At 40.7% G+C, this 288,358-nt stretch overlaps 2 protein-coding genes and 1 pseudogene across 12 annotated transcripts; all 3 read right to left on the bottom strand.

Moving 5' to 3' along the window:
- Nucleotides 1-49,412: 49,412 nt before the first annotated feature.
- On the bottom strand, nt 49,413-53,284 carry LOC133240628 (small ribosomal subunit protein uS12-like; annotated as a pseudogene).
- Nucleotides 53,285-96,701: 43,417 nt separating this feature from the next.
- On the bottom strand, nt 96,702-251,419 carry CCSER2 (coiled-coil serine rich protein 2). 11 transcript variants are annotated; one of them, XM_061405534.1, is made up of 12 exons: nt 251,329-251,419; nt 212,512-213,967; nt 211,206-211,402; nt 186,929-187,019; nt 176,609-176,771; nt 164,060-164,255; nt 146,892-146,975; nt 140,405-140,491; nt 126,576-126,665; nt 108,173-108,257; nt 102,583-102,622; nt 96,702-97,659 (listed from the first exon to the last, which is right to left on the bottom strand). In XM_061405534.1, the coding sequence occupies exons 2-12, from the start codon at nt 213,926-213,928 to the stop codon at nt 97,596-97,598; spliced, it is 2,514 nt and encodes an 837-aa protein (XP_061261518.1). In that variant the 5' UTR covers nt 213,929-213,967; nt 251,329-251,419; the 3' UTR covers nt 96,702-97,595. The 11 variants fall into 11 exon arrangements, 10 of the variants coding, with proteins under 10 accessions (XP_061261518.1, XP_061261519.1, XP_061261516.1 ...); XR_009734252.1 differs by lacking the exon at nt 102,583-102,622 and adding an exon at nt 105,860-105,933 and having other exon boundaries at nt 97,573-97,659; XM_061405535.1 differs by lacking the exon at nt 102,583-102,622.
- On the bottom strand, nt 218,291-221,063 carry LOC133240535 (adenylate kinase 2, mitochondrial-like). Its single transcript, XM_061405543.1, has one exon. The coding sequence runs from the start codon at nt 219,824-219,826 to the stop codon at nt 219,122-219,124; it is 705 nt and encodes a 234-aa protein (XP_061261527.1). The 5' UTR covers nt 219,827-221,063; the 3' UTR covers nt 218,291-219,121.
- Nucleotides 251,420-288,358: the final 36,939 nt, after the last annotated feature.

The following is a 288,358-nucleotide window of genomic DNA, read 5'->3' as shown; positions in this document are numbered from 1 at the left end:
TGATTGCACTCAACAGTTCTCAAAATGCAGTGCCAGGACCCATGGAAGTCCCCATGGCCCTTTTAGTGGGTTTGTGAAGTCAAAACTACTTTCACAGTACAGTAACATTAAGGTAGAATTTGGCTTCTGGACTCCCATTCTTGTATGAGCATACAGAGGACTATTCCAGAGGTAACCTGACATGCGATGTTACAGCAGCCTGGATGAGCTCCTAAAGTGGTTGCTGAATGATGAAAAGACAAATGCCAACTTTATTCTACTGAATCTATTCAACTGGCTGCAAAGGCAGAGATGGGAACCCAGCTGTCTCCTGTCCAGGAGACATTAAGCTGCAAAATATAAAACAATGCCACTCTTTTCATTATTTATTCTAATTTTTGAATTAGAAAATATAGTTATTTTTAATTGTTAGGTTTACAGTTTGCTGTGTTACTCTAATGAGCTCATAAATACATTAAAATTTTATCTTTTCTCATTTATAATATCATATTGACTCATATAACCCATGTAAATAAAGAGTCCTTAGAATCTCCACTAATTTTCAAGAGTGTAAAGAGGTCCTATGACAGAAAAAATTTCAGAACCTCTAACTGGACTTTGCAGCTTATCACCCTGTACTGCTCCCTGCCCTGACACCAGTCCTTGTCCTCGTCCCGTACTTAGAGCAAATGGTCCTCCTCTCTCATCCCTTATGTTCTCAGACACCTAGCACATTCTACCAGATGCATTTCTCTGTCTCTCTTCTTCTCTCTCCCCAGTCACCCAGCTCTGCTCTTGGCCCCAGGCAGGGCTGAGTTGACAGTATCCTGGGCACAGAGGGACTTTCTCCCTTCTCTCCTGCTTCCCTGCCACTTCCTGCAGCCCTGGAGCCTGTATCCTAAGCTATCATGTATCCTGTCTGCCTTCCTTCCAAGTCCTTCTAAAACAACCCGTGGCTGATTCATATCGATGTATGGTGAAAACCACCACAATATTGCAAAGAAATTAGCCTTCAATTAAAATAAATTAATTAATTAAAAAAAAAAATAAAACAGCCATTCTCCCCCAGAGACTGTAAGGGGGTCACAGACTGAGAAACCTGGTAGAGTGGAGCTCACACATGCCTCTTCATCATTCGGCCATCATTTCAAGAGCCCTAGTTCCACACCAGACACTGAGGATCCACAGACGAGAAAGAAATGTCCCTCAGCCTGCCCACAGTTCCAGGGAAATGAAGACGAGCTAGCAGTTCTGTCTAGGGAAACTGGGCAATGCTTCAGAGAAGATGTAACATTTGACATGAATTATACAGTGAGGAGCTGTGCATGGGGTGAAAACTGAAGATGTTTTCCTGGTGAGAGAAGAGTCCAAAATGCACAGCATGGAGGCGGAGGAGCCAAGATGGTGGAGGAGTAGGATGGGGAGAACACTTTCTCCCCCACAAATTCATCAAAAGAGCATTTAAAAGCCGAGTAAATTCCACAAAACAACTTCTGAATGCCGGCAGAGGACATCAGGCACCCAGAAAAGCAACCCAAGTCTTCGAAAGGAGGTAGGAAAAAATATAAAAGACAAAAAAAGAGACAAAAGAGGGAGGGATGGAGTTCCGTCCCGGGAAGGGAGTCTTAAAAAGAGAGAAGTTTCCAAACATCAGGAAACCTTCTCACTGCCGAATCTGTGCTGAGCTTTGGAAGCACAGAGGGCAACATAACAGGGAGAAAAAACAAATAAACAATTAAAACTCACAGATTGCGAGCCCTATGGTAACTCCCCCAGCGGAGAAGCAGCACAGACGCCTGCACATGCCATTAGCAAGCGGGGGCTGGGCAGGGAGGCGCGGCGCGGGCTGCATCGCTTAGAGTAAAAATCTGGCCTGAATACCCTGAGCGCTATCTGAGCAAAATAATCTGGGCTAGCAAACCAGACTGTGGGATATCTATCACTCGAAAAGCCAGCCCTAACCTAAGACACCGCCAGGCCCGCACACGGAACAAAGGACTGAACAGAGATAGCCGGCTGCAGACCTTCCCCCTCCGGTGACAGGCAGCCAGAGCCAGAAGGGGGCCAATCACAGCCCCAGAGAGACTTTATCTATAAAACTGTAAGCAGGCTTCTTTGCTAACTAAAACTTCTTGGGGGTCTGGACGGTCAACATCTCCCTAAGACGGTGAACTTCTTATCTGTTGTACACCTAGATAACCGAGCAGCAAGGAGGCAATAAGTCGCAGCAATCACGCTCGCTAAACACCTCATCACCTGAGCTGCTCAGACCTGGGAAGGGCACAAAACGCAGGCCCAACCGAGTCTGTGCCTCTGAGGACTACCCGAGTGCCTGAACCTGAGAGGCTTGGACCTGGGAGGTGCAGGCAGCCCAGGGCCGGCCACGGATGATTCCCCGGGGAACAACCTAGAGCCTGAGCAGTGTGGGCAGGGAGGCTACACGCACCGTGAGTGGGGGCAGACCCAGTGTGGCTGAGGCACTGCGAGCACACGCCAGTGTTACTTGTTTGCAGCGTCCCTCCCTCCCCACAGCGAGACTGAACAAGTGAGCCTAAAAAAAAAAAAAAAAAAAGTGTCCTCCACTGTCCCCTTTGTGTCAGGGTGGAAACCAGACACTGAAGAGACCAGCAAACAGAAGAAGCTATAACACAGGGAACCGCCTTGGAAGCTACAGGCAATAGATTAAAACCCTGTGGTTACTACCGACTACATAGGAAGAGGCCTATAGATCTTGAGAAATAAAAGTCCGACCAAGGAACTAGCCAAAAATGAGCTGAACCCATAATACTCACAACAAAACCAGAGAAAGTCCTTGATATATTTTTACTATATTTACAATCATCCTTTCTTTCTTTCTTTTTAATTTTTTAAAAAAATTTTAAGTCCTCTATTATTCCTTTAATTTTCACTTTTATAACCTATTACTTTGCAAAAAAAAAAAAAGACCCTATTTTTTTTTCTTTTCTTCAGCAAACTTCATATATATATTTTTAATAATTTTTTGACCCTTTTTTCCCCCCTTCTTCTTTTCTTTAACATTGTATTTTTGAAATTCCAAACTCTACTCTAGATTTCTAATTTTAGCTTTTTGGTATCTGTTATCAATTTTGTACCTATAGTTTTTTTATAATTTCTGTGACTTTTTTTTTTCTCTGTTTCTTTCTCTTCTTCTTTTATATAACATTGTATATCTGAAATTCCAAACTCTACTCTAGATTTTTAATTTATGCTTTTTGGTATTTGATATCAATTTTGTACCTGTATTTTCTTTATAATTTTTGTGACATTGTTTGTTTTTGTTTATGTTTTTGTTTTCTGTCTGTCTTTTTCTTCTTCTTTTTTTAACATTGTATTTTTGAAATTCCAAACTCTACTTTAGATTTTTAACTTTTGCTTTTTGGTATTAGTTATCAATTTTGTACCTATATTTTCTTTATAATTTTCACGACATTGTTCATTTTTTCTCTCTTTCTTTTCCTTCTTTTTTTCTTTAACATTGTATTTTTAAAATTCCAAACTCTACTCTAGATTTTTAATTTTTGCTTTTATATATTTGTTACCAATTTTGTACCTTTAAGAACCCAATCTTCAGTACCCATTTTTCACTAGGGAATGAGATTACTGGTTTAACTGCTCTCTCTCCCTTTGAACTCTCCTTTTTCTCCACCAGGTCGCCTGTGTCTCCTCCCTAACCCCTCTCTACTCTACCCAACTCTGTGAATTTCTGTGTGTTCCAGACGGTGGAGAACACTTAGGGAACTAATTACTGGCTGGATCTGTCTCCCTCCTTTTCAGTCCCCCCTTTTATCCTTCTGGCCACCTCTGTCTCCTTCCTCCATCTTCTCTTCTCTGTATAACTCCGTGAATATCTCTGAGCAGTCCAGTTGTGGAGTGCACATAAGGAAGTGATTATTGGCTAGCCCACTCTCTCCACTATTGATTCCACCTCATCTCATTTGGGTCACCTCTAACTCCCTCCTCCCTCTTCTCTTCTCCATGTAATGCTGTGAACCTCTCTGGGTGACGCTCACGGTAGAGAAACTTTTCATCTTTAATGTAGATGTTTTATCAATGGTGCTGTATAGAAGGAGAAGTTTTGAAACTACTGTAAAAATAAGACCAATAACTGGAAGCAGGAGGCTTAAATCCAAACCCTGACTCCAGGGAACTCCTGACTCCAAGGAACATTGATTGACAGGAGCTCGTCAAACACCTCCATACTGACACTGAAACCAAGCACCACACAAGGGCCAACAAGTTCCAGGGCAAGACATACCAAGCAAATTCTCCAGAAACAAAGGAACAGAGCCCTGAGCTTCAAGATACAGGCTGCCCAAAGTCACCCCAAAACCATAGACATCTCATAACTCATTACTGGACACTTCATTGCACTCCAGAGAGAAGAAATACAGCTCCACCCACCAGAACACTGACACAAGCTTCCCTAACCAGGAAACCTTGACAAGCCACCTGTACAAACCCACACACAGCAAGGAAATGCCACAATAAAGAGAACTCCACAAACTGCCAGAATACAGAAAGGACACCCCAAAATCAGCAATTTAAACAAGATGAAGAGACAGAGGAATACCCAGCAGATAAAGGAACAGGATAAATGCCCACCAAACCAAACAAAAGAGGAAGAGAGGGAATCTACCTGTTAAAGAATTCCAAATAATGATAGTGAACTTGATCCAAAATCTTGAAATCAAAATGGAATCACAGATAAATATAGTGGAGACAAGGATTGAGAAGATGCAAGAAAGGTTTAACAAGGACCTAGAAGAAAGAAAAAAGAGTCAATATATAATGAATAATGCAATAAATGAAACTAAAAACACTCTGGAGGCAACAAATAGTAGAATAACAGAGGCAGAAGATAGGATTAGTGAATTAGAAGATAGAATGGCAGAAATAAATGAATCAGAGAGGATAAAAGAAAAATGAATTAAAAGAAATGAGGACAATCTCAGAGACCTCCAGGACAATATTAAAGGCTACAACATTCGAATCATAGGGATCCCAGAAGAAGAAGACAAAAAGAAAGACCATGAGAAAATACTTAAGGAGATAATAGTTGAAAACTTCCCTAAAATGGGGAAGGAAATAATCACCCAAGTCCAAGAAACCCAGAGAGTCCCAAACAGGATAAACCCAAGGCGAAATACCCCAAGACACATATTAATCAAATTAACAAAGATCAAACACAAAGAACAAATATTAAAAGCAGCAAGGGAAAAACAACAAATAACACACAAGGGAATTCCCATAAGGATAACAGCTGATCTTTCAATAGAAACTCTTCAAGCCAGGAGGGAATGGCAAGACATACTTAAAATGATGAAAGAAAATAACCTACAACCCAGATTATTGTACCCAGCAAGGACCTCATTCAAGTATGAAGCAGAAATCAAAAGCTTTACAGACAAGCAAAAGCTGAGAGAATTCTGCACCACCAAACCAGCTCTCCAACAAATACTAAAGGATATTCTCTAGACAGGAAACACAAAAATGGTGTATAAATTCGAACCCAAAATAATAAAGTAAATGGCAACGGGATCATACTTATCAGTAATTACCTTAAACGTAAATGGGTTGAATGCCCCAACCAAAAGACAAAGACTGGCTGAATGGATACAAAAACAAGACCCCTACATATGTTGTCTACAAGAGACCCATCTCAAAACAGGGGACACATACAGACTGAAAGTGAAGGGCTGGAAAAAGATTTTCCATGCAAATAGGGACCAAAAGAAAGCAGGAGTAGCAATACTCATATCAGATCAAATAGACTTTAAAACAAAACCTGTGAAAAGAGACAAAGATGGTCACTATATAATGATCAAAGGATCAATCCAAGAAGAAGATATAACAATTGTAAATATATATGCACCCAACACAGGAGCACCACAGTATGTAAGACAAATGCTAACAAGTATGAAAGGAGAAATTAACAATAACACAATAATAGTGGGAGACTTTAATACCCCACTCACACCTATGGATACATCAACTAAACAGAAAATTAACAAGGAAACACAAACTTTTAATGATACAATAGACCAGTTAGACCTAATTGATATCTATAGGACATTTCATCCCAAAACAATGAATTTCACCTTTTTCTCAGGCGCACATGGAACCTTCTCCAGGATAGGTCACATCCTGGGCCATAAATCTAGCCTTGGTAAATTCAAAAAAATAGAAATCATTCCAAGCATCTTTTCTGACCACAATGCAGTAAGATTAGATCTCAATTACAGGAGAAAAACTATTAAAAATTCCAACATATGGAGCCTGAACAACACGCTGCTGAATAACAAACAAATCACAGAAGAAATCAAAAAAGAAATAAAAATTTGCATAGAAACGAATGAAAATGAAAACACAACAACCCAAAACCTGTGGGACACTGTAAAAGCAGTCCTAAGGGGAAAGTTCATAGCAATACAGGCATACCTCAAGAAACAAGAAAAAAGTCAAATAAATAACCTAACTCTACACCTAAAGCAACTAGAAAAGGAAGAAATGAAGAACCCTAGAGTTAGTAGAAGGAAAGAAATCTTAAAAATTAGGGCAGAAATAAACGCAAAAGAAACAAGAGAGACCATAGCAAAAATCAACAAAGCCAAAAGCTGGTTCTTTGAAAGGATAAATAAAATTGACAAACCATTAGCCAGACTCATCAAGAAACAAAGGGAGGAAAATCAAATCAATAAAATTATAAATGAAAATGGAGGGATCACAACAGACAACACAGAAATACAAAGGATCATAAGAGACTACTATCAACAATTATATGCCAATAAAATGGACAACGTGGAAGAAATGGACAAATTCTTAGAAAAGTACAACTTTCCAAAACTGGACCAGGAAGAAATAGAAAATCTTAACAGACCCATCACAAGCACGGAAATTGAAACTGTAATCAAAAATCTTCCAGCAAACAAAAGCCCAGGTCCAGACGGCTTCACAGCTGAATTCTACCAAAAATTTAGAGAAGAGCTAACACCTATCCTGCTCAAACTCTTCCAGAAAATTGCAGAGGAAGGTAAACTTCCAAACTCATTCTATGAGGCCACCATCACCCTAATACCAAAACCTGACAAAGATGCCACAAAAAAAGAAAACTACAGGCCAATATCACTGATGAACATAGATGCAAAAATCCTTAACAAAATTCTAGCAATCAGAATCCAACAACACATTAAAAAGATCATACACCATGACCAAGTGGGCTTTATCCCAGGGATGCAAGGATTCTTCAATATCCGCAAATCAATCAATGTAATACACCACATTAACAAATTGAAAAATAAAAACCATATGATTATCTCAATAGATGCAGAGAAAGCCTTTGACAAAATTCAACATCCATTTATGATAAAAACTCTCCAGAAAGCAGGAATAGAAGGAACATACCTCAACATAATAAAAGCTATATATGACAAACCCACAGCAAACATTATCCTCAATGGTGAAAAATTGAAAGCATTTCCTCTAAAATCAGGAACAAGACAAGGGTGCCCACTTTAACCATTACTATTCAACATAGTTTTGGAAGTTTTTGGCCATAGCAATCAGGGCAGAAAAAGAAATAAAAGGAATCCAAATTGGAAAAGAAGAAGTAAAACTCTCACTATTTGCAGATGACATGATCCTCTACATAGAAAACCCTAAAGACTCCACCAGAAAATTACTAGAACTAATCAATGATTATAGTAAAGTTTCAGGATATAAAGTCAACACACAGAAATCCCTTGCATTCCTATACACTAATAATGAGAAAACAGAAAAAGAAATTAAGGAAACAATTCCATTCACCATTGCAACGGAAAGAATAAAATACTTAGGAATATATCTACCTAAAGAAACTAAAGACCTATACATAGAAAACTATAAAACACTGGTGAAAGAAATCAAAGAGGACACTAATAGATGGAGAAATATACCATGTTCATGGATTGGAAGAATCAATATAGTGAAAATGAGTATACTACCCAAAGCAATTTATAGATTCAATGCAATGCCTATCAAGCTACCAATGGTATTCTTCACAGAGCTAGAACAAATAATTTCACAATTTGTATGGAAATACAAAAAACCTCGAATAGCCAAAGCGATCTTGAGAAAGAAGAATGGAACTGGAGGAATCAACCTGCCTGACTTCAGGCTCTACTACAAAGCCACAGTTATCAAGACAGTATGGTACTGGCACAAAGACAGAAATATAGATCAATGGAACAAAATAGAAAACCCAGAGATAAATCCACACACATATGGACACCTTATCTTTGACAAAGGAGGCAAGAATATACAATGGATTAAAGACAACCTCTTTAACAAGTGGTGCTGGGAAATCTGGTCAACCACTTGTAAAAGAATGAAACTAGAACACTTTCTAACACCATACACAAAAATAAACTCAAAATGGATTAAAGATCTAAACGTAAGACCAGAAACTATAAAACTCCTAGAGGAGAACATAGGCAAAACACTCTCTGACATACATCACAGCAGGATCCTCTATGACCCACCTCCCAGAATATTGGAAATAAAAGCAAAAATAAACAAATGGGACCTAATTAAACATAAAAGCTTCTGCACATCAAAGGAAACTATTAGCAAGGTGAAAAGACAGCCTTCAGAATGGGAGAAAATAATAGCAAATGAAGCAACTGACAAACAACTAATCTCAAAAATATACAAGCAACTCCTACAGCTCAACTCCAGAAAAATAAATGACCCAATCAAAAAATGGGCCAAAGAACTAAATAGACATTTCTCTAAAGAAGACACACAGGTGGCTAACAAACACATGAAAAGATGCTCAACACCACTCATTATCAGAGAAATGCAAATCAAAACCACTATGAGGTACCATTTCACGCCAGTCAGAATGGCTGCGATCCAAAAGTCTACAAGCAATAAATGCTGGAGAGGGTGTGGAGAAAAGGGAATCCTCTTACACTGTTGGTGGGAATGCAAACTAGTACAGCCACTATGGAGAACAGTGTGGAGATTCCTTAAAAAACTGGAAATAGAACTGCCTTATGATCCAGCAATCCCACTGCTGGGCATACACACTGAGGAAACCAGAAGGGAAAGAGACACGTGTACCCCAATGTTCATCGCAGCACTGTTTATAATAGCCAGGACAGGGAAGCAACCTAGATGTCCATCAGCAGATGAATGCATAAGAAAGCTGTGATACATATACACAATGGAGTATTACTCAGCCATTAAAAAGAATACAGTTGAATCAGTTCTAATGAGGTGGATGAAACTGGAACCTATTATACAGAGTGAAGTAAGCCAGAAAGAAAAACACCAATATAGTATACTAACACATATATATGGAATTTAGAAAGATGGTAACAATAACCCTGTGTACGAGACAGCAAAAGAGACACTGATGTATAGAACAGTCTTATGGACTCTGTTGCAGAGGGAGAGGGTGGGAAGATTTGGGAGAATGGCATTGAAACATGCATAATATCATGTATGAAACGAGTTGCCAGTCCAGGTTTGATGCACGATACTGGATGCTTGGGGCTGGTGCACTGGGACGACCCAGAGGGATGGTATGGGGAGGGAGGAGGGAGGAGGGTTCAGGATGGGGAACACATGTATACCTGTGGCGGATTCATTTTGATATTTGGCAAAACTAATACAATTTGTAAAGTTTAAAAATAAAATAAAATTTAAAAAAAATGCACAGCATGCTTAGGGACTTAAATAGATCAATGTGGGTAGGCTACTATGTGCGTATGTGTGTGTGAGTGCGCATGTGTGAGTGCATGTGTGTGAGTGCGTGTCTGTGTGTGTAAGTGCGTTGTGAGTGTGTGAGTGCACACGTGTGAGTGCACATGTGTGAGTGCGTGTGTGTGTGTGTGAGTGCGCATGTGAGTCCGTGTGTGTGAGTGTGCACGTGTGAGTGCATGTGTGTGTGAGTGTGTGAGTGAGTGCATGTGAGTGCGTGTGTTAATGCACGTGTGAGTACGTGTGTGAGTGTGTGTGTGTGTGCGTGTGCGTGTGTGCACGTGCATGTGTGTGAGTGCACATGTGAGTGCATGTGAGTGTATGTGTCAGTGCATGTCTGTGAGCACGTGTGTATGGCTCTGTGTACATGTATACACATATGCCTGAGTGCATGCGTCCATATGCATGTGTGACTGTGAGTGTGTGCCTTGTATGCACATGTGTGTGCACATGTCCAGATGTGTGTTTCTGTGTAAACACGGTGATGATGAGGCATGAGCATCTCTTGGGAGAGAAAGGAAGAAGCAGTGGGAAAGGGAATTGGGTTAGATGCCTTACACACATTCTCTAATTTAGTCCTCACCACAACCTAGCAACATGGCTTTCATGGTACCCGTTCTACAGAAAGGATTAGTGAATTGTTCAAGGACAAATCAGTAACGGGTGATGAAACTGTAACTCAGGCCAAACCTCTAACCAGCCCCAACCACAAGGACCTGAGACTTGAGTACTGGAGTCTAGAAGCCCAGCTCTTCCACGTGCCCACCTCTCAAGTGGTATCCCTTTGAACCCCTGAATGTCTGACATTCTGCTGATGAAACCTCAGGGGACCACACTTGTCTCCCAGAGAGTTCCTCCAGCCTGCACAGGGCAACTCTGCACCTCAGCCACTGGGGCAGAAGATGGTACTTTTTTACAAAGCTTTTCTTGCAATTTAGAGTGCCAACAGGACAACACAAACCAGGATTTCAGTCTTTCGGGACAGCCTGTCTGTAAATGAAGCGGGAGGTCAAGATTTGAGGAAGTTGGGAAGGAGTCCCCTCACAGCCGCTCTGCTGGACTGGGTCACTGAGTGCTTAGTACTCCACACAGAAGTGCCCTGGTGCCGCCAGGCTCACTGACCAGGGCTCCCCTGGCCTGCCTCCTGTTAAACCGCTTACTGAACAGTGGTGACTTAGGCTCAGGGCACCCTGCATCTAATTCAGCAAAGTGAAAAAGGGGGTCCCCTCCTTCTATCAGATATTAGAATGTGTTTCCTGTGCCAGACACTACAATCTCTCACTTAAATATGCACATTTTCTATAGGCTATACTATATTTTCTGTATCATTTTATATAGAGTGAAACTGTACATCACATATTACATATTTCATCCACATTTACTATACATTTACACAAAAATATTTTATATATTTAATACATAATTATTTAATATATTTAATGAAATACATCTTTATTTATATCTTGGTAATATAATTAATAAAACAAAATATTTTCTATGTTTAATACAAAAATATTACATGTTATGAATCCCATGTGGCTTATTACCTGTTTTATTTTTAGTACCATCATTTGAATCAGTTACTTATCACCCCATTTTCAGACAAGAAATCTGAAATCCATCAGGCTTAGATAAATTGTCCAAAGTCCGGTTATTAGGAAGTGACAAACAGAATGCATACTTCCATTTTTCTGAAATTGGAATCATGCCCTTTTCCTCTGTGTCAGCTCTTTGGATGGGTCTCATGCTCAGTCACAACTAAGATGTGAGCAGAGGCAGCCTGGACCCCAAGGCCTCACCTCCAGGCATCCTCTGCTCTGCTCTGCACCAAGCCTGACTCAGCTGGGCCCAGCCACTGCCACCCGTTCACAGCCCAAGGGTGGTAGCAGCCCTATGGACATACTTTTAAAATCCTGGCCTGAAATTGGTCAGCAAAGTATGGCTCATCCAGAAATATGATATTACAGAGACCATAAAAGCATGTTTACAAAGTGTTTTTATGGCTATGGAAATAAATGGTCATATGTAAAATAAAAAATAACAATAGACACATTGGTATTCATAGCATGAGATTAACAATGCAAAAAAAAAATCATAAAGGAAAAGACAAACAGGGAAGTCACCTGCTGACAGTGGTTATTTCTGGATGATGGCCTTATGGGTGCCTGTTTCTTCTTCTTTTGACTTTTCTATATTTTGCAATCTTTCACAATAGACACACATTGCTTTACAATGGGGTGAGGGGGCGACATTTAAAACCTGACTTGCCTTGAAGACTGTGTGAGCCCCTTCCCCCTGCGCACTTCAAAGGGCCCAGGTCTGGACCATGGTTCCCCATCTGCAGAGCCTGCCCTGCCGAGCCCCTCAGCAGGAGCTCCGCGCTTGGGAAAACACTGCAGCCCTGCGTGGGCCTCTGGTTTGATGTCTCTGCCCTCCCTCCTGTTCTCCCTTCTCGCTTCACCTGAATTTCCCTGGAGAGACACAGACTGCAGCCTGAATCCAGTCTTCCCTCCCAAGCAGTCTAAATCGCTCAGCTCCGCAGATGCCGCCGAACCAGATACCGCCGAACCAGATACCAGGCTTCACTGCCTGGCAAAACGAGCCTGCCCTGCAACAGACCTCATCCCTGGGGGCTCAGAGAATGCCCTCCCCAGCCCCGTACTGGCTAGGGTGCAACCCTCTCAGAGAAGAAGGCCAGAAAGGCACCCAAGAACCCAGAGTGTAAAATGGACTGCGCCCTCCCCTCCCTCTCTGTGCATTGCTGTCACCCAGGATCACACATGGGACACCAGCAACTCACTTCTTCCTTCCACAAGTATTTAATCAACGCTGCCCCGGCAGCTCTGTGGTAAAGAATCCGACTGCTAATGCAGGAGATGCAGAAGATGCGGGTTTGATCCCTGGATAGGGAAGATCCCCTGGAGAAGGAAACGTCAATCCACTCCAGTATTCTTGCCTGGAGAATTCCATGGACAGAAAAGCCTGGTGGGCTACACAGTCCATGGGTTCCCAAAAAGTCGGACACGACTGAGCAACTATCACTTTTACTTTCCTTTAGGCGAAGCTGAGCAGCCCCTGCCTGGAGGAGGTCAAGTTCCACTGGGGGACAGGCTTGTGACAACAAGCTGCATGAACGGAGGGATCCACTCCACGTCCATGGAGCAGCAGTGGGAGGAGCAGACCCTGCATCTGGGAAAGGCTGGTCAGGAGCAGTTGCACCTGAGCCATATTCCTGAAAGATGCGGACTAACTGGACAAAAGAGACATAGGTCAGCGTTGTGTGCAATGAAAACAGCATGAGCAAAGAAGCAAACACAAAATCAGAGCATGTTTCAGATTTCTGAAGGGAAATAAGAAATGGGAGTTTTGGGAGCTGAAAAGGTACCAACCCCGTTTGCAGGACTAGGGAGGTAAAATCCCTCCTTTTGGCCAGCGGAGCCAGCTGGGTCCCTAAGGAGAGGAGCTCTGGCAGTGGCAGTGCAGGAGAGAAAAACGGAAGGCAGATCCGCCGCCGGGGGCTGCAGTCAATACTTGGTCTGCCCATCTCCCTAGCACCGTAATGGAAATCTACCACAGAGCAGATGTTTGTTCTGCCCTGGTCCAGTAATGAGCAGTGTCATGAACGGGGCACATTTTAGACCCTTTCACAGTCCCAGCCCTGTGGGAGAAATTGCCTGCAGCTGGCCAGGGAGACCCACACCTGGAAACTTGGCCCTGGGAACCAGAGAAGTGTGTTAGTCGCTCAATCATCTTCAACTCTTTGCAACCTCATGGACTGTAGCCCACCATGCTCCTCTGTCCATGGAATTCTCCAGGCAAGAATACTGGAGTGAGTAGCCAGTCCCTTCTTCAGGGACTCTCCCCAACCCAGGGATTGAACCCGGGTCTCCTGCATTGCAGGTGGATTCTTTACCATCTGAGCCACCAGGGAAGCCCAGGGAACTGGAGAAGCCTAATCCTATCCTTCTTGGAGGCCCTGGTCTGTGATTATGAACCTGAAAGAAGCTGGTGGTGGTCCCATTTGTCACGGGATAGAGCATAGAGGGAGCTATTCTGCAAGAAAGGAGGCAAACAAGACAGGAGAAACAGGAGAGAGGCCACAATGGAAAGTGGTCTGGGCTCTGCACTGCCCAACCTCTGGTCCCATTTTTGAGACCCAACTTTAGCCCCAGCCTTCCTTTGCATTCCATGGAGTTGGAAGAAGAGTGATTTTTTTTTTTTTTTTTTTTTTTGGTTAAGGTTGAAAGTTGAAACTCTGTTACTTGTAACCCAAAAGTCCTAATAAAGCTTTATTCAAAAGCTTGAGCAGTGTAGTGGTGTTGAAGAGAACAAGAGTTATTTGGGAACTCCTTAGACGATGAAGTCAACCAGACAGGAGTCTGGGGGCTTTGTCAATGAGCCAAGTTCAATTACTGACAGATGGCCTACTTTGCATACCTTCCAAAGACATCCATGGGCTTCAGAAAGAGAATGTATTGGCTGTTACTATCTAGGAACCACCTCTCCACAAGCAGATGCCTGGGCAGCTCAGGTAAGACATGCAAAGCATCTTGGCATAAGAAGATGCAAGGTCCTGGTCATCCAGTGAGCACTCTGGGCCCTACAGCTACTTAGAGGATGGTTGAGTAACTAGCACCGCCAACATCTCCAGATTGAGTTTCCTGAGGCCCAGGGATAAGTGGCATCACCACCTTTGTGGGGCAGCAAGTTGCCTGTGGCCAGTTAATGAGACTTCCAGCGCCACTGCAGCCAGGAGCAGAGGAGAGGTGGTAGAAGCTCCAGGGCAGGGTGGAGCTGTATGGCTGGTCTAGTTTTGTTTTGTTTTTACTATTTATTTACTTATTTGGCTGCACCAGGTCTTAGAAGTGCCATGCAGCATCTTTTAGTTGCAGTGGCATGCAAACTCTTAGTTGAGGCATGTGGGATCCAGTTCCCTGGCCAGGGATCGAACCCAGAACTCCTGCACCAGGAGCATGGAGGCTTAACCACTGGACCACCAGGGAAATGCCCCCTCCTGTGTTTCTAAATGTCACTCAGAAGTCACTGATCCCTTCAATTAGGAACCTCTGTCTCATACTTCATCTGCCAAGTTTAGCTTCATCTTGAAGCTTGGGAAGTTTTCCATCTTAAAAAAAAAAAAAAAAACTTACCCAAATTTTTCATCTGATCCAGATTTCCAGATTTCAGTGCAGCAGCATATTGGTTGGCCTCATTTAAGAGAACAGGAAGAGTGCTCAGCCAAGCTTCAGCCTGGCACAATTTAGCACAGGCATCTTCTGGAAACAGGCTCCATGAAAAAGTAAAGGTGTCACTTTCCCAGGTGGGTGGAGTTCAGCCAACTCTGGCCTAAACCAGGTATACTGGGTAAATAGGGAGGATCTGTACAGCCTGGGGGGCACTGGGAGAAGCCCATTTCTTCTCTGAAGAGCTTGGCCATCACCCCAAGTCCCTCCATCCCCTGGGTTTCTGAAGAAGCAGTTTCCATTTCAGCCAAGACAAAGACCTACCTCCACTCACAGGATCAGACCATGGGGTTGTAGCAGAATTTCTCCTTTTGATAACATCCCAAAGATTCAGGAAATAGTTAAGCATAAATGTCCTTCTTCTTTAAGATAAAAGGTCTTGCTTCCACTCTTGCAGAACAGAAGAGAAAAAAAACTTCATTTTTTCCTCTCTCTGATTGTGGGTAGAATAAACTAGGAGGCCAGTTATCCTGGTTTGTACAGAAATTCCCTCCCTGCCTGGGCCCCCAAACCCTTTTCTATTGAATGCCCTGAAACTGTTTCACGGAAGCAGCCTCAAAGCTCAGAGCAGACATGGCATGTGGACCCCACTGGAGGGATCCACACAGCTGCCAAGACTGCAGGCAGGAAGGAGGCACAGTTGGTTCAATGAAGGTGGCCTCTGCGACCTATCAAAGTGTCCATCTTGTCTCCTCTGTGGGGTGTGCAAAGCACCTCAGGGTGGCTGTCAGCTGCAAACACACAGGTTCTTTTTGTCTCCTCTGATGAAGTTGCTCTCCTCTGTGCCCTCACTGAGTGTTTGCTGGACACTTAGTATGTGCCAGACACCCTCACCATTCCAACATTTGTGACATTGTCTCTTTCTCCACTCCAAAGCAGATGACACCACCGTAATGGCAGAGAGTGAAGAGGAACTAAAGAGCCTCTTGATGAAGGTGAAAGAGGAGAGTGAAAAAGCTGGCTTAAAACTCAACATTCAAAAAAACAAAAATCATGGCACCCAGTCCCATCACTTCATGGCAAATAGATGGAGGAAAAGTGGAAACAAGTGGCAGATTTTATTTTCTTGGTTCTGAAATCACTGCAGATGGTGACTGCAGTCATGAAATTAAAAGACACTTGTTCCTTGGAAGAAAAGCTATGACAAGCCTAGACAGTGTATTAAAAAGCAGAGACATCTCTTTGCCAACAAAGGTCTGTCTACTCAAAGCTGTGGTTTTTCCAGTAACCATGTACAGATGTGAGAGTTGGACCATAAAGCAAGGCTGAGCGCTGAAGAATTGATGCTTTTGAACTGTGGTATTGGACACGACACTTGAGAGTCCCTTGGACTGCAAGGCGATCAAACCAGTCAATCCTAAAGGAAATCAACCTTGAATATTCATTGGAAGGACTGAAGCTGAAGCTTGAGCTCCATACTTTGGCCACCAGATGTGAAGAGCCAACTCATTGGAAAAAGACCCTGATGCTGGGAAAGATTGAGGGCAGGACGAGAAGGGGGCAAAAGAGGATGAAATGGTCAGATGGCATCACCAACTCAATGGACATGAATTTGAGCAAACTCATAGAGAAAATGAAGGACAGGGAAGTCTGGCATGCTGCAGTCCATGGGGTCACAAAGAGTCAGACATGACTCAGCAACTGAACAACGACAATCACTCCGAAGCAGCCAAGAGTTTTCAAGACTCCAGTCTCTTCGCCCCTCAAACACCTCCAGTGAGGAATGCCACACTAACAGCATGATGACTATCCTGTCCAGCTTTATCCAGAGGCAGCAAAATGGTCAGCTTTGGGGGGTCAGGCACAACCAGCAAGAAAGAGACACTGGGGACTGTAGCTGCGCCTTGAAATGGACTCAGAGACTAAGTCGCCTGTGGGAAGCCCAGCTTCCTCACCAGCACCAGGGCTGGCCCCTTCTAGAAGCTCGGGGGACCCCAAGAAGATGTACTGCAGCTCCTCCCCTCTCCAGGTACCACAGCCTCTCCCTGGCCTACTATAGGTCCTGGCTCCACACCTGGAGCCTCCACCTGAAGGGCAGACCCAGCCTGCCAGGGAGAGGGAGACCAAGACACTTAGATCACTTGCCACCTCCACGGGGTCCCCTCTATCTCCTTGTCTCCTCCATGGGACACGGGTGGGGGACCAAGCCCTCTCAGTGATGCGGGAGCAAAGGACCCCATGGAGCAAGGAACTCAGCACAGGAACACGAGGCCTGGGGCGGTCGGCCACTGAGAGTCAGGCTGAGGGAAGAGCTGAGCAGGTGATGAGGCCGGCTTCACCAGGGCCCCCGGGGATGCAAATTCTAGGTAGGCCGATTCCACAGAGCCTCTTCAAACCAATTTTGTAAACTTATTCAACATGGTAGAATAAGAAAGCAAAACAAATTTTCTGTTAAGACAAATCATATGCTTCTTTCTCTTCCGAAGAAAAGATTACTTGTATCTACAGAACATTGCATAACATTTTAACAAATTTGAGATTGTCTCTCTCGATTCTCAGTTTTCCTGCACCTTTCTCAAAAGCATTAGTTACACTCACAGGAGATGAAGATAACTCACAAGGAAACAGTTATAAAATCTGGCTGAAGATATATTTAAAAGTTGTTTTTCTCTAGCATTTACCTCAGCGAAATGTTTTGTTGGCTGTTGTTCTGGTTCTCGATTTGGATGTTTATTTGTTTGTGGGGCTGTGCAATTTTCTGAAAAGACACCTTCTTGAATGTAAAAATTAGAGAAAAAAATAACTGCCTTCTTCCTGGTAGTCATGCACCTTTAGGTCTCAGGACTTCAGCAGCACTGACGGCCAGCTTCAGGCAGCTGTCTGACCCTCGGTCTCAGGCTTAGGGGTGTGATCCATGGTTGCCACATTCCGTTTATTTATGTGCATGTCACAAAATTTACACTAGAGACAGATCAGCTCTGGAAGGCCAAGGGGTAGGAGAGAGAAGTATTCTGGTGTGTGTGCGACATGTAAACCGTGTGTAGTATGTTATGCTTGTGTGTTTCGTGTGTGCTCACTCAGGCATGTCTGACTCTTTGCGACCCCATGGACTGTAGCATGCCCGGCTCCTCTGTCCATGGAATTTTCTCGGTAAGAATATTGTTAGAAAATTGTTATAATACAATGTTGAGAGGCTGGGGAGGGCATTTTCACCTGCAGAGGACGGGGATGATAGGGTGACAGTACTTTATAAGAAAGCCCCTGAGCCCTCAGCCCCTGCTCCATGGGCCCTACCACCAACCCCTCAGCTCCTGGTCCTCAGAGGCCCTCTCTGCAAGCTCAGCTGTCTAGCAGGTATAGTTTTCTCCCTTCCAGCCCTGTAATTCCACAGCCAACATGGCAACTGGACTCTGGCAAGATGATCCTATATTCTGAAATTGTGTCCTCGATCTTGGCATTAAATGTTATTCTTTATATTAAGTGATGAAGATTAACACCTAGGTTTTTTTTAATGCTAACATTTGCTAAGATAAATGGTTGGGATGGTATCTAAAATCCTTTTTGGAAATGGAACTGGCCCGTGAAAACCAGATCTGGGGATTTATAATACAAGGGAGTATGTGGACTTGAATTTCTACAGGCATGGCCGGGAACCCCAGGCTCGCTGTCCACTGGCTGATAGCTTATTCACTTCCAGGGGAGGCCTTAGTTTCCACATCCTTCAAACCACAAAACTTAATTAGATCTTGATTAAAAAAAAAAAAAAAACAGACCCCCCAAAAAAAAATGTGGGTAATGATTGGAGACATTCTGTGTATAGACTGGGTTTTAAATGATATTGGGATATTACTAACTTCCTCAGGTGTAAAAGTAGTATACTAGTTCCATGGGAGAACTTACTTATTTTTAGGAGATACATGCTGAAGTATTTAGAGGTGAAGTTTTATGATGCCTGCAATCTCCTGTGAGATGGTTCAGAGGGGAGAAAAAGAGCAAGAAGCAAACTCGGCAAAATGTTAACAATTGCTGAATCCAGATGAGTTCACTATACTATTCTCTTAAATTCCCTATATTTTACAGGTTGGCATAATAAAAAGTTATGGGGAAAGGCTTTAAATAAACACCCCATTTGCTGATTTGGTGCAGATTAAATAAAACAATATATCAGAGAAATTCCTGTCTGAGAACAGGGAACAGAAGGGCAAACCTGGAACCCAGCCAGTCACTATTCTCAGGTGTCCCATCTTTTTTCCATGAAAACAAGAAGGTATCAGAAGAAGGCCTTGGTGAAATCTTGCCCGGGAGATTCATCTCCCTTTAGGATAGTCTTAATTTTCAACCCACCAGTAAGCTCACAAATGTGCTTCTGGGATCCCAAGGTATTTAAACTTTATGTATGTTTGGGGCTGTTTTCATAGCCAAAAAGTCCAAGAAATAACAAAGGGTTTCTAAATCAATTAGAGATAGAAAGCAAGAGGAGGGGGAAGAAGAGGAGAAGATGGGAGGAAGGAGAGAAAAGCCCTTGAGCAAGTCCCTGGTCATGGGTCATTGGAAGATTTTCTGAAGCCCAGATAATCAGACCAGAAGCAGAATAAAAAATGTCCATTCCCTTAGCTTCACTACCAACGTTGTTTATTGCTAATCCTTCTTGTTAATGCTCTTAAGTCACAGCGTATATTTCTACCTTTATGAAAGCCTATACATCCTCTTTCAGAATGACCTATTTATGGTCCTTGACTATTCGTGAGCTGAATGTATGCCCAGGTCTGGAATCAACACATCAGGTGGATGACAAACGGACCTCCAGATGACCGGTGGTGGAGGTGAGTGCATAACCTGGGCCTGGGGGAGATCTGAGGATTCAAGGAGGGGACCCAGGATGACTGCTCAGGCAGGAGGCAAAGACAGTACATTTCTTGCCATCTGATGCTCTGGTCTGTCCCCAAATAGGAATGCTCTGATCTTAAACCCAGCTTGCAAAACTGAGTAGAGGTTCAAGGGAAGGTAGAGTCCTAGAGCACTTATGACACCTGCTATGGTCAGGAAGTCCCTGAAAGGGCTCCTCTGTACCCAAGAGGAGAGGGAAGGTAAGCCCAACGGTGGGCTCCTGCAGCAGTCTCTGACTAAAGACCAGGAAGTAAGCATGAGGACTAAACTGCCTTGGCCAGAGCCCCTGACAATAGTCCATGACTCCCCTCTAGACAGATGTTAAGTTTCTCATTCTTAGTCTAAGACCACAGCCAAGAACCACTCCAAAGGGACCTGCCAGTGGAATTAGAGAGCAAAACTTTCCACTGAGATGATGGAAGCATGGTTCCCTGGATCCTGACTCTTCCATGAATTCTGAGAGCGGTCTGAAAGCCCATCTCATTTCCCTTTATATTCTTGGCTCTTCTCAAATGGAGCCATCAATGCCATTGCCTGCAGAGCCCATTCCTGGTGCAAACCTCAGGACTTTAGGAGCAGGGCTTGCCGAGTCAGAGTTGGCTCCTCCTAACTCCCCCTCCAACCCTTGTTGCTTTGGTCTAGGTTCTCTGCGCAGAGAAGCCTCCTCTTGCTTTTCACATTCGCCCACTTCCCTGGTCCCTCCCAGCTTTCAGTTCCATGCTTAAGTCATTCATAGCCCAGCACAGACTCCATGCTGAGAAGCAACAAAGGGCAGGGAGGGGTCTCCAGCAGATAGTCACAGAGGGTCTCTAAAGCCCCATCCCACAGGGAACTGAATTCCACAGACTGGCCATCCCCCTTCGCTTCTAGTCTGTCCTTTCACTCCTCTGCAACGTCATGTTCAATGTTCTGTCTCCGTTTGCATGGTCATCTTTGTGGCTCTGGGATCAGCTCTCTCTTCTGAACCATCACTGTGGCTTGCCAGTCCTCTGCTCACATGTTCACTGAGTAAGCTTGCACTGAGCTGAGCCTGCAGGCCAGGCCCTGCACGGGGCACTGGGGAGCATTACTTCTCCTGCCACTGCAAACCAAGGAGCAAGTGATGCCAGGTGGACCACCTCAAAAATCACCGCAAACTCGTCACTGTCCTACTCAAGATCTCTAGACCACTCCCTTTATCTCATGAAATACTAGTGTTAGTCACTCAGTCATGCCCAACTCATTGTGAACTCATGGACTGTAACCCACTAGGCTCCTCTCTCCAAGGGATTTTCCAGACTGGAGTGGGTTGCCATTTCCTTCTCCAGTACCCAAGGTTACTACGGAAAAAACTAACCAGTGTTAGTATATCCTTTCTTACCCCCTTCTCCAGGAACACAAGCCCAGCCATGTTCCTGAAACTCTGATCTGTCTTTACCTTCACCTCTCTCTACTCTTGAGATAGCTTAAGACTTTTGTGTGAGTGTAAGGGTGCATGAGTGTGCATGCAAGTTTAAACATTTACATGTTTGTGGGATATGTGGGTATGTTTGGGTGTGTATGGTTTAGGTCCTTCAAAGAGAATTAATATTTAGTTGGTCCTGTGGCTTAAAGCTCAACATTCAGAAAACGAAGATCATGGCATCCGGTCCCATCACTTCATGGGAAATAGATGGGGAAACAGTGGAAACAGTGTCAGACTTTATTTTTCTGGGCTCCAAAGTCACTACAGATGGTGGCTGCAGCCATGAAATTAAAAGACGCTTACTCCTTGGAAGGAAAGTTATGACCAACCTAGATAGCATATTCAAAAGCAGAGACATTACTTTGCCAACAAAGGTTCGTCTAGTCAAGGCTATGGTTTTTCCTGTGGTCATGTATGGATGTGAGAATTGGACTGTGAAGAAGGCTGAGTGCTGAAGAATTGATGCTTTTTAACTGTGGTGTTGGAGAAGACTCTTGAGAGTCCCTTGGACTGCAAGGAGATCCAACCAGTCCATTCTGAAGGAGACCAGCCCTGGGATTTCTTTGGAAGGAATGATGCTAAAGCTGAAAGTCCAGTCCTTTGGCCACCTCATGCGAAGAGTTGACTCATTGGAAAAGACTCTGATGCTGGGAGGGATTGGGGGCAGGAGGAGAAGGGGACGACAGAGGATGAGATGGCTGGATGGGATCACTGACTCGATGGACATGAGTCTGAGTGAACTCCGGGAGTTGGTGATGGACAGGGAGGCCTGGTGTGCTGAGATTCATGGGGTCGCAAAGAGTCGGACACGACTGAGTGACTGATCTGATCTGATAGAAGAAGAGGATAAAAGTGAGAGTTTTTTAAGACAGAAACAGAAGCAGGCAAAGAGGAGAAAGGGATAAGAACCCCAGATCTGCCTTAAGGAGCTGAATAATCAGTGGGACCACCATGTAAAAGATGGAAGTGGGTCCTCTCTCAATTTTTTTCTGACACCAGCTGTACCTGAGATTCCTTGATGAAACCCTGGAGGAGGGAATGAAGCCTCATTATAATTGCTACCAGGTCTCCTGCCAGCAGACAGGCAGGGGGTGTCTGAGCAAATTAAATCTGATTTAGAGAAATAAAGGAACATGGCAGGTCACACCTTCTGTTGCTGTGGACTGACTGTCAGGATAGGTCAGAACTCCCTGGTTGAATGCTTGCAGCTCTCCATGATCAGATCCCAACCTGCATTTCTAGTCTAGCCCACCCTCCACTGCCTAACGTCTACCACACACCATCTTTAAACATACCTTGTGCTTTCTCACGCTTTTGCCTTTACACATTCATTTCCTCGGCAAGCAATGCACTTCATCCCTTTGCCATCTGTTGAAATTCTTCCCAGTTTCAAGCTCACGGGGTACCTATTTTAAGGCACACAACTGGATTTTACCTCCAGACTGACATGCTCTCTTCCTTGTTTGTACCCCCATCTGTGCTTGTTGCTGCCCCTGTGACATTTATCACAGTCTGTCTCAGTAAAGAGAACTGCACACTTGCCCCCACTTCCCTACCAGATTGAAAACTCCTTAATGAAAGTATTAGCATGAATTTTATTCTATATGAACTTTCAGCGCCTAGGGCAGTGTCCTGTACAACACAGATTCATAGTAAATCTTTGTTCAATGCATTAATGAATGATTCTGTGAGTGAACAGACAAACAGAAATTGGGTGACATGGATGGATGGGGTGGTCCAATAATCCTATATATAAAGCAGAAACGGAGCTTAGCTTTGCATGGCCCTAACTTAGTGTCCAAAAAGACCTCCCCATGCAAGTGTGAAGCCCAGGATTGGGAAGACCTTACCTATGATGATGGGGTGGGGACTGGAGAGTACTGAACAGATATTTCTGCTCTTTGAGTTTGAGAAGACATGGGTTTGACTTCATTTCTCAGTTTCTATGTAGATAGGTCTTTGACTTTTTGCCCAGGAAGGCTGGGTGGAAATCAGACCTTCCTACAAGAGGGACAAATAAGCGTTGGGGATCCAGGAAGTAACCCTGGCAGGCCTTTAGCCACTGTCCTGCACCCAGAAGAAAGGGAGCCTGGAAAATAAGTCACAATCTAAGTGGCTTTGTTGTGGAATGTGGTATTGCTGCACAGCCTGTACTTTGACATCAACAAATCCATTGAGTCTCTAGCAAGGAGAGGTAGCAAGGGAACTTACCAGATTTCATCTTGGAAATTCCAGAAAGCCCCTGGAGCTCGGCACCCCCTGGCCTCATAGCAATATTGCTTTACTGAAAAAACATATCAAGAGCCATGTCGTCATGTGTCATATGGTTCTAGTCACGTTCAGGAGGTTCGGGGAGAGGATGAAGGAAATAATTGAGTCAGAAAGAGGAGGCTAAGAGAAGACATGGAAGAAGAAGCAAGGGACAGAAGAAAATGTGGCCTCAGAGCAAGAAACAGAGAGAGAACTCAGACCCACCTGGCACGTTTAGGGATGGAAGGATGAGATGAATGATGCCTTCATCTGACTCTGCCAGAGCAAGGCTAGTATGCTTTGGGTGGGTCACAGGTGGGAACTATTTTATTCAATGAATGTATTGTTTCTATTCAATAATTCAGGCGGTAATCAAGATCAAGAAGAAACTCACATCTGCTGAATGTGCGCCTGTGCTGTGCCACTGACTCACTGAATTCTCAGGACCTTGTGAGGTAAGTACTCAAATTCCTATTTAAACACAAGGAAGTAGAACTTGATGAGGCTAGCTGATTGACCCAAGGTCACCCAGCCAGTAAGCAGCAGTGTCAAAATCCATCTTCACTCTATTCCACCCCAAACACACACTGACAAACCAGTGCCAGCTCCACAGCTCATTGTGTCCTAACCCACAGAGTAGGTCTGATGTGTGTCACCTATCTCCTTTAAGACTCAAATCTTGTAGAGTTTTATATTAAAAGTAAAAATTACATCTTGAGACTATTAAATGATACCACATTCAGGGACTAGAAGTACAGTTTCCAAGGATCCTGCTGACCCAGATCATGGCAACAGAAAACAGGAAGCAGAATGTCACTTTATTATTGGTGGTGCCAAGAGCCCACAGAGTAGAGATCTAATGAATCAAGTTCCAACATTTGGCTTAAGATTGAGCCCAAGGCAGTCCTTCAAATCTGTTCTATGTCAGAAAACAAATCTTGTGCCCTTATTATCATCTGTTCCCCACCTGGAGCTATGATCAGGATCCTGCAGCAGGAGTGAGTGATCTTACTGAAGGTAACAGGAAGATGCCACAGGGGACCTCCCCATGCCATGCATAGTCACACGGCCACCAGAGAATAATGAGCCCACCCCCTAGCAAACCAGGAAAAATCAGTGTCTTTCTTCTTCTGCCCTCAAAGAAAACCTAAGAAGATTGTAAGCAGAAAGGCTTGGCGCACGGGAAGGTTACCTGTGTTTCCAATCCTACTTTAATATTCAGCTATTTTAATAGCATGAAGGACTTCCCAGGTGGCGCTGGTGGTAATGAACCTGCCTGCCAATGCAGGAGACACAGAGATGCCGGTTCGATCCCTGGGTCGGGAAGGTCCCCTGAGGAGGTCATGGCAACCCATGCCAGTATGCTTGCCTGGAGAATCCCATGGCCAGAGGAGCCTGGATGGCCATGGTCCCTGGGATCACAAAGAGTTGGACACGACTGAAGCGATTAAGTATGCAGCAGCATGAAAAATGGACCCAAAGACTCACGGCATGTTTGTGAATGGTAATTACACCCAGAGAGGCAACAAAGGATGGTTTGGGTAGGGAAAAACTAGCGATGTGAAGCAAATAGTGTGTCTGTTCAGGGATTGAAAGGGATTCATCCTATTTACCCTACCCCTGAGAGAGGAATAAGTCCACCTCCCTTTGCTGAAATCAAAGGGGAAAAGGTAAACTGAGGCAGCTAGCCTAGTGCCACCATGAGCCACACTCACTAGAGCAACCAGAAGCATGAGCCTCCCCACTCCCAGGACAGAGCTTCCTTGTATAGCTAGAGCCCGTATGTAGGACAGGCAGATTCAGAACACCCAGTGGGACAAACCACAGACAGGAAGTGCCCAAGAGTTTTCAGTATCTTGGGTCCAGTGAACTCCTTCCTCCTTATCCTCAAATCAAACTTTTCACATGTATATGGAGTCATTAGATTCTCCAAGGGCTCCTCTCAAACTGAAAACCATTTCCTCTCACTTGTGTGATAGCCAGAAAATTAACCCAGCCTCTGTTGTCGTGGATATTGTGAGTAAAAGCAAAGATTCTGTGGGTATGATCACACGTTTAGAAAGACACCTGCAACGGGTGTCGGGAAGCAAGTGACATCCCAGGTGGAAACTTGGGGTATTCAGCATAAGAGGGGACATGGATAGCAAATTGATACGGTTAAGTAAAAATTCAGCAATCCTCAATTACAACTGGAAGTAGCAATATGATTTCCTGATGTAATTTATTTAAAAACAAATACATGTTTCCTAGCTATGCTTAATGAGAAGGTCTAGAAACAATAACCAACCCAATAGCAATGAGCACCCTTAGCATTCAGACGGTAGTCTCCAAATCCCACAAAAGGGAGCCAGGTTTCCAAGGAGAAGTGTGCATTCTGGATCAGGACATGAACAAGGGGAGAATGTTACACCTCATTAAACTAGAAAGTAAGAAAGCGATCAGTCACGTCCACAGGACTCAGAGCCAGTTTGAACAGACTGGGGATCTTCCAGCAAAGAAGGGACAACTGAGGCATCAGCAAGGCTAAAAGCTACAATGGACTGACACATATTTGATATGTTTCAACCTATGAGTTTCATAATAATGCTCACAAGAAGAAAAATCTACACTGGACACATTTGGATAAGGTTCTGGAATCAGCTCACTGTTTTGAAACCTTATAAGTAAAGGGGAAGAATTAAGGCTATTTCTCTTTCCTATACACCTAGATTTCTGGGTATCCCAACAGCCAATGAAGTGAGGTTTTTCTTTGTAAATGATTTTCCAGTTTATAAATTTTAAAAAAAAGACTAAAAAATAGTATGACACTGTGTTGCTACTACCAATGAATTAATGGTCCTAAGGTACAATCATCACGGCTGCTAATCATGAAAATAAACACCAGACACTCCATGACTCTTAATGGAAGTCACACCACCACCTAGGAAGTAGTCTTGCCAACAAACCTCTCCTGAATCTGGGCACACTTCTAGATCTATTTGCAGGCAATACAAGAGACAAGGAACAATGTAATCGATTCTGAAGATGCTATCCACCAAACTGACAGTGGAAACTTTATAAGAAAGACAACAACAAAATTGAGAGGCTTAGAAGAAATCAGCTAATCTCAAGATGTGCACCTTATCTGGATCCTGATTCAAATAAACTAATTAAAAAATCACATTTATTAAGACAGGGACATTTAAACATTGACTGGATATTGATGTTGAAAGTATTAGTATTAAATTCTTAGATGTAATGATTATGTTTGGGTTATTTTCTAGCATCCATATTACTTGTCAGGGGTTTGCTTCAAAAGTATTCAGAAAGAGGGACTTCCCTGATTGTCCAGGGGCTAAGACTCCATGCTCCCAATGCAAGGGGCCCAGGTTTGATCCCTGGTAGCAGAACTAGAGCGAGAGGGAAATGGCAACCCACTCCAGTGTTCTTGCCTGGAGAATCCCAGGGACAGGGGAGCCTGGTGGGCTGCCGTCTATGGGGTCACACAGAGTCGGACACCACTGAAGTGACTCAGCAGCAGCAGAACTAGATCCCACATGCCCCAACCAAGGGTTTGCAAGCCACAACTAAGACCTGGTGCAGCCAAATAAATAAATATTTTTCTTTTTTAAAAAGAGTGTTCAGAAAAAGAAACAAGGTTGACCGTGGTCGATAACTGAAAAGCTAAGTGATGAATACACAGAGAATATGAGTTTCTCTCATCCATTTTTGCGTAATTACTAAAGCGGTCAAACACAAAAGGTTTAAGAAATAAAAAGATAGTGTCTTCCACTTTTTCATGACTGTCTTGCTTATTGTATTGTTGACCTAGATCTATTTTTCTGATTCAGCTGAATCAGTACATTCTAATTCTACTCCTAAGACAAGGATCATACCCAAAATATTTCTAAACACAAACATCTGATAAGACCAATTTCCCAATCATATTACCTAACCTAAAAATGTCATACTGAATTTTCTTAAAGTTCTTTTTTGATTAGCATCTCTCAGCATCCCCTTCCCAATGCCTGTTGCAGGTGTCTTTTCAAACATATGATCATTTCATAAAAGGAACCAACTGCTGAATGGCTCCCTGACTCATTTCCTGTCAATATCCCCCAATCTAGAGGTACTACAACTGGAAGGTTACCAGTGCTTCACTACACAACAGTGATGGACAATCACCAGTCAGGAACAGGAGGAGGAGGCGCTGGTGGTGGCACTTTGCCTTCCAGTTGACCTACCACTATACTCTGTTTTCTGGGCAGATTATTTCATCTCTGTTACCCCTTCATAGGCTTTCCTGGTAACTCAGCCTGTAAAGACTCTGCCTGTAATGCAGGAGACCCCGGTTCGATTCCTGGGTCAGGAAGATCCACTGGAGAAGGGATAGGCTACCCACTCCTGTATTCTTGGGCTTCCCGGGTGGTTCAGCTGTAAAGAACTCGCCTGCAATGTGGGAGACCTAGGTTGGAAAGATCCCCTGGAGAAGGAAACAGCTACCCACTCCAGTATTCTGGCCCAGAGAATTCAACGGTTGTCCATGGGGTCACAAAGAGTCAGACACGACTAAGCAACTTTCACTTTCACCCCTTCATAGTGTTTTCATGGAGAATAAGATAACGCATGTAAGTATTAAAAAGAGGCCCAGACATAGAAAAAGTGCCCTAAATTGGCAAGATTTCTTCCCCCTGGAAGAAGCTGAAGCTCCAATACTTTGGCCACCTGATGCAAAGAACTGACTCATGGAAAAAGACCCTGATGCTTGGAAAGACTGAAGGCAGGAGGAGAAAGGAAATGACAGAGGATGAGATGGTTGGACGGCATCACTGACTCTATGGACATGCATTTGAGCAAGCTCAAGGGGTTGGTGACGGACAGGAAATCCTAATGTGCTGCAGTCCATGGGGTCCCAAAGAATTGGACACAACTGAGCAAATGAACTGAACTGAACTTCCCACTGGAAACAGAAGCCAGCAAAGACCTCAGTGGGAACCCCAGTGGTGGTAAAGAGGAGGTACCCAAGAAGTCAAGGGAGCTCAGAGACAATGTTCAAAGTACAGGTACAATGAAAGTGAAAAAGTGAAAGTGAAGTCGCTCAGTCATGTCCGACTCTTTGCAAGCCCATGGACTGTAGCCCACCAGGCTCCTCCATCCATGGAATTTTCCAGGCAAGAGTACTGGAGTGGGTTGCCATTTCCTTCTCAAGAAAACTACTTAGGATATGGTCAAGTTGGGACAGTGAGAAATCTTAGTGACCTACAAAGTAGGTCACCAGGCCTCAGGAGGTAGGGACATCACAGTGAGATTGTGACCCCACGGGGAATATAGGGCCGCTGATCTGCTGTATCCACACACCTGCCCCCCACCTTGTACCTGGCCTCCTGGCACCCACCCCCTGCAGCTGAGCACCCAGACATCTCAGCCTCCCCAGTGTGTGGCTCATCCTTTGAGCTTCCTCCCCGTGTCACTTGCAAACTCCAACTGGCATTTTTCCCTGGCACAACCTCTTTGTGTGCAATAACCTTATCCATGGGTTTCAGGCAAGACAAAAAAAAAAGCTTAGATAAATTTCAAAGATCCATGAAATCAGATTCTGAGGATCAAAAGCTACAGGCATGCCCCATCCACACTGAGCAGGCATCCTTGCCACTCAGGCATGAACAGGGATTCCCAGTCCAGATGGCTTCCTCCCCCTCTGCAGGAGCCCCCACCCTGCCCTGGGACCCATTTGCATGCACTGGCACCTAAGTTTCTAGACAGAAGAGAAAAGTAGAGATGAAGAAATGAAGGCTGACTTGATGCCTCTCTAACTAACCCTGCAGGGACAAAGTGATGGCAAACAAGGAAACATGGAGGCTTGCTGAGGTGACGGCTGCTCCAAGCTTAAATTCAAGGAGCAGGGCCAGTCCAAGCAGGCAGACAGGAGCGGCAAAGCCCCTGAGGGTCTGTTCATGGAAGGTCTATGGGGTGGAAAGTAAAGGTAGGAGCCAGACCCCAAGGGTCTTTGAGCCTTAATAAGGCAGAAAGTGTCAGAAATGCCACGGAATTTCCGGCTCTGGGGAAAAGAGAGAATGAATGTGGTTCGTCAGTCAGAGGGAGGACCCAGAGTATCAGGACTGAGAGGGGTCATCTTGGCAGTCTGCCTGTCACCTTTTCCTGGGCTCCTTCCCTTCCTCCTTTGAGTAGGAGCCATCCTGCTCCTCCCACTTCTCACCACAGATACAAAGACCCAGAGAATTGTGATTGTAGGGTCCTAAGACTAGTTCCAAGAAAGAACCTGTCTCCCAATGCAATAAACATGGGTTCAGTTCCTGGGTGGGGAAGATCCCCGGAGGAGGCCGTGGCAACCCACTCCAGTATTCTTGCCTGGAGAATTTCATGGACTGAGGAGCCTGGTGGGCTACAGGCCATGGGGTCACAAAGGTTCAGACACGACTGAGTGACTGAGCACGCACGCACACCATACAAGTGCCGAAGCAGCTCTGCTGTGAGGTATCAGAGCCAACCCAGTATGTTCCAGGCAGCATCACACAAACAATGAACCCACTTAAGAACCATTCACTCAGAACTGTATCCAAGAGCGCCAGGCTCCTCTTTTCTAGGTAGAAACCAAATCTAGCTGATTTATTTTAAGTGAGAGTTACACAAGTCATCACCAAGTATGGATTTCAGCTTTAAGAATTAATGAAAGGAAAAAATTGCGAATGTGCCCAAACCACAATCCAAATGAAGCTTTGTCCTTGAACAATCGTAATTTAGGATTGTCATCTGTGGGCTTGATAATGAAAAGGAGACTTTATCCAACCCTTTCTCCAAATAATAAAAATTGATTTTTGACCAAGGCCCATCTATTGTTCCGGATCATTAACTCCAGAGAATAAATCATTTTCTGATGCAGTAAAACTGGTTTCTAGGGGTTTGATGTTTCAGGCGGCTGGTAATGCAGAACTGAGAGCCTCTTTCAGCAGGAAGCCGCTCCAGGGAGGACAAAGCGGCCTCCCTTTTCTGATTCTATGGGCATCCTTTCAGGCATATGAATTCCAACTAGTCCTGGGTGCTTTCAAAAACAACCTCATTTTAGCCTTCTCCTCTGGAGGTCTGAATTCCAGCCTTTCCCTCAGCAATGCCCTCTGCCCATCTGTACTCTGGGCCACATCAGCAGCCACTGACCCAGGGGGCCCTGGTGGAGCTAGTCTGACTTGGAGAGCAGAGCAGAAGAAAGTGGGGTGTCCCCTGAGGCTGAGGTCCATGGCGCTCATTCAGAATCTGAATGAGCCATAAGCAAACTTCATTATTATCAGTAAGAAGTCAGAATTGTAAGACATTCAGGAAAAAATACATTCTTCTCCCTCAAGAGTGAGCACACAATGATATCCTTCTGATTCTTATTTTGGATGACAAAGGTGCCTCGTCCCAGCAGGGGGAGAGGAGACTAGCAATTTTCAAAGGATCAGCAAGTGACAGATGTAGTTCCAGAACTAGCTGCACTTCTGGCTTCCCTCAGAAGCCCAAGCTCCTCCTCTCCTCTCAGCCCCCTCTCCTGCCCATTGCCCAACAGGTCAAGGAGTAAGGTGTGGGGGGCTGTGTTCCTCAGGCCCCAGGCAGGATTCTCCCCCAACCTTCCATCCTCATCGCCACCAGGGAATGGAACACCCTGCATCTCATCCTCCTCTTACCTGTCCACACTGCACCCTTCTTGCAGGAGCCCCTGTTTCCTACTCCCTAGACCTCTGAGTCTCATAGTCCAGCCTTAGTGTTAGATTTCACACAGAAAAAGTGCTTTATCATAAGGGAAGTCACCAGGTTTCTAACAAGTATTACCCTCTTTTCACTTAAATGGTCTTGACTCCTGCTCTCGTACTTGTAATGATTTTAAAGCAGTACAGTTGAGTTCAGATCAGTTGCTCAGTAATGTCTGACTCTTTGCAACCCCATGGACTGCAGCACACCAGGCCTCCCTGTGCATCACCAATTCCCAGAGTTTACTCAAACTCGTGTCCATTGAGTCGGTGATGCCACCCAACCATGTCATCCTCTGTCGTCCCCTTCTCCTCCCTCCTTCAATCTTTCCCAGCAACAAGGTCTTTTCAAATGAGTCAGTTCTTCGCATCAGGTGGCCAAAGTATTGTAGTTTCAGCTTCAGCATCAGTCCTTCGAGTGAATATTCAGGACTGATTTCCTTTAGGATGGACTGGTTGGATCTCCTTGCAGTCCAAGGGACTCCCAAGTGTCTTCTCCAACACCACAGTTCAAAAGCATCAATTCTTCGGCGCTCAGCTTTCTTCATAATCCAACTCTCACATCCATACAGGACTACTGGAAAAACCATAGCCTTGACTAGACGGACCTTTGTTGGCAAAGTAATGTCTCTGCTTTTGAATATGCTACCTAGGTTGGTCATAACTTTTCTTTCAAGGAGTAAGCGTCTTTTAATTTCATGGCTGCAGTCACCATCTGCAGTGATTTTGGAGCCCCAAAATAGAAAGTCTGCCAATGTTTCCACTGTTTCGCCATCTATTTGCCATGAAGTGATGGGACCAGATGCCATGATCTTAGTTTTCTGAATGTTGAGCTTTAAGCCAACTTTTTCACTCTCCTCTTTCACCTTCATCAATAGCTCTTTAGTTCCTCTTCACTTTCTGCCATAAGGGTGGTGTCATCTGCATATCTGAGATTATTGATATTTCTCCCAGCAATCTTGATTCCAGCTTGTGCTTCATCCAGCCCAGCATTTCTCATGATGTACTCTACATATAATTTAAATAAGTAGGATGACAATATACAGCTGTGACATACTCCTTTCCTGATTTTGAACCAGTTTGTTGTTCCATGTCCAGTTCTAAGTATTGCTTCCTGACCTGCATACAGATTTCTCAAGAGGCAGGTCAAAGTGGTCTGGTATTCCCATCTCTTGAAGAATTTTCCACGGGTTGTTGTGATCCACACAGGCAAAGGCTTTGACACAGTCAATAAAGCAGAAGTGGACATTTTTCCTGGAACTCTCTTGCTTTTTTGATGATCCAATAAATGTTGGCAATTTAATCTCTGGTTCCCCTGCCTTTTCTAAATCCAGCTTGAACATCTAAAAGTTCATGTCCAAGGGCAGAGAAGCCCCAGCAAGACAGTAGGCACTGGAGCAGCAGCTGCATAGCGCTTGAGCAAATGTGAGGAGATACCCCACATCCAAGAACAAAGGAGAAGCCCCAGCAAGACGGTAGGAGGGTAGGAAATCACATTTAGAATCAAACCCCATACCCACCAGAAACGCTCAAAGGGCTCAAACAAACCTTGTGTGCACCAGGACCCAGAGACCCACAGAGACTGAGACAGAACTGTGTTTGAGTATCTCCTGTGGAGGTGGATCACAGTAAACTGTGCAAAATCCTGAAAGAGATGGGAACACCAGACCACCTGACCTGCCTCTTGAGAAACCTCTATGCAGGTCAGGAAGCAACAGTTAGAACTGGACATGGAACAACAGACTGGTTCCAAATAGGAAAAGGAGTACGTCAAGGCTGTATATTTTCACCCTGCTTATTTAACTTCTATGTAAAGTACATCATGAGAAACACTGGGCTGGATGAAGCACAAGCTGGAATCAAGACTGCCAGGAGAAATATCAATAACCTCAGATATGCAGATGACACCACCCTTATGGCAGAAAGTGAAGAGGAACTAAAGAGCCTCTTGATGAAGGTGAAAGAGGAGAGTGAAAAAGTTGGCTTAAAGCTCAACATTCAGAAAATGAAGATCATGGCATCTGGTCCCATCACTTCATGGCAAATAGATGGTAAACAGTGGAAACAGTGGCAGACTTTATTTTGGGGGGCTCCAAAATCACTGCAGATGGTGATTGCAGCCATGAAATTAAAAGACGCTTACTCCTTGGAAGGAAAGTTATGACCAACCTAGGTAGCATATTCAAAAGCAGAGACATTACTTTGCTAACAAAGGTCTGTCAAGTCAAGGCTATGGTTTTTCCCGAAAAGCAGAGACATTACTTTGCCAACAAAGGTCCATCTAGTCAAGGCTATGGTTTTTCCAGTGGTCATGTATGGTTGTGAGAGTTGGACTGTGAAGAAGGCTGAGCGCCAAAGAATTGATGCTTTTGAACTGTGGTGTTGGAGAAGACTCTTGAGAGTCCCTTGGACTGCAAGGAGATCCAACCAGTACATTTTGAAGGAGATCAGCCCTGGGATTTCTTTGGAAGGAATGATGCTGAAGCTGAAACTCCAGTACTTTGGCCACCTCATGTCAAGAGTTGACTCAGTGGAAAAGACTCTGATGCTGGGAGGGATTGGGGGCAGGAGGAGAAGGGAACGACAGAGGATGAGATGGCTGGATGGCATCGCTGAGTCGATGGACGTGAGTCTGAGTGAACTCCGGGAGCTGGTGATGGACAGGGAGGCCTGGAGTGCTGTGATCCGTGGGGTTGCGAAGAGTCGGACACGACTGAGCGACTGAACTGAACTGATGTATGGATGTGAGAGTTGGACTGTGAAGAAAGCTGAGCGCCGAAGAATTGATGCTTTTGAATTGTGGTGTTGAATAAGACTCTTGAGAGTCCCTTGGACTACAAGGAGATCCAACTAGTCCATTCTAAAGGGGATCAGTCCTGGGTGTTCATTGGAAGGACTGATGCTAAAGCTGAAACTCCAATACTTTGGCTACCTCATGTGAAGAGTTGACTCATGGCAAAAGACCCTGATGCTTGGAGGGATTGGGGGCAGGAGGAGAAGGGGATGACAGAGGATGAGATGGCTGGAAGGCATCACTGACTCAATGGACATGAGTTTGAATAAACTACCAGGAGTTGGTGATGGACAGGGAGGCCTGGCATGCTGTGATTCATGGGGTAGCAAAGAGTCGGACACGACTGAGCGACTGAACTGAACTGAACTGTGGAGGTAAGGGTCAGCAGTGGCCTGCCACAGAGGTAGGGGTTCTGGGTGCAGCAGACCTGGGTGTGGCATAAGCCCTCTTGGAGGAGGTCGCCATTAATCCCACCATAGACCCGCCAGAACTTACACAGGACTAGGAAACAAACTCTTGGGCACAAACAGAAACTTGTGTGCACCAGGATCCAGGAGAAAGGAGCAGTGACCCCACAAGAGACTGACCCAGACTTGCCCAGAATTTTCCAGGAGTCTCCAGCAGATGCTTGGGTCAGTGGTGGCCTGCTGCAGGGTCAGGAGCACTGAGTGCAGCAGTGCGTGGGGGACCTTTTGAAGGAGGTTGCCATTATCTTCATTACCTCCACCATAGTTTGGCCCCAGGTCATACAACAGGGAGGGAACACAGCCCTGCCCATCAGCAGAAAATTGGATTAAAGATTTATTGAACATGGCTCCGCCCATCAGAACAAGATTGATCCCCCTCAGTCAGTCTCTCCCATCAGGAAGCTTCCATAAGTCTCTTACCCTTCTCCACCAGAGGGCAGATAGACTGAAAACCACAATCACAGAAAACTAGCAATCTGGTCACATGAACCACAGCCTTGTCTAACTCAACAAAACTATGAGCCATGCCATGTAGGGCCACCCAAGACAGACGGGTCATGGTGGAAAGTTTTGACAAAACATGGTCCACTGGAGAAGGGAATGGCAAACCACTTCAGTATTCTTGCCTTGAGAACCCCATGAACACTATGAAAAGGCAAAAAGGCAGGACACTGAAATATGAACTCCCCAAGTCAGTGGTGCCCAATATGCTACGGGAGATCAGTGGAGAAATAACTCCAGAAAGAATGAAGAGACGGAACCAAAGCAAAAACACCACCCAGTTGTGGATGTGACTAGAGATAGAAGCAAGGTCCGATGCTATAAAGAGAAGCACTGCCTAGGAACCTGGAATGTTAGCTCCATGAATCAAGGCAAATTAGAAGTGGTCAAACAGGAGATGGCAAGAGTGAACATTTACATTTTAGGAAGCAGTGAACTAAAATGGACCGGAATGGGTGAATTTAACTCATATGACTATTACATCTACTACTGTGGGCAAGAATCCCTTGGAAGAAATGGAGTAGCTCTCATAGTCAAAAAAAAAAAAAAAGTCCCAAATGCAGTACTTGGATGCAATCTCAAAAATGAAAGAATGATCTCTGTTCGTTTCCAAGGCAAACCATTCAATATCACAGTAATCCAAGTCTATGCCCTGACCAGTAATGCTGAAGAATCTGAAGTTGAATTGTTCTATGAAGACCTACAAGACCTTCTAGAATTAACACCTGAAAAAGATGTCCTTTTCATTATAGGGGACTGGAATGCAAAAGTAGGAAGTCAAGAAATATCTGGAGTAACAGGCAAATTTGGCCTTGGACTACAGAATGAAGCAGGGCAAAGGCTACTACAGTTTTGGCAAGAGAATGCACTGGTCATAGCAACACCCTCTTCCAAAAACACAAGACTCTACACATGGACATAACCAGATGGTCAACACCGAAATCAGACTGATTATATTCTTTGCAGCCAAAGATGGAGAAGCTCTATACAGTCAGCAAAAACAAAACCAGGAGCTGACTGTGGCATAGGCCATGAACTCCTTATTGCCAAATTCAGACTTAAATTGAAGAAAGTGGGGAAACCACTAGACCATTTAGGTATGAACTAAATCAAATCCCTTACAATTATACAGTGGAAGTGGCAAATAGATTCAAAAAATTAGATCTGATAGATGGAGTGTCTGAAGAACTATGGACAGAGGTCCATGACATCATACAGGAGGCAAGGATCAAGACCATCCCAAAGAAAAGAAATGCAAAAAGGCAAAATGGTTGTCCGAGGAGGCCTTACAAATAACTGTGAATAGAAGATAAGCAAAAGGCAAAGGAGAAAAGGAAAGACATTCCCATTTGAACGCAGAGTTCCAAAGAATAGCAAGGAGAGATAAGAAGGAAAACAATAGAATGGGAAAATCTAGAGATCTCTTCAAGAAAATTAGAGATACCATGGGAACATTTCATGCAAAGATGGGCTCAATAAAGGACAAAATGGTATGGACCTAACAGAAGCAGAAGATATTAAGAAGAGGTGGCAAGAATACACAGAAGAACTATACAAAAAAGATCTTGACGACCCAGATAATCACAATGGTGTGGTCACCACCCTAGAGCCAGACATCCTGGAATGCGTAGTCACGTGGGCCTTAGGAAGCATCACTACGAACAAAGCTCGTGTAAGAGGAGTGGAAGGAAGGGTTTGACCTTTGATTCCATCTGTCCAGTGAGCCTGAGACTCTTCGCAGGTGAGGAGGAAAGTCAGAGGACCTGGCCCCCTGAGGTTGGCTGCACCTTGACATGTGTGCCTCTTTCCACTTCCTGCACCCTAACCCCTACAGGGCAGGTCTATCCTAGATGTCAGGTGCCAGATGGAGGCTGACACCCTGCCCACCTGCCCAGTCCCCCTTGTCTAGCTTAGACCTTGGTCCTCATAAACCAAGTCACTCTTTGTCAAAGACTCTGCAGAGATCACAGCTTCTTCCCTTTAGGGCTGGGAGGAAAGCAGCATCCAGGTCAAGTCAGGCTTGTACCACCCACCGTGAGAATCAGCTCTTCAGATGCTGTCATTAGAAAGCTCACCCCTTCCATCTCCTGGATCAGGACTCTCCCTGCTGCCAGCCCCAACTCACTATCCAAGCCCAGGTCCCAGCCAGCTCACATTATCAAGATGCAATGTTCCTGATTACCCTTGGTTGCTGAGTCATTCTCCAGGCAAGAATACTAGAGTGGGTTGCCATGCCCTCCTCCAGGGGATCTTCCCGACCCAGGGATTGTACCCAGGTCTCTTGTGTCTCCTGCATTGACAGGAGGGTTCTTTACCACCAGCCCACCTGAGAAGCCCATCAGTTCAGTTCAGTTCAGTAGCTCAGTCGTGTCCGACTCTTTGCGACCCCATGAATTGCAGCACGCCAGGCCTCCCTGTCCATCACCAACTCCCGGAGTTCACTCAGACTCACATCCATCAAGTCAGTGATGCCATCCAGCCATCAGCATCAGAGTCTTTTCCAATGAGTCAACTCTTTGCATGAGGTGGCCAAAGTACTGGAGTTTCAGCTTCAGCATCATTCCTTCCAAAGAAATCCCAGGGCTCATCTCCTTCAGAATGGACTGGTTGGATCTCCTTGCAGTCCAAGGGACTCTCAAGAGTCTTCTCCAACACCACAGTTCAAAAGCATCAATTCTTCGGCGCTCAGCCTTCTTCACAGTCCAACTCTCACATCCATACATGACCACTGGAAAAATCATAGCCTTGACTAGACGGACCTTTGTTAGCAAAGTAATGTCTCTGCTTTTGAATATGCTATCTAGGTTGGTCATAATTTTCCTTCCAAGGAGTAAGCGTCTTTTAATTTCATGGCTGCAATCACCATCTGCAGTGATTTTGGAGCCCCCAAAATAAAGTCTGACACTGTTTCCACTGTTTCGCCATCTATTTGCCATGAAGTGATGGGACCACATGCCATGATCTTCGTTTTTTGAATGTTGAGCTTTAAGCCAACTTTTTCACTCTCCTCTTTCACTTCATCAAGAGGCTTTTGAGTTCCTCTTCGCTTTCTGTCATAAGGGTGGTGTCATCTGCATATCTGAGGTTATTGATATTTCTCCTGGCAATCTTGATTCCAGCTTGTGCTTCCTCCAGCCCAGCGTTTCTCATGATGTACTCTGCATATAAGTTAAATAAGCAGGGTGACAATATACAGCCTTGACGTACTCCTTTTCCTATTTGGAACCAGTCTGTTGTTCCATGTCCAGTTCTAACGGTTGTTTCCTGACCTGCACACAAATTTCTCAAGAGGCAGATCAGGTGGTCTGGTATTCCCATCTCTTTCAGAATTTTCCACAGTTGATTGTGATCCACACAGTCAAAGGCTTTGGCATAGTCAATAAAGTAGAAATAGATATTTTTCTGGAACTCTCTTGCTTTTTCCATGATCCAGCGGATGTTGGCAATTTGATCTCTGGTTCCTCTGCCTTTTCTAAAACCAGCTTGAACATCAGGAAGTTCACGGTTCACATATTGCTGAAGCCTGGCTTGGAGAATTTTGAGCATTACTTTACTACCATGTGAGATGAGTGCAATTGTGTGGTAGTTTGAGCATTCTTTGGCATTGCCTTTCTTTGGGATTGGAATGAAAACTGACCTTTTCCACTCTTGTGGCCACTGCTGAGTTTTCCAAATTTGCTGGTATATTGAGTGAAGCACTTTCACAGCATCATGTTTAGGATTTGAAATAGCTCAACTGAAATTCCATCACCTCCACTAGCTTTGTTTGTAGTGATGCTTTCTAAGGCCCACTTGACTTCACATTCCAGGATGTCTGGCTCTAGGTCACTGATCACACCATCGTGATTATCTGGATTGTGAAGATCTTTTTTGTAGTTCTTCTGTGTATTCTTGCCACCTCTTCTAATGTCTTCTGCTTCTGTTAGGTCCATATCATTTCTGTCCTTTATCGAGCTCATCTTTGCATGAAATGTCCCCTTGGTATCTCTAATTTTCTTGAAGAAATCTCTAGTCTTTCCCATTCTGTTGATTTCCTCTATTTCTTGCATTGATCACTGAGGAAGGCTTTCTTATCTCTTCTTGCTATTTTTTGGAACTCTGCATTCAGATGCTTATATCTTTCCTTTTCTCCTTTGCTTTTTGCTTCTCTTCTTTTCACAGCTATTTGTAAGGCCTCCCCAGACAGCCATTTTGCTTTTTTGTATTTCTTTTCTTTGGGGATGGTCTTGATCCCTGTCTCCTGTACAATGTCATGAACCTCATTCCATAGTTCATCTGGTACTCTATCTATCAGATCTAGGCCCTTAAATCTATTTCTCACTTCCACTGTATAATCATAAGGGATTTGATTTAGTTCATACCTGAATGGTCTAGTGGTTTTCCCTACTTCCTTCAATTTAAGTCTGAATTTGGTATAAAGGAGTTCATGATCTGAGCCACAGTCAGCTCTTGGTCTTGTTTTTGTTGACTGTATAGAGCTTCTCCATCTTTGGCTGCAAGAACATAATCACTCTGATTTCGGTGTTGACCATCTGGTGATGTCCATGTGGATCCATATAAATATCACTGCCCAACAGAACAAAAGGACAGCACCAAGAGCGTCTTGCCTCCCCACAGAGCGTCATTCTGGCCTCGGCTATCTGTGGGTTGAGAACCCGGGAAGCAGTTCTAGAACTCCCTCCAGGGTCCTCGGGTCCCTCAGCACTGCTGCTGATCCTCAGTCCTCAGTCTCCCCCTGCAGAGGCTCTGCTACCACTCTTGGTAGAGTAGGCAGAATCCACCTCTGCAAAACCCAGAGGCTCTCCCTGGGGGAGGGGAGAGGAGGGATGCTGAGTGAGCAGGGCTGCCTGTCACAGCAGCTGCTCCCTGGTTTGGGGTCACAAGGAGGGAGCATAGACTGTGGAAACTCTGGGCTCCTGCACATTTGCTCCCTGGAGGCAAAGAGTCTTCAGCTGACCTCTCTACAAACACATCTTCTCATCTCCATCTGGGATTGAGAGTCTTTGATAGAGTTTAATATCTGGACTCGAAAATGCATTACCATTTATAAAGTCATCTTTAATAATTTCATACCATAATCTTCAAAATTTAATAAGCCCTCCAGAGATAATTAATAAAAGTGTGACCTAACTTAAAAAGTAAAATGTAGTGCTATAATATCTTCAGTTATTAAAAGGCAGCTCCCAGGGGTCCTGTCCTGTGATCTTTTCCCACCTTTCACGGAAACTTCGCTTTTTCTCAGCAGTGCCTTCAGCAGGAGGGAAGGGGGACAAGAGATTCAGACCAGTCAAAGAGTTAAATTCTCACCTTTGAGCTCAATTCCAAGAGCTGGGTGCTTAAAAGAGAACTGATTTTCCTTTGAATTTCAAAGGATGTATTTGATTTGGAAGATGTGGAACCAGAGCTCTGTCAATGCAGCCTGGAGTTAAAGTCCCAGAGCAGAGGAGGTGAATGTGGAGAAGGAAGCAGGATAGGATAAAGAACCATCTCCCTGCTGAGATAGGCCTGGGGGTCATCAAGAGGATTTGGAAGTGGTGACACCATATGTGGGACATTATCTGTGTGCCTTTGAAGGGACTGAGAGAGCTGAGTTACGTGGAGGGGAGCCTGAAAGCAGAGGACAGGAGGCTTCCCCACTTGGTGCTGAAATTCTGAAATAGCATCACCCAGATGCTTTACAGTGTCGTGGGATCCCTGGAAAATAGAGCTGGTGGCACCACATGTTTAGTAACATATTTGTCAAGATTCTTGGTTTAAAACAAAGAAACTCATTCTGGCTAAATGGTCAGAAAAGACATTTATCGGCAGGTGACAAAGCATCCACAAGTGGACAGAAGGAACATGGGACACGAGGCGTCAGCTGGGCAGTCTCTGGCCTTTGGCCTCTGCCCATGCAGACGCCACAGCCAAGTGTCTGAAGCTGGTCAACTCATGCTCTCTGCTGGCTGCACAACGCCGGCCCATATCCTTCTACAGATGATTCCATCATTCTCACACGGCTGATTCTCTGAGACTCACTAGTCAGGCCCACCCTTGTTCCCAGCCCGCTCCTCACTCACTGGGAGGACCATGACCCACCCCACAGTGAGCTCTGGCCAGCACATTGTCTCAGAGTCCCTGCCCAATGTCTGCATCCCTCTCCAAAAGAAATGAAAGGTTAGTCGCCCAGTCGTGTCCAACTCTTTGTGACCCCATGAACTGTAGCCCACCAGGCTCCTCTGTCCATGGGATTCTCCAGGAAAAGAGTACTGGTGTGGGGTGCCATGCCCTCCTCCAGAGGATTTTCCTGACCCAGGGATGGAACCCAGGTCTCCCACATTGCAGACAGTTTCTTTACCACCTGAGTCACCAGGGCATCATTGTAGATTTTCTCCTGGCTCTGGAAGAACTGAGAGAGACTAGGGGTGGGAAGGAACACAGACAGACGTTCGCTCAGGCCCTCTCCAGCTCCAGAAAATATTTCTCATTTTGGTTCCCCCAAAATATTTCCTATTTGGGGGAATCCCAAGATAAAAAGTAATAGCTTTACCTCTAAAGCCATGCAGTAGAGGAGAAGGGAAGCAGTTCCTCCCTCTCCCCACCTGCCAGCCCATAGGGTGGACATTTGACCTGAGTATGGCCAATCAGGTGCTACCACCAGGCCTTGGCTCCTGCATGATGCAGGACCCAGGATCGGGTAGCTGGTTTCCATGGTGGCAGAGGGGGGATGAAGTTCAGCAGTCTTGGAGCAGCAATGCCCACGGCCAAGGTGAATAGGGCTCAGCTGTCTGTGTCTTGTGGCACCCTGCCCTCTCTGAAGCTGAGATGGCACAGAAACACCCACTGAGAACTAATTTCTCCCCAGAAGTGAGGACAGTGGGAGGAGAAAGGGTCCGTTCTGAATTCAGTTGAATACTTAACCAAATGTACAATGTCTTAAACCAGAAGAAACTGCACTACCAAGGTTAAAGTTGGTTGGTTGATACATAGTGAGAGGGATGGTCCTGCCTTCAGTGAAAATGAGGTCTCGTAAGCATGTTCAGTTAAGTGATTCAAACAATGAGATTGTTTTCTGTCTGATGTAGATAGTGGGATTCAGTGCAAAGAGTCTCCAAGCAGGGATCTAGAAGTTGTTGCATATCTGAGCACAGTGCATGGCCATGAGTGGGTTCAGGAGGAAGAAGGAACTCAGCCGTGGCTGCGGAGTGGCCCCCAGGCCTGGAGCCCTCCCTACTGCTGATGGGAAACAGTTTCCCCTGAGCACTTGGGGCTGGAGCTGGAAAACACCTTTATCTTTTCTTAAATTTCTTGTCTTTTACAAAACCCCTGGAGTCTTCCCTTTCGCTCAGAATCCCACTGTCTTCCCTGCCATTTATGATGCTGCCTTTAGACCATACTCCTTGGTGCCCTGCACCACACCATTGCTGTCCCCACCACCAACCCAGGAGCCCAGCACCTGCCCTGACATGTGGGCTCAGCCTGCTGGAGAGTGGTCAGCAAGGGGACACCATCTCAGAGGAGCGATGGAGAAAAAAAATGGAGCTGATGAAGGAAAGACTACAGGATAACGGCAGGAGCCTCCATATAGCTAGGATGGTCAGCTTTGACTCAGGAATGAGTGTGGGCACTTGGAAGTAGGAGAAAAGAGGACCAAATGGCCTCCCGGGACCCTTGCCAGGCTCCCCATTCACCGGCAGACAGGAAATAAAGGAGGTGGGCTGTGAATCAGATCCCCTTCTACCTCAGAGGCACATTTCTTAGTGGTTCAACAGAAAGTATGGCCCAAAAAGAAAGACAACTGGACTATCTAGCTAGAACTAGATGATTTCAATAGCTCTTAAATGACCTTACCACATCCCAGATGGACAGTACACGTCTGGGGACAGGAGAGAGAGCAGGCCAACACTGTTCTCCTCACTCACAAGCACACCAGTGCCAGTTCCTCACTGGAGGGCACACACCAGCAGCTGAAGCTGACAGGTCCCTCTAACCACCCCACAGTAGCCCATCCCTGCCCTTCCATCATAAAGAAGCAAAACTTCCTGTTGAGGGACAGTCTCACCATTGCCTAAGAGTTAGCAGTTAGGTTTCCCACTACACAATGTCCTAGGAACTTCCTTGGCAGTCCCGTTGTTAAGACTCCATGATCCCAATGCAGGGGACACAGATTCAGTGCCCCCTGGTTGGGGAACTAAAATCCCACATGCCACAAGGCAAGGCAAAAAAAAAAAAAAAGATGTCCTACATTCCAAGGAGGTGAGTTCAAATCAAGGTTGAGGTTGAAGGTGTAAATCGGGATTAAATTTAAATATCCAAAAGAGACTTGAAAGTTACAGAATCTCAACAAGATTTTGTCAAGGATGCAAAAGAGATTCAGCAAGGTGTGGATAAGAGAAACAACTGGGGAAAAATAAAACTACTCCTGTTTACACTACTCTGGGCTGAGCATCCTCAACCAGCTAATGATGGGGCAGCCTCAGCGCAGTCACCCAGCCCTTAAAGCTCCAGACAGACTGGTAGAGAGAATGTGCTCCCATGCCCTCGTTCCCTTAAGGAACTGAAACCATACACATCTTGCTGGTCTTTTCCCATCCTGTATAAAGGAGCAGGAGCTGGCAAGAGGTGAGAAGAGGAAGAAAAGCCACATGGTATTGGGCTTCGTGCTTCCCATCATTGTCTCCCCTAGCCAGGCAACCCCTTCAACAGAGAGCAAAATTGAGTCTCTTGGAAGTGAAGCAATGAGCCCTTCTTGCTCATTAATAAGCAATGAGTTCTTAAATTTATACCAAGCGTGTATACTCTTTCCTCTATGTGACAGCAGCATGAGATAACATGGTGTGCATGCATGCTAAGTCACATCAGTCCTGTCCGACTCTGCGACCCTGTGAACTGTAGCCCATCAGGCTCCTCTGTCCATGGGATTCTTCAGGCAAGAATACTGAAGTGAGTTGCCATGTCCTCCTCCAGGGGATCTTCCCGACCCAGGAACCGAACCCATGTCCCTGCATCTCCTGCATTGCAGGTGGATTCTTTACCACTGAGCCACCTGGGAAGCCCATGAAATGACACTATCCTTGCCTAAAAATAAATCATTCTCATCTTTCTCTTATTTCCCCAAATCCACACCACTCTGCACAGGTCTCTTGCCCCTGTCCCCTCCCCCAAGACCTGGCTTTGTCATCATCAGCAATGCATTTCCTGATATTTTTCTGGATGCTAAGAATCACGCCAAACATCCCTGAGTCTGAGCCCCCTTCCTCAGCCCTCATGAGAAAGTGGCCATGAAGACAGATCTTTTTTATGAACCACAATCCCAACCTCACTGGATGGTGCCTTTCTCACTTGAAAATATGCCAACTAAGAAGGTTAAGTTTCTTCTCTATAAAATGCCACTCTGTTTGTTTTTACAGGTTCAAGTCCCCATATTTGGTCAAGCAGCCTAGAAACGGGATTCCAGAGGGAACTTCTGCCAGAATTACTAGGCCAGACTTAAATCATTTCCCTCCCTAAGCTGCCTCCCGCCCAGTCTCCCAGGGCTCAGCTGACCAAGGACCAGAGTTCCTTCGCTCATTCATCCCCTTAGCCACCCATAGGACTGGTCTTGGCTGAGCACTGGAAGAGGTGGTGAGCCCCAGAGCTCAGGTAGGGGAGATGTTGATGAGAATCAGGGAGCAGCCCACAGGGGCCACGGGGAGCTCCTGCGGCACAGCAGGAGGAGTCCAGACTCAAATTCAGGAGGCCAGGAAGGGCCTGAGGAGGAGACACATGGACCGACATTTGCTGGACTGACGTCTGCTGGCTCAGAAGCAGTCTGTTTCTGCCTGAGGCTTGAGGGTGGTGGGGTGAAGCATGCACTGGAGTGGACTGGGTCCAAGTTCAAACATGATTTCTCCTGCTTCTGGAAAAGATGGAGTAACAGGGACTGGATTTCCCTGCCTCCTTTGAAACAACAATAAACACATTAGATGTACAAAATAATGGTTTTCAAGACCCTGGATATCTGGCCATGAAGAATGGTGACCCATGAGAGATGGGAAACAGATATGGTGAGCTTCCTGCTTTGAGGGAGCTTCAGGGGAGGAAGCGGGGTGGGGTCCATGCTGGGCCCTGGTTCTACGAGGTGAGGAGACAGCAGTGAGAGTCCAGAGGGACAAAGGTGATCAGAGTCCCCAGGACAGAGTCGGAAGGAGGACAGAGGGGTACAGGAATGGAAATCTAGAGATGTGCAGCCCATCCCCATGAGTACTTAGCAAGTTGTGTGTGTGTGTGTGTGTGTGTGTGTGTGTATAAACCACGGGAAGCTTGCATGGGAGGCACCTTCAAGAATTAGGGGGATCAGCATTCAACAAGGCCAGAAATAGCATCCATTCCCACAGGCCAGACTGAAAAACCAAAATCATGAAATGTGGGTCCCAGTCACAAGAGTCTTTGACTTCAGCCCAGGTATGAAATCCGCATGAGCCCCTCAGACAAGGACCTACCTCTCGGTGCCCTGGGGTGCTTCTGGGTGGCTGGGTGTCACGCTCTTGTCTTCACTGTCCCTGCGCACGCTGCCTCTCCCAGGTGGCCCTGGGCTCGTGGCCATGAAGCAGACCTCACCCTTCATGGCTGAAGCTGAAGCTCCTGTTGCCACCCCGGTGCAGACCTGTGACACTTTCATTTCATTTCTAATCTCTGCACTCAGTGTCATGTCTGGACATGCCAGCTTTGGGTGTTCTCTTCCCCAGTCGGGGAGAACCAGTGTCTTTTCTTACAGCTCTTTCATTTGACTCAGTTTTAGATGATTGGATACCTCCTCTCCTTAGTAACTTGGAGAATTTTCTGGGGACTGGCCAGGAAACAATAGATGTAATACTGATTGGCCACACTCAAGACTGTTGCTCCACACTGTCCCTATATAGAGTTCCTGAGCAGTGGAGACTGCTGTCAAGATGACCCTCTTGCCCAGAGGGCACATTTCCCAAAAGGCCACCAGGAGGAGGAGAGGGTGAGGAGGAGGGGGAGGAGGACGAGGAAAAGTGGAGGGGGATGTGTCAGGCCCCACCCACTCCAGAAGGAAACCAGCAGTCCAGCCGCCCGCGTGGGCGGCCTGGAAGACCATGGACAAGAGCAAGCCTTGCAGCTGCCAAAGCTTTCAGAGGTACAACTATTGTGAGTTTGCCTGAAAGGAAACATGAAAATGCACAAAAGTCCAGTTCACCAAGTCTTCAGAAACCACCAGCGATTTCTACTCATATTGCAGCTCTACCCTCAAATTTCCATTAATTTTTTTTCCCCAACTGAAGCCAAGGAGAGTGTTCCGGCCATTGTCACTGAAGAACAAGCTCACAGACAATGGCTTAAAGTATCTTCTGTTACACGGATCACTTAAAGGACATAAAACATTAACTGTAGGGAATGAAACGAGGAAAGTGTGTACCAGGGCGGGGGAGGCAGAGAAGTAACTAACCATTGCTGACCACTTTCTCTCCAGGCCTCTCATTATCTAAGCAGATGCACCGAGTGTCGCTTGCACAATTCCTGCAGATCTCAGCGGTTATTCATAAGATCGTTCTCCAGGTACTGCGTGTGTCTGGCTCTGGTCTCCAGCACCAAGCATTCATTGCCAAGCTCCCAGTTACACATGTATTCCCCTGGTTACCCTTCTCTGCTCCTTCCAACTTGCTAACAACTGCAGCCCCATGATTTTTACTGGATGGCTCCTAAGGGACTCCTCACACTTCTCTTCCCAAGTATACTTCTCTTTATTCAATGTGCTCTGCCCAACATCATGGCTCCAGCACTTCATTTAAGTGTCTGAGTTTATTTTATCTCATCTTTAATACTTCATTTTCATTTCTTCCAGAGTTTCTCAGAATTCTTACTTGTAAGAAAAGGAGATTTTTTTTTACCTTTTGAATTAATTAAGCCCCTGGGTAAGGAAACATTCTCAAAAGACCTAATATTATTTGATTAAACTCTTAGAAAGATAGCATTGATATACATCTTCAATTTTTTTTTTAAGTAGAAGAAATTTCTTAGTAACTAATAAATTAGTTTCAATTATTGTTGACATAATCACAGGCTACCTCCACCTCATATCTTTAAGTGTGTGTGTGCACATACATATATTATGACATTTGCAGTTGTTCAGTCACTCAATCCTGTCAGACTCTTTGTGACCACATAGACTGCAGCACACCAGGCTTCCCTGTCCTTCACCATCTCCCAGAGTTTGCTCAAACTCATATCCACTGAGTTGGTGATGCCATCCAACCAATTCATCCTCTGTCACCCCCTTCTCCTCCTGCCTTCAATCTTTCCCAGCGTCAGGGTCTTTTCCAATAAGTCAGCTCTTCACATCAGGGGCCCAAAGTATTGGAGTTTCAGCATCAGTCCTTCTAATGAATATTCAAGGTTGATTTCCTTTAGGATGGACTGGTTTGATCTCCTTGCAGTCCAAAGGACTCTCAAGAGTCTTCTCCAACACCACAGTTCAAAAGCATCAATTCTTTGGCTCTCAGCCTTCTATCTGGTCCAGCTCTCACATCCATACATGACTACTGGAAAAACCATAGCTTTAGGCAGACCTTTGTCGGCAAAGTAATGTCTCTGCTTTTAATATGCTATCTAAGAAAAAAAAATATGCTATCTAGGTTTGTCATAGCTTTTCTTCCGAGGAAAGTGTCTTTTAATTTCATGGCCACAGTCACCATCTGCAGTGACTTTGGAGCCCAAGAAAATAAAGTCTGTCACTGTTTCCATTGTTTCCCCATCTATTTGCCATGAAGTGATGGGACTAGATGCCGTGATCTTAGTTTTTCAAATGTTGAGTTTTAAGCCAGATATATTATGACACATATCAGCTTAATTGAGATATAATCCACATTGCATAATATTAGTCCCTTTAAAGTGTACTATTCACTGGGTTTTAGTATATTCACAGAGTTGTGAGACCATTACTACTAATATTAGAATACTTTCATTACCCCCAAAAAGAAACCCAACACTCATTAGCAGTCACTCTTCTGAATATTCATGCAAATGTAATCATACAATATATGACCTTTGGTGGTGGTTTAGTCGCTAAGTCTGACTCTTGTGACCTCATGGGCTGTAGCCCGCCAGGCTCCTCTGTCCATGGAATTTTCCAGGCAAGGATACTGAAGTGGATTGCCATTTCCTTCTCCAGGGGATCTTCCCAACCCAGGAATCGAACCCAGGTCTCCTGCATTGCAGGCAGATTCTTTATCAAATGAGCTATGAGGGAAGCCATATGATCTTTAGTGACCATATTCCGTTGCTTAGAATAGTGTTTTCAAAGTCCATCTATCAATAGTTGTAGCATGTATCCATATTTCATTCTTTACTTATCGTGAATAATTACTCTGTTTTAATGGCTATAGTACATTTTGTTTACCCATTCACTAATTGATGGACATTAGGTTGTTTCTGCTTTTTTGGATATTATGTATAAGGCTGTTATGAACATTCATGTACAAGGGTTTGTGCAGACACGTCTTCATTGCTTTTGAGTATATTCAGTTGGCTCTCCATATCCATGGGTTCTGTGTCTGTGAACCCACAGATTCAGAAAACAAACTGTTTAGTTCCAGAAAGCTTCTAAGGGCAGAACTTGAATTTGCAGTGCACCAACACATGACGAAGCAACTTTCACTCTCAGCAACTATTTAAACGACACTGACATCATATTCAGTATTACAAGTAATCTAGAGATGATGAAGAGTGTACAGGAAGATGTGCATAGGTAATACGCAAATACAGTTTTATAAAAACAACTTGAATGTCCAAGAAGTTTGGTATCAGCAGGGTTCTGGAACTGATCCCTCATGAATACAGAGGGACAACTGTACATAGAACAATTATATATAGGAACTTGTGGGGTCATATGGTATCTTCCGGAGAAGGCGATGGCACCCCACTCCAGTACTCTTGCCTGGAAAATCCCATGGACGAGGAGCCTGGTAGGCTGCAGTCCATGGGGTCGCAAAGAGTCAGACACGACTGAGCGCCTTCCCTTTCACTTTTCATTTTCATGCATTGGAGAAGGAAATGGCAACCCACTCCAGTGTTCTTGCCTGGAGAATCCCAGGGACGGGGGAGCCTGGTGGGCTGCCGTCTATGGGGTCACACAGAGTCAGACACAACTGAAGTGACTTAGCGGCAGCATGGTATCTTCCTGTTTAACTTATTGAGAAATTTTCAGTGTTTTCCAAAATGACTTACCATTTTACATCCTCACCAGGAGTATATGAGGGTTCCAAATTTCTCCATATCCTCACGAATACTTGTTATTACTGGTCCTCTTGATTACAGCCATTCCAATAAGTGTGAAGTAGCATTTCATTTTGTTTTTGATGTGTATTTCCATAACTATTAATGATACTGAGCATTTTTTCATGTGTTTATTGGTCATCTGCATATTTTCTTTGGAGAAATATCTATTAAAATATTTTGCCCATTTTTAATTGGGTAGTCTTTTAATTATTATTATTTTTTTGGCACATGAAAATTTATTACTATCACACTTTCACCATCAAAACTTACAATCTTGGGGAAAAAAACTTATGGTCTTGGGTTTTCCTTCCTGCCTTTGTACAAAGCTGAAAGAGAGACACTGGCTACTTTGACAATCTTAAAGCAGACTCCAGGAATGCCACCAACAGCATGACCTTTTTACCAAACCTAGCAACCAAAACTTCACATTTTCCTCAATAAAATTTAAACAACCATCACTGGGTACAAAGGCTGTGATGTTTTTGCCATTCTTGATTAGCTGAACCCTGACACACCACCTGATGACAGAATTTGGTTGTTTGGCTCCAAACTCCACATTTTTTAGTGCAGCTCCTTTTACATGAGGAGTGACTTCACAAGGGTTGGCCTTCATGGCTTTGCCCAAATGGGCTTTCTTGTGCTGTTTATCACGCTTCTGGTCTCATCGGTGACTATAGAGCCTCCTGGCAGTACAAAGATCAAGACACCTGTCCAAACTGCTGGCACCAGTATGTTTGAATTATTAAGTTGTACAAGAGCTTCCCACATGGCACTAGTGGTAAAGAACATGCCTGCCGATGCAGGAGGTATAAGAGATGTGGGTTCAATCCCTGGATCGGGAAGATCCCCTGGAGGAGAGCATGGCAACCCACTCCAGTATCCTTGCCTGGAGAATCCCATGGACAGAGGAGCCTGGCTGGCTACAGTCCATGGGGTCGCAGAGTCAGACATGACTAAAGCAACTTAGCACACACACATGCCATAATTACTTATATATTCTGAATACAAGACCCTTATCAGATATACGATTTGCATGTGCTTTCTCCTATTCTGTGGACTGCCTTTTCACTTTCTGGATAATGTGCTTTGAAGCCTAACAGTTTTTAATTTTGATGAAGTCCAATTTATCTGTTTTCTTTTGTTGCTTGAGCCCTATATCTAATAAACCACTGCCTGACCCACGTTCATGTAGATTTAGCCCTATGTTTTAATCTAAGAGTTGTGCAATTTCTTTTACATTTAGGTCTGTGATGTAATTTAAATGTATATGGTGTGAGGTAGGGGGTTCAACTTCATTCTTTTGCATGTGGCTATCTAGTTCTCCCAGAAATATTTATTGAAAAGACTATTCTTGCCCCTACTGAATTGTTTAAAAAATACCTCCCTTAGAGAGTTCTTAAATGGAATCAATGATATAATTTGTCTTGTCAGGTATAAAGTGGGTACTTGAAAAATGTTAGCTCATATTATTAGTTGCCAGGCTCCGTGATGAAAATACATAAATAATAAACAGGATGACCTGCTTTTAAAGAGTTCTCAGTCTAGTAGAAAAGACAGAAATGGACACAGATAAACTGCAAAACATAACATGATCCATGACAGAGGTTTATAGGTGAAAACTGCTGTAGGAACATCGGAAACTAGATCTTGGCAAAGTCAAGGAAGATATCACAGAAAGACAGTCCAGCTGGAGAGGTCATGCTATGCAGAGTCACAGAGCCATGGAATAACAGCAGTGTTTTAGGAAAAGGAAAGATGTACAGTGTGGTTCCAGTTTTAGATCTAAAGAGAAGGATAGTGAAAGATGAGGATGAAGGGGGAAGTAAAGGACAGCATATGGAGGATCTTGTGACAAATTAGAACATAACTCTGTTTGCAATGAATAGCTTTCAAGAGAGAACCATGATCAGTATTGTGTTTGAGGAAGACAGCTTAGAACTCTGGCAGCCATGTGAAAGGTCCACGGAGGAGAACTTAGTATAGGGAAGGGGAAGGAAAGAAGGGAAGTGCTCCCATGTTTGGGTGAGTCCTCTACTAAGGTGGAAGAGAAATGCTGGGAAGTGACATCTCAGCCCTCAGTCTCTCTTCTTCCAGAATCCTCAGCCACTAGGGCTCCAAGTGAGATGCTATTCTTTTGCATAGATCCCTGCTAGCCTTGGGGAGACAGGCAATAGCGAAAAATTACTTACTGAGCACCTTCTACATCTTAAGTACTCACTCTCAGAGGCTTCACTTGGCTTATGAGGAAAAGAATCCAGCTGAGCTAACCCTGGCAAAGTGGAGAATCAGTGCAAAACTTGAGGTAAAGCTCACAGAATTAAAGAGGAGAAGAGGCACCCTGGACAGAGTACCAATATTATAAACTTTGACAATTAAATTAATAAAAGGATAGAAAATCAGCACTGGAACACCACAGTAACAGCTACTCACAAGCAAGACCCACTGATGCATGCTGAGAATTAGTGGGCCAGTTTTTTAGGAGAAACAAAGATATTTGCCCAGCCTCAAAGCATCTCCACCAATCATTGCTATAGTGATTTTAGCATATGTCCAGAAATTCTTTGGTACTCCTCTGTCCTGGGTGTGAGCTGGATATACTGAATCAATTTCAAAGAACAGGCTATGAAAGGGCAAAAATAATAATAATAATAACTTTACAGTAGAGAAAACTGACAGATATCACTTTAACCCAGCAGCCAAGGTTAAGGAACCAGTAATAAGTTGAATTGCTGTCATGTGCCCCTGACGTGATATGACAGAAAGGGCACTGCCTCCTTCATCCTCTATTATTCATAACCCCAGACCATTCATGAGAAAATATCAGGCAAACCCAGGTTCAGGAACATTCTATAAAATACTGACCAGGGACTTCCCTGGTGGTCCAGTGGTTAAGGATCTGCCTTTCAATGCAGGGGAAGAGGATTCGAATGCTGGTCAGGGAACTAAGATCCCACATGCCTCTGTGCAGCTAAAGCCCATGCACCACCACTACTGAAGCCTGCGTGCCACAACCAGAAAGAAGCCTGTGCACCCCAGTGGGGGGCCCACATGCTGCAACTAAGACACGACCCAGCCAAAAATAAAAAATAAGTAATTTTTTAAAGCTACCATTAAAATACTTGACCAGTACTGTTTAAAAGTGTCTCCTAAGAAGACAAATTTCTCCAAAGAAGACATACAGATGGCTAATAAACACATGAAAAGATGCTCAGCATAGTTCATTATTGGAGAAATACAGATCGAAACCACAATGAGGTATCATCTCACACTGGCCGGAGTGGTCCTCATCAAAGGGTCTGCAAACGATAAATGCTGGGGAGGGTGTGGAGAAGAGGGAGCCCTCTTGCACTATCAGCAGGAATGCAAACTGGAACAGCCACTATGGAGAACAGTGTGGAATTTCCTTTAAAAACTGGGAATAGAACTGCCACGTGATCCAGCAATCCCCACTGCTGAGCATACACCCTGAGGGAACCAGAACTGAAAGAGACACATACCCCAGTGTTCACTGCAGCACTGTTTACAATGGCCAGGACATGGGGGTAACCTGGATGTCCACCGGCAGATGAATGGGTAAGGAAGCCGTGGTACAATATATACAATGGAATATTACTCAGCTGTAAAAAGAATGCATTTGAGTCAGTTCTAATGAGGTGGATGAAAGTGGAGCCTATTACACAGAGTGAAGTAAGTCAGAAAGAGGAACCCAAATACTGTATATTAATGCATATATATGGAATTTAGAAAGACAATAGCAACAATCCTACACACAGGGCAGCAAGAGACACAGACGCAAAGAACAGACTTTGGGCTCTGTGGGAGGAGAGGGCGGGGCGATATGAGTGAATAGCTTTGAAACCTGTGTATCACCATACGTAAAATAGATGACCAGTGTGAATTCAATGCATGAAGCAAGGCACCCAAAGCCAGTGCTCTATGACAACCCAGAGGGGTAGGGTGGGAAGGGAGGCAGCGGGGGGGGGGCGGGGGGAGTGGTGTTTCAGTATGGGGGGACACGTGTATACCTGTGGCTGATTCATGTCGAAGTATAGCAAAAACTATCACAATATTATAAAGTAATTATCTCCCATTAAAATAGATTGATCAATTTTTTAAAGTGTTAAGGCCATGTAAATCAAGGAAAGACTGAAAATAGTTACAAATCAGAGGAGACTAAGGAGACAGGACAACTAAGTGCAAAGTGATCTCTTGTACTGGATCCCAGAAGAGGAAAAGGACAAAAGTGGAAAAACTGGGGAGATCCAAAGGAAGTCTGGACATTAGGTAACAGAGTGACCAACCATCCTGGTTTGCCAGGACTGAAGGGATCTCTTAGGCATGGGACTTCCAGTTTTAAAAATCAGGATAGCCCTGGTTTGTCTGGAACTGGGGGCTTCCTGGTGCAGGAGGCTTTTAGTGCTAAAACCAGGTCAGTCTCAGAAAAACCTGGATGAGTGGGTTACCAAGTTCATGTCTTACTTTTGACTAAAGTATATCCTGGTGATGTGAACTGTGACATTAGCGGTAGCTGATGAAGGGCATACAAGAACACTGTACCACCCTTCCAGTTCTTTGGGAAATCTAAAATTATTTCCAGGTAAAAAGGTTAAAACAAAACAAAACAAAAACTGAACTAATAAAAATACCAAACAGGAGGAGGGGCTTCCTTGGCAGTCCAGCAGTTAAGACTCTGGGCTTCCAATGCAGGAGGCACAGGTTTGACCCCTGATTGGGGAACTAAGATCCCACTAGCAAAGAGATGCAGCTAAAAAAAAAAAATCTTTTAAATAGTGGAGAGGAGGCAGGAGGTAAGAGGAAGTATAAATACACTAATAGCCTGTGGTTTTATGGCAAAAAAAAAAGTTGATGGATACAGTCAAGGCTCAGGAGGGAGTCAGAGATGGAAAAGTCTGGAACGAGATTCCCCTATCCATCCAGGCTCCACGGACGGGTCCCCTTTCTCTCTCAGCCCTTCATCCCCTAGAAGCCCAACCTCAGCTTTCTTTCTCCCCAGCTTTCTCTTCCTCAGCACATGGCCATCTCAGCTCTTCATGAGGCCAACACCAGTAAGCACTACGGAAGCAGAGTCTCTGAGTTACTATTGCAAATTCCATGATGAACAAATCTGGGTCTTGTGTCCACCACTGACTCACTCAGTTACAGGCAGGGGTAGAGGGGACATAGCCCACCACCCATCAGCACATGTGAGAAGGTGGGCAACAGGCAAGCAAAGGGGTCCCCAGATCACTAGTGCTTCTGGTGGTGTGAAGTGACAAAAAATCCAAATAATACTGAAGAATAAATAATATCATTGAGCACCTTAGTGTTGCCTCTAGATAAATAAACAAAGCTGTTTTGTTTAAAAAAGAAATACTGTCCATATTCACTCTGGATCAAGCAAAGACCAAAGGCTGTCACGGTTCCTGCCGGGGTCACATAGAGACGAACTCACTGTTACCCTTCTCCTTTCCAGCCTCAGCCACCTTCTCTCTGCTCCCAGTTGGCATGAGAGGGGTAGCCTGCTCCTTCCTTTTTTTATTCTCCTTGTGACTTCTCTCCAAGTCTTTTCTTGTGATATAAATTCTGTCCCTTGTCTCACTTGGGTTTGCCCCTTTGAAACTTAAAAGCCCATTTGGGGAAACAAATAGTTGAATTTGACTATTTCCTGCTCTTTTTATTCCTATTTATCTTACCCATCCTGAAGACCAGATGAGGGTCTTACCTGACCAGAGGTGAGGATCAGGACATGTGTACAAAGAAATGCCAGAAAAAAGCAGTAAAAGCATAAATTATTATTGTACACATCCAATGTATACCTGAAAAAAAGTGTAATTATGAGAATAACCTGCAATTATCTATCAGTTTTAAGTGTGTTTAGAGGTGGTTCCATCTTGGAGAGAAAAAAATATATCATGTAACCCCAAATTACTTGCCTCAAAAGATATAAGACCTTTGCCTCTTTTCCTTAATTTTATTCTTTTCTTTCACAACCAAACTCACCATCAACTGTTTCAAGTCCAGTGAGTATCTGATTCAGGCAAGAGATTTATTACTTTTAGCACATCTAACGATTTCCATCTTGGAGTCTATTGTTTTAAATTTATGAAACCTACACTTCTTATCTGCACTTTCATTTTTTCCCATCTTCCCCTCATTTTTATAAAAGAGGGACAAAACACTGAAGGAGCTACATAAAGGTACACTGCTGTGTAGACAAAAAGGTACGCTGTGGCCAAAACTGGACTGGTGGCCAGGGGGCACAGCCGCCAGCACCAGCTGAAAGGATCATGTGTCAGCTGAGCTGACGGGCGGACGTGTAAGTTCAACAATGCGAGTTTTCCTCCCTTTCTTAAGTGTTGTATTAGAAATGTTTAAATGTTTAGTGAAAACTTACATGAGGTCACTGTAAAAAGATGAACAATAGAGATGTATGAAAAAATGTTAATTTACTCCCCCACCTCCAATGTTAATTGCTCTGTGTATATCTTTACACATATTTCTCTACACAAATGGAAATATATAAAAACATATGCAGGCAAATGTTACTTTATGCTTTGTTGTATTATTTGGCATCTCAATGGATTCATATTATGGACATTATCTTGCAATCTATTTATTCAATAGTACCCAAGAGACCACCTTATAGACCCCTGCATAGAGATCTAGTTAATATTACTTTATGCATAATAGTTCATATCATGAATTTATCAAAATTTATTTAACCACTACCCAAGAGGAAACTTCAGATTAGTTCTAGCTTTCTGACACCAAATTTTCTTTTACATTACAGAAAAAAAATTGGCCTATTATTTCTGTAAAAGAAAGATGGCCGAAATTGGATTCATTTACTAAGTCAAGAGATTTGTGTGTTGGGCTTTCCTGGGGGTCCAGTGGTTAAGAATCCACCTTGCAATGCAAGGGACGCCGGTTCAGTCGCTGGTCCTGGAAGATTTCACATGCCTGGGGGCAGCTAAGCCCGTGGACCACAACTACTACACCCAGCCTCTAGAGCCCATGCTCTGCAACAGGAAAAGCTGCTGCGGTGAGGCCCATGCACCGCAGCGGAGAGTAGCCCTCGCTCTCTGCAACTAGAGAAAGCTCTTGAGAAACAACACAGATCCAACACAGTCAAAAATGATCTGAAAAATGCATAAATATATATAAGAAAACCAGGAGGGACTATGAGTTCCAGGTAAAGAGTGCGTGATTAGTTGCTCAGTCATGTCTGACTCATTGCGACCCCATGGACTGTAGCCCGCCAGGCTCCTCTGTCCATGGAATTCTCCAGGCAAGAATACTGGAGTGGGTTGCCATTCCCTTCTTCAGGGGATCTTCCTAACCCAGGGATTGAACCCAGGTCTCCTGCATTACACGCTGATTCTTTACCATCTGAGCCACCAGGGAAGGCCATAGATAAAGAGGGAAGATCTTTTTAAAAGGAAAATTTGTATGTTATTTATATTATTAGATATCACCATATTACTTTACCCAAAGTTACAGAAATTCAGCTCCCACCAGCAATGTTTAAAAGTACTTATTTCTCACTATTAGGGTGTATTATCAATTGCTTTAACATTTGCCAATTTGATGAGTGAAGAATGGTATCTTATTTCTGTTTGCATTTACTTGCTTCATTAGTAAGATTAAGCATCTCTCCAAATGTTAATTGGCTATTTCTGTGAATTATCTCTTCATATTCTCTGCCTATTTTCCTGTTGAGTTATTTGTCTTTTTCTCACTGTATTAGTTTTCTATTGCTGCCATAACAAATTACCACAAACTTGGTAGCTTAAACAACACAAACTTATCTTCCAGTTATAAAGGTCAGAAGTGAGAAACGGACCTCACTGGGCTAAAACCAAGTTGCTGGCTAGATTATGTTACTATCTAAAGGTTCTAGGGGAGAATTTGTTTCTTTTCTTCCTTCACCTTCTAGAGGAAACCCACATTTCTTGGCTTATGGCCCCTTCACCCATCTTAAAACCAACAGTAGCTATTTAAGTCCTTCTGACTCTGTCATCTTTCTGGTTCCCTGCAGCCAGGACAGATTCTTCCCTTTTAATGATGCACTGGATTGAGCCCTTCTAGATGGTCCAGGCATAGCTTTTCATCTCGAGGTCCATTAAAGACATCTGCAAAGTCCTTCTATCACATAAAACAAACTGTTTTACATTTGAATAGGTTTGAGGGATTAGGTGTGGGTATCTTTACGGGCCATGATTCTTCCTACTAAAAAGGTATGGAAGTATTTTTTTTGAAAAGGATTTCCACCCATTGCCAGCACAAATGTGGCACACATTCTTGAATCCTACTATTTGTTTACATTGTTTATGACTCTGCTCTCTTCAGACTTGGAAATAACTTTCTGCTTCATGTAACCTACGGTTTTGTAATTACTGTGAGGTAAGCAGGAGAAGACTTCTTGACAGTCCCTTGAACTGCAAGGAGATCCAACCAGTCCATTCTGAAGGAGAGCAGCCCTGGGATTTCTTTGGAGGGAATGATGCTAAAGCTGAAACCAGTACTTTGGCCACCTCATGTGAAGAGTTGACTCATTGGAAAAGACTCTGATGCTGGGAGGGATTGGGGGCAGGAGGAGAAGGGGACGACAGAGGATGAGATGGCTGGATGGCATCACTGACTCAATGGCATCACTCGGAGTCTGAGTGAACTCCAGGAGTTGATGATGGACAGGGAGGCCTGGCGTGCTGCGATTCATGGGGTCGCAAAGAGTCAGACACTACTGAGCGACTGAACTGAACTGAAGCAGGAATCTCCTGCAGTGTTCCCAGTGAAAGGATAAACAGCTTGAGAAAAAGAATCACACTCTCACCAGATTTCTCATGATAAAGATAGGATGATTGGGTTGGACCCTGAGAATGGGGTCATTTGGGGAAACATGGATGAAACCCAAAACCTCAAATTCCCAGATCCTTTTGAGTCATCGTTTGCCTGGCATCAAGAGGATTAATTGCAAAAGGAGACTCAGTCTTAAGATCCACACCCCTACCACCGCTACCACTCCTTCTTGCCTGAAGACCCACTTCCAGGATAAGATCACAGCATGACTCAGAGCCCATATATGGCACAAAATGGAGCTCTGCTGGCTGCAAGCTCATAATTACAAAGTGAAAGTGAAGTCGCTCAGTCGTGTCTGACTCTTTGAGACCCCATGGACTGTAGCCTATCAGGCTCCTCTGTCCATGGGATTTTCCAGGCAAGAGCACTGGAGTGCATTGCCATTTCCTTCTCCAGGGTATCTTCCCGATCCAGGAATCGAGCCCGGATCTTCCGCATTTCAGGCAGACGCTTTACCGTCTGAGCCACCAGGGAAGCACAAAGGGAGAGATTATTCTTCCAGAGACACTAGAAGCTGAGATTGCCACATGGCAATTTTGAGCTTCACATGCCATTAAACCAGTAAGCAACAAGGGGGCCTAACTACACAGACTGCGTTACATGATCCTGACGATCAAGCGGAAATAAGACCGCTGCTTCCCACTGGAGACAAGGAGGACAATGTCTGAAACAGTGGTAGGATATATTCAAAGTGCTAACCGACAACTAAGAGTGTTACACCAGCAAAAGAATTCTTTATGTCCTTCAAAATAAAGACAAAATACAGACATTTTTTCACGAAAGATACCCGCATTACACAAAACACTAGTTATTTAAGCAGAAGAGAAATAATTCTAAATGGAAGCATGGACTTCCAAGAAAAGACAAAAAGAATTAGGAAGGGTATACATACAGCCAGACTGAAAGATGGGTAGATCTAAATGACTGTATGAAATAACGGTAATAATGACGTCATGCACTGCCGGAAGCAGGAGCTCCGCCCATGGCAAAGGTCATGAGGAAGGAGGCTCCGCAAACGCAAAGGCAGGATCGAGCCTCAGGAATCTCCCTGGAAATTCTCGAGCATCTACCCCCAAAACCAGAGTCTGCCTACTTTCTGCTTTGTGCTTTCACCTACACCTCTGACTTTACGGGGGGGGCTGTCCCCCACTACGTCTCTCTGAAAAAAGAGTTAGCTTACAGCTCCAGTTAATAAAGTTCCTGGGTGTGATAGTGTTTCAACCTACAAACTCCTTTGGAAGTCCTCTAGCCTGCCTGAATAGGTTTTTCTGGCCACATGTGATTGCTCAGAGCCTCCCAACTGTGAGAGGCATGAGATGTTCTAAACTGTCTAAATACAGATTCCTTTGAGCAGTTAAAAGATTGATTAGAAATTGTATTGGTGAAGGGTTTTTCACTTGTTGGGCCAATGTTTGCTGCTAAGTCTCCATATCCCTTACCTGCTGTGTCCCTGGCAGTGTATTGATTAATATAATTGGTGTAAGTAGTAGCTTTAATGTTTGTAACCTTGGACCCTTGAGTTAATTCTTTTACTTGTTATAGCCCACCACACCTTTGCTCTGTAGGAAAGCAACTTTATCTAATGCTTTTGGAGGGTGGCTCCTGACTAATCACCTTTAGAGAAAAATAAGTTTTCTGAAGAAAGGGTCTTAAAATGTTAACAGGCCTCCGGGCCAGAAGATGATGCAAATCACCTAAACTTTTGCATATGATAAGTTTGCAGGAAGAAAGCCTGGCTTACTGCATGACTCTACCCCTTCCCCCATTATCCTCTATGCATAACTTAAGGTATAAAAACTACTTTGGAAAATAAAGTGTGGGCCTTGTTCACCGAAACTTGGTCTCCCCATGTCGTTCTTACTCTCACCTTCTGGCTGAATTATTCAGCCTCTTTTCTCCACTAAACTTTCTCACTGAGCTATCCTTATTCTATTACTCTTTATATCCTTAATTAACATTTAATTAAGCAATTGTTTCCTGATCCTCGCTGACGCGGTCCCCGCTTCAAATTCCCTGAATCCACCAGGGCTGGACCCCGGCAATGCACGGTTTAAAATTTTACACAATTAAGATACATGAGGTAAGCAGTACAAAAGGCAACAAATACATCAAGTTAAAGTATCTCAAACTCTTTGAATTACTGAGATGTGAAGGATAATTTATTAGAGCTTAAAAAATCAAGGACACTTACTGTAAAATCTAAGGTAACCATTTAAAAAACAGTAAAGGAATATAAAAGCCATCAAACTTATAGAGAAGGGGATAAAAACTACTTGATGAATCTATAAGAAAGCAAGAAAACATAGGGAAAGGAACACAGAACTGCCAGAATCAATAGAAGAAAAAAAAAAAAATCAGGATGACAGATTTAAACCCAAACATATCAAGAAATACATTAAAAATAAATAAGTTAAATATTCCAATTAAAAGGTAAAGGTTATCATAGGGATTAAAAATAAATTACTATATGCTTCTTATAAGAGACATACCCCAAATATATGGATATAGAAAGGATGAAAGTAAAAAACTAGAAAAGGTACCAAATAATATCAGAAAGCTGACAGCTGTGGTAATATCAGACAAAATAAACTTTAGAGACAACATATTACAAATGGGAATGTGGGATATTTCATAATGATAAAAGAGTGAACAACAGTAAAATTGGAAAAAAATCTAAAATTATATGTACCTAATTGATGCTTTTGAACTGTGGTGTTGGAGAAGACTCTTAAGAGTCCCTTGGACTGCAAGGAGATCCAACCAGTCTATTCTGAAGGAGATCAGCCCTGGGATTTCTTTGGAAGGAATGATGCTAAAGCTGAAACTCCAGTACTCTGGCCACCTCATGCCGAGAGTTGACTCATTGGAAAAGACTCTGATGCTGGGAGGGATTGGGGGCAGGAGGAGAAGGGGACGACAGAGGATGAGATGGCTGGATGGCATCACTGACTCGATGGCATCATTCGGAGTCTGAGTGAACTCCGGGAGTTGGTGATGGACAGGGAGGCCTGGCGTGCTGCGATTCATGGGGTTGCAAAGAGTCAGACACGACTGAGTGACTGAACTGAACTGAATAGCATAGATTCAAAATTCATAACACCAGGAATTGACAAATATAAAAGGAAAAAAAGTAAATGAATCCACAATTTTAGCGTGAAAATTTTTCATATACACCTTTTTATAACTGAAAAGGTAAGTAGACAAAACTCCAGATAGAGTATTTAAACTTATTTAAGACATTTTAGCTAATTGACATAGATACAACACTATATCTCAAACTGCAACACATACAATTATTTTCAAAGGGCACACAGAAAATTTACCAGTACCAACCATATATTGTTCATAAACCAAATATCAACACATGTAAAGAGATTAAACTTTCAGAGTATAACCTTTAACTATAATGGAAGTAAACTAGAAATGAGTAACAAAGTAACTCAAATATTTAGAAATTAAGCCGTATACTTCTAAATAGTACATAGTGAAAGAAAAACTTACAATGGAAATTAGAAAATATCTGGAGCTGAATGGAGAAGGCAATGGTACCCCACTCCAGTACTCTCGCCTGGAAAATCCCATGGATGCAGGAGCCTGGTAGGCTGTAGTTCATGGGGTCGCAAAGAGTCGGACACGACTGAGCGACTTCACTTTCACTTTTCACTCTCATGCATTGGAGAAGGAAATGGCAACCCACTCCAGTGTTCTTGCCTGGAGAATCCCAGGGACGGGGGAGCCTGGTGGGCTGCAGTCCATGGGGTCGTGAAGAGTCGGACACGGCTGAAGTGATTTAGCAGCAGCAGCAGGCAGTGACTCGTGGCATGTCAAAATGTATAGAATTCAGTTAAAACTATAAATAGAAGAAAGTGTTTATCATTAAATGTACTCATGAGAAAGGATGAAATGCCAAAAGACAAGGATCTAAACATCCATCTTAACTCAGCAAAAGAGCAGCAAATCAAGCTCAGAGTCAGAGAAGATAATAAAGAACAGAAATTAATAAAAGAGGAAACAAATGTAGAACAGAGGAAAATCAAGAGAGCCAAAGTTCTAAAGTAAAGTTTGCTCCTGGAAAGCTTTAATAAAATTTATAAATCCCTAGGAAGACTAAGTATGGGGTGGATGGGCACAAGAATCAATATCAAGAATGAAAAAACTGATATGACTTCATACCTGCCAGGCATGAAAAAGAAATAAGTGAAAATAATAAGCAACCTTTAACCAATATATTTAAATGTTAGATGAAAAGGATAAATACATAAGAAAATACTCCCAAAATAGGAAATATAAAGTGTTCTATGGCATTTTAAAGAAATTAAATCCATAACAAAAATATTTCCTCAAACAAAACTTCAGGCCCCGACAGCTGCACTAGTGAATTATTCAAAATATTTAGAGAAGAAATAATGTCAGACACACCTAAACTCTTCCAGAAACAACTAAATAGAAAATGCTTCCCCATGTGCTCTATGCAGCAAGCACAACTTTTGATTCCAAAATCTGACAGTGATTACAAGAAAAGAAAATCAAAAGTTAATCTCTGTTATAAACACAGAATCAAAAATCATAGAAATCTAGTGACATAAAAATAATAATATGCCACAATGAAGATGTTTTTGTTCTGCTGACAGGAATTTACTACGAGAGAATCAATGAATTTAATTTACTACATAAACAATACAGCAGAAAACTCACATGATCATTTTAATAAAGAAATCACTTGATAAATTCAACACCCACTCATGATTTTTTTAAAATCTTAGCAAATTGGGACTAAAATGAAATTTTCATAATCCATTAATTTACAGGTACACAAAAATCTACAAACAACATTACATGTAACCATGAAATTCTAAACACTTTCCCCCTGAAGTTGGAAATGCGACAAAAATTCTTGTTGTCACAGCATCTACTTAACATTATGCTAGAGATACTACAGTGCAATACGCCATAACCAAAAATGAAATATTTAAAATTTGGAAAAGAAAATATCAGATCAGATCAGATCAGTCACTCAGTTATGTCCGACTCTTTGCGACCCCATGAATCGCAGCACGCCAGGCCTCCCCGTCCATCACCAACTCCCGGAGTTCACTCAGACTCACGTCCATCGAGTCAGTGATGCCATCCAGCCATCTCATCCTCTGTCGTCCCCTTCTCCTCCTGCCCCCAATCCCTCCCAGCATCAGAGTCTTCTCCAATGAGTCAACTCTTCATATGAGGTGGCCAAAGTACTGGAGTTTCAGCTTTAGCATCATTCCTTCCAAAGAAATCCCAGGGCTCATCTCCTTCAGAATGGACTGGTTGGATCTCCTTGCAGTACAAGGAACTCTCAAGAGTCTTCTCCAACACCACAGTTCAAAAGCATCAATTCTTTGGTGCTCAGCCTTCTTCACAGTCCAGCTCTCACATCCATACATGACCACAGGAAAAACCATAGCCTTGACTAGACAGACCGTTGTTGGCAAAATAACGTCTCTGCTTTTGAATATGCTATCTAGGTTGGTCATAACTTTCCTTCCAAGGAGTAAACATCTTTTAATTTCATGGCTGTAATCACCATCTGCAGTGATTTTGGAGCCCAGAAAAATAAAGTCTGACACTATTTCCACTGTTTCCCCATCGATTTCCCATGAAGTGATGGGACCGGATGCCATGATCTTCATTTTCTGAATGTTCAGCTTTAAGCCAACTTTTTCACTCTCCACTTTCACTTTCATCAAGAGGCTTTTTAGTTCCTCTTCACTTTCTGCCATAAGGGTGGTGTCATCTGCATATCTGAGGTTATTGATGTTTCTCCCAGCAATCTTGATTCTAGCTTGTGTTTCTTCCAGTCCAGCGTTTCTCATGATGTACTCTGCATATAAGTTAAATAAGCAGGGTGACAATATACAGCCTTGACGAACTCCTTTTCCTATTTGGAACCAGTCTGTTGTTCTATGTCCAGTTCTAACGGTTGCTTCCTGACCTGCACACAAATTTCTCAAGAGGCAGATCAGGTGATCTGGTATTCCCATCTCTTTCAGAATGTTCCACAGTTTATTGTGATCCACACAGTCAAAGGCTTTGGCATAGTCAATAAAGCAGAAATAGATGTTTTTCTGGAACTCTCTTGCTTTTTTGATGATCCAGCAGATGCTGGCAATTTGATTTCTGGTTCCTCTGCCTTTTCTAAAACCAGCTTGAACATCAGGAAGTTCACGGCTCACATATTGCTGAAGCCTGGCTTGGAGAATTTTGAGCATTACTTTACTAGCGTGTGAGATGAGTGCAGTTGTGCGGTAGTTGAGCATTCTTTGGCATTGCCTTTCTTTGGGATTGGAATGAAAACTGACCTTTTCCAGTCCTGTGGCCACTGCTGAGTTTCCCAAATTTGCTGGCATATTGAGTGCAGCACTTTCACAGCATCATCTTTCAGGATTTGGAATAGCTCAACTGGAATTCCATCACCTCCACTAGCTTTGTTTGTAGTGATGCTTTCTAAGGCCCACTTGACTTCACATTCCAGGATGTCTGGCTCTAGGTCAGTGATCACACCATCATGATTATCTGGGTTGTGAAGATCATTTTGTACAGTTCTTCTGTGTATTCTTGCCATCTCTTCTTAATATCTTCTGCTTCTATTAGGTCCATACCCTTTCTGTCCTTTATCGAGCTCATCTTTGCATGAAATATTCCTTTGGTATCTCTGATTTTCTTGAAGAGATCCCTAGTCTTTCCCATTCTGTTGTTTTCCTCTATTTCTTGCATTGATCGCTGAAGAAGGCTTTCTTATCTCTTCTTGATATTCTTTGGAACTCTGCATTCAGATGTTTATATCTTTCCTTTTCTCTTTTGCTTTTCGCTTCTCTTCTTTTTGCAGCTATTTGTAAGGCCTCCCCAGACAGCCATTTTGCTTTTTTGCATTTCTTTTCCATGGGGATGGTCTTGATCCCTGTCTCCTGTACAATGTCACGGACCTCAGTCCATAGTTCATCAGGCATTCTGTCTATCAGATCTAGGCCCTTAAATCTATTTCTCACTTCTACTGTATAATCATAAGGGATTTGATTTAGGTCATACCTGAATGGTCTAGTGGTTTTCCCTACTTCCTTCAATTTAAGTCTGAATTTGGCAATAAGGAGTTCATGGTCTGAGCCACAGTCAGCTCCTGGTCTTGTTTTTGCTGACTGTATAGAGCTTCTCCATCTTTGGCTGCGAAGAATATAATCAACCTGATTTTGGTGTTGACCACCTGGTGATGTCCATGTATAGAGTCTTATCTTGTGTTGTTGGAAGAGGGTGTTTGTTATGACCAGGGCATTTTCTTGGCAAAACTCTGTTAGTCTTTGCCCTGCTTCATTCCGTATTCCAAGGCCAAATTTGCCTGTTACTCCAGGTGTTTCTTGACTTCCTACTTTTGCATTCCAGTCCCCTATAATGAAAAGGACATCTTTTTTGGGTGTTAGTTCTAAAAGGTCTTGTAGTTCTTCATAGAACCATTCAACTTCAGCTTCTTCAGCGTTACTGGTTGGGGCATAGACTTGGATTACTGTGATATTGAAAATATAAGGGTCATAAATTAACATATAGACTGCATTAAAGACAGTATGAGAGAAAATACACAAAAATCTATAGACAAACTGCTAGGATTAATATATTTAGCAAAGTCAGTGGTACAAACTCAACCCACAAAAAGTAATTGTAGCTTCATAATAAAGTCCAATGAACAAGTAGAAAATGAAACTTTAAAATACTCCAATTATAGTATGGTAAGAAAAATAAATAAATGTGAGAATAAATTTAACAAAGAAGGTACAATAATTCTAGTTTCTGCAGAAAACTACAAAACACTGCGAGAAATTGAAGATCACTTAAATAAAGGAGGGATACACCTCATCATGAACTCCTATCAAAATTCTAGCATGGAAGTTGACAAGACAATTTTAAATTTTATACAGAAATACGAAGGGCCAAGAAAAATGAAGAATCTCTTGAAGAACCAGATGGAATAGTAAGAGCTACTGATTATAAAGATTTAGAAAGCCAAAATAATTAAGTCAGTAATTAAACAATGAAACAGAATATGAGTCCGGAAACAGTCAATCCAATCCTTATAATCCCTGGTTTACAACAAAGGTAACTTTATACAGCAGAGGAGAAAACAATGGCCCTTTAATCAACCTGGCATTAGGTTAATTTGATAAACAGAGAAGGAGGAAGGACAAGAAGGCAGAGGAGTGGGCTGACGTGGACCACATCTCTCTCCATGGATACATCAGCAAATTGATAAACATTTGGGAAAAAAGTGGAATCTGGACCTCTATGTCACCAACAAAAATTAAACATGTGGATTGTATATATAAATAAAAACATAAAGCAATAAAACGTATAGAAGATAATATGGGGAAATGTCTTCATTATCTTGGAATAAAGAATCACGTTTAAACAGGACCCAGAGGACACCAGCTTTAAAGGAAGTAACTGCTAGGTTGAACCTGATTAAAACTGAGAATTTTTGGAATTTGCTGGTAATCAGTATTCAGCACCCTCACTGGGGGTGGAGGGTTGAAGGGGCCTAGGTTCAATCCCTTGGAGAAGGCAATGGCACCCCACTCCAGTACTCTTGCCTGGAAAATCCCATGGACAGAGGAGCCTGGTGAGCCGTAGCCCATGGGGTCACTAAGAGTCGGACGCGACTGAGCAACTTCACTTTCACTTTTCACTTTCATGCATTGGAGAAGGAAATGGCAATCCACCCCAGTGTTCTTGCCTGGAGAATCCCAGGGATGGCAAAGCCTTGTGGGCTGCCGTCTATGGGGTTGCACAGAGTCGGACACGACTGACGCAACTTGGCAGCAGCAGCAGCAGGATCAATCCCTAGTCAGGAACTAAGATCCCACAACCCACCTTGTGGCATAGCCAAAAAAGAAACACAAAAAGAACCACAAACAAACCAACGAATGAAAACCCTCTTATTTCCAAAAGATACTATTCCAAGAATCAAAAACAAGTCAGAGGATGCAAGAACTTCTGCAATATACACATGTAAGTAACAAAAGACCTGAATCCAGAATATACAAAGATTTACTACAAGTAAAGAAGGGAATGGCAATCCACTCCAGTGTTCTTGCCTGGAGAATTCCATGGACAGAGAAGCCTGGCAGGCTACAGTCTGTGAGGTCACAAAGAGTCGGGCACGACTGAGTGACTAACACACACAAACAAAAATAAGACACCGCAATAGAAAAATAGGAAAGACTCTTGAGCAGGCACAGAAAAGTAGAAAAATGCCCAATAGATATATGAAAATGTACTCAATTCCAATAGTCATCACAAAATTGTACACTAAAACCACAATGAGGACCCTGGAGGTACAATGGATAAGAATCCACCTGCCAATGCAGAGGTCATGGGTTCAATCCCTAGTCTGGGAAGATTCCACTTGCTGCAAAGCAATTAAGCCCCTGCACCACAACAACTAAACCCAAGCTCTAGAGCCCGCAAGCCGCAACTGCTGAGTCCATATGCTGCAGCTACTGAAGCCTGTACCCCGAGAGTCCATGCTCTGCAACAAGAGCAGCCACCACGATGGGAAACCCATGCAAGGAAGAGTAGCCCCCACTTGCCGCCCCTAGAGAAAGCCCTCATACAACAGAGACTCAGCACAACCGAAAATAAATAAACAAAATTTAAAAATAAAACCACAATTAAACATGATTTCACACCCACCAGAATGGCTAAACTTAAAAGTATGAGTAATACCGAGAACTGTCAAATATAGCAATCGGAACCTCATACTTGTTTAAATAAATAATGATTCAACAGCTCTACACAATGGAATACCACCCAGTTTTTTAAAAAGAATGAAGTATGTATATGTGCTTACATAGAAAGAATTTCAATTCATGTACTTAAATGAAAAGAGTAAATAGAACAGTATATTATCTCATATGTATTTTAAAAATAAAGGCTATAACATGCATATATGTTTACATATAATTACATATGAGCCCTCCCCGGGGGCTCAGCAGTCAAGAATCCACCTGCAATGCAGGAGTCGAGGACACACAGACTCAATCCTTGGGTTGGAAAGATCCCCTAGAGAAGGAAATGGCAACTCATTCCAGTATTCTTGCCTGGAGAATCCCATGAATAGAGGAGCCTGGCAAGCTACAGTCCATAAGGTTGCAAAGAGTCATACACAACTGAAGCAACTTAGCACACTGATAATTATATAAACTTTTTTGAGTCAAGGGCATAGATCTGCAACCAGACAGAGCTCGTTGTAAAGCCACTCCCTGACTCTTGTTAGTTCTGTGATCTTATGTACAAGTGCTTAGCATGGGTCTAGGACATAGTAAATGCTCAATATATTCAGGGGCTTCCCTAGTGGCTCAGACGGTAAAGAATCTGCCTGCAATGCAGGAGACTTGGGTTCAATCCCTGGGTCAGGGAGATCCCCTGGAGAAGGGAATGGCAACCCACTCCAGTATTCTTGCATGGAAAATGCCATGGACAGAGGAGCCTGGTGGGTTACGGTCCATAGCGCTGCAAAGAGTCGGACATGACTGAGAACATATTCAGCTAATATTATTTCTTTTTTACTGTTATGAGCATGTGATAGTTTTTTTTTTTTTTTTACTTGATAAGTGAGCCTACATTCAGGGAACCTGGGGTCTCCACCTTAACCTGGTGTGCTGGGGCTGTCCCCAGGCCCCTGCCAATTCTGCCTTGCTCCTCACAGAAGGCCTGGGGCTGGAGGGCACCTCCCCAGAGCCCTGCCTATTGCCTTGGGCCCAGGTCAATTCTGAGCTTCTGCCTGTCCCGTTCTTAGCAGTGTCTGGGTCTGGCATCCTTCTAAGCATGCCCCAGAACTAAGAACCACTGCTGGCTTAATCCTCAATCCTACTGGCACCCAGAGGCACAGGCTGCTTGACCTGCTCCCCGCCCCAGTTCCCCTGTCCCAGCCCCGGCTGAGATGCAGATGTGGACCAGGGGCCACCATCAGCCTCTTGTTCTCTATGGATGGATGACTGGCCTCTCTCAGTTGGCCATTCTCACTGATCCACTGAAAATCAGTTTGCCAAAGCCAGTCTGTAAGTGATTTAGTCATACATATTTGAGAATGAATTTTTGTTACTGTTTCATCATCGCTTGCTTGCAGCCACTGAACCACAGAGCAGCCCAGGTCAACTACGTGTATAGTTTCAACACTCAAAGGCAGAGCACTTTTTAAACAGAAGGTATTTAACTGGAAGCAGAGGGGCTTTCCCTTTAATTCCAGTTCCTAACTCCTTTATTTTTAAGGATCTTTGCCTCTGAGTCTTTTCCACATGTGCTTCTGGTTCTGACCACAAAACATCTACAGCTACCACTCCCAAACAGGGTGGAGGGTTTGACAGTTTTCAGTGAACTGATCATTCAGTGCTTTAATGATTCAGCAAACTTATTTTCAGCAAATTAACTTCTGGTGAATTGGCTTTTGGCAAATTAGCCATTCAATAAATTAGCTCTCATCAAATTGACCTAGTTCCATTGGCAATCTAAGTTCCCAAGTGATATTTTAGAGTAAAATGCCAACTGGTAGCAAAGAAAGAGTCACTTTTTTTTTTTTTTTTTATTACAAAAGAACTAGGACTCACTGACACTTAATCAGTCTGCGGGCCCTTGTGCAAGTACACACACACACACGCACACGCAAATACACTCTTTAACAAAGCGTGCCATGCCGTTGCCACACACAGCAGCCAGAGTCTATCTGAACCAATCCAGCAGTCCTCAAGAGAAAGGAGGTGAAGAGGATGGAATAAGGCCATTTGGCATGCTGCCATCCATTTAAAAAAGGATTGCGGAAGCCTGAATACACTCAAGAGTTGGTTACTGAATAAGAGAATCAAGTTCAATGGTTTCACTCTAGATGACTGGGTCTGATGACTTCAACAGCCAATGTTCACTGAACACTTGAGAGCACAGGCTTCATCTTAAGTCATTCCATCAACTCTAGAAGATAAGCATCGTCAATTATTCCTGCAACACAGAGGAGAAAACCAAATAACAGAGGAGGGAAGTAACTGGCTCAGTGTCACATAGCTAATGAGTGGCGGAACCAGCATTTAAACCAAGCCACTGTGTTTCTCTGCTGGTTGTCAACCTGGGTCTCAGCTCAGATGGAGCACTGGGAATGATGGCAATCAGGCCACAGTGCAACAGAACGGAACAAAGCCATAGCCCAGGAGTAGGACTTGGAGACCAGAAGGGAAAGTGGAGAGAGAGAAAGAGGAACTAAAATGTATTGAGTTCCTCCTCTGTGCTAGAAATTTGCCTGACATTTTTCTGCCAATGGTCTTGATACTGAGGCAATGTCCCCCTGGCAGTGAGAAGGAAAATGAGGTCCAGAGAAGTCAACTACACTTGTTCAGGGCTCACAGCTTTGAAGAGGTGGATCCAGGCTTAGCATTCAAATAGGTATGGCTGTAAAGAAACTGGACTCACACTGGGGCAAGCAGGCTGAGAAGGAAAGACAGAAAATGGGAAGATGATCTGCATGTGAGGCAGGTGAAACCTGGTTCCATCAGGAGGACCATCTCTTTTCCCAGAGGCAACATTTGAAGAAAACTCAAGACCAGGAAGCAATCACTCGGCTCTTGGAAGTGTTTCTGAATGAGGGGAAGGGCGCCCCAGAGGCAGCCTCTGCCTCCTGGAGGCCGCCAGGCACTTGCAACCCTTAGATAAGCCCCCTCCCAGCAGTCAAGCACAGTCCACCGAGCCATTTAATTTGGCAGAGCAAACATTGCTTACCAGTCAGAATGCTTATCAAATGTCAATTAGCGCTCTGCCGTAATTGACATCTAATTAACATACCATCGCCTGTTGTTGGATGCCAATTAAGTGCCTAAACATTCCTTCCTATTTTATTCTACCAACAAGACAGTAATTGTCCACTTTTCAGTTCAGTAACTTTGGAGTTGATTTTATTGTGAGCCTTTTAGAAGATGGAAACCCAGACAGGACTCTTAGGCAGATATTTAATTGATATGCTGCTTTGATATAGCTAAAGTCTATCTGATGCTCACCACCTTCCCCGGAAAATCAAATCATTCCTTTCTGTAAAGGTCAAACTCCACTCGAGGACACATGTTACAGGAAGGAGCTGGGCAGGCAAGGAGGGAAGAGAGATGAGCACAGGTGGGCTCGGCACCCCTCTTTCCTTGCCCAGCCCACACGTCTCAGGGAAGAGTCTCGCAAACTGCCAGGGACCCAGTGGAATACCGGCTCAGGAGCAGCCAGGAGAGCAGATGTGTGCAAGGCTGAGTCCTAGGCCCTGCACACAGAGCACAGACTATGCACTCTTCTCAGGTCAGTCTGGAGAGGGACCTTGGCACTCAGCCTTCTGCACCCCACAGAACAGTACAGTGGCTACGTGAGAATCTGAGATCAGATTCTGAATCTGTGCAGCAATGAGAGAGCTGAGGGGAGCCCACCTCAGTGGGAAAAGGGCACGTCCTGAGCTATGAGAGACAAGGCCTCAATCGGGGCCGCTGGAAGACGTGCCAGTAATCCCAGCACCTTTCAGCTGGAAAGTCACCTTTCTATCTCAGCTCTACAGGCCAAGAGAGAGCTCTGTCAGACACCACAGAAGGAGTGGGCGGTAAATGGACATGACTGCTACAGGTAATCCCAGGTCTGGGCAGTGTCACTGCCAGTCAAGGAAAAATCCTGGCAAAGCCTGAGTGACATGAAGAAGAGAACAGGAGGGAGTGGAAGGCTGGGTGGCGTGGTTTCCTGTCTGAAATGATGCAAGGACACAGGAAATGATCAAGTACCTGCATGTGTGCTCAGTCGTGTCCGACTCTTCGCAACCCCACTGTAGCCCACCAGGCTCCTCTGTCCACAGGATTTCCCAAGCAAGAATACTGGAAGGGGTTGCCATTTCCTACTCCAGGGGATCTTCCCAACCCAGGGATCAAACCTGCAACTCCTGAGTCTGTTGCACTGGCAGGCAGATTCTTTTGCCACTGAGCCACCTGGGAAGCCCCAGGCAGCCACTAACTGGACACTCTCACTCCCTGTCCATGTGGGCATTGAGGCCCTCCTGGCAGATGCTACTGCCCTTCTCACCTTCACCCCCATAGTCTAATAGGCAGCTAGGTCTGAGGACCATGACCTTATGTCGGTGGTTTCCAGTGAAGCCTAAAACAGTAGAATCACATGGGGAGCTTAAAAAAAAATCCTGGCTTCTGGACCCTACTCAGAGGATCTGCTCATACACGGCTTCTCTGGTAAGAGGGGGGGCCCACCAGTCACCTCCACTGAAGCTGCAGACAGGGACTAGCTATAGGAATGAGCCAAAGATGGCCTCTGCGTACTGGTCTCCATGGTGCTTTATTTCTTCACTGCAGACCGAGACCCCTGCGCTCAAAAGCTTGCCATTGCTAAATTCAAATTTTTACACATCCAATTATTTTTAATATAGTCCAAACAAGCACATTTTTAGCCATTTAGAGAATGCCTGCTTTGCAAACCACCTCACCCAGCAGCTGCTATCTATTGATAAGATGGGCTTTGCAGTCATAAGGCCCCAAGCTGCTACGGCCTATGCTGCTGAGAGACCTCAGATACATAAGCTGCCCCCCTCGATTCCTTTCTCTTCTGGAGATGTCCCTTGCCCTCCTCCCCTCTGAGCAGCAACCCTGAGCTGCCAGGCCTTCTATCCAGGCTCCTGCTACGACTCTTCTCCCCCACATGCAACCCTGTCCAAGCATCACCCAATAAAGTTTGCTGTGTGTTGCTGCCTCTTATGGTCATATCTTTTACCGTCATCAGCCCCTCAAATCCTCACACTCCTACAGGACGGCAACCTCCTGAGAAGAAAGGGCAAGAGGACCAAGGACCCACATCCAGCAAGAGCAGTGGCCCCTCATGACAGGCCAAGGAAGTGGGACTGGGCCCAAGCCCCCTCTGTTGAGAGGGGTTAGGGGTAAGGAACAAGGCAGCCTGGTCCAACGGAAACTGGAAATGCAGTCTAGAAAACTTCCCCCAGCACCTGGATCTTAATTTTGTGCATGGTGTGAAGCCAAGATTTAACTCTTCTGGTTTTCCAAATATTCTGGCAGAGGTTGCAACACCATCAATTAAATAATCATCTTTCCACTGTTTTGATATGCCATTTTTATTATGACCAAAATTCCAATATTACTTGCATACATTTCTGCATTTTAATATTTTCCATTAATATGTCCATTTCTGGACCAGTACCATATCCTTTCAATTACTGTCCTTTTATGACAGGTTTTATTATAGGAAAGAAATTTAATTTGTGGAAATTTTTCATCTCAGGGTTTTCTTGGCTATTTTATGTTCATGATTTCAGATGAACTTTAAGAATAATTTGATTAAGTATTTAAAAAATAAAGTAAGACCCTGATGATATTTTACTTGAATTGGAATTCTATGTATAGACAAACTCGGGGAGAGTTGCCGTCTTTGAAGTGTTGGGTGTTCTGATCTTTTCATTCATGTATTGAAAAAACTCATTAGTGCAGCCTCCTATGTGCTAGCTGTATCGAAGGTGCTGGCATACTGTCAGCCATGACCCCTGTCCTCTCAAAGCTTATTCTGAACTTTATTTAAAAAATCACTTATGCATAGATGAGAACTGAACTGTGGCCACAGAGTGGCTACAAGTGGATCTTTGCTAATAAAGACATGATGAGGACTTGAGACTCCAGTGCCCACTTCTCCCAGTGACTGCTGGAGCCCAGGACCTCCTCTACCATCTCTGCAAAGCCCCCAGGGGCTGCCCTCCCTCGAGTGTGTGTCCAAGTGGAGACATTCTGGGGGCCTGATGAATGACTCAGTACAGGAGGAATTGGAAATAAAACGTCTAGACACAAGTCCTGAAGATTGTTGCTAACAGGTTCATCTGGAGAGAGGACTGAGAGCCCCATGGCTCACTTCTTACTGCCCCCAAGGAGCTTAGTGAGGCGTCAGAGGAACTGTTGTCAACAGAGTCAGGAAGACTCGGAGTCTCTTCGCTCTGGAAGGTGTAGCTGAGAAGGGTCACCAGACCCGGCAGTCTCCCTGACTCCCACCCCTGGCCTTCAGGCAGCTGTGACATCCTCATTCCTCATGGGCGAGTCGACCACTCCTGCTGAGATGCTTCCCCAGCTTCTCCTCCCCACCACACTCCTCAGGAGGCTTTCTTTAAAGCACAGCCTTGGACCATTCTCTCACATCCCTTCTCAGGGCCTCAACATCCATCCTCCTGCGCTGTCGGCCATCGTCTCCTTTCTTTTCACTCAGATTCTAGCCCCCAGCACCTCGCTTCCCAGCAGACCCATCTCCTCCATCCTGTACAGTCGCACAGTCGGGCCAGCTTCTCTGCTTCCCACGGTTCACCTCCTCCATTCTCTGGCAAACGTCCACCAGGGGCCACTGGGGAGGGATGCGGGGCCTCACCAACAGACAAGACACGATGTGTCCAGCAGAAAAAGGAGTCCACTCCAGGACGCAGAGCGACAAGCAAGCTGCTAGGAAAACCGACAACTCACAACAATCACATGAAAAGACGTTCAGCCTCATCAGTCGTGGCGCAAGGCAAGTGAAACAAAACTTCATTTCCTTCTGCTCCGAATAACATTTAAAAGGCTCGCGATAGTCAGTGTTGGGGAGGTTTGAGATCAGCCCAGAGCTGAAATCCCTCAGGGGCATGCAAGCAGGCACACTTGGTGAGAACACCCTGGTGAGAACTCAGGCAAAGTTTATCAAAGGCAAGGATGCATGGACTCCACATACGTGTGAACCAACAATTCCACCACTGGGTTATCTGCTGATGGCTCCCTGCCTGTGATCTCAGGAGACACGCACAAGAACCTTCCCTGTGGTACATTTAGAACATTGAAAAAGCAAAAACAAGGCCATTCACTGGGAGGAGAAAAAGGATAAGTAAACTACAGTTTATTCTTAAAATCAAAAGCCCTCCATTGTGGTACAAATGAGCCAAACATATTTACACAAATCAACATGGATGATTCTCAGGAGTGTAGTGTTGAATAGAGATTCATTCCAATTTCAGGAGCTTAGGAGCGAGGGGAAAGAGAATGGGGAATTGGGGCTTTGGTGATATTTTTTAATATTTATTTCTTCAAAGAGAAATCTAAAACAAATGTGGCAAGCCGTTGTTATCTATGAAATCTGGGTTGTGAATACATATTTGTTATTTTCTGTAGTTTTCCAATGTTTGAAATGTTTCATAATAAAAAATTTAAAAGAATAGTTTATAGCACAGTCCTAAAGGAACTTCCAGGCTTCTGGGGACATGAGACAAGGAGGCAGCTGTTAAAACTGATAAAGAAAAAGCAGACACAGGGAGCCTGCGCACAGACAGACAAATGTCTGGGAGAACGTGGGGAGGCGCCACGGAACAGGCAATGTGATCTGGGTCCTGAGGGACACACAGGAGTTTTTAGCTGCAGGCAGGGGTGTCTGGGCACCTCAGGAGACGCATGTGCAAAACACAAGCATGTCTGGGGGCCCTGGATTGGTCCGAGGAGGCTGGAAGGAAGGGATAGAGGCCTAGGCAGGAAGGCTCCGATACCACACTAAGGACTCTGGCCTCATCCTGGCATGGATGTGGCATACTCAGGTTTTGTGTTCCACAAAAAGGTCTCAGACCATAATGATTTGGGAGGGAAAAAAGAAAAATGGGGGTCTCAAAATAAAGCAGCAGCAATGCAGGCAGAAAGAAGGGATGGGCCTAAGAGTTACATGGAAGAAACTCCCATACATGTGGGACCCAGGCTGATTTGCCTCCCTAAAACCCCCTGGTGGGCTCGGGGCTGGATCCTGCTTCACCCAACCTGTCCCCTTATCAGCATTGTTGGGGAGCACGAAATCCCCAGACACGGGCAAGGACTCACAGAGGACCATCATTTGGGGACCATGGGATTCAGGTGGAGTCCATGGCCCAGGCCTGACCAGAGTACTGCATTTCAACTGGCATGGGGGGGTTTCAGGGATGGGTACAGGGGCCAATCAGAGTCAAAGGTAGGCAATGACATGCTCCTAGCTGCCCTAGAAAAGGATTCTTCCTCTTTCCCCAGAGCCTGCCAGGACGTGACTGCACTGCTAGGGGTAGAGGCCTGACCATGATGGGAAGCCTGAGACAAGACAAGACATGGAAGACAATGGAGCGCAAAGCAGGAAAAAAGAAATGGCACTCTTATGGCGTCCTTCAAGCCCAAATCAAGCCACATCTGAATCCCTTCTGCTTAAGCCAATTTGTACCTGGTTTCTCATTAGCTGCTTGAGTCAATTCCATGGCTTCATCCCCAGCCCAGCTTGGAGTCAGTTGCCCTGTCTTCAATGTCAGGTTCCTTCCCTGGCCCCTTAGACCATGATCTGTCTCCTCCCAGGCCTGCTGGTGCCCAGCTTGACCACCTGAGGTCTGTATCCCATAGAATCTGTGGGGTCATCCCCCAAACCCCTGCACTAAAGGGTCAAATGTCTGGTGTGAGAAGACCAGAGTAACTGATGGAAAGACTCTGGGGAGGGGGCTCAAAGGGCCACAAACACCCTCTTCTCCAGGAAACACACAAGTCATACAGTACTTGCTCATCCTCCTTATTGAAATGGGGCCTTCCACCTTGGCTGCATTACAACAGACATATTTAACATCACCCCTTTCAATCTGTGACAGCCATTTCTGCATTCTCTTCCCATCGCCATTAACATAGAAATAGCTCTATAATGACACCAAGCCTTACTGAGCATCCTTTCCGTTTATCTCATTATAAATGAAACTATCTAGTTATTTGGGTAAACTAGAAACAGAAACGTTTTGTGTCAGATGTCACAGGGCAATTGCTTCTCATTATTTCATCATATCGAAAGGAGTTGGAGCGGTTGCTAAAAATCTGCTTCGATTTTTGAGTTTTAGAAGCAACATTTCAGAAAAGAAGCTCGGATATCAAAGCCAGTGGGTCCTATGAGACCCCTGCATTTTCTGACAACTCCCTGGTATGATCTTTCTTTGCACAAAACAATGTCCAGGGAAGATGTGGTGGTGAAGGATGAAAAGGGGCTGGAGCTAGGGAAGGGGTCCAAAGCTGGCCAGAAAACCCCCCAGGCATACACCATGTCCAAGTGGGTTGCAAGGGGGAAGGGCAGCCCACAATGATGGCTAAAGGCCAGCTGTTAACGCCCGACGGGAAGCCCCCAGAGGTTTCTACCTACCCTATCAAACCAGAGGGTAAATGCTACGGTGGCTGTTTTAATTCTGCTTTTCATAATCATACTTCCTTGTATTGTCAGGATTCTTCGGCAGAGCATTCAGAGGCTCGTGACTGAGCTACATCTGGCTGTTTTAAGAAATAAAAAAGGGGGAGATGCCGAGAGCCGGTGAGGCATTCCACTCGTGACAAAGGTCATGAGGAAGGAGACTCAGCATACGCAAAGGCGGGATCGAGCCTCAAGAGTCCCCCCGGATATTCTCGAGCATCTTCCCCCAAAAAACCAGAGTCTGCCTACTTTATTGCTTTGTGCTCTCACCTCTGACTTTACTGGGGGCTGTCCCCCACCACCATCTCACTCTCTCTGTCAAAAGAGTTAACTTACAGCTCCAATTAATAAAGTTCCTGGGCAATTAGGAGTGTTTAAATCCAAACCCCTCAGATGGCTCTCTAACTCGCCTGACAAGTTTACCCGGACTCCTACAGCTATGCATATGATTGTTTACAGTCTCCCAGCCTCAAGAGGCACGGGAAGCTTAAGATATTCAAATAGCTTAGAACCTCTCAGAGAGTTAGAAACTGTCAGAATAAACTAGTAAAGGATTTCATTGATGAGCCAATGCTTGTTGCCAAGTTTTCACATTTCCTGAATTGTATCCTTGAATATGTATTAATTAATAGTTGGTATGTAGAAAAAAATAAGTAGTGGCCTTGGTGTTAGTAACTTTAGACCCTTAAGGTAATAAATTCTTTCCTTTGTTGTAAACCCATTACACATCCGCCCTATAGGAATGCAATTTTATCTTTGGAAGATGGCGCCAAACCTTAAAATAATTACTCTTAGAGAAAATAAGTCTTTGTTGATAAGTCCTTGTCAAGAGTCATAAAATGTTAATAGGCCTTCTGGCCAGAAGATGATGTAAATCACCTAAACCATTTGTATACGATAAATTTGCAGGAAAGAAACCCTGGTTTTTGATAAGGATCAAAAACTGCTGACTTTGCATCCCCTATTATCCTCTATGTGTAACTTAGGGTATATAAGCCCCTGTTGATAATAAAGCTACGGGCCTTGCTCACCAATGCTTGGTCTCCCCATGTCATTCTTCCCTTTAACTTCTGGCTGAAGTCTCCATCTGGAGCGCGGAGGTCCTCTGCGACCATTTATTTGCCTGGGCTTCTAAGACCCACTCGAGAAGGTGTCTAAGGTGGGGCACCTTCTGCTATTCGAGAGGGCGCCTGCAGCCTCCGTGGTCCGAGCTAACCTGGTGTCACGGGTTATATTGATTTTCCGCGTAAACCAAGCTACTCAGCCTCTTTTCTCCACTGAAATTTTCCTACTGAGCTATCCTCATTCTATTACTATTTATATCTCCAATTAGCATATAAATAGTCTCCTAGGCCGTCTCTCCTTCGAATACCCTGGATCAGCCGGGGCTGGACCTCGGCAGGTAAACCCTGGAGAACCTGCCTCAATGAGACGCAGCCTACTGGCTGGTGGCTGACTACCATGGACACCTCTGCAGGGTGCTCAGGCCTCCATCTGCAGTGCTTTTCGGTTCTGGGGAAGGATACCTCTTTCTGGTATGGAAACTCGAGGCAAATCAGGATCATCAGACCATGATGCTGTACTTAAATTCCAGGAGGACCAGGAAATCTGTAATGCTTGGAAACAACTGACTTCACTGGTGGCAGTACCTGCTATAGCATCAGAATGGAGACAGGACCTTGCCTCCACCCAACAGGAAAAAAGGAAACAAAATCGGACTCTACCCACAGGTATCAACAGCTCCTTAAGAAAAAGGCTTACAGGACCGGGAGACGACTAATAATGAGGTTGCGGTGTCAAGCCAACTTGTCTATAAAGTCGAGGAGGAATTCCATCCAGGGTGATGCTAGGTGGGAACCTGGCCCCTCACCTTGGACAGCTGTGCAGGTCATTTGCCTGAGCTCCACAGGAGAGCATGTCCTCTACCCCTGCCAAACACACACACATCACACACACCTTACATACTCACACACACTACACAATGCAAAAAAGCAAAATGGCTGTCTGAGGAGCTTTACAAATAGCTGTGAAAAGCAGAGAAGCAAAAAGAAAAGGAAAAAAGGAAAGATATTCCGATTTGAATGCAGAGTTCCAAAGAATAGCAAGGAGAGATAAGAAAGCCTTCCTCAGCGATCAATGCAAAGCAATAGAGGAAAACAACAGAATGGGAAAGACTAGAGATCTCTTCAAGAAAACTGGAGATACCAAGGGAATGTTTCATGCAAAGATGGACTCAATAAAGGACAGAAATGGTATGGACCTAACAGAAGCAGAAGACATTAAGAAGAGGTGGCAAGAATACACAGAAGAACTGTACAAAAAAGATCTTCACGACCCAGATAATCACGATGGTGTGATCACTCACCTAGAGCCAGACATCCTGGAATACTAAGTCAAGTGGGCCTTAAGAAGCACCACTATGAACAAAGCTAGTGGAGGTGATGGAATTCCAGGTGAGCTATTTCAAATCCTAAAAGATGATGCTGTGGAAGTGCTGCACTCAATCTGTCAGCAAATTTGGAAAACTCAGCAGTGGCCACAGGACTGGAAAAGGTCAGTTTTCATTCCAATCCCAAAGAAAGGCAATGCCAAAGAATGCTCAAACTACTGCACAATTGCATTCATCTCACACACCAGTAAAGGAATGCTCAAAATTCTCCAAGCCAGCCTTCACAATACGTGAACCGTGAACTTCCAGATGTTCAAGCTGGTTTTAGAAAGGGCAGAGGAACCAGAGATCAAATTGCCAACATTTGCTGGATCATTGAGAAAGCAAGAGAGTTCCAGAAAAACATCAATTTCTGCTTTATTGACTATGCCAAAGCCTTTGACTATGTGGATTACAATAAACTGTGGAAAATTCTGAAAGAGATGTGAATACCAGACCACCTGACCTGCCTCTTGAGAAACCTGTATGTAGGTCAGGAAGCAACAGTTAGAACGGGACATGGAACAACAGACTGGTTCCAAATAGGAAAAGGAGTATGTCAAGGCTGTATATTGTCACCCTGCTTATTTAACTTATATGCAGAGTCCATCATGAGAAATGCTGGGCTGGAGGAAGCCCAAGCTGGAATCAAGATTGCTAGGAGAAATGACAATAACCTCAGATATGTAGATGACACCACCCTTATGATAGGCAGAAAGTGAAGAAGAACTAAAGAGCCTCTTGCTGAAACTAAAAGAGGAGAGTGATACACTTGGCTTAAAGCTCAACATTCAGCAACTGAGATCATGGCATCTGGTCCCACCACTTCATGGGAAATAGATGGGGAAACAGTGGAAACAGTGGCTGACTTTACTTTTTTGGGCTCCAAAATCACTGTAGATGATGATTGCAGCCATGAAATTAAAAGACGCTTACTCCTTGAAAGGAAAGTTATGACCAACCTAGATAGCATATTAAAAAGCAGAGACATTACTTTGCCAACAAAGGTCCATCTAGTCAAGGCTATGATTTTTCCAGTGGTCATGTATGGATGTGAGAGTTGGACTATAAAGAAAGCTAAGTGCTGAAGAATTGATGCTTTTGAATTGTGGTGTTGGAGAAGACTCTTGAGAGTCCCTTGGACTTCAAGGAGATCCAACCAGTCCATCCTAAAATGAGATCAGTCCTGGGTGTTCATTGGAAGGACTGATGTTGAAGCTGAAACTCCAATACTTTGGCCACCTGATGTGAAGAGCTGACTCATTTGAAATGACCCTGATGCTAGGAAAGATTTAGGGCAGGAGGAGAAGGGGACAACAGAGGATGAGATGGCTGGATGGCATCACTGACTCGATGGACGTGAGTCTGGGTGAACTCCAGGAGTTGGTGATGGACAGGGAGGCCCACGTGCTGCGGTTCATGGGTCGCAAAGAGTTGGACATGACTGAGCGACTGAATTGAACTGAACTGAACACATACACACGACACACATCACATATACACACCACTTAAACACACACCACACACACACATTCTCACCATACACAGGTACCATACACATACACCATATATACCTCACACATATAACACACACACCACATATGCATACATTACACACTATATGTATACCATACATATACACACATCACATACACATACCACAGACATACACATATCACACACTTACTACATACATACTCCATGCAACACACACACAAAAATCCCCTTGCCCCCAAGAAACCAACAGCAGTCTGGCTTGTACAGTCTTCAGAATATTAGTGTCACCATGAAGTCATGGCGCAGTGATAAAGAATCCACCTGCCAACGTGGTGGATGCAAGAGACTCAGGTTTGATCTCCTAGAGAAGGAAATGGCAATCCGTTCCAGTATTCTTGCCTGGAAAATACCACAGACAGAGGAACCACACGGGCTACAGGCCATGGGGTCCCAAAGAGTCAGACACGACTACACATGCAGGCACCACTGTGAAGTCGTTTACATCGTGGAATCGGGCTGGAACTCTGACCCCACAATCGCACTAACTGTTCAGCTTTGCTGGACGGCCAGCACAAACCCTCAGCCGCCTGTGGCAGTCTGCACGTCTCCTGCTGGTGCGTGTGGCCCGTGAAGACCACTGGTGGAGGCTGGGCACACAGGCCCGCTCTGCTTCTGCCATGCTCTCCCCACTGTGAGTTGGCGCCTGTTCTGCACGTGCTTGTCCTGGAGCCCAGCATGAAAGGGCAGCAGATACAGGAGAAACAAGCCTCGTGTTTCATCTTCGGACGGCAGGAGACAAAGGTAATCTGCCAAGCACATCACGAAGCCTCTGCTAACCTCACGTCTGCTAGCATTCCATTGGCCAAAGTTACATAGCCAAGGCCAAAGCCAGGGACCAGGAAGAACACCCCACACAGCATGAGGCCAGGTGAGGGTGGATGTAGGATCCTATTACCAATACTTCAATCTACCTCGAGAGCCTTCTCGGGGATATTAGGGGTGAGATCCTCAGATTTCTAAGCAGTCAATTGGCAACTAGCTTCTTTCACAAGAACACAGGAGTTTAAAATTGAGGATAATGGAGAAAATCAAGTCTTTAACCAGGGTCCCTGTTGCAGGACTTGAGCTCAGGAACTCAGAGTCCGGGGAATGTTATCACCATGGGTCATGGCCGTGGGGATGGAGGGTGGCATGGACAGCCCAGGTTGTAAATTAAGACGAGGAGGGCAACAGACAACCCCATAACCAGCCCTGGGACCCTGTATACACACATACCCTCCTGACTCAAACTAATGGAAAAAAGGGGACTCAGCTGGGTCGAGCTGCCCCAGAGGTGAGCTGTGGATGGTGTGGGTGTCTGTGTGTGCAATGGAGGAGGGCAGGGGCAGAGATGAGTCTAGACTTGGGAAGCATGGAAAAGCCTATTGGGCCAGTCAAGGATAAAGGAAGGAATGTCAGGCGTTCATCTGGACCTGCCAGATCCACCCAAACTGACTGCAGACATTACTCAAGGCTGCAACTTAAACCCCCAGGGATAAACCTAAGCCTGGAGCGGAGGAAAAGAGCATCCCCAGGCAACCGCTCACAGATGGGCAGGGCATGAGTCCCAGCTCTGTTGCTGTTTTAGGCCACATGAATTTTAACTGGCTGAATTGCTGGTGTCCCCAAAAAATTTAATACGTATGTACGTGTGCATGTGCACATGTGTGTGATTAATCATGCCCGACTCTTTTGCGAGCACATGGACTGTAGCCCGAGAGACTCCTCTGTCCATGGAATTTTCCAGGCAAGAATACCGGAGTGGATTGCCATACCTTCCTCCAGGGGATCTTCCCAAGCCAGGGATCCAACCCGTGTCTCCGGCATTGGAAGGTGCCTTCTTTACCACTAGCGCCATCTAGGAAGTCTCAAACTTTCATATACTGAATTCCTAATCCCCAATGTGATGGTATTTAGAAGAGGGCCTCTGGCAGGTGACTAAGCCGTGCAGGTGGAACTCTTGTGAATGGGATTAACGCCTTTAAAGCAGAGACCCCGGAGAGCTCCCCCACCCCTTCTGCCAAGTGAGGTTACAGTGAGAAGACAGAATTCAAATTAGGAAGCCACAGAACCCGACTATGCTGGCACCTTCATCCCAGGCTTTCAGCCTCCAAAACCGTGAGAAATCAACTTCCGATGTTTCTACGCCTGTTCTGTTGTAGCAGCCCAAATAGACAGTCACCCTGTGTTAAGTCCCCTCCTCCACAAAGAAAAACATGACTGAACCGCCCTCAGAGGGAGGAAGTATGATCTCTTTGGGTCCTTTTACTTCTTCCCCCAAGTTTTGCTCACTTTCTCTTTTCTACACCCCCCCGAGTCTGTGAAGGCCAGGGACTGTGGCCGAGAGGACAGAGCACCCGTGGGGGCCCACTCTGTGCTTCTCCTTCTTGTAACACTGGTACAGTTTCCTGCTGGAGTTCTCTCTGATCTGCTCCCCTCCGTGCAGCCCTGTGGGGATGGGAAAAACCTGGACTTGGACCCAGGTGGGTCTGGGTTTGACCATAAGCTGCTGGCCCCGCTTGGCAGGGGCAACAATGCTCACAGTACTGGCCTCGCTGAGCTGCTGAGAATTAGGTGCGTGTGGACGGAGCACCAGGAAGGCATAACTTAATGTTGCTGGTGTCCTGAGTTTGGGTTTGTTACATGAGAGACGATGGCTAGCAGTTTGGGTTTTTACTAGTTGAAAAGTCAAACAGTGGAGGAGAAGGGCTTTCTTTGTTTCGGACCCAGCCCAAAGCCTTGGGGACACCCGTCCAGAATACCTGTGTACCCCTCCTCAGGACCCAGGCAGTGGGAGAGGCCCCGTGGCTGGGATGAAGGGACAGCAAAGTGGAGATGGAGGTGGGGCCAGTGACAGCGGGGGGCACAGGGCCCACCTGACCCTGGCTGGACTCACTGGACCCCTCAGGTGAGGTGGAGGAGGACCGAAGATGCCCTGAGACCCAATGCCTCTCTACCCCAGCTTCCCCCAGCAAAGTCACCCCCAGACCCTGGAGGGAACAGGAGAGGGGACAAGCTTCCCCAGCCAACCGACAGCAGCGTCCACCCAAAGTGAAAAGTCACAGACTTACCTCAGGTTGTCAACGCGTCGCTCTCGGGTGGAAACCGGAGTCTCTGAGCAAGCAGAACTAACTTCGTTAAGAAACAACACAACTATTTCGGTACACCCTCCTCCGGGACGGTCCAATTCATGACTGCCGCGTGCCGGGAAGGGACTCAGGCAGCAGTCTCGATCGCTGGCCGTGCCGGGACTGCACAGAGGGTGGTCTTGCGCCCCACTGATGGGGCCTACTGGCAGAGACCCGAATGTCCAGGGCTCCTCCGGTCCCCGGGGGCAGGCGCAGCGGGGTCAACAGGGAGAGCTGAACGGTCTGCAGAGGACCCAGAGCCCCAGCATACGGATAAGTGGGGATCTGTTCATCATTGGAGCTGCCCCATCAGAGACCGGCTAGTGTGCCTGAAGGATCTACCTGTAGGAGCGGGGGTGGGAGGGGAGGGGAGATGGGGGAGAGGGGAGGGGAGGAATGGGGGGGTCGGCCTTTCTGCTCAGAGGAGGGGCTGGGGGCCCACGGGGAGACCATGGCCCCACCCACTCCTCCCACCCTCCCAGTCGCCCAGATGCGCAGCCTACCGGGGTGCGGACAGCGGTTAGGACCTCAGGAGCCTGTGGCAGGGAGACCCAGGCCCTGTACTTGTGGGGTCCAGCCCAGTTTGCTGACTTTGTTGGCCAATTCAGGGAACCGCATTCAGACTGGACGTTGGAGGCGGGCGACACCTAGAGGCCCAGACAGAAATGACACCTGGAAAGCCAGGACCTGAAGCCAAGGGCACAAAAGGGGGGGCCCAACCTCCTTTGTCCGAGAAGGAAATGGCAACCCACTTCCAGTATTCTTGCCTAGAGAATCCTGTGGACAGAGGAGTCTGGTGGGCTGCCGTCTATGGGGTCGTACAGAGTCGGACACGACTGAAGTCACTTAGCATGCATGCATGCATTGGAGAAGGAAATGGCAACCCACTCCAGAATTCTTGCCTGGAGAATCCCAGGGATAGAGGAGCCTGGTGGGCTAGAGGTCTTGAAGAGTCGGACATGACTGAAGTGACTTAGCAGCAGCAGCAGCCTCCTTTGTCCTAAGGTGTCAGTCAAGAGCCCAGGGACTCCTCACGTGGCTCCCCACAAAACAGGCCTGGAATACGGAGGGGCAAGCTGCTCTTAGGAGTCATTTGGACTTGAGTTCAAATCTCAGCCCACTGCTTCCAGCCATATGATGCAGATTATTTCCTCCCTGAGCCTCAATGTCCTCCTCTGTAAAATGGGGATAGTAATGCCAGTCTGTAAATATGGTCTCTACCATAGAAGTCACTCTGTGACATTCCCTTGCACCCCTTCTCCCAGAAGCAGCCCTCTCCTGGCTGGTCACAGTCCTCAGATCTAGATGGCCCAATCAGAGCCCTCCCTTGGGAGTCCCACACTGAGGCTAGGAAGCCACCATGCCCAAGGGCCAGGGAAAAAGCCCGGAAGTAGCTGCGTGAAATTGAGCTGTCCAAGTGCCTGGCTGCATCTGTCCGATTTCAGGGCCCTAGCAGGAACATAGCATTAATCGGCAGGTCCTTATAAATCATCTACAGGCTACAGAAGGAGGAAGGGGCAGGCAGAGACCCAGGGAAGGTGCCTGGCCCTACAGCAGATGAACAGCCTTCCAGGCTTTCCTGGGACTGAAGGGAACTCTCCGGTGGTGAGACTTTCAGTCCAAGAGCCAGACCAAATCACAAGATGGCCAACCTCTGGGCAGTCAGCACAGGACTGTGCTGATACCTGGGCTCTGGAATCTCATCACACAGAGCCGGGCACTTGTGCCCACAGGGCTGAGGCATCCACCGGCCAAGCAGATAATGAGCACTGTGCTGGCCAGGAGCCCAACTTCCAGGGCTGCAGCCTGACCCCTAGCAGGCCCACCCATAGGAGACCTAATGAGTTCCCGAAGCAGGACCTGGGGGATACGCATGCATTTGGAAGCCTTTTTGCTGCCTCCTCAGCACATTAACTGGCAGAACATCTAATGATTTTAAATAAAACACTTTATGAAGGTCAAATTCAGCATTTCTGCCTGCTGCTACCCAAAGGTTTAAATTCCACATTATCATATATTCAAATGTATTACAACTGTAACCAGTTACTCATCTAGAGGACATTCACCTTTTCGTCGATTTTCTTGTCTCCGTGTCCCTGGCCTTGTTTTAACAGGAATTGCTGTCCCTTAGGCCTTTGAGAATATGGCCAGTCATTTTCCTACAGATGTCAGTGCTGAGGACTCTGGGGGGCCCTCCATATGTACCCCATCTGCTCCAAGTCTTGTAAACTTGCTTCTCTAGTCCCTGCAGCTTCAGGTCAGAGGGTGGGGTCACCTGGTTTCCTCAGGGAGCAAGTGAAATGGCATCTTCTCAGGAAGTCCTACCCTGACCTCCCAATCAAATACAAAATTACACACTCACACACGTTCCTTGTCTCCTGTCCTTTTTTTTTTTTTTTTTTTGCTCTAGCACAGATCACCATTTAAAGGTCTATTTATCTTCTGTCTTTCCCACCAGAATGTAAGTTTCATGAAGGTAGGGATTTGTGTCTTTTTTTCTTCACACTGGTACATCCCTAACACCTTGAACTGGGGCAGACAGAGGGCAAACACTTTAAAAGTATTTGTGAAAAAAGCACTCCAGACTTTCACATAAAACACAGAAGAATCCCCCAGGAGTTATGAGACACTTTCCTGGTCCTTCACAATGGGAATTCTGTACACTGGGTCAGCCACCTGTGGGCTCCCTGGGAAAGTTACTTCCTGAACCTTTACTCTAGGCCTGGACCTGCCCCAGGTGTCTCACAAGACACTCATTTCACCCCAGCAGTGCTGAAAGGCCTAGATGTGTTAGACAAGGATGCTCAGCTCAGATGTGAGTACGTACCAGCTAAGTCGCTTCAGTCATGTCCGACTCTTTGTGACTCTACGGACTGGAGCCTGCCACACTTCTCTGTCCATGGGATTCTCCAGGTAAGAATACTGAAGTGGGTTGCGATGCCCTCTTCCAGGGGAATCTTCCTGATTCAGGGATCGAACCTGTGTCTCTTATGCGTTGGCAGGAGGGTTCTTTACCACTAGTGCCATGGGATTGCAGTGGTTAAGATCAGCCTCACAGCCCTGTAACCCTCTACAGGTGGGTAGAGCTGTGGGCAAGTTCCTTAAGCGGACTGTGCTTCCTTTTTCTCATCTGTCAAACCAGGACCATGAGCACCTATGTCCCTGAGTGGCAGTGGGACTAAGTGAGGTACCATCTGAGACGTGGAGGGCCCAGCCTGGAGTGAGCGCCAGATGCTGGAACTGCTGCTACATAGGCCCCAGCCCCTCTGTTGCCAGGTCTCTATCTGGGCCAGGCTGGTCACCCCAGCCGCTCCTGTCAGAGTCTGGAGGCTGGTTCCCTTTATGACTCAGGACTGGACTGAAGGTCAGGAACCCTTTCTTCAGTGGTCAAGTTTGTGGGCCAGCCCATTTCTCTCACAGTGGAGGCTCCCAGCTGGGGGCAAACGCTGCGGCCCTGCGAACCACGGACAGACAAACAGACCCATGCTCAGAGGCGGGAGGAGGAGACAGGCGAGGACCGCAGAGGGTTCCTGAGGGAGCCCCCAGCCTGCCTGTGCCTCCCCGGCCTCCGTGGCACCGTCTCCGCCTCTCCTACACCCCCCTCAGCCCCGCCGCAGGCAGAAGAGACCCGCATCCATCTCCCCTGCACCTGAAAAGGACTAACTGGCCCCTGTTAACGTTTTCCATCTCTCAACAACCCTGCAGGAAAAAACTGCTGTCACTGTGTACCAGGCGATAGGCTGGAACCCAGGCCGCACCAGCGGTCCCCGCGGGATCGTCCTTGGAAACGAAGTCGGAGGACACCTCCAGGCTCAACGGCGTCGCCTCTTAGACGCTCAAAGGAAATGCTGCCCTAAGACAGGAGTACGAGGAGGGGGCCAGGGCTCCTGAGACCCTAAGAAGTAGTCGTCCTCGGCCCCACGCCGGTCTGCCTTTCTCCTTCCCAGACGCAGACGCTGCTTCGGAACGGGAGCCGCGCGCCCCCGTGTGGCCATTTCCGGGAACGCAGGTCCTGAAACCTGGCCACCCGACTCAAAACCGGCAGGGAAAGGCCCTGGGGAGAAAGCACCGCCCGTGGGCAGGCGGGGACAGAAGAGGGGAGGTGCCTGGAGCCCTTCGACGGGCCTTACTCAAACTGGAAGACACTTCATAGAACCGGACCTCCTATGATAGGCACTCCCCCTGAGGAGCAGCCTCTCCCCTTCCTTTTGGGGACTCAGGAAGCACATACTGGCCCAGGGTCTTAGGCCTCCCATGAGAGTTTCAGGTGGACTGGGTGCAGGGCCCCTCCAGGGCTGCCCTGAAGAGTTGGGGCAGCACAAAAGCGGCCCAGAGTAACAGGCAGCAAGACCAGCACAGCTCACTCAACTTTACTCTTGCATTCATTCAGCAGGGCTGATGGGAGTCCCGCCAAGAGCCAGTCACCTTCCTGGCTTCGATGCTGTGTCCTCTATGCTTAGAGGCTTTCAGATCTAGCCCCCAAAATTCAGATTTGCCAAGGAGCAAGCCCCCGTAATGAATCCTGTGCACCTCAGCAGGAGGTTTCTCACTGATCCCTCCCCAACTTCGAGCCCCAGGAAAAGGCTTCATGCACCTCTGGCTTCCTTGATATAGAGACTCACACTTGAGGAGTTACTGTGTGGGAGGCACTCTCACCTGTCCAATAACTCAGGTGGGCATTCATCCTACCTAATCCTACTTAAGAGTTGGAGGGTACCCTTAAATGCCTTAGGAGTAGACTGGAAAATCTGAAGAAACCCATCCAGCCATCCAGGCCATCACATTTGGGCCAGGCTGCCCAGGGCACATGGAGGAGCTTGATGCCATCTCTTGGATTTTGCCAAAAATTCCTGTTGTCCCCCAAAAACTCTCTAAAGAAATTTGGCTTCATGTAGTCATTATGCAGAGCACGGCACACTGGGATCTGTTGACATTCACTTGATGTGACTGTGAGGGTTCATTATTGATATAACTGGCACAGTCAGAGCAAAGCCACTGAAACTTCTGGGAAATTGACTCTTAATATTGTAACACACCACGTTAGGAAAAAATGGAATCACAGTGATGATGAGCTGTTATCTGATTGGGGACTTGTGGTTCCTGCGAAAATGTGGGCACATGTTTATTCTTGGGATTTTGATAATGGACAAAACCTTTATGCTGCCTCCAAAGGAAATCTGCAGAGATTGGCCTTTGAAAGCTATGACCAATGCAAAAACAAATCAGAGTGTGCCTTAGTGGGTGGAGTCCAAACCCTGGCCCTAGACCCTGCAGAAGACTGAGTAATATACACCTGGAGACTGGAGGACATTTTACCAAAGACAGACCTCCTTTAGGTACAGGGGGTTGTTCACTCTGGGCTCCAAAAAAAGACCTGCTTTCTGCTTCCTCCTCTCCCGCTGCTGGCAGTACTCCCACCCCACCCCCCCACCCCCCATCCTAGAATTGTTTCTAGAGAACAAGATGTCCCAAACAGCAAAGTTATTTGGGACTATTGGACATGTTAGTCAAATTCTCCATCGCTAACCCAGCTTTGGTATAGTTAGTATTAGGGTCTTGAAAATCCCCTCTGGAGTCAGCCTGTATTTGGAAGACGGGAACAGGGTTTCTCCTCTTGATGGCACAGAAGGCTGAAGGGTCCTGTACATCACAGGGCCACCACAGTGCCAAGTACACCTGCTCCCTGGTAGAAGCCAGGAAGAGGATGGCAAATGGTCTGGACTGGCTCTAAGAGAAATACAACACAAGCCTCATATGTTATTTTAAAATTTTTAAGACACATTTAAAGATTGTAGAAGAAATAAATGAACTTAATTTTAATGGCATGTTTTATTTAACCCAATATGAAATACTTTACTTCAGAAAGTAATGAGGATGAAAATTATTAATAAGATTTTACCCTTTTTATATGGAATCTGGATTCTATACTTACAGGATATCTCAATTCAGACTAGCCACATTTCAACTGCTCAGCAGCCACGAGTGGCTCACAGCTACTTTACTGGACTCTCAGGTCTAGAGTTCATCTCTGTGGACTCCCACACAACTGAGCACCATCATCGTCATCCTCCAAAGTCCAAACCAGGATGGCAGGTGCTCAGTGCTGCTTCTGAAATATAGCTGGGCCGGAAGTACCATACATGTGGGTACCTGGGCCTGAAAAATCTAGCGGGTAATTTGCTGAAGACTTCAGAAGGCAGTCCCATCCCAGGAGAGACTGTCTGGGGAGAGGAAGAGGCTAAGCCAGGGCTCCTACATAAACAGGCACACCTGCTCTATTGAGACTCTAGGCTGGCCTTTCCAGTAAATGAATGTCCACACGGAGGGCACCTCCAGTGTTTTCAGCGCTATTGTTGAATTACTAAAGAAACCCAAGACCGAGAAAACTCTGCTGGTGTATTACTGTTTTATTTCTATTTTTGGCAGTGAGAAAAATGGACACTTCTCCCTGTGGTCTCAGGTGGTAAAGAAATCTGCCTGCAATGTGGGAGTTAAGTTCAGTTCACTCGCTCAGTCATGTCCGACTCTTTGCGACCCCATGAACTGCAGCACACCAGGCCACCCTGTCCATCACCAACTCCAGGAGTGTACCCAAAACCATGTCCATTGTGTCGGTGATGCCATCAAACCATCTCATCCTGTCATCCCCTTCTCCTCCTGTTCTCAATCTTTCCTAGAATCAGGGTCTTTTCAAATGAGTCAGCTCTCCACATCAGGTGGCCAAAGTATTGGAGTTTCAGCTTCAACATCAGTCCCTCCAATGGACACTCAGGACTGATCTTCTTTAGGATGGACTGGTATGATCTCCTTGCAGTCCAAGAGACTCTCAAGAGTCTTCTCCAACACCACAGTTCAAAAGCATCAATTCTTCGGTGCTCAGCTTTCTTTACAGTCCAACTCTCACATCCATACATGACTACTGGAAAAACCATAGCCTTGACTAGACAGACCTTTGTTGGCAAAGTAGTGTCTCTGCTTTTTAATATGCTGTCTAGGTTGGTCATAACTTTCCTTCAAGGAGCAAGCGTCTTTTAATTTCATGGCTGCAATCACCATCCACAGTGATTTTGGAGGCCAAAAAAATAAAAGTCAGCCACTGTTTCCCCATCTATTTGCCATGAAGTGATGGGACCAGATGCCATGATCTTAGTTTTCTGAATGTTGAGCTTTAAGCCAACTTTTTCACTCTCCACTTTCACTTTCATCAAGAGGCTCTTTAGTTCTTCTTCACTTTCTGCCATAAGGGTGGGAGACCCAGGTTCAATCCCTGGGTCAGGAAGATCCTCTGGAGTAGGAAATGGCAACCTACTCCATTATCCTTGCCTAGAGAATTACGTGGACAGAGGAACCTGGTGGGCTACAGTCTGTGGAGTTGCAGAGTTGGGACACAAATGAGCAAGTAACATTTTCACTAAAATTTTCTCTCTGCCTTGGCTACCAGGAAACTCAGAACCATGTCGGCTCTCAGTTTAAAGATACTGTCTCCTTCATACCCCCATTGTTGTCTAGTTGTTGTCCCTTCACTCTTAATTTAATGCTTTAGGGATTTTGCAGGGTTTCTCTCTTCTGAAATGTTACACAACTCTGAAGGCTCTTGGAAACGGGCAAGGTAACATATGTAAAAGGAAGTTCTCTTCTGATGATTTACCACTAGATGGCAGCACAGCTCAATAAAATATATTCTCTTCAACTCCCCACCCCCACCAGAACCAGTTCTGCTATTTAATAACTGTGACTTGGGCAAGTGACTTTTAACTCACCCTGAGTCTATCATGTGAAAAAGAAACAGGTGAAATATATCTTAGGAAATGATAATGGCCTTGTGATTAACTGCATGGACTCTGAAACAGATGGTCTGGTTTCAAATTCTGTTGTGCCATTTCAATAGGTGTTGAGATTTTAGGCAGCTTATTTAATTTCTCTGAGCTTTGCCTTCCTCTCTGTAAAATGGAGATATTAGTGCTTGCTTCATAGGATTGTTGCTAGAATTAAAAAGTAGTGTATAAAGTGCTTAGAATGATGACTGGTATTTTAAGAGAATACTTGCTAACACCACTAAGGGCCTTAAAGCTGATACCGGTGTCTTACCATGTGGTAAATGCCACTGTCCTATTTATTACTACTAAAATTTCATTCACTCTTTTTCTGGCATTTATGTAACCATTTTGGGTTAACAACATGACATATCCCTGCAGCAACTTCTAATATCCTATATATAATGTCTATCACATAAAGTTAACTTGGAAAATGAAATAAATTATTAATTTATTATTTATTTATTGCTTTTACTCAGTGAGGGCTGGGAGTGTGATGTATATGTCATCACACAGGGCGTGTGTGAAATAATACAGAGTTTGAAAAAAAAAAAAAATCAACCAAACGAACATTTTAGATTTTTGTGGGAAAAAAGGTATAAGAAAAAGTACATTGTGGACATCAATGTTGAGAAAGACAAGGAAATTTTTATAATTATGAATTTTATTTACTATGCCAACATTTTCAGGAAAGAGACTTTACATCCAGTTTTTATAATTCATTTTACAAGCAAATTCTAATATACAGTATTTACTCTGAACTGGTTTTTAAGTCAATGGGAAAAACAATACTGCAGATAGTAAAGATTGTGGTGTTTTTAGTCAGCAATGATTAAGAGATTTTAAATTCTTAGGGTCAGTTTTACTTTGTTGTGGTGATGCTTTACCAAGGAGCAAGTGGGTAGCTTTCCCCCAATAGGGTTAAAACATACAATGTATCTTTACTTAACAGCATAGTTGTAGATTGGTGCTCACCATCATAATCATGTATCCAAACACACTCTTTCAAATTGCTGCAGCAGAAAAATCGAAGGGAGGTGTGAAAAGAAAATTTTTAAATATAATTCAGGCATCAGACTTAAGAAAAATAGCAAGGCCATCATCCCCAAGGAAAAACGCCAGGTATTTGTACTACAGCTATAATTAATGTTCAAATGTATGGATAAGCATGCAAACATAACCACCCCAACTGATTCAAAAGCACGAAACTTAAGGCTGAGAGTAAACCGAAACTGTGCTGCAGTCTCACTGCTCTCCACTGCAAGCGTGTCTGGTGATTCCAAATCACGTCCTCAGTGCCCAGAGACCAGGAAACCATCGTGACGATTCCGCTCAGAAATGCAGAGTGCGTCTGTGTCTGTTGTACCGTCTATGCTACAGGAAGATCTAGAAGTGACAGCTATAGGGGGACTGTGTTCTCTTTGATGGGTCTGAGTAAAATACTTATGGGACAATGAGACATTCAAAGAACTTAGTGCTTTAATGGAAAAAGTGACATGCTTAGAATACAACTGTGAAAGGCTGTACTTCGAACAGCAACAATTATAGAGAAATTCATTTCAACAAAGGAAGCCACACCCAATAGGAGGCATTTCGATATTTCAGGCACAACTCCAAGCAATTAAGCTCATTTAAAGTGCAAATCTGATAGTTTCTCTCATATTCAGATTTTTACTTGTTAAAATACTTAGTAAGGTTCTCTAATATCTATATAAATACAATGAACAGTAGTTGTATGCCTGAAAATATTGCACAAATTAAAATGAGACTCCTAAAGAAAAAAGCTAGAGGGTCTCAGTTATCAGAAACATTCTAAATGATATTAACTACATAATTCTTTAAGCGCCTTCAAAATCATCTGCATCTGTACTGATTAACTCCTTAGGCCAAGCTGTCTTTAAGGAATTTGATATGCATCCCATTAACAGCCAAATATATAATTCCACATACTCTATTTTCTCCTCCACAAATGTGATTAACACCAATAAAAACTTCTTCCTCAGGATTAAAAATTCATACACTGCAACCATCTTCACCAAAATCACAAGAACCAAGGAAAAAAGTGATCTGAGTTCCTACGGAAAGGGATTTGGCACAGAGCTGACTGACAGAAGCACTACAGAGAGATCAAGCCAAATCTGAGACAGTAATTTCTGATTACTCAGGTGAGCTGCTGCCCCACCTCATTTCTGACTTAACATTTACTAAGGAGCAGACAGACTAGCATAATATTCTTGCAGTTTTTAAAGAAAACTGCAGGCAAATACTCTGTTATTTCGCACAAGCATCATAGATTTTTTTTCTCTTATATATAATAGTATGCTTCATAATTATATTGATGAGCCTTTTGCCAAGATTAAGGCTCAACAAAGGTACACAGAAATTGAACTGATGGATTAATATTTCTGCAATTTCATCAGGAATAAAAAACAGACCAGGAAAAGGATTCTAATAAACATACTGCAGGAGTCAACATTTTAATACACAGACATTGCCCTCAGACGAGGGGGTTAAAGTAAATATCTAAAAATTTTTTCCCTAAAGATAAAGGTAACATTTCTTGAGAGTTTGGTTCAATGTCCAAATAAACCAAAACCTATTAATCAGTATGTTCTACTTTAGGGAAACACCTCATTTGCACTATCTGAGAACAGTTTTCTTTCCTCCTCAAAATGAAAGACCACACGTACCCACTTACAGCCTCAGCTATGACTGCCTGTAAAAAAAGAGCCTTCCTGATATACCTCATCACTTAGCATAGTAACAATACCTGCATTATGTGAACACGTTCTAAACTCTAGTGCTTCTCTGGCAGAGTGCTGTCGGATGAGAGTCTGATTCGAGACTTGGGCTGCTCACCTATCACCAAGTCCAAGAAGGGCCGCTATCTGGTGAAGTGGCAGACCCACTAGAATGGTCCCCTGGCAGGAAGGGGTGACTGTGTCACATGGCAGGAAACACCTCTTTTCAGATTTCCACTAGAGCCCTTGCTGTGCTGTTTCTCTAAAATGGGGCAATGTATATTTTGTAAAGGGACCACTAGAAATTTGAGTGACTGACTTTTTGGCCATGATCCCTTTTGATAAATTTTTGGTCAACTGATCACAACAAAAATTGACTTAGTAAATATTGTCTGTCTGAAAGACATTAATCCTAATGAAAGCAACAGCAGATGAACAGCCTAGAGACACCATGATTTGGGAGAACAGGAGGGCACATTGACTGAACCACCTGACGAGCGGTAAGCAGCATGATTAGGTTAACGCGTATGGTCCCTTGGCAGTTCCACAGCTGCCTTCCTAGCACATTAAAATAAATAAGCATATTGCCATTGAAATATCTTTTAATACATTTTAATAAAACACAATTTCCCCTTTCCAATTTTATTTTTCTTCCCAAATCTACTTTTCAAATACACACCAACATAAAAGGAAAACCTGGAAAACCCAGAAGAACACAACTATTATGAATTCTGGTTTTCTCAAGATAGTCTTACTTAAATTTATAATTATACTCAAAATATTTTAACTCATTTTGCTATAGAAAATAGTTTTAAATCCCCACGTATGAGACATTTATATCCCATCAAAGTTCTGTGCAAACATTTCAAGTCCATTATTCCAGTCTTCGGATATTAGCAGAAAGTCAATAAATATAAATATTACAATAAAGACTTAATTTAAAATATATACTGTGGAACCTCAAAACAGCTAGCATGGATTCATAAGCCTATAGGATTTAAAACGGAATTACCAGCAAAACTCTAGCACCAACATATGTTACAAATGAATATATCTTTAGGTCAGGTTTCAGGTGTATCTTCACTCAAGCCTTCCAAAATTTAACCAGTAACAAAAACAAATACAAATTATGTGTGAATCTGGGTGTGTGTGTTTAACAAGATGTTAAAGCAACATATAATTGGTTTATATATATATATAATATGAAGAATTTTAGCCAGGGGAATTTGGTAAATAAATAAATACTGAGACTATAACAAGGAAAAATAAAACTTATATTAACTTCCCATTAAAAGCCTGAATTCATTCTCCTTTATTCATCACAGAGCTTTTGCATAGACCTTTAAAATATACAAATCACTGGCCAGAACTCTGCTTACAGACTATCATCTTTCATTATCACCAGATCTTCAGTTAAAATAATAACCATATTCACGGAGGGACAAATGGAAAAGGGTGAGGCTCTGAGAACCACAATTAATACAGACCTTAAAGGGACTACGTCAGCAAGCACATTTGCTGCCTGCTAAGCAGAATGTTATGAAGTTTGTGATGTGCAGAGGAATGGATGACATGATCAGAGCCTTCTGTAGACCTCTGAATGAGTAAGCAAACTTTCGTGTTTACCTGAGACAAATATGCTCAAATGGTATATACTTCAACCAGGATATAAAACAGAAGAGCCAAACCAGTAGAAGCTTCCATGTTTTAATTTTAGGATTTGCAAGCTTTCAATGGAACCTCCATCGTGGTAGCAAACTGCACACATAAAGCTATTACGGAACAGATTGTTTTTTAAAAAAAACAAATTGGCAGGTGATGGCTATGCACTTAATGTATCTTTGGTTTAGGAAGACGAGAGTATTGATTAGAAGCCAAACAATCCCCAGAATTCAAATTGTCATTAGGAGTCTGCATGATTTCTTTTCTTCTTATTAGTGGCCTTGGGATGCTTGTCTTGGCCTGGAAGTTTTGAGGCTCTAGTCGGGGGCTGCTTATGTGTTTTTGTTTGAAAGAGCCAGAAGGGGGGCGGAGCTTAGACACTTTTGGATTTGGATTACTTGCAAGATTTGTTTGACTAGATGTTGGCTGGAGTTTTGCGGAATTACACTGTGTGATTATTGGTGACTTCTTATAAGTGGGAGTCCTATTTGGAGATGTTTCAGGAACTGAAGGAGATACCAAAGAATTCAAGATGGGTGGCTTAAAAAGCTGCGAGGACATGGGCTGAGATGTGTAGCCCTCTGGAGAAGACTGATTTCTTCCAACTCTCTTAGCCTGGTCATCTGTACTTGACTGGGGAAGTGTCTGAAGAGAAGTGGGCACAAACTGCATGTCACCGATTTGATTATTTGCCAGATGATAAGGCTCTTGAGCATTCAAGGTCGTGTTCAAGTTTGCTTCAGAAGGCATACTCTTCACCACATCCTTAGTGAATTCCGGGCTTGAAGAAAAAGGCTGGTCTTCCAGACCGTTGCTGCTTTCTTGTTGCGAGCCGTGTGTAAAGCTTTCATCTGGAGGTACAACACCCTGATGTGTGCCCTGGACTGTGCACTCACTGTGGGCCTCGGTATGTTGTGGCTTTACTAGTTTTCCCTGGGTGTGGTCTGTGGGTCTGGGAAGGCTGCTGGAAGGCTGTAGTACTTGAGGCTATTAAAATTAAAAACAACATTAGCAACAAATTCATTTTAGAAACACCACCCAGAATTAATATGTTCCAATTAGGCTGTGCTGGCACTTATTATGTTTTAATATGAGAAGCATGTGGGTTTTTTTTTAATTAAAAAATAAGCTGCAATATTCAAGTAATTTATGAGACACATATGAGTGATGATGCAAACAAAAAATGGTACAAGCAGTAAACACTAAACAAGATCCAAAATCAAACAGGATAAAAGAAAAATATTAAAGCACTGGTTTATTGAAGAAAGAAGATTCCTATCTTGATTCATTAATTATTTAAAACTTTATATAAAGAGAGCTTGACAGAATGATTTCTATATAGTCATTTGGTTTAATCTCCATAAAACATTCAGACAGTCACTAAGAATTTCAGAATATTACCCATTTTAAAGTTTTTTTAAAGGAAAGCTGTATTCCACTTCAAAACACTTTATTAGAAGAAGTATTAATTTAAGTGTCAGGTGCTGTACCTCTAAATTTTAATTGAGAATTAAAATTACCAGCAGATAAACACAATTTAGAATGAAGATTATATTCTAAGTTGTGTGAAATTCTAATCACTTACACAGAAATAGGTCAACGTCTTAAGCTAATGTTAAGTTTCTTTTAACATTCTTACTGAAAAGTTTCGGAATGAAAGGCTTTCACGGTTTATTTGTTCTGTCTCATTGCCATTTGAGGGATCAACTAAGGCTCTATTATGACCGATAAGTGAAAAATGGATTTACCCTCCCCAGGAATAAATGTCTGTTAATAAAATTAAAAATAGCCAGCTTTTTTGAATGATGTCAGAGAGTAAAACAGATTTCAAGTTGCCTGTAACCTTAACTAAAGCTCAGAAGCCTACAATAGAAAAGTTCTTAAGGCTGACATGCCTTGCACACACTTCTCTGGAGCCCACTGCGTGGTTATATTCTATACAAATCAAGGGAAATATACGATTTCTATTACTTTTGGGCAGTCGGTAAAGAAAATATGACTTTTAAAGTTATCTTTCTATGGCCCAAATAGTTACAGTATATGGGGCAAAGCCTACTGGTCCTATTGTGATACGGGGATGGTTGCTATAGATGTTTTAAATGCACACACATGCATACACACTCCCACACATTCTTTTTTTAAAATGTCTGACACATCACACACTGTAGTAGGTACAGGAAAATATGAACCTGAACACAATGCTGTTCCTGTGGTTGAGAGGCCTGACGAGAGAGTCAGATAAACAAAAGATGAGACCGTGTCTCAAGCATAACAACAGGTAGAAACAAAACATACGCCTGATTAGAGAGGTCACAGACGGCATCCAAGAAATACCAACATCGGAACTGAGTTTTAAGAACAGCAGGAGTTTGCCAAGAAGACAGGAAGGGAAAAACAGTCAGGGTAGAGGGCCACAACATGCGAAATACAAAGGCAAAAAAAAGACATGATATGTTCCAGCAACTTCCAATTGTTAGACTGATTGGCAAGCACAGTGCTGGTGAGAAGGTGTGGGCAAGGGCCAGCTCAGAAAGGAACTCACATCAGGCTGAGCAGTCTTGACTCTGTACAGTAGGTCAGGGGAGACGATGAGGAATTTTAAGCAGAGGAATCCCAAGACCCAATGTCATTACAATGTCATTCTGGTGGAATCAGTGAGGAAGGTGACAGAAGGGGAGGAGACTGTCAAGCAGAACACCCAGACAGTATGCCACTGCCAACACCCAGGTGAATTATTAATATATGGGTTTTAAATTAGGATATTAGTTAAAAAAAAAAATAGGAAAGGATTGAAAAAGATTTTGAAGGTGAAACAGAGAAGTTTAAGGTGGGTTCTAGGTTTCTGGCTTTGAAGATGAAAGATGGGATACTGCCCTGTATCCAGAAACAAAAGACCTCTAGGTAAGCTGCCCACCAGTCCTTTCTTTGCACAACCTCAGCAGCCCACAAGACTCAGAGGGCAGGACAAATTCCCCCTACGCCTAGGGGATCTCAGGAAACTCCCTGTAGTCACAAATAAGTAGAGCTTTAGTACTCCTTATAATTTATAGAAAAGTTGGTTACTAAAGTTTAAAAATGGAGACCCATTCCTAGACTGAAAGAGCTCAGTGCTTCTAACTGGACTCAGCTACTTCAAGTCTTACTTCAAGAGTTGAATACATACACTTCAATGCACTATTCTGAGAATTCTCAAATGCAATGGCTACAGAGGTTAAGGTCAAAAGTGCCAGCAATACGCACTACCAAGTAATTATGCAAGGGGCTGACAGGCATCTTCAATGATAATCTTAAAAGTCTATTCTGTGCTGCTTACAAAGATAACCAAAGACTATGAGCTCCTTAAGGCATGCACCATGCTTTCTTTATTCATATTTTCTTTATTCATATTTTTTTTGTTGCTGTAGTTGGTATCCTCAGTATTTTGCACATGTATGTGTGTGCATGCATGTGTGCAAGTCGCTTCAGTCACATCCAACTTGTTGCGACTCTATGGACTACAGCCAGCCAGGCTCCTCCGTCCATGGGATTCTCCAGGCCAGAGTACTGGGGTGGGTTGCCATTTCCTCCTCCAGGGGATCTACCTGACCCAGGGATCGAACCCACATCTATTGTGTCTCCTGCACTGGCAGGCAGTTCTTTATAAGCGCCACCTGGGAAGCCCACATAATGGGGATTAAATATATATTTATAGGATAAATGAATAACTATTAATAAATAGTACATTCCAAAATTGCCTCTTCGGTAATAAATTACCATAGGTCACTGATACAGCACTAATTTAAACAAATTTTTTAAAAAACACTGATGGACAAGAAATTTTATAATTTAAAAAATGTTACCTTAGAGAGGTATTAACTCTCTAAGTTTGGGGTCAGCTTAATGATTCAAGTTTAGAAGCACAGCCTGAAGGATTCATTACATGTTAACTTGAACACCGCACCTCCCATATGACCTGCACCCCCCCATACTGACTTACCAGCTACGCCAGAGGTGCTTTTTAGTTGGAGACTAGACATTTCTCGATGAAATGTGTTAGGGAAACTATCTTAACAAGCATTCAACTATTTTCCATTTCTAATAATTAAAAATGACTATAACATGTAAAACACTTAGGATAGAACCTCCCAGAGCACATCAAAATTGCTCAATAAATGTCACTTATGATTGTTAAAAGGTGTGAAAATGATTAATTCAAGCTATGGCCCTTTAGTAGCTAGGTCTGGAGGGGGGAAAAGCAAATTCTGTAATAGTATTATAATAAACTAGTTGTTACAGATTACAAGGTTTCTAGAATCCAAATACATATTTCAATAATGGTCATATTTAAATATTTTAAATTCACAGGAGGCATATCTGATACGACACATATCCTCAAGTGCCCTCCTGGAGATAAACCAAAGCTAGGAAATAAATGCAAAGCAATTTAACATTTAGAGAGAATTTACATGTGGCTATATGAAGGAGCCAGTACAACACAGTACTGAACCACTTAGTGTTTGAAGACAGACTGATCTGGGTTTAAATTCTGGCTTCTCAGTCTATCAATGAGATGCTGGGTAAATTATCTTACTCCTCTGAGATGGAATTTCATAACTTGTAAAATGAGGATAATATCAGTACCTACACCTCAGTGAACTGCTGTTAATCACAATGAAATGGTAACATGCACACAACCTACTCAGTATCAATGTAACACCTGACACATTCCAAATACTTGAGAAATATACTTCAGACTGTAAAAGAAGGGTTTCCCTTCTTCCCAGTGGTAGACAGCTAAACTCTACATAGCATGCATGATCTCTGATTATCATAAGATACTAGGTGGAAGGTATGATCTTTTTGTAAATGAGTAAACTGAGGTTAAATGAAATTAAGTAGTTATTCAAATTCACACACTTTAACAAACAGCAAAGTCAGAATTTGAACTGACAGAGAATTTAAAATGCAGCACTAAAACTTGACTCTTCTGTGTGAGCGCATGATCAGTCACTCAGTCATGTCAGACTCTTTGCAACCCCCTGGACTGTAGCCCGCCAGGCTCCTCTGTCCATGAGATTTTCTAAGCAAGAATCCTGGAATGGTTGCCATTTCCTCCTCCAGGGGATCTTCCCAACCCAGAGACTGAGCCCACCTCTCCTGCTTGACAGGCGGACTCTGTACCAGTGAGCCACCTGGGAAGCTCCACTGTTCTATGTATACTGAGTTAAGTCCAACGAGCTCACAGATTCTCAGAATATGCAATATAGCCAGCTGACTATTTTAAAAACTCAAAAGGCAGATTCAATACCAACATTCAGGTATTAACTCTTTTAGATGATGCCCTATTGCCTTCTTAGCTGATCTGTCCTACACAGGAAAATGCTCAGATACCAAACTCAAGCCACACTGTGAAACAGTATTTCCAGGAAAAGGTGGTTCCAAGTGATCCACTGGAGGAAATACACTGAACACAAGGAAATGCAAATCAGCACACATCACTAAGAAAAACTTTTCACCTCTGTTTCATATCACTTCAAAGATATCAAGCATTTTAACATAAGGAAAAAGTCATATCAGTTTCTGTAAACATTCATGTTCTGAAGTCGCCAATAGTAAGAGGGCAGCTAGAAATATCAAGTCCTGATGGAAAAAAAGTATGTCAATATAGGTAAGGTAGAAAGAAAATGTCCTAAAGCATAATAATGCTACTGCATAACAGACACAGGAATTACCTAATATTATTTTTCCTTGGTACATATAACTTTATTATCAATATTGAATACATTTTAAAGAATAAAAGGAAGATGGTAATGGAGCCACTTGTAACATGCCTGTAATTTCATGCAGGCTCTGACATGCATCATGCAAACTGGGGGAGAAAAAAGTGACAATGAGGAAGGTGGTAGGAAAAAATCTGAAATTGTACTGTACCACGCTTTGTCAGAGAAGTAATGGACTAACTTCTCAACTCCTTGCCAATAGCATAATGGGAGAGCAGAGACAAGAAAAAGACAGGACAATGGTGTCAGAGACCACATACAACACCAAGGAACTGCCGTGACTGGGTAGCAGCCAACAGTATTTGCTTTTGTTGTATTTTTTCAGGCATTATTTCAATATATTTCTATAAAATGAAAACATATCTCAATAGATTTATACTTGCTAAAGTGGTTTATAAGTTAATACAAATATTCCTATCCACAGCACAGTGTATATAAACTTCTTACCCTTAAAAGGAATCACGTAAAGAATCTTACACAAATAAAATACTGAAAAGAATTTTGACACAATTAATATTCATACTCCAAAGACCTAAAATGGTTTAACTGCATGTAATCCCTTATAAAGGAAGTAGAAATTATTTTTAATAACTTCAGAGTCTTGCATATTGCAATCACAACTCAGTTTACTACTGCTGCATTAAAGGGCAATAAAAGACTAATCTGATCTTCATGTATGTCTTAAATATGATGTTCCACATTATAAGCAAGGCTCCATACATCACTAGAGAGATGGAAGACAGGACTGGATCCCTAGCATAACTGGGTCCAATGAATTCTGCTCTATAATTCACATGAACCCAATCAACGTTTTCAGGGATTTGGGGAGACCAGGAATGTCTTATTCCCTAGATGTCAGAGTAATGTCCCCAAATCTCAAGAGAACTTAAGGAAGATACCTGACTGATAAATAGAAATTAAAAATAAGCAATTTCTGAAATAAGGAGTTCAATGGCTTTTCTAAGTTAATCAGTTAACAGCTTTTAAAAATTAACAACATGAATAATAGTGACTTAAGCAATTTACCACACAGGCATAATCAGTATGAGATGCCTAAATTTCATGAGTTTACATCTCTGAGATGTAAAACCCATCAGAATTTACTTCTGGGATGCAGAATACTTCAGAAAAAAAGAAAAAACTAAACATCATAATAGAACAATTCCACTGGTGACCAATATGCATGGTATACTTATCCAGAGTAGGGGGCTGCAGGCACTATGACAAGGCAACAAACACAGCTAATAAAACAACCGCAGAATCTGCGGAGCATTATGAATGGCTTATGCAGACAACGGCAACTGCTTTGTTTCTCATAATCGCAAGCTTTTGAGAAAGAAACTAACCCATGCTGATGTTTACAGGGCAGCTTCCAGGACCATGTTTGATGCACATTTCTAGTCAATTAACCAATGACTAATATGCACTTGAACTAGCTGCAAAATGGACACAGTGGACACATATTCTATATTAACTACATTTAAAAAAATGGCCTACTGTAAAATCAAATTGTTCTGTTTTTACTGACTTACTACCCTTTTCTACTTCACTGAAAAATATTTTATTTTTATGAAAAGTCACTCTCCGAGCTAATTTCTCATTAAAGCACTGACATGCTATCTTTACATATAAAATTGATTACAGTCACATGGTGAAGCCAATCGGATTGAGCCACGTTAAGGTGTACCTTATGAACATGTTTGTCAGTTCAGCAACACACATCAAGCATTCTAAAAAGCACACGCCCTTTAACAACCATCCTTCTAGCGCGAACACTGATCTATACACAAGAATAAACTGCACTACAATAATATCTCCAGTATCTCTATTTAATAAGGGGAAATGGAAACAACAGGAAAACAATAAAGCATATCATAGTCACATGATAACATATTACCATGTAATCATTAAAATGTTTTCAAGAAATATCTACTGTATGAAAAATGCTCAGATAATACTATATGGAAAAAAGCAAAACAAAAACTGAAAATATGAGCGTATCAAATGTCCTAAGAGAAAGTAATATTTTATGAATCTTTTATCTGAATTTTAAATATACACAGATGCATATATTGGGTTGTATAGTTTCATTCAATAAATACATACCGGGTTATGATGTAAAATGAATTTATGTCAGTTGTCAAAAAAGGTTTGTAAAACAACCATTGAAGGTTATAAGAGGAGGAGGAAAATATAAGACAATATAATTGTTATTCTTAACATAACTCTGGTGAGTATAATTAATTATAATTATTATATAAATTTACAAGCCAGGTAACACCGTATCAAGAAACTATTCGTCTGGATTGGGAATGTGGAATTAGCAGATGCAAACTATTATATATAAAATGGATAAACAACAAGGTCCTACTGTATAGCTCAGGGAATTATATTTAATATCCTGTGATAAGTCATAATCAAAGAAAATATGAAAATATATATATTTATAACTGAGTCACTCTGTTGTACAGCAGAAACTAAACACACACTGTAAACCAACTGTACTTCAATAAAATTTTTTAAAAAAGAGACTTTGGGCTTAAATGGGCTTTTAATATGTAAACATTATTAATGACTTCTGTTGCTTAAAAGTATCTTTTTTCTTCCAATTTAAGTTACTGCACATGGAAGCTAAAGGTAGCAAGATTTCTAAATTCTTCCGAGAAAGGTGTTAAAGAGCAAATTTTAAAAGTCTCTTTAGGCATGATAAGAAATAGACAGTATTAATACACTTTTTAAAGTCAAGTATTTCTAGAAGCAGAATGCTCTGGCAAGAACTGTTACTTAAGATTACCATTAAGACTTTTACTTGCCAAAAGTTATTATTTTTATTAAATTTTCATACTGTGAAGTAGGTTTTACATATATATATAAACTTTTATACATATACACATAAAACTATCATTCCTACTTTTACACAGGCGGAAATTAGAAATACTAAACTAATGCCAGCTGGTAAGTCAATCTGGATAAAAGCTGAAGTGCCTACTAACAACAGGAAGATCTTCGAATGTCTAAATGTAGATATTTTCTAACCTAGGGAAAAGTTAATTCGAAACTGGAAGACAAGCATCATCAAGTTAAGATCAGTAATATACCTGAGAAAAGAAATACAGGTCAAAATTTCCTGAGGGCGGGGGGGAAAGACACTTAAAAAAGAGCAGGATTTTCCTTTTATCTCCTTTATCTTCCGTTTATCTCCTTTATCTTTTTTAGAGATATTCTTAAATTAACCAAGAACATCCTGAGCCACTGCAGCTTTCTAGAGTTATCAGAGCTAAACAGTCCCATAAACATCAGTTATTTCACACTCTGCAATATCTACAAGCTATCTCTTTATGCCTGTGTTAGGTCCACTGCTCTTACACATTTTAAAATACAAAACCAAACACAGACTATCTTACTGAAAACTAATAAGCCAAGCTTACCTGGCTTCTGCATTTACCAAAAAAGGCAGTTCGCTTAAGTTGATGTTCAGGAGGGCATCAGAAAGAACTTACTACTGAAATACAATAATGTAAGAGAACTCTTTCAACTACATGCCATCACTTGCAGAATTAACCTCTCCAAAAGTCAGTGCTGGAAGTTACATACTGATTAAATGTGGAGACAAATATTGTATCACTGACTACATAATCAGTTTAGTGTAGGAAAAGGGGAGACCTATTCCCAAACTCTCTGGAAAACCACTGGATTTACCCATTGTTTCACAACCTTCTCCTCTATTATTTTGTCATTACATAATAATAATGTTATTATTTTACACTTATTATTTTTATATTCCTGTCAGCTGTTCTCAGGGTAAATTCAAATAATGTAGCAGTTAATACATATTTCCTTTAAAGGAACCTTCAAAGCTCAAGAAGAGCTGTCAAAAAACTGTGAACAAGTCCTCTATAACTTTCCACAAACAAAGTCCTAAAGGTCTCAATGATCAAGAAAAAGACTCAATGTATACTGAGGCCAACACATTCAAATGCTGGAGAACCAAACTTTCTTTTTGCTAACTTGGAGATGCAGAGAAAGGAGGTTTCATCTTCAGAAAAGCTAGAAAGACAGATCTTGATAGTAGTATGGAAGAACAGACAGTGTTGCTTCACAGAAATTTAAAAAGTAGTTCTAAATCCAAAGGAGAAAGAAGCATTTGGAAATGGAGGGCCAATGACTCAGGTGAGGGACAAGAAATTTCTAAAGGTATGCAGATAAGAAACTAGTGAAATGGGTGCTTCTGGGAAACATGTTTTAAAAAATAAATCTAAAACTATCTGTAATACTGAATAGTTAACTGTCAACTCCAATTACATAATGCATCTAGATAAGAGGAAGGAGAACAGAAGAGATAAACAGTGGGGAAAAGATCGGGGACTAAAAGGGGGCTTCAGAAAATCCAAGGTAGGCACGTCCTTCTGAGGTAAATGCAGTATGGCTACAGCCTAAGAATACATGATCAAAACTGCCCTTTGGAATTCAGATTGGTTCACCAGCAATTTAGTATAATTCTTTATGTGCTAGCAATCTTTAGAGGAGAAAAGAATGCAACTTAATTGAAGCAAGGGAAGTAAAAAGGAGGATTTACAAAGGTGGTGGGAGATGGGAAAGAAGGAGGGAGGAATGCTTTGAACAAATTAACTTGCTACTAAATAACTTGATATAAAAGCCTATGCAAACTCTATCCCACTATTCTTTAAAAAGTGCAAAAGGGAAGGAAAGGCATAATGACCAAAACATACATTTCAAACCTTGTCTCAAATTCATGTTGATACTTCCTATTGACTAATTCAAGAAATAAAATTTTATTTGAATAAATCACATTTAAAAATTTTAACTGCTTAAAATTTCCCCCTTTTAGATCTTTGATACTTCACATTATTTAGGTAAGGATAATTTATGAAAAAATTGATATGAATTAAAAATTAGGGCAAATCCATGGAGAAGGCATAAAAGTGACTGTGACTGACAATATTTAAATATCTTTTTCATTAATATTAGCTTTTCTGGGTGACTTTTCAAAAAAGATAAAATATAATCAACTTACCAGGGAAGTATATAACACAAATAAACACTGTTTTGGAAAGCAGATTCAATGAAACAAAGATTTTTTTTTGAAGTCAAACAGTTACTAAATCATTAGAAATGTTAGTAAACCATGCATATTCAAAAGTCATTTCTTCTGTACTGTAAAGCGGCTGATAAATTATAAAGACATATTAGTTATTTAAAAACACCCTTGAAATGACTTAAAAGATTTCTGTATTAGAAAACAGTGAAACGCAACCAAAGCCTTTCGATTAGGAAATATTTAAAGAAATGTGCAATGGTCTAGTAAGCCTGCTCCCTAAACAATATGCATCTGTCCATTATACCACTGCATTTAGAGTGTACATTTTTAACATGACTATATTTAAAAACAAGCTTTATTCATATTATCTCAAGGTCATGAAAAGAGAAAACACATTAAAGACAGATGCATGTCGGTAGGTACAGCATCACTGGCAACAGGTTTAAATGGCATTAGAACGACATTAACTTCAGACAGCTTTCCTGAGGCTCTACGTGGAAAAGTCTGTTCACATGCAGATGTAGGAAATATTAATTAAGAGAGGAGAGCCCAGGGAGTGCTGGTTTAGCATGTGCCTGCAGATCACTCTGGACAGAGAGGAGGTGCTGGGGAGGGTGGTCATGCAGAAGGGGATACGTGAACGGGAAGCAGAGCAGGATAGGAGTGAGAGACACAGACTCACTCTGTCTGCGGTGCGGCGGGACAGTCCGTGGGATCCCTTGGAAGGAGCCCTGCCAAGGAGAGAAGGAGGGAGCAGAATACCCACCCTGTGCAGAGAGAGACGGGGGTGGGAGGCATAATAAAAAAGGGAACCAAAACACAGAGACACCACAGTCATACTTTAAAAAAAAACAACAGTGTTAATGAAAAGACGGATTCCATTTTTTAAAATACAGGTAGCCCAAATTACTAAAATTATATCTTAATCCAACCTAGTTATTTTTCGTATATGAAGAAAAAATTATTTCCTCTAACATTTATGGTTAATGCATATGAAGTAATATTTTTTTTGGTAAACATCTATCAGCTTGTAACTCTTTTTAAAGTAGTACATTACAGTTTTTTGCAAAAATGAAAGCATTGAAAAGGGAAGACAGACTTTAGGTGTTAAACACACAGAAATTGCATCAATAATAAATCAGGCAATTAAAAATTACCATTCAAAAATTTATTTCTTTTTTAAGTCGTAGTTTTCAAAGGATTAGCAAGAAAAATAAAGAACATTAGTGAAGACAGCAGAACCACCAGAGCACTCAAAAGACTCAGAAAGTTGTAAGAGTGAGTACTATATCAAGAATGTGACATACAGGCCACGGGTAACACATGCAAACCTTTTAACAACTTGTGGCTTCTTAGCTTTACTTATTTTTATCAGCTTATAAGAACTGGAATACAACTGAAATGTCATTTACTTCAATTTCCTCATGTTCCAGGTAAAACTGGGTCTTCTAGAGGGAATTTGTTCACACAAATAGAACCAGATTAGGTCTCATGTCTCTCTGTTCCTTGCCTCCTCATTGATGAGACACATTAAACTATAGAAACACTCGTGATAACATCAAGAAAAATGAGCCCATAAACACCACCATACCTAGCTCAATTTGTAAAAAGAAAGTATGCATAATTTTTCACACCAATTAATCTGATATTAAAATGAAGTACTAAAGGATTGCAAGTGTATTTTACTGATGTTTAGAGATTTCAGGAACATTCAGGTCCAAACAGAAAACTTATTTCCACCCCTGTACCATCAATTCCTTGGCTATGGTTCAGTAAAATCAAACACTTATTTAGATTTATGAGTAATTCTACATTGCTCACCATAAAGCAAAAACCAAAAGAGAAGATTCATTTTCTATGTTGATTAAGGTAACAACTAGCCATAAGAACCTAAATACAATTAACAATCTTTAGAGTATCCTAGTAAACAGAGATCCTGTCTTTTGAAGTTATTGTAATTTCTCCACTAATTTAGCAATGGATATTTTTGGAAATAGATTAGAAAATATTTAATAGGGTGATGACCTCAGGCGCTCTCCATAGATGTTACTTGAGAACTCCATTTTGCTGCTTAAGAGATGTTCTGACCCAAAACATTTACACAAAGCAAGTCCACAGCTAAGAAGGAGCATGCCCTTCCCTCCCTATGGGTTTCAGCAGGGTCAGTTTCTACTCACTGCACTGGCTAAAGAAACTTTCAGATAAGGATTTTGTATACAAGCTAAACCAGCAGTCAAGAGATTCCCTCTCCAAGAAGTTCTCTCTGGAGCTTTATGGAAATAGTATCCACTGGGAATCAGGGAACTGTGTTGTTCCCCGTGTCTTCTAAGAGCCCTGTAACCTTGAGAAAGCCACTGATCTCTAAATCTCAGTTTTCATTTGTAAGATGCAGGGCTGGAATTTGTGTCCCTATCCCCAAGTTTCACATGTTGAAACCTATTGCCCCAGTGTGATGGTTTGGAGGTGGGCTTTTGGGTGGTTAATTAGGTCACAAGAGTGGAACCCTCATGAGCCAGATAGTACCCTGTAAAATAAATCACAGAGAACTCCCTCGTCCCTTTCCATTGTGAGGACACAGGGAAAAGATAGCTGTCTACGATCTGGAAGCAGGCAGGTACCTTCATCTTGGAACTACCAGCCTCCAAAACTGCAAGAAATAAATTTCTATTGTTTATAAGCCAGTTAGTCTATGGTATTCTAACTGCCTAAACACTTTTAGTTGTTGTAATTCAGTTGCTCCATATCCCCACTCCACAGTCATTGTGATTCTTTAACCTCATAACTCTATTTATATGGCACTTAAAACAATCAACTTTGTATTAAATTGTCTCTCTTAAAAAAACAAACACAATGATACCCATTCTTAATTCCCCCAAGACCAATAAATCGTGATCTCTGGGATGGACCTGAGCATGAGAAGGAGAAAGAGAGAATCTTGTGAATAATACAGAAAAACATTTCTGCCTGTGACTGCCAAGGGGCACTTCTCTATTAAGCTGACTGAATAGCTGTCAAACATTTGACTTTCTACCTAAAAAGGCAAAGAACATTACTTGTTCTATTTTTGCCACTTAAAAATGCTTCCTTTCACTTCCAAAACCCTAGGTATCATAATCCTATCCAGCCATTTCAAACCATTTTGTAAAAGCTTTTTCTGATCCTACCTAAATAAATTACAATCATTTTGTTTATAAGCATCCATATCTCTTGGTGGATACCTGTCTCACAGAATTTTTCTTCCTCTTTTCATTATGTTGATTTGAGTATTTTCCTTATTCTTCTACTAAAGATAACCACCCTGATAATAATAGCTTACTTACTTTTCTTGGTGTCAACTATATCTTCTTGACTTTCACAGAATCAAAGTAATACACTATGATTAAAATTTAATAGAAGAAAAAATTCTAGTTCCACACAAGATGCAACAGATACACTCTCCTTTTTCTTCTGCAAAGTACAGCTAAAAACTCTAGACATTAAATCTAAAACAAAGAACTCTGAAAGGTATAGTTGAGAAGACAGACCAGCTAGGGTCCTGGAAATTCAACCCCCCCAAAAAAAAACATCATAGAAAATTCCCTGTTTCCCGCCCCCCCCACCGAATGTATCCCAGACTAGGTGATGAAGAAGCCAGCATCTGGAAATGCCAATGGGCACACACATAAACAAAATCAACAAAGTCTCAAGGAAAAGCTGCACCCTGCCAAAGGACCAGGAAAGAGGTGGCCTGGCGACACACACCACTTGTGCTCAGTAAACTGCTAACACACGGGACGCAGCGTGGCTCTAGCACGCCTGTTCCCATTAGGAGAGGCCAGCTGGGAAAAGCAGGCTCCCACTCTCACTAGCTCTACCACCAATGTCTTACGGAGTTTTTGAAATGAGCTATGTCAGGTTTAATGGCAATGTAAGCTGAGGACTTCTAATCTGTTTCCTGCACATGCTGGACTCCTGCTGCAGATCCTAAATTAAAACTGCTGAATAGTTGCTAAAAGAGAAGAATGATGCTGAGAACTTGACATCTTCTGAACTAAAGAAAACTTACTTTTCCCTTATAATGAATGAGATGCGTTCCATAACCCTATTGTATGTATAGAATAATTTTACCTTCCAGTACAAACTCTCGGTAAATAACTTGTGCATTAACTTCCATCTTTTTCCTATAAAACCCTCTGCCCATTTTTCTCCAGTGGGATAATATTCTCGTTTCCTCTAGAAATCTGTGACCACCAAGGTGCAATTCTGAAGACCGCCCCCCTCCCCAATAAACTGTCTTTTTGCCTCTGTACAGTTTGTGGTCCTTTCAGTTAGCAAGTTCCTAAGTACAGGAAATATTTAAAACATGTATATTACAAATGGGGAGAAGAAGAGACCTAATGAAAGTAAGATTTCTATGCTTAGTAAGTAAACCACACAAAGTTATACATACAACATAATACCAAGAGCAACCATGATATTTCTCTATAAGCAGATACACTCAAAACAGTACATATAAATCAAAATGGCATTCTAAAAGAACTAAAAGTAACACAGAGAAAGGCAAGAAAACAGAAAATAAAAGAAAGGAAAAAAGATGAAACCAAAGAAATGGTAGACTTAAGCCCTAACGTTATCAATAATCCCATTACTACAAAGGGTGCTCAGACACAAATGAAAAGACAGACTGGCAGATAGTTCATGACCGAACTATATGCTGCACACAGGAAATCCACCTTATATATAAAAGTGTAAGTATTTTTAAGTAAAATAGTAGAAGTATATACCAGAAAAAACATTCAAAAAAAAAGCAAGAGTGGCTATATTAATATCAGATAAAGGAGGATTCAGAGCAAATTATCAAATAGAGAAGGACCTTATAAAATGATAAAAGAATCAACCCACCAAGAAGACAAAACAAGCCTAAATGTGTACACACCAACTGTTCATGAAACAAAACTGACACAACTGAAACGAGAATAACCAAATTCAAAATTACAGGTACAGAGTCCAACACTTCTCTCTCAACAACTGATACAACAAGTAGACAATAAAATCAGCAATGATATGGAAGAACTCAAGGATACCAGCAACAAATAGGATCTACTCAACATTTGTAGAATGCTCCGTCTAACAACAACAAAATACATATTATTTTCAAGAGTCCACAGGACATTTACCAAAACAGACCACAGCCTAGGCCATGAAATAAACCACCACAAACCTAAAAGAACTGAAATTACACAGAATGTGTTCTCTGAGCATAAAGGAATCAAAGGAGAAACCAGTAACAGAAAGATGACAGGAAAATTTCCAAACACTCAGATACTAAACAATGTAATTCATGGGTCAATAGGTCCTCTCAAGGAAAATTTTAAAAAATTTTTTAAAAATTTTTAAAAAATTCATATGTGTGTACATATGAATACAAAAGTAAATACATATTATTGAAAGCTGTAGGACACAGCTGAAGCAGTGACACAATATCAGAAGCTGCAGGACTCAGTGTCACGGAAATTAACTGAATAGTCTTGCTTAGGCTTCAGAGACAGAGCAGAGCAGGCCTCTGACCCTGCTTCTGACCTTCCCGGACTCTGCCCTGACTGGGAGACTGTGGGTGACTGCCTGCTGTGAGTGCAAGACCTGCAGCACCGCAGTTAAGATGGGGGAGAAATCTTGAGATTGTTGAGCCCCTGGAGGGGGCCTGGCCAACCAAGCCCCAGGCTTAACTACACTGCAAGTTTTACACAACAAAACAGCATTAATATGAAACGAGAGCTCCAATTTGGTCACAGATTGATGATGATATCAGTTTGCATCCTGGGATTATAAACAGGAACCCTGAACTGCGATCTTAAATCTCACCCACAGAGCAGATGTGCTGCCCGGGACCTTTTCCCAAATGGGACTCCAAATGTGCTGTGACACAGGACTTCACAGCACTGTTTAAGTCTGGATGTTGGTCAAAACCCAGTTTGGTGATGTATCCTCTGCTGTTTCTATTTCTCTTTTCTTTAAATGTTAGTATATTGAAGGTAAACTAGAGAACTCTCTAATAAATATTTATATTATGTATCTGTATATAAGGAGTGGCTTATTTTGTTAACAAATCCTTTGAGACAGAAGTGAAAACATTTGGCAAAATACACAGCTAACACAAAATTTCAAAAGTTGCAGAAAAAACAGAAAAAGTAAATGTCAAATCAATAAGCTAAACTTCATACCTGAAGAAACTTGGGAAGGGGTAAAGATCAAAATAAACCAAAAGGAGGTAGAAAGAAGAATATAACAAAGAAGAGAAACTACTGAAACTGAACAAATAAAATTAAGAAAACAAGAAAGTCAATAAAATCAACACACCAAAGTCTGACAAAGAAAAACAGAGAAGACACAAATTAACAAAATCAGGTGAGATATCAATATAGGTCTCCCAGCCATTAAAAAGACAAGGGAATACTATGAACAACTTTTTAGTCATAAATTTGAGAAGAAATGGACTAACTCCTCAAAACCAACTATCAAAACTCATCTGAGATGAAAGACATCATTTGAATAGGTCTATAACTTTAAAAACTGCCAAAAAAGAAATTGTCAGGCCCAGATGGTTTCACTGACAAATGCTATCGAATATTTCAAAGAATTAACAACAATTCTACACAATCTCTTCCAGAAAGTAGAAGAAAGAATGCTTTCCCACTCATTTATGAGGACAGAATTACCTAATAACACAAAACCAGACAAAAATAGCATCAAAAAAAGAAAAAAATACAGACCATTATCCGTCATGAATATAGATGTAAACTATCTTTAACAAAAGACTAGTGTATATAATTAAGAAACAGTGTATATAAAAGAATTTTACACCATGACCAAGTAGGATTTAGGTTAACCAGACTGATCCACTATTCAAAAATCAATCAATGCAATCAACAGGCTAAACTGAAAAAATCACACGCTCATATTATACTAGTATAGCAAAAGCATTTAACAATCAGCACACATTTCACGATTAAACCTCTCAGCAAACTAGGAATAGAAGAAAATTTCCTCAGCCTTCCCACTATGATACACCTACAGCTAAAATTTACTTATTAGAGAAAGACTGAGTGCTCCCCCCTTAGATCAAGAATAAGGCAAGAATGCCCACTCTCACCATTCTTATTCAACACAGTATTGGAAGTTCTAGCCAATGCAAGAAAAGGAAATAAAGATATGTAGATCAAAAAGAAAGAAAGCATTCCTATTTGCAGATGGCATGATGGTCTACAAAGAAAATCCCAATCTAAAGAAAAACTCCCAGAAATAATAAGCGAGTTCAGTAAGTTCACAGGATACAAGATAAATACACAAAAATCAACTGTGCTTCTGAATACCAACAGTGACACACGGACACTGGAATTTAAAATATAATATCATCATCTATGATCACTCAGAAAATGAAATAATACATCTAAGAACATACACAGGAACTTGTATTCTGAAAACTAAAATGCTGATGAAAGAAATCAAAAGAAGTCTTAAACTAATGGAGAGATACATCTTAGTTATGGATTGGAAGACCCAACATACTAAAGATGCTACTTCTCCCCAAAATGATATTAGTTATTAACACATTTCCTTCAAAATCCACGATTTGTTTTTTCAGATATAGACAATCTTATTCTAAAATTACATCAAAAGGTAACATTTTTAAAAAATAATAAAGTAGGATGAATCACTATATTCAATTTAAGACATTATATAGTGTGAGAGTGAAAGTCACTCAGTCATGTCTGACTCTTTGCAAGCCCATGGACTATATAAGTCCATGGAATTCTCCAGGCCAAAATACTGGAGTGAGTAGCCTTTCCCTTTTCCAAGGGATCTTCCCAACCCAGGGATCGAACCCAGGTCTCTCGCATTGTAGACAGATTCTTTACCAGCTGAGCCACCATGGAAGCCCATAGTGTGAGAGTTAGGCCATAAAGAAGGGTGAGTGTTGAAGAATTGATGCTTTTGAACTGTGGTGTTGAAGAAGACTCTTGAGAGTCCCTTAGAGAGTAAGGAGATCCAACCAGTCAATCCTAAAGGAAATCAGTCCTTCACTGGAAGGACTGAGGCTAAAGCTGAAACTCCAATACTTTGGCCACCTGATGTGAAGAACTGACTCACTGGAAAAGACCCTGATGCTGGGAAAGACTGAAGGCAGGAGGAGAAGGGATGACAGAGGACAAGATGGTTGGATGGCATCACTGATTCAATTGACGTGAGTCTGAGCAAGTTCTGGGATATGGTGAAGGACAGGGAAGCTTGATATGCTGCAGTCCTTGCAACGAGTCAGACACAACTGAGAGACTGAACAACAGCAAATATAGTTACAGCAATCAAGACAATATGGTATTGGTGAAGGAGTAAACACACAGATTAGTGGAACAGAGAACCCTGAAGCAGATCCACACAAGTACAGTCAACTGATTTTTGACAATGGCACAAAAGCAGTTCAACAAGGAGAGTCTTTAAACATATGGTGCAGAGCAACTAGATATTCACAGAAAAATAATGCACCTTGATCTAAATCTCATATTCTACCAAAAAAAAGAGCTCAAATAGATCATAGATTTAAATATAAAATATTAAACTATCAATATTTTAATATTTTATAAGAAAAAAATTTCAGTGTCTTGGGCGTCAAGAAGAGTTTATACATAACACAAAGAGCACAATCTGTAAAAGAAAAACACATTAATAAATTGGACTTCATCAAAATTAAAATTTTATGCTCCATGAAAGACTGTCAATAGGATGAAAAAACAAGCTATTGAGGGTAAAAACTCACAAGCCACATACCTGAAAAAGAACTCATATCAAGAATATAAAGTGTATATATTTAATAGTAGAAAAATCCAATCCAATTAGAAATCCAATTAAAAAAACTATATAAAAGATCTGAAGAAACATTTTAATGATGATGGCTAATAACCACACAAAAAGACAAACACTATTAGCCATTAGGAAAATATAAATTAAAATCACAATGAGATATCAACTACATACCTACTAGAATGGCTAAAATTAAAATAAAACCAACACTAAATGCTAATGAGGCTACAGAGAAACCAGATCACTCAATCAGTACTGATGAGAATCTAAAACAGCACAGATGCTCTGATAAACAGCCACTTTCTTTGAAAACTAAATATACAGATACAATATTACCCAGAAATCACACTACTGGGTATTTATCCTAGAGAAATGAAAAATTTTACACCAACACAAATATTTGCTTTATCTGTAATAGCAAAAAACTGGGAACTACCAAAATGTCTATCAGTAGATGAATGGTGAAACAAACTGGAACATCCCTACTATGGAATACTACTTGGCAATAAAGAGCAAATTACTGATAGACACAACTACTTGGATGGGTCCCCTGGGTATTATGCTGGATGAAATAAGCCAGTCTCAAAAGCTCACACACTATATACCATTTATATAAAATTCTTGAAATGACAAGATTAGAGATATGGAAAACATTGTGGTTTTCAGGGGTTAGGAAAGGCAGGGAAGAAATGGCTATGACTATTAAAAGGCAGCACACAAGGGAGAACTTTGTAGTGGTGCAATAATTCCGTGCCTTAAATATGGTAGTCATTGTAGGAATCTACACAAGTGATAAAATGCAATAGTACATACTCTAAATGTCAATTTCCTGGTTTTGATACTCTACTATAGTTATATAAAATGTAACTACTGTGAGATACTGGGTGAAAGAAATAAGAGATCTATTTTTGCAACTTCCTATGAATTTTAAGAATTTAAAATAAAAAGTAAAAGCATAAATAGAGACGTAAAAGCAATGCACTGTAGAGTAACATAGAGGAAAATTATTTGAAATGCTAATTATATTAATAGGATCATATTTTCTTGGGGAGAGAAGGGAAATATGTTTAAGGACCTTCTCAACTCTATAAACTAATTTCCACAATAATAAGAAAGTTATATATTCCTTTCAGTAGTTAAAAACAACTGAAATAGCTATAAAATACGACTAACTAAATGAGACCAGGCAAGTTCAGATACAGCAGACATGTGAGCAACTCCAAGCCACAGCACTAAGAAACAGTATGTGCTGGCTCCCATGATTCCATGTCTATTGGAAGTGTTTCTAGAACTTGTAGCGAAGAGTTTAACTTAGAAACTTAGAGAATGTATGATTTAATAAGCAAAGGGAGGGAAACTTAATTTTGAGCAAAAAGACAGCATTACCAAAGAAAGAAAAAGTTCCCAGATGAATAGGTCTGTTCTGGCAGTGAGTGCTAGAATACACTGTACTCCTGAACTGAAAACTGCAGGAGTCATGGCAGCATGAAGGCAGGTTTGAGGGTCAGAAGGTCTAGTCCCCATATCCGGAAGACATGTCCACCACCCTCTGGTCCAGAAACAAGGCCTATCATCATATTTACATCTTGCTGTCTGTCCATGAGTAGCACAAGCCAAAATTCAGGCAACCTTTTATTTAGTATCCAAAGTCCTTAGTGCTGGGATTGAAATACAGAAAAAACTAGTCAAAGTTCCCTGAATGAATGAATAAATGGATCTATGGTTTTTTCTACTTTGTTTTTTGGTCAATTCCTGTTACTTAGTTCAGGTTTAAAGCCAAACCCAGTGACCTCCATACAGAGCTGGCCCTGTCCAATATGGTTGTTAGCAACTACATGGGGCCAAGCAGACACGTTTCTGAATTGAAACGTGTTATAAACGTAAAATACACACAAGATGTCACAGACTTAGTACAAAAACAAAAATCGGAATGCAATCTTTATTATTTTGATTATCTCAATCTCTTTATTTTGATTACATGTTCAAATGGTACTACTGGGTTAAACAGAATATTTTATTAAAATTAATTTTGCATGTTTCTCCTTTAATTTGGATACTAAAGCATTTATATATATAGTTCACATTATATTTATATTGGAGCACTAATTAGAGGGCAGGAAAGCATATAATTCTTTCTTAGTTGGTGCTTTCTTAGTTAAGCTCTGACCAGGAAAGAGCCTTTTGCTCATCTGAGTCTACCTTAAATCTTCTGATGACTTTTAAGATGAAATGGTTGGCATGAGATGCTTTCTGCTAGAGAAATCACAGTAGACATGTATAAAAACAAAAAGCAGTAGGGATGCATATGGATATATTACATCCAAGGGAAAAAATAAAGTACTTGTAGGAAAACATAGGATATCTGACATAGAGCTTAACCATATGCGTAACACTCAAGGTACACTTTAAACTGGTGGGACAACACACACACACACAGACACAAACACGAACAAAGGAATGTGGAAACATAAAAAACAGAGTATCTGGACTCAGGGTTTGTGAGAAAATTTCATTTCTCTCAAGATAAAGCCTAAAGAGACCAAGTAAAAACATTCTTCCATGAACTCTAACCCTGTGGAACAAGATACGGAACTGTGGGCCAAATCCTTCAGAACACCTGCCACGCTTTCCTCAGCAGCTGCTTTTTCCTGAAGCAGAGATGAGCACAGATGAGAGTCACCATGAGCTTAGAGGATGGCAGACTTTTAATTTTAACACTGAAGAGAAAACTTTTTCTGATTCATGAAGATTAGTTTGCTTGTGTCTCCCTCTTCTGGGAGAGCTTAGGAAGTCTCCTGGAATGGTCTTCCTTGCTTCAGAAGGGGTGTGGGCACTTAGCACTGAAGCACTGAGCTTTCTTGTGGATGAAACTGTCTTCCATACACTCATGCATGCACCCCCCCACACACACACAACCTGCCCCATTTTGAATCTATACCTGTATCTTAATTTCTCTGGCACCTTTCAAGTTCCAATCCTACATATTCAAATTCCTCTACCCTTCTGTCCTGCAGAATCCAAGTTGAAGTGATTAAAAAATATATGGAACCTTTTGCAGTCTTCCTTCCCTAATAAAATTTTTTCTCTCAGTTCTCCCATTTTCTTAACTGACATGCCATCTACCCTGTCATCCACATTTGATAACTTAGTCATCTTCTTTTCATTCTTCACACCTTTTTCATCTAATCACCTATCAAGACAACAGATTCTGCTTCAGTGATCTTCTCTCCATTCCATGAGAGATCAAAAATCGTAAGTTAGCCCTCATCTCCTCATGCCTGGGCTGTTATAATAATCGTCTAATAAGTTTTCCTTACCTTCATTACATTCTCACTGGGACTGGTTCAGTCCTTCTGAGCCCTGCGCTAAGACACTAAGCACACAGGAGGGAATGAGACACAGCCCCTGCCTCAAGATGTTCAGTTCCTCCTCTCATATTACTCTTCCTATAGCAAAATATAGTAAGTTTGGTCCCTGCTAGAAACTTCCGGTTACAGAATTAAGTTGAATATTCTCAGTCTAACATCTTAAGTCTCTCCATAATTCCATCCAAGTGTAATTCTCCAAACTTCTCTCTCCCTCATAATATTCTAAATGTAATTATTACTACTACCATCACCAATAACTACACTAAAACATGGCAAAGTACAGTAACTGATTTTTAAAAACAGAGAGGTAACAATCCACAAGTTACAGTTTTAACAATAAATTTCATCTGCTTGGTAAACTTTTATTTAGTCCATGCCCAGGTAATGCGTCTGAGAAAGATAACAAGCAGCTTGTGGTGCTCAATGATCTCATAAACAATCTCACCGAGTACCAGTTATTCCAGGCCCATGGTAACATGAAACAAAATACGGTCACTTCATAATCGTGCCTAAGTACAGATAAAAGCAAGGTTATACTGTGTCCTACAGGAAATACTCCAGACTTTTCTACCTTCTGTTAGTATTTAATCTCAGCAAACTCCTGCTTCCTTAGATCAAACCATCCAAGAAAAGCTGAAATATTGTAAAAGATTCTTTCTGGCACATGCTTGAGATCATTCTTCATGAAGTGTGTTCTTCCTGGCCACAAGAAGTAATCCATCCACCCTGTTTCACAGGCATATAACAGGTGGGCTTTGGCTGAAGGTCACTGGCGCTTTACTGCTCTAAATCATCAGGGTAGCTACATTTGTTGAGAAATTTTAGGACTAGGTATTATTTTCTGCTATGTCAGGAATGTCAATGTCATTTTCCAAAAGAAGCTTCCAAGCATAATACTAAAGAGACATTCTCTAGGAAAAAAATTTTAGTTACGTATGACATTTTTTTAAAAAGGAATTTTCTAAAACATCTGGAAAAGTGTTTTTATAATTACCTAAGAAAAAGAAAAGCTAGAATTTTCCAACAAATGAAGCCCTAATAAATTAGCACTCTGCTAACACAAACTAAAAGAGGAGCAGCTTCTATCATCTCTCTTATTATCTCTTATGTAAGCTGATTAATTTCTTCTAAAAGACAGATTTAATCATGCTGCTTCTTAGAAAGTTAGCAAGATCATGCATTTCTCACTACCTCACATTAATTCTTTAAAAAAAAAAAAGGAAAAAAAAAAACCTTTGTTTATTTGGCTGTATAAGTTGTGGTCTTAGCTGTGGCACATGGGATCTTTCATTGCAGCACACAGACTTTTTAACTGTATCACTCAGCTGGCCTCTAGAGCACACAGGCTTAGCTGCTCCTCCGCATGTGGGATCTTAGTTCCCCTATCAGGGATTAACCCCCGTCCTCTGCATGGCAAGGTGGATTTTTAACCACTTGGACCACCCAGGAAGTTCCTAACATGAAATTCTAAGAATAAAATCCATGTCCTGCCCTCACTGTATGAAATATTTCCCAGCAATGGAAAACACTGGTGCTGCCCTTTGTTTTCTACCTGCTGTGACACAAACTTTTCTTCTTTCAGTGGATATTTCTAAACAAAGTTACTATTTTAGTTCTGGAATTTGGTATTAGAGAACATGAATTTAAATATCCTTAAATTTATGATCAGATAAGTCACTCAACTGCTATAATATATAAATTTCATTTGTCCCTAGCCTTGAGTGTAAAAGGCATATATAATAGAATTCTTGGTGTACTGTCATGCACAAATACATGCCAGAATGCTGTCCTGGTACAAAGATGGTTCCTATCAACATTTAGCTCACTGAAACATAGGTCATATTTCATGTTCAATGTCTAGTACTGACTAAACATTACTGCACGACTACATAATAAATATCACATGTTTATACACCAAAGTATGTATGTGTATATACACATAATGCAATATATTTTTTTCACTTAAAATACTTTTTCCAGTGGCATATTTTAAATATAAACAATAGTGAATATAAATAAAGAATTTGGCAAAGAAATAAATCCCTTAATTCCCTTTGGAAATATATACTAACACTAATGGAACATCTCTCCAACAGAAGAAAATGGCACATCTATATTTAAAATCAGGATATTAACCTTACATAAAAATAAACATAATGCTGCCCACTTCCAAATCAAAAAGGCATTTAAGAAAAAGGACTTAGGAAAACTAAGTCCTTAGGAAAACTAAGTACTCAAGACAAATCTTTCAGCTACATTAATCCTCACATTTAACATTTTACCTTATATCCTGGGCAAGACAAAAAAAGGATGGGAGTTCTTTACTAGCACATATATCATGACTGTAAGAGCTAGGTAAATTCTGTCTCCTTTTGGAATTATGAACAACTGATAAGGTTTTTTTGTGGTATGTGTGTTATAAACTTTCCTATTGTCTATTTTATAAACAGCTAAAGTAGGAACTTAGTTGACAATGACATTTTAAAATATATGAATGATCCAATAAATCTGAGGCATAAGCACAAAGGACTGTAGATGATGTTGACCATATTCCAATATTAAATTTATATAAATTTTATTCACATCTATTAAATATGCTATAAGGTGGATTAATTCAGTACTAGAAACGAAGTCCAACAGACCATTTAAAATTTATAGTAGAAGCATCTTTTTTCATTCCTTTGCTACATGTAATTGTTCAGTCGCTCTGCTGCTGCTGCTGCTAAGTCACTTCAGTCATGTCCGACTCTGTGTGACCCCAGAGACGGCAGCCCAACAGGCTCCCCTGTCCCTGGGATTCTCCAGGCAAGAACACTGGAGTGGGTTGCCATTTCCTTCTCCAATGCATGAAAGTGAAAAGTGAAAGTGAAGTCGCTCAGTCGTGTCCGACTCTTGGAGACCCCATGGACTGCAGCCCACCAGCCTCCTCCATCCATGGGATTTTCCAGGCAAGAGTACTGGAGTCGAGTGCCATAGCCTTCTCCGGTTCAGTTGCTCAGTCGTGTCCAAATCTTTGCAACCCCTTGGGCTGCATGCAGCATGCCTGGCTTCCCTATCTTTCACCATCTGGTGGAACCTGCTCAAAACCATGTCCATTGATTCAGTGATGCCATCCAACCTTCTTGTCCTCTGTCATTTCCTTCTCCTGCCTTCAATCCTTCCCAGCATCAGGGTATTTTTCAATTAGTCAGCTCTTTGCCTCAGGTAGCCAAAATTCTGGAGTTTTAGCTTCAGCATCAGTCCTTCCAATGAATATTCATGGTTGACTTCCTGTAGGATGGACTGGTTTGATCTCCTTGCAGTCCAAGGGACCCTCAAGAGTCTTCTTCAACACCACAGTTCAAAAGCATCAGTTCTTCAGCACTCAGCCTTCATTATGGTCCAACTCTCACATCCATACATGACTACTGGAAAAACCATAGCTTTGACTAGACAGACCTTTAATGGCAAAGTAATATCTCTGCTTTTTAATACGCTGTCTGGGTTGGTCATAGCTTTTCTTCCAAGGAGCAAGCATCCTTTAATTTCATGGCTGTGGTCACCATCTGCAGTGATTTTGGAGCCCCCAGAAACAATGTCTGTCACTGTTTCCATTGTTTCCCCATCTATTTGCCATGAAGTGATGTGACCAGACGCCATGATCTCAGTTTTTTTAATGTTAAGCCTTAAGCCAGCTTTCACTCTCCTCTTTTACCTTCATCAAGAGGCCCTTTAGTTCCTCTTCGTTTTCTGCCATAAGGGTGGTGTCATCTGCATATCTGAGGTTATTGATATTTCTCCCAGAAGTCTTGATTCTAGCTTGTGCTTCATCCAACCCAGCATTTCACATGATATACTCTGCATATTAAGTTGAATAAGCAGGGTGACAATACACAGCCTTGACGTACTCCTTTTCCAATTCTGAACCAGTCTGTTGTTTCATGTCCAGTTCTAACTATTGATTCTTGACCTGCATACAGATTTCTTAGGAGGCAGGTAAGGTGATCCAGTATTCCCATGTCATGAAGAATTTTCCACGGTTTGTTGTGATCCACACAGTCAAAGGCATGAGCGTAATCAACGAAGCGGTAGCTATCTTTCTGTAATTTTCTTGCTTTTTCTATAACCCAACGGATTTTGGCAATTTGATCTCTGATTCCTCTGCCTTTTCTAAATCCAGCTTGTACATCTGTAAGTTCTTGGTTCACATACTGTTTAAGCCTAGCTTTTTTTTTAGTAAGAATTTTTTAAATATGAGAGAAAACTAGTATCAGGTCAAACTGTGCATGATCTAAGTTTCAACTGATAGGTACCTTTACCACTGATACTGATAAAACACTACACTCAATTTTCAGGGTAATCCAGATTGGGTCATTATATGAATCCTTTGGGTCCATCTTGTAATCCCTTCTTTGAGATTAAAGGGCAAAATATTAAGTTCTGATGTGTGAGTCTAGAAATGTATTCTGGTATTGTGGCTTCTATAGTTAAGATGTTTGAACAAATACTTTATAAAAGTATGTATCATGAAAATTTAGAATTTACTTAATGTGCAAACTAACTTAGAATCTTCAAATACTGCTGCTACATGCTTTTAAAATGATACTGTAGGACTTCCCTGTTGGTCCAGTGTTATCTGCCTGCCGACGCAGGTGACATGGGTTCAATCCCTAGTGTGGGAAGATTTCACATGCCTCAGGGCAACTAAGCCCACGGGCCACGGCTGCCGAGCCCAGGCTCCAGAACCCATGTTCCGCAACAAGAGAAGCTGTGACAGTGAGAAGGCTACATACTGCGACTAGAGAGTAGCCCTCACTCACTCACAACTAAAGAAAGCTTGCTTGCAGCAACAAAGGCCCAGTGCAGTCATAACAAACAGAGCAGCATTTAAACAGTGACACTGAAATACATTAAAAACTTACAATCCAGTCCAAGAAATGTCCTTATAAATGCTATCTAAGAACATGCTCGCACATGGATAGTAATATTTAAAAGTAAGTTTCATTAAGTTTTTATGTCTAAAGTGAATCCTTCTTTCTCACATAATCACCACTTTCCTGCATATTCCTCGTCTTCCAAGTGTTTTGTGTGAATGATTAGGTCTCGCCACATTATCCATTTCACCATTTTATCTGAGTATTCCGTCCCTCAGATGAGAACATTTGGTTGGAAACTGACTTATCCACTCTTCTGAAGGTACCATCTTCTCCTACAACTCATTCTTACCTCTTTCTCTCTTTTTTCCCACTACCTAAATAGAACTCCCTTTTTTTTAACTGTCTTCCATTTCTTACAAAAATTGCCTTCACTGACTTCCCTGTTACTTATTGCTCCAGGCAACCCACTCCAGTATTCTTGCCTGGAGAATCCCCACGGACAGAGGAGCCTAGAAGGCTGAAGTCCATGGTGTCACAACGAGTCGGACACAACTGAGCAACGGTGCACAACACAGTTTTCCCATATACATCTACGTCTACTTCATCATTAACTCTAGAGATGTTCTGTCCAATATCTACTAGCCATTTGTGGCTATTTATATTTAAATTAATTACAATTAAATAGTTCTTAAAATTCTCTTCTGCATCACACTGGCCACATTTTCAAGTATTCAACAGTCACATTCAGCTAGTGGCAACTGCATTAGACAGCAAGGAAATTCTATGGAAGGGTGCTAATGTAGAAGAGCCTCTCATTCTCAATTCTAGAACTCATCTCTATCTACTGATCTTGTGCTTTCTATGGTTCAACCACCACATTTACTCTTTTCACTAAGTTCGATTCTTTTATCTAGACTTTCCCAATCCTTTGAACCTTACAGCACTTTCTACACTTTAATTGTATCACCTTGCCAATTTCTTTAATAAGCACTTTAATGGAAGAATGGAAGATGGAAGAATCTTTCTTCGTCTGTGTGTCTTCTTCCCCAATTCCACACTTCAAGAGGCTAATAACTGAGATAGGAAGGGCTCAGCAGACCTTTGCTGAAATTATTAGCATCATACTTTATACAGAGCACACAAAAAATAACTACTTATTAAATGAAAAGAAGTATTTTATAAACTTTAAAGGCCTATAACTAAGCTTAAAAAATCAGACTGTTGATTAATTAACCATTATAATTCCCTGTTCATTTGTGTTACTAGGGTTCCACAGATCAAAATAAGGCAAAAGCAGGGTCAAGGCTGGCTTATCAGGCATTCTCTTACCAAGAAGTATTTATTAGTTGGCACCATACCATAGGATAACAATGACTGATAGCCATGACAGCTCTCTGGCTCAGGCATATCCTGAACTGACTTCAGAAAGTATATTTTAACACATAATGTTTTTAAATGTAATATTTTTGAAAAACAATGAAGAAGCACAGAATGCATGATTATTTTCTACCATTTAGAAGAAACTATTCCTTACTCTATGCCTAAAACATAACCTCTATTGTCTGTATCTTAATGCATTTATGCTTCCTAACAGCCTCAACATTTGGGTAATCGTAATAAGAGAATATATTTGAAAAATCTCAACAAATAAAAAGAATATGCTACATAATATATTTTCAAAGTCATATACCATTGAAGAAGACTGTATTTTGGACTTCTTTTTCTTGTAGGCATGGGGAAACACCACTCTCATAAATACATGCAATGAGTGGGAGACTAGACACTCAAATAAAATGACCTACAGTATGCAGAATGGAAAAGCTATTAAAGCACATTCATTCATATAAGACACAGAATAGAAACTTTAGAAAGCACAGAAACAACTGGGAGACAAGAAAAATCCACTTACCTTAAAAAAAAATTTTGACAGTCATGGCAGATGCAAAATTATTAGAGTAAAAACAGTAGACCAAAACATCAAAATAGAAAATGACAAGAAAAGAGGAGAAGAGCATGTGTTACTTACAGGAATTCTTCTCCAGGGTGTTTGGGTATATTTATCAGCATATGTACATTTTTCCTCTTTAGATTTTTGATGGCAGTTACACCGAGTTGCCTAAACAAAAACACAAATTTTTACATTAAAATTTTGTATATGTTAGTGTAATTTTACATATACACTTATACATACAAACAAAGCAATTAGGGTCTCTCTTAGGAGGTTAAAATGGGGCTTCCCTGGTGGCTCAGAGGATAAAGCATCTGCCTGCAATGCAGGAGACCCAGGTTCAATCCCTGGGTTGGAAAGATCCCCAGGAGAAGGAAATGGCAACCCACTCCAGTATTCTTGCCTGGAAAATCCCATGGACAGAGGAGTGTGGCGGGCTACAGTCCACGGGGTCACAAAGAGTCGGACACGACTGATCGACTTCACTTTAGGAGGTTAAAATAAAAGAAAAACATGAAAATCTACTCAGTGGTCTCCCATCTTATCCACAGACTAGGTTTTAGGTTCACCCACCAAGGCAAAATTTTAAATAGTCAAAACTACCCTTGGCAATCTCATACCATGAAACACACTACCTATGGTTTTATGTATATAAATATACATGTATACAGATATAGAATATATACAGCAATATATAAGCATATAAAGAATATAACTGCAAAACTAAATATTTCCCTAAAATGGTACTACAATCACTGTACGCAGTCTCTTAAACTCATTTTTGATGGGACTCAGATATTAAATACTACAGGTCCTCCAGAAAAGTTGTTTCTTCACTCCTGCAATGCATTTAAAAGGCTCTTTAAAGACGTGTTAACTTTATTGGACTGGAGTATTTTAAAGGATTTCTGTCCTTTAACAAAATCCATCTGACCATCTCAGTTCGTAAATAAATTCTCTTCTCCTAACTTCACTCAGAACATTTTCATTCAGTCATTTACACAACACAAAGTAACATGCCCATTGTGTAAACTATGGTCTCTCAAATAAACATCAAACTTTTTTAAAAAATGAAAAGACTGATAATGAGAATTTCTCCTCAGTGTGAAGCTGCAATACAGCTGTATTATTTATCAAACAACCTCACTGGAGGTAAATATACTTTTTATAGGAAAACCTCTATAACAAATTCTTGATTATTTCATCAAGCTAAAATGATGTTTCTACTTTTAAAATATTTACCAATATTCAAATTTTTTCTTAATTGCAATCAAATCATTACAATTTCCACAATCAAAATCTAGTCAAAACAAAAACCTCTGTAATACAGACATGTTTCCTATTCTTTGTAGTATGTACGTATTTTCCATTCCAAAACATGGGACAGTCATTGAAATGAAATTCAATATATAAGCAGGTCAACTTAGATCTCTTGGAATTCAGTAGGACTTAACTTTTAACATATATGGGAGGTATGAAAGCAGAAAAAAGATAAAACATTTATCTTAATGCAAGCACATTACTTATTTTATCTTGACTACTGCAATTCCAGAAACAATTTCCTTTCTGCAGCCTATGGGCTAACTAACATATGTAGGACAATAACTGGCAAATATTTAAATTTTCTATAATTCGAAAAATGTAGCTTTTAGGGACATTTCAATAGACAGACAACAGCTACTCATATCATTCCCTCTCCATCTGCATTCTTTACTGCTGACAGATTCTTTCAGATGCTCACCTTCTGTGTGGTCCCATATTTCAGGAAGTATGTATCCTCTCTTGACTCGATAGACTTTGATTAGTCTGAACCAATGCGATTAATTCTACTCCTCAATGCTTAAGGGACAAAGAACCTAAATCTAGCCAATAAGACATGAGGCCCTTCTGGGTTCTTTCTAAGAAAGTGTTCTTAATTTTAAAAATGGATATGCTAAAGAAAAACAGGTGCTTTTCCTATTTGGGGACCACAGCATGAGTATGTGACACAGAGTCACCACAAACATCTTGTGACCATGGAAGGACAGGCAAGAGTCCAAGAGGACTTCAGAAAAGCCAGCGAGAACTTTACCATTACCCATATGACCAATCAGGAAACCATGAAAACAGATGGGCCGATACACTTTCTTGTTATTTAAGTTTATAAACATTCTTATTTTCAAGTCACTTTAGTCAGACTTTTACTTAAAACTTAAAACATCACTAGACAGGCACTGATTCACTAGATGGTGATTTGGAGCAAATTATCAAATAACAGTTATTATTTATCATGTACCCATGGGCCAATTATAGCATTAAGGACTTTACATACATAGTTCATTTAATTTATAATACAACACTATACTGTCACGGTCGGTATTATTTCACTATCCCCACACACAGAAGAAGTTAAAAAAATTAAGTAACTTCCCTAAGAGAGTATGGCTACTAAGTTTCAGAGCCAGGATTTGAACCTAGGTCTATGCAGCTTCAGTCTGGTCATGGGTTCTCAAATACTCAATTACACAGCTAGCCTACTTAAGCTGAATTCCACCTTCTATGTCTCCACAAAGAAAATTCTACACCAGTACTTTCATAGGATTACTCTGAGGACTCAAAGAACAAATATATCTAAATTAATTATTATTTAACTACAGTATACTGAGGTGAAAATATACAGACATTCTAAGCATTTGGAATAAGGTTTAAATAGTCAAGCTTCTATACTTTTTGGCCTAATTTTTGAAGCACTGCAATCTGATTTTATATCTGCATATTTCTCATAAAATAAGAATTTAACACATTATATTGTCAATGTATTTTTTTAAGTTTACATATAAACAGAGGTTAGAGCTGAGTGTCTATTTCTGAAAAAAAATAAAAAGTATAGCAAGCTAAAAATGAAAAAGGACTTTGAAATCACCTAGAAAAACCTCCACATTTTTGATAAAGAAAGCACTAGAGTGATAGAAACTGCCAATGTCATTCAGCTAATTAATACGCCAAGGAAACATCTCTAATTCCTATTCCATGGCTCCTCTGTTGACATTTTGCTATTTTTAAGAAAACTAATTAAGGGATATAAAGAAAGAAAAAGACTATAAAAAGGGAAATTTTAATTTTGGTAATCTGAAAAATGCAATTGCATATCTCTGCTTTCAATAGTTTATATCCTTTGAAATTCTTGATTTGAACAAGAGACTTACTAGACCATAACTAAAGATAGGTGATGGGCTCTTTTGAAATAAATAATGTCTAAATTTAATATATCAAACACAGAGAATTTCACATATTTATTAATATGTGAATAAAGAGTAATGTTTTTGCTTGTGTTTTTCTTTCTTTCTTTAGGATTCTCTTAGATATTTCTAAAACCTTTCTAAATGTTATTTGTAAGGTGAGATATTCTTCAGGATAACTGACCCAGTCTCTTTAATAAGGGAGTACAATAAAAAAAAAAAATTCTAGAGTAAAAGAGACTTAAGGGATATAACTTGATGCAATGTATAAACATACGAGATATTTTCAGAACTAGAGAAATCAGAATATGGACTGAATGTTAGAAAATATTTAAAAATTACTGTTAACTGGTTAAAGGTAATACTATAAATGAGAAAAGTATTTTTTTAAAGGGCATACTGAAGTTAAAATAATTAAAACTTCTCAGCATAAAAAGCTGTTATCTTTCATTATTAATCATGTATCAATATAAAGTGACTTTTTTATAATTATTTCAGTCTTAGATTTATTTTTTATTTTAATATTGAAACTCCCAACCTTTTATATTCAGTATTACTATGCCATTTTACTTTACCTAAATTTCCTTTATGTGAAGAAATGAATGGATTTTGCTTTAAATCCTCAACAAAGCTCTCTACATGAGATAATGCCATCTCCATTTTTATTATATTAATATTTATTACATTCGGTTGAATTTCTGTCACCTTAGTTTTGCTATTTTTAGATATCCTTGGTATTTCTCTATGTCCTCTTTTATCTTTTGCAAGATACATTATTCTAACCTACGAATAGTTACCTTAGAGCAGTCCACAAACATTTTATCTAAGTATATAATAAGAATAATTTTAGATGCTTATTTGTAGATAAATAATTCAGTACTTCTTCAGTATACCCTTTATCTCTTTCCTGAAACCTATTTTATCTAAATATTTACAAAAATAGAAATTTAAATTTTTAGTTAAAAATAATTATTTCAAAAATGTTTTAATCTATAAATTAAACAAATTTAACATTCAAATGATATACAATGACATATGATTAATGAGCCTCAAGTTTTCTTCCGTTAGTAGTTGGGAAGATTATCCCATCGGGTCTCTCTAAAGATGGGTTTCCATTTCACCATTCATACATTTTAATCTTTACTTCCTTATTCCTGAGTTATTTTAAGATTTCTCTCTCAAGTATTTGGGATGCATCATTAAATAATTTTACAAAGATAAATGTATAGCATATTTTTCAATACATTAAAGGTCAGAGAATGTACCTTTGTATATAAATAAAAATGTGTTTAGCTACAGAATATGAAGGTCATAATCTTTTTTTCTAAAGTCACTAGATACAATTTTTGTGCTCTATAATACATTTCTGTAAAATGTGATGCTTAATTTCCTAAAGCTACCTTTTCTTTTCCCTGAAAATTGGCTACATTGGTTGGGTTTGTCTTTAGTCGTTTTTAATTGAAGGATAATTGCTTTGCAGAATTTTGTTGTTTTCTGTCAAACCTCACCATAAATCAGCCATAGGTATACATATACCCCCTCCCTTTTGAACCTTCCTCCCATCTCCCGCCACATCTCACCCCTCTAGATTGATACTGATACAGAGCACCCATTTGAGTTTCCTGAGCCATACAGCCATACAGCAAATTCCTGTTGGCTATCTTATTTTACATATGGTAATATAAGTTTCCATGTTACTCTTCCATACATCTCACCCCCTCCTCCCCTCTCCCCATGTCCATATCTATTCCCTATGTTTGTTTCTCCACTGCTGACCTGTGAATAAATTCTTCAGTACTATTTTTCTAGATTCCGTATATATGCATTAGAATATGATATTTATATCTTTCTTTCTGACTCACTTCACTCTGTATAATAGGTTCTAGCTTCATCCACCTCATCAAAGCTGACTCAAGTGCATTCCTTTTTATGGCTGAGTAATATTCCATTGTGTATATGTACCACCACTTCTTTATCCATTCATCTGTCGATGGACATCTAGGTTGCTTCCATGTTCTAGCTATTGTAGATAGTGCTGCAACGAGCAATGGAATACATGTGCCTTTTTCAATTTTGGTTTCCTCAGAGTATATGCCTAGGAGTTAGATTGCTTGGTCATATGGTGGTTTTATTCCTACTTTTTTAAGGAATCTCCATATGGTCTTCCAAAGTGGCTGTATCAATTTACATTTCCACCAACAGTACAAGAGCATTTCCTTTTCTCCACACCCTCTCCAGCATTTACTGTTTCTAGATTTTTTGATGATGGCCATTCTGACTGCTGTGAAGTAATACCTCGTTGTAGTTTTGATTTGCAATTCTCTAATAATGAGTGATGTTGAGCATCTTTTCATGTGTTTGTTAGCCATCTGTATGTTTTCTTTGCAGAAATGTCTGTTTAGGTCTTTTTCCCACTTTTTGATTGGGTTGTTTGTTTTTCTGGTATTGAGTTGTGTGAGCTGCTTGCACATTTTGGAAATAAATCCTTTGTCAGTTGTCTCATTTGCTATTATTTTCTCCCATTCAGAGGGTTGTCCTTTCACCTTGCTTACAGTTTCCTTTGCTGTGCAAAAGCTTTTAAGTTTAATCAGGTCCCACTTGTTTACTTTTGTTTTTATTTCCATTACTCTAGGAGGTGGGTCATAGAGGATCTTGCTTTGATTTATGTCATTAGTGTTGTGCCTATACTTTCCTCTAAGAGTTTTATGGTTTCTGGTTTTACATTTAGGTTTTTAATCCATTTTGAATTTATCTTTGTGTATAGTGTTAGGAAGTGTTCTAATTTCATGCTTTTACATGTAGCTGTCCAGTTTTCCCAGCACCATTTATTAAAGAGGCTGTCTTTGCCCCATTGTATATTCTTGCCTACTTTGTCAAAAATAACATACCCATAGGTGCATGGGTTTATTTCTGGGCTTTCCATCTTGTTCCATTGGTCTATATTTCTGTTTTTGTGCCAGTACCATACTGTCTTGATGACTGTAGCTTTGTAGTATAATCTGAAGTCAGGAAGGGTGAGTCCTCCAGCTAAGGATTCAGACCCTGAGTCCTTTGGCTATTCAGGGTCTTTTGAATTTCCATATGAAGTGTGAAATTTTTTGTTGTAGTTCTGTGAAAAATACCACTAGTGATTTGATAGAGATCGCACTGAATCTGTAGACTGCATTTGGTAGTATAGTCATTTTCACAATATTGATTCTTCCTACCCAGGAACATGGAATATCCCTCCATCTGTTTATGTTGTCTTTGATTTCTTTCATTAGTGTCTTATAATTTTCTATGTACACTTCCTTTGTCTCCTTAGGTAAGTTTATTCCCAGATATTTAATTCTTTTTGTTGCAATGGTGAATGAGATTGATTTCTTAATTTCTCTTTTTGATTTTTCATTGTTAGTATATAGACATGCAAGTGATTTCTGTGTACTGATTTTGTATCCTGCAACTCTGCTAAATTCAGTGATTAGTGCCAATAATTTTCTGATACTATCTTTAGGGTTTTCTATATACAGTATCACATTATCTGCAAACAGTGAGAGCTTTACTTCTTTTCCGATCCGGATTCCTTTCTTTTTCTTCTCTGATTGCTGTAGGTAGGACCTCCAGAATTATGTTGAATAATAGTAGTTAAAGTGGACACCCTTGTCTTGTTCCTGATCTTAGGGGGAATGCTTTCAGTTTTTCATCATTGAGAATAATGTTTGCTGTAGGCTTATCATATGTGGCCTTTATTAAGTTCCTTCTATGCCCATTTTTTGAAGAGTTTTATTCATAAATGGGTGCTGAATTTTGTCAAAGGCTTTTCCTGCATCTACTGAGATTATCATATGGTTTTATCTTTCAATTTGTTAATATGGTGTATTGCACTGATTGATTTGCATATATTGAATCATTGCATTCCTGGAATAAACCCAACTTATTCATGATGTATGAGCTTTTTGATGTGTTGCTATAATCTGTTTGCTAAAATTTTGTTGAGGATCTTTGCATCTATGTTCATCAGTGATGAGTTCCCTGGTGGCTCATACGGTAAAGCATCTGCCTACAATGTGGGAGACCTGGGTTTGATCCCTGGGTCAGGAAGATCATCTGGAGAAGGAAATGGCAACCCACTCCAGTACCCCTGCCTGGAAAATCCCATGGATAGAGGAGTGTGGTAGACTACAGTCCATGGGGTCGCAAAGAGTCAGACACAACCGAGCGACTTCACTTTCTTTCACTTTCATCAGTGATATTGGCCTGTAGTTTTCTTTTTTTGTGTTGTCTTTGTCTGGTTTTGGTATCAGGGTGATGGTGGCCTCGTAGAATTAGTTTGCAATTTTTTTAAAGAGTTTTAGAAGGATAGGCATTAGCTCTTCTCTAAATGTTTGATAGAATTCTCCTTTGAAGCCATCTGGTCCTGGGCTTTTGTTTTCTGAAAGATTTTTTTTATCACAGCTTCAATTTCAGTGCTTGTAATTGGGTTGTTCATAATTTCTATTTCTTCCTGGTTCAGTCTTGGAAGATTGAACTTTTCTAAGAATCTGTCCATTTCCTCCAGGTTATCCATTTTATTGCCATATAGTTGTTAATAGTCTCATAATCCTTTGTATTTCTGCATTGTCTGTTATAACCTCTCCTTTTTTGTTTCTAATTTTGTTGCATTTTTCTTTTTTTCTTGATGAGTCTGGCTAAAGGCCTGTCAATTCTGTTTATCTTCTAAAAAAATCACCTTTTAGTTTTATTAATCTTTATTATTGTTTCTTTCATTTCTTTTTCATTTATTTCTGCTCGGGTCTTTACGATTTCTTTCCTTCCACTAATTTTGTGGGTTTTTTGTTCTTCTTTTTCCAGTTTTTTTAGGTGTAAAGTTAGATTGTCTATTTGATGTTTTTCTTGTTTCTTGAGGTAGGACTGTATTGCTATAAACTTCCCTCTTAGAACTGCTTTGGTTGCATACCATAGGTTTTGAGTTGTCATGTTTTCATTGGCATTTGTTCCTAGAAATTTTTTCATTTCCCATTTGATTTCCTTAGTAACCTATTGGTTATTTAGAAACATGTTGTTTAATCTCCATGTCTTTGCATTTCTTGCAGTTTTTTCTTGTAATTGATATCTAGGCTCATAGTGCTGTTGTCGGAGAAGATGCTTGATTCGATTTCAATCTTCTTAAATTTTCTGAGGTTTGATTTGTGACCCAAGATGTGGTCTACCATGGAAAATGTTCCATGTACACTTGAGAAGGTGTATTCTTCTGCATTTGGATGGAACGTCCTGAAGATATCAATGAGATCCATCTCATCTAATGTGTCATTGTTTCCTTATTAATTTTCTGTTTTGATGATCTGTCCATTTGTGTGACTGGGGTGTTAAAGTCTCCTACTATTATTATGTTATCATCAATTTCACCTTTTATGTCTGTTAGTATTTGTCTTATGTATGGAGGTGCTTCTATGTTGGATGCACAGATATTACAATTGTTATATCTTCCTCTTAAGATTAGTCCCATGATCATTATGTAGTGTCCTTCCATATCTCTTGTAATACTCTTTATTTTAAGGTCTATTATATCTGATATGGCAATGGCACCCCACTCCAGTACTCTTGCCTGGAAAATCCCATGGACGGAGGAGGCTGGTGGGCTGCAGTCCATGGGATTGCTAAGAGTCGGACACAACTGAGTGACTTCACTTTCACGCATTGGAGAAGGAAATGGCAACCCACTCCAGTGTTCTTGCCTAGAGAATCCCAGGGATGGGGAAGCCTGGTGGGCTGCTGTCTCTGGGGTCGCACAGAGTTGGACACGACTAAAGCGACTTAGCAGCAGCAGCAGCATATCTGATATGAGGATTCCTACTCGTTTTCTTTTGCTTCCCATTTGCATGGAATATATTTTTCCATCCTCTCACTTTCAGTCTATTACGTGTCTTTAGGTCTGACGTGAGTTTCTTGTAGACAGCATTTATTTGGGTCTTGTTTTTGTGTCCAATCAGCCAGTCTGTGTCTTTTGGTTGGAGTATTTAATCAATTTACATTTAAAGTAATTATCAATATATATGTTCCTATTGCCATTTTCTTAATTATTTGGGGTTGATTTTGGAGATCATTTTTCTTCTCTTGTATTTCTTGACTATATATATCCCTTTAATATTTGTTGTAAAGCTGGTTTGGTGGTACTGAATTCTCTTAACTTTTGCCTGTCTGAAAAGCTTTGTATTTCTCCATCAACTCTGAATGAGATTCTTGCCGGGTAGAGTAATCTTCGCTGCAGATTGTTCCCTTTCAGTACTTTAAATATATCCTGCCATTCCCTTCTGACCTGCAGAGTTTCTGCTGAAAGATCAGCTGTTAAGCATATGGGGTTTCCCTGGTATTTTACTTGTTACTTCTCCCTTGCTGCTTTTAATATTCTTTCTTTGTGTTTAATCCTTGTCAGCTTGACTAGTATGTGTCTTGGTGTGTTTCTCCTTCGGTTTATCCTGTGTGGGACTCTGTACCTCTTAGACTTGAATGACTATTTCCTTTTCCATGTTGGGAAAATTTTCAACTATAATCTCTTCAAAAATTTTCTCATACCCTTTCTTTTCCTCCTCTTCTTCTGGGATCCCTATAATTCAAATGTTGATGCATTTGATACTGTCCCAGAGGTCTCTGAGACTATCCTCAGTTCTTTTCATTCTTTTTACTTTATTTTGCTATTCAGAAGTTATTTCCACCATTTTATCTTCCAGCTCACTGAGTCATTCTTCTGCTTCAGATATTCTGCTATTGATTCCTTCTAGAGTATTTTTAATTTCAGTAACTGTGTTGTTGTCTCTGTATGTTTATTCTTTAGTTCTTCTAGGTCTTTGTTAATTGATTCTTGCATTTTCTCCATTTTATTTTCAAGGTTTTTTATCATCTTTATTATCATCATTCTGAATTCTTTTCTAGGTAGTTTGCCTATTTCCTCTTCATTTATTTGGACTTCTCTGTTTCTAGTTTATTACTTCATTTGTTAATTGATTTCTATGCCTTTTCATTATTTTGTTTTTAACTTATTGTGTTTGAAGTCTCCTTTTCTGAGGCTTCAAGGTTGAATTCTTTCTTCCTTTTGGTTTCTGCCCTCCTAAGTTTGATCCAGTAGTTTCTGTAAGCTTCATATACGGTGAGATTTGTGCTGAGTTTTTGTTTGCTTTTCCTCTGATGGGCAAGGTTGAGTGAGGTGGTAATCCTGTCTGCTGGTGATTGGGTTTGTATTTTTGTTTTGTTTGTTGTTTAGATGAGGAGTCCTGTACAGGGTGCTACTGGTGGTTGGGTGATGCTGGGTCTTGTATTCAAATGGTTTCCTTTGTGTGAGTTCTCACTATTTGATACTTCCTAGGGTTAGTTCTCTGGTAGTCTAGGGTCTTGGAGTCAGTACTCCCACTCCAAAGGCTCAGGGCTTGATCTCTGGTCAGGAATGAGGATTCCAAAGTGGTTTGTTATGGTATTAAGTGAGATTAGAACAAATATCCAAAAACGAGAAACCAAAGATGAACCCCAGACAAATGGCAGTTACAAAATCAGGCAAATAATAATTAAAATAATAGAATATACACATATACATATAACCCATGAGCAAAGTCAGAACAGTCCAACAAAAATAAAGTACAGTAGACTGACACGGCAAACAAAGGAAATCAAAAATTATATTAACCAGTTAAGAACCAAACTAACTAAAGTACAAACTGGAAAACAAAACTAAAGCAAGGTGCCAAGTGGGGAATAAAGCAATGAAAATAAAACTAACAAATATGTTGAGAGCAAAGGAAAGAAAGAATAGATCGCAAAGTTAAATAGAGGTAGATGAAGATTTATATATGTTTTAAAGATTGACTGCAAGGGGAAAAGAACAGTAGGAAAAGTAAACAAAGGAATAAATGTAAAAAAATAATAGGCTTAAAAAATTAAAATTAAAAAAAGAAAAAAAAAAAAAAAAGGGAAACCACCACAGAACTGCAAAAGCCCAACCAACAAAGAGGCAGAGGTTTATAACAATAATAAAAAAGTGACTGAGGAAAAAAAAAGCTCAAAAGCTTAATTGGATTTCATAGTGCCAATAAAATCAATAACTACAATGGAGAGGGAAAGAGAGGAACAAAAAAGAAAAACAATCCAAAAGAATCTACAGGACAAGTCAAAACATAAGAAAAATAAACATTTTTCTTGAGTCACTGCTGTCAGAGTCCTTTCCCTCGCTGGGAGTCACAGTCCACCTCACCTCCCTAGGATGCCCTCCAACACTGCTGATCTCTGGACCTGCTGTGGGGGCAGCTCAGATTCTAATCTGGTCCTACTCCTATGTATTCTTGCTTCCAATGTCCACAGCTATCAGAACTAGTGCGTTTCCTTTTGTGGGAGCTCTCAATGACCTTTTATATATTCCATAGACACAGTTGATCATGTGGATTTACTCTGCAGCTTGTACAGCTAGTCGGAAGGTTTTGGATCTTCTTCCTTAGCCATACTGCCCCTGGGTTTCAATTGATTTCCACCTCTGGATAAGGGTCGTCCACTGGGTTTGCTCCTGAGGCTGCCCTGGAGGACTTGGGTTTGCCCCTGTGAGCGCCAGGTGTGGAGGTGGTCCAGCTGCTTGGGTGGCAGAGGTTCTGGCAGCACCAGGTATTCAGAGGAGTTGGTGGCTAGGGCAGCAGGAAATAGAGTGCTCTAAAAGGGTATGGCAACCAGTATTGGCCAATACGCTCCAGTAATCTTGCCTGGAGAACCCCTCTCTCTGAGAAAGAAGCCTGGAAGGCCACGGTCTACAGGGTTGCAAAGAGCTGGACACTAGCAAAGCGACCCTGCGTGCATAAATGCAAGCCTTTTCTTTCCTGTGGCAGTTCTGCCCCAGTGACAGTTGAGCATGAAGGTGGCGCAGCTGCTTGGCTTGTGGGGACTCTGATGGTACCAAGCATACAGGGACACAGACTGCCTCAACTGCTATCAGAGTCTTTTTTCGAGCCTCTTGTAGCTGGCAATCAGAAGGCCTCTTTGGGCAGTCTTTCTCCATAGCTCCACCCATTCAGGCACTTCGAGGGCTCCCTTGCCTGAGGTCCTTCTCTGTTGTTCCATGGGTCAGGGACATAGAGGGGTCCCCTTGGCTGGGGTCCTAGTTTGTAGATCGGCACATCAGGCACTTCAAGGGGCACCCTGGGTGGGGTCTTGCTCTGTAGTTCAGTGCATCAGGCATTTGATGGGCCAGTCGCTCTACTGTTCAGCTGCCAATGCTGGCTTGTGGGGAGAGAGAGGCTATGGTGATGGCTCCATCCCCTATGCGTGACTCAGCAGAATCGCCTTGCTTCCATGGCTGCCTGGATTTCCTCCACAGGCATTTCCCATCACAATCTCCTCCCTCACATCCCCTCAATTCAACTCTCTGCAGTCAACAGCAGCCCTTGCCCTGGGATTGCTTCACAATCCCTAAACTCCAGCTCCCAGCCACTGCGCCTTCCAGGGAACCTGAGTCCCTGTCTGAGGTATGTACAGCTCTGGCAAGAACTATCTGATTCTCATTCCATTTAGGCTGCCACAGATCAGCTGTTTCACTCTCAGCCTTATATGTTTCTCCTCCGACTCAGACAATTGCCCCGATGTGGGGATCAGGTCTCTGTTTCACTTCCCCCACCCGCCGAGGGCAGGTCCAGTCCTAACGCTTCTGCTTTTTCCCCTAGTTCCTTTGTCCTACAAAGTTTTGCGTGGTTCTGTATGTTCTTTTCCTCTTGTCAGCTACTTCTGTCCATTCTCAGCTGGTGTTCTGCATGCACTTCTGTTTCTGAATGTGTATTCCTGATGTATCCATGGAGAAAGATGTACTCCACATCCACCTACTCCTCTATCATCTTGTTCTCTGTCTTTAGTTTTGAAATACAAAAACTAGTCTAACTCTTGTCCTTCTTAATTTTATATTTGGTAGGCCCTCAATTTGCACTATTGGGTTATTTTTTTTTCAGGTTCATAACATCCTCTGATACCCTTAATCATAATATCTGATCCATCTATCCTTACTATTTATTCATAAGCTGGATCTCTGATTTGACCCCAGTGGCTCAGAGCTCAGTATGTTTGATATTTTATATTCTGAGTGAAATTACTATTTCATATTGCCGAATTACTTTGCTTGGCCAATATAAGTTTTTAACTTCCAAGAAAGCTTTGGCCTACTATGGTTGTTATGCCATTACGTTCTTGTTATCCTGGCCTTTTATTATTACAAACTAAATTTAATTAAATTCAACACATAGCACATACAGCTTTCATATGGAACTAATATTTGACATTGTAACAATTATAAAATTATAAAGAATCATATGGCTCTAAGAAATCACGGAACATCATCTATGGGAAAATATATTTTTAGAATAACCTTCTTCTAACAAGACAGCCACTCAGATTTCTAAGACTAAATACCCAGTTTCATTCCTCAGTAACATGAAGGTAAGTTGGTGTATTTCAAATCTCCAAAACAGACGCAACTGAAAATGGATTGAGTTTTTCACTCTGAAAAATTATTTAGACTGAAAGTTAAACCACATACTTTTATAGAGTGCATACAGCCTAAAAACAATATAATAGCGCAATTTTAAAAGCCAAAAAATAAAGTATAATTTCAATTCTGGCTAGTTTTATAAAAAACATATATATATTGCCCAGTTTGAAAAGGCTTCACTTTACATACCACACTATAATACTTACAAGCTGATGTTCTAATAGTTGGATTTTTTCATCTTTTTTCTTTAGTTCCTCTTTAAGTTGTTTTATTTCATTTAGTAAATCTTCATTCTGAAATATTTTAAAAGATTCAATGTGAAGTATTTAATTGTATTTTAAAACACTAATGAAAAATATTAAATTAATGATGCAGACTGAGCAATGAACTGTTTGTTTATTTAACATGAAGTTTCTTCTTAAATATCCTAGCTATTTATCCATTAAAAAAAACTCAGCTTGGTCTTCTAGGAACTCATAGTTTAATGGAGTCTGACACATAAACAATGAACAATAAGAGCAGCAACAGCTAACATTCACTGAGTACTAATCAGGCGCCAAGAGCTAAGTAATTTGGGATATCTAAGTAATTGATTCTGACTGCAACTCTGAGGTAGATACTATTATCCCCATTTCAGAGATATGAGGAACTAAGCCACATAAGTAAAATAAATTATACATAAAATAATAACTTCAGCTAGATTTCAAGGAATATATGAGTGCTTGTCAGAGGAAACGAAGGCCACAAGTAGAGGAAACTGCATCATTAAATGCACAGAGTCATTTTCATGACTGGTGCAGAAATCAGTAGCAAGGTAAATGTGCCTGAAAAGGTATCAAGGAAGATTCTTTTTCTTTGAGCTACTTTCATGAGAACTGCCTGAATCAAAAAATAAATACCCTGTCAACTTAGTTTATAAGAAATTTCTATTAAGGCCAATCCCTTTCCCAAAATTAAAAAAAAAAAAGAAAGAAAGAAATTCCTGAAAGTATTAACAGGTATTAACAAACCTCATCTAGTCAAGGCCATGGTTTTTCCAGTAGTCATGTATGGATGTGAGAGTTGGACTATAAAAAAAGCTGAGCACTGAAGAATTGATGCTTTTGAACTGTGGTGTTGGAGAAGACTCTTGACAGTCCCTTGGACTGCAAGGAGATCCAACCAGTCCATCCTAAAAGAGATCAGTCTTGGGTGTTCATTGGAAGGACTGATGTTGAAGCTAAACCTCCAATACTTTGGCCACCTGATGCGAAGAGCTGACTCAGTTGAAAAGACCCTGATGTTGGGAAAGATTGAGGTCAGGAGGAGAAGGGGACGACAGAGGATGAGATGGCTGGATGGCATCACTGACTCAATGGACATGAGTTTGGGTGAACTCCGGGAGTAGGTGATAGACAGGGAGGTCTGGCGTGCCGTGGTTCATGGGGTCACAAAGAGTCGGACACGACTGAGCGACTGAACTGAACTGAACACAAACCTATTGTCAAGGTAAGCAGGAATTCGGTTATATTGTCACATGTAAGGTATCATTATCTTATACTTAGATCATTTTGTTTACTGCTATTTAATTATCCAGAAATATATACTGATGAAATAGTGCTGCCAAGGGAAATTAAAGTTAACCCTTGAACAACACAGGGGTTAGGGGTGCCCACCCTATGCAAGTAAAAAGATCTGGGTATAACTTTTGGTCAGTGCTCCACATCCACAGTTCCTCCAAAACCAAAAGGTACACATCCTTATATTCAACCAACTGCAGATCGATGTAGTATAGTATTTTTTAAAAAATCCAAGTGGACCTATGCAGTTTAAAACTTGTTCAAGGGTCATCTGTAGAATATACACATAAATGATACATCTTTCCAGAGAGAATAATAAGTAAGCAAATATAATGTGTTGGTAATGAGCAAAGTATACCATCTTCTTCAGATAGGTTGGGAACAAAAGATATTTCAGTCTCATTAACAAGAGATCAAAAACAAAAATTTTATGAAGGCTCTGATGTATCAAATAAGCATCAAAATGGGAAAGAAACAATACAGAAGAAAATATTTTTTTTAATTTTGCAGTTGTTATTCACACAGCAATGGCGAAGAACTATTATGTATGAAAAAATGACTTTCAGGGACTTAAAAAAAATCACAAATCAAGATCAAAAAAAAGATGGATTGCAAATCATGAGTTAAATTAGTGGGAGAAGTACTATATGTGATTAATAAGACTGCATAAAAAATGGTACATTATCAGACATAAAAACTGATCTTTTTGTACAAACATATGACTGTATATACAACAGTCATAAAAATTACTTGCACTCCAGTTTCAGTTATGCAACTCATATGCCAAAGAAATGATCCTAAGTACAAGAAAACCCGTAAGATCTTCAAGTTCACAAACTCAGAACTGCCTTATAAGAGGATAACTGAAATGCAATGTAGCAACTTGACGGAATACTGTATAGCAATACTATATAGCAATTCAGGCATTGCTAGGATCTGCTGATGTTAGAGAAAATGAACCCAAAAGTGAAATCAAAATATGAGTATGGTAAAACATTTAGAGCCAACATGCTTATAGCATTATTTATATGATAAGCACTGCTCTGAGGATTTTACACATAAAGACAGGAAAAGGAAAACATATCAGGAAATGGTTAACCCCAATCGAGTTTTAAAGGGTAAGTTCTAACAACACAAAGTGTGGCAAACTTTTGACTTTAGGTTTAGGGATTCTGTAAGACAATACAGAGATGGGGACAAGGACAGCATATTTGGAGAATTATAAGCAATAATGGTCACCCTGCTTATTTAACTTCTATGCAGAGTACATCATGAGAAACGCTGGGCTGGAAGAAGCACAAGCGGAAATCAAGATTGCCGGGAGAAATATCAATAACCTCAGATACGCAGATGACACCACCCTTATGGCAGAAATTGAAGAGGAACTCAAAAGCCTCTTGATGAAAGTGAAAGTGGAGAGTGAAAAAGTTGGCTTAAAGCTCAACATTCAGAAAATGAAGATCATGGCATCTGGTCCCATCACTTCATGGGAAATAGATGGGGAAACAGTGGAAACAGTGTCAGACTTTATTTTTTGGGCTCCAAAATCACTGCAGATGGTGACTGCAGTCATGAAATTAAAAGACGCTTACTCCTTGGAAGGAAAGTTATAACCAACCTGGACAGCATATTCAAAAGCAGAGACATTACTTTGCTAACAAAGGTCCATCTAGTCAAGGCTATGGTATTTCCAATGGTCATGTACGGATATGAAAGTTGGACTGTGAAGAAAGCTGAGCGCCGAAGAATTGATGCTTTTGAACTGTGGTGTTGGAGAAGACTCTTGAGAGTCCCCTGGACTGCAAGGAGATCCAACCAGTCCATTCTGAAGGAGATCCGTCCTGGGTGTTCTTTGGAAGGAATGATGCTAAAGCTGAAACATTGGAAAAGACTCTGATGCTGGGAGGGATTGGGGGCAGGAGGAAAACGGGACAACAGAGGATGAGATAGTTGGATGGTATCACCGACTCGATGGACGTGAGTTTGAGTGAACTCCGGGAGTTAGTGATGGACAGGGCAGCCTGGCGTGCTGCGATTCATGGGGTCGCAAAGAGTCGGACACGACTGAGCGACTGAACTGAACTGAAGCAGTAATGCTGCACACGAAGGCTGTGGTGCACAGTGGGGAGCAATGCAGTTAGTAATCTAGGCAAGGGACAGATCACAGAGGGCCTGAACATCAAGCATGCTTCAGCCAGGGAGTAACAGATAGATCTACATTGGAGATGGCTTGGACAGCTGTTTGGAGGATATATTGACAAGGATTATACTGATACATATAAAAATCACTCTCTCTCATACTTGGTAATCTCGTCCACAGGACATTTCCAATGTGTCCCACTCACAATGGGAAACCCGTGTTGGGGCTTCCCTGGTGGATCAGATGGTAAAGACTCTGCCTACAATGAAGACCTGGGTTCAATCCCTGGGTTGGGAAGATCCCCTGGAGAAGGGAATGGTTACCCACTGCAGTATTCTTGCCTGGAAAATTCCATAGACAGAGGAGCCTGGCAGGCTACAGTCCATGGGGTTGCAAAGAACTGGGCACGACTGAGTGACTAACAACACAACATGTTACATGTGAAATCATGAGAGTAGAAAGTTCAATGAACGCTGGACTAAAGATACAAACCTACATTCTAAAAAAGAAAAGAATCCAAGAAAAGCAAGCAGGCAGGTGGTGTGGAGGAGGAGAGGGGATGTTAAGGGGTAAGGGAATTCCAAAAGAACTGACACAAAAACCAAGGGATAAAGCTTTTATGACAAAGGCCATGCCAAATGTGTATTTTTCCAGGTTTCCAGAACAACTAGAGAGTCAAGGAAAGGTTTATCTGATTTACTGAATTTAGGATAGGTAAGACACAGAAATTTATAAAGTGAGGATGAAGAGGAAGTAAAGAAAGCACACTAATGAGACATGAGAGAGGAGGCAGACGTAGTTTGGTCTTTAACTGCAGCAGAAGATAGAGTCGAGAACAATAAAGGGTAGTCTTCCACAGCACAGTGGTCACTTTTCCCTGTAACTGGAATAAAGTAAATCAGAATGACAGACACAGATAAGTTGGGAGGCAGAAAGGCAAAGAAGATGTTCCTTGATGAACACAAGGCAAATGCAGCAGCTGAGAAGAGTGGCTGAGAAAGGGGATGAGACAAGTGGTCAATGTCTGAAACAGCTCATCAGGGACATGGCAGAGGGAACTGTCCTGGGATAAAGGAAAGACTGGTGACATGGCAGGTCCAATGGAGAGTTTAGGCCCTAAAGTTGTAATGGTGTAAGTCACAACATTCGTATCATTTGAAATTGAACTGCAAAACCATCCTCAATGAGCAGATTTGGGGATTTGCTGATGAAAGTGAAGGACTGTCTAGTGTACTAGAAAGAGTAAGTATGAGCTATTGCACGCTTGCATGCTCAGTTGTGTCTGACTATTTGTGACCCAGGAGCCAGGCTCACTCTGTCTCTGGAATTTTCCAAGCAAGAATATTGTAATGGATTGCCATTTCCTACTCACAGGAGATCCTCATGATCCAGGGATTGAACCCCCGTCTCTCGTATCTCCTACACTGGAAGACAGATTCTGGACTATTGGCACCACCTGGGAAGCCCGGTGAGAAACTGCATCTGACCTCAAAAAGAAGAAGAAAGGCTAGGGACGATCTGCCTGAAAGGAAAGGCACTGAGGACAGGAGAGAGACACACGCTGTGTCTATCCTACAACACTAAATGTACGGACAAACTTTAGAGGAGGATGGAAAAAACAAAGACACGAGTTCTGCAAAAAAGGTTGGAATTAACTTTTTTCTTTAAAAAGAATTTACTTATACGCGTAAAAAAGTTTCACAAAAATTTAGAAAAAAGTCAGTTTTTACTTTTAAAGTAGCAATCACAAAACAAACAAAAAACAACTGAGAGACAACCAGAAATCATCTAAATCAATGGCTCTCAAGGGAGTATGTAAGTAAGTTTTTCAAGAAGAGATATTCTCCTGCAAACCTATTATTATACTCACAACAGGATGGAAACATGGAGATGGGAAGAGATTTATATTAAAGAATAGGTAGGTAACACGCTGAAAAGCCAATATCAGATAACCAGATGTGACTATTATCTGATATTTTTTTTATTTTGTGTTTTACACATAAATTTGTTCCCCAAAAGTCACTCCATATCCTATGAGAAAACTGTGCTTCCCTGACGCTTAATATCAAGACTGGTCAGTTGACCTGTTTTGGAAGCAACATATGTTACATTCAACCAATGTATTCTGCCAATGCTACTTTCCCTCAGGTACAAAAAGCATGACCTTCATCCAGAATCCCAGAAAGAAGAAAAAACATGAAGTCTCACTAATCTACAACCAAAATGCAACATAATGAGAAATAATAAGTAAGAAATAAACTTCTGTTAAAAACAAATAAAAAAAAGAAATAAACTTTTGTTATTGTAAGCCACCAATATTTTGAGGCTGTTACTACAGACAAGTAGAACACACTGACTAGAATACTTTGAAAACAGAATGTGAAAGGAAACAATTTTACCTGGAACTAGGAAAGACAAGAATACTTGTATGTCCTTAAGAAATAAATATGTGATTCAGGAAGATTAAAAAAAAAATCTTTCTTCAACTAAAACTAGACCTAAAGATGAGAACTATAAAAAAATATACCTTCAAGTACAAAATGCATCTGCATTCTATATATCTTTCAACATAAAAAAATGTAATTTTCAGCTAAAAGTTCTTCAATATTGTGATTATATATATATACACACACACATATATATATGAGAAGTACCTATTAACAGTTTTAATTTTTATTGGTAGTCATATTTTAAATTGTTATTCATATAATTCTGAAAAAAAAGATTTAATTAATTTTTAAAAAAGAATCCTGCACCAATATTAATATTGGGACAGATTACTATCCAACTGATAAAACAAACTCAAATTAAAGTACCACAGGGATATCAATTTAACTTAAAAAGTTAGTAAAAGTGAAAAGCAAATCTGACCAAAACCCAAGACAACAAAGTTGCAGGTTTAAATATATTTATTATTAAAAGTTTTATTATTGCTTTATAATTTTAGTAATAAATTTTTTTTTTTAATTCAGCATGACTACCTAGTCATCATACCTTGCATATTTGATCACCATCTTCTGGTTCTGGACTAGATGGCAATGAGAGTTGAACATCATGCAATGAACCACTTCCATCATGCTGTCAGAAAGAAGAAAAGGAAAACGCAAGAGTAATACAATTAACTGCAGACATTCTGCTCAACCTGAACTCACCCCAGACCAAATGCTAGAATGGTAATCAATTAAGATTTTAGAAATCTCCTTTTTACCTCCATGCACTGGTAGAAACAAACGTAGAAGAGCAAACAACAGAGTTCAAGAAAGAATATTTTGTGGAACATTCACTATGTAAGCTGACGGTGAGAAAGCCACTGAAAGTTTTAGAATGGGAAAAGAAATATAGGACAATTCCTTAAAAATGTTAAGAGTACTCCACCTATGAAAAATGTAAAATAAAAGTCAAATTAAATCTGATTTGAATCAGATCTAGTGCTTTGAGTACAAAGGAGTCAGAAACAATAATATTAAATGACTCAAAAAGAGCTGACCACAGAAAACATTTGAATAGAAGACACATGAGTATACATACTGCATGACTCTATCAAGTTTGAGAAGAGGTAGAATTAATTTATGGTGCTATAAATCAGAACAGTGGCTGACTTAGGAGAAAGGAGTTATTGGCAGTAAAGTGCATTATAACCCATAAACATGCTGGAAATGTTTTGTGTCCTCTCTGTATGGCAGTTACATGGGTACATACAAATGAAAAGTACAAGCTTTACACTTAAGACTGGTACACCTTTAAGCACTTTACTTGATATATGCTATATCTCAATTTAAAAAATTGAAAAAATTAAAGTTTTTGTCCTTAAACACAATTTTTTAAAAAAATAACAGGGTATCATTAAGTCCTACCTCTTGCTGAAATAGTTTAGGAATAATCAGATAAAACATGGCATGTCCAATGATTCACAGACAACCTTAAAAAAGATGAACTAAGAATATGCCTGGGATGATGGTGAGGGACCTAGACCCTGACCAATGCAGTACAATTGCAACTCAATACCTTATTTGTTCAGATGGCACCTGGCTGCCTTGTGATACCCACTGAATCAACAGCCTTCAAGGAGCACTACCATAGCACCTCTCTCTCCTGAAGGAAATCTCCCAAACATGGCAATCTCCTACACTGGAACAGAAGTGTTAAAAGGTTATGGTACTATATATACCTATTGAATCAGAAACTCTAGTGATGGGGCCTAGGAATGAGTATTTAGAAAAACTCAACAAGTAAGAGTGACTGACAGTGAAGTATTAGCCTTTGTCAAATCTCCAGCAGAGATAAATTACATTTTTATTGGTGATGCCACAGACATTAAGGATTCGACCTGAGAAAGAATCCAACATCCTAATGAATAACAAATGTTCACAGAACACATTAAAAATGTTTTTTAAAGAAGTAAGGAATTTACAAGACTCATTTTAGTAAAGTTTATCTCTGCCTTGAACTATAAAAACAGAGCCAGTCCTATAAACCAGACAGCTACACACACACAAAAAAAAGAAGAAGAAAAGAAATTAGATCATTCTTTAACACCACACACAAAAATAAGCTCAAAGTGGATTATAGACCTAAATGTGAGACCAGACACTATTAAACTCCTAGAGGAAAACACAGGCAGAACACTCTGACATAAATCGCAGCAATATCCTTTTTGAGCCAACTCCCAGAATAATGGAAATAAAAACAAAAATAAACAAAGAGGACCTAATTAAACTCTAAAGCTTTTGCACAGCAAAGGAAACAAAAAACAAAATGAAAAGACAATCCACAGATTGGGAGAAAATATTTGCAAATGATGTGACCAACAAGGGGTTAGTCTCCAAAATTTACAAACAGCTCACAAGGCTTAACAATATCAAAACAAACAACTCAATTGACAAATGGGCAGAAAAACTAAACAGAAATTTCTCCAAAGACATACAGATGATCAAGAGGCACGTTAAAAGATGTTCAACATAGCTAATTATTAGAGAACTGCAAATCAAAACTACAATGATATATCACCTCACACCAGCCAGAATGACTATCATCAAAAAAATCCACTAACAATAAATGTTGGAGAGGATGTGGAGAAAAGGAAACCCTCTTACACTGTTGGTGGAATGTAAATTGGTACAGCCACTAAAGAGTACAGAGTTCCTTAAACAATTAAAAACAGATCTGCCATATGACCCTGCAATCCAGTCCTCAGCATATATTTGGAGAAAAACATGATCTGAAAAGATACATGCACCTCAGTGTTCACTGCAGCACTGTTTACAATAGCAAAGACATGTAATCAACTTAAATGTCCACTGACAGAGAAATGGATAAAGAAGTTGTGGTACATATACAGTGGAATATTAGTCATTAAAAAGAATGAAATAACGCTATTTGCAGCAATATGGACTGACCTAAAGACTGTCATAATGAGTGATGTAAGTCAGACAGAGAAGGAAAAATGTCATACAACAGTCACTTGTATGTAGGATCTAAAAAAAAAAAAAACTATACAAATGAACTTACCTACAAAACAGAAAGAGACTCACAGACTTAGAGAATGAACCTATGGTTGCCTGTACACACTGCTACATTTAAAATGCATAACCAACTATATACAATGGATAACCTACTGCACAGCATGTGGAACTCTGGTTATGTGGCAGCCTGGATGGGAGAGGAGTCTGGGGGAGAATGGATACATGTATATGGATGGCTGAGTCCCTCCACTGTTCATCTCAAACTACCACAACAATATAAATCAGCTATACCCCAATACAAAATGTTTTAAAAGTTAAAAAAAAAACAAGGCCAATCCTATATATAAGTATATATTTGAGAAAAGAGGAACTATAAAACGATTTATTTTCCAACATCTACAATACCTTCCTGGCCACTGCAAAGCAGGAACCACAAGGAATAGGAGACAACACAAGCTCACACTGCTTTGCCTTGGACATGGATTTAGTTGTGGGAAGTGTGCAGTAGAACAGGAACTTTCACTGTAGAGGAATAAAAAGGCAAGCCCATAGAAATAGAAAATACCAGGATGTCATGAAGAAAGTAACTCTAGAAAATTGTATATAAACTTCTAGGTTCACCACTGTTGAGTATCACACTTGCTTGGATCTGATCCTAAGAAGCATTTCAAAGACTCTGAGAAATAAACCAAGACCACACTGCCCAGGTCCCAAGCTGCCCACTGGAAGGTGTACACTCAAAACAGACCTGACAGGCATGGCAAAGGCTTTGGAAACAACTGACATTACAACCACAACCCAAAGGTGGCTAATCAGAACTTGCTGTGTGATCCCAACCAAATAATCTATCTGCTTAAAAGGAAAAAAAAAACAACATTCTCCATAAACTTTAAACAATATTAACTGTCTCATAATACAACATTTAAGTGTCTAAGATTTACTCCAAAACTACTCAATGTACAAAGAAAGAAAACCTCAAGACACACAGAAAAAGACAATTAACATCAATGACAAAATTAAAAAGTTAAAATTAAATAACAAAAAAATTTAAAATTAACTACAAGAGATTTTAATAGAGCTATTATAAAAATTCTCCAAAAGGGTGAACTCTTAAAGGGAACAGAAAGAGAAAGTCTCAGCAAAGACGTAACACACAAAGTGGAAAATGACAGTGTCAGAACTGCAAAGACTCAACACCCAAAAATGTTTAATGCACTAGATGCATTAAATACTAGATGCACTAAACACTACGGTACTTAGATGGACTAAATACAGTACCAGCATTTGAGTTACACATTGAACATAAAGATAGATCAACAGAAATCCAATCTGAACAATAAAGACAAAAAAAGATGGGGGAGGGGTAAAAAAGAGCTTGGTGCAGGAGTTATAGGACAACAACAAGAGATCTAATATTTATATCACTCAAGTCATAGAAGGTAGGGCTCGGGGCAAAAATTTTTGAAGAAATAATGGATAAATACACTTCATATCTGGTGAAAGACATGAACCTACATATTTGAATAGTTCAATTTAAAAGAATAGAAAATAGAATGTGCTCTCTGAACATAATGGAATGTTAACTAGAAAATCAAAACCAGAAAAATTGTCTTCAAACAGAAAGTAACAAGATACTTCCTTGATCCATGGGTCAAAAGAAGTACCAAGGTAAATAAGAAAATATTTTGAGTTGAAAGGAAAATGAAACCACGTATCAAAATCTGTGGAATGCAATTAAAGCAGTGCTTAGAAGGAAAAATTATTGAACCAGATACTTATATTAAAGCAAAGTTGTCAAATCCATAACTGGAGCGAAATAAAGCCAGCACAAACAGAAAGATGAAAATAATAGAGTATGGAAATTAATGAAATTGAAAATCAAGAAACATAAATCAGTGAAGCCAATTTAAAACATGCAGGGGGAAAAAAGAAATTAATGAAGCCAAAGCAGGTTTTTTGACAACTGCAAACCATCACCAAAACAGGCAAAAGGCATTTATAAAGTGACTGCTTTTAACAAGAGCAACAACAAAAATAATGATGATGTGAGAATCTAGGGTTTTTAACTGACTTCATTAACTCAAATTTTAAATACTTGCCCAAAAAGTACATTCAATTTTTCAATATCCATTTATCTCATCATTTACATAACTGATAAAAAACATATATAAAGAACTATTAATAATCAAAAATAAAACAAACAAAAATTTTGTTAGAAAAAAAATAGACACTTCACAAAAGAAGATATACGATTGGAAAATAAGCATAAGAAAAGATGCTAAATGTCATTAGTCATTAGGCAAATGCAAATTAAAACCAGAGTGAGATACCAATGCATAACTATGGGAAGGGCTTTTGAAAAATATTGACAATATCAAGTGTGGACCAGGATGCAGAACACTTGGAACTCTCATTAATCGTGGTAGGAATACAAAATCAAATAACCACTTTGGAAAACAGCTTGCTGATTTCTCAAGAAGTTAGATATATACTTATCAACCAGCATTCCCATGCCCAGGTAAGAAATTAAAACATCCTCACATGAAAATCTGTGCACAAATGTTTATAGTAGCTTTATTCATAATTGCCAAAAACTGGGAAAAGACACAAATATCCTTCAACTGCTAAACAGATAAACAGACTATGACATATGTATACAGTGTAATACTACTAAGAAGGGCAATGCCAAAGATTCTTCAAACTACCATACAACTCACAGGCTCACTTCACACACACACACACTGCTAGGCTTCAACAGTACATAAACCTAGAACTTCCAGATGTACAAGCTGGATTTAGAAAAGGCAGAGGAACCAGAGATCAAATTGCCAACATCTGCTGGATAACAGAAAAAGCAAGAGAATTCCAGAAAAAAAATCTACTTCTGTTTCATTGACTACACTCAAGCCTTTGACTGTGTGGATCACAATAAACCGTGGAAAATTCTTAAAGAGATGGGACTAGCAGACCACCTTACTTGCTTGCTGAGAAGTCTGTATGCAGGTCAAGAAGCCACAGTTAGAACCGGACATGGAACAATGGACTGGTTCAAAATGGGAAAGGAGTACATCAAGGCTATATGTTGATGCCTTGCTTATTTAACTTATATGCAGAGTACATCATGTGAAACATTGGGCTGGATGAACCACAAGCTGGAATCAAGACTGCCGGGAGAAATATCAATAACCTCAGATATGCAGATGACACCACCCTTATGGCACGCAGTGAAGAGGAACTAAAGAGCCTCTTGATGAAAGTTGAAAGAGGAGAGTGAAAAAACTGGCTTAAAACTCAACATTCCAAAAACTAAGATCATGGCATACAGTCCCATCACTTCATGGCAAATAGATGGGGAAGAAAATGGAAACAGTGACAGACTTTGTTTTCTCGAGCTCTAACATCACTGCAGACAGTGACTGCAGCCATGAAATTAGAAGATGCTCGCTCCTTGGAAGAAAAGCTATGACAAGTCCAGATAGTGTATTAAGAAGCAGAGACATCACTTTATCAACAAAGGCCCATATAGTCACAGTTATGATTTCTCCAGTAGTCATGTAAGGATGTGAGAGTTGGACCATAAAGAAGGCTGACTGCCAAAGAATGCTTTCCAACTGTGGTGTTTGAAAGAGAAGACTCTTGAGGGTCCCTTGGACTGCAGGAGATCAATCCAGTCAACCTTAAAGAAAATCAACCCTGAATATTCACTGAATGGTGTTGAAGCTGAAGCTCCAATTCTTTGGCCACTTGATACAAACAGCTGAGTCAGTGAGTAAGACCCTGATGCTGGGAAAGATTAAGGGCATGAAGAGTGGGGGCGACAGAAGCCGGAGATAATGGAGGATAGGGAAGCTAGGCGAGCTGCAATCCACAGGGTCGGAAAGAGTCGGACACGACTGAGTGACTGAACAGCAAATATAACATCAATTTTGCCTCTTATCTAAAAGGGTTAAAACATATTTACTATATGGCCAAAGGAAAAGTTTTCAAAAGTTTCCAAAGTTTTGCTTTAGGACACAAAGGAAATATCAATACCTTCCAAAGAATTTATATCCTATAGACATTATTCTTTACTATTAATGTTTTAAGATTTGTTGTTGTTTAATTGCTAAGTCGTGTCTGTCTCTTTGCAACCCCATAGACTGTAGCCCGCCAAGCTCCTCTGTCCATGTGATTTCCCAGGCAAGAATACTAGAGTGGGTTGCCATTTCCTTCTCCAAGGGATATTCCCAGCCCAGGGATTGATCCCATTAGCTCCTGCATTGCAGTCATGTTTTTGTTTTTTTTTTTTTTACTGCTGAGCCACCAGATTAGAAATTAATTAGAAAAGAAGTCCTGTATACCAAACCTGCATTTTTGAAAATTAAAAAAAATTCTTCTAAATAAAATAAATTTATAGCACGGCCCAAGACAACTAGGATTCATTAATGTTTAAAGTTATCAGTATATCGCTAAGAGATGGGCACAACTGAGCAACTGAACAACCACATGTCTCAAATGCATGTCTCAGAGCCTTCCAATTTTTATCAGGCTAATGTTATAGATTCAAGAGATCAAAGAAGGAAAGGCTATTATTTCCATCAAAGCACAAGAGTTTAAAGATCATGAACATAATCTCCAATTCTATCTATAATAAAACCACATACCCTCCAAATAACTTTGACACTAAATAATAGTAGTACTGTCTATAAAACCTTGACTTAGATGAAAAGTATTCAGGCCAAAATTAGGAAACATTTTGAGACAAGTCTTTTTAAGCTTTGGGGATGGGGGGAGGGAATCATAAAATGTACAGAAAACATTCTCTTTTTAAAAATCACTGAATAACAACCATGGATGCAATGTTCATGCTTCATATTATACATACTAGGGCCGTGCTCAGTCACTTCAGTCACGTCTGACTCTTTGTGACCCCATGGACTATAACCCTCCAGGCTCCCCTGTCAATAGGATTTCAGGCAAAAATACTGGCGTGGGTTGCCATTTTCTCCTCCAGGGGATCTTCCTGACCCAGGGATCAAACCCGTGTCTCTTATGTCTCCTGAACTGGCAGGCAGGTTCTTTACCACTAGCACCACCTAAGGAGCTAGCGTTTCTTGACCAGTGTTGGGCACTGTTCTAAGCATTTTGAATAAACATATTTAATAAATGCATAGATGCAAAAACATGAAAACTGTAACACATCACTGCACAAAAGTAAACAATTCATAGTTAACTGATTATCCAAGTATTCTGGCTGCTTTACTAAGTGAAGTGTTTCAGCAGTTTCTGTGGGTTCTAGTTAGGACTTTTTTTAAGTCTTAATTGACTTTGTTACAATATTGCTTGCACTTTATATTTTGGGTTTTTGGCCATGAGGCATGTGAGATCTTAGTTCCCTAACCAAGAATGGAACCCATGACCCCTACATTGGAAGACAAAGTCTTAACCACTAGACCACCAAGGAAGTCCTAGTTAGGATTTCTGAGCTCTGAATGCAATTAACCTTAAGTTGATTAACTCTTATGTCATTAGTATTTTACTGAAGATTCAAAAAGACAGGTACACCTTCCTCTGTTCTAAGAGGAAGACTTCCCCCATCTTCCATTTTTCTTTTTCAACAAAGCATAAAGGAAAACTTTTGTTCTAATATTTAAACTCTTCACATATTAACATGTAGGAAACCCTGTAACAAATTCCATCTTACCCAGGTGGGTCTTCCATTAGTTTCCAAAAATTGTGATCTTCCTATCAGTTCCAAGGCGGTTGCAATGGACATGGACACTTGAAATGAACTAACCAAAAGCCTGGCAGCACTGACCAATCTCTGCTGACAAGCAGCATTAGTGATGTCAACAAAGCTCCCTTGTGTTTCTGATATGCTACAACACAATCACAAGAGGCATCCTAGGAAAAGGAGTGGAGGAAGAGGAGAGATTTTTTTCATTTTCTTTTCATAAGTCACTTTTTTAAATAGCAGAGGTAAATGGATGAACATCGTATCATATCACACAAACTGTAGAATGTGTGCTAAGATAAATTTTTGAGTAATACTGTAATTCACCTATGGGATTTAAAATCTAATGATTCAAATTATATTTGGAAAGATTATAAAAATATAATCATAAAGCCTGATTTTCAATAAGAGTTTAAGAAATGAGTTGATCCTCACAGATGCTTGAGGCAAAGACATTTTCAAAACAAAAATTTTACTGACATTTAAATTGACTAGAACATTGTTATATATGGCTAAAATCTGTAATATTCTAAGCAAACCTTATTTATAAATTTCATTATAAATTTCAATAATAAACCTTTTTATTAAACCTAAGTGTTTAACTTGTACATATAGATATCTTTTTCTATAGGTTTATTTTGCCATTTAAAAATACTAGTTGTAGATTTCTTCTAATTTTTCTACATTTAAAAAAATATTTAACTCTTCAAACCATCTGAGTTTGCTGGCTTCCCTGGTAGCTCACCTGGTAAAGAATCTGCCTGCAAAGCAAGAGACCCCAGCTCAATTCATGGGTTGGGATGATTCCCTGGAGAAGGGATAGGTTACCCACTCCAGCGTTCTTGGGCTTCCCTGGTAGCTCAGACTATAAAGAATATGCCTACAATGTGGGAGACCTGGGTTCGATGCCTGGGTTAGGAAGATCCCCTGGAGGTGGGCATGGCAACCCATTCCAGTATTCTTGCCTGGAGAATTCGCATGGACAGAGGAGCCTGGTGGGCTTCAGTCCACAGGGTCGCAAAGATCTGGATGCAAATGAGCGACTAAGCACAGCATAGTTTCTATACTATTCTACTTTATTAGGAAAAATAATTACAATGAACAAAATTTATTTCAAAATCTACTAACCAGCTGTAACATATAGTTTTAAGAACAATGCACTAGACACAGGACAAGAATTACATCTTCCTTCTTTTTATCTTCATTACCAGCACAATCCTTGAAACTCAACAAGTGCTTTATAAAGTATACTGAATGATGAAATAACAATCAGTGGATTCTAAAGTAAACAGAATTAGCTTTTTAGGCAGCTACATAAAATTATAAGCAATGCAAGTAATTAAAAATCCTTGACCTTCACATTTTTATCATTATTGATGTTGCTACTGTCAGTATTACAACAGCTAACATTATTAACTACTCTCTATGCATCAGACACTATGCTTAGCACTTGACTAAATTTCCTCATGTTTTCTTTACAACAGTCCTGAAACAGGAGCTATTATCATTTCTACTTCTGTTATAAGGAAATCTAGGCATAGGAAGTTTAAGTAATTTAACTTATCCAAGATCACACAACAGACAAGTGGAAAAAATGTCCTGAATTCAAATTCTAATTTTTGAATACATCTGTTATTATTAACTTTCATCATTATTCTAGAAATTTAATATTATCTCAATTAACCCACAACTAAAAACAATTCAAATGTCTATCAACAAGTAAATGGATGAAAATAAAACTGTGGTATACACACACACATAATGGAATGTTATCCAACAATAAAAACTAATATACTGAAACTCACAAACACAGATGATTATCAAAATCATTACGGTGAGTGAAAAAAATCCAGCAACAAAAAAGAACACACTGTATAGTTTAGAGGAAGACAAAATTTTCAGATGAAATTCTAGAAAGGACAAAACCTTAGTAACAGAAAGCAGGGCAATAGCTGCTGCGCCAGGTTTGAGAGAAGACCGCCTATGAAGGGACGTGAGAGAATTGTAGCAGCAACAGAAATGTCCTATATTTAGATTGTTGTGGTAGAGGTCACACAGGTGTATATATTCATCAAAACTCAAATTATATACTTAAAATAGGCACAATCATTTGAATGCAAATTTTACCTTGATAAAGTCAATCATTTTTTAAAAATTTGCTTCTTTTTCCTCCTCACTTTCCTTTATCTTCCTGAATGAGGCAAAAGTAAATAAATAAATAAGTCTCCAACCAAAAAGGACAGCCCAGCACAGGGTTTCAGAATCTAAGGAGGTTGAAAAACAGGTCCCTGCCAGTGGCCAGCTTACCAAGGCATGTCAGAGCTTAAAAGACTGAAAAGGGCATACACAGAGGGGATGGGAGAATAATTTGATACAAGAGTCAAATCTGAACAGAAAGAGGAGGATATATGTACAGTCTGGTGTGGGCTGTAAGTCTAAGCAGAGTGGCGTGGAGTGGGCACACTCCTCCAGGAGGGCCTTTAGAGAGCTACAAGAGCTCAAGTCTCATGAAGAGGGCATCTCTGCAGGAAAAGGCCCAGTGTCAGGTGTCAGACCCAAGTAGGGTTAAGAAGGCACCCAAGTGCAGGCATCAACTGACAACTGTAGTGTCAAGCCCAAGCAGAGTGAGGTGGCATCCACAGGAAGAGGAGACTGGTGTGGTGTGTCAGAATCCATGAGACTGACAAGGAGTCAGAGCCCAAGTAGGGTGAGGAAGGTATACAAAGGAGAGCAGCCAGGCACGGAGATTCAGAATCTTAGAGAGGTGAGGAGGTCAAGTGTACAGGAGAGGCAGTGAGAAGCTGATTATAGTCAGGAGAATTGGTTAAAAGAGTAAATATATTATGGTCATCAAAGTGAAAAGAAAACTGAGGAAGTACCACAGTTTGAAGAAATCTACAAAAACATGATCAGAGAAGGCAATGGCACCCCACTCCAGTACTCTTGCCTGGAAAATCCCATGGACAGAGGAGCCTGGTGGGCTGCAGTCTATGGGGTCGCTAAGAGTCGGGCAGACTGAGTGACTTCACTTTCCCTTTTCACTTTCATGCACTGGAAAAGGAAACGGCAACCCATTCCAGTGTTCTTGCCTGGAGAATCCCAGGGATGGAGGAGCCTGGTGGGCTACCATCTATGGGGTTGCACAGAGTCGGACACGACTGAAGCGACTTAGTAGCACAAAAACATGATAATTTTTAAAAGCAACGTATGATGGTAAACCAGATCTTTCTGTTATAAAGAATACTACATCAAGACAGATAGGGAAACAGTGGAAACAGTGGCTGACTTTATTTTTATGGGCTCCAAAATCACTGCAGATGGTGACTGCCGCCATGAAATTAAAAGACGCTTACTCCTTGGAAGGAAAGTTATGACCAACCTAGACAGCATATTAAAAAGCAGATACATTATTTTGTCAACAGTGGTCATGTATGGATGTGAGAGTTGGACTATAAAGAAAGCTGAGCGCTGAAAAATTGATGCTTTTGAACTGTGGTGGTGTTGGAGAAGACTCCTGAGAGTCCCTTGGACTGCAAGGAGATCCAACCAGTCCATCCTAAAGGAGATCAGTCCTGGGTGTTCATTGATAGGACTGATGTGGAAGCCAAAACTCCAATACTTTGGCCATCTGATGCGAAGAGCTGACTCAGTTGAAAAGACCCTGATGCTGGGAAAGATTTAAGGTGGGAGGAGAAGGGGACGACAGAGGATGAGATGGTTTGATGGCATCACTGACACAATGGACATGGGTTTGGGTGGTCTCCGGGAGTTGGTGATGGACAGGGAGGCCTGGCATGCTAAAGTTCATGGGGTCACAAAGAGTCAGACACGACTGAGCGACTGAACTGAACTGAACCCCAAGACACATGGCAAAATCTGAACAGGCTCTGAGTATTAAATGGTAGTAATGTGTCAATACTTCAAAATTTCCTGATTTTGAAATGCAGAATAAAGCCACAATTAAACACCACTAGAGTCCCATCACATGACAAAAATTAAGAAGTCTGATAATACCAAGTGCTGCTCAGATGTAGAACAATGCAAAAAAAGTATTTACTACTTGAAAAGAATGAAACAGATTGAACAATTTGGGGTAATAGCTTCATATTTCTAGAATATTTCTATGCTCAAACAGATTGAACAATTTGGGGAAACAGCTTCATATTTCTGGAATATTTCTATGCCCCATGACAGAGAAATTCCACTCCTAGTTAGTTATTCCAGATGAATTTTCACACATGTATACCAGGAATACTTCATATCATTTGTCATAGCAAAAAAAAAAAAAACCTGAAAAGAACCAAAATGGACATCAATAGTAAAATGGAGAAAGAAACTGTTTAGAATTGGAGACTAAAAAATGAAAATTAATGAAGCAGAACTAAATATAAATATCAAAGAACCTTAAATAAAATGCTGAATGGAAGAAGCAATTCACAGAGTAATACTTACAGTATAATTTCATTTATACAAAGTTCTAAAAGACAAAAGTAGTATATTTACAGGGACACAGACAGTGAAAGTGTTAGTCACTCAGTCATGTCGGACTCTGTAACCCCAGGAACTGTAGCCTGCCAGGTTCCTCTGTCCATAATTCTCCAGGCCAAGAATACTGGAGTGAGCTGCCATTCCCTTCTCTATGGGATCTTCCCGACCCAGAAAACGAACCTGGGTCTCCTGCATTGCAGGCAGATGCTTTACCATCTGAGCCAACAAAGATGGTAAAAAATTAACAGAAAAAGAAACAAGGGAAGTACTAGATTCTGGAAAGGGAAGATACTGCAATGAAGAATGAACACTTCTTACTGTCTCATTCCTTAACCTGGATGGTGAGTATACAACCGTGTCATTTTATTCATTAAAGGGTACCCTTATGCTGTATACGCTCCTTTTATGTATATTTATGAACTTAGTTTTCCTGTTATGATGAAAAAAGTCTGGGGATAGAGAAGCTTGAGTTCCCTGACTTTTCTGTGGTTCTCTGCCACCACGTGGCAATCATTCAGCAGCTCCTCAACTCTTAGTGCACTCACAGAGGAAGCTGCTGCTGTAAACAGTCCATCCACCTGGCACTGCATCCATGTATCCATTCCCCCCACACAGAGACAGAGAGAGAGAGAGGAACAAAGAGAGAGACAGAGACCGACAGACAAGAGAATTATGTGAGAGACACACTACTGGCTTTATTCTCAACACTGGAGCTGAGAGGAAACAACAAAACAAAACATTTGTATGGCATACCTGATAGTTCATAAAACACTCAGGCTCGTGCCAGGGAGACGGTATGAATCATCAGGATCAAATAGCTAGACAGGTATGAATCATCAGGATCAAATATTTTGTAATCCCAAAGAAAAATATCAAAGAGATACCATCATGTACTTTTCACTACTCCACATTTTTCATTTCTCACTCCAAGGTCAAAACAGATGCTGAATGTGATAATATGATAAAAGCAAACAGGGAAAATAATGAACTAAGAGTGAAGAAAACGGATGAGCAAAACCACTCATGCTCATGTGGGTTAGAAATACGAGAATTAACTGGAAGTCTGCATAAGGCAAGAGTAGATTCTCAGTCTTCTACCTCTATTCCAAGAAGGGAAAAAAGCAGAAGTTTCTTCTCTGGAGAAACAGTAACAACCTGAGAAGGCAAAACACGCCGCTTAGCTGAGCACTGAGGCCCCACACCACTTAGCTGAGCACTGAGGCCCACTGATATCCACGTGTCACTGTAAGGTGGAGCCGCCAGCTGGCAAGGCCAACCCATGTGTGAAGAGTCCTGATCAACTTGTTACCCTTTAATCTTAAATAGTAATAAACAACAGACTCATTAGATATCTGAAGAAATATTCCAAAAGAAAGAGAAACTAAAACATAAAAAACAGAATGACCATTTATAAAGAGATAATCATGTAGGGAACTTGAGAAATCTTAACAAAACACAACAGAAACAAGCTACTTAATATATTTACTAACAAAATAAGACAAAATAAGAACTGAATCATATGAAAAATGAAAGACTACAATAAAGAGCTCTTAGAAACTGAAAATACAACTGCCAAGATAAGTAATTCAACAGAAATAGGGGGCTGGAATATGAAGGTGAGGAAATACACCAGAAAACGTAGTCAAACTCAAAGAAAAGGAAAATTTGAAAGAAAAAAAGACTGAAAACTTAACTCATAAGTTCTAGTTTGGATTACCAAGAATTCCAGAAAGATACACTCAGACACCCAGAGAAAACAGAATAAATAAAATATCATAGAAATGACTTAAGGAAATTTCACACTACATGAATCTTCATAAAACTCAGTGATTACCCATCATTAAGTGAAATACGAACAAGTACAACAAAATCTCAATCCCAGGACATCACTGAAACTGCAGAATGCCAGAAATAAGAGACTAAAGATCTCCCAGAGAGACTAAAAACAGACAAAACACAAAGTAAGATGGATTAGAATGTAGTATACTTTTCTCAGTGGCTAAACTGGATGCTAGAAAAGTGACTTCAAATTTCTAAGGAAAAACTCACTTCTATACCAGCCAAAGTATCCCTGCCAAAGTATTACTATAAACTAAATATGAGAGTAGATAAGAGATTTCAATGACATATCAACTAGAAAAAAAGTACCATCCATTTGCCCTCTCTTAGGAAGTAAATTAAGGATATATTCCTGCTAAATATGAGAGCAAACTAAGAAAAAAGAAGATAAATTATCCAAGAAATAACAATCTCAATCCCAGAAGATGATGAAAGAAATCTGTGTATGATAATTTTAAAGACACTTAGTAACCTGTTCAGATTACAAAAGGCTGGCTCAAGTGGGGAGAAGGACAGAAATATTGCTTTTTTCATTAAGCTGCTGGATACTATGTGATTTTTTTAAAACCATGTACACGTATCACACTGAAGTTTTTATAATTACTAAAAGGGACAAATTAACAGGCTGTTATACAAAATACTGGACTAATTCAGCTTTTTAACTTCTATCAGCATTTTGGGAAATGTTAAAGATATCCTAAACAGATTCTGCAATTTTCTTCTCATAATTTTGTTTTCACTACATAAACAAAGGATGAAGTCAATTTGAAATCTTTAGAAGATTTTTTGATCAGGAGCTTCAGAGACATTGGAAAGAAAAGGTAGAAGAGGTGAGAAGTAGCTGAAATGTGTTAAATTTGTATTTGGAGTTAGCTAGCTTTACCCTGTTTTGTGTCTGGGTGTATCTCGTAGTTACAGTTCGGAGAAGGCAATGGCAACCCACTCCAGTACTCTTGCCTGGAAAATCCCATAGACAGAGGAGCCTGGTGGGCTGCAGTCCATGGAGTCGCTAGGAGTCGGACACGACTGAGCGACTTCACTTTCACTTTTCACTTTCATGCACTGGAGAAGGAAATGGCAACCAACTCCAGTGTTCTTGCCTGGAGAATCCCAGGGATGGAGGAGCCTGGTGGGCTGCTGTCTGTGGGGTTGCACAGAGTCAGACACGACTGAAGTGACTTAGCAGTAGCAGTTACAGTTATACTAAGGTATAAACTCTGTGTCTGGGTATTTGAATCACTGAATCTCTTTCTGCCTCGAGAGAAATCTAAGAATCTCAGATCCGAAAAGGATTCTCCACTTTCTTGCTCCTGGCCTTATACAGACAGGTGTCTTTTAAGACGGCAGTCAAATATCAGGGCTTCCCTAGTGGTCCAGTGGTTAAGAATCCTCCTGCCAAAGCAGGGGACATGGTTTCGATCCCTGCTGCAGGGAGATCTCACAGGCGGCAGAGCAACTAAGCCTGTGCACCACAACTACTGAGCCAGTGCTCTTGACCCTGTGAGCCTAGAGCCTGCGCTCCACAGCAAGAGAAGCCACCGCAACGAGAAGCCCGTGCACCACAATGGAGAGGAGCGCCCCCCGCCTTGCCACAACTACAGAAAGTCCATGCATAGCAACGAAAAGCCGAAAATACATGAATAAATCTTTTTTAAAAGGGGGACTATTCAAAATACTCAAATATCTACAAGAATAGAGAAGAGCAGTCCAGCAAAGCCATAACTAAGTAATATAAAACCATTCACAGTAGTTGTAGTTACTAACAGAGGAGCCACATTTCATTTCAAATAGCCTTTACTGAGCGTTTATCTCAACGGCCTCCAAATGGTTTGGATGGCCACCAGAAATTCTAAGACGTGGTCCCTGCTCATAACAAGCTAGAACATACAATCCTGAGGACAGTAACTCAAAAAGTAAGTTATGCAGAGAATCCAGACTGTTCTTCCTCAACCATAATTTTAAGTTAAACTTGCCCAGTCTACAAAACACAAATATAGATTTAAAACTAAAGATATTCCTGACTTAAAGTTAGTATTTTATTCCTTAGTTTTTTTATTTACATTGGAAATGTATATGTTAACTGTTCAAATCAAGAAAATACTACTGAATCAGAAGTCAGCTTCTACTATCAGCTCACCATATGGACAAGCACATCACTGCTCTGAGTCCACGTTTTCTCCAAAAAAATGAGAAGACTGGGAAAGTTTAAACTTGAAGGTTTCAAACCAAAGTGGGGTTATGTGACTATGATTATATAAAATGCTGTTTCTTATTTCTCACTTAGCTGAAATCATAGTTGCAGCCGCTGATGACTGAACACCTACTATGTTTCAGGTATTAAATCACTCAATTTGTAACCATGAACTCTAGCTCTCTTAAGAACCTTACAACATAGGTACTATGAAAATGAGGAAACAGAAGCAGAGAGCTCACCAAATATTATATAGCTCATAAATGTTGATGACTTTACAGAGACCATCATGCAAAACCTCAAGTGTTTTTGCTCTCAGAAGAGTTTCTGTTAGGTACTGTTTACGACCATTATTTCTCCACAAATCTAAATAGTCATTAGAAACTCAACTTTACTTTAAAAACAAAGTAAAGTCAATCTATTTACCATTGAAAATGTCAAGCACTGGAAATGTTCCCTACGTACTAACCTGGCGCAGCAGCCGCTTCAGCCTGAGTAACTGAGTTTTCACAGCAGTGCAATCCTGAACCATATGCCGAAGGGTCATCTCGTCCAGTATCACCGTATTTTCTGGTACATCTACAAACATCTTCTGAGCCTGGAAAAAGGGGGTCCCTCCATAGCTTTCAAAATGACCCAAAGGAGATTCTCTATAGGGAGAGCCTCTGGAAGGGCAGGGGAAGAAGTTGGAAGGAAAAGATATACAATATAATTTCAGAAAGTAATAAAGATTATGAAATTATTACAGTGATTATTACAAATCATTTATTATCACAGAGCCTTTTGACTTTTACTCATCTCAGATAGTGAATTTGTTTTCACTGAAAATTTCAATCAATTCTAGTTGTCATTAACACAGTTATCATCTGCACTCCCTCCTTTTGTGTATTTTACACATTGATTAAGTAAAGCTTATTCCTTAGGAACTAGAGTAGAAAACCTCTGGGGAAAGGCCTTGCCTGGAAAAAATTATATTTATTTTACTTTTCTGCACTGATTGATCTTTAGCTTTTAATTTTAGTTACTCTCTTAAATGTCATATCTTTTTTTAGCTATTACCCTCATTAATTCCCAGTTTAGATGTACCTATTTCTGGGAAGTTCCAGCAGATAGTTAAGACAAATATAGTGTTATTCTTCTTTTGTTTTTACATTGCTGATAAACCATCTTTTCCAGTAAAGATTAAACAAGGTTTTACAAAAGTCTTAAACACACCACATATTTCCTAATCTTAAACTATCTTAAAAAATACCTGCTCTTTTTTAAAATTTTTTTAAAAAATTTTAAAGTTTCCTTTGTTCCACACAATAACACACATGTTGAAAAAGAGGAAATAAAAACTAGGGGTAATGTGTTTCATGGACATGAAAAACACAATGTTTTAACCAGCAGTCAAAGCTATAGCAATCTAAAAATTACTACATTCACATTACACATAATCCCAGTTAGTTTTTAATATAAGAACTTGTGATATATGTAAAATTTCAATATTTAAAATAGTACATTAAAAAAGTATTCTCTCCAATATAACATCTACATTAACATATCAGGATTAAAGTTAAATTCATGGATGCATTAAATTTCAAAAGTAGAAATACATTTTCTAATAAATTTTCTAGGTTTTAACAAATATTCCCAAATCTCTAAATTCTGAAATATTCAATATGAGCTTGGTTTTCATAAGGTAATTATTCTTCTCTGAAGCCACTTCTCATACTTGATTTCAGGCCTGATTTTTCTTTCAACCCAAGAAAGAGATTTTTAAGAACATTTAAATAGCTGATCCACAGATAAGACCCTAATTTGTTCACATTTAACTATTTTATCTTTGTTGATTCAAAATATAGTTGAATTATTAAATTTTAAATACTGATAATTATTACTATGACTTTACCATCCGTAACTGAATAGACAAGATATATACAGAGTGATGAAAAATTTTTCAAGTAGTAAGACAAAAAGAATCACCTGGCAAATGAATAGTAGAGACAAGAGTTATGTTTTTGGAGAAAAAGCTGACATAATTTGGGAAATTTTTTTGAATAGGAAAGAACTTGGGATGAACTATAAAGTACAAGGTTTGAGTTGGGCAGAAATGCAAGGTGAAAGCTTTCTAGAAAAAGAAAATAAAAAGAAATGGCACAAAAGTGCGTGTTTTTCAGGGACAAGGAGACTCTCATAAATGGCTTAGGGGACCACACACAGCCTGAATCCAATTCATTCTTCTACTTCATCCCTCAGTAAACCTGCCTCCCTCAGACCAACTTTTTAATCCATAGCCAATTACCAGAGACTGCCAAAGCATGAATCAGGAATGGAATAATGGCTTATATTAGATTTAGGCATAAATATGAACCACATGTAAGGAACTGATGAATTAAAAACATTTCGAAGGAAGGGTCAAAAGGTCTTGATCACTAACTGAATATGGGGACAAAGAACTGGCACCTAGAGAAGCCAAAATAGTGTAAAAGACACAGCTTCAGCCTAGAACTTAAGTTGTTATGTTGGCTGATAGTAACTAGCTATTGAAAATACTCAATATCTTTGGGCCATAGAGTCTCTTAGTGCTGTCCAGCGCCTACCAAATAAAGTTCATATGCCTTAAGTTGCATTTCTAATACTTCCACCATGAGACCAAAAACTAAACTTATATCTCATCCAAGTCTTAATGCCCTTCAACTAGATAAAACTGTTTTATGATCCATAACTTATTTTATAGCATAAATGAAAGAAACCTACATACATGTCACCTCTGATTATAAGCCCTTTGAAAACAAGGATTTATTCATTTTTACATTAGCCAATTAATGCAGATTATCTGAGTTCAAATCTCAGCTCTGTCACTCACTAGCTATATAACACAAAGGGCAAGTTACTTTATGCTTCATTTTCCTGACTTATAAAATGAGAATAAGAGTATCTCACTTGATTGGTAAAAGGATTAAATGAGGCAATAATATATGCTAAAGTGCTTGGAATGGTGCTTGACATATAAAAATTGTTAGGCAAAAACCAATTACTGATGTATTACTACTATTATTACTATCAATAATTTCTAACTTCTTTATATTGAATATTTTTTCTAACACAAATGTCAAAAGAACACTATAATGCTATATACCCTTCTCCTAGATTACCCAATTGATAAATCCTGACACAATGCTCTATTAATATGGGTGTAAACTGTTACTAAACCGTATGACAGTAAGCTGGAAATAACATAACATCTCAATGAGGGCCATTTGAAGGTTGCTGGGGGAAAAAATGAATATAATTGAGAAGGTACAAAGACAGAAGAAGAAAAAACTGAAACAGAAAGCAAATATATGAGAGGCTATTTTCAGAAAATAAAAAGAGACTGTTTAAAACAGAAGGAAAAAACAAGATAATGAAGATTTTGAGATTTCACATTCTGAGAAGAAGATGCAGTCCACAAAGGAAAATCTCAATCTTTAAAAAAGAATGAGAGGTAAAAACATGAGCCAAAGAGGACTGAACAAAATACCTACGTTAGCTTGACAGTCATAGATTTGTACTTCTGTACAAATTTTAACAATCACTGACTTCTAGAAGAGAAATTAGGTCATGAAAGCAGCAGAAGACTTCAAGCTACTTTGGAGAAAACACTGGAAGGTGAGCAGTGTGTTTGCAAAGGCAGAACCTATGTGGTCAATCCCAGGCCAAACAGGCTGGTGGATATGAAGAACTGAACCAATACAGGTATGGATGAAGGTAAAAATTACCTCAGTGGTTAAGAAGCATAAGAATGAAATGCTCACTATCATCAGTATCATTCTATAAGTACAGCCAATAAAATCAACAACAACCAAAAAAAAGGATCACAATAACTATAAAAAGGAATCTGCAAGAAATAAGCTTTTTCAAAACCAATTTAAATTTAAACCATATACAAGAGCAGCACCTGATATTCAATCCACACATCAAATAATCCCTTGGCTGCATAATCACTTATTGCAATTTCAAAGTAATCTCCCCAAATTATATGGCTCTATCCATACATTTACATTCTTCTCCACTTCTATCAGAGCTTCTTTATGACTAAGATATGTGATTTTTATGTGAAACTGAAGATTTGTGATTCATAGGTTAGAATGGTGAGTGGAGATACTCTGTGTGTGAGAGAGAGAGAGAGAGAGAAAGAGAGAAAGAGAGAGATTTGGGGATTTTGCTTTCTCACTTATCTCCTAATCTCAATCACAGTTTGACTTCACAAAACCTTTAGCTTTTTTTTCACTATTAATAAAAATGGTATATTAAAAGTTAAACACATATATTTTTAACATCATGGGTATCTATTCTTTAATGCTAGATTCAATATAATCTCAATTAAAATGCAAATAAGATATTATGTGGATATTAACAGAGTGATTTTCAAGTTTATATGAACAGGCAAAGACCCAGAATAACCAATACAATACTGAAGAAGAAGAAAGTCAGAACACTGATACTGTCTTACAGACTTTCTGTATCAACTGACAGTAATCAAGACTGTGGTAGAGATGAAAAAATTAATGGAACAGAAGAGAGGGTCCAAAAATTCACCCATACATACAGTCAACTGATCCGTGGTAAGCAACAGAGTTCCAGAAAAACATCTACTTCTGCTTTATTGACTACACCAAAGCCTTTGACTGTGTGGATCACAATAAACTGTGGAAAGTTCTGAAAGAGATGGGAATACCAGACCACCTGACTTGCCTACTGAGAAATCTGTTATGTTGTCAAGAAGCAACAGTTAGAACTGGCCATGGAACAACGGACTGGTTCCAAATTGGGGAAGGAATACATCAAGGCTATATTTTGTCACCCTACTTATTTAACTTATATGCAGAGTACATCATGTGAAATGCCAGGCTGGACGAAGCACAGCATATCAAGACTGGCATATCAAGATTGCTGGGAGAAATATCAATAACCTCAGATATGCAGATGACACCACCCTTATGGCAGAAAACAAAGAACTAAAGAGCCCCTTGATGAAGGTGAAAGAGGAGAGGGGAAAAGTTGGCCTAAAGCTCAACATTCAGAAAACTATGATCATGGCATCTGGTCCCATCACTTCATGGCAAATAGATGGGAAAACAATGGAAACAGTGAGAGACTTTATTTTGGGGGATTCCTAAATCACTGCAGATGGTGACTGCAGCCATGAAATTAAAAGATATTTGCTCCTTGGAAAAAAAGCTACGACCAACCTAAATAGAACATTAAAAAGCAGAGACATTACATTGAAAAAGCAGAGACATTACGTTGCTGACAAAGGTTCATATAGTCAGTTATGGTTTTTCCAGTAGTCGTGTATAGATGTGAGAGCTGGACTATAAAGAAAGCTGAGCACCGAAGAAATGATACTTTTGAACTGTGATGTTGGAGAAGACTCTTGAGAGTCCCTTCGGCTGCAAGGAGATTAAACCAGTTAATCCTAAAGGAAATTAGTCCTGAATAATCATTGGAAGGACTGATGTTGAAGCTGAAGCTCCAATACTTTGGCCACCTGATGTGAAGAACTGACTCACTGGAAAAGACCCTGATGCTGGGAAAGACTGAAGGCAGAAGAAGAAGGGGACGACAGAGGATGAGATGGTTGGATGGCATCACCAACATGATGGACGTGAGTTTGAGCAGGCTCCGGGAGTTGGTGATGGACAAGGAAGCCTGGCGTGCTGCAGTCCATAGGGTCACAAAGAGTCGGACATGACTGAGCAACTGAATTGAACTGAACTGATCCTTGGTAAAGGAGCAATGGCAATTCAAAGGAGAGAGGACAGTCTTTTCAACAAATAGTACTGAAACAATTAGACATTTATACACCAAAAAAAAACACCTTGCACACCTTTCACAAAAATTAACTGAACACTGACTGGTCAATGATCTAAATGTAAAATGCAAAACTACAAAGTAACAATAAAAATTTAGGTGACTTTGGCAATATGTTTTTGGCTATGATACAAAAAGTACAACCCATGAAAGAAAAAACTGACAAGTTGTCCTGCATAAAATTAAAAATATATGCTCTGTGAAAAATATCATTATGAAAATGAAAATTCAAAACACAGACTGGAGAAAATATTTGTAATAAATGTATCTGACAAAGGATTGGTATCTAAAATACATAAAGAACTCCTAAAGGTCAACAAGAAAACAGATAACCCAATTTTAAGAATAAGCAAAAGACCTAAACAGACATCTCACTAAGACAAAACACAGATATAGCCAATAAGGATATGAAAAAAGGCCCAAAATCATACCATTAGAGAAGTGCAAATTAAAACAACAATGACATGCCACTGAACACATATCAGAATGATCAAAATCCACACACCACATGCTGACAAGGGTATGAATCCATAGGCGCTCCTGCTCATTGCTGGAAGAAAAGTAAATGTACAGCCGTGGCAATTTCTTACCAAACTAAACGTGTATCCATGTGTGCATTCATGCTAAGTTGCTTCAGTTGAGTCCAACTCAGTGGGACCCTACAGACTGCAGCCTGCCAGGCTCCTCTGTCTGTGGGATTCTCCAGGCCAGAATACTGGAGTGGACTGCCATGCCCTCCCCTCCAGGGCATGTAAACCTACAACTGCTCTAAAAAATAAAGGCCATTAATTTTTTTTTTTGAACAGTCATGACAAAAGGAAAAGAACGAAGTACTTACAGAATGGCAGAATCAAAGATCTCCAAAAATCCACTCCTACATAAAAACTCTTAAGAATGTGTGTGTTAGTCGGTCAGTCGTGTACAACTCTCTGCGAGTCCATGGGCTGTAGCCCTCCAGGCTTCTCTGTCCATGGAATTATCCAGGCAAGACTACTGGAGTGAGTCAACATGCCCTTCTCCAGGGGATCTTCCCAACCCAGGGATCGAGCACAGGTCTCCCACATTGCGGGCAGATTCTTTACCATTTGAGCTATCCAGAATACTGGCAAATTTGGCAAAATCAACTCTTTAACAACTCTGCTGCTGCTGCTAAGTCGCTTCCGTCACGTCCGACTCTGTGCAACCCCATAGACAGCAGCCCACCAGGCTCGCCTGTCCCTGGGATTCTCCAGGCAAGAACACTGGAGTGGGTTGCCATTTCTTTCTCCAATGCATGAAAGTGAAAGTGAAGTCGCTTAGTCCTGTCTGACTCTTAGCAACCCCATGGACTGCAGCCTACCAGGCTCCTCCATCCATGGGATTTTCCAGGCAAGAGTACTGGAGTAGGGTGCCATTGCCTTCTCCGAACTCTAGAAACAACCAAATCAACTCTGGAATTAACAACTAAAAAGCACTTACTGAAGAAAACCAACTGACTTTCATGAGAACAAACTCTGTGACATTTAATTTATTCTATTTCCTTGTCTATCTTCCTAGCTCTGTGGCAGCTTGAAAAACAACAGCTTTACAAGTGCAGTAGCTGTGATATTCAGCAATCTCTAAGGGTGAGATGGGAGGTAAACTCGGATTGGAACTCTCCAAGCAACACCATTTCCAGAGAAGTGTTACTATTTGACCTAAACGGCACCTCCCTAGAAAAGGTCCATTCTCAGCAGTTAAGTTTTATTTGACCTGATTCAGAGCTCCCTCAGTGGGAACAGCCTTAACTCCAATATGTTTTAAGAGAAAAGAGAAGAAAATTAGTGACAATGGTTTAAAAATCTCAGCTACCTGAGATGGCAATACCAGTTGGGACAAAGAAGAAAGTGAAAAATTTTAAAGGAAAACCTGAGGAATCACATGTCCACAGGAAGCTTTGGAAAGCCCTAGCATACTCCTGGGCACAGAGAAGGCCATACACGTGTGGAAGTCAAGGAAATACCTACGAAGGTCTTACTCCCTCACCTTTGGCTGATGTTGAGCCTCTGAGCAAACAGGATGAGAGCTAAGGCAGTACTGCAAACTGCTTATCATGTTGTTGAAGGTATCCCTGAATACACACACACACACAGACACACACACAGCCCCTTGGAAAAGGCTGGGAAACTTACTGGTGCAAGACATTTAAGGAAACTTCTTTCTAATCATTAGTTCCCAAATGTGATAAACTAAAAGACACATGATATTCAAACCAACAAAAGCCAAATAAAAAGTAAGAATCCTGAACACAACAAGAAAAAAAGTCCTTTTATTGTGTTAGAAGACATGCTCAATAAGATTAACAGCTGATTTTTCAACAGAAAGCATAGGAGTTATAAAAGAGAGACTGTTAACCAAGAATCCTATATGCAGCAAAACTATCCTTTAAAATTAAAGACAAACTAAAACATCCCCAGATAACAACCTAAGAGAATTTGTTGCCATCAAACCTTCCCTACATGATATACTTCAGCTGGAGACTTTAATGTTTCCTCCTCATTAACAGATAAAACAACTAAGAAGGTCACCAAAGAAACAGAAGACGTGAACAACACTACAAACTAAGAAAAACAGACATCCACAGAACATCTAAGAGATTAAATCAGTAATCAAAACACTCACTGCAAAAAAAAGTCCCAGGCCCAAATAACCTCAACAGCTAATTCTACAAAACATTAAATGAAGAGTTAACAAAACTCCTTCACAAACTCTTCCAAAAATAGAAATGAGAGAAACACTTCCCAATTCAATCTGTGTGATAATATCAAAAACCCAAAAAAATCTCAAGAAAACTACGAATATTTGTTATGAATGTATATAGAAAATCTTCAACAAAATACTTAGCAAGCTGAATCTAGCAACATCTAAAAGGATATCATGACCAAGTAAGATTTACTTGAGAAATGTTAATAAGTTAGTACATCTGAAAAATCAATCAAAGGCATATATCACATTAACAGCATGAAAGGAAAAATAATTTTATCAATAGACACAGCAGTAGCATATGACAAAATCGAATACCCTTTCATGATTTAAAAAACCCTCAACAAAATATGAACAGAAGGGAACTTCTTCAATCTGATAAGGACCATCTATGAAAACCCACAGTGAACATCATATTTAACAGTAAAAGATTAAACGCTTTGATCCTACGATCAGAAACAAGACAAAGATGACTGCTCTTATCACTCAACTTGTACTAGAGGTTCCAGCCACAGCAATCATGTGGGGCCAGGGAAGGGAGTATCCAGACTGGAAAGAAAAACGTAAAACTATCTGTATTCTCAGATGACAGATTTTTACACATTAATTTAAGAGGAACTAGGGAGCCAGAAGTTTAAATGAATCACGTACAGGAAAGCTACATTTAGAGTTGTAGCAAAACTTACAATGCAGGGGGAAGCGAGCCTGGGGCCAAGATTTTTGTGAGCTAGGGAATGGGACCCTTAAGGAGAAGCTGATCAAGACAAATGCCCTCCCTAAGTGGCAAAGGAAAGAGGTTTAAGAACATTTCATTCAGAAGTTAAGATGAGGAATGAAGACAAAACCTCACCCCTAAAGAGAACAGTTCTAGAGTGACTGAAAAATAAGAATCCTTCATCTAAGAATGCTACTGAGGAATGCTACACTCAGGGAAAAGTTACAATCAGGAAAATGTAGGGGAAGAGGTCAAGGATGTTAAGATGTAAGAGAATTTCACTTGGCTAGTAACGCTGTAGGGGAAAGGGGAGGTCTGGAAAGAAAAAAAGGACTAACAGGTTAGGTTAGGTGAAAAGAGAATGCAGTACTGACAAAAACACAGAGAAGGTAGATGAGTGATTCTGAACCACCAGTCCCCTGAGTTACAGATACGACATAATCCTATAATTAATTATGACAACAATGTGAATTAAAGGACAGACAAGAAAGGGAACCAGCAACATTTAAGAAGTCAAAGAATGGGAAGAGGAACTTTTATACATGTTATATATTAAAAGGCCCTGGGGTTAGCACATCCAAATCTTTTAAAATCAAGGTATAGAAAGAAAATAATAGTTCTAACGTTGGCTGGAGTAAGGCTTATCTTGGATGAGGTTTTTCTCTCTACCACCCACACCATAACTGGCTCTAGGAAATCTAAGAGTCCTAAACCTCACACAGCTACCCAAAAGCCTGAGGGAATCAATAAATCAGCTGGTTAACTTATAACTAGTCACAAGAAACCAGTGTGTGTCAGTTCATTTGTTGGGAAGTTCTGCCCTGAGTCAAATCAGCAACCATCAACAGCATTATGCATTTCTCTCTCTTCATTCAGACTCACGAGTGTGGATGACCCACAAATCACTAGTACCTCAAAGTTCACTGCATAGGAGGGATCTGTTGTCATGTGTTTTGGGAAATGGCTACATATTTTTCTTCACCGCTTTTTGCAACATCACAGAATTATCATTATATATTAAACGTGCTGGAGTCTACTATTAAAAAAAAAATCTTCATTTAACTTGTCCTTCCTATAGTCATCTGATCAAAGGTTTTCTTTTCTACACCTATTGACATCCAGGAATACAGTTTCTGAAAAATGTTTAACTTTTCTGACAGATAAATAATCAGTCACAGCTTGATCATTCCCAAGGACAGAGATTGCTATATCCAGGTAATTCATTCCATTTTGGACATTCTTATTAACAGTCTCACAAAGTTGAAACTTGTCACCCTTTATCTTAAAATGCATGGATAGTTTTTGCTATCTATAGTTAGAGACCACATTTATTGACGCCTCCAAATGACCTACCAATTCAGCTATGAACCTAAGAGTAGCTCTCTGAAAACGCCATAGTGTTTCATACATGGCTTTGTACACACTATTTTTTCCATCTGAATACTCATCCTTATATAGAAACTGCATGCGTGCATGTAAGTCGCTTCAGTCGTGTCTGACTCTTTGCAATCCTATGGACGGCAGCCCACCAGGCTCCCCTGTCCCTGGGATTCTCCAGGCAGGAACATGGGAGTGGGTTGCCATTTCCTTCTCCAATGCATGAAAGTAAAAAGGGAAAGTGAAGTCACTCAGTTGTGTCCGACTCTTATCGATCTCATGGACTGCAGCCTACCAGGCTCCGCCGTCCATGGGATTTTCCAGGCAACAGTACTGGAGTAGGGTGTCATTGCCTTCTCTGAGCACCACCTGGGAAGCCCCTATATAGAAACTCATCCTCTGCAATTGCTACAGTCAAGTTATCAGTTCAACAGTAACTTTCTTGATACACCACTATCCTAAGCAAAAAATTGCATGCTCCTGGAATCCTGTACACATCACTTCAAGGCACTTATCATCATTACACTGTACTACCGCATTATAACTATCTACACACCTCTCTCTCCCATACTCTAAACACCCTGGCAGCAGGAAATATTTACTACTCATCTATTTATGGGATGGAAAAGGCACAAAAATCTTCTACCAACCTGATAACTGCAATGATTCCAACTAAGCTCACACACTGCACAATTTGTTTTATCCTTCTCAAAACAATGCTCCAAGAAGCCATTACCAATCTACAGCTTTCACCTCTCACACCATCTCCAAATTCATTCCAGCTTAAGAGTTTAGAACTCAACATACAGGTTCTCAATAAATACCTGTTAAATGGTTGAATAAATCTTACCTTGTACACAAGGTTCACATTTTAGGTAGGCTTCTAAATTTTCGTAAGTTAGCCTTAAATTGACCTTCTTACAAACCAACCATCAAAGATGAAGGAAGCATCATCATCATTATTAGCAATGAAAACTATCTTTACATCAGATGCTTGTCTGATAGTACCAACTCTCAGATGTCCATTACTTATCAAAAGTCCAGATATAAGGAACAGAACAGCCAAAATAATGTCTGGGAGGATATGTCCTACGTATATTCTTCCAGACACTCTATAAATTTCATCCTGGCATCAGACTTTATCAACAGAAGGAACTTTAGTTGTAGAACTCCAATGATTCACTTGTAGAACTACTTTTTCTCAGACTAGAGTTCTTTGTAGCATGAACTGAAGAACACAAATAAAAAAGGATTTTTTATTTATGGAATTTATCATTAATTTAAGGAATTAAAAATTTAAGGAATTTGTCATTAATTCTACTTTGGGATTCTGTCTGAGGCCTCTCCACTACATCACAAGGTGTTCTCCTTATAAGAACTCATGCAAAGCAATCCTTTACAGGTTTCTGTCTCATAAAAGCAAATCAACTGAGAAACATATGCTTTATCCATGAACATTATAAATCTTGTAATGGATCAAGTTTTGTTCTTTGCTTTTTGTTCTTTTCTTTTTGTTCTTTTCTTTTGCTATAAGGAATCTTAGAGACAAATTTCTTTCTTTCTTCAAGAACTCTACAGCACCTCGTATTTCCCCCTTTCCACTATTTCTTTATCCCAATTTTACTATTTGTACTAATAATGTGCTCCAAAAGGACTTTAAATCCCTAGGGGAATGAGATGAGAGAATAAAAAGGAAAAAAATTAATAACTGCCACTGGGTGCCTACAGTAAGTCAAACACTGCTCCAGGCACATTTATCCCTGATCCTTGGGCCTGAGAGAAAGGTATTATTAAGCATGCTTTACAGATGGTAAACTGAAGCAGACAGAGGTTAAAAAATTATCTAAGCTAAGAAAGCTACACTGTACCAGGCCAGAGTGTGATCCCAGCTTTGAATGACTACATAGCCACATTATACATAAGGTCTGACCAAATTAAAGACTACGTTACACTTCAAAAGAAAAAGAATTCTAACATCATAATTGAGGAATTTTTAAATTTCAATTTATTATATGAACAAAAGAAGACAAATCACTTGGCACTAATTTCACACATTAATATCTGAAACATAATAAACTTTAACAAAGTAAACACCTGATCATTTCCAAATGAGAACTAGACAATAACATCAAACTTTAAAGTTCAAACAGCAGACATAAATACTTATATTCATGACAAAGCTAAGAAAAAAAGATTTAGGGCAAAACAAAAGAATTAGACATATTATTCCAATTAATACCACAGATAACTTGAAATGTTTTTCAGTGCCTCTAAACATAAAGGCAAAAAACAGTTTTGAGGGGTTGGGGGGAAGTACGATTCAAAACTAGTTAAGAGAGAAAACATATTTTAAATTAGACTCACCTGCTCAAGTCACTTTTTCCATGGTGATGATAGTGGTCAGGATGGCTAAGGTGGTAATGTTCCTGTCCACTCCACCTCTGGGGTGGCCTTTTCCAAAATCCTTCTTGAGACTGTCGAACATTTCTGTCTGATCGGTCAAAGCGGTTCATATTGTCACACTCCACTAGACAAATCCAAAAGCAAAACACTAGAAACATGTACATACACTCTATAAAAGTTAACTACTTATAGCTTGATAATTAAAGGCTGCTGAAAATATAAAAGCGGTATTCTAAAATAACAGCCATTATGTTAGCTGAACACAAAAAAAATCAGGATTTCCATAAGAAAAATGACTAGTTCTTTTGTTGAAAACTGAACTTTATATTATTCAAACTGAAGTAAATTTAAAAAACTTTTTCATCACAGTCACTGAAGTAACAACAGCCCCCTGTTTTAAAACAAGCAAATTATCCTTGAAATCGACATTATACATTTTAAACACCAGTAATCAGCTTTAAGTGGTTTTCATCATTATCAGTCCTTGGCTCAGACTTCAGAATGAAAATGACAATAAAAAGTAGAAGATTTTAAGTCTGGGAAAGAACTCCTTCCTAAAAATGAATGTCACAGTTAATTTTTTACCGATTTCAAGAAGTACAAATTAACTTTTCATCACAAACAAATCGTATTTTTTAAATTAAGCTCACAGTTTTAGAAAGTAAAACGTTCCAAACTGCCGATAGTAGAGCTTGTTCAAAAATTCTAAAATGCCACGGAAAACAAAGCCAGTACTTTGCTGCAACAAACAGTACACTCCCTGAAATCCAAATGCCACAAAAACATGAAAGGAATCTCTTTGAAACACCCCAAGCTTCTCCTTCACTTACCCAAACACTTCTTCCTCACATATCTGAGCACTCGCTAAGAGAGTTACTTTGTACAAGGGAGACATTGTGTCGCCTGCTGCCTACTCAGACATAGTTGCTCTGACAAACAGGCCTTCCTTCCTGCTCAACTCCCAGCCCTCCCTGTGGGAAGCAAGCCCAGTTTACCCTGTGACTCCATCTTCTCAGTGCGTACATAGCCTCTGAGTTAGGACTGTTACTAAAAATACAGCTAAACACTAACCCAAGCCAGGAACAGGAAAGGGCTTTCTAGTAGAACAATTATTACTCGAGAAAGTTCAAATCCTGCATGTTCAGAATTCCTTGCAATAAGAAGCTTCAGAAATCAATGTAATCCTCCCCAATGGAAAAAAACAAACAAGCAAACTCATTATTTAAATGATTTGTTTTCACATAATTCAAACCTGAATTTGATATATGGAAGCATAGGATACCACATAAAAACAAACTTCCCCACTCCAAAAAAGAAAGGCTGATGCAGTTAAAGTGCATATGTTCAATTCTTATATACACTGAACTCACTGTGAACATATTACTTGTAGATGAGTAACAATTTAAATAAAGTTTCAAAAGATACTGAAATTTTATTAGAAAATTTCCATTAGCAGAACTAATTTTGGGAAAAAATTTTAGGTTTTATAGTTTAAAAAAATTTTTAAAGAAGTCTTACATTTGAAATGATTTCTTATCATCTTATTGGGATAAATTAAGAGATATATATATATTTTAAAGATCAATAATGAAAACCTGACTATTAGGTAAATAAAGGTATGGTGACCATTATGCCAAAAAAAAAAATCAGGAGTAGAAAATATGACTGCAAAACAAAAGTAAATTGAAAAATAACCCATACAAAAGTTTAAAAATGTTTTCAGTTCACATTTGCATTATACTCATATACACAGTTAAGTTCCTCAAGTATTTCTACATGGCATTAAAATCTTACTTTAGTTTAAGCAACTCTATGTAGCTGAGGGATAATCTATATCTACTTTACATTCTTAATTCACGCAGGTAAAGCCTTCAGGTCTTTCTGGCTGCTCCATGCAGCATCTTACCTCCCCAACTAGGGATCAAACCTGCACCCCCTGCAGTAGAAGCGTGGAGTCTTAACCACTGGACCACTAGGAAAGCTCCTATTCACTTAGGTAAAATTCCACTCCCCAAAGAAGAAATATTGTAATAAGAATCTGAAATATGATACCATCAACACAGAGTACACAGAGTATTAAAAAGCAAAATAACGAGGCCAGGAGATGGGGTTAAATACTTTGGGAAATTATACTGCAGAGATCAATGTGCTGCTCTTATTAAATTGATATGCTGTGTTTACTCAGGATTGCTAGTACTACACACAGGCTCCAAATCGAGCACTTTTACTGAAACGTGAATTCAACCGTCAGCATAATGGCAAATAAGAACGGGAAACAAGTATTTTCCAGGACCACAGAGGACTATTGTTAAAACTGGGATGGAGGAGGCTTAAACTCAGAAAAATGACTGCTCTGAGACTCTGAATGTCCTGCTTATACTACTTACCTACAGCATCCATCAATCATGTTTTGATATACTATAAAATGTTACTGAGACAAAAATACTTAATAACATTAGTTGAGGCTTCTTAGAAAAAGCTAAGGGTTCTGTTACAGAGGGAAAGAAATAACATAGAAATAAAATGCAGAGCCAATAAAATTACAAGATGGAGTTAATTTAAAGCAAGTTTTCAGAGTCAATGAAGGAACAGGACAAACAAGACTAAGAAAGGGAATAAATCCTTTTGAATGTGTAATATCATAGGGCAGGATGGGGCAGCCCTAAAGGTATTCCAGTTCAAAAAATGTTTAACCAATATGCTGATCAAAACTATCTACACACCAGATTTTACCCTGTGAGTTTAGGGATAGAGAATAAATAAAGACCTTCTGAAGGGGCTTTCTAGCTACACAAGTAAAAGGCAGCAGATTTTAGTAGTTCTTTTACTATGAGTAAGAGACAAATAATACTAGGACGTGCACCCTCTGAAGAGGAAAAGAGAATCTAATATAGCTAATTGAAAGGCATAGGATATGGAGATGTCTACATCTAACATTCATCATACCCATTTCTTCTAATTTGATAAGGGATAAAATGTGATGCCAAAAGTAACCTAGATTCTTCCTCTGATAACTTAAACTTCTAAGAAAATAATGACCAATAACACATAGTATTTCTATGTATGACTAACAACTAGCTCTGAAGATAGCAGGAAGAAATTATATACATCACAAAGTCTGGGAAAAATGTATCGTGCAGGAGGTTTTACAATCTGAACAGGAAAGCTTTTAGATGAAATTTGGCTTGAAAGAAGAAAAGCTCATGTTAAAAAAAAAAAACCATGAACCTGTTATTACTAAACACCATTAGTACTGAAAAAGAAAATTTCCAGAAAAAAATATAGTAACTAAAAAGTGATCAAAAACAGTACTACTGACCTCCTATGATTATTACCCCAATAAAATGTTTAACAAAAACGTGGCCTTAGGAAACAACATGAAATATGTATAACTTAATAGACACCATAACTTAGTGGGATAGGATTCAGGAAGCAATGAAAGACATCTTTTTCAACAGAAAAAAGTTTAAAACAGAACACATAAAGAGTACATCTAAGAAAACATACACTGTGAAAATTTCATAAACCTTAAGATGACACTACGAATGTGCCAAATGTCAGGCACTGATCTGCAGGCACTGAGCGAGCATCAGAAGAGCCTGAGCAAGAAAATAAAGTGATACACATACATAACACAACTGCTCATTCGAGTGACCCTTTAGAGCAAAAAGGAAGCAAACCTCAAATACCCACTGGTTTGCTAAAAGAAATTCAGATTCTAGAACTATTTCCTTAAGAGATTCCTTGACCAAGGTAAAAGAAAAATGTAGAAGAGAACGATCTCTCTCTTTAGATCCTCCTAAATCACAGCTCAAATCTAAAGTCCTTTTGCCTTTTACTCCTCCTTCCCTCATTCTGTGTTTGATTTCCTTCTGCCCCCTCTCTCCCTCTGCCCTCCTTTCCCTACCCCCTCAAGCTGGCCAGAAGCCTCAGAAGCTCTATACCTCTTAAAGTTAATCTTCCTGCAGAAGAGGGGAAAACTCCTTAAGGTGAATTTTTAGATCTGGTCTCATTCTGAGCTGAGAGCCATGGCTATATACTTTCTAAGGTCTAAACAAGTTTAGGAGATATATGCAGAGGAATTTAAACAGTTTTAGGAAGTGATAATCCAGGGCCCCTATGTCTATACCAATTAATTCCTACATAAGAGGGAACTTTAAGAACAAAAAAAAAAAAGAATGGAAAAGGCAGTGTGAAAAACCTAAAGTGGACTTACGAACCCATGATTGTATACAGGAGGGAAGTTTTTCTCAACTCTCTTTGGGTCTGAAAATAAAACAGACAAGATATATTAACGGGAAAAAAAGCATACAGACTTACCTAATACGTGACATGCGAGCCTTCTTGAGGAAAAAGACAAGACCCAAAGAAACAGTTAGACCTGTGTATTTTTATGCTAGGCTCAAAGAAGAGTGGAGAAGGAATATGGCAGGAAGTATGAATAAGCATGGTAGACTGGAGAAGCTTAGCAAAGGTTTGTTTGTTAGGATCTTAATCTGTCTTCAGAGATAAGGATGGTCTTTTCCTATAGGTATGGGGAGGGCACCTCTCACATGAGGATTTTATGACCTGTTTCAGGGACGATGGACAACAGGAGGAGAAAATCAGAATCACGTTCCTATTTCTGCCACTTTCTCAAACTCTTTCAGCTTAAAATATCCAGTATGCCAAGGTGCCATATTTGGGGATCGTGTGTCATAAACTACAACAACTGCAGTTGAAATCAGAAGAAGTTGGAAAAGGACTTTCAGAAGCTGCCAAAAAAGAATTTTCTGTGAACACAAAAAGGGCTCTTATTTAGTTCTATAAGCAAAGAAAGAATAAAATCCACTGCAGATTTCAAAATCCACTAGATTTAGACTGACCACCCTTAGAGAGCATTCAGAAGTAGATTCTGAAAGTGATATGATCTTGTCTCCCTCTTCACTTTCTGTAAAAGGTTTTAAGGCAGCAATTGGGTAAACAGCCTCATTGCCAGACTTCCAATGGTTAGAAAGAGCCTTAGAAAGAAGCAGAATAAGGCTCAGAATAAATTATGTCTTTCACATATAAAAACTAGATGCCTCCACTCCTATAAATTAAGCACTGGAGAAAGAGGTCTCTTAATATACTTATAGATACCATTAATATAAATAGCAGGGCACTAAAGAAAAAAATGAAGAGTCTTGCACTGCCTAGGAAATAAAAGAGAAAAAGTAAGCGAGTGACTAACCAGAGTATTCTGAGGGGGAAATCAAGCCCCCAATTTCTGGCTTTACCCTTAAATTCAAAGATAAATTTTTCTAAACCGTAAAGGACAACCTTGCAAATATATTATTGCTATATTTATATAGTATATTGGTATACTATAATACCAACTTTTAACCCTATGACTGTTATATATCCTCCCCTTCAGTGTCACTAAACCACCCAGTGTAGCTATCTCCAATACTCAGACAGTTCTCAAATCCTAGCTCAAAACTGTCCAAGGAACATTTGACCACAAATCTTCCTTCCTTGTCTGCGCTACCACATATGCTACCTTAATATGTACAGAAATGCAACTGCCAGAGAAATATTCTCCTCATGGCCTCTTCCTTAAAATCCCAGAAGACTCTCCTTTTCATAATGAAGTCACAGCAAACTTGTGTCCAAATCAAACCCAAAGTGCAGATCTCAACAAGGTGCCAGTCTTCTTATTGACAAAAATACCACTGATATTGGCAGAATGAGAGAGGCTGAACCCATCAAATCCAGAGTGATCCATCCCTAATTCTACTCATATCTGCACAACAGCTTCAAAAACCAGAAGCTCAAGGGAACTAAAACCCGAAGACTCCTTAAATTTTGTACTAATCCGTATAACATTCCTATCCTCCCAATAGAAAACCTCAAGGGCAGTGGGTATAGTCATTCAGGACTTCAGAGCTATAAAGAGAAAAGTCATTCCCTCCTTCCCAGTAATACCAAACCTAAATACTGTTTTATCTTTGATGCCTCTTAAGGCTACCTAATACAGTGGAAGTGAGAAATAGATTTAAGGGCCTAGATCTGATAGACAGAGTGCCTGATGAACTATGGACGGAGGTTCATGACACTGTACAGGAGGCAGGAATCAAGAACAGCCCCAAGAAAAAGAAATGCAAAAAGGCAAAATGGCTGTCTGAGGAGGGCTTACAAATAGCTGTGAATAGAAGAGAAGTGAAAGCAAAGAAGAAAAGGAAAGATATATCCATTTGAATGCAGAGTTCCAAAGAATAGCAAGGAGAGATAAGAAAGTCTTCCTCAAAAAAAAAAAAAAAAAAGAAAGTTTTCCTCAGTAATCAGTGCAAAGAAATAGAAGAAAACAATACAATGGGAAAGTCTAGAGATCTCTTCAACAAAATCAAACATACCAAGGGGACATTTCATGCAAAGACGGGCTTAAAAAAGGACAAAAATGGTATGGACCTAACAAAAGCAAAAGATATTAAGAAGAGGTGGCAAAAATACACAGAAGAACTGTACAAAAAAGATATTCACGACCCAGATAATCACGATGGTGTGATCACTCACCTAGAGCCAGACATCCTGGAATGTGAAGTCAAGTGGGCCTTAGGAAGCATCACTACGAACAAAGCTAATGGAGGTGATGGAATTCCAGTTGAGCTATTTCAAATGCTAAAAGATGGTGCCGTGAAGGTGCTACACTCAAATATGCCAGCAAATTGGGAAAGTTCAGCAGTGGCCACAGGACTGGAAAAGGTCAGTTTTCAATCCCAAGAAAGGCAATGCCAAAGAATGTGCAAACTACCGCACAATTGCACTCATCTCACACGCTAGCAGAATAATGCTAAAAATTCTCCAAGCCAGGCTTCAGCAATACATGAACCGTGAACTTCCAGATGTTCAAGCTGGTTTTAGAAAAGGCAGAGGAACCAGAAATTAAATTGCCAACATCCGCTGGATCATTGAAAAAGCAAGAGAGTTCCAGAAAAACATCTACTTCTGCTTTATTGACTATGCCAAAGCCTTTGACTGTGTGGATCATCACAAACTGTGGAAAATTCTTGAAAGAGATGGGAATACCAGACCACCTGACCTGCCTCTTGAGAAATCTGTATGCAGGTCAGGAAGCAACAGTTTGAACTGGACGTGGAACAGACTGGTTCCAAATAGGAAAAGGAGTATGTCAAGGCTGTATCTTGTCACCCTGCTTATTTATCTGATATGCAGAGTACATCATGAGAAACGCTGGGCTGGAAGAAGCACTAGCTGGAATAAAGATTGCCGGGAGAAATATCAATAACCTCAGACATGCAGATGACACCACCCTTATGGCAGAAAGTGAAGAGGAACTAAAAAGCCTTGATGAAAGTAAAAGAGGAGAGTGAAAAAGTTGGCTTAAAGCTCAACATTCAGAAAACTAAGATCATGGCATCTGGTCCCATCACTTCATGGCAAATAGATGGCGAAACAGTGGAAACAGTGGCAGACTTTATTTTGGGGGGCTCCAAAATCACTGCAGATGGTGACTGCAGCCATGAAATTAAAAGACACTTGCTCCTTGGAAAAAAAGTTATGACCAACCTAGACAGCATATTAAAAAGCAGAGACATTACTTTCCCAACAAAGGCCCATCTAGTCAAGGCTATGGTTTTTCCAGTAGTCATGTACGGATGTGAGAGCTGGACTATAAAGAAAGCTGAGCACTGAAGAACTGATGCTTTTGAACTGTGGTGTTGGAGAAGACTCTTGAGAGTCCCTTGGACTGTAAGGAGCTCCAACCAGTCCATCCTAAAGGAGATCAGTCCTGAGTATTCATTGGAAGGACTGATGTTGAAGCTGAAGCGCCAATACTTTGGCCACCTGATGTGAAGAACTGACTCATTTGAAAAGATCCTGATGCTGGGAAAGATTGAAGGTGGGAGGAGAAGGGTGACAGAGGATGAGGTGGTTGGATGCCATCACCGACTCAATGGACATGAGCCTGAGTAGTCTCCTGGAGTCGGTGATGAACAGGAAGGCCTGGCGTGCTGCAGTCCCTGGGGTCGCAAAGAGTCAGACATGACTGAGCGACTGAACTGAACTGAACTGAAAGATGAGGCAGGCTCTAAGATCAACACCATCTCTCTGCTTCCTGATTTAGCTCAGGCTTCCAGAGAGAAGTTGTTATAGCTCTGTCAAAGTAAAATCCATTATCAAGGATGTAATGTATTTCATGGAGGTAAATCCTTCCTTTCTCACTGTGTGTGTGTGTGTGTGTGTGTGTGTATGTGTGTGTGTGTGTGTGCGCGCCTAGTTGCTGAGTCATGTCCAAATCTTTGCAACCCCATGGACTGAAGCCCACCGGGCTCCTCTGTCCATGAGGATTCTCCAGACAAGCATACTGGAGTTGGTTCCATGCCCTCCTCCAGGAGGTCTTCGCAACCCAGGGATCGAACCCAGGTCTCCGCAGTACAGGCATATTCTTTACCATCTGAACCACCAGGAAAGCCCAAGAACACTGGAGTGGTTAACTTATTCCTTCTCCAGGGGATCTTCCAACCCAGGAATCAAACTGGGGTCTTTGGCATTGCAAGAGGATTCTTTACCAGCTGAGCCACCCTCAATACCAGCCCTAAAATCTTCACATTAAATCTTCTAGATGACAAAGTCTCATTAACTTTTCTCCTATAATTGCTAATGGTTTATGCTTTTCCTCTGTATTCTACAATATTTTTTCCATTTGATCTTCCAGGACACTAATTTAGATTTCAAAAGTGGCTAAGCTTTCTGTCATCTATTGTTCTATGGGGAAATCTTTTATAAGCTCCAGAAAGCACTGCCCTGCAGTGGAATCTAAATGCCCTTGTTATTATCTCTTTGGGCCACTCTAATCCCATTCTGCTGTCTTCCCTGTTCCTCTTCCCGGGTATTGGCTGTGACCTTTCTTTCTCAGTTGGCTAGAACTCAGCACTGACTGCTGGAGTATCCCAAGTGACAGCAGAACCATAAGAAGATGCAACAGTCTCTGTCCCTGTGGAAGAATAATAGATAGTGTTCTCAGCTCCACACTGTCCTTCAATAGACTTACATATCCAATGTCCTCCACCACAGAGATTCACACAGTGAGCAGAGTACACTTCCCACTCCCCAGGTGTTAGGTGTTAGGTTTACTGACACTGTAACCTGTCAGTGGACTGGTTCTAAGTGATTAGTTTTAAGAGATATTATATGCATATTTCTGCTCTCCCTGTTGTCCTTCTGCTTGCTATTTACCATGAGCATGTCCTGCTCCAAGGAGTCCTGGTTTCAAAATGAAGAAGATATGAGTAGACCTAAACTCAGTCCCGCAGACTGAACTGTCCCAGCTAATCCACAGATTCAAGAAAACAAAAAATTAGTGTTTATTTTGAAAGCCACTGAGATTCTGAGAGTGATTATTATGCAGCATCCTAGAAGTAAGGGAGAAAAAATAAGCCTGACTAGTATGACCAAAGCAAGCAGCAAGCAGGCTCCTAGAACCTCAGTAAAGCACTAGAACCACCAACCAGCCTCTCTGAAAACTACCCTTGTATTCTTCTAGCACTGGGTATAAAAAGGCTCTACTACCCTTTTTAGTTCTACTACCCCTGCCGCAGAAAGTCAAAGAAACCTGGCAAGTGCGGACTGACAAAGAAGCCACAGCTCTCTGAGATACTTCTTACCAGGAGGATCCCATTTCAATCTTTGCCCCAGGGGCTTCCCAGGCTACTCTCTGGTTCTTAACCAGTCTTCAAGATAGAAAATCCTACAAATGCTACATCAGTAGAGGCAAGAGCATCCAGGCCCGTCTTTTACACGGATTATCTAAAGCCCCACTTCAGAAGTTACTGGGATCCAAAGACAAAGACAGACTGAATTTGCGAGTAAAAAGAATAAAATGATTAACTCAGGTCACCATCTTGATTTTTTTTTAATATTTATTAACTTAATGATCTTTACTACTGTTTCATAAGACAAAAGGTATTTCTTTTTCTCTAAATTTATTTCTCCTTAAAATCCAAATGAGACAAAGGGAAGAAAAAGTGAGTAGGCACAAAGGGAATAAAAGGACAAATACTATCTACCAGTTACTTTATGATACAGGTACACAATGGATCACATAGAGTATATACCTAAGACCTACAAAGTCAGGTCTTAAACATTTAAACAAGTGTGCAAATGAACCTATTTAATGTCACTTAAGACTGATTCTTAGTCTGAAAAGGCTACTTCCAGAGATTAGGAAGTCTGTAGATATTAAATACCAAACTGGGTATTGTCAAGTAGCTCTGGAGGTTCAATATTATCCACACTCACCATTTTCAAGAGGTGTATCCTCAGGCAGATCCACATCAAGCATAAGGTCATCATCCTCAAGGTCACATGATTCAAGATTATTCAGAATATCCTGGCAACAAAAGCAAAAAAAATAATGCTATAACCTAGCTCAGTATAATCATTATTTCTGAACACTGATATATGAGAATTTGATTTTACTCAATGTTTGTATGGTTAAGAAAAGATTTTAAAGACAATCTTTAAATGAAAAACATAAATTCAACTGGTTTGCTTGGTTAAGCTATTTTAACATCCTTTCCCTAGTCTTCTTCCCCACCAATTGGTTTTTATTTGCATTTTAAAAACTTACACAGTGTTCATTACCTGTAGGATATTGTTCTAAGCACTCTACAGGTATTAATTAATTTTAGTCTTCACTTTGATTTTCTGACTAATATAATCTCCATATTATAGATGAGGAAACTAATGCACAGAAAATCACATTAACATTCATCAATAATAAATCATTATATTTGATGCTTCAGAAATTTATCTAGACACATGGAAAGACGTTCTGTAAAATGGTGGGGGGAAGCAATTACATCTGTACAATATGACTTCATCTTTAATGCTGAAAAGCACATTTAAATGTCCAAATGGTGATATACCAAAGAATTGTTATTATTTTCTACTACATGAGACAACATGTGCTTATGCTCTTTGTATTCCTTTTGACTGTGACTTTTTACACTTTATTTCATAATAAGGACACACTGCTTTTATAATAAGCAAAACTTCACACTGAAAAATGTCAACCTCTTCTAGCAAGATCAGGGAAGTTCAAAGCATGCATATCGAGCCTCCACGTGGGAATCCTCAGTTCAGCCCATCCACTGACCACAGTAATAACCACAACCACCTGCCTCTTCCCTCCTCACTCAAGCCAATCTGGAGTAGTTTGGGTGCCTGCCCTAGTGTTCCCAGAAAGTCTCACTGTGTGAGTACATCTTTCCACATTCTCTTGCTACATGTATAGCACCATCTGTCCTCACACCAAAACAAACTTGGGTGGAGGGGAGTTATCCCGCCTCCATGAGGCAACACAAAACACACCTTCAAAAATTCAACACATATAAAAACCAATATACACAAGGCACAACCCTGGGTAAAAGACAATCCCTATCTTAGTTGAGTTTAGCTAAAACATTCCATGATATTGCTGCCGTGGCATCCATTTTTGTTTGGCCAAGCAGCCTGCAGGGGTCTTGGACTGAAAGTGGTCCCTTCCCCAAGCTCATCCCCGATAACAGCCAGAGTCACAAGCAAATGTAAGTCCCTAACAGGGCTTCTCCAGCAGCCCTTCTGAGCAATGGTCTCCCCTGTCTCCCAGGTACTGCCCCTTATGCGACCTTAGATGAGACCACCACAGAGATTATGAAAACCCTGCGCTTTCTGGTTTGAACTGACCAAGCCAGCCACAACCCTGGAACCTTCAAAGCACTCCAGCCATGGACCCTGATGATAAAAGCACGTGCCCCAGGCTCCTGCCACTCTGTCTGCCCTTGCACGGCTCCTCAACACATGCCATGTCCTTGCTCCAGGACCTGTGAGCAATAAACTTTTATACTTCAAGTTCCCATGTGATCATTTCTTGAATTGGGGTTCACCAGCCAACACCTTGGGGCTCTAGTTAACAAATGTTAATTTAACAAAGGCACAACAACCCTCCAAGGTTACCTGTCTTCCCTCAAACACACAGTTCTTCATAGTAGGGTAATGTCCAAGTGTCACGAGGGTTCATCAGATGGATATAAGTTTTAGCAAATTAGAGTCAACGTAAAACAAATTCAAGTCGAGACCACCTAAGGAACAACAAATTTGGCCTCTAAAACATGGAAGAGGAGACTACCTTCTGCAATAACAGTATAGTAAGGGCAAGGGAGCAAAACACATCATCACTCTCAATGTTGGCAAAAAATTTTTTAAAGATGAAAAGTAAGTATTACAGATTTTACAAGCTTACAGACAGAATCAAGTATATTACGCAGGTATTTATAAAACCATTTAAACTGTAACCTCTGAAGGTGTAAAAAACATTCTTAGTTTTCAGGCTGTGAAAAATCAGGTGATTGGTCAAATCTGGCATACAGGACAGTCTGCTGACCTGTTTTATTCAAATAACCTCAAGTAGACCATTAAAACTAGTTACAGACTGGATGTTTGTGTGTGCATTCCCCAAAATTCATATGTTGAAGTTCTAAACCCCAATATGAGGATATTTGGAAATAGGGCCTTTGGGAGATAATTATTAATAGGTTTAGACAAAGTCATGATGGTCGGGACCTGATAATGGCTTAGTGTCCTTCAGTTCAGTCGCTCAGTCATGTCCAAGGCCTTGCAACCGCATGGACTGCAGCACTCCAGGCTTCCCTGTCCATCACCAACTCCCGGAGCTTTCTCAAACTCATGTCCATCACATCAGTGATGCCATCCAACCACCTCATCTTCTGTCGTCGCTTTCTCCCGTCGCCTTCAATCTTTGCCAGCATCAGGGTCTTTTCCGAAGAGTTGATTCTTCACATCAGGTGGTCAAAGTATTGGAGTTTCAGCTTCAGCATCAGTCCTTCCAATGAGTATTCAGGACTGATTTCCTTCAGGATTGACTAGTTGGATTTCTTTGCAGTCCAAGGGACTCTCAAGAGTCTTCTCCAACACTACAGTTCAAAAGCATCAGTACTCTAGCACTCAGCTTTCTTTATAGTCCAACTCTCAAATCCGTACATGACCACTGGAAAAACCATAGCTTTGACTAGACGGACCTTTTTTGGCAACACAATATGCTTTTTAATATGCTGTCTAGGTTGGTCATAGCTTTTCTTCTAAGGAGCAAGCATTTTTTAATTTCATGGCTGCAGTCACCATCTGCAGTGATTTTGGAGCCCCCCAAAATAAAGACTGCCACTGTTTCCATTGTTTCCCCATCTATTTGCCATGAAGTGATGGGACCAGATGCCATGATCTTAGTTTTCTGAATGTTGAACATTAAGCCAAACTTTTCACTCTCCTCTTTTACTTTCATCAAGAGGCTCTTTTGTTCTTCACTTTCTGCCATAAGGGTGGTGTCATCTGCATACCTGAGGTTATTGATATTTCTCCCAGCAATTTTGATTTCAGCTTAGGCTTCATCCAGCCCTGCATTTCATATGATATATTCTGCATATAAGTTAAATAAGCAGGGTGACAATATACAGCCTTGACATACTCCTTTCCCAATTTGGAACCAGTCTGTTGTTTCATGTCCAGTTCGAACTGTTGCTTCTTGACCTACATACAGATTTCTCAGGAGGCAGGTCAGGTGGTCTGGTATTTCCATCTCTTGAAGAATTTTCCAGTTTGTTGTGATCCACGCAGTCAAAGGCTTTGGTGTAGTCAATAAAGTAAAAGTAGATGTTTTTCTGGAACTCTCTTGCTTTTTCAATGATCCAATGGATGTTGGCAATTTTCCCTTTTCTAAATCCAGCCTGAACATATGACAGTTCACACTTCACATATTGTTGAAGCCTGGCTTGGAGAATTTTAAGCAGTACTTCGCTAGCATGTAAGATGAGTGCAATTGTGTGGTAGTGTGAACATTCTTTGGCATTGCCTTTCTTTGGAATTGGAATGAAAACTGACCTTTTCCAGTCCTACGGCCACTGCTGAGTTTTGCAGATTTGCTGACATATTGAGTGCAGTACTTATACGAAGTTAAAGAGACAGGAGCACACATTCTCTCTACCCACCATATGAGGATTCTGTTAAAAGGTTAAGAGACCTTCACTAGGAACTCAATCTGCCAATACCTTCATCTAGAATTTGCAGGTTCCAAAACTGTACAAAATAATTGTCTGTCGATTGAGCCACTCAGTCTATGGTATTTTGTTATAGTAACTGGAACTAAGACAACATTCAAACACAAAGTGTAAGGGGAAGGGCCAGAAGTACATCTACATCATGAACCACTATTTAAGCCATCTTAAGGAATCTGGACTGTATTTCAATGACAGGGTATGACTGTTGAGCTTTATTTTACGAAGTGACAAATTGAGATCTGCACTAAAGAAACATTATTCTATTTGCAGTATAGACAATGGATTTAAATGGGGGGAAAACAGTTTAGCAGTTATTGCAGAATCCATGTAACATATGACACAGCCTGATGATAATCAACGTCAATGACAATGAAAGAATAAACAATTACAAGACATACAGAAGAGTCAGGATCTAAAGGACCAAAGTTCACTAAGAAGTAAAAAAAGAGCCATGAATGACTCCTTGGTTCCTAGATTTAGAAACAGATGAGTGACTTTCATTCACTGAAATAAAGTATTAGAAAAGGATAACCAGATCTGATAAGAGATAAAAAATTAATATACACTATCAGAACCTGACAATTTTGACATCCTGCTGCACCTTCAAGAAGAGATGTCCACCAGACAACTAAATATACAGGGGAGTGGAGTTGAGCAAAAAAATCTGAGGTGTGCGAGTCACTCACATAACTGACAACTGAAAGCTATCAAATAATGAGTCTGACAAGAGAGACAATGCTGACTGAGAAGACAGGATTCTAAGATCTGTCTTAGACAGTCTTTCCCATATTCATTTTTACAGAAGGTCTCTGCTTCTCCAATATCAAATTTTGAGAACTGTATCAGAGATATTATTATTAGACCTTTCAGAAAGGATTCAAGCAAAGAGATAAGGGAAAAAATTTATTGTAATTTTTCTTCACTGGGTTGGAAATCTGTCATCTGTACATCCCAGGAAATGCATTATTATAGGAAGAAAGGAAGCCATACAAGCATGGAGACTGCTTAACATGGGAAAGAGTTCCTGTCCCATGTTTGTGATGGCAGGCTCTTCCTCTCACTGGCAAGCTTGCATTTGTTGGGAGCCAACATCCACATACACCTGTTTTAGTTGGGAGACCACCTAGCACAACCATCAACTGAGAGTATGATAATGAAAAGCTAAATTTGTATACTCTCTGGCTTCCAGAGGCTTCCCACAAGTTCCACTGGAATTAAAACCCTGACTGAACACATATTAGCAGAAGTGTACAGAACTTCCTTGGTCTCTGAGAATGCTTTTCCATTCAAGAAGAGTGAACTAACAGATGGTGGGCCAGGGCTTCCTTCTATGAATTTCTCCTTCACTAATAAATTGGAGAAAGCCTAAATGATTTTGACAAATGAAGGACACCATCACCAGTTTCTATTAATCACCACCCGGTAAAATTAATTTTTTCTTTTGTTATATAGTTTATGAATTTTAAAACACATATAAGTTTGTGTAAACACCAATGTAATCAAGACACATAATCTCTTCACCCAAAGATACTTCCTTGTACTATCCAGCTATAATTACACCCTCTTCCACCCATCACCCCTAGCAGACAGTGATCTGTTCTCCATCACTAGTTTTGTCTTTTAAGGATATCATATAAATGGAATCATACAGTATGTAACCTTTTGGAGCTGGCTTATTTCACTCAGCAGAATGCCTTTATGATTAATCTAAATTGACTAAATATATCAATAACTCGTTACTTTTTTACTGATGAGTAGGGCTTCCCTGGTGGTTCTGTGGTAAAGAATCTGCCTGCCAATGTTGGAGACGCAGGAGACACAGGTTCAATCCTTGGGTCGGGAAGATCCCTTGGAGGAGGAAATGGCAACCCACTCCAGTATTCTTGCCTGGGAAGTTCCATGGACAGAGGAGCCTGGCGGGCTACAGTCCATGAGGTTGCAAAGAGTTGGACGTAACTCAGCAACTAAACAAAACTAAGTGTTCCACTGCATGAACATACCAGTTTGTCTATCCATTTACTCACTGAAGGATGCCTTGGTTTTTCATGTTTTCAGTTATTATAAATAAAGCTACTATGAACATTCACATACAGGTTTCTGTGTGAACATAAGCTTTCATTTCTCTAGCGTAAATAAATACCCAGGTGAGTAGGACTGTTGGGTGATATAGTGCGTCTGTGTTTAACTTCATAAGGAACTGCTAAACCATTTCCCAGAACTGCTGTAATGATTTGCATTCCAATCACTATTGAGATCGGCCTTTCCAACATGCTCCTTCCCAGCTTGACTGCAGACTTAAAGCAGATCTTTCTAGTGTGGGATTCTGCTACTGGTTCCAAAGAGCACGGGTGGCAACTTTATTCATGAAATAGTGTATCTGTCTGCTCTAACCTGTCTGAGGTTACCTGAATGACTAATACAAAGTGCTTATCATTGCTTTGCCCAACTTGGAATTCACTCAGGCAGAGAAGCTGTGAGCACTAGTCAAAAACATTTTAAGTCAAATAAATAATCCATATCACCCTGGGACAAAAGATTATAGTTGAAACATAGAATACTAAAAGACTGAGAAAAAAAGGCTAGGGAGAGAATTTCTTTGGGAAATTAGGTAATTCAAAAGCACCATGTTGTGCATTTCAGAAGCCACAAAAAATGCCCAGGGCAGAATGTATTCTCAGTAAAGACCTAAGTAAGAAAACCCAAAGCTGTCACTTCTGGCTGATCTCTAGCCCAGAAAAAAACGAGCAAATGAAGGCGAAGGTAGAACTGTAAATGGTCAGGCTAAGTATTGAAGGACTGTCTCAACACTGAGCCAATGTGCAGACAGAGTCACTGGGAGGATTTTTTTTTTTTTTCAATTTGACTGTAAGGTCTTTTAATTCACTTTCAATTCTTTTTTCTTTCTCTGCCTCCTTATCTTCTTTTTTCCCTTAATCCCTTTCTCTTACTCTCTCTCCCCCTCTCTCGCTCTTTTTTCTTTCTTTTTATTTGCCATTTGGTATTCAAGGAAATCTCTGCATAAAACACTCAATAAACATAAACTAAAGTAACACACTTCATAGACCATACATGACAAGAAGAGAAGAAATTCACACTCTCTTCTCTATTTTAGAAAAGTCACTAAAATAAACACTATACTATAGCCTATAAAAACGTAACAAAAACAAACCCTAAAGACGAAGGATATGATTTCCAGTATTGCTAAATTAAAATATTTAAAATGATTAGTTTTCAACAAAAACCTTTTTAGAGACATGCAAAGAAAGCAGCATCTATCCAGAAGGGAAAAAGAAAAAACTAACCAAAATGATCCCTGAGAAGTGCAAGCACTGAACTTAATAGACAAAGGCTTTAAATCAACCATCTTAAATATGCTCAAATCTCAGTATGGGATATCAGTGAAGATATAGAACATAAGGGAATGAAAAATAAAAATTCTGAAGGTGAAAGTATAACAATTTAAGTGAAAAACTCCTAAATATTGGAAACAATTATTAGCAAACACAAAAGGAGAAACTGACAGTAATACAGTAATAGTAGAGGACTTTAACGGAGAAGGCGATGGCACCCACTCCAGTACTCTTGCCTGGAAAATCCCATGGGTGCAGGAGCCTGGTAGGCTGCAGTCCAAGTTGGATATGACTGAGAGACTTCACTTTCCCTTTTCACCTTCATGCATTGGAGAAGGAAATGGCAACCCACTCCAGTGTTCCTGCCTGGAGAATCCCAGGGACGGGAAAGCCTGGTGGGCTGCCGTCTATGGGGTCGCACAGAGTTGGACACGACTGAAGTGACTTAGCAGTAGCAGCAGAGGACTTTAAAACCCCATGTACATCAACAGACAGATCATCCAGGTAGAAAATTAGTAAGGAAACACTGGCTTTAAAGAATGCATTAGTCTCTGAACTTAATAATTATCTACAGGACATGCCATTCAAAAGAGCAAGATACACAATCCCTTTCCAGTGCACATAAAACATTCTCCAGGTTAGATCATATCATAGGTCACAAAACTAGTATCAATAAATTTAAGAAAACTGAAATCACAAAGTATTTTTTTCCCATCATAACACTATGACACTAGAAATCAACTACAAGAAAGAAAAAAAAGAAAACTACAACATATGGAAGTTAAAGAATATGCTACTGAACAAACACTGGGTCACAGAAGAAATCAAGGGAAAAAAAAACAAAAACCTGGAGACAAATAAAAATGGAAACACAATGTTCCAATATCTATGAGATGCAGCAAAAGCAGCTCTAGAAAGGAAATTTATAGCAATACAAGAAAAAATCCTCAACAAAACACTAGCAAACCAAATTCAACAACACATTAAAAGAATCATACACTTTGATCAAGTGGGATTTATCCCAGAGATACAAAGATGGCTTAATATATGCAAATCAATGTGATATAATACATTAACAAATAGATGGATAAAAACCATATGGTCATCTCAACAGACGCAGAAAAAGCTTTTAACAAAATTCAACATCCATTTACAATTAAAAACTCTCCAGAAAGTGGGTATAGAGAGAAAACACCTCAACATAATAAAAACTATATATGATAAGCCTAAAGCTTATATCATACTCAGTAGTGAAAACTTAAAAGCATTTTCTCTAAGATCAGGAACAAGACAAAGATGCCCACACTTGCCACTTTTATTTAACATAGTATTAAAAGTCCAAGACACAGCAATCAGACAAGGAAGAAATAATAAATGGAAATCAAATTGTAAAGTAAAAAGTAAAACTGTCACTGTTTATAGATGACATGATACTATATATAAAAAATCCTAAGGACACCACCAAAAAACTGAGAATAAATGAATTCACTGAAGTGTCAGGATATAAAATTAATATACAGAAACCTGTTGCATTTCTGTACACAAACAGCAAACTATCCAAAAGAGAAATTAAGAAAACAGTCCCATTTACAATTGCATCAAAAAGAATAAAATATATAGGAATATGACTTTTACTCTGAAAACTATAAGACAGTGAAGAAACTGAAGATGACATAGACAAATGGAGAGATGTATGTGTTCAGGGACTGGAAGAATTAACATTGTTAACATAATCATACTACCCAAGGCAATCTACAGATTGAATGTAATCACTATCAAAATACTAACACCATTTTTCATAGAACTAGAACAAATAATTATAAAATGTGTGTGGTAACATGAAAGAACCTGAATCTTTATGACTTTGCATTGGGCAATAAATTCTTAGGTACAATATCAAAAGTGGAAGCAATAAAAGAAAAAATAAATTGGATTCATCAAAATTACAAACTTTTGTGAAAAAAATAAAAACTTTTGTGCATCAAAGGACATTATCAATAAAGTGAAAAGACAACCTATAAGATCAAAAAAAATGCTTGCAAATCGTATCAAGTAAGAGTCTAGTATCCAGGATATATAAAACCACAAATAACTCAGTTTTTAAATGAGCAAAGGGCTCAAATAGACTTTAACTGAAAAGGATATACAAATATCCAATTAGCACACAAAAAGATGTTCAACATTATTATTTATTTAGGAAATGTAAATAAATCAAAACCACAATGGAATGCCACTTAATATCCAGTAGGTTGACTATAATAAAAAAACAAGAACAAAAAACAGTAAGCAAGTGCCATCAAGTATGTAGAAAAACTAGAAGACTTAGACTTTGCTGGTGGGAATGTAATGATTCAGCTACAGTTAAAAAAAAATAAAAACACACAGTTCAGCAGTTCCTCAGAAAGTTAAACACAGAATTACTACATAGTCTAGCAATCTCACTCAAAGATAGATATATATATATATATCTTAAAAATTTGAAGCAGATACTTAAGCTAACACATGTATATACATGTTCACAGCAGTATTATTCACAACGAAATAGCAGAAACAGCCCATATGTACTATGTCCATCAATGGATGAATGGCATGTACATATGATGGAATATTATTCAACTTTAAAAAGGAATGGACTCTTAATACATGCTACAAAAATACAGAAGAACCTCAAAAACATTCTGGTAAGTAAATGATCTGGGCACGAAAGATCACATGTTGTATGATTCTATATATGAAATATCCAAAACAGGTAAATTAATACAAAAAGCAGATTGATGGTTTTCAGAGGCTGGGAAAGGGTGAATGGGGAGTAACTACTTAATAAATGAGTACAAAGTTTACTGAGGGCTGATGAAGTATTTTGGAACTAAAGAGAGGTAGTGGTTACACAAACTGCCACTGAAATGTTCACTTTCAGTTTAGTTCATTCGCTCAGTTGTGTCAACCCTTTGCGACCCATGGATTGCAGCACACCAGGCCTCCCTGCCCATCACCAACTCCCAGAGCTTTCTCAAACTCAAGTCCATTGAGTCAGTGATGCCATCCAACCATCTCATCCTCTGTCGTCCCCTTCTCCTCCTGTCTTCAATCTTTCCCAGCATCAGAGTCTTTTCCAGTGAGTCGGTTCTCCATCATATCAGGTGGCCAAAGTATTGGAGTTTCAGCTTCAGCATCAGTCCTTCTAATGAATAATCAGGACTGATTTTGTTTAGGATTGACTGGTTGGATCTCCTTGCAGTCCAAAGGACTCTCAAGTGTCTTCTCCAACACCACAGTTGAAAAGCATCAATTCTTCAGTGCTCAGCTTTCTTTATAGTCCAACTCTCACATCCATACATGACTACTGGAAAAACCATAGCCTTGACTAGACGGACCTTTGTTGGCAAAGCAATGTCTTTGCTTTTTAATATGCTATCTAGGTTGGTCATAGCTTCCAAGGAGCAAGCATCTTTTGATTTCATGGCTGCAGTCATCACTGGCAGTGATTTTGGAGCCCAAAAAAATAGTCTCTCACTGTTTTCCATTGTTGCCCAATCTATTTGCCATGAAGTGATGGGACTGGATGCCATGATCTTACTGTTCTGAATGCTGAGTTTTAAGCCAACTTTTTCACTCTCCTCTTTCACTTTCAAGAGACTCTTTAGTTCTTCTTCACTTTCTGCCATAGGGGTGATCTGAGGTTATTGATATTTCTCCCGGCAATCTTGATTCCAGCTTATGCTTCATCCAGCCCAGCATTTCGCATGATGTACTCTGCATATAAGTTAAACAAGCAGGGTGACAATATGCAGTCTTGACGTACTCCTTTCCTGATTTGGAACCAGTCTGTTGTTCCATGTCCAGTTCTAACTGTTGCTTCTTGACCAGCATACAGATTTCTCAGGAGGCAGGTCAGATGGTCTGGTATTCCCATCTCTTCAAGAATTTTTCCACAGTTTGTTGTGATCCACAGAATCAAAGGCTTTGGTGTAGTCAATAAAGCAGAAATAGATGTTTTCTGAAACTCCCCTGCTTTTCTCGATGATCCAAAGGATATTGGCAGTTTGATCTCTGGTTCCTCTGCGTTTTCTAAATCCATTTCTAATGAAATTTCATTCAACATAAAATTAACCATTCACGTTGAAAGAAATTTCATTCAAGAATAAAAAAGAGCTTTTGAAAATTTAAAAATATTACTCAAATATCTAAGAAAATTGCTTGTACATTTAACCTTTAATACAGTATCACAATTCTATATATCTATCCCCAAAATACAAAAAGACAAGGCTATTTATTAAAGAACTAATTGTAACAGCAAAAGCATAATGTATATGCTTAGAAGTTGAAGGGCGGTAAATATATTCATATTTGCTTACTTTTTCTAAAAATTAAGTAATAAATTATTAATTTGAAATAAATTGTTGATCGTAAATTAAAATTAAACTATTCATCATTGTTAAGATTTATTGATTTAAAATAGAGTATTAATTTAACTAAAATTACCAATATAAAATTAAATAATTAAGTAATTAATAAATTACTGATTTAAAATTACTTATTTTTAACTTATTTTTAAAATAAATTTAATACACAAATTACAATTAAATTATTTTTAAATAAATTTAGTTTTAATTTAATTAAAAAATAAAATTTTGAAACTTTTAAACAAGTATCTATATTATCATACTGTTTCCCCTACTTAGCCTCTATAATATGCTATTCCTATGTATTACGAATGTTATTTGGGGGGTTATGCTGTTTTCAATATTCTACTATTGCAAATAATGCTTAAATGAATCCCTAAAAATCAAAAGTAAAATAATATACACAAGTCTAACTTGTGCATCAAATTCATAGAATAACCATTCAGAGAGAAACTATTTCAAATAGATAAAGATAAAAATCCTCAAGCTGTTTTTAAGAATTGTATTTTTGGTGGTGGAATTATTACTCTCAGACCTTCATAGGACCATCAACTATGCATTCCTAACAGTAGCCGCTATTAAAATTTTACCAAACCTTTGGCTTCACAATACTACCAAGGGCATAATATCCTTTTCCATAAAACATTCAGTTAACAGGACCAATTACTTTACATAAAACCTGATTAAACTTTCACTTGGTACTTTCACCTTAATCCATCAACCCAAGCATTACTATTTTCTCTCAATCTAAAAGGGGTCCCAGTTTAGGACTTGTTCATCAACATGTTTTGATACCAAAGTACATGGGTATCTGTGTCAAGGACTACAGAAAGGTCTCTTCTACAGCTGGTGACTCTTTCACCCACTCACTTTTCCCCAGAGGGTAAGAGCCAAGGGACTCTGTCCCTTTTGTCCATCTATCTTCATTTTGTCTAATCTACCAGATTACTGTCCCAGGTGATTCCAGGTCAGAGTCCTCATTTTCATCTTTGTCAGCTTTTAAAATTCCTTCAAACTGAGATAAATAGAATGGTGTAGCTGAGATCCCTTTGGGGTTGTAGAACCAGCATCGGCTCCTCTTGGGACACTCAACATTCAACAGTGCGGCATTAACATCTTCATCTTAACCTCATCAGTGTCCCATATATTCACCCCACTTCTCATAAACATCAACCCCTACTGGGACAAATCCCTTGGCTCTCCCCTTCTGTTTTCCTCCTTTTTCTTGTTAATGACTTTTTTTTTTTACCTTTAATATCAATAAGGCAAATCTATTAAGGTTTCTTACACAGATGCTTGGTTTTACAACTGTATGATTTCATGAGGTGCCCATGTAAAAAGAGTCCTCTTAATCACAAGAGTTGATACGACCTGACTATGGGGCATACTCAGTAGAAAAATAATACAATCATCATAAAGTCAATCCAGCATGGCTTGCTACAGAGGGCACAGCCCCGTCATCTGTGATGTTCCACTTGGCATTTATGGAAGAAACACAGTCTCTCTTCTCAGGTACACAGACTACAGTCGGTTTTATCCAGTCCACCAGGCTACCCACTCCCCCAGGTAACTTACTATGAACAGCCATCTGTGATGGTTCTAAAGTGAGTTGTGGGTCCTACCTATATCAACCCAATACTCTCTTCCACTCTGAAACACTTAAAACCAAAGATACTACTCCTAAGTTAGTCACTCTCACAATCCATTTAATAAAAGTTCTTCAGGAAGTTGATGGCACAGCCCACAATATAAGACTACTCCCTGGCACTATAACCCCTGGTTTCAGTAGTTTTACGGTTTCATAACTTTACTACCTTCCTGGTAACCAGTGTTCATAAGAGTACTGCCTTTTGTCCTAGAATAATCGTTCCCATTAGGGTTGGCTTTAAAAGCTATTGGTAGTAGATCAGACTGAAATCTAAGCTTGGCCCAGCATCACGATCAGCCCCAGCACTCTGTATTACTTTCATTTTAGCTATTACAAGTAACAATAGCCAACGGATAATATATTCAGTTTGTTTCTTATTATTCTGCATTTTCTTCTGTATCCAGTGAGTCACCTCATTAGGGATTATAGCTACCACCATTTCTAAATTCTGTTCCAAAACTTTTGCCTTTAGTAATAGATCACAGCACAGCTGCAGTTTCATATGATCACTGACTACACAGCCATCCAAGAATCAAAATTTCTTCATTCCCAGTCCTTTAATCCTTTTGCTTCCCACATGTTTCTTTCAGTCAGTCAAATTAGATGTAGCATATTTCATTTTTTTCTGACACCAGCTACAATGACTTTCGACATTAGCTATCCAGAGTTAGCACAAACTTCACAGGTTAATGGGACAGTCTTACATAAGACTAACATTTAATTCAGACACCATTGGCCAAAAAATCTCAGGGGTTCCCAGGCCCTGTACTTCCTAACTGACTACAAACTTGGAGGTTCCCAATACTCCCTCAAGGCTTCCCTGGTAGCTGAGCAGTAAAGAATCTGCCCACAAAAACTCAGGAGACGCTGGTTTGATCCCTGGGTCAGGAAGATCCCCTGGAGGAGGAAATGGAAACCCATTCCAGCGTTCTTACCTGGGAAATCCCACAGACAGAGGAGACTGGTGGGCTATGGTCCATGGGGTCGCAAAAGAGTTGGGCATGACTTAGCAACTAAACAACAAACTATTCCATCAGATTGTTCACCAGAACCACTTACGACACTCAGCAAAGGATTATACTTTATGATTACACTTGTATTATAGTCCACATGGTATAAATCATGACCAGCCAAAAGAAGAGACACACGGGGCAAAGCCTAGGGTGGTCCCAAACGTGAAGCTTCCGTGTTCCCTCTCCATGGAGTCAGAATAGGTCACCTCCTTGGCAAACTGATGAATAACAATAGGCAGAAAGTATGGCTAACCAGGGACATGCACCTGGCATTCGGTATCCAGACTTTTCACTGGAGTTTCGTTACAAAGACACGCGAGCTTGAATCATGGGCCGCATGACCAAAGCAATCTCCAGCCCAGTTCCCTCGCTCCCTGGAGGTCAAACTATCAGAGGGCTCAACACCCCAACTTTCTAACTGCATGTTTGGTTTTTCTCACATGCCCTACCCCCAGCCTGAGTCACCTTGTAAGCATAAACTATCAGGACCCACCATGAACAAAAGCACCCCTATCACTTGGGAATTTCCAAAGATGTAGAGGCTCCCACACAAAAACTGAGAACAAAAGTCAGCTGAATTCTTTATTATACAACACAAGACTTAGTATAAGACATAACAAGGCAATAATTAACACAGTATGTTACTGGCGAAAGAACAGACACACAGATCAACAAAACAGAACAGTGAGCTCAAAGGAGGCCCACACACATACATACACTCAACTGGTTCTGACAAAAGAGCAACGGGAACTCAATGCGGAAAGTACAGTTTTCTCAACAAACAGTGCTCAAACTCTTAGACAAAACTTCTTGAAAAAAATTAACCCAAACATGGGTGTTACACAAAAACTAACTCAATATGGCTCACAGACGAAAATGCAAAACATAAGACTATAAAACTTACTGAAGTAAACAAAGTAGAAAAACTACATGACCTTGCATTTGGTGATGATTTTTAACAATACAACCTACAGCATGATCTGTGAAAGAAAAAAAATTAAGTGGGAATTTATTAAAACTTTGCTCTGTGAAAGACACTTTAAAGAGGATGAAAAGACAAGACATATGCTGGGAGAGACACATGCAAATCACACATCTAATAAAAGACACATCCGAAGCATACAAAGAACTCTTAAAATTCAATAACAAGAAATCAATTTAAAAATGGGCAAAAGATATTAAACTGACACTTAAAGATATACAGATGACAAACACATGATAAACGTTCTGCTGTTAGGGAATTTCCAAATTTAAAACAATAACAGAATACTACTGTATACCTATTAGAATGCCTAAAAACAAAACACTGACGATAGCAATTGCTGGTGAGAACGGAGAACTAGAACTCTCACACACTGTCAGTGGGAATGCAATTTGGTACAGCCACTTTGCAAAACAGATTGGTAATTTCTTATAAGGCTAAACAGTCTTACCACATGATTAAGCAATTGCACTCTGGTATTTTCCCAAATGAAATGAAAACACCTGTCCACATAAATACCTGCAGGTCAATTACAGCAGCTTTATTCATAATGGCCAAAAATGAAACAACCAAAATGTCCTTTATAGCTGTGGTAATCCATACAATGTAATATTATTCATCAATAAAAAGAAATGAAGTACCAAGCCATAAAAAGATATGGATCAGTCTTAAACACATATTGCTAAATCAAAGAAGCCAATATGAAAAAGCTATATGGTGTATGATTTTAATTATATGGCATTCTTTAAAAGGCAAAATTATAGAGATTTTCTATATACATTAGTGTTTGCAAGGGGTTCGTTGCAGGGAGGGATAAATACATGAAATGTAGGGACATTTTAGGATGGTGAAACTATTCTTTATGAAATAAGACATTAAGCATTTGTCAAAATTCAGTGATCTTTACAGCACACAGAGTAAATCTTAATGCATATGATTTTTTTTTAAGTTTATGAAACCACCTCATTGAAGGAGGTGAGGGGAATAAATCACTATCCTAAGTAACTGTGGAAATGAATGGAGTCCAAAAGGCTAAAGGCAAAGGAATTCTACGTAAGCACCATACTCTAATTGATAAAGGTATGTCCTGTGAGGGTACAAATTAACAATTCTGAAGTGACTACTCATTTAGGTTAGAACAGCAACTTCAATAACTCCTGTGTTAGTTGCTCAGTTGTATCCAACTCTTTCTGACCCCATGGACTGTAGCCCAACAAGCTCCTCTGTCCATGGGGTTCTCCAGGCAAGAATACTGGAGTGGGTAGCCATTTCCTTCTCCAGGGGATCTTCCGGACCCAGGGATTGAATCCGGGTCTCCTACATTGCAGGCAGACTCTTTACCATCTGAGCCACCAGGGAAGCCCAAATTTCATTTAATTAGTAAACGCATTTAACTACTCAGCCTCAGCATCCTCATTAACTATAACTAGTTCATAAAGTCTATCTGATCCAACTCATGGAATTCAGTATTTTATTCATGCTGCTGCTGCTGCTAAGTCACTTCAGTCGTGTCCAACTCTGTGCAACCCCATAGACGGCAGCCCACCAGGCTCCCCGTCCATGGGATTCTCCAGGCAAGAACACTGGAGTGGGTTGCCATTTACTTCTCCAATGCATGAAAGTGAAAAGTGAAAGTGAAGTCGCTCAGTCGTGTCCAACTCTTAGTGACCCCATGGACTGCAGCCCACCGGGCTCCTCCGTCCATGGGATTTTCCAAGCAAGAGTACTGGAGTGGGGTGCCATTGCCTTCTCCGATATTACTAATTATGCATCTACTGTATGCCAGGTTCTCTGCTAGGCAAAAAGGACTTCGTAGTGAACTACTTATTCTTTTTATTTTTCTTTAACAAACTACTTTTAAATTCACTTTTTCTCTGAAATGGGGGCTTTGACCCAGAAGTTTTAGATAGTCCAATAATTCCATGTTTGTGAAAACTGAAAAACTGTGCAGAAAAAAACATTCTACTCATGGTCTTAATATACAGACTGGAAGTATGTATAAAGATCTGAAATATAGATGTTGATATAAAATTTAAATTATATCTGCCTTATTCTAAAACCCGATTTGTAAACATTTGTCTTTCTGATTTGAGATACAAGATTCTTCTTCCTTTTCACTTTCTTAATTTCATAGCTTCATCTCTAACCACTCTCTACTTCACACATCATATTCTTAGCAATGCAGATATTCCTCTCATACATCATGATTTTGTGGTCCCTCCAGGTACATGCTATTCCTTATGCCCAAAACACTCACCTTCCCTTTTCTTTGACCAACTGGTCAACTTTGTATCCATTCTTCAAAACTCAACTCAGCTGTCACTTCCTCATAGCATATCATACATATGCTAACACAGCATGCATGATATCACTTAAAAACTACACTATGACTGTATATTTATAATCACTTTTCATACTAGATTTTAAAGCCATAAAGAATAAAGACAGCCTTGCATATATTCAGTAACTTTAGCACTGAACAGTATGCCTGAGACATACCAGAAGCTCAATAAATAATTACTGAATTGAACTTCATATTAAACAGTTTTAATTTATGAGAAGTAATAATAATACAGAATGAAGAAAAATATTGTTTAAAGGGTCACAACAACTATATAAAATAAACTTAACCTTTGTTTTTAAACCTAAAAGCTACATTAACAGGCCAAGAAGCTATGTTACTAATTAAATGGGCATGGCAGATTCACTAGTCCAGCCAATAAAAAGGAAATTAAGAAAAATTTAGTTTCCTCAACTCATTCTGTCCCCTTATTTGTAATAGATCCCTTCCATGAGTTCAAGTTCTGCATTCTGTATCAGAGCATACTGAAAGTATGTATCAGAGCATACTGAAAGTATCACTGTCAGTTTGACATGTTCATTTACCTATATTAGGTCGGTCTCAACTTTCTGTAAGCTGTCCCTCCACTATCAGTCTATGCTAATGTCACATTTTTAGCTATTTGCAGCTTGCTATTATGACACGTGGTACCTTAGAAACTTACTCTGTAAATAGGTTATGTCACAATGTGTATGGAAAAACTATTGAATATTAAACATTATATTTAGTTTTAAGTGTTTCTATTTATTTTGAATTAAATGGCACATCATCATGACACTATTTCAACAAGTATATATTGAGTTCTTATTTAGTGCCAGAAACCTAGAAGAGTGATGAGAGAGAGATGTCATCACTATATTCAAGACACGTAGGAGGACCTGGAGATCAAAAGCAATGAGACAGACCTGTATAAAGTAGAGCAGGCCATGGAGAGCCACTCAAGCAGTTCAGGTTTGACATTATAAGGTTTGGGAAAACCATCAGGAAAATAAGTCAAACTGGCAATTTAGGATGATTTTGGCAGAATGAATGAGAACAGCAGTACCAATCCTAACTTTTAAAAGTGAGGAGGTAACACTTTTCTCCCTTACAGTCAATGAGTAATGGAATTTAATCACTTGTACCCTCTAAACCCACTTTCAAAATTGCAGATTCCTCGAAGCTGCCCTCTGCCACCACTTTAGTCCAAGCCACTACCACCCCCCACGTGAATGACAGCTTCCAGCCACTGTTTGCCTCTCTTCTAGTTCAATCTTTATATAAAGTATTCTGAAAATGTAAATCAAGTTATGCCCCTTTCCAGCTTAAAACCAACATTCTTCCAATCACATATATCCTTTTCACCAACTTACTGTATTCCCTGGGCCAACTAAGCCTAACCATCATTTTCCAAAAAAGCCTTATTTAGCACCCACACCAGACCAGGTGTTCCAGCAATATACTTTCACTTGGTAATTTTCCTTTGCAGCACTTTCCTCACTTATCAATTGAAGAAAATGAATGACTTAGCTAAATGCTTCAACTACATGTGCCTCAACAGAATGTAAGCACTAAAACAGAACCTGCAGCGGTCTTGATCACTGTATCCTCAGTACTCTGCCCATGACGGTCACTCAAATATGTTAAATATATCGACAGCTGCCTCCCATTGGGAGCCAGAGGATGACAGCTTAGCAAGGACAACACAGAGAAAACTGAATGCCTAAGAAAAGTTAATCTCTGAATCTTTAAAATGTATTTTCAGTGTTCTAATATGAGGGTCAGCAAACTATTTCTTAAAGCTCAGAGAGTAAATATTTTATGTTTGTGTGCAATACAGTCTCTGTTGTAACTACTCAGCACTGCCAGAGTAGCACAAAAGCAGCCAGACTACATGTAAATTTATTGCAAAAATTTATCTACATATATAAATATACATAAATTTATTCACAAAAATATTCATTGGAAGGACTGATGCTGAAGCTGAAACTCCAATACTCTGGCCACCTGATGCGAAGAACTGACTCACCGGAAAAGACCTTGCTGGGGAGACTGAAGGCAGGAAGAGAAGGGGACAACAGCGGATGAGATGATTGGATGGCATCACCGACTCGATGGGAGTTGGTGATGGACAAGGACGCCTGGCATGCTGCAGTCCATGGGGTCGCAAAGAGTCAGACACAACTGAGAACTGAACTGAACTGATTTACAAATGAGTGGACAGCCTCAAGGCTGTAGCCTGCTGACTCCTGTTAATACACCCCAAAGAAAGAGTAGACAGAAATTAAACCAAGCACAGTAAAACTAAATATGACAAATACAAACCAAATTGATATTCTGGTATTCCTCTGCTACATTTCTAGACCACAGGTAATTTCAAAATTCAGTGCAAAATAAACCTAGGGAAGTCCTATTCCCACATAAGTTACTGCAAGGAATATTATGACATTTAGCATACATTTAAGTTTGAATAAAGTCTAGCAACATCAGTCACCAAGGTAGCAACCCAAACCCAGCCAGCTGTTCCCTTACAAATGCACAGGTAAACGTGCAATGAAAGGTGTGGGCATCTACTCACTGACTGTCAAAAGCTCCCAAGCTAGAGTTTGAATCTACATTTTAAAATGAGAAAGGTTCTATCTAAATGATAAGGACGTTAAACCTGCCTACTATATGAAGATAAGTCAAGGCTGATAGAACAAAAAAAGAAAGCCAGGAACATCTGGTTCAACCACTTCTTTAGTCTTCCATAAAAATCCTCCCCAAAATAAAAGCAGTCCATGTGATGATTTAAAATTATCAATCCCTAAATATTTAAGGGTCAGGAAATCAGTCATTGTGACATTTGAATTCAATTCCCCTGCAATGGGAGCGCTTATAATGGTCACAGCACCTCAGCAAAGATGGTTCTGAGTACGGTTCGCTGTACTTTTAACAGCGGAAAATGCTTCCACGTAAAGCTGTGCACATACAGTATGATTCTGACAATATTTACTAGCAAAATAAAAAAAATGCTGTATTTCCTGTTCAAAAAGGTTAAATATCAACTAAAAGTTTACTGAGTTTTAAAATGCTCAGTTATCCTGAGTAGATAGAAGGCTTGAAAATCAAGAATACCAGACTGAGAGTAAGCTAGTTCCCAACCTATCAATATCAATTTACTCAATCCACCTAAATTCAACCAAATCTGAAGAAAGAGTTACTAACTGGTCCGTAGCTACTTCAAAGGATTCTTATAGAAATATGGAAAGATGATAAACAAAAAGGACACTGAAGTGAACAAAGGTGTTTGAATCAAAGGCACTTTGAATCAGTGCCTATGTCAGAGCCCTCGAGACCATCCCCAACGTTAGATGGTCTAACGGAAGGACTCACAGGGCTCAGCAGTCATATATACTCATTTTGTTTCATGTCCATGTGTGTTCCGGCACAAGGACATGAAACAAAAAGAGAAAAGGAAAAATCAGATGGGGCAGAATTGAAGAAACGAAGCATTAGCTTTGAGTCCCCTCCCAGTAGAATCAATGTACATGCTCAATTCCTCCAACAAGTTGCAACAACACATGAAAACTGTTGTCTATTACACATGTCCCTAAGAAACTCAGTTGTTTTTGAGGGCTGGTGACATGGGCACCCTCTGACTAGGATATACGAAAACGTCAGGACCCCAGAAGGAACGCAGGTACACAGCATAAACCAGAGTACAGCTGAGGCACAGTGAACCACTCTTACCACTTAGGGGAAGTTCTGTATCACAGTAAGGGAACTGTTTACCAGCAAAGGGTCAGCCTTTCTAAGGACAGGCAATCTCAGCTGCTATGTTAATTCTTTTTTTTCCACACAGCACCCCAAGTATATTATGAAAGAATATTAATGAAGGTAAATTATTATGCCTCATACCAACTTCAGATGGAAGTCTCAAATGTAAAAAAAAATGAAAACAACAGCATAATAATAAATAGCTAACATTTTCTGAGCTCTTACTATTTCCCTGGCATTAATTATTTTTTATATATGACCTTATTTAAGGTTCACAACAATCCTAGGGGGTAGTCTGAGATGATACTGAAAATACTCAACAACCACTATCACATGGCTGCTAAAACATTCAGGCATGTACTTCCCAATATCAGCCCTAGAGATACGTGCTGTTATTATCCCCATTCCATTACAAAAATAAAGGAACAGAGAATCCAAAGGTATACAATTAGTATATAACAGTAATGGGATTTTTAATCTAATTTGCTTCATAGCCCTGGTTCTTAATCATTTGCTATATTGCCTCTCAACATACTTGGAGAAGGCAATGGCACCCCACTCCAGCATTCTTGCCTGGAGAATCCCATGGATGGAGGGCCTGGTAGGCTGCGGTCCATGGGGTCGCTAAGAGTCGGACACGACTGAGCGACTTCACTTTCACTTTCACTTTTCACTTTCATGCATTGAAGAAGGAAATGGCAACCCACTCCAGGGTTCTTGCCTGGAGAATCCCATGGACGGGGGAGCCTGGTGGGCTGCCGTCTACGGGGTCCCACAAAGGTAGACATGACTGAAGCAACTTAGCAGCCACAGCAGCAGCAGCTCTCAACATACTAAGTATTTTGTATGGCCCCAGGACTAGAAAATGATGTCTTATACACACACACATAGTAAAAACTGTAAAGAAAAACAATACTAAACTTATTTACACGAAAATTTAAAACCATACATGATAAAGGCAACAAAAATGTATAAATAAAACTGGTAAAATATACTAATTCTGAAAAAAAAAGGCCTTAAGACAAAAGGCATAATGAGGGTTAGAGAAGATCACTACATGATGACTGGAAATCCAATTTACCAAGGAAACAACTCTAAACAAGTACACACCTAATAAAACTAATTTAAAGTAGAAAAAACAAAATGTTTGTAGAATTTTAGAGAAAAATGGTAAACCCACTATCACACTCTGTTTTCAACTTAATTCTCCATCCTTTCTCAAATTGTCTTCCTCTTAGATCCAAAGAGAATGACACACAGACACCATTCCATTCCAAAGCACAGAATGAATATTTTTGTTTACCATCTCATATACACAGGCGAAATAACCAAGAAGGAAATTCGTGAACTGTAGAGACTAATGGTCAATTCAGATATGCACTGAACTCTTCCAGAGGCTATCTCATCATTTAAGTAATAAGAACAATGAACCATCTGAAAAATGCCCGGTACCAGGTGGCTGACTCCTGCCATCTGCTGGACTCAATGCTCATTTCAATTCCAATCATATTCACTTAAAAAGTTCTATCTAGTAAGACAGCACGTAACGCTCTTAAACTGTAATCTTTTCTGAACTTCCTTTATCTAAAGAAATAAGAGATGATGCCTCTAAATTAAGTATGTGTCCTCTCCATGTCTGTGCAATTTAACAAGTTTCTGGTAATGACCTTTATTTTTTTTCCAAATCACAGGTTTACATGGAGACAGAAAATTCCATCACCTAAAATCTTCCTGGAATTTAATATATCCACAAGGACTACCAGTTTTCCTTACAACTACTGGAAAATTGTATTTTATATATTAAGTAATGATAGAGAATAGTTTTACTCACACCAATTATGCTTTATTCACATTGCATATAATCCACATTACTAGCAATTTTTCTTAAAATATGCATGTATAAATATATGGTAGGTCTTCCAGTGCTCACCAATGTCCGGTTCCCTTGCCTACCAGGCACACAGGAAAATTACACTTCCTGCCCACTCAATACATAAGATTAACTCAGTTTAGTAAATTTTGAGTAAAAGTTCCATATGCCATCTCCAGGCCAAAGCAGTAACTGCATGTGTAAATCCTCTGTCAGTAAACTGCTTGTGTGACATCCTCATTACCATAGGGACAAAGGGTCTCAGAAGGCCACAATGAAGCCCCAAGATCAAAGTGGCTTAAAACACTGAAGACAGGTGCCCTACAGAGATGTCCCAACCTACAGTAGACTTTGTAAGAGTAAAAATTAAACTTTCATTTCGTTATGTCACTGCAAATTGGCCTTGAGAATGCTACCACAGCACAGCCTAGCCCAGGGTTTCTCAACAGCAGCACTACTGACATCTTGGGCTGGATAATTCTTTGTTGTGGGTGTTATCCTGTGTATTACAGGATGTTAAACAGTATCCCAGTGTCTACCCATTAGTTACCAGCAGCATTCCTCAATGTGACAAAAACATCTCTAGACTGCCTTCTCCTACCTTGAGAAACTGAAAAAGACAATATGCCTATGTGAATATATGCATTTATTTATGTAGAGCTGACCTTTGAACAACGCAAGGTTAGAGGTGCTGGCCCTCTGCACAGTTGAAAATCCATGGTTAGCTTACAGCTGGCACCCCATCTATGCGGTTCTCCACATCTGCAGCTTCACATACACAAACCCAACCAACCACAGGCTGTGTAGTGCTGAAGTGTTTCTACTACTGAAACAAATTTACAGATAAGTAGACCCTCAAAAGTCAAACCCATGTTGTTTAAAGGTCAACTGCATCATGAATGTATATGAGACCATAATTAACTCAATCTTTATATGACACAAATATATGCTTCATTATGTATTTAAGACCAGATATTTTGTAGTCTCTTAAGAAATATGAATTCCCATTTCTCAGACGAGGAGAGTTAATTCATAAACTTACAAAAATCCAAACATCCCAAGTCTCTCTAACAGCAAAGTAAACAAAATGTTCCCAAATGGTACATAAATCCATACATACTATGCTGTTCATTTCGGAGGACTCATAGCTCCCAACTGGGTGGACATTTCCAATGGGCTCCAAGCCCTCTTCATCCCACATGTACGTTCCATCAGAGCTATCAGATGGAGAGAGTTCAAATGAAGAACCAGCTCTGTAATCTGTGTCTGGTGAAATCAAGTTATTTCCAGAAGCATGTTTTGAACATTCACTCCTGTCTTCAATTGAATTTTTAAAAGAGAGGGGGAAAAAGTTATTAGTTCACAAAATATAATTATTTGTTTCAAAAATACAAGCTTTAATAAATTGATATAGCAAAAGAGTTGGCAAAAAAGTATTCATAATTAGTATATTCTAAATCTAAACAATAAAAAAATCAAGATGTAAAACCTTAAAAATAACCTACTGAAATATTTCCCAATAAATTTCATTGAGCCATCTTTCACTTCTGCAGTATTTCTGGAAATGTAAATAAAGCCTCATATTCTTTGAATATCTCCTAGGGTATTTATTTTTAAGCACTGCCCAGGAAACTCCTTACTCTGTGTTTATCATTTATTCTTGCAGTTGCTTCTTAATAGGGAAATAAATTGCTCCAGCAGTCATTCCTAACTAGAAGACCCTCGAGACAGTCAAGAGTTTATACATATCTCAGTGATAGCCTACTCCCTCGATCGGACTACATGCCTCACCCAAACCCTCAGTTTGTTCTCAGTCCAGATGGGCAAAGAGATATATTTTCTCCAGTATTCAGCACCAAGATTACCAAGTATAAGAAGAAATGTCAAACAGGTGCTACCCCTCTTCTCTCATTTAAAAAAAAAAAAAAAGCTCCTGAAAAAGTATAGCCATTGGATTTGCTAAGCAAGAAAATCCAAGTCTTCCTTGAAAAAAATGAAAATTGTCTAGGATAAAAAATCCATTAGACTGGACATTACATCTATTAGTCCATTTACGCTTTGGTGAAGCTTTACTCAACACACAGCAGTGATCTAGTTTCTAAGGGAAGAGATAGTTTAGAATAGGATGCCACTGATTGGAGGAAGCAGGGAAAAAAAATAATTTTGAAACAAGCAGGAATAAGCCTGTGTGTGACAAAGAACAAAGGTAAGATACTGGATGTTTTATGGATGTTGTTTTAGCATGAAAAATACGACAAGGAACAAAAGTCACAAGGACATTAAATGTCGCTCCATTCCAGTTTTGTCCAGATCCATCCCTCCATGAAATTGTTACTATTTTGAAATTAATCAGAAGATAATCCTAAGTATAAATTCAGCTATATTATCAAGAAAAAAGCAAAAAAATTAAGGACATTAATATTTACCAGAGACACTTATATCTATCCATTCATCAGTTTTACTGAAGGATTTTTCATTTTCCTTGGGGGAATCAAATATATCTTTTGGTGGTACATTTTCACACTTTTCTTCTTTGAGAGAAATTTCCTCTGGAGTTATTCTAGTTCTGTTGGAGTCTTCTATATCTATAAAATCATCACTGAAGTCTTCACTTAAATCATTCTTATCAGAAGATGACAAAGAAGACAAGGAAATATCATCCACATCATCACTCAGGTACCTAATTTTAGCATCACGCTTCATGGTCTGGTCATTTTCTATTCTATAACTATCATTTTCAATTAGTTCTTGGTCCTTATCCACAGCTCTGTCTTTAGCCACAAGTGCAGCGTCTTCCTCTATACATGTGTTAGCAGGTGAATTTTTATTACCATCAACTGTGAGAGTCCCAGAAAACGGAGGTCGGCTAGATTTCAGAAGAGAGGGATGAACCATCCTATAACCGAAAGTGGAAGTTACACCCTGGCCATTTGGTAAAGCCAACTTCTTTCCACCAGCAGCATAAGGCCTATTAAATCCAAATCCTAAATGTTCATTCCCATTGAGGACTTCTGACTGCCGGGAATTTCTTGTTAGCATACTTGACCTCAGAGGCACTCTAATGGGTAGCTGTTGGTTCTGATAAGGCTTTGTAAGATCTGCAGCTCTATTGAAGGAATGTGATCTGGTTATAGATGAAGGTGGAAGGAATGAATTCTGAATGGAATGTGAAAAACTCTGTGACCTTACCATTTTTTCACAAGCAAGCGATTTGATATTATCTAGAGATTGTGCTAAGCTTTCTCCAGAACTGCCTCTGGTGGCACAGGAGTTTGCTCTAGGCCTTTGTATGCTACCAGCTGATCGGTTTCCAAAAAATCCATTCAACTGAGATTTTGGAGCACTGACTGAAGCATAGGAAGTCCTTGCTAACAATGTGCCTTTGGTGAATTTACCCAAATTAGATGGTCCGGACAAAGACTTTTGGTTTAACTCCTCTGTCGATGACACAAACATAGTGGATGGCTTCGCTAACTTTGATGTGAGTAGAGAAATATTTTTCAAACCTCCCTTCATCCCATTTTTATCAAACACTCCTTGAGTAGGTGTAATTTTTTCAGGATCAATTACTTTAGCATGTGAACTCTGAGTATTATTAGGCTCTTCAGAACTTTGTGCACTAAACTCATATTTATTTGCTGTTCTCCAGTTAAATGAATGGGACGATGAACAATCAGACCCATTATTTTTGATGTAACTTTTGACGCTGCTACTCTTGGAAGTTCCCAACAAATTAACAGGTTTCCCATTTGGCATTGGCTGCAGTGTACTTCTTACAGATTTTGTTCCATACTTTGGCAACTTGGAACCCAAAAAAGTCTTGATTTGTGTTTTCTCTTCCATGAGCTATACGGTGCATTTGTTCTTAAAATTTGACAGAATCTGAGGAGACAAAAGAATAGATTAAACATTCCTAAATAAAGATAATAACATGGATTATCACATAATATGAATGCATATTTTTAAATAATTATATGCAGAAAAGCCCAAAAGCTACTCATGATTCCTACTGAACTCTTAATAAATACTGAATGCACTAATTAATAACTTAATACTATAAGAAAATAAAGAATAATCAAGTCTGTTAAATACTTTTTACATTTTAAAGCAATCATTAGGGTTATTTGTAAATTCTAATTCCTTTTAATTTTTGCTTTACTTTTTAAAAATGGAGATTAAAATGAAATTTTTTTCTTTTTCAGAAAAAAAAAGAAAATAAAGAACATCTTTATATGCACTTGTATAAACTTGGGCTATGGATGATGACAGCAAAATCCAGAAATAATAAAATTAAACTACAAATCTGTACAGAAAATAACACTTCTATAGCACAACTTCCAATTTCTAATCCCAATTATTTTTCTGTTTAGGAAGACTTTATTTTCTTGGGCTCCAAATCACTGTGGACAGTGACTGCAGCCATGAAATGAAAAGATGCTTGCTTCTTGGAAGAAAAGCTATGATAGATCTAGACAGCACATTAAAGGAGAAACATCACTTTGCCAGCAAAGGGCCATAGCATCAAAGCTATGGTTTTTCCAGTAGTCATGTACAGACGTGAGAGTTGGACCATAAAGAAGGCTGAGCGCTGAAGAACTGATGCTTTCAAACTGTGGTGCTGGAGAAGACTCTTCAGAGTCCCTTGGACAGCAAGATCAAACCAGTCAATCCTGAAGGAAATCAACCCTAAATACTCATTGGAAAGACTGATGCTGAAGCTGAAACTCTAATATTTTGGCCATCTGATGCAAAGAGCCAACTCACTGAAAAAGACCCTGATGCTGGGAAAGACAGGGCAAGAGGAGAAGGAGGCAAAAGAGGATGAGATGATTGGATGGCATCATCAACTCAATGGACATGAGTTCGAGCAAACTCCGGGAGATGGTGAAGGACAGGGAAGCCTGCAGTCCATGGGGTTGTAAAGAGTGACTAATATCTCCTTTAAAAATGTGTGATTTTGTTGTTGTTGTTTTTAAGCACACATGCTCTTACAAAAACTTTAAACTTTAAACTTCCATTATTAAAGTTTATGGGAAGGATGCAGATAAAGAATCCAACAGCAGCAAAAAAATTATTCTGGCATTAAGGAATAAAATGTCAGCTGTCATTTTAAACACATATCTCAAAAGTATATCTATCCAGGAATATAAACATACATTACAGTTAGTGCCAGAGTGAGAGGCAAAATGATTTATTAACATTGATTAATCCATGAATGTCAACTTCTCAAGATTTATTTTAAAGGTAATTAAAAAAACAATAAAAAGGTTCAAAGTACACACAAGAGCATAAAATGAGAAACAGAGTCCTCTATGTGAGTAACTATTTACTATAATACACTATGTCATGTGATGACATTACAATTGAGATTAATATTAAATATTAAAAATATTACGATGTCCCAACAGTAACAAAAATATAATATGGCCACTATATGATCTCTGTGGTTATATAGAAATGTTATAAGACCACGAACAAGAGCAAAATTCAAATAAAAGCAAAATGCATGCCTTAGGGTCACTGATTTTTTTTAACTATGTATCTTAAGACATTGTCTTTAATTTGTTGGTTTTATTTTTTCAATTAAAAAAAATTGATTCTAATTTCTGGTCTTAAGAATTAGAGAGTTTCTAAAGTATGTACATGTTAGTTATTATTCATGTCAAATGCACATACAAAATCATACAAACATTTAAGTAAAAATAAATAAATAAAAGATAGTGGGGTGAAACAGAATTACAGAACTTCCTATCCTCAATAATAAATAAAAGGGACAGAGTATACAAAATGTGTGTTTATGTGTGTGTAATTTTTCAGCCAAAAACTCACCAGCTACAATCAAACAAGAAAATGTTCAAACAAAAAAATCTCTAAATTTTAAAAAGTAGTGGCCAGAAAAAGATTCCGTACAGTGTGGTCGCTCCTAGCCTGACTGCACTGCCTAGAAGGAGTAATAAGAGAAAACTAGCGAGTTAATAAAACTTGGAAACTAATAAATATCCTCTAGTTTGGATGGAAAGACCTGCTTAGGCATGCCCTAGAAAAGTCCAGGAAAACATCTTCAGCACAGCTTTGAAACCTAAGCTAAAGCAGGCAGAGTGACTATCACATTAGAACAACTTTCTAAAACGTATACAGGCTTACTGATCAAATAAGTCAATATTATGCATATGCAATGTTTGAGACTATGAAAATGTAAAACTGTTTAAATTGAATGACTATTCTAACAAACATTTTATTTCAACAATAATTATGTTTATAGAAAATATATACTTAAACATCAGCTTACAGATAATTTCCAAGAAACTTAAGGTAAGAAAAGCTTAGACAAACTAAATTAATTAATGGATAATCATTGGCTTGAAACATCATTTCTAAGTAAGAATACTAAACTCTGATTACTAAGAATAATTTCAAGTTTGCATATTTTGCTTTTTGTTATTGTATGCTACAGAAAGACTCTATCTTTGGGACATGTAAATGAACATGTTCATTTCTGTTACTTACAGAATCTGTACAGTGAATCCCATTTTTATAAAAGTAACATGATAAACAGATAAAGATACCACATAGAGATATGTGTACACCTGTATATTTAAACACAAAAAATTGTTAACAGTGATTACCATTAGTGAAGTGAGAATTTGGTGAAAAGAAGGCTTCTTTTACTTTTAATCATTATTGCTTGTATACTTTAAATATGCCCATATATTTGCCACTTAAAATGTTTTAACCAAAAAACTGCATTAAAAAAAATTTTTTAATGTGTTTAGTATCAAACAAGTTCTTAAAAATTATAATAGTACATGAATATACTTAAAAAGACATAAAATAGAAGTCTGAATTAAAAAGCAGAAAAGGTTCTTCTAGTCAACAGATACCATTTCGATCTCTCCAAACTTCAACCTCAATTTAATGTGTCACATCGATTTTATCTTTAAAATTTTATACAGAATTCAGCATTTCCGTTTCACAATTCTAGGTCTCACCCTCACCTCTTTCTGCATGACTACAAAGGCTTCCTCCATTATCAAGATTTCCACTTCACTTCTATACAGACTGTCAACAGTTATTCTCTCAAAGCACAGATCTGATCATATCATTCTACAGATTAAAAGCCACATGTGGCCCAGGAACAATAAAATAAAACTCAAACCCACTGTGCAGAGATTAAGCTTCTCTGTGAGGTTCTACCCTATCGCTGCAAATACTGTACATTCAAGCCAAGATACATTTCTGTCATTCCTCAAAATCTATCCTCTACTTTCTACCTTCTATGCCCTTGCTAAAGTTGTAAAAACCACTTGGAAGACCCCACCCTCCAAGTAAAACAGCACTACACTCACAAACTTTTCCAGTTAAAACTAATCCTTCATCCTTCGCTATTCCCTTCACACCACTAATAGAGCTGAGTCTGTCTTATAATTGCATGCGTGTCTGTCTGGCCCAAAGGAAGGTATGAGGGCATACTTGGTGCCTACTATAGGAGCACAAATATGACAGAGCCTCACCTTTTAAGTAAACTCATAATCTCAGTGTAAATTAACTTAATAAACAGTAAGTCAAGACTGAAAAGTAGTAATTTCATTTTGTGGTAATGGCCCTGAGCAATCCATTCAGAAGGATTCTGAGGTGAAATCTAGACTCTGCAGTAAAGAATTGTGATCAAACAGCAATATCTGCCATGAGCAGGAAAAGAGACAGCATACCTGTGCCAGATGACTGCCATACCTATTTTCTGATAATAACCTTTACCACAAAACACACTCCACATGTACAAATCCTTTCAGGATGACCATAAGAACACCGGTCATGATAGCAGATATCAGGGCCATCCTACAAATCACTAGAGAACCCACATTAATGATTCTGTCCTCTGGTGAGTCATCTGTGAGTCAGAAGGGCTTTAATATTCCCCAGCCAGTCACGAGTAGACAAGGAACAGAACATTCCTTCACTTCTCTATACTTCTACTTGACAGTCTGAAGTAAGGGTAATATATGTTATCTCCCAAGAACATCTTAAGTATTAATAACTGAGAGGCCCAAGTCCACAAGAAAGACACTGTTACTAACAAAATGCTTAGGGTGCTATCACTTGGGGAAAAAAAAAAAGGATTAGAACCTGAATGCACTATTTCCTACCAAGAATATTTATTGATTTCTTTCTTTTTTTTTTTTTTTAACACACTTTATTTAGGAGCCAAACAAGGCAGCATTTGGACAAGTAAGAAAGGCACCTCATTGAAAATAATACATCACAGTGTTGTAGAGTGATCCCAGTCATAGGATTTAAGGATGGAAAGGAAAGTCTTTGGATAATGTTGCTTAGGACACTTGCTCATTCATTAAAAAGAGTCCTTTCACACGATGTGGGTGGAGGAAGGCAAGAGCGCAGGACTATGGCGTATGCTGGGTGGCTGCCGAGGGCTCACCGTGAGGGCAGGTGGGCTGGTAAATCAGTGGTGAGTATGGAAGGGAGGGACACCAGCCTGCCCCATGACTCCAGTAAGCTGCATTTGTTGAGACACCGCCCCCAGGAACACACTCCATGTCTCTTTCACGTGGGGAGATGACGTTCTGATTTCATGGTATGGGTAATCAGGATTAGTAATCAACTCCTGTCCTGTTCCAAGCTAAGGGACAACAGTGTGATTTCCTGCATTCCTGGGCTGGCATGAGGTTCTGATAAAAGCTGAGGTCTCAGGGCACTGAGACCTGTCCAGTTGTCACCAGACCAAAGTAAATGAAAACATGATTCCTTAGAAATAACATCACATCTCCTTGTTTCTATTTATAGCCTCCAATCAAGTGTTTTAAAAACTTAATTTTCCGCTTTGCTTATACTTTTAAGAGTTCTACTCCACGTAAAAGAAACTGCTTCAGGGCAACACAGCTCCTCTCCCCCTCTTGGGCCCTCACGGCACCTCTGCCCCCATCCTTACCCTGACCGGCCCTCCCTCTGCCCAGCACCTAAGAGCAGGGATCATGCCGTGGGGTGATGAGTAGTGGTGCAGTCTCGCCTGGCCTTCTGTTACTAGGATGTGGCTTTGGAGAATGCTGCTAGGATGCTTGCAAACACGATGTCAGGGGTCTGGGATGCATCGATGGCAGAGTGGATCCCCCATTTACTGTAGTGCTCCACCAGCAGGGTGGTTTGAGTGTGGTAGGCCTCCAGGCGGATTTTCAAGGCCTTCTCATTATCGTCTGATCGGCAGATCAAGGGTTCCCCAGTGATATCATCTTTCATGGGTTCCTTTGGGGGGTTGAACTCCTCGTGGTAGTAGCGGCCACTCTGGGGGTGAATCAGTCTTCCTGTGATTCTCTGGATGAGGAGAGAGTCTGGGATGCTGAATTCAATCACATAATCAAGCTTCTCTTTCCTCTTCTCCATGAGGTCATCAAACATTTCTGCCTGCCTCACAGTCTGAGAGAAGCCATCTAGAAGAAAACCATTTTTGCATGGAGGAGTCTCCAAATTCTTTTCAATGAGCTCCAAAACCATTTCATCACTCACCAGCTTCCCGGCATCCATAGTCACCTTCAGCTTCTTTCCCAGCTCTGAGCTGGAAGCCACCATGGCCCTCAGCATGTCTCCGGTAGCCAAATGGCAGACACAGAAGTTTTCAGCCAATTTGGGTGCCTGGGTACCCTTGCCAGCTCCAGGTGGCCCTAAGAGCACGGCCTGAATGCCTTTAGGAGACTCCGGGACCGGTTCGGCTGCAGGCACGTTGGGAGCCATGGCCGCCAAAACCTCGCACTCTTATTGATTTCTAAATGCACAAATAATTGCAACATAAATAATATCAATCATCTTGAACTGTCTTTCTTGAGACAAAGCCAATCTGACACCTCAGCTATAAAGTTTCCTTATTTGCTTGCATTATGAATGCCATCACTTCACTTGTTGATAAGCTAACTTCTGGTCTTCAAATATTCATGAAACTTTCTCCTATATTTGTTTATAACTTTGAAGCAGACATTGTGAGTGGGCTTCATTTTAGGAGCTGTGACACATAGTCCCCATTAAGCAATTAAACAAGGCAGTCATAACGATCTGAAAAAGTACATGTTGACTACACAATCTAATGATATAATCTTCTCTGAAATACTTTACAATTGTCTTTGAGTTTTCATTTAATGTTGAACTAAGAATAATTCATGGTACAGGATTTGGAAATGTCTGAGATTTTCTGAGTTACTTTCTATAAGAGTAATCTTTTTTTAAGTATAGTACATTTAAAGTATGGTAATTCTGTATGGCAGAAACCTGTATGTGGATCAAGAAGCAACAGTTAGAATCCTGTATGGAACAACTAATTGGTTCAAGACTGAAAAGCAGTACGACAGGGCTCTCTGCTGTCACCCTGTTTGTTCAATCTATATGTTGAACACATCATGAGAAATGCCAGGCTGGTTGAGTTACAAGCTGGAATCAAGGTAAGTGGGATTCATGTTGATATCTGGCAGAAAACAACAAAATTCTATTAAGCAATTATCCTTCAATTATAAAATAAATAAATGAAAAATAAAATGCATTAAAGAAAAAAAAAGATAAGTGGGAGAAAGATCAACAACCTCACATACATGGATGATACCACTCTAATGGCAGAAAGCAAAGAGGAACTAAAGAGTCTCTTAAGATGAGGATGAAGGAGGAGAGTGAAAAAGCTGGCTTAAAACCAAACATTAAAAAAACTAAGATCATGGCATCCAGACCCATTCAGTTCAGTTCAGTCGTGTCCGACCTTTTGCGACCCCATGAATCTCAGCCCACCAGGCCTCCCTGTACATCACCAACTCCCGGAGTTCACTCAGACTCATGTCCATCGAGTCGGTGATGCCATCCAGCCATCTCATCCTCTGTCATCCCCTTCTCCTCCTGCCCTCAATCCCTCCCAGCATCAGAGTCTTTTCCAATGAGTCAACTCTTCGCATGAGGTGGCCAAAGTACTGGAGTTTCAGCTTTAGCATCATTCCTTCCAAAGAAATCCCAGGGCTGATCTCCTTCAGAATGGACTGGTTGGATCTCCTTGCAGTCCAAGGGACTCTCAAGAGTCTTCTCCAACACCACAGTTCAAAAGCATCAATTCTTCGGCGCTCAGCTTTCTTCACAGTCCAACTCTCACATCCATACATGACCACTGGAAAAACCACAGCCTTGACTAGATGGACCTTTGTTGGCAAAGTAATGTCTCTGCTTTTCAATATACTATCTAGGTTGGTCATAACTTTCCTTCCAAGGAATAAGCATCTTTTAATTTCATGGCTGCAGTCACCATCTGCAGTGATTTTGGAGCCCAAAAAAATAAAGTCTGACACTGTTTCCACTGTTTCCCCATCGATTTCCCATGAAGCGATGGGACCAGATGCCATGATCTTCGTTTTCTGAATGTTGAGCTTTAAGCCCAGTTTTTCACTTTCCACTTTCACTTTCATCAAGAGGCTTTTGAGTTCCTCTTCACTTTCTGCCATAAGGGTCGTGTCATCTGCATATCTGAGGTTATTGATATTTCTCTCAGCAATCTTGATTCCAGCTTGTGCTTCTTCCAGCCCAGTGTTTCTCATGATGTACTCAGCATATAAGTTAAATAACCAGGGTGACAATATACAGCCTTGACATACTCCTTTCCCTATTTGGAACCAGTCTGTTGTTCCATGTCCAGTTCTAACTGTTGCTTCCTGACCTGCATACAGGTTTCTCAAGAGGCAGGTCAGGTGGTCTGGTATTCCCATCTCTTTCAGAATTTTCCACAGTTTATTGTTATCTACACAGTCAAAGGCTTTGGCATAGTCAATAAAGCAGAAATAGATGTTTTTCTGGAACTCTCTTGCTTTTTCGATGATCCACCGGATGTTGGCAATTTGATCTCTGGTTCCTCTGCCTTTTCTAAAACCAGCTTGAACATCTGGAAGTTCACGGTTCACATATTGCTGAACCCATTACTTCAAGGCAAATAGAGGGAGAAAAGGTGGAAGTAGTAACAGATTTCCTCTTCTTGGGCTCTAAAACCACTGTGGATGGTGACTGCAGCCATGAAATCAGAGAGGTCTGCTTCTTGGCAGGAAAGCTATGACAAACCTGGACTCTGTGTTGAAAAGCAGAGACATTACTCTGCCGACAAAGGTCCGTACAGTCAAGGCTATGGTCTTCCCAGTGGTCACATGTGGTTGTGAGAACTGGACTGTAAAGAAGGCGGAGCACCAAAGAATTGATGCCTTCAAACTGTGGTGCTGGAGAAGACTCCTGAGAGTCCCCTGGATAGCAAGGAGATCAAACTAGTCAGTCTTAAGAGAAATCAACCCTGAATACTCGTTGGAAGGACTGATGCTGAAATTGAAACTGCAGTATTTTGGTCATCTTATGCAAACACCCAACTCAATGGAAAAGTTTCCTGATGCTGGGAAAGATTGAGGGCAGAAAGAGAATGAAATGGCTGGATGGCATCACCAATGAAATGTACATGAACTTGAACAAACTTTGGGAGATGGTGAAAAACAGAGAGGCCTGGCATGCTGTAGTCCACGGTGTCACTAACAGTCGGACACAACTGGGCAACTGAACAACAAATTCACATTTAAAAGAATTTCGAAAACTACTTATAAATTCCTTATTTAAAAAATTGTAAATCAAAGTTTTTTGCTTTCATAAGGAATCCACAACTGGATGAGAGGGGAAAAGCAGGAGCCAATATCCCTGAGCACTTATACAACAGGTACCATCCTGATCACTTTGTCCCTGTTAACTGCTTGATTGCCCTAATATTATAAGGTGGTAGAGTTCATCCTATTTTAAATAGATAAACCAAGTTTCAGAAAAACTAAAACACTTGTCCAAAGTCACAAGTTCAGAAATTACTGAAGAGAATCCAGGCTCAAGTCCACTTGACTTCAGGATCCACGCAGACTGCCTTCCAGACAAAGGAACGAAATATTCTGAGTTTACTGACAGCTTGGGACAAGAGTGAAGGAACTGGACAGCAGAGATTAGAGAAGAAGCATGAAGACCGCAAAGAATGCAGGTAATGATTAAAGAAGTTTTTGCAGAGAAACAAGTAAGAGCTTTCAGTTTTTCAAATTCCTTTCATATCCATTACCCTATCATCAGAGGAACCACCTACTCAAATTCTTTTTTTAGTTTTTCAAGTAGCTTTTTAGAAGGTATGAATTTGAATGCATTTCAGGGCTTTTACATAGGCATAAATTCATTCCAGAGTCCAAGAGCAATTAACTGAACAACAATGCTGATGACTACATGCCCCGACCAGTTAATTCTGGAAACTTGCTTTCACATTCAGATAACTACATCTTAATTTTTAAAAAGAATTTTTTTTTTTTTTTTACCTTGTGTCACTCAACCAAATCCCCTTCTCCCTTGTTTTTTTCTGGCTGTCATCTATGTCAAGTTGATTCAAAGACTTGATTACAGCAATTAAATAAGCAAAAATGGCATCCTCAAAAATAAAGGTTTAAAACAATACAACTTCATTCCAGCTTCTTCATGGCTTTAAAGAGTGCACACCAAGCTCAACACAAAACTCCATAGTTTTTTTAAGTCAAGCTGAACTTTTTGTCCTCAAGCTACAACTTTTTCTCAGGCAGATGGGGACCAAAGCAACTTGGGATTCAAAGTCTCAAAATGAATTTGTGGTTTAGGAACATTAAATGATGTTATTAAATGTAGATTCTAAGTACATTACTTCCTGAAACTTAAATTTAAGGAACAAAAAAAAATACTAGTAGGTAAAGAATAACTAATTGCAAGCTCCTTTGGCCAAACCACAGAAGCTCTCTCTCCAAATTTTACTATTCAGTTCAGATAAAACTCGGTAACTGCACAGGGTATCCAAATGAAGGTGGACTCCTACTTCTTATCAAGAAGTATTCCTGCCAAGAAGCATTCCTCAGACCACGCCAGGTTTACGTTCCCCTCACTGGAGACCAAGTTCTTTGAGATACAAACTATGCCTTTCGCTCATTTGTTTCCTCACTGTGGTCTTAGTCAAGAAATTAAGTGGCTGGCATGTAACTGGCATTTTATAAATGCAGGTTGAAAGCAAGAAAAGCATATTCCTTAACCATGACTTTCTGAGAACTTTGTTAGTTTTACCTCAAATCAACAATATAAACATCTATGTGCATAAAACATAACACAACGCAGCACAAATATAAGCTTCTATTTATAAACTCCTACTTTCCGAGGTAGAACAAGTGCTCAAATTCATGACACTAGCTTTTTTCTCCACCCCTCCTCAAACTACACTTCGTTATTAAACCCAGTAAAGAAGCCAATCTCTTCCTTGATAGCTTTCTTCTTAAGAATTTATTCCAGTTTGGAATCTCATTCCCTATTCATACCCATGCACACCTAACTCTTTGTTTTTTTCCAAGGAACCTAAAACTTTTGGCCTAAAACTTCTAAAAAAATAAATTACAAAAGAAATGGGATGACACAATCAGTCTTAGTCTGATTGTGCTCTTTAAATGCTGACTCTTTGTGTGACTTAATTACAAAGTATTTGAGATAATTACAACTTTTAATAGAACTAGGATAGTCATATTTTAACTATTTTTTTTTTCTTTTGGCCACAAAGCTTGTTGGATCTTAGTTCTCCAACCAGGGATCGAGCCCACAATCCCTGCAGTGGAAGTGCAGAGTCCTGATCACTGGACTAGCAGGGAACTCCTTTAACATTTTTAAAAAGTAAAAATCCTCAAGCTAGTTAATAGCATTTAATCAATCCCCTGAGGTATTGGCACTCCAAATTTTCTTGATTTGGCAAAAATCAGAATGATTAAGGTTAGGTACAGTATTTGCATAATATAAGAGCAATCTTATTGTGCTTAGGACTAACACAATTCAACTTCTTCCTCTGCAGGGAAGCCCCACTTATATCACTGCATACCTCCACCTCAGATTACTACAACACATTTTTATTAAGCATCAATGAGACAAGATAAGGAATATAGATTAAGATACAATGCCGGCCAGGAGGAACTTAAGCTCTGGCAAAGGAAGGAAAGTTTTCATCATGGCAACAACTTAGAACACTCAGTCATCAAACATGTACAGAAAGCCTTTTTAAAGACTTCCCTGGTGGCTCAGATGGTAAGGCGTCTGCCTGAAATGCGAAGACCCGCGTTCAATCCCTGGGTCGGGAAGATCTCCAGTGGCAACCACTCCAGTATTCTTGCCTAGAAAATCCCATGGACAGAGGAGTTTGGTGGGCTACAGTCCATGGGGTCACAAAGAGTAGGACACAATTGAGCGACTTCACTTTCACTGAAACACTGACTACAAATCAGGCTGTGCTAGAGGCTGTAGATACAACAGACACTGCAATACAGAGAAAAGACATACAAACAAGAAAAAGGCAACAAAGTACTATAAATGCTATAGGAGAGCATACCATGGGGGCACGAGAAGAAAAGCACTTAATTGGCAGAAGGGGTTTTCACAAATGGTGTCACAAAGCAAGTCAATGCTTGAGTTGAATCTCAAATGATACATAGAAAATAATAATAAAGACACTTAATATGAGAACCAATACAGCCTAAGAGCATAAAGAAAAGCAAAGAACCAGCATGGCACATTCAGGAAACTTATTAAACAAGGGTAGTGAACAGGGTTCAAAGATGCAACAGGAAAAAAGAGAAGGTGAATGGGGAAAATACAGTCTGTGAAAGGCTTTAAATGCCATATTAAGAATTTGAACTCTACTATGGGCAGTTAGGAAGTCAAAGGGTTTTAAGCCAGAAAACAACAATGATCTGATCTGAATTTTGAAAACTGACTCTGATTTCAGTATGAAGTTTGGATCAAAGGAAGGAAGACAGAATAAGAGGTTTTAACATGAGAAAGATAGCAAGGATTGTAGCAAAAAGGTTAGGGGGAAAGGTACAAATAAAAAAAGATATTAGCAATACTGAATTTTGAGAACTTTATCACAACTGTAGACACAAAATGAGAGCACAATACTTAATGAATAATTGACTGACTGATTAGGTACAGGAGATGGAAATGGATGAATAACTGACTGACTGATTAGACGTAGAGAGGGAAGGATTCAGGATTCAGGGTTTGTCTGCCTGAGCAGAGGGTGGTACCTTTAACTGAAGGCAAATATTATACATGAGGAAACAGACCATGAACTTAGCATGCCAAGCTGACCTTGAGGGACCTACAGAGGGTGCTAGTGGGGGTGTTTACTAGCCATGGAAAGGAGTCTGAAATGCAAGGTCCGAATGAGAGATGATGATTTGGGATTTGTGACTATAGAGATAATTGTCAAATGTTCCACCAGAAACAGGTGAGGTCACCTGGGGAAAATGTAGAAAAAGGAAAAAAGACCGAGGGCACTGTCCAGGGTATCACCAACATTTAAGAAATGAAGAAGAAAACAACAACAACAACAACAAGGCAGCTGAGAATGCCTAATCCAAAGGAAAGAAAAAAGAACTGGAAGAGAATTTGAAAATGATAATAGGCAGTAGTGTCAAATTCCACAGATAAGCAAAGAAAAAGTAAATACTAAAAAGAATGATCACCCCTTGCAGTTTGCAAATTTGGTCATCTTTGCCAGAGGAGTTTCAGGGAATAAGATGAGGCACAGAAAACTAACTATAGCGATCTCAAGAGTAAATAAAAGATAAAGAAATGGAGTCAGGAAATGTGACCCATTCTTTCAAAGACTGGAAAGAAAAAAGCAATAACTTGAGAGGATATAAAGATAATAGTTCTGGTTTTTTTCTAGTTTTGGACAAAGGTTCATCTAGTCAAAGCTATGGTTTTTCCAGTGCTCATGTATGGATATGAGAGTTGGACTATAAAGAAAGATGAGCACCAAAGAATTGATGCTTTTGAACTGTGGTGTTAGAGAAGACTCTTGAGAGTCCCCTGGACTGCAAGGAGATCAAACCAGTCCATCCTAAAAGAAATCAGTTCTAAATATTCACTGGAAGGACTAAAGATGAAGCTCCAATAATTTGGCCACCTGATGCGAAGAACTGATTCATTACAAAAGCTCCTGATGCTGGGAAAGACTGAAGGCAGGAGGAGAAGAGGACGACAGAGGATGAGATGGTTGGATGGCATCACCAACTCAACAGACATGAGTTTGAGCAAGCTCTGGGAGTTGGTGATGGACAGGGAAGCCTGGCGTGCTGTAGTACATGGGGTCACAAAGAGTCAGACACAACTGAGAGGCTGAACTCAACATTTGTACTAAAGTCTAAGAAGATACTTCTCACCACCTAAAGGTATCAGAGATGGCTAAGAAATCAAGAGAGGAAAATGAAAAACAATTCTCTATACAGGAAGATGCCATAACAGCACTGGAAGTTGAACTGTCTGATTCAAACGATGCAGAGAGAAATTCTAAAAGCAGTTTGGGGAAGAAATCTTAAGTAAAAGGAGAGATAATGAACTGGAAGCCCGTCACCTTCATCAGTAAAAGGAAATTAAAGAACAAATAAAGAAAAATGAAGCTATAAAAGGACAACTGGGAAATTTTAAGTGAGACAAGACAGATGAAAGAAGACATGTTTTTGCCAATAAGTAGTGGTGAACTTCAGGGAAATCTAAAACTTATTACAGAATAAATAAAAGGCAAAGAGATGTTGGAAGAGAATACAAATACAAGTAGGCAATGATTATTAAAGGAGAAAAACAGCAAGTAGAAATTCACACTGATATAACTGAGAAGTAAAAATCAAAACTGTCTGAAGGTAAAAAACAATTATTATTTGGGATGAATTACAAAATCCATGGGGTCGCAAAGAGTCTGACACGACTTAGCAACTCAACAACAATAGCAAAATAATACTGGAATAGACCACCATGAGGGAAAATGCCAGTAAAGGAAGAAAGAAGTTGCAGATAACCTCAAAAGGATTTATCTGAATTCTATAATCAAGCTGCTGATGAAAGACTAAGGTAGAAAAAGATTGTAAAATGGTGACAGACTCTTCCTATGGAGTGATACCATTTGTGGGTAGTAATGGTCTTATTTGTCAGGTCAAAGAAATGAGGCATGTCACATTCAGTGGACTCAGAGCAAGAAACATGCCTGCAATGTTTTTAACACCTGAAATAGTACTATAAAATGTAATTATTTTATGTAAACATTTTTATTTTGTAAGTGTCTCATATAAGGAAAATCAATGTAGAATCTAAGATAGTTACAGCTTCAGCAGTTTTTATAAAGCTCAGCTGGATTTTTTTTTTAATTAATTTTGCAACATTTCAGAGTCATCTTTATATTAAATTTTAGAAATTATAGATTTATTGTAGTCTTAAGGCAGTTTTTTTCTACTTAATCAATGCCCCTGCTACATATACAACAGTAAGAATGGAACAGAAAATAGCAGAAGGCATCATGCATAGTGGAAGTATTTCATGACACTGTAGTTTCAGTTATGCGTGTCTGTGTGAGTATGCAGCATGTAAAATGTTCTGAACAGTATATGTTAAAATACACAAGGATAAAACATTCTATTGCAACGTCTTAGAAACTTTTAAAATGTAAAGACCCTACCAACAAACTTTTGCATATACATAAAACTTTGCATACTGGCTGTCAGTCATCCAGAGAATTGCTCCCCTCATTCTTCCCCTTTCCCCAGACCTGAGTAGACATTGTCACACGATGGCCAGTGTAAAGAACTATACTGGGTTAGTCAAAAAGTTCTTTACCCATTCATCTGTGGATGGACATCTAGGTTGCTTCCATGTCCTAGCTGTTGTAAGCAGAGCTGCAATGAACACTGAGGTACATGTGTCTTTTTCAGTTTTGGTTTCCTCAAGAGTGTATGCCTAGAAGTGGTATTGCTGGGCCATATGGTAGTTTTATTCCTAGCTCCTTAAGGAATCTCCATACTGTCTTCCACAGTGGCTGTATCAATTTACATTCCTACCAGCAGTGCAAGAGGGCTCCCTTTTCTCCACACCCTCTCCAGCATTTGTTGTTTGTGGATTTTTTGATGACAGCCATTCTGACTGGTGTGAGGTGATATCTCATTGCGGTTTTGATTTGCATTTCTCTAATAATGAGCAGTGTTGAGCATCTTTTTGTGTGTTTGTTAGCCATCCGTGTATCTTCTTTGGAGAAATGTCTGTTTAGGTCTTTTGCCCACTTTTTGACCAAGTTTTTTTTTTCTGGTATTGAGTTGTATAAGCTGCTTGTGTATTTTGGAAATTAATCCTTTGTCAGTTCCCTCATTCTTTTTAAATGTTCTTAATGCTCATCTAATAAAATGTGATTCTTTTCACATATCAATTCAAAAGAATAATTTTATTTTCTAAATTTAACTACTAATATCCAATGGTGTTATTGTCTATTATTTTGGATTGTACAAACATAAAATAATGTTTTCTAAGAAAACAGCTTTCCAAGTATTCAAATAAACATCCTGAAGTTTGGACATTACTATAATTCAATTCTAAAGACATGTCTCTGTAAAAACAAAGTATGGATTCATTTTTAAGTCTACTTTTAAATACGTTAGTTACAGTAAGATTTTTCTCAGAAAAATCCTTTCTAAACTTCAGTTATAATTACCATTTAATTATTAGTTTTAACTGAAAGTAATATCAAAATAGTATCCTATTTCAGGAAAGTAGGGATCACAGTATTGATAGAAAAAAGTCAAATAATGTACTAGCAGTCTGCCTTGGTACCTTCAAGAAATAATTTAGACAGGAAAGAATACGCACCAATCTCTCATTCAAATTATCTCAGGTCTCTAAGCTAATTTAATACATTACTGCAGAAAAATTAAAATGTGTTTAAATCTCAAGGAAATAAATGTTGGGCCTTAGTTTAACTTTAGCAAATTGGAAGTGGTCAAACAGGAGACGGTGAGAGTGAACATGGACATTTTAGGAATCAGTGAACTAAAATGGGCTGGAATAGGTGAATTTAACTCAGATGGCCATTATTTGTATTACTGTGGGCAGGAATCCCTTAGAAGAAATGGAGTAGCCATCATAGTCAACAAGACTCCGAAATGCAGTACTTGGATGCAATCTCAAAAATCACAGAATGATTTCTGTTCGTTCCCAAGGCAAACCATTCAACATCACAGTAATCCACATCTATGCCCTGACCAGTAATGCTAAAGAAGCTGAAGTTGAACACCTATGAAGACCTACAATTCCTTCTAGAATTAACACCCGAAAAAGATGTCCTTTTCATTATAGGGGACTGAAATGCCAAAGTATGTAGTCAAGAAACACCTGGAATAACAGGCAAATTTGGCCTTGGAGTACAAAATGAAGCACGGCAAAGGCTAACAGAGTTTTGCCAAGAGAACGCACTGGTCGTAGCAAACACCATCTTCCAACAACACAATAGAAGACTCTACACATGGACATCACAAGACGGTCAATACCGAAATCAGACTGACTATATTCCTTGCAGCCAAAGATGGAGAAGCTCTATACAGTCAGCAAATACAAGACCAGGAACTGACTGTGGCTCAGACCATCAACTCCTTATTGACAAATTCAGACTTAAATTGAAGAAAGTAGGGAAAACCACTAGACCATTCAGGTATGACCTAAATAAAATCCTTTACAATTATACAGTGGAAGTGAGAAATAGATTCAAGGGATTAGATTTGATAGAGTGCATGAAGAACTATGGACGGAGGTTCATGCCATTGTAGAGGAGGCAGGGATCAAGATGACCCCCAAGAAAAAGAAATACAAAACAGCAAAATGGTTGTCTGAGGAGGTCTTACAAATAGCTGAGAAAAGAAGAGAAGCTAAAGAAAAAGGAAAAAAGGAAAGATTGAATCCATCCATTTGAATGAAGAATTCCAAAGAATAGCAAAGAGAGATAAGAAAGGCTTCCTCAGTGATCACTGCAAAGAAATAGAGGAAAACAACAGAATGGGAAAGACTAGATACCTCTTCAAGAAAATCAGACATACCAAGGGAACACTTCATGCAAAGATGGGCACAATAAAGGATAGAAATGGTAGGGACCAAAAAAAAGAAAAAGAAATGGTAGGGACCTAACAGAAGCAGAAGATATTAAGAAGGGGTGGCAAGAATACACAGAAGAACTAAGCAAAAAAGATCTTCAGGACCCAGATAACCACCATGGTGTGATCACTCACCTAGAGCCAGACGTCCTGGAATGTGAGTCAAGTGGGCCTTAGAAAGCATCACTACAAACAAAGCTAGTGGAGGTGATGTAATTCCAGTTGAACTATTTCAAATACTAAAAGACAATACTGTAAAAATGCACTCAATACGCCAGGAAAGTTGGAAAACTCAACAGTGGCCACAGGACTGGAAAAGGTCAGTTTTCATTCCAATCCCAAAGAAAAGCAATGCCAAAGAATGCTCAAACTGCCGCACAATTGCACTCATCTCACACACTAGCAAAGTAATGCTCAAAATTCTCCAAGCCAGGCTTCAACAGTATGTGAACCGTGAACTTCCAGATGTTCAAGCTGGATTTAGAACAGGCAGAGAAACCAGAGATCAAATTGCCAACATATGCTGGACCATCGATAAAGCAAGAGAGTTCCAGAAAAACACCTACTTCTGCTTTATTGACTACGCCAAAGCCTTTGACTATGTAAATCATAACAAAGTGTAGAAAATTCTTCAAGAGATGGAAATACCAGACCATCTGACCTGCCTCCTAAGAAATCTGTATGCTGGTCAAGAAGCAACAGTTAGAACTGGACATGGAACAGCAGACTGGTTCCAAATCGGGAAAGGAGTACGTCAAGGCTGCATACTGTCACCCTACTTATTTAACTTATACGCAGAGTACATCATGCAAAATGCCAGGCTGGATGAAGCACAAGCTGGAATCAAGATTGCCGGGAGAAATATCAATAACCTCAGATATGCAGATGACACCACCCTTATGGCAGAAAGCAAAGAACTAAAAAGCCTCTTAAAGAGGACAGTGAAAAAGTTGGCTTAAAACTCAACATTCAGAAAACTAAGATCATGGCATCCAGTCCCATGACTTCATGGCAAATAGATGGGTAAACAATGGAAACAGTGAGAGACTATATTTTGAGGGGCTCCAAAAATCACTGCAGATGGTGACTGCAGCCATGAAATTAAAAGATGCTTGCTCCTTGGAGGAAAAACTATGACCAAAATAATGAAAACTTTTCAAACTGTCAGAATTTACTCAACAAGTTAATGCATTCAGAAACAAGACAGACAGTCACTTGCCAGAGACAGTGCAGACTCTTACACTGAGCGGGCAGCAGACCTAGAAAGCCCCCCAGGTCTCCTTTTACTAGAGTATTCACATATTTATTAATGACTTGCTAAGCGCCTAGCAATACACTAAGTGCCAGGTATACAGAAGCTGACAGAATAGATATGACTGCTATGGTTTTTGCAATTAGTCTGGTATAGGAGATAGAAAAAAAGAAAAATAAATACAAGTAAACAAGTATGAATCATAAATCCTATGCAGGAAAACAGTGAAATGCTAGGAGAAAAGAGCATCCTGGACATCAAGGAAAGCATCTTAGAGGGATAATATTTAAGTGTTATCTAAAAGGAGCTAGCAGTCTGATGCAATGAAAAACCAATCAAGGCTATAAGCAAGAGAGTGACACAATCCAATTTTCATTTCTAAAAGATTATTCCGGCTGTTATGTGGAGAATGAATTGTAAGAGAGAAAAGATGAAAGCAGGGAAATCAGTTTAGAAGCTAGGCAGGAAGGATTCAGATGAGAAATATGGAGAGGCAGGGTGAAGTTGATGGACAGAAAGGAGTTCAAGGTGACTGGGGAGATAGGAGCCATAGCATTTGGTGATAGATTAAATGGAACAACTTATGGTTGTTCTAATGGTGCTGCCATTTTCTGAGATGGAAAGACTGGGGGATAGAGAAGATGCAGAATAAAAGGGGAATCCAACTTGAGTCTCCATGATTTCCTTTAGACTTTTAATAGAAAACTGCTACCAAAAATCTCTCAAGATTGATTCTCTGCTCTTTAAAAGGCAGTCTGTGGAAGAGGGTTAAAGCTATAAAAGAGACCCAGTCAATTTTTTTAAAATTGGAATACAAATGGTAGATTAAATTACTGTATCAATGTAAAATTTAGTGAAGTAGTTTGTATTCACTACTCTTGCCCACTCCAGTATTCTTGCCTGAAAAAGCCCACGGACAGAGGACCCTGCTGGGTTACAGTCCACGGTGTCGCACAAAGTCTGACACGACTGAAGCAACTTAGCACGCACACGTCATGACATATACAACTTACTCCCAAATGCTTGGCACATGTGGGCACGTGCAAGAACACAGACACATATACAGACATATGTATACATATGCGTATTTATGTACATACGTGAGAGAGCAAATGATAAGCAAACGGCATAAAATATTAACAAAAGGTGAACCTGGATAAACACTACTCAGTCTCTGTATTACTCTCATTCTTGTAACTTTTCTGAATATGAAATAATTTCCAAATTTAAAAGAAAAAAGAGTTTTAAGCAGTCAGTCCTAAATTTCTCTTACCCATGCTAAATAATCAACCCATCTCATATGTATTTCCCCTCAACAAACCAACTTGTCTCTTCTACTACCCAGAGCAGTGTCCCCGCCAGGGAGACAAGAAGTATACACAACAGCTCTACAAAGAGATGGCATGACAAGAGGTGAAGGACCAGAACAGGTTTTTTGCAATTTGCAACCTCGCATGAAGTACAATATCTATACTTCTGCTCTCTGGAATGTCCTATGCCTTATGTTCTGATCTGTATCAGGCTACTAGATGACAGCTCTGTGCTTCTGTATTTTCTCTTTTCATGTAACATAAACAATAAACCTCACTGTAGAATTAGCATGTCCATGTGATCTCTACCCGGATCAAGTGTTCCTCCTAAACACTCCTATGCCTCTCTAAGTATAGCAAGTATCACACCATTTTATCTTTAAAATCATGTCTACATGTGTTCTACTTTCTCTACTAGACTGCAAGCTCCTTGAAAACAAGGACCACAACATATCTGAATAATTTTCATTCTTAAAGATGTAGAAAAAACAGTAAAAGCTACTGAGTGAAGAAATGAAAGTTACTGAAGAAAATAAATGTTATGACTACAATTTTAGTATAAGGGTGTTTTGGGTTTGTTTGTTTTACCTTGGACATAGCAATATGTAGGAAAGAGTCTTATTCTAATTCCATAGCAAAAGAAACGTAACAACTAGGGGTTGCTGATAAAGAAATGAAAATACTAATATCACTATGAACAATCCCAAAATCATGTTTACCTTAAAGACACAAACAATAGATAATTTCATAAACTACGACTGAAAAAAGTTAAAGGCTGAAGTCTGAGTATTAAAACCACAGAAGTCTGAAGTCTTAAAACCACACCTTAAAATCAAAGTACATTTATATTTAACCTATACTGGCAACTGGTCAATACAACGCATAGAACACTTCAGTAACAAGAAAATACATGTCATAAGATTCTAGATAGAACTTTGTTCTCTGTTATGAAAGAATGTTTAAGTAAAATTATGTCAGGTAAGAATAGTCAACTTAGTAATAAACAAAAACTAATCATTTTACTGTGAAAGGTAGTTTTTCAAATGCTACAATTAAACTTGCCAGACACAACACAATTAAATGAAAATACACAAACATAAAGGGTATAAAATATTTCAAGAAAAACACAACTAAAAAACAGAAATACATCTTTACCCAAATGACTATAAAGTAATACTTCAAAAGGTCTCACTATCAAATGTTAAAATAGCAAATGTCTGAAGGATACTTCTGGGCTTGTAAAATTAACAAAACTACCTTAGGTGAGTCTCTAGTAGGGCTTGATCCTCTTTTAGTAATTAGAAAATCTAAATAATAATACGGCACAACACCGGTCAGTTAGTCATTCCAACTCCTCAGGGATTAGCTCTTTTTCTATCTCATACCTGGTACTGCTTAGGTCTATATACACTAAGTTGCTTCAGTTGTGTCTGACTCTGCAATCCTACAGACTGCAGCCTGGCAGACTTCTCTGTCCACGGGTTTCTCCAGGCAAGACTACTGGAGTGGGTTGTCATTTCCTCCTCCAAGGGATCTTCCTGACCCAGGAATCAAACTCATGTCTCTTATGTCTCCTGCACTGGCAGGCAGGTTCTTTACCACCTGGGAAGCCCCACTACACTTAGGTCTACTTGTGGTCTCTGTCATTCTTCTTCTCCACCTAGGAGAGTTTCCTGACAGTAGGCACATTATCCCATCCCATTATCTCATCCCAGTGAGCTGCCCAGAGTCACTGCTCTGGACTCATCCAGACTTGCCCAAATATTCCTGCCCCACTGAGGAAAAGTAGGCAACCCAGCTCAGTCACTGGCTCCTTGGCAATGACAAGTACTGGCTTCTAACCACCCTCTCTGCACTCTCTTATGAGTAGGAGAATACAGTGCTTCCTACCTAGCTGGGTACTCCATGATGGCTGTCTGCTCTCCTAGTTTCCTTTCAGTTCAGTTCAGTTTCAGTTCAGTCGCTCAGTCGTGTCCGACTCTTTGCAACCCCATGAATCGTTTCCTTTAGATCTCTCCAACTCATGGAATACAATGTCATGTCAATTTGTAATAATTCTCAACTCCATTCTGTCTTCTCCAACACTACCTCATTTCCTAATCTAGAATCTTACCATCTCTAGCTAGTATTCTAGCATAATTTTTCTTAATTCCTACCTTCAGTTTCTTCCCCTTCATTTCATCCCTATAGCTTTCCCAGAGTTGATATTTAAAATCACAAATCTGATCATTTCCCTCTTCAACTCAAACTCTTTCAGTGGCCCTCCAAAGAACAAATGCTTTAAAACAGTACTAACAGCAGCAGGTGACATCAACGAGGACTTGTATCCCAGGTACCTACAATACCTCATTTAAACCTCACAACTATCCTACAATGTAGATATTTTCATTATTCTCATGTTGTAAATTTAAGCAAAATGAAACTGGAGAAACCACACGACCTATCCATAGACACACAGACGGTAAGAAAATGCAACTGAACACAAAACAGGGAGCTCGGCTTGGTGCTCTGAGACGACCTGGGGGTGCGGTGGAAGGAGGGGCTGGGAGGAGGCTCAGGAAGGAGGGGGAACGTGTACACCTCTGGCTGATTCACGCTGTTAGACAGCGGAATCCAACACAACACTGTAGAGCAATTATCCTCCAACTAAAAATAAAAATTAAAAGAAAATGCAGTTAAGACAAAAAAACCTTCAAAATCTGGCTTTCATTCCCTTGCAGCAGCTCTCTCTCATCACTGCACAATAAACCCTGTCTTCCACTTACACCAAACCACCCAAGGATCTGTGACCATACCATGATCTTTTGGGACTTCTTAACAGTCTTGGAGCCATACTACCTGCCTTGGCTCAAAATGCCCACCCATGTACCTTGGTCCACCTTATTCTCTCTGAAGACTTTTTACCTTTCTTTCTTACCTCCTCTAGGGTGCTCCCCAGGCAGAACAATGTAAGCCAAAATGATTCACACACCCCACCCTAAATGTCAAAATGCTACATTACAGATGCTCAAAGATTTTCCAACATAATTTCCAAGTGAGAATCTACTGCCAGCCTCACAAACCCTAAATTTATCCAAAATGTAAATAAAGATCAACAATGTAGCAACAGCAAAGGCTAATAAAAATACACTTAGTATTTCTGCAAAATATTCACCAACATGTAAAATTCAATTATTTTGAAATATGTGCTAAATCATCCAGAATATAAAGGATTCAAATCTTAAAATACTTTCTTCTGCAAATGCAGAATTCTTTAAATGTTACAAGCAAGACAAATTCCACAAAATTTTACAAAATCTGTTAGCAAATCAAGAAAAAGTTCGGGAAACTAAAGAGCTCTTCTATGGCTATATCTGGGTTCAGAAAATGATGATTCAATACTAAACAACTTGTGCTGGTGAATCATATTAAAGGATGTAGAGGTACAGTGATTATGTTATCCTATCTGCAGCATCAGCATATTAGGCCAGCATCTTCCAGGAACATGCAACAATGATATCAGGAGTCTCTTCTGGGTATTAACTGACAGTTAAACAGCATCTCTTCAAAGTACTACTCAAATATATTAGCTTACAGTTCTCCACACTAAAGCTCCTATTTTCATTTATTCACAGCCTCAAGATCTTCCTAAACTCAGTTGTTCTTTAACTGGCATTTGGACACAGAACAGCAAGTATTACTTTCAAACCTTTAATCTCTTTTCCTACCTCATTAAGAAAATGTCCTGTAAGGTTGTATCTGGCACTTATCCATGTATCTTTTCTTGCTTTTTCCCATTATCCTTACAGATTATGTTATTAACCCTTAAGCAAATTTCTTGTAAAAAGCATATACCAATGTCACCTAACAGAGATATTTAGGAAATAGACCTTTAATGGATACACAACGTTTAGTCCTTGGTTCAAGTGCTATTCTAGGATGGCAGATTCAAAATTATTTTGCCTTTGACATTCCTGCTGGATACAACCAACATGCATTTCCTGTAGAATATCCAGGACACAAGGAGAAGAATCACTTTCAAAAGGGCTTTTTACAATGGTCTACTCAGAATATTAGAGCCTGGCCCAAGGAAACAGTAAGGAGAATGGGGAAGGAAAAGCTCCATCAGCAGAACTTGACCGCCAAAGGAAAATGAACAGAAGTCAAGATGATTCTCAGGTTTACAACTTGGGTAACTGAGTGACTGGCAACATCACTAGCCAAGTCAGGAAATGAAGTAAATACGTGAGTCCAGAGAAGACCATGTACAAATATTTGATGTTTTAAGTTTCAGATTTTCTGTTAAACAATCAGGTGGACATTCTAAACAGCAAACTTAAGGACTGGGGTGCTCAAGAGAGAAACTAGGGTGAATAAATGAACACGTAATAAAAAATAACGTGTGTTCAAGAAAGCATAACAATGAAGAAAAAAGAGGTCAGGCTGAAACCTTAGAAAATATGAACATTAAGGGACAGCAGTTAGTAATGACAGTTGAGAAGGAAGAGGTAATAAAGAGAAACAGGAGAGAGTGATATCACGGAAGCCAAGAAAAAGAGGGTGTCAAGAAATGGGCATGATCATCTAAACAGTTCACACAGGATTTAACAATTAGAAATTATGTCCAAGGATAGATACAATCTCAATGAGTAGAAGGAGCAAGAGAAAAAAAAAAAAAAACATTGCTGGGAGGAGGAAACAAAAAAGGAAGAGTGCAAAGTGTATTGGGAACAGAATGTGGGAGAGTTTTGCTGGAATGAAAGGTTCATGTAGCAGAAGACAAGAAAGGAAGTCTGGGCCAAAGACTTGCATTCCAGATTTTATTCTATTTTAGATTTTATTCTGTGAGAAAAAAGAAAGACAAGTAGCTTTCTTCTTTCCTTTTTGAAACAACTAGCCTGGTGACAAATTTCATGATGAACTGGAATGACAAGAGAGTTACAAGCTATTAAGCAGTCTTAAAATTCTTGCCTGGAGAATCCAAGGGACGAGAGAGCCTGGTGGGCTGCCATCTATGGGGTCGCACAGAGTCAGACACGACTGAAGCGACTTAGCAGCAAAATTATCTAAACGTTAATAACAAGGGCCTGAAAGATGCTGGCAGTAGACAAAATAAGAATTAAACAGATACATGAAAGAGAGATATTCTCTAATCCCAGGGTGCCCTAGATATTCCACTATTACTAAATTATACCCATCACATTGCATCGTAATCATTTGTGGACTGGGACCCGCTCTTATTAGACCTCTCACCATTAGAACAAAACAGGAACACAGGAAGTGGCCAAAAACATTTTGTTGAATTACAAAAGAACTCAGTAATGACAAGATATAGAAGGAAGACTCAAAGTTACCACAGAGAAACCTAAGTGACTACAAGATGGTAATATAGAAAACACTAATGGAGAAGTCAAGATAAAGTTTAGGGAAGATATGGTTTAGTTTAAGATATGGTTAGGATGAGAGATGTCTAAGGACAATATCCAAACAGAAACATCAAAGAGAAAAAAAATGAAACCACAGGAGCTAAGCGTGCCAACTCTCCATGCAGCTGAAAATCAAGTACAACTTACAGTCAGCCTTGCCTATAGGTGGTCCCTCTGCATCTGCAGATGTCAGCAACCAAGATGGTACAGTACTAAGTATCTACTTTTGAAAAAATTCCACACGTAAGTGGACATGCAGTTCAAACCTGTATTGCTCAAATCAGCTACTTTCAGATATTCAGACAAAAAGAGAAATTTGAGCTATATAATGAATCATCAACAAATATTATTATTTGCTCATAAGAACAAATATTTAACAAAATGTCAATTTCCTAAGACACTATGAGGGTGAGTCTTTGGCTTTAAGAATGCTGTCTGAATTGTTTATTTGCACATCCTGTAAAAATTAAACTGATGTCCAATCCCAAAGAAAGGTAATGCCAAAGAATGCTCAAACTACCACACAACTGCACTCATCTCACACGCTAGTAAAGTAATGCTCAAAATTCTCCAAGCCAGGCTTCAGCAATACGAGAACCGTGAACTTCCAGTTGTTCAAGCTGGTTTTAGAAAAGGCAGAGGAACCAGAGACCAAATTGCCAACATCCGCTGGATCATCGAAAAAGCAAGAGAGTTCCAGAAAAACATCTACTTCTGCTTTATTGACTATGCCAAAGCCTTTGACTGTGTGGATCACAATAAACTGTGGAAAATTCTGAAAAAGATGGGAATACCAGACCACCTGACCTGCCTCTTGAGAAACCTGTATGCAGGTCAGGAAGCAACAGCTAGAACTGGCCATGGAACAACAGACTGGTTCCAAATAGGAAAAGGAGTACATCAAGGCTGTATATTGTCACCCTGCTTATTTAACTTATATGCAGAGGACATCATGAGAAATGTTGGGCTGGAAGAAGCACAAGCTGGAATCAAGATTGCTGAGAGAAATATCAATAACCTCAGATATGCAGATGACACGACCCTTATGGCAGAAAGTGAAGAGGAACTCAAAAGCCTCTTGATGAAAGTGAAAGTGGAAAGTGAAAAAGTTGGCTTAAAGCTCAACATTCAGAAAACAAAGATCATGGCATCCGGTCCCATCACTTGATGGGAAATAGATGGGGAAACAGTGGAAACAGTGTCAGACTTTATTTTTTTGGGCTCCAAAATCACTGCAGATGGTGACTGCAGCCATGAAATTAAAAGACGCTTACTCCTTGGAAGAAAACTTATGACCGACCTAGATAGTATATTGAAAAGCAGAGACATTACTTTGCCAACAAAGGTCCATCTAGTCAAGGCTATGGTTTTTCCAGTGGTCATGTATGGATGTGAGAGTTGGACTGTGAAGAAAGCTGAGCACCAAAGAATTGATGCTTTTGAACTGTGGTGTTGGAGAAGACTCTTGAGAGTCCCTTGGACTGCAAGGAGATCCAACCAGTCCATTCTGAAGGAGATCAGCCCTGGGATTTCTTTGGAAGGAATGATGCTAAAGCTGAAACTCCAGTACTTTGGCCACCTCATGCCAAGAGTTGACTCATTGGAAAAGACTCTGATGCTGGGAGGGATTGGGGGCAGGAGGAGAAGGGGACGACAGAGGATGAGATGGCTGGATGGCATCACTGACTCAATGGATGTGAGTCTGAGTGAACTCCGGGAGTTGGTGATGGACAGGTAGTGCTGCGATTCATGGGGTCACAGAAAGTCGGACACGACTGAACTGAACTGAATAATTAATTGCTTTATTCAATCATTCATTCAACAAAAATTTATTGAGGGACTATCAGTTTGCAATGGAACAAAGGAGACCAGACAAAAAGCAAACAAAGTAACATACAGCAAATACTACAACAAATAACTGCAAAATGTAAAGGGACACAGGTAACAGGACAGAGAAGATAATGGAGGATGGGGAGAGGAGACCTGATAAAAATGGACCCAGAAGCCACCCTGGAAAAGGAGATGTCTATGCTGAGCTTTTCAAAAGACGAAGTCACTTAACAAGATAGAGCTAAGAAGTTGAATAGTATTCTGTAAAAATAAGAAACAGTATGTGCAAAAGCACGGGGATGTCAAAGAGTTTCTCATCTTCATGGAACCATGACAGAGGTGAGGGCCACAGCTCATGAAGGACTTTCTGTACACTGATAAGGAATCTGACCCTTCCCCTGTCGTCCAGTGGTAAGAAACCTCAAATGTGCCCTAGTATTCCCTAAGGAGCACTCTACATCCCTAAAGCAGAGCACAACTGCAGGTAGGAGGAGGGAAAGAAGACAGACACAGGGCAGGGACACAGAAGGTTCTTAAGCAATAACAAAGCTTGTTTCAGAAATCCAAGTCAGCAGCATGGATCAGTGGCTAAGGAAAGAAAAGCTGGAAGAAAACTAAAGAAGTCGAAGAAACGGCTGCAATAATGCTCCAGCACTAAATATTGACAACTACTTACTCAACCATAAGTAAACCACAGAAAGAGGCACATAAAGTGCTGTAACTGTAATATGGGCTTTCAACGTGAGTTTCCAAACTCATCTCAGATAACTCAATAATCAGAAATAATTACAGTACAAGTGCAACCAGAGACGTTAGAAAAAAAGGAGAAAGAGTGGCCGCTGAGTTTTTCCCTTAAAAGTATTTTGCTTATACTTTAAAAGGTTTTTATTACTTTAAAAAAATTTAAGGTACTTCATAATAAAACTACAAGAGCAGACAGAGAAAACCAAATCAAAATTCAGAACCTACCACACGGCTAAGGGCTTCCTTGGTGGCTCAGACGATAAAGAATCTACCTGCAATGCAGGAGACTTTGGTTCGATTCCTGGATTGGGAAGATCCCCCTGGAGAAGGGAATGGCAACCCAATCCAGTATTCTTGCCTGGAAAATTCCACAGACAGAGAAGCCTGCTGAGTTACACTCCATGGAGTTGCAAAGAGTCAGACATGACTGAGCAACTAACACACAAACCACATGGCTAGCAGTGCGCAAAACTACTGAGAATGATAATTAGTAAAAATTACCAAAGAAAAACTGGTCAAAATAACAACAACCAAAAAAAAAAACTTGACAGATTCCTAATAACTCATTAAACATTTTGCTACCCACATATAAAAATTACAGTTTTTTGAACTGAAGAAAACTCACCAAAGTGGAGGGAAGAGATGCTCTTTTATATCTCTCTCCAGGAGCCACTGTCTTCATTTGGGAAAAAATAGGTCAATACATAAAGACACATATATGATAATGACAGACCTTAGGGTCACAGATTAGGATAAAATTGATGTGTGTGTGCGTGTGTGCGCGCGCGCCTCCTCAATCTTTAGTCGTGTCTGACTCTTTGTGATCCACTCTCCTTTTTTAACTCTAGTACTAACTCTTGCTCTCCAGGTCCCTCTCTCTCCAACAGCATTATAGGACCCCAAGGCAAAGTCTCTTGACTTCTCCAGTGGAGAAGTCTCTCACTCCCTAGATTATCTCAATCAGTTTTAATAGTATTAAATACTACCTCTATGCCAATGACAGGAAACTTATATCCCCAGCCATTTGTCTGACCTGAACTGCAGACTCATGTATACCTAGCTGTCTAGACAGTGTCTCTACTTGGAGTGCTAACAAATCCAAAACTGAACTCATTATTACTTACCCCTAAAACCTGCTTCTCCTGAAGTTTTCCCCCATGCCAGTAAACGGCAATGCCATTCTTTCAGGTTTTCACGTCAAAACCTACAACCCACATCCAATCCACCACCAAATTCTGGTGGCTCTACCTTCAAAATGTACTGTATACAGAACATGCGCACTTCTCCCAACCCTGCCTAAAATCACCATCATCTCCCATCGGGGGTTATTGCAGAAGCCTGCTGAATTATCTGATTATGCCTCACCTTTGACATTCTCTACACAGCAGTTGAAGAGGTCTATTTAAAACAAGTCAAAATCAACCAATAGCTTCCCATTTCAAGGGTAAAAACTGAAAAGATCTACTGGCCTAAAACGTCATATATGATCTATTTTGCACACCCACTGCCATCCCTGCAGCCCCTCCCACACCTCTCTGACCTCGTCTTCCACCTTCATGTCATTTCCCTCAGCGCCTCCAACGATCTACTTGTGGTGGTTGTTCAGTCGCTAAGTCACGTCTGACTCTTTGCGACCCCATGAACTGCAGCACACCAGGCATCCCTGTCCCTCACCAAAGTACAAAAAAAAAGGATCTACTTACAACTCTTCAAATAGTACAAGCATGCTTCAGACAAAAGACTGCGCTCTTATTTCATCTTCCTCAAATTCCCTCCCCTAATATCAGCACAAATTAATCACAACCTCACTTCTTCCACATCTCCATTTACCACTCATCACTGCAGCCTCCTCTAGCTGCCTTATATAAATCAGAAGCATCCCCCCTGCATGTTTCTCCCACCTTATTTTGCTTTGCTTTTTTCCACAGCAATATAGTAGCTGATGGGCTTCCCTGGTGGCTCAGTGGTAAAGAATCCACCTGCCAATGCAGGAGACTCAGGTTCGACCCCTAGGTCAGGAAGATCCCCTGGAGAAGGAAAAGGCAATCCACTCCAGTATTCTTGTCTAGAAAATCCCATGCACAGAGGAGCTTGATAGGCTACAGTTCATGGGGTCACAAAAAAGAGTCAAACATGACTGAGCAACTAAACAATAACAACAAAAATAATTAACATATTACATATATACTTGTTTACTTCCCGTATCTTGTTACTTGAATATAAGTTCCTACAAGATCAGAAAATATGTTTTCTTCACTGCATCATTACTAGCAAGTGCCCAGCAGTATTTGTTGAATGGCTAGATGGCATAGACGAAGAAAATCCAGATCCAGGAACTGGTCTCAAAGTCTGGGCTGAGGAAACTTACCATGAAGAAATCCTCAAGTCATTTAAAAAAAAAGTAAACGGCAGAACTGGCCATAAAAATGACCAAATCTACATCTCTGCTGCTGCTGCTGCTGCTAAGTTGCTTCAGTCGTGTCCGACTCTGTGCAACCCCATAGACGGCAGTCCACCAGACTCCCCCGTCCCTGCGATTCTCCAAGCAAGAACACTGGAGTGAGTTGCCATTTCCTTCTCCAATGCATGAAAGTGAAAAGTGAAAGTGAAGTCACTCAGTCGTGCCTGACTCTTAGTGACCCCATGGACTGCAGCCTACCAGGCTCCTCCGTCCATGGAATTTTCCAGGCAAGAGTACTGGAGTGGGGTGCCACTGCCTTTTCCGGCTCTAGCTGATGCCAATTACAAATAAGGGCTGACAAGTCCAGACTATCTTAAAATAAAATAAGCTTGAGATAAAATTTTTAAATAAACGAGGAAGAAACGGCCATCCCTGCCTCCCTGTAAAGAAACACCACCTGGATATGTTTCCTGTAGGCTAGCCTACCAATTCAGATCAAAATATCACCAGATCCATTCTGTACACTTTAACAGCTCTTATGAATAGTCCCAGCTTTTCTGAGCTATGGTCTTCTGAGAAAATTGTAACTCCCAACCCTAACACTGCCTGCCAAGACATAATGGTCAGAGAAAGCTCTCAAATTTCCCCAAAGCACTCAGGCTGCAACCAAATCTCATTAATATAATGACAACAACAATTCAAAGTAGCTTCTGGTGACTGCCTATCTTCATTGTCTCTAGGGTATCCACTAGGGGCTCCATCATCAAAAGATTGTGGTATCTTGATATGGGAGGACGGGGTCGGGGGTGGGGTGGTGTTGGGGGTGGGGGGAGGGGGGAGGGAGGCAGGAGGGAGTCAAAGAAACAGGATTTGCATTTATTTTTTTCCATTCTAAAGAGAAGTAGATTGCCAGGGAATCAAAACATCTGTTAAGATATAAGATGTCATCTAGGCTCTTCAACATGACATCAAAACAGAGACCACAGAAGAACAAAACCCTAAGAAATCCAGCATTCCTCAATTAAAGAGCTGTCTTGCATCTCCCTCCCATTACCACACACAGAATTGAAGAGATGGGGCAGATCATGCCAAAATGGACAGCTGGGAGCAGTAATAGGGAGGGAAAAGAGTAACAACTGGAAAGGCGGGAGAGAGGAATAATTACCCATATTTTTTCTCTTTTCCACTTCCTATTCTACTTACCAAGTACAGAAACTGGGCATAAGGGTAAGAGAAAGGACAACGCAGACAGTGAAGGAAAGGATGCTCTGAAGCAAATGGCAGCAGACGATATCACGCACAAATTCCTTTTCTAAGTGACTCCTCGAAAAACAGACAAATGAAGTAAGTTAGGAACTGATCACAGAAATTTAAAACAAGTTCCCACACCTTAGATAATGACAGAACTATACAAAGAGAACACAGATTCTTAATTATTTGGAATGATGGTCAACAATCCTCAAAAACAATCTAAATATTCTCAAATTAACTTTCTGACTGACATGGAAAATGTGAAAATGTTTCATGGATGCAGGCTTTAAGAATCCTCTGGCTTCCAAATGACTCCAAATCTCAACCAACCAGAGGTAGTAACCAAGTCAGAGAGGTAATTCTGGAAGCATTCAAGGCAACCAACTCAGGACAAAAGAACTGAAAACTCAAGCAACTACATCTATCATGCTCTTGCTTGGTCAATTCACTTAAAAAGAAAGGATCATTCTGATTGGTTGCTCTCCATAGGCTGAGTCAGGCCCCAGCATCAGCACCTGCAGCAAGCAGATGGCAAAAGCTATAAAGAGGACACAGCATAGTCTGAAAAAGGTCCTGAGGAGGGGAAAAGGTCAGAAACGAAGGAAAGACTATTTAATTCCACAGAGCCACTGCCCACCAGCAAATCACACAAACCAAAGCCATTTGCAGCCAGCGGTGGCATTCTGTATTCTCTTCAGTGCTAACACTCCCCTCTCCTTAGCACACCCAATCTCGCACTGATGGCTTTTCCCCTTCTCCCGGACAGCTGCCACTCTCTAGAGCTTCTCTTCCTCCAGCCACTTTTTGATTTTGGTGATTTCATGTTTCCTACCCCCAGTTCAGTTTCTTGCCATCTGCCTGTATTAGCTCATGCTTTCTACTCAGTTCCTGGCCTTGGCAAGCACATAACCCAATAGGGGAGGTAAATGTGTCACTAAGTTTTAGGTACAATAAATCACAGTCAGTGCTATGAGCAAAACAGAACAAAGTGCTGTGAGCACATAGTCATTTGTCATTATCCAACTCGATAATGTCCAAATCAACACTCCAGCTTCCCACTCTCTTATCAGTTACTAGGCTCCATATATTTCCATAATATCCCCTGATCTCTACTTCCAACTTGCAGTTTAGGCTTCATTTCTCCTTAGACCTATTTCAACTACTTCCTATCAGAAACACAATTCAACATATATCCACAATATGTCAATATACATATGTCAATACGTATCCAATGACACAGCAGCCATCTCCCTAAAAGATATAACATCCTATATCATTCTCTTGCTTTGAAACATCTAATATGCTTCCAGGACCTGAAGATAAAGTTCAAATCCTTAGCAGGGAAAATAATATATTTTTCAAATAGAGAACTTCAAAAGCAGGCAGACTGTTTGAGTTCTAGTTCCAATGCTTACTAGCTGTGTTACCTTTGGCAGGTCACCTTACCTCTCTCATTTCCAAAATGAAAATATGAAAAGAATCCACATCTTAGGATCATTATGAAGATTAAGTAAGAAGTTCTATTCAAAGTGCCAGCAAAGTACCAACAATCAATGTTAACTATTATGCCAAGATTGTCTCATCTATCTAGACTATCTTACTCCCCAAGGAAGAAGATAACCAAATTTTATTTTCATATATTTTAGAATGATTAACAATAAAAGTTAAATCAGAATTGATCTTCTAGTTAATCCTGAACCAACAAATATTTCAATTAACCAAAATATTGCTTTCATGAAATTTTTGGTCTAAATTTATTTTTTTTAAATCCATTTATTAAAAAAAAAAATAACTATATTAGCTTCATTTTGTTTCCTATCCAAGTTCAAGAACAAAAAAGACAGTAGTTTAGCAACGGAAATTCAGATATTCATAAGAATGTGATTCTCTTTAGTATAAAAGCCACATAACTTAAATGCAATTACAACTGCATATATATATATATACACACACACACACACATATATACACACATATATAAAACAAACTCTACAAGCTTAAGAAAATAAAAATATGGTGGAAGGACATTTTTCTCAGACCTCATAATCAAAAGATGAAATCTCACACAAAAAATTTTAAGTCAATGATTTTAATAATTTTAAAATTGAAAGTCTACAGCAATAAAAATAACAAAAATAAAACATCACAAACGTATTTCAAGAGAATAATATATTTATGAGGCTAAGTGCTAATGAAAATTAGTAAGAAGATTCCAGTAAATTTATAGGCAAAAGACAATCCTACAAAGAAGAAAATACAATGAGAAAAATACTGCACTTCCTTTTCTGTTGTGAACAATGATCTTAGACACCAGATACTCTTATACTCATTTGGGGAAAAAAAGTTAAAAACAAAAGCCTGTAAAAGTAAAAAATAAAACTAGTCAACAAAGCTGCTGGAAGCAGTGTAAATAAATACTACCATCAGATATAAATCTGGCAATATTTTTCAAAGATGACAAAAACCTTCACACCCTTTGACCTTATAAGCCTCTCTCTGGAACTTTAGCCTAAAGGTAAGAAACAAAACAAAGGACCTCGACAAGTTAACTAACTGCATCCTGTGAAAAATGGGAAGCAGCTTAGATATCCAATTATTATAAATAAATTCACTGTAACACTGTATAATAATTTAAATGCATAAAAACCATAACAAAAATAAAACATTAAATATGAAAGCAAATATTGAACACTATATCTATGCTTTGATTACAGTACAAAATCGTGTATATATTACAAATAAATGAGAAAAAACTTTTATTTTAATTTTTTTTCATTTCTTTGACCATTAAGTAGCGTGCTGATATTGATCAGGCCTATTATACTAAGTATACATTCCAAAACTAAGTTTTCAAAGGCATAAAACCAATTTTTCTTTCCTAAAAAACCTATCATGTAGGTGTAATCAGATAGCTCGTCTCACATACAGCTAGCCATACATGTAATTTTAACCATGCTATCAGCCAGCTGTTGGAGAAGGCAATGGCACCCCACTCCAGTACTGTTGCCCGGAAAATCCCATGGATGGAGGAGCCTGGTAGGCTTCAGTCCATGGGGTCGCTAAGAGTCAGACACGACTGAGTGACTTCACTTTCACTTTCCACTTTCATGCACTGGAGAAGGAAATGGCAACCCACTCCAGTGTTCTTGCCTGGAGAATCCCATGAACTGAGAAGCCTGGTAGGCTGCAGTCCATGGGGTTGCACAGAGTCGGACACAACTGAATCGACTTAGCAGTAGCAGCGACCAGCTACAACCTTATTTTATTAAATCTTATTTTACCATCAAAATGTAACTTTATGTGGGGTCTCCATATGGTGAGCAGAAGCCACTTATTATAGGACACTCTGTCGAGCAATGAGATCCAAATCTCTCTAGACAAATGGAATAGTGAGATTAGGTTTCTCCTATATTCCCAAATGAATCATCATGTTTCTTAGCCTCAAGAGTTCTAAGACCCTAAGAGTGGCAGGCAGCTAAGCAGTCAAGGAGGCTGAAGCTGATTTGCTCTCCCTCTGAAAATTGGTAACTTCCTCATTTTCCCCTAGAGCACCATGGAATAATGAAAAATACACAAGCATGACGTCAGGAGATACGGGATACAAGTAACTCTAAGTGACCTCAAGTAAGGTTCTTGCCCTTTGGGGCTTTAGTTGCTTAATGAGTGAAAATTTTAAAGTTGAACCAAATAATCTATTAATTCTTTCAAGTTCGATATTCCACTAATAGACTCCCTTAACTAAATACATCCAAACCTCTCAAAATCTCCTACTCTGATTGTTAAAAAGAGTTAGAAATAAGAAACTGGGGGCAAGGACACAAATGGTCAAAAGACCTGGATTGTATCCCAGTTCTGTCCCTTTCTACCTGCATGACCTTGGCCAAATTTGTCTTAAAGGCCTAAATTTAAAAAGCAGAAATCCTTACTGGTCATACTCTTTGTCATTCTTGTGTCATAAAAATATTGGCTTTTTTTTTTATAAAGGGTTTCATAATAGGGTTTCTGAATAGGGTTTCATAAACAGGGTTTCATTCCTAACTAGCTACAGTAAGTTTGACTTTATTCTTAGAAATTTTAAAGTACCTTGTGCAGTCATCTCTTCTAAGTTTTCTAACATGGCAAGAGGTAGCTAACGTGCTTTGCCTAGAAACTATATTCAAGATTAGGAGCATTCCTCAAAAATTCATTCAATGAACAGTTTGTGAGCACCTGTGCCATACAACAGCATGTGTTAGGAGTTGCAAATGTCTCTTCCCTTAAGCCCAAAAGTCTAGTGGACACAGACGTATTAAGTAATCATTAACTACCAACTGACAAGTACTAACTGCAGAATGTACAATGTACTAATGCACCAGTGGAGACAAGTGGGATAAGATGTCTGGACAAGATTCAGAGGTGATAATTTGGTCAGGCCTTGAAGGGCAAGTTGTTTACTAGAGAAGAATTATCAATAGAGGCAACAGGTAAACTCTCAATAGAGGTAAAAGCACAAAGGAAGAGGACATCTTCAGAAAACTCTAAGTACTCTTTGTACAGACAGGGCAGGCAAAATGGCAGAAGATGAAATCAGAAATACAGACAAGTACCAGAAACTGTGAAGGACTCTGACTTTTATCGAATACAAATTATGAAGAGTCACTGATGGATTTTTAAACATGAAATTTAAACGTCTCCCCTTCTTTCCCATTCAAAGTTGAGTCAAACAGAAAATGTAGGTCTGAGTGAGGAAAGGTAGAATAGACTGTCTTATGTTTTTGTTAAATGGAGAGCTCCTGCTGTTCAGGATGGCTTCCAGCAGTTTGTTACTATGGCATATTAATACAACACTGAAGTAAAAGAGTATGAATTACAGCTAAAAGGTTCAAGGAAGTGTGTGTTGTGTGTGTTACCTAAAGATTATTTGACGTCATGTTGATGAACCACCAAAGAAAACAAGCAAGAAACTACTAAAGATACGAAGTAGTAAATAAACAGGTAAACAATAATAATGTCTGACTTCAGGCAAAACAGGGAGGAATGCTTAAATTCTTGTAATATATAAATCAATTACAGATAAACCATGTTTTTTGTGACTATCTTCTTCAGAAAGCAAGTATCTTAAATTCCTTTAGGTTAAAGAAGTGCAACAACCAAACTCTCTTTAAACTAGTTTAAAAGGTTACACTTAAGAAATTCTTTTTAATGGCAAAATTAATAGGTTCGATTAATATTTCAATGCTGAGGGGGTGAAAAGGATGTCTTTCAAAATATTATTTTGAAAAGGCTACCTTCCAGTTATTTTACCAGTGAGAGTGAAACATACACACTTCAGTCTGGGACTGCAGAGAGTCCCTGCATTGGTAATTTCCACGCTGCTCAGGCCTAGTCTAGGAACAGCAAGCCTAATTGGCTGGGTAGCCTACAAAGATGAATTTGCAATTATTGAAATTCAAACTCAAGCTTGGCCATCAAACGCTCCCCCAAAGGATTCATTCTCCCTTTGCCTGACAAAAAAAAAAGTAAGGTGCATTAAAAATATATATGTAGAGAAACGGCAGATGCATAAAAAGAAAAGAAGAATCTGAACCTATGCAACGGTGTGGGCCACCAAAGTTTTCCCTCAAGATGTGTTTTTAGGGTGTGTCTTTGTTTGGGCCCAGTAATTTTAAAAAGGAAAAAAAAAAAAACCCACAGTCATTCGGGGCACCCCGGTACTTTCCCCTATCAACCCTCACAAGCATCCTGACTCTGAAATCACTGGGTATCTCAGCTTGCCTCTGATTTCTCCTGAGAGAAGGGCCGCAGCCCCAGGGGCCCAAGGCCCCCGATGCGCCTGTCACAGCCCCAGGGGCGAGGGGCGTCTGGCCTCCCCGCTCCACAGCTGCCCGGCCTCGGGCGGCTCGCGGGGGCTCCAGAGGGTCCTCCGGAAGGCAGGAGGCCGGAAGACGCCACAGCCCTATCCCAAGAGCCCAGGTCTGGGCCCAGGACCGCGAACCCTGCTCAGCGCTGCCGTGGGGGCTCGCCACCCCTCGTCTCCCGCCCCCGACTTCGCTCCCCGGCTCTCGCCCCGACCCCGGCTCTCACCGTGCGGAGGTCGCGCTGCCTCCTCAGCCGCGGCCCGGCTATGGGTCGCACAGCGACCTACAGGCCCAAGGACGGTAGGTGAAGCGAGGGGCCGCCCATCACATCCACGCCGGTCCCGCCGCCTGCCCCGCAGCAGCCACCATTGCGTCCACGGCCTGAGGGAGCGCAGGACTCCAAAGCCACCGCGCCCCCTCCCTCGGCCGGCGCCTGCCTGGACTCCGCCCTCCGGAGCCCGCACACCGCGCGCGCGCAGCCCCGCCCCCCGGCACCCTTATGCGCAGGCGCGATCCGTCTGGGGCTAGGCCCCGCCTCTGGGCCCGCCCCCGCCGTCTGACTCCAGCCTCGGCCCACCTCTGGCACCGCCCCCGCCCACACGCCAGCCTTTCCCAGGCTACGCCCCCACTCGGGACCCGCCCCCTTCCACTGACCTTGCCTCTCTGCCCCCTGACTCAGGCCTTTGCTGGATGCAAACCTGTGATGCCTCTAACAGGCTGACCCACCTATAGCCGGCCTCCTGAACCAACATTTGTCGCCTGACCGTGGTCAAACCTGGCAATTCAACCTCCTGACCCTGAGAAGTTAAGAGTAGTCTGAGCTTTGGGTCTGACATGGGCTCCTCTCCCACCTTTCGATAGAGAAGACATCTCTAACAGTTTGTATTTCTAAGTCCATCTGTGTTCTCTGCCCTCCCGTGCTTGCTCTGGTAGTGTCAGAACCACACACTCTGGCAGATCTTGCTGAGATTGAGGGGAAGGAAGAGGCACACTGGAGTGCTGAGAATGGAAACAAATTCACGACACTATCAGTCTGGGTTTCCTTTGCCTGGGACCAGGTCCTCCTTCCCTTTGGGACTTAAATCACCCATAGGTCTTCTCTTCTCCTTTCTTACTTGATGGCTGGGCCTCTTAGTGTTCTTGCACCCGGAGGCCTCTGCCCTGGATATTACTGGATGTAAAAGCCCTGAAGCTGCCCTTGTGTAGCAATAGCTAGCTTTACCTGAAATTCTTGGGGGCCAGCCTTATCAACATCTCCACTGCAGTAAATAATATTTAAGGAGAATTTCTTGAAAAATACTTATTTTTTCCATCCTCCAGATCAGTGATACTTCAAGGGGAAAGGGAATGAAATTTTCCAGACTGATACCAGCGAGCATGCCTAACTTGTAGAACCACATTTCTCTTAATATGACCTAATACTTTTATATTTGGAAAATAAAGTGTCATTTTTAATATCAACCCCTAAAGTTAAAGATTGTATTTCTTGGATGATAAGATGTATGTTTAAAATGTTGAGAAAGACTAGATCTAAACACTCTGTAATTTATCTTTGGATTAAGTCAGATAATTAGACAAACACCAGACTGAACCCTTGAACACAACCCTCAAGAACATCCTCAAGAGATGCACTTAACTAACGTGCTTCGGGAGTTATGCCATCAGCTAAACTGAGAGGTGGTACAAAAAATGGCTCCTCATGGCTTGTATACATAGGAACTAGGGAAAATGCTACATACTCGATAGTATGCATACGAGGGCCGAGGAAAGGAACATCTCTGTTTTAAAAACCAGAAAGAGCTATGTTTCTCAAAACTGCTAGGTTGCTCTCTTGTGATGCTCTAAAGACAAGATCATCTTGTTTTCTCTTTTCTTTGGCAACTCTTAAGTACTGTCCCCTTTCCCTTCCTCCTCTACAAAGGTTATTGAGTGCTTGCTATGTACGAATATCTCCCAGTTTCATCTAATTTTCCTTATTCGGAAAAGTGCTGTTTACTCTTAATCCCAATTTCATTTACTTGGTTGTTACGATTCATTCTATCAGGCACATAAGCTATGTATAGAAAAGCTTTTAATATTAAATACAAATATATTGTGTATACTTATTATGTATATCCATGGAAGTCTGACCTCTGAGACTCTAAAGCCAGTTTATGACAGAGGTTAAAGGTGAGAGGGCAGATGGAGATGAGCAGTGGTTCACAAATTTTAGCATGCACCAGAATCACTTGGGGAGCTTAGTAAACCATGGATGGCTGGTCACCACCCCGTGTTTCTGATTCAGAAGGCTTGGGTGGTACCCAAGAATTTGTATTTCTAATAAGTTCCTGGAAGGAATAATGTCTACACCTTTTGAACCATTGTTACTAACAGCAATCTATGCAACTATCATCCTAGTCAGGTAGGAGATGACCATCTCCCAGGATCCCATGAATCACTGATGAGAGACAAAGGTTTAAGTGTCATGTGTTAGCATGTGGATAAATATCATAACTGTGACAGCCTTCAACATAGGCAGCAGAGCACAGATGAGAAGTCCAGGGTATGAGCCCAGTCCCAGTAGCAGGAGGAACAGAACAGAAGGTGAAGAGTCAGGGGCAGGTGCATAAAATGCTGAGGCAGGGCTGCTGATGTTGTGACAAACCTTCCTTGTTTTGTGGGATGGACCCAGTGCTATCAGGGCACAGAAACAGGGAATTGTAAGATCTTTCCAATTGCAGTCTGGACTTGCTTATAAAGAAAAATGGTATGACAGCACAGAATGTCTGGGAGGTGAGGTTTCTGACTTATGGATGTTTGTATGGGAATGAATCTAAAGAAGAGTCAGCAAGCATATTTATATATTTTTACCATGCATGTTTATTAGATTAAAAAGTATCTATAGTAGAATCATAATAGATAAAGCAAAGACTTTTCTCACAATTCTCAAACACACTTCATACAATAATATTACACAATAATGAACACACTTAGTACAATCATAATATTTCAGTGTATTTTCTTAATTTTATAGATATCTTAATATGTTTTACTAGTTTGGATTCAGTATTCCTAGGGACTTTCTGTATTAATTTATTGCTCAAAGACTATAATACACATCTATTATCTTTGAAAACATACTCAACATCACTAATCATCAGTGAAATGTACTTCAAAACCACAATAAGATATCACCTCATACCACTTAAAATGGCTATTATCAACAACAACAAAAAAATCAGATTAAAAAATTGCTGGCAAAGATTTAGAGAATAGAAATACTTGTGTAGTATTGGTGGGAGTGTAACTTGGTACAGCCAGTATGGAAAAAACTACAGAGTTTCCTCAAAAAATGAAACATAGAACTACCGCGTGACCCAGAAATCCCACTTCCGGGTACATATGTGAAGGACACTGAAGCACTATCCTGAAGCTCCATCTGCACCTCAGTGTTAGTCACAACATAATTCACAATAACCAACACATGGATGAATAGATAAGGAAACTTTTAAGTGAAAATGGTGTATGGTTTCCTTTTATTGGACTAAAAATCTTTGGAATTTATTCCAAATAAATTGAAATGTACTGAAATAAAAATCAGGCAGTCTTCATCAGGCTTGGAGATTATATGTGCTTCCTAAAAAGAAACGCTCTGAAGTAATTTAAGTAATAATGATATTATTTGGCCTTTAAAGATTATGTGGAATCTCTTTATGAAACCATTTGACTTACTGATTCTTTGTGTGTTAGTTTTTATGCAATAACTCTTTAACCTTTTCATTTATTTTATAATAATTCGCTTGTTTAGACTTTCTGTATCTATTAGGATCAATTTTAGAAGCTTCTCTTTGCCTGAAAACATACCCATTTCTTCTAAGTTTTCATGTTTACCTGCATAGAGTTGCACAAAGTGCTTTTTTCTTAAAAATTGTTTTCTCTGTTTTTATGTGATTTTCCTCTTATTTTTGTTATTTCTCTTTTTAAATCGTAACTTAGCTAATGGTTTATCCCCTTTAATGCAATTTCTCTCTTGTATTTGTGTGTGCGTGCATGCTCAGTCTCTTCGGTTGTATCTGACTCTTTGCAAATCTGGACTGTAACCTGCCAGGCTCCATGGTCCATGGGATTATCCCAGGACGGGTTGCCATTTCCTCCCCAGGGTATCTTCCCAACCCAGGGATTGAAACTGTGTTTCCTGCATGCTCCTGCATTGGCTGGCAGATTCTTTACCACTTGAGACGTTTCTCCTTTTTTAAAGCTTAAGTTAGCTAATGGTTAATGTATTTTGTTGTGTTTTCCAAATAACCTGCTTTTGGATTTATTGTGCTACTCACTCAGTCGTGTTCAACTCTTTGCGATACCATGGACTGCAGCCCACCAGGCTCCTCTGTCCATGTCTTGCTCCTCTTGTCTCCAGGCAAGAATACTAGAGTGCGTTGCCATGCCCTCCTCCAGGGGATCTTCCCAACCTAGGGATCGAACCCCAGTCTCCCGCATTGCAGGCAGTTTCTTTACCGTCTGAGCCTCCAGGGAAGCCCTTGGATCTATTAGTTCTACTCTTTTCTGTTTTCCAAATCATTATTTTTGTAATTTTATCTTTATTCATTTCTTTCTCCTTTCTTTTAGCTTACTTCCCTAGTTTCCCATTTGGGATGTTATATTGATGTTTTTATTTCTGTTGCAATCAGGGTGCTTGAAAGCTCTTAAGTTTTCCTGTAATAACTGCCTTAGTGGTATCACAGAGATTCTATGTCATGTTTTCATTATTATTTTCAAGAAATTTTGCAGTATTATTTATTATTTTCTCTTCAATCCAATATTTAATTAATGGATTAAAGGAAATTTTTTATTCTTCAGAAATTGTCATTAATTTCTCAAAGTTTTACAGCACTATGATCAGAGAATGTTATTTATATAGTTCTATTATTTGGGATAGCTTGAGATTTTCTTGGTGAGCCTAATATTTGGATAATTTTCATGAATTTTCCATTGTGCACTTCAAAAAAGTCATATTTTCCATAGGTACAGAATTTTGTATCATTTTATAGGATTCCTTAGTTCCCCCTTCCTACTTAACAATGAACAGGAAACCAAAATTTCAGGACACTAGAAGATAACCTCTAACACAGAAAACAGAGACTCAAACAAATAGACCTGAAAGGAACCAGAAACTCTGCAGAAGAAGAAAACTATCCCCCATTCACTTGCCTCATTTTAAAAAAGTATCAATAATATATTTAAGGAATTAAGAAAGAAATAAGAAGTATCCTTGCATCCATGAAACAAGAATACATGTCATAAAGAAAGAAATGTTCTGAAAAAAACTGTTCAAAAGCCATTGGAAATGAAAAAGATATAGCAGCAAGGAAAAAAACACAATAAAAGGGATAGAAAATAAAGTTGAGGAAATCGCTCAGAAATTGATGAAAGAACAAAAAAGACTGAAGACATGAGATTAAATAATTGAATGAAATCTCCTGAAGGCATACCAGATTCCTAGAGTATGAAGAGGAAATCCTCACTGGCAGATGATTCACTGGGGAATGTGGGTTTCATAGGCTCTCCCAGGAGGCTGGGCAGGCAGCACTTTAGCACCAGGACAGGACAAACACCCTCTTCCCACTGTGTGGCCCACCCTGGCTTTTTGCCTCTGTTGCAAAATAGCACACCTCTAATCTGACATCCACCCTGGCTACTCCAGTAGAACCTATTAGAGTCCTCTGACCCTATTCACATTAGACCTAACTCTCTCCACACTATATGCATAGATAGGACCATACAAGTATGGGCCCAAGACCTTTCAGAGGACTTCTTCCTATCCCCTGATCCCAGGCATTTCTCAAGGTGCCAGACAAATCCATCTAGTACTTCTCCTACAAATCTTTATTTTGCTTCTTTTTTGTCATAATATGGTTTAAATTCCTTTCAAGCAAAGCTTCTCAAAAAGGAGCCCTGCAAAGTGAAGGTGCTTGCATGCTCTGTCGCTTCAGTCGTGTCCAAGCCTTTGCCATCCCATGAACTGTAGCCTGCCAGGCTCCTCTGTCCATGGCATTCTCCAGGCAAGAATACTGGAGTGGGTTGCCATGCTCTTGTCCCGTGGATCTTCCTGACCCAGATGCCATCCGGGGCTCCTGAACTGCAGGTGGATTCTTCCTGCTGAGGCAGCGGGGAAGCCAGGGTCCAGCAATTTTTAGCAGCACTATAGCCACCCTGCTCTTTCAGGGTGAGAGGAAATACCTAATTCTTTCCAGATGAATCACTATTCCTGAGACTGGACAAAAGACTTCTTGTTAAGGCAGCAAAAACACTAATGCAGGTTTAGTTTCCCTACCCTAAAACAAAACTATGATTTCATGTGGCTCTTTAAATAAACGCAATAGGTATGCATGTACTGACATGGGAAACTACCAGGAAGTATTATGTTTCAGTGAAAAACCAAGTTTCCCCATGCTGATGGAACATGTAGCTCTGGAGCCTAACTGTCTAGCTTGGAATCCTGGCTCTGTCACACACCGCAGATGCTTTGTGGGGCTTTAGAAGCTACATTTTTGGTTCTTCGGTGTTCCTATCTGTAAACAGAGATCAAATGAGGTTATTCTTATAAGAATAAAATGAACCTTTTGCTCTATGACAACCTAGAGGGATGAGATGAGGTGGGGAGTGGGAAGGAGGTTCAAGAGGGAGGGAACATGTGTATACTTATGGCTGATTCACATTGTTATATGGCAGAAACCAATACTATATTGTAAAGCAATTATCCTCTAATTACAAACAAATTTTAAAAAAAGAATAAAATGAATATATCTAAGCCCTTAGAACAAAGCCCGACACAGAAGAAGTGTTAAATAATTAGATATTATTATAGCACACTTCAATTTGTATAAAAATTAAGGTTTTTATGGGAATATAAATTTATTTACACTGTTATTCAGATGTGCAGATATATTAGTTTTCTAGGGCTGCATAACAAAGTACTAAAGACTGTGTGGCTTAAACAGTAAAAATTTTTTTCTCATCTTCTGGAGGCTGGAAGTCCAAGGTCAAGGTGTCTGCATTGTTGGTTTCTTCTAAGGCCCCGCTGCTTGGCTTGTAGAGCATCTGCTCCCTGTGTCCCTCTGTGTCTACATCCTATTCTCCTCTTCTTAAAAGCACACCAGCATGTTGAATTAGGGCCCACACTAATGATTTCATTTTACCTTAACTGAAATCATTTTACTTTAAATATACTACCACTTTAAATATAGATTAATGCTTAATTACCATTCCAAACACACTCAGTACTGTGGTGAGGACTTTAGCACATGAATTTTAGGGGAGCACAATTTAACCCATAATAGCAGAGAAATTTAAACTCCTTTATTTGATTATAACTAATCTGACTCTTCCCCTGACTCCTTATTTACTGGTTTTGCGGGGGGCGGGGGGCAGAATTTATCAATCTGCTTAAAACTTGGACATAGCTGATCTTTTAAATAATACCTTGATTATTTCTCGGTTAAAAGGCCCAATATCTCAATGGCAGCATCCATTCCCTGCTTCTCTCTGTAAGAAAGTATCTGAATTTATGGGGGATGACAGACACAGGGGCTATAGCTTTTAAGACCTTATGGTCATGGGGAAGAACTGGGGTCTTCAAAGATGCTGTCTCCTGCCTTCTCTAGTCACTGGAGCTGTGTCCCTTGTTTAATCTTCCAGGTGGAGACTCCAGATTAGGTAGCAGGAGATACGGTCCTCTTGGCTTGTTCTGGCTCAGTAGCTCTTTCTGGATGACTTGGCTTCACCTCAGCTCCTGCAAACACCACAGAGCTTCTGAAATCTGTCTGTGATCCCGGGCAATTGGATCAACAATGGACCAGGAAGAAAAGGGATGATGAGTAATCCCAAGGCTCAGGTCACTGAGGACATTGTAGAGAGGACTTCCAACACAGGGAGCAATGATTCCAAATCAGCATACATAGTACATAGCAAATATGAGTTACATTATGAGCTAGCATCCATCCCAGTCTGATACAGTGATGAAGCCCAAAAGCAGCTTCTCTAAACAATATGGACACTATAAGCCAGTTGGCAGCATCTGAGCACTTCCAAGTGACCCATCTGGTTTAGAGCTGGGCAGAGAGCAGGCACCAGGCACCAACAACCCATAGAGGCTTCTGTCAGAAGCTATACAAATTAGCCTGGACTTTCCAGCTGGGTAAATGGGCCCATGAACCTCCAGCCAATAATGTGCCACTGATAGGAAACCATCTGCTTAGTGACCCATGGGCTGCCTTCTTCCTTTCCTCCCAACTGGCTCCTGTGTCAATTCTGTTTCCCGTTTCCCTGGTACTCAGGGAGTACCATGGAAAGGATTCCATGGACAGGATTCCCATCCGAGGGCACTGACCGATAGCTGGTTCTTACAACAGACACGAAAGAGGATGTGCACCCTTGAGGAGTAAGTGACTTGCTCATGATGGAAAAGCAAAACACCAAGGGTCAGGCAGGCTCTGGACTGAGAACACGGCGTTCAGAGTATCACCTGAGTAACCTGGGCAGATTGGAATCCAAGCTGCTGAAAGAGACAATTCCAAACCCCTCTGTACCCCCTGCCCTGCTCCACAGGCACACTCCATACCCCCCTCTCAGGCTCACCCACACTGGGTAAGACTGAGGTTAGGCCTGAGGTTTCAAGCTGAAAAATTTACTGAATAGGTTGGAAAGGCAGCTGGCTGAGAATTGCTGATAGCTTTTATTTATTTATTTATTTTTATTATTTATCTGGCTGTGTTGGGTCTTAGTTTCAGCACGCAGGATCTTTAGTTGTAGAATGTGAGATCTACTTCCCTGACCAGGGCCCCCTACCTTGGGAGTGTGGAGTCTTAGCCACTGAACCACCAGGGAAGTCCCAAGCTGATAGCTTTTAAATCAACATTTATAAATTAACCCTTGCCATTAGTAATAGCAGAGATTTTAAAATAAACCTGAAAATACATTTCTTGAGAATTTTGAGTGGATGGCAGTTCATGATATAGAATACAGTAGGGACAGGAAAAAGAAATCAGCAAAATTCAACCAGACAGAGGTTACAACTACACCAAAATTTCTTTCTCCTTCAAGGAAAAGTCAAGGTGTATGTAGCCCAGTATCAGCTGGTATGGGGGCTTGGCACTATCAGTTTCCCTGGAAGTTCCTCTACCATCCCTAGGGTGTGGCTCCCATCTTCAAGATCTAAGTCAATGACTGTGTTCTAAACAGTAGGATGGAGAAAGAAATGAAGACAGGGCAAATTCATGCTTCAGCAGTCTCTTAAAAAAGATTCCCGAAAGTGGACAGGACATTTCCTCTTGTATTTCCTCAGCCAAACTTTAGATCCTGGCCACACCTAGTTGTAGGGAGGCTGCCAAATGCATTCATTCCTCTCTATAGTTTTGTGTTCAGGTAAAAAATCTATGCCTACGAAGGAAAGGAGAATGTGTATTAGAGGCAATCTCTGCCACAGACGACTTCAGTGAAGTGTCTGATTGCTTCTCCCTTCAGCTTCCTCCTCTGCATGATCCAGAGCACCAAGGCAGTAAACCAAGAAAACCAGGAGATTTTGCTTGAAAAACCTGATCCAAGGACATGTCTGGAAGAAGGCATAGGAACTAAAAGCAAGCAGGAAATTGAACAGAGTTTTTTAATCCTTCCCACGAAATTACTCTCCAATGAACATATTATGATAGCTCAGTTGGTAAAGGATCTGCCTGCAATGCAGAAGACCTGTGTTTGATCCCTGCGTCTGATCCCTAGGTCCGGACAATCCCCTGGAGAAGGGAATGGCAACCCACTCCGGTATTCTTGCCTGGTGAATTCCATGGATATACCATGGGGTTGCAAAGAGTGGGACATGACGAGCAACTAACACTTCATTTCACCTCATGAACATATCATACAAGAAGTGGCCAACAGGTTTTAGAGTATGTAAGAGAGAAGATTGGAGAATTTAAAAATAAGGAAACTAGACTGAAAGCAAAGACCTTCCTGTATGGGTATATTCTTGGTGCCTAGAATACAATAGTGTGTATTCAAAAATATTTGTTGAATTAGGAAGAAAAAGGCTGATTTTTAGGAAGTGAGAACACAATAACCTGTATGATCAAGGAGTCAGGAAATTGAGATATTCTGCAGCTCTGGGCCCTGAGAAGGATGCTGACAGGTCCTTGTGGAGAGTGACCCTTTGTTTTTTCTTACAGGATAAACATGCAGATAAAGCAGAAAGGATTGCTGATTTGATATTACTGAGGCTTGCCCTTCCCATATAAACACTATTTGCCTGCTATGACTGGGGAGGATTTGTGACTCTGGGCTCCTTGCCAGGCGTCAGCATGTCATTGTTGAAGGTCCACAAACTCCCTTCCAGAAAAAGCCATTTCCCTTTTCAGCTGGTCCGTTCTGTGGGAGAAATAGAGCGCTGTGGCTAGAACTGGCTCGTTCCTCTCCACCAGTGGCAGAGGAGCCAGGGAGAGCCAGTCCCTGAGGGCAGGAGGACTGCACACGGTATCTCTTACTGGAAGCCTCAGTGTGGGGAGCAGAAGGCAGCTTTGGGGGTTCCCAAGAATGACCCAAGATGTTTTTCCCAAAGTTAAGGCTAAAGAAACGTAATGGTCTTAATAGCAATGAGCAAGTCTCCATGTGTTGGAATGGGGCATCCTTTAAGTCACAATGTCAAGGGGAAAAAGCCAGGTGCAAAGTGTACTTATAATGTGCTACAATTTGTTTAGGGAAAAACAAACAGGTTTTTGTTGTTGCTCAGTCGCTAAGACCTGTTTGACTCTGCGATCCCTTGGACTGCAGCACACCAGGTTCCTCTGTCCTTCACTATCTCCAGGAGTTCACTCAAATTCATATCCATTGAGTCAGTGATGCTATGATACATACACAAACATTTGTATTTTTTAAAGGACATCTCTCAGAAGATGCTCAAGAAACTTCTAACAGTGGTTGCTTTCACAAAGAGGAGTTCTATTACCCCTATTACTAAGAGATGTGGAAGAAAGGAGACTTTATTTTCACTGTATACTCTTGTGTAGTTTTTCAGTGCCGTACTGTATGCAGAAAATACCTATACAATATAGGAAATAAATATTACTACTGCTAATAATAATAGTAATAATAATAATTTTAAAATACAGTCAAAAGAAAAGTACCAGAACCACTGGTTGAAGCAGAAGGCTTGAGGGAGGAAATGGCAGACAGGAATAGGACTGAAGGCTACAAAATGCAGAAAAGCCTGGTACCAGGACAACAGTTGAGATGAGCCGAAGGAGGGTGGTGGCTAAGAGGACACCAGGGCAGGAGCCATTCTCTGGAGCTGCGCATTCATGGTGTTGTGGGTAGGAACAGACTCAAGTATAATTCATCCCTCAACTTAAACAAAAAACACAATATAAGAGTGGCGAGTTTAAGTTTTATTCAGGGTCTTACTGAGGACTATAGCCATGGAGATGGCCACTTAGTTAGCAATGAGGTAGGAGAGTAGCCAGTGTTTTGTTTTTGGCTAGGAAATACATACAGTCAAGCATACATCAAGGTAAAAGATTACTGCTAATCACAAATAAAAAACATCTCAAGTGAATGCTTTTAGTGTTTTGTTATATATATGGGGAGATGTGAGAGTCATTGAAATGACTTCCTTCTCAAATGGGGGGCAGCTAGAATTCTTATCTTCTGCAGAGGAAGGAGGATGTTAGAAGATGTGAGACTGGACAATGAAATGAATTTATCTTCCTGAGATAGGCATCTAACTCCCTAGGAATACCGGAGCCCATTTATCCAAAGCACAGAGTACCTCTTCCTGTTTTTCATCCTGAACTTCTCTCGGGTATACTGTCGGTGGGCAACCGCAGTGAGTCTCAGCTTAACCCTTGTATCAATATAAGTGGGTGATGATCGATGCTCATTATTCTTTGTTGACACATTCTACAGTAAAACCCCACCATAATCCATTTAGAAGGGTCCAAAATATTCAGTTTTGTAAAATGTACAGGTTTATGTTACTAGAAGTTTAATGAAATGAAAAGATGAGGGTCAAGTCTTTGTAGCTGGGATTTGCCCAAATCATCCAGGTCCTGGCTGCATTTGGTCCTGCCTGCTGGCAGATGGCTGCCCCAACCTAACTATTCACAGGGGTGCATCTGACTTCTGTGGCTGGTTCCATCCAGGACATAAGCAACAGTCCCAGGATCGCTTAGTGATTGTCTTCCAACTGACCTGGGTCCAGTGGGCCAGGAGAATCCCAGGAAGTTGTCAGCTAAATTCATTTCATTGTCCAGTCTCACATCTCCTAACATCCTCCTTCCTCTGCAGAAGATAAGAATTCTATACTAAGTCACTTCAGTCATGTCTGACTCTGTGTGACCCCATAGACGGCAGCCCACCAGGCTCCCCCATCCCTGGGATTCTCCAGGCAAGAACACTGGAGTGGGTTGCCATTTCCTTCTCCAGTGCATGAAAGTGAAAAGTGAAAGTGAAGTCGCTCAGTCATGTCCGACCCTCAGCGATCCCATGGATTGCAGCCCTCCAGGCTCCTCCATCCATGGGATTTTCCAGGCAAGAGTACTGGAGTGGGGTGCCATTGCCTTCTCCGATAAGAGTTCTAGCTGCCCCCTATTTGAGAAGGAAAAAGAGGGCTCAGAGGAAAGGAGGGGCAAAGCACCATTTCAATAGATCTAAATTTGCATTATGTTCAAATTCACATTATTTATGTGGCAACCTACAGCCAGAGTTTAATGCCTATAGAAATTAAAGACAGTGAGAATGCTATATGTTGAACTAATAGGATACAACCAAAACTATTTAAAGGGATAAACTTCTAGCCTCAAATGCTCTATAAGAAGAAAAAGGCAAAGGGATGCAGTACTGATGCAAAGGTATGATATAACTGAGGGTAGCAGAGAAGGTGTCCATATGTGACATGATCCCATCTATGTAAAATTGCCTATTATACCAAATGTGACTATGAATATATTTTTAAAGTTCAAGATGATAAAAACTGGAAAACTAAGCTTTCTATTCAAGATGTTAGAAAAAAATAAGTAAAAATATAAAATGGAAGGATGTCATAAAGGTAAAAATATTGGGAATTTCCTGTGGTCCATTGGTTAGGACACTGAGACTCAAATACAGGCGGCACAGGTTCAATCCTTGATCAGAGAACTAAGATCCCACAAACTCCGCAGAGCAACCAAAAAAAAAAAAAAAGTAACAGTATTATTGAATTTTAAAATAGGAAAAAAAAGTAGAATTAATAAATCAAATAAAGAAGCATAAACAAATAGATAAATGTCTGGCAAATGTAATAAAGAAAAAAGATAACACAATTACTGCATGTATCAGAGACAACCTTTTGAAAACATTAAACTGTATATATTTTAATATTCTCTTATTCATGTTTCCCAGAAGCCACTCTGCCATTATGGCCCCAGGGAAGGCAGTCAAATGTCCACCATAGGAAGAAGGAGGCATTAAAAATGGGAAAGCGATTTTCAGACAAAGGGGGAAATGAAAAAAAGCCTTTTTGGTTCTTTCCAAAAGAGGAGGAAAGGAGAGGACCGAGAGAGATACAAACAATGCCAGGGTCCCTGTGGTACCCCTCCCTACATTCATTTGATCTTAAGTTAAAATGGGGGAAGATCATAGAGATAAACTGCCTCTTCTGGCCAAAAGCCTAAAGCACAGGGAGATTGTGTTTCTCTTCCCAACTAGTACTTTGTAAGGATGCTTCTCAGAGGGAGCTCCCCACCTCATTTTAGGGGAGAAGAGGCAGCATGGAATGCTCATCCAGGGGGAGCTAGAGGAAGCACGTCCCCAGCCCCAACTCCTGCTTCTCTTGTAGAATGCAAGGAATCCGGAAATCCTCTGAAGTTCCCAGTAACACATGGGGTGGATTTCCCCAGTGGCACAGTGGTAGAGACTCCTCCTGCCAATGCAGGAGATGTGGGTTTGATCCCCAGATCAAGAAGATCCCCTAGAGAAGGAAATGGTAGCCCACTCCAGTATTCCTAGCTGGAGAATCCATGGACAGAGGAGCCTGGCAGGCTACAGTCCATAGGGTTGCAAAGAGTTCAGACAAGACTGAAGCAACTGAGCACGCATGTATGCATGGTAGCTCTATTTTTAGTTTTTTAAGGAACCTCCATACTGTTTTCTGGGTTCCCCTGGTGGCTCAGATGATAAAGAATCTACCTACAATTCAGGAGACCTGGGTGTGATTCCTGGGTCAGGAAGATCCCGTGGGGGAGGAAATGGCAACCCATTCCAGTATCCTTGTCTGGAAAATTCCACTGGACAGAGAAGCCTGGTGGGCTACAGTCCATGGGGTCGGAAAGACTAGGACATGACTGAGCAGGCATTCATTGACACATGGGGTAGGCAGCTGAGCTGGAAACCAATGAGCCAGCCATAAGACCACCTCGTGAGAGCAAAGTGACGCCAAAGCAGAGGTTGTGATGGAGACGTGGACCAGGGCTATGCAAATTACGGCCTTTGGACCTGCCTTACCTGGGAGTTTGTTAGAAATGCAAACTCTTGGCCCCAGATCAGACCTATAATCAGAACCTCTGGGTGTGATACCAGGAATCTTTTTTGACAAGCTCTCCAGTTAATTGCTCTATGTACTGAAGATTGATAAATACTGGTGAAGACAGACTGTCCAAGAGACTAATGGAGAAAGTGGCTAGACTCAGAGGGTTTGCAGGAGTCGGGGGTCAAGGGCTCAGGTGGTAGAGAAGGACCCCCAGAGTCTTGATGCTAGACAGAGCTCCAAGTTCTGCCTCAGAACTAGCCTCCTCCTCCCTATACACACCATGCTCTCATCAACCCAGATCCCCATTTCAGAAGAAGACTAAATATCAACAGGAATTTATTAATATCTCTAATAAGAGATACAGACCAGAAGAGATACCAAAACTTTTTAAATGGCAGGTCTAAATTCTTGTCATTGCTCCACTTGATAGAGACTACTTTGTGCTAATTATAGAGAAAATTTAAAGCTGTATTCTTCTGCACCTGAGGAGACTGTGCTGATCTTTTTATCCCACCATATATACACAATTTGAATAATAAAATGTTGTTTGTAATTGGCAGTGGGTGCTAATAAAGAATGATATACAAGGGAATACTAGACAGCTAATAAAAACTAGGTCATTGCCTTTTTTTCCTGACAAGTGGTCATGATTATTCTTAACTGGTAAATAGAAAATCATAAAACAGTATCACAAGATTCATTTTGTGAAGAGTTTGTGTGTGTGTGTGTGTGTGTGTGTGTGTGTATACACATATACAGGAAAAACATTTGAAATATATACACCAAATATATTTCGGTTGTCTTTGAGGGGTAATGTTACAAGCAGCTTTTCTTCTTTTCTTTTTCCTATTTTTTGTTCATCTGCATTGTTGATTTTTTTCTCTAATAAATATAATAAATACATTTAAATAAATTAAATTAAATTAATATAAATATAAATTCTATAATAAATATAATTGCGTTGTTTCACAAAAAAATTGTACAAGGATGTTTATCAAAGTGAGCTTTAGGGGAAAAAAACTAAATTTAAAAATGAGGATAGTTAAATATTGTTTAAGTGATAGCTATGATTTATTGAGTGCTTGCTATGGAACAGATGCTATATTAAGCACTTTGCATGTATCCGTTTATTTAAATCTCACAACTGCCCTGTGAAGTAGGTCACTTTACAGAGGCGGGAACTGAAGCTGTGTGTCCCCAAAGTCACACGTCTAGAAAGTGGTAGAGCCAGGACTCCAGCCCAGAAGATGGGACTGGTACACCTGCCCTCTTACTCAGCAGTGCTGCTTTGGGTTCTGCCGCGAACATGGAATAGTCACAGCATGAGATATCACTTCAGTCAAATGTCCAAAGGGAAATTTGAAAATATAAGTGGACATATATATATATATATAATGAAAAAATGCCTATAAGACAAGTGAAAAAAGCAAGTCGTAGAGCTATGTGAAGCATCAGGGTCAGCCTCAACTTCCCCATCCAAGACCAGCTTCCTCTCACTTACACAAGTCAGGAGAAGGTCTGACCGTGTATCTCAGGAGGGGTCCTTGCTGGACATCCTCAGCTTTCGAGCTGTTCCTGGAATCTATCGACTAGGTGGCTGCTTGTTGCTCTTCCTCCAAGACAGCACACACGTCGGGGCTGGCAGGCTGGGAGTCATGCAGGAAGCCCCCTCTTCTACCACTCTCCTGTAGCCCCCAAGACTTTCTCTCCATGTACCAGCTGTATAAACAAGCACATTTCCATTTCCCAAATGATTTCCTAGATTGTAATTGTTTGGTAAAAGTTATGCACAAACATGGCTAAGAGGATTAAGAGGAGAAGGAGAAGGAAGGGGAGGATGATAAAGCAGTATCTTGCACCACTGACCACAGCCCAGCTCTCCCTGGAAGAGCACTTTTAATCATAATTTATTAATTTTAGACATTCTTTCTTTACTTCCTTCAGATCATGATTTAGCTTTCTTGCGTCATCTTTCCCTCCTTCCATTCTCCCAATATAGTTCCATTACTATTTTGGTTAAATCAATAAACAGAGGCTACCTGATTATGTCCACGTTGACAATGTTATGAGTGGGAGTATGTTATCAGTAGATTTCCTTTCTTTGTGTCTTTCTTTCCTGAAGCCCTCACATTCTTTCTTTTCTTCTTATAAACAGTAACCACAAAAGCAAGGCTTCTGTGGTACAAGTATGCGGTTATCTCCTTTTTTTTCCAGGAGGCAGAGCCTTCCCCTTGCAGTGGCATCTGTCTACTCTGACCTGGGCCTCCTGACCCCTGATGTCATTCAAGGCCTTTGATTAGGACATAAAAGAAGAGGATTTGTCTCATGGAAGGTGGTAATTAGCATTTCTCCCCAGAATCCAAAGAAACAGTACCAAAGAGATGAGCCACTCACAGAGGGGCCCCTCAGAGCATGACCCAGGTCCTAATTTAGCTCTAGATCCCCTTCTTGCAACAGCTCCACTGTGGTGATGCCTCCTTCTTTAAACCTCCACTCAACTTTTGAGCAACACAGCCCCTCTGAGGAACAGTATATCATTCCCCACATGCTCATGCATGCTCAGTCATGTTTAACTCTTTGCAATCCTATGGACTGTAGCCTACCAGGCTCCTCTGTCCATAGGATTCTCCAGGCAAGAATAGTGGAGTGGATTGCCATTCCCTCCTCCAGGGGGTCTTCCCTACCCAAGGATCGAACCCGAGTCTCCTGCATCTCCAGCATTGCAGGCAGATTCTTTACTGCTGAGCCGCTGAGGAAGCCCTCTCACTCCCCACACCCATGCCTTTATAAGGTCCCAGTGCTTTTCCCCAGGCCCAAGTCTGTCATCCGCTGGGCTTTGCAAGGATGATTGGGAGCTCCTACCCCATAATCTAGTCCCCTGCACATCCTGGGCCGGGGGAGGGGGTGGTTTCGCCCTCAGATGTCAAGGGTTGAGGTGGATGCCGTCATTGGGTCAGCTTTCTTTGCCACATTCCTACCAGGGATGCACCTGTTACATCCAGCTTCCTCAAATGATGCAGCTGTTAAAGCCAGCATCAACACCCTTACGTCCCAAGGACAAACAGCACTGCTAGTAGTCAGAGACAGTGTCCAAACCCACAATGAGCAGGGAGTTCTTCCCTGAGCAGCTCCATAATTAGAAGTGCACCTCCCTGTTTCCTGGGAGTCTGTACGCCACATTGCCAGGCTGTGTTGTGCTTGGATTATTTCCTGCCTCTCCTTGGGCCTGGCCTGAAAACTAAAGGAGCCACATTATGCCCCAGAGGAAGCTCCCTTGGTTACTCTGAGAGGATCTGTGAAATGAAGCTTCTAACAATACCTTCTCTTCATCCTCAGCCAAGGGCCTTTGATCCTCCAAGTCCTTCTGGAGGAAATGGAGATAATAGCCAGTTCTTCCCATTACAAAGATGGGTAGAATGTTTTCAATTTTATACATATTGGTGAAAAATTGGAAGGAAATATACTGATATACTAATGTTAATAGTTGTTATCTCTGGGTATGGATGTATCAGTGGAAAGGACTACTTTTCTTTTTTATATTATTCTGTATTTTCCTATTTTAAAGATCTCTATCTACCATGAAGTGCTATTTGACAAATCTTTCCAAATATTCTTTAAAATATGCAGGGAATTCCCTGATGCTCCAGTGATTAAGACCCCAAGCATCCACTGCGGAGGGCACAGATTCCATTCCTGGTGGGGAAGTTTTCTCATGCTTTGCAGCATGGCTCAAACATAGCTAGGGTGAGAGAGCCCATCTTGAGTCTGGACTGAAAGCAGGCCAATTTGGACACATCTGACCCCTGGGGTCATGAGAGCAGAGGTCTTCTCTACGAGACAGGACAGTTCAGGATAGTGGAGGCTGTGTGGTCTCTGCTGATTCCCTAGCACCAAGAGCAGTGCCTGGAGCGTAATAAGCATTCAAAATACATTTTTAAGGTGCATTTGTGAGTGAATGAGAGGGGAGGAATTCCCACAGGTTGAGCCTCATCCAATCAGGCTTGGTTGTCAAGAAGGAGCCAGACCTGGAGTCTTGCAGCTTTGTCCTTCAGCGCAGCCTTTAATGTCTAAGTTCCGGGAGAACAGGATGTAGTAAGTAAAGCCAAGGGAGCTGTGTTTCTAAAGACAAACATCCTGCTTTATAATAACACCAAGAAAATCCATCACAGAATTGAGGAAAACTATGTTCACTCCCTTGCTTATTTGAAGACCAACTCAGTCTTCGACTAGAGGAACTCCCCGCAAAATAAGGTCAAGCCCGTCCTGGTGGAACTGAGGTGCCTGGTGAAGCAGCAGCAGCAGCAGCCGCCATGGGAAATTAGTCCTGAGCAGCTTAGCTTTCACTCTGTGGGTTATTGTTATGAAGATTCAGCAGACCAGTGAGATGCTCCAAGCCAATTTCGTATTTGGGGAAGGACAGTGGCCATTTTTATCTGTGTGTTTTTTCCCACCCTGCCCAGTCAGGAAGCTCATTTTTGAGTCAGGAGACAATAGCATTTATGAGAAGTGAGATTTTTCATTTCAGTCATCCCTGAGCATTAGGCATTAGGTCTATGGCCTAATCCTTCCTTGCTCTTACCTCTAAATAACACTGTGATGCCTGTATCAGTGTTCTTAGCATTTTTGCCAAACCTCAATGTCTCCGGGACTGAGGTCTTGCTTTTAGGTTCAAGTGACTATTCTTTCCCTTTCCTTGGCAGTGCGTCTGTATGAAACAGCTCAAAACACCTTTGCTGAGTGAGGCAGATGTTCCCAGAACAGTGGGTGCCTGAACAAAAGATGTCCACTTGTGTAAAGGCACAAGTATTTTCTACCTCATTTTAATCTCTGGGCTATAAAAAGGACCATTGTAGAGAGGGGTCCTCTGTATCATCTTCTGTAAACCTGGGATCAGGAGGTTGGTGCGCACCCCTCAGATGTCCAAGGGGACTGGACATGCCCACTGGCTTTCCACATAGTGTACTTTCTTTGAACCTTGTGATTTTATGTCAAGGTGGTTCAAAGAGGGTGCCAGTCTTCCAGTCAAATACTAGTCTAGATGTTGCTACAAATGTGACTTATAGATAATGATTGACAGGTCAATCAATTGACTTGGAAAAAAAAAGGCAGATCACAAAAATATAGCGGGGATGAAGCGAGGACTTCCCTAGACGTCCACTGCTTAAGACTATGCACTTCCAAAGTAGGGTGTGCAGATTTGATCCCTGTTCTGGGAACTAAGATCCCACATGCTGAGTGGTGCAGTCAAAAAAAAATCAGAAATAAACAAACAGATTACCCTCCATAATGTGGGTGGTTTTAAACCTATCCATGAAAGGCCTAAGGAGTAAATAACTGAGGTTTCCCAGAGAAGACATTCTGCCTCCAGACTGTAACACAGAAATTCAGCCTGGGTTTTCCAGACGGCTGGCCTGCTTTATGGATTTCAAACTGGCCAGTCTCCATAATTACATGAGTCAATGCCTTAAAATAAATCTCTTTCTCTTTTTTTTCCTTCTTGCTCTCCCTCCTCATCCCACATCCCCTCTCCATATACATATAATCCTGTTGGTTCTGTTTCTCTACAGATTCTGACTGATACTGACAAAGACTCCCTCCTTGATCTTCTTGACTAGAGTGCATCCTTGGTCTGCTAAGTCTAGTTTCACCAAATAATCCTTCTAAGACAGTTTATGAAGAATTTTCCCCCATCACGCTTTGATTTCCAATCAAACTCCTTTTGCTCCACTTTTATCAGTTCAGTTCAGTCGCTGTCATGTCCGACTCTTTGCGACCCCATGAATTGCAGCACGCCAGCCCTCCCTGTCCATCACCAACTCCCGGAGTTCACTCAGACTTACATCCATCGAGTCGGTGATGCCATTCAGCCATCTCATCCTCTGTCATCCCTTTTTCCTCCTGCCCCCAATCCCTCCCAGCATCAGAGTCTTTTCCAATGAGTCAACTCTTCGCATGAGGTGGCCAAAGTACTGGAGTTTCAGCTTCAGCATCATTCCTTTCAAAGAACACCCAGGGCCAATCAAATTCCTCTTCTTCCCAACTCTTGATACCTCTTCAAGTTCCTCCTAGTGTCTCCTTCATCCTGCCCTGTTTGTAAATCCCCTCCTATCTCCATTTATATTCAAAGTTGAGGTTAGTCTTTCTTCTGTTGCAATAGTCTTGAATAAACTCTGTCTTGCTGTTTTTTAACAAGCATCCATGAATCATTTCCTTTAATAATACAGACCCAAGCTCGAGACCATTTATTATAAATGTGGATTCTATAATATTCCAGAGTCAAGCTCAGTTTCTCAGTTCAGTTAGTTCAGTTGCTCAGTCGTATCTGACTCTTTGCTACCCCAGGAACTGCAGCACGCCAGGCCTCCCTGTCCATCACCAACTCCCAGAGTTTACTCAAACTCATGTCCATTGAGTTGGTGATGCCATCCAACCATCTCATCCTCTGTCATCCCCTTCTCTTCCCACCTTCAATCTTTCCCAGCATCAGGGTCTTTTCAAATGAGTCAGTTCTTCCCATCAGGTAGCCAAAGTACTGGAGTTTCAGCTTCAGCATCAGTCCTTCCAATGAATATTCAGGACTGATCTCCTTTAGGATGGACTGGTTGGATCTCCTTGCAGTCCAAGAGACTCTCAAGAGTCTTCTCCAACATCTCAATTGAAAAGCATCAATTCTTCAGTGCTCAGCTTTCTTTATAGTCCAACTCTCACATCCATACATGACTACTGGAAAAACCATAGCTTTGACTAGACAGACCTTTGTTGGCAAAGTAATGTCTCTGCTTTTTAATATGCTATCTAGGTTGGTCATAATTTTCCTTCCAAGGAGCAAGCATCTTTTAATTTCATGGCTGCAGTCACCATCTGCAGTGATTTTGGAGCCCCCAAAAATAAAGTCTCTCACTGTTTCCACTGTTTCCCCATCTATTTGCCATGAAGTGATAGGACCAGATGCCATGATCTTCGTTTTCTGAATGCTGAGTTTTAAGTCAACTTTTTCACTCTCCTCTTTCACTTTCATCAAGAGACTCTTTAGTTCTTCTTTGCTTTCTGCCATAAGGGTGGTGTCATCTGCATATCTGAGGTTATTGATATTTCTCTCAGCAATCTTGATTCCAGCTTGTGCTTCATTCAGCCCAGCGTTTCTCATGATGTACTCTGCATATAAGTTAAGCAGGGTGACAATATACAGCCTTGAAGTACTCCTTTCCCAATTTGAAACCAGTCTTTTTTTTCATGTCCAATTCTAACTGTTGCTTCCTGACCTGCACACAGATTTCTCAGGAGGCAGGTCAGATGGTCTGATATTCCCATGTCTTGAAGAATTTTCCACAGTTGGTTGTGATCCCCACAGTCAAAGGCTTTGGCATAGTCAATAAACAGAAGTAGATGTTTTTCTGGAACTCTCTTGCTTTTTCAATGATCCAGCCGATGTTGGCAATTTGATCTCTGGTTCCTCTCCACCTTTTCTAAATCCAGCTTGAACATCTGGAGGTTCATAGTTCACATACTGCTGAAGCCTGGCTTGGAGAATTTTGAGCATTACTTTACTAGCGTGTGAGGTGAGTGCAATTGTGCGGTAGTTTGAGCGTTCTCAGTTTCTCATGTGGTTACTATTTCCCATGTTCCTATAGCAATCAGTGATAGAAACTGAAATCAAGAACAGCCTGTGGGCTTGCCTGGGGTACACCAAGCAGGTGGAGCAGAGAGACTGGGTTTTAGTAGATCCACTAAGGGATGTTGTCTAGAATCGAAGGCGGCAGCTCTAATGAGTGGGAAAGCTTCTGAATCCCTTTTGTCTATGTGGCTAAGCCAGATGGCTGGCTGCCATCTGTCATGAAGTAGGGCCCAGGAACTGAAAAGCAAGTCTGTTTAATTATAAGCAGCTTGTCTTGTGTATAAAATGTCCTTTGTCAGTATATCTGCAAGACCCACAGGGACCTCGGCGGTATCATATTTTGGGGACGATAAGGAAGCCAGATTAGGTCATCACAGGACTGGAGAACCTTTCTACGAAACAGCTGGTGATCCACAGGGGCATGGCATGTGCTCATCGGGTGAGGGAGTCAGAATGGCAGCTGCTCCAGTAAACAGAGAGCCATCATTCTTCTGACAGTCAGCACCCACAAGGGACTGAGCTCAGCTGTCATCTTAGCATGTGGGAGCCTCTTCCCCCAACCTCTGGGCAGGGGACCATGATATCCATGTTGGGGACACAGTCCCAGACAAGTGTTCAGCACAGAAAACCAGTCAGAAGCCAGGTCAGATGGACAAGGATAGGAGAAGGGGTGGCCTGGGATTCACTGGAAATCTGGTGAGAGGTTCAACTGTGATACAGCTGCTGGGTTGAGGCCATGACATCCTCCTGTCCTGGTTGGGAATGTTCAGGAGATGGGTGGGGCTGCTTCTGCAGAGGAATGACAATCCAACAGGGAGGGCCTAGGGCGGCAGGGAGGCCAAGTCCATCCTGTCTTTCCAGCTCTGCTTCAAGGAATACGGAGACACAGTGAGGACCATCTCCCTTTTATTGTTGAAACTCTGCTTCCTTCAGTGACCTGCATCACTGCACAGTAATGATGATTATAGATATGTAAAGATGAGTGAATACTTTCCATAAGTCAAGCATATGACATACATAATTGCATACAAGCAACCCTATTATCCCCATTTTACAGATGGGAAAGCTAAGGCTTATGGGATAAACCAATGCAGCCCAGATTATGCAGCTAGTGGAAACAATGAGCATGCAAACACCCTGAACTGGCACTTAACCACCAGGCTATTATCTTCCTGTAAAAGGTTTATACCCAAGTGTGCTGTTTGCTGAACTGACCACACCTCAGGAATGGTTTCAAGATGGGCTTCAAGTCCTCGTGTGTGAAGCCCTTTCTGTTCACTGGCACATAACCACACACCAGGAAATCCTTAGGTTGCAGTCAAGCATTGGTGCTCTCTGGCTTAAGTCACTTTCCAGGGCATTGCCAGTCCAAGTTTTCAGGAATGGTCTCATTTTTTCCCCAAAAAAAGCTACTTTCAGGCTTTTTTTGGCATCTAGAGGTGCTTCCTTGAAGGCTGAAGATGTGGGTATGGAAAGAACCGTATCTCCTGACTTTAAGCAGAGCACTATAATAGTAAAGACTTCACAATATTTATGATCTAATCCAAACGCTCTTTAGTTCTTCTTAGATTAATCAAGGATCTACTGTGGTTTTTTACTTTTTTGGAAATAGCAACATCCAGAGTGTAAGGAGCTGGAGCTCTGGACTGAGAGAGACCTGGAATGAATTTCTTTCCCCACCGCCAATTAGCTCATTGGTGACCTCCAGCAAGTCACTTAAATTCTCTGTGCCTTGGGTCCTTCATCAGGAGACTAATGCCAACATATCTGCCCACACACAGTGGTGAGAATCAACTAAAATAATTTTTATAAAGCACCTAGTCCAGTGATAACAGAGTATATACATTGTAAGAGTATCGACTCTTCTTCCTCCTGGCTAAAAAGGTTATATGGGTCCAAAGGCAGCTCTCATCAGACCAGAGGGCCTCGGCTGATTCGGGTTTTGTTTCAAGAGATGTTTTATTCCTAGGGGTCCTCAGCTCTGCTGGCCAGTGTTCCCTGCCATTTCCACAACAGCCTGTTGTTGACACATCAGCCCTGTTCAGTGCAGGAGACAATTACACAAGCGCAAGAAGACCAGGAGGTGACAGTCACCTGAGAATCCAAAGCTGCCTCCCAACATTTGTATAGAGAAATTCTCATTTGTTCATCTCTCAGGGCTGGTAGCAAATCATTCTTTCCTAAATCCCAGGGCCACCTGCCTGATACCTGGAGCAAATAGTTCTTTTCTAGTCAATAAAGAAGGAGGGTGGCTATTGGGTAGGTAAACAATTAACAGTGTTTGCCATGACATTAGACACCCGCCAACAAGACACCCTTCTGCGCCCACCATACAGTTGACCTCTAAATGTCTGTTCCCGGCTTATTAACCAGAACAAATTGCTCCTGTGTCTTTTATGCCTGGTTTGCACAAGCCAACTATGTGTGTCTCTCTGATTGAATAAACAGCCTTTTAAGGGGTGGGGCTGGATCTCTGGGCAGAGAGCAAGAAAAAAAAAATGAGACTAATGTGCAATGCAGAGTTTGTTTGTTTGTTTGTTTTTCTGTCTGAGGAGACGGGGGTAAATAATGTTCCTACCACATTGGGCCTGATCACAGGTGCATAATTCCAAAGCTGTTGCTTGCTGGGTCAATAAGCAGGTTGAAGGAGAATGTTCTATGACTGCTCCCCGGGCAGTTGTCTTTGGAAGAATTTGAAACATTTTCAGAGCAGTGTGTAATGATGCCGAGAGGGGTGAAAGTGGTTTCTATCACAAAGTGTTTATGATTATTAACATTTGATTCCTTGGTAATATAAAGGGCACGCAGGAGTTCTGAGGCAGGAAGATGCTGTCACCTTGACACTCCAGACTGCTTTCCCCTCAAAAGTTTAATATGAAGAGCTCGGAACAATAGGCCGGTAGTAAATCTTTACCTTGTACAGAGATTTGGATGAGTTTGTTGCTACAGTGTCCGTTCTTTATACTCTCCAACCTCCAAATGGAAGACTTAAATCCAAGCTTTCTCGAACAGGAAATGTATTTTCCTTCTAATGGGGGTTACAGGGTCTCGGACAAAATGCTTTCTTTATTAATCAGATCATTTGTCTTATCCACCCATAATGAGTGTGCTGTGTAGAAAATCACACCAAGCACAGGGCGTGCCAGGCTCAGTTGAGCCATTTGTGACTGGATCACTAGAAAGGTAGATTAAAGAACTACTTTAGACAGTGGTATCTGGACTTTCACAACACACAGGATGAATACATTCTAATTACCCCAGAGATGGAAGTGAGGGGAGGGGCTGGATGCAATATCATAGAGAGTGTCATAATTGGTTGTTTTGATAGGGATACAGTGAAGGGACAAAGGAAGTAATTATATAGCTAATCCCTACTGCTGCTGCTGCTGCTGCTGCTACTAAGTTGCTTCAGTCGTGTCCGACTCTGTGCAACCCCATAGACAGAAGCCCACCAGGCTCCTCTGTCCATGGGATTTTCCAGGCAAGAGTACTGGATTGGGGTGCCATTGCCTTCTCCTAGCTAATCCCACTAGAGGGCTGTAAGTAGAAAAAAATATGGGATACCCCTGTAAATTAATGATCACTCAAGAAGTCAGGTTTGCTTAACCACAAAACCAAGCAGGCTTGCTTAGCAACAAAACCACGCGACACGCCCCCAAACAACACAACAGTGGCGGCAGGAGACCCACATCCTGCCCAGGGAGCTCAGTAGGTTAGCCATCCATAGGACATGCTCTCTGAACACATAAGAAAACAAAAATCTGTGGACCTAGCTTGACCACGTAGGGACAAAAAAACTGCGCTGCCCAAGCTGCAGGAGGCCCTGATGACAATGGAGGCATGAAGTCTACTCGAGAAAGACAAAGAAGGTCTTCTCCCCCTCCCCATTTCTCCTCTGACTGTGAAACTATAGAGACATAGCTTTGATCCGTGGGTTGGGAAGATCCCTTGGAAGAGGGCACGGCAACCCACTCCAGTATTCTTGCCTAGGAGCCTGGTGGGTTATAGTCCACAGGGTCACAGAAGAGTCGAACACAGCAACTAAACTACAAACACATAGAAAGACACTCAATTCCTGAACTTAGGATATCTGGTTTTCTTTAACAGTAATCTTTTGATGTTCCTGACTACCTGCCCCTTGTTGCAAAATTCCTGTATACTCTAGCTCCTCCCTTTACACCTCCTCAGAGCAGTTCCTCAGAGCTATTTGAACCGCTGTTTCTGCTGCCGTCCTCATTTTGCCCCAAATAAAACTTAACTCGCAACTCTCTCATAAATTTTTTAAAAATCAACAAGTCCTATATAGGTCTTGACAGATTCACCACTGTTCCATTGTCTTTGAATAATTATAAATGGTATTGTATTTTAATTTCAGTTCCACATGTTAGTTGCTAGTATATAAACTATAGTTGATTTTATATGTTTTTCTTTTATTTTGTGACCTTGTTGAGCTCACTTATTAGCTCACTTATTAGGTGTTTATTTAGATATTTGTTGGTATTTTCTACATTGACAACCTTTTCCTCTGCAAATAGAGGTAGTTTTATCTCTTCTTTTTCAATCTTTACACCATCCATTTCCTTTCCTTGCCTTGACTTTAAGGGCTAGAAGTTTTAGCGTCATATTGAATAGGACACGTGATAGTGGACATCCTTGCTTTGCTCCTGATCTTAGGGAGAAAGTATTCAGTTTTCCACTTTTCAGTAGAATGTTAGTTGTAAGTTTTTGTAGATGTTCTTACCAAATTAAGAAACTGTATTTGTCTGGCCTAAAGAACTTTATTCTATTTTTCTGAGAATTTGTGTTATGAATGGGTGTTGAACTTTATCAAATGCTTTTTCTGCATCTGTTGGTATGATCATGTGATTTTTATTCTTTAGTCTGTTAATTCGGTGGATTATTTCAACTGAAGAAAAATGCTCAACCTAAAACTTCCGAGTTATGTTTCATTCAGGGACCCTACTGAGGACCAAAGCCTGAGAGAAGGCCTTTCAGAGAGCTCTGAGGAACTGCTCCGAAGAGGTAAGAGAGAAGCCAGAATAGATAGGAGTTTGTCATGAAAAACGACAACAGTGTGCAGTTGAAGGTCATAAAACTATTGCTAATCACACACACACACACAAAAACCCAGACATCTCAAGTTGATGATTTTAATGCTTTTTCTATGAATGGGAAGACACAAGAGTTTGAGCCACACTGAAATTATTCCTTAAATGCATCTTAGCTATTTAGGGCCAGTATCCTGTTTTTCCCATCCTGAATTCCCCTCAGGGTGCACTGCAGGGAGGTGGCAGCTGCAGCGGCTGATGGCTTGATGGTAGGCAACATTTGCTGTTTATGGAATAGCAGTCAGCATTCTTTGTTTACTGAAATGGCAGATGACATTCTTGGTCTGCAATAACATTGATAGATTTTCCCATATTGAACCAGGCTTCTGTCCCTGGGAATAAACTCTTCTTGATCATGTTTTTCGGTATAATTGTTTTTAAGTGTTGTTGATTTCTATTTGCTGATATTTTGTTAAGCACTTCTGTGTCTTATATTCATGAAGTATATTAATCTGTATGGAGCATCTGGCGATGTCCATGTGTAGAGAGTCTTCTCTTGTGTTGTTGGAAGAGGGTGTTTGCTATGACCAGTGCATTCTCTTGGCAAAACTCTATTAGCCTTTGCCCTGCTTCATTCTGTATTCAAAGGCCAAATTTGCCTGTTACTCCAGGTATCTCTTGACTTCCTACTTTTGCATTCCAGTTCCCTATAACCAAAAGAACATCTTTTTTGGGTGTTAGTTCTAGAAGGTCATGTAGGTCTTCATAGAACCGTTCAGCTTCTTCAGGATTACTGGTCAGGGCATAGACTTGGATTGCTGTGATAATGAATGGTTTGCCTTGGAAACGAACAGAGGTCTTTCTGTTGTTTTTGAGATTGCATCCAAGTACTGCATTTCGGACTCTGGTTGACTACGATGGCTACCCCATTTCTTCTAAGGGATTCTTGCCCACAGTAGTAGATATAATGGTCATCTGAGTTAAATTCACCCATTCCAGTCCATTTTAGTTCACTGATTCCTAAAATGTTGGCATTCACTCTCACCATCTCCTGTTTGACCACTTCCAATTTGCCTTGATTCATGGACCTAACTTTCCAGGTTTCTACGCAATATTGACCTTTACAGCATCAGACTTTGCTTCTGTCACCAGTCACATCCACAACTGGGTGTTGTTTTGCTTTGGCTCTGTCTCTTCAATCTTCCTGGAGTTATTTCTCCACTGATCTCCAATCATATTGAGTATATTCTTTGCAGCCAAAGATGGAGAAGCTCTACATGGTCAGCAAAAACAAGACCGGGAGCTGACTGTGGCCCAGATCATGAACTCTTTATTGCCAAATTCAGACTTAAATTGAAGAAAGTAGGGAAAACCACTAGACCATTCAGGTATGACCTAAATCAAATCCCTTACAATTATACAGTGGAAGTGAGAAATAGATTAAAGGGATTAGATCTGATAGTGAGAGGGTAACAGGCAGGAAGGCCAGGGGTCTCCAAAGGGAGGAAATAGCCTGCAAGTGTCAGGCATTTTTATCTCTCTTAAGCGGCAGGAGGAAACAAACTAGTGATATTTTTTCCTTCTCTATACAAATTTAGGCTTTGGGCTTTCCTGGTAGCTCAGACAGTAAAGCGCCTGCCTACAATGTGGGAGACCCAGGTTCGATCCCTGGTCGGAAAGATCCCCTGGACAAGGAAATGGCAACCCACTCCAGTATTCTTGCCTGGAAAATCCCACGGACCGAGGAGCCTGGTAGGCTACAGTCCATGGGGTAGCAGAGTCAGACCCGACTAAGCGACTTCACTTTCACATACAAATTTAAAAGGAGGTTTCTCTTAAAATACTGTGTTACCATAATGACACCTGGTTTCGCCTGAAGTTAACTATTCTCAAACCTTGAGATAACCAACGCCTTTCTCTTACGGAAATGTTTGTCTTAAGCTATGCTAATGGGCTGTGCATTTACCCCAGACTCTGTCTTCAAGTCGGTTCCGCCTCTTGGCTCAGAACCTACTTGACAAACCGGTATGTTATACTCAGATATTGGTCCCCTAATCTGTGTAAATGAAACTATTTGTATGGTGGTCTGCCCTTCTTCAAGATTCAAGTTAATCATTTTATGGCCCAGGATAAACCACTTGGTGCCAAGATTATCCCAAAATGCATCTTATGGGTGAGGGGCCTGGTGCCATTCTGAATTTTAAGACATTCCTTTCTTTCATTAACAGACTGCTAGTGACTATATAACATATATATAACTATATAACATCCAGCTGAAGACTAGCAACTAAGCCCATGCACCACGACTATTGAGCCTGTGCCCTGAAGCCTGGGAACCACAAATACTGACGCCTGTATGCCCTACAGTCCACGCTCTGCAACAACAGAAGCCACCGAAATGAGAAGCCTGCGTGCTGTAACTAGAGACTAGCCCCTCCCTGCTCACAGCAGCTAGAGGAAAGCCCGCGCAGCAACAAAGACCCAGAGCAGTCACATACACACACACAAGAGACCCAGTCATGCACCCTCATTTCCTCCATATTTAAAAAAAAAAAAGAAAGAAAACCCAGGGAACTTATGGCTGTGTCATTTCTTGGTCTTGAGGTCTCTGAGCAGTCTTGCTTCTCTCCCTCTTTTTGATGATTTCTTTTGTTTGTTTTATACATAATGTCTGGGGGTTTTAGCTATACTTGGCAAGACGAACAAGAAATCGTATGTCTATTCCAATTTCCTGGAAACAAGAATTCTCTCATGGGTTTTGAAGTGTTTTTTTTTGGTCACTTCTCATGGTTTTAATTTGCATTTCCCTAATGCCTGATGATGTTAAACATCTTTTTGTGTGCTTATTTGTAATCCTCTGTGGTAAAATTCAACGTTTATTTTAAATCTTCTTCATTCTTATCATTTTTCCCAATCTTTCTACGTTCTTACTTCCTCCCTTGCTAGTAGCAGATTTCCTCTTTCACAAAGAAAATTGAAGCCATCCAATGGGAGCTTCCTTATAAATGTTGCCAGTATACCCACAAACACATCCAGGTCTCCCGTCACATTTAAGCTTGCTCAAGTCTCATCCTTATTTTTAAAAAATATTTATTTTATTTATTTGGCTGCTTCAGATCTTCGTTGCATCACGTGGGATCTTTCGAGGGGCACACAGGCTCGGTGCTTGCAGAGTGCAGGCTTAGTTGCTCTACAACAAGTGGGATCTTAATTCCCCTACCAAGGATCCAACCCGGGTCTCCTACATTGCATGGCAGATTCTTAACCACTGGACCACCAGAGAATTCACAAATCTCAATCTTCTTAAACAAGAGTTTACAGAGCTCCCTCTCTCCTCCACATTACCTTATTTCTCTCTCTCTTTTTTTTTTTTTTACCTCACAGTCAGAATTCTTGAAATAATCTCCTCTATTTCCAGTCTGGCTTCCATTTTCCCTTCATTGGGACAGTTTTTAACCAGATCAATGATCGCTACCATGTCACGAAATCCAACATGTGTTTTTCCATCCTTACTTGACTTCACACATTCCTTTTTGACACACTCATTTCTCTCTACTTCTGGACACTCCCACTCTAGGTTCTTTTTCCCCTGTTACTCTGGATATTCATTCTGTCTCCTTTCAAGACTTTTCCTCCTCCATCAGGCCATTAAATATCTTGGAGTTCCTGAAGGCTCAGTTGAGGCTCTTTCCTCTTCTCCATGTGTAATCGTTTCCTGGGAAATCTCATCTAGGACTACAGCTCAAGTTGTCAACTCTGTAGGCAAAGTGGGACACATCTGCATCCCTATCCTGACATCTCTGAGTTCCAAATCCTTATACTTAATCACCCTCTCTTCATCTCCACTTGACCTCACATAGACATTTCACCACAACAATCTCAGGCTGAACGTGTAATCTTCCCCTGGAAACCCATCCACCCTCCAGTTCTTTCCTCCACTTGCACTGCTCTCGTTACAATCCAAGTTTTTACCATTTTTTCCCTGGATGTCCATAAATAGCCTTTAACTGATCCCCTGCGCCCACTCTTCCTAACAAAAACTCTTCTTTGTGGCAGAATGTCAAACTATAAATTGTATCATATTGGCCTATGCTTAACCCCCTTCTATGCTTTCCAATTAGTGTGAAGTCCAAAATCTGTAAACAGACCTGGGTGGTCTGATCAGTGTGTCCTCCCTCAGCTCACAGGATTTCTTTCTTTCCATTTGTTAATTCAACCCTAATGGCCTTAGAGCAATGGCTCCTTTCACATCTCAAAAACACCCCAGTTAAAATAGTACGACTTTCTGAAATCTCAGTGATATTAAGGTCCAGAGAGCGGTGCAGGGCGGGGAGGAGCATGGCAAGAGGGCAGTTCTTGTTCTAAAGATGAATGCTCCTTCCTCCAGGACCTCGAGTTTGGACCTTGCTCCTCCAGCCCATCTCCAAATTTCTGCTCCGTCCATGGTACCCCGTGGTGTGTCCACCACTGTTTGTTGTTCTGAACCCACTCTGATCAATAACACAACCCAATGGATCCTGGCACTGGGCCATGGTTTCCTTATCAGCATCGCTTTTATAGCATGTGACTCTGGTGTAAGCACAGTGTGCTGCAAAACCATGCTACAAGTCACAGGATGATGCCCCACACGCCCTGACACTCAGCCCCTAGCCCACCTCTTCCTTTACATCCCCATGGACTGACCCTCCCCCACCCTGGCCCAGCCTTTAACATGGGGAAGATGTGAAAATTCTCATGCAAGATATCTATTACACGACTTCCCTGACAGCCCAGTGGTTAACACTGTACTTCCACTATCCGGGGCCCAGGTTTCATCGGTGGTAGGGACGATCCTTCGTGCCACATGGTGTGGCCAAAAAAAAAAAAAAAAAAAAGATGTCTATTAAACAATGATTTTTAAAAGGTTACAAAAAATATTTGGATGTAGAAGACATTTCCACTGAAGAAAGGATGAACAAGTAGAGTTTGGAGAATTTTGTCAATGGGATGGAAAGCTTTATAGAGGAAAGGAAGGCAGTAGGAAGGACCATCAGCATGAATCGGGACCTCAGTGCTCTTTGAACATGATTGCAAGCCAACTATATTTCAGAGACTTAAGAGGGAATAGAAAGGGAACTTATTTCACCTCCTCAGGGAAGCCTTCCTGGATCTCCCTGTACCTTTTAACTTTCCTCTGAGATCCTGTAGCTTTTTTAATGTACATACTCTAAAACTGAACTATATGGTGAGATATATTGTTCCATCCTTCCTGATGACACCCCATAGCATTTTTAATCAACTTCACCTAAAGCACTTGTAACAAATAATAATGTATGACTTTATTTTCCTGCTAGATTATGAACTCCTAGAAGGAAAGGATTATGTCTTATTCATCTCCTTATCTCCACCTCCAGAATGAAGTCAGGAGCTTGGTAAATAGCAAGCTGTTATTAAGGGAATGAGTGACTGAATTCCAAAGAAGATAACCATTTCTTTTTTTTTTGGCTGTTCCATGTGACATGCAGGATGTTAGTTTCCCTATCAGGGATGGAACCAGCACTCTCTGCATTGGAAGTCTTAACCACTGGAAAACCAGGGAAGTCCCAAGAAGGTAACCACTGAGGATAAGTTTATGTGTTTTCTTGTGATTCTCTGGCTTTATTCCTTAATTCCAGAGAATCTTAGAAAAACTATTTGTATCTAGATAGTTCTGGCAGTTTCTCTCCCAACCGTGTCACTTATTAACAGTGTCCTAAGGCAGTTTTTATAATCACTTAGAGTCTCAGTTTTCTCATATATGCGATGTGGATAGTAATACCTGAAATCGCAATATTATGATCGTAGTATGGTTCAGAGGATTATATGAGATGACACACGGCACAGTGTCAGGCAATGCTACTCATAATTATGAGTGTTTATTCTTCTTGCCTTTTCTAACTCCAGGTAGCTGTTTAATCATTTCCTGTTTAACTTAAGCAAGGATTGGGCAAATGTACCTGCCAACAGCAACTGATGAATTATAGTGTCTTTAGCTCTCTGATGCCTGAGCTTCTACAAAGCCTTTCTTTGAAACCCAGGGAGGCAGAACAACCAAGGCACTCCATCTGTGGGGCTCGTGCCCTGACAGACCTATGGACAGAGAGCACCCGCTGCCTCGTGGGGCTGCCAGGTGTGAAGGCAGGGACTGCGAGGCAGCATTCCTGGGCGCAGGAGGCTTTAAAGCTGGGGTGGGTGGGCAGCCCCAGGACTTCCCTAGAAAGGGAAGCAACACACAGACTCCTAGAATGCAAAAAGAGGGTCATCAGGCCTTCCGGGATGATGGTTCTCAGAGAAGAGGACTGGGACGAGTTAGCTGGGATCTCTCTGGTTTATTTACATCCTGGTATGGCTTTTCTCCAAAAACAGACAAACAAATACTTTCATTTTTTTTTTTAAACTTTGAAAACAAGCTATAAAATCCCAATCCCTTATTAGATGAAAATATAGACCAGGAAAATTCAGTGACCCACCCAAGGCCAGACAGGAAGGGAGAAGCAAAGCTGGGATTCCAAGGTTGGTGTTGTTTTGACTGGGAGCCCAGGGTGCTTGCCTTTACCTGTTACCACCCTGTTAAGTCACCGCTGAAAAAAACATCTGAGCACGTGTTGTCTTGAGTCATGGACACATTCTCCAAGAATAGTTTATCTGGTACTCGGATCTGCGGGGTTTGGAGGCTTAATTTAGAATCAAGAGGATGGGGTTCATGCAGGCTCTGGTGTCATCAGTTAACCTGTGTGAATCTCAGTTTTTCACAAAAAAAGGGGGCTCCAAATCTCCTTCCTGATTTCCTCTTTTGTTTGTTCTAAGAATCACAGAAAGAAAAGACTTGAAAAAGAGATGTGGGTTTTTGTGTGTTTTTGTATGTTTGTGATTTTTCTGGCCACATCACGCAGTATGTGGGATCTTAGTTCCCTGACCAGGGATTGAATCTGCATCCCCTGTAGTGGAAGTACAGAGTCTTAACCACCGAACCACTGGGCAGTCCCAAAAGGGGTTTTTAATTCTAAATTTTCCCAATCCATATATTCACTAAGATCCTCCACTTATCCCCCTAGTAGCAGAATACTAATACTGATGGCTTTAGTTGGTCTGGAGAATCACTGGCCCTAAATCTCTCATCAGAAGCTTAGGGCACTCCTATCCTCGTGCTAATTCCTGGGCTGTCAAGAGAGACCGTGCCAAGACTGGGAATTGGTCACTCTATCCCACACCTAGAGGATGGCATGCGATGTGGGTTACTCCACCCAGGACAACTCCCTTTAGCTTCTACTCATGTTTCCAAATGCTCACTGGACTCAGATACCTGAGCCTCTAAGAGGCATCTGTATTTATTCCCCTCCAAACCTGTGTATCTTCCCCCATCTTAGATAGCACACCTCCAAAATACCTAGGAGTCATCCTTACGTTCTCCCATGCCTTCAAATCTCATATAGTTCCCACAGTGGAAATTGTAACCTTCTCCTCAACATCCATGCTGTTCTCGCCTACTATGTAGCACCTATGTCATTTGGGTGGGACAGACCACACCTATTGATCCAAGCCAACTAAGGTAATTTAATTCCATTTCACATGGTAATTCTTTCCAGTAACTTCATCAAAGTGAATCAGTCCACTGGCAATGGAGGTATAGTAGGAGTATTAAGCCACCTATCTGATCCATGCTCTTGGCAATAAGGATTGGTTTAAATATGGGTCAGTCAATCCCAAGATCAAGATTCTTGTTTCATAATTGTCACAAATTATGCTTGTTCCTCCTCCAAGCAAATGGAGCCATCTTGCAAGCATGCATGTATCTTGCTCTTGAAGGCCTCTTGCAATTATGTATGAAGTCAGCCTAAGAATAAACCAACACAGAAAGAGCTGTGCAGAGACTGAAAATTATAGAAAAATAAGGTTAGAGCCTTGATCAAAGTTGCCTGAAGCCTGTCTTCATCACACTTTCTATTTGTGTGAGTCTCTAAATTCACCTTATATTCTGAAGACAGTTGACTAACATGTTTTCTGTTTCCTGAAATCAAAAGTATCCAAACTGATAAACTATTCAAACTACTGGCAAGTCCTGCCCCATCTGCTTCCAAAACTGTGTGCTATATTTGTTTACTTCTCGCCAGTCCCACCCCGCCAGCATCATCACCATTCCATGTCAAGGCGAGAGTGCCTCCAGCCTGAACGACTGTAACAACCCTATTGTACTTTCCTACCCCCTCCATCGGCCCCGCCACGGCAGCCTCTACACAGCAGTCAGCTCCATCAGTCAGAAATAGAAATCAGATCTTGTTATTTCCCTAAAACCTTTCAAAGGCTTTCATTTGCTCTTAACATAACCTGTCCCCCGCTTCTTCCCCATCCTGCAGGTTGCTGAGTGTGGCCCCTGACTCTCCCCTTGCTTCTGACTTCATCTGCTCCAGCATCATGAACTTTTATGTTCTTTGAACAGTCAAGCCCATTCCCACTTGTTGTTCCCTCTGCCTGGACTGCTTTCTCCCCCCGCTCTCCACCTGACTGCCTTATTCTCATCCTCTAAATCTTAGCTCAAATATCACCACTTCGGTGCTGTCTTTACTCACCACCTCTTCTAGTCACTTTCTCTCTTATCTCCTTGCTTAGCACAGTTCATAACGATCTATTTTATACACTTGTTTATTTTCTTAGAATGTAAACTGCTCATGAGGACCTTGACTGTCTTGTTTAAATGGTATCCTGATGTAATTAGGTTAAATAAATATTTGTTGAACCAACACCAAGGAGTTGCTCAACGTGAAATCCTGCAGGGAGGTGTTCCCAGAGCGCCACCCAGCGGTGGGTTGAGGTACAGCATGGCGATCAGCAGATGTCCATTGCCGGATGTCACACCTTGAAACTTTGGTAAGGATTGTCTGGCAGGTGAGGGAGGCTGAATGAACAACCGGCTCAGCTACTGGGAAAGGAAAGGGATCTTTCCAGATCCCATCGGGACTAGGGATCATAGTGTGCTTCCCCGGGCAAATACACCACAGCTTCAACATCATCGGCCTCACTCAGGAGTTTGTTAGAAATGTAGAATCTTAGCCCCACCTCAGACTTACTGAATCAGAATGTGCCCTTAACAATGGTTCATGTGCACCTTATGGCTTGAGAAGCCCAGCTCTCTACCAGCTGGCATCTGAACTGCCAGCTCTGATACCCCAGAATCTTTGGACTGGGACTCGGAAGCCAGGCTTCCCCACATACTATATGGCCTTAAGCAGTATGTTTAACCTCTTTATGACTGTCTCTCCATCGATTACAAGACCTGACCCTATTCTCTTGTAAATGATATCATGGTGATAAAAGCCTTACTTAGGCTGAAACACTGCTGCTGGGTTCATGACCTTTGGGATTTGGGGAATTAATACAAGATGAAAGATGAGAGCAAGCCATAGGGTAAGATGGGGTGAGTAACAAAGAAATAGATTTCTAGAGAGAAAAGTATATGCATGTGTGTGTGTGTGGAGATACATATGTGTGTGTGTATATAATGTATTTATATAGAACAGCAAAGAATGGCCTCAGAGCTGACTCAGAGTAAATCTCAGCTAAATCACTCTTCATAAAATGAGTGTCCATAACCCCCACCCCCACCCCTAATCAATGGTTCTTAATCCTGGCTGCACAACAGAATCATCTGGGAGCTTTTAAAAGCCTCCAGCCCAGCCAGCCCTTCAGACCAATTACATCAGTCTCCACGGGAGGAAACCAGACATCACCGTCTGTAAAACTCCACTGTGCTTCTCAATCTTTAAGATGCACACAGAGGTCCTGGGGGTTATTTCAAAAGCATATTTGGATTTGGGAGGTCTGGGGTGGGGTATGGGAACCCGCATTTCTAACAAGCATTCAGATGTTTCTGGTCCAGGGACCGCTTTGAATTGCCAGGTCTCAAGATGGTTCAAAGGTGCCAATGAGCTTTAGGATATGTTTTTGAGGATGTGGTGGGGGAACTAAATAAAGATGTGGAGGGGACACATGTTGCATAAAACCATCACTCAATCATAATTCTCCTGTACACCTCTTTCTTTTTTTCGTATGCCCC

This window comes from Bos javanicus, chromosome 28 (assembly GCF_032452875.1).
Source record: "Bos javanicus breed banteng chromosome 28, ARS-OSU_banteng_1.0, whole genome shotgun sequence".
Lineage (NCBI taxonomy): Eukaryota > Metazoa > Chordata > Mammalia > Artiodactyla > Bovidae > Bos > Bos javanicus.
The sequence above is the reverse complement of the archived record's forward strand: the minus strand, read 5'-3'. Positions and strand labels throughout refer to the sequence as shown.

Bases quoted from the DNA above. Each gene is read 5' to 3' on its own strand.
- CCSER2 (XM_061405532.1), bottom strand. From the start codon at position 213,928: ATGGAAGAGAAAACACAAATCAAGACTTTTTTGGGTTCCAAGTTGCCA. The intron at 164,256-176,608 runs GTGAGTCTAATT...CTGCCCTTCCAG, and splicing joins GGAAAAAGTGACTTGAGCAG to AGGCTCTCCCTATAGAGAAT. The intron at 97,660-126,575 runs GTAAGTAACACA...TAATTTTAATAG, and splicing joins CACCCTGGAGAAGAATTCCT to CCTCAAGTACTACAGCCTTC.
- LOC133240535 (XM_061405543.1), bottom strand. From the start codon at position 219,826: ATGGCTCCCAACGTGCCTGCAGCCGAACCGGTCCCGGAGTCTCCTAAA.